At 40.0% G+C, this 280,762-nt stretch overlaps 4 protein-coding genes across 7 annotated transcripts in view; 2 read left to right on the top strand and 2 right to left on the bottom strand.

The window, feature by feature from the left end:
• Dhit (regulator of G protein signaling double hit) overlaps positions 1-102,569 on the top strand; it is a 190,415-nt gene extending 87,846 nt beyond the window's left edge. The window contains exons 1-6 of one of the 3 annotated variants that reach the window (XM_072302069.1): positions 4,119-7,198; positions 33,692-34,105; positions 39,423-39,512; positions 73,214-73,275; positions 90,591-90,757; positions 93,153-102,569. In XM_072302069.1, coding sequence (XP_072158170.1) covers positions 33,894-34,105; positions 39,423-39,512; positions 73,214-73,275; positions 90,591-90,757; positions 93,153-93,389 — 768 coding nt within the window. In that variant the 5' untranslated portion in view covers positions 4,119-7,198; positions 33,692-33,893 and the 3' untranslated portion in view covers positions 93,390-102,569. Of the gene's footprint in view, positions 1-4,118; positions 7,199-33,655; positions 34,106-39,422; positions 39,513-73,213; positions 73,276-90,590; positions 90,758-93,152 lie in introns of those variants that run through there. The other 2 variants (XM_072302070.1, XM_072302071.1) reach the window with 2 other exon arrangements.
• Positions 102,570-132,685: 30,116 nt separating this feature from the next.
• Positions 132,686-147,714, top strand: CycB (Cyclin B). Its single transcript, XM_019061366.2, has 9 exons — positions 132,686-132,844; positions 135,120-135,346; positions 136,279-136,420; positions 137,866-138,060; positions 139,893-140,051; positions 140,943-141,182; positions 142,508-142,626; positions 143,801-143,948; positions 144,865-147,714. The coding sequence occupies exons 1-9, from the start codon at positions 132,767-132,769 to the stop codon at positions 144,961-144,963; spliced, it is 1,407 nt and encodes a 468-aa protein (XP_018916911.2). The 5' UTR covers positions 132,686-132,766; the 3' UTR covers positions 144,964-147,714.
• Positions 147,715-148,412: 698 nt separating this feature from the next.
• Positions 148,413-252,612, bottom strand: LOC109043956 (paramyosin, long form). Of its 2 annotated transcripts, XM_019061345.2 has the most exons (19): positions 252,266-252,612; positions 245,008-245,028; positions 243,561-243,617; positions 223,894-223,980; positions 220,571-220,737; positions 201,600-201,678; positions 200,836-200,955; positions 200,090-200,215; positions 198,726-198,922; positions 197,479-197,611; positions 196,080-196,296; positions 192,277-192,404; positions 191,375-191,487; positions 160,238-160,433; positions 159,415-159,543; positions 156,400-156,564; positions 153,811-154,017; positions 151,375-151,575; positions 148,413-149,052 (listed from the first exon to the last, which is right to left on the bottom strand). In XM_019061345.2, the coding sequence occupies exons 1-19, from the start codon at positions 252,371-252,373 to the stop codon at positions 148,849-148,851; spliced, it is 2,655 nt and encodes an 884-aa protein (XP_018916890.1). In that variant the 5' UTR covers positions 252,374-252,612; the 3' UTR covers positions 148,413-148,848. The 2 variants fall into 2 exon arrangements, with proteins under 2 accessions (XP_018916890.1, XP_018916899.1); XM_019061354.2 differs by lacking the exon at positions 245,008-245,028 and having other exon boundaries at positions 252,266-252,611.
• LOC109043970 (uncharacterized) lies at positions 165,542-178,343 on the bottom strand. Its single transcript, XM_072301724.1, has 3 exons — positions 178,220-178,343; positions 172,713-173,539; positions 165,542-165,809 (listed from the first exon to the last, which is right to left on the bottom strand). The coding sequence occupies exons 1-3, from the start codon at positions 178,274-178,276 to the stop codon at positions 165,788-165,790; spliced, it is 906 nt and encodes a 301-aa protein (XP_072157825.1). The 5' UTR covers positions 178,277-178,343; the 3' UTR covers positions 165,542-165,787.
• Positions 252,613-280,762: the final 28,150 nt, after the last annotated feature.

The following is a 280,762-nucleotide window of genomic DNA, read 5'->3' as shown; positions in this document are numbered from 1 at the left end:
TTCCTTAAGCTCCCTTTTTCCACAATGAAATAACAGCTTCATCTGAGACAGGCTGCAGCAACAACACAAAAGGTGAACTAAAAACCCGAGACGTTTTGAAATATATGATAATTTCATTTTCAACTGGACCAAAAAAGTGGAAAAATGTGTCGTCGATTCGTGCTTACTGCGACACCGAGACTCCCAACAATAGGGAATCATTTTAGTTAATAACTTTTGGTTATTAGAAATAATCATTATGGTTAATAACTCAACCGTTACCAAATCACAGCAAAATTCCGGTTTGTATGTATCCTGGGTATGTCGCTATGCGCGTCGTTGTTGTATCCGATACCTAATTACATCGATCTAATGAAGTTTCGGCCTGGACCAAAGAGATTACGTCGCAATGACCGATATGTCGTTATAATCGATGTCGTTGTCCGCGATATCCACTGTGGTCGTACATGCTGTGTATTTTGAAATGCATTGGGGTTTTTGACCTACCTTTTGTGTTGTTGTTGCAGCCTTTTTCTCGAATCAAAAAGTTATTCTATCATGTACTGCGGCCGATTACGTTGTTGATCATTCTTACATAATAATGTAGCAGTGGCGGATCCGGGGAAGGGGGCAAACGGCATGCCCCCCCCCCCTCTTCCTCGGGTAAAGAAGTACACCACTATCGTGGTGAACGCTCAATAAAGGCTTGTTGAACTCGATGGATTTCTCTGCCAATTGTCGTACCCTGAATATGGCATCGTTGGTGCCTCTGTTTTTTCTGAACCCTTGCTGTCCCTCGGCCATATGCACAATCTACTCCAAAATATCTTTGAGAACGGATGTAAATAGCTGTAATAGGTACGTATAGGTACTTACATCGTCACCTTCCAGGCAAAGTATCACAAGCGCCATGCGACGTTTAAAAATTTCCGCCGCCATTTTATTTCTTTACTGAGAAATTGTTGGTTGAATCTGTTTGGAAATTTCACTAAATTTTATCGGCAGCACAAAGAAAATTCAGTGAAATTTTCGGACAGCTTCGTTGAACAATTTCTCAGTAAAGAAATATAATGGCGACGGAAATTTTTAAACGTCGCATGGCGCGTGTGATACTTTGCCTGGAAGGTGACGACATATAGGTACTACATATAGGGTGTACTTAGTACACCCTATATGGCTCTCTCAAAAAAGGAGCTGTCGAAGTAACGGCTAGAAATACGGCTCTGAATCCCAGTTAGAACCATGTAGGTAGGGTCTGCTAAGGTTAAATAATGGTTAAAGAACGACTACGTTCACAGCTTTTAGAATAAATACTCCTAGAAGTACCGTTATCCGGTTTTACATCATGCAAGCCGGAAGTATCCATCGGCAAGGATACGATTCAATCGCGACATACGACTCTTTCTCCGCGACCAGCGACGAAGTATGGCAACGGCGCGGCGGCTGTCAGGAACTTTGAAACGTAGCCGTATTTGCATTTCCCGATTTTCCGCTTGTTTCCGACATGATCGAGCCCGCGCCTCGGTCGTGTCACGGAACTCCTACCCCCGCCGCCGCCGCCGCCGCGCCGCCGAACGGGAAACCGTGTCGGATTTACATTGTAAATGCTCCGAATGTGCATTAACTAACGTCGATTTAACGCCACCCAGAGGAAACCCACGTTCCGCAGCTCCTCGCTTTTCCTCTCGCTCCGGGCGACGTTTCCCGCCTCGACGGCGCACATCGGAGCGAGTCAACGCGAGACGTCGGACAAGATCTGGAAACTTTGATAGCTCATGTTTCTGTTAATACAAAACCTAAAAGCTTAAGGTGATTCGATGGACGGCATATTTTGTGTCAGAACGGCATGCGATATATCGCATCAACTGGTTCCATTATTTCAGCTACTCGTCATTTTTCTCCAATTTTGAGATCGCAATTCTGTTGTCAGGAGACTAAAGCACTCACTTACCAATGGACCACTAGATACGGTACGAATTTCAGCATTCTGATACATGTTTCTTAACCAAAATTATACGTAAAACACGATGCACACAACGAAAATTACCGAAATTAACTCCTTACGAAGATATTTAATGATTCTTAATGCGTGAATTCAAACCACCCGCTTATGAAAACTCAATGCTCTACGTGATACACATCGCGCGCTAAACGTTATCATGACAGTCTCTGCGATATAAAATGTGGCAACCTCAATCTTGACGCTTTGGCTCAGTTATAGCAAATTGCTAATAGTTTGAACAACACATGATGGGAAATGAACATTGCTCGATTGAGAAGCTTGCTGAAACCGTTGTAGTGGGCGATTTGACTCACGTAGAGTTTTGAGTTTCTTGTGAGCGGGCAGTTCAAATTCCTCGTAACCAATGTGAAATAAAAACGTTAATATCTTCGTGAGGAGTTGGTTTCCGTAATTTTCGTTGGGTGAATCGTTTTCTACGTGAAATTCTGGTTGAGAAACATATATCAGATCGCTTAAATTCGTACCTTGTCTAGTGGTCTATTTCAACAAAGAAATTCAACGTAATAAAGGCGTGGTTTTTTCAGAGAGAAAACATCGCGTTCGATACTGATATCGAAACTGCACTCGAATGCGATGTTTTCTCTCTGAAAAAACCACCCCTTTATTACGTTAAATTTCTTTGTTAAAATTGGTAAGTGACTGATTTAGTCTCCTGACAACAGAATTGCGATCTCAAAATTGGAGAAAAATGACGAGTAGCTGAAAAAATGGAACCAATTGATGCGATATATCGCATGCCGTTCTGACACAAAATATGGTGTCCATCGAATCACCTTAAAGTTGTTCTCTCTGAGGAGTTCTCGAAGGCGGCTTCCTCTTCTTCTTCCTCGTGGACGGCGGCGGCGCCGACGCCGGCAACAACCGGTTCGACTGATAAAAAAGTAAATCATTGAATTTAAACTTTCATTCATCCTGCTTCAAAAGGGTGTGGGGGGTGGCTCCGTCAGGGAATTCATTTCATCGGTCACTGCCCGGATCCCTCCCGGCTGTGAGAAAAAAACAGAAGTTTGCACCGTCGCAGAAATCATAATCAGTTATGTAAAAAATAAGAGAGTAAATCAAAATTTGTGAGTTATGAAAGAGCTTCCTCAAGACGCTGATAAATGATATGAAGTTTGGGCGGTCCTTTTGAAAGCATGAGTTGTCCCGTCATAATCACATAATCATCTTTACCCCCTTCAGAATCATCAGAAGCATCGTTGTTGGTGAAGCATGGTGGAGAATTTCTTCGCCCTCTTCCTTTAAAGGAATTAAGAACGTAAATTGTGTATGCACGGAGAGTCTCTGCAGGACTGAGCCATTCATCTATTCATCATTAATTTCGAGTAAAGATAAAACTTGTTCAGGTAATCAGTTTATATTTGCAAGGTGTAACAATTTGCATAATATCAGCAACATTGGAATGCTCTTGGTTTCTTTTTTGAGAATACAATTTACTTTTCCTCCACTTACCAGTGGATTCTCGTCAAATTACACCATGGCCATTTCGTATCTATGCTCTATCCGCAGGTGTAAAATTAGTTTTTTCCCTAGATTTAGGGAGGTCATTCAGATTTTGATCACTGGATGACATGTCACTAAACGTAAAAAACAATAGAACAAATCAGAATAAATAAAAATGTGTGAAAGAGCAAAAAACATCAAAATGGTGGAAATGAAATCTTAACGGAAACAGAAAAGAAAAACAACAATCAGTAATGTCAAAACTGCTTCAAACTTAAATTTGAATAAAATTTATGATTTAAAAAAGATAGGAACTCAGGCTTTAGGAACTTATTACGTCATCATGAATTGCCAAAATTTCCTCTAAGGCATTGGTTTCCTCCGGGACATTAAGTAAATAATTCGTTAGATCATCACCGTGAAATGTTTTGTTTTGTTTTTTTTTTTTCAATGCACTACAGCGGAAATTGGTTGCTTGCTTCGATCATCTTTTTTCCATAATGCATCATAACGTAAGCCAAGAGGGGCTCAACTTTAAGTTTTTTTGTTTTGTAACAGCAGTCTGAAAGTTCTTTTTGAGGCGCTCCAATACCAGATTTTTGAGAATGAGGAGTCTGCGAAAGACAGTAGTCCAGCAACGAAATCGCTGTTGATAGAATACGATTTTCGTATTTTCTTACCGTACATTTGCTTCTATCATGTTTCTTCCATAACGTATCAAAACGTAGGCACACCGTTCTGGCAAATTTTGCCCAGTTTTCCTCTGAGACATGTTGGTTAACGAAATACGCTCGAAGTTTCCCTTCAATCGCTGCAACTCGCTCCTCCTTCAATGTTTGCGCTTACAAGTCGAATAGAGCAGAGTTATTCAGAGGCAGACCATAAGACAGGAAAAACGATATAACTTTATTATTCGCAGCCAGATGCAGATGGGAATGCAGAATCTACAGGAAATTTGCTATCATTATCACTTTTCAGGAAAAAAGGTTATTTTAGATTTTTCTTAAAAAAGTCTTCGAAGTTTAAGTAAGAGGAAAGAATATTAAATTAGAGTAAGTACCATCGAGAAACGTGCTAAAAAGTAATGTTTGGAAGTTGAAAAAATAATTTTTATGATAAAATCTAAATTAATTAACTTATCAGGAGTATTTGTAGCCATTGTTATCACCAACCGGACATTTGGTACCTTGTCAATCAGCCTTGATCACTGCTATCACAACACTAGCGTGTCATCGGCTACCGGTGTCACCGCGCGCGGAGCTTCTCTCATCACCTCCCCTCACGCCAATTCGATGCAAATCAGTAAACAAACATTGAAAATGATCAAGATTCGTTTGGAAGCCCGGACAAGATAATTGATCAAATAAAATTGTAAAACTCACTTGCACGTATCATTGAAAATGATACTACTAATATCCCCTATTTTCTTATATCTCATTACTTTTTGCATTTTATATGTTTGAAATTGGACTTATTTCCATTGAACACTGCCCTGTGCATCGGTTTAGTCGAAAAGTTGTCATTTATCACCCCTTAATTCATATTGTGACGCAGTATACCTCAGAGGTTGCAGGTTTCGTCAGAACTTTCACGTCCGATTTCTCCCAAGCTCCAATGCCACCGTCCACTGTGCGGTAGTGCAGTCGACTCGACGGCAGTGAAAGCTCGTTAAGTTCGACCGCGGTTAAGACGAAAATCTGCTTAGCTCGAAGTTTTCCTCGGTCCTCCGACGCCCTCGCAAGGAGAAATGTAAACAAATACGGTTAAGACTATAATGAATTGAATGTTCTTGTATTACATAGGTACCAAGTCTTTTTTTTTTTAAAAAAAACCGAGGGGTCTGTCCACTCGTCGTGGATTTTGTCACTAGACAAGGTATGTTTTAAAGCAGTTCGCCAAAAGGTTTTTTTTCTTTTTTTTTCAAAATTTCAAAGGGAAAGCGACCCGTGCGACTGTGAGTCGGAAAATCAACTCCTAAACAAGGTGCAAATGATGACTATTAACATTGAGTAAATCGCCGAAATCACGTCACATGTGCAATCCAAATTCCATTCGATCCGTGTTACAAATATTAGTATAGTAAATTTCTCGTTCAAGATTTGCTTTTAGAATTTTGCGGCGCGTGGATCGTCCTCTGTGTAAACTTTTGAAAAGAGTTCTGTACTGGGGGGATAGAATGATGCGTTTGAATGGAATGTTCAATTTATTTACACGTCTAATGGCTCGTGTACTTGCTAAGGTTTACATTTACGTCAGGAAAGTCAAATCAGGATAAGAATGAAACCTGCATTGTGGGAAAATCTATCCTGCTGTATAAATGACTTTCGACGTAAATTATCATGTTATTAGATTCATCGATGTAAACGCGCGCGGAAAAGCAGAGGTAGGGTTAATCCCCTGATGCATAGTGGTTCTACTCCATTTCTTCGGATGATATAGACATGTCCAATTGATTGTAGTAGTACCGGCACTCAAGTTGAGGGTGGCACCGCAACAGTTGGATTAGTAACCCAATTTATTGGGGTACTACCACGATTGCAAGCTTCCTAATCAAGTTGAGTCTTGACCATACCTCTTTTTTCTGTGTTGAATAGTGAATACCCCAAGATTGACATGAATACTAAATTAATCCATTCCAGAAGTGGAATGCTTTTCGGACTAAGGAAGTACCTGGAATCTATCTAGGTAGGGAAACTTAAACCACAAACTACAATAAGAAAACAAGTTTGGTCGGATGAACCGGATATAGGGTGCACTGGAAAAAGAAACACATTGGATCTAGAGTTCAGACTCTTAAAAACATCGACAAGAAAAATACTCTTGATTCAATCAGATTTAAGCTTAAATCAAGAACCAAGCCTCTTAATTTGAACGGATTTCCTTTTGATTTAAGCTTAAATCTGATTGAATCAAGAGTATTTTTTCTTATCAATGTTTTCAAGAGTCTGGACTCTAGATCCAATGTGCATTTTTTTCCAGTGTGTTTAATATTGACCGTATTGTTCGATTCATGCGACTGCTCTATTGGTTCTGGGAATCGTATCCTCGGTTCATGCAACCGAGCTTTTTGTTATTTTTGTTCGGTTTGAATGCTCGGTTGCATGAAGCGAGTATACGGTTCCTAGAACCGAGAGAGCGGTTACATAAACCGAAAAATACAGCCAACATTGAACATCGCGCATTCGGTTCACACGACAGAAGTCTTTTTTTTCCTTCAGTGTACGCCGTTTCAAAAGCGCGCCAGAAATAGTTTCCCTTGATTTCAAAGTGTAGTTCAAGCTGTTCTCTGTGCGCGCTACGCTTTTCCAGGGCGTCGGGTGGAACGTTCTGCCCGCGCGAGGCACGGCGAGCGTGTAGCTCGTCGAAGGCGAGGACGGCAGGTCGCTGCCCGTCGCTCATGCGCCCTCGCCCGCCGTCCACCGACCCCCTCCGCTTTTCCGGGGGGTAGATGCGGATCGCAAGCGCCTCGCCGCGCCGGGCAGCTCTGCAACCCGCCCGGCGCCTGCGCCACCCGCACTGCCTACCCGCCTCGCGACAACCGACCCAGTGCACCGAGAGAACCTCGTCCGACCACGCGTCACGCGCGCGCCGCACGTCCAGTGATACCGGTACCTCATCCACCGACCGGAAACGAGTCGCGGTAGTGGTGTTTCCGGGTCGGTACCCCTGTGTATCAAGTGAACGGAAAATCGTCTGCCAGTGATAATCTGAGGAGACGCGTTGTGGTTATCAATGGGATTTGCGGTTTGTTTGGTAAATGCTTGGTTTGACTGACTCGCTACCGGAAAATCTGTTAGCGTGATAATCTTTCTCTCGTATATTTGTTTCGTTTTTCATATTTAAAGTAGAACCGGGGTGTATCAAGATCAATCTCAAGGAGACAAGTTGTGGTTATCACGGTAATTCAAGGGTTTACTAGATAAATTTAAGCTTGACGGACTTAAAGTCGCACAGTCCGCCTTCCCTTTGCTCATTAGTCTATCTTTGTATTTCTATGGAATGACGCTTGAATGCAAAGGAGATTGTCATGGTTAACACGGAAATATGCTGTTAATTTGGTAATTTTTAGTTCGGCGAACTCGCTGCCGAGGAATCTGTTTCCGTGTCCGCCGTTCTCCTACGATAACTTAGGACAATCACCCCGTAGCGATAGTAATTTCAAGCTTGACTCTCAGACCTTTTTGCACCTGGCACATAGTCAGCAGCAGAAACAACAGCTCCATACAATTATTTAAAAAAAAAAAAAAAGAAACCTTAATCGAGAGGGACAATTTGTTCCATACTTAAGCATCAAGTGAGGATAGTGACGAAATTTTGAATCCCACAATTTTTACCAGCTCTCGAAGGCTGCGAGCTGTTTAGAGAGCTTTCTGTGAGAGATCGGATGAAACATTCTTAAATTGAACTGGACGCTTGTCGGAGCATTCTTTACGAGCGATAATTTCAAAGCTTTCACTGCTGAAGTGATTTTGAAAAGTTCTGGTTTGGTTTTTTTTCACTATATCAACGCGAGGGAGGGCTCTAAATCCCTACTCTTCAGTCAAAATAAGAAGACATTTTACTCGCAATCGCCGAGGAGGAAATAATAAAAGCACACCCAGTGCAGAATAGGTTTTTTTCTCTATTCAGTAAAATCCCAGTTAGCACACGAATATTCATAAAATATCCTATGATTATTCGCAGGAGGAAACTATGGATGTTGTATGAACATCCAAAGATTTAGCCACAAGAAGAAGAAGTCGCCACATGTAACTTGCAGACCGGGAGAACATTGTCATATGGGTGTCCCACTTGGAAATGGACGAATTTCTGAATACCGGCAGAACTTTGCAGTCTGGTTTCGAAAATCGAGTTCTGCCTTATCGGATCCGTTGCTTTCAACCACCACTAAAGCTCTGAAGGTGCCGAAATTACTGGAAAAATGTCCCATCCGGAAATGAGGCGAAACTCACTTCTTCAATAGAACTTTTTATCCTAATTCCGAAAACCTAGTTCTGCCAGGACCCGTCACGGTTCGTCTCAGGGGGAGGTAAATGAAATTGTGTTGCCCCCTCAAAATTCCCTCGGAATCTTGAGATGAGATGCATACACAGTCATTTAAGCCTATAATGGAAATATTCTGTCGAGCTCTTCGAAAATAAAATCGATTTTTTTTTTGGCGTTAGAATGGCGTCCAAAGACGATCGACGGTTTAATTTGGATGGGGTGTGCATATGTATGATGGTATACGCATGATACAATCAACGAATTTTTGGACCAAGAATCGAATGAATAGGGTCCAGAATCGCTCCGAAGCTTCATTAACCGAAAAATGGGCTTTTTTTAATTTTGGGGTGATATGGGCCCATTTTTTATATAATATTGCGTTGTATATTTAATCTGCACGCAATAATTGTGCATCGTACAAAGGACTTTCATTTAAAACCTTAAAGCTGAGCCAGGAAAGCTGGAACTGCTGGAATTCATTATGAACGGCCTTCTAAGCTTGCTCGCTGTACAAACTAAACCGTAACAGGAATCTTCAAATCTAAATAGCTCCTTTTAAATTATTTTATTTTTTTAAGATAATTCTCATGCAACAAGAGAAACACTCTTTCACAACGTCTCTAAAATTTTTGAGCACCTCCACATATTTTAGGCAGCTGAGTGAACTCAGTAAAAAATCAGTGTGTTCAAGCACAATTCGACTTGCAATTCCATTGAACCAGCCATGCGTCTTCTGCCGCTTTACATGACACAGACATGCCCATTTTAGTGCATCCTCTTCATTTCCTCGAACCATGTGCTCGAACAAAGTGTTTACAACGCCTAATAAAAGGTGGAGCTCAGGTGGCGGGATTATATCGATGAGAAGTTTATCGTCATTGGTGTGAAATATAGGAGGACCAATACAATTTTTAAAATTTTGACCTCTCTTTTTTTGAGCTTTTGACCTATTCCATCCAGAATAATTTTGCACACAGCTACCAATTGATCTGTATGAACCTTCCTTCTGTACTTCTTGCAGAGCATTTATTGGTACATCACACTATGTACAGGGGTGGAAACGTTAATGCGACATTAATCCGATAAGAATATTGGCCAACTTAAGATCACATGCAATGGTCGAATCAAAATTATTAAGGGACAGTTTTGACCAAAATATTGACACTTTGGCAAAAGGGGGGAAAAAAAAAGACAAAGCTCATTCGGAATTTAACCAACCCTACAGCGTATTTTTGGCCTAGGAAGCCCCGGAGTGACTCGGTACCAAGCGCATTCGTTGTCTCGCCTGAAACGACTCACCGATCATCACCCATGATGGCACAGGTTTCTCACACCAAAACTGTGAAAAAATGGGCCCAAAAATAAAAAAAAAAACCCATTTTCCGGTCAATGAAGCTTTGGAGCGATTCTAGACCCTACGCATTCGATTCCTGGTCCAAAAATACACAGATTTTATCATGCATATACCATCATACATATACACACCCCTTCGGACTCCGGCGTTCCTCGCATCTTAGATTTGCTTGGCTTGACGTTCGACAGGCCTCAGCGACTGCTGTTCCTAGCGCCATGGGGGTGATCTTCACCTTGACAAAGCTCATGCGGCCCGTTTAGCGGTGTCCCCTAACGACCACCCCACACCAAGGACCTATGCGGCGGGCGAAATCACCCACCAACGAGTCGACCGGGATAAACACCGGAGACCCGCCCGACGGCTTCGGAGGAGAGACAGCGTCTACCACGATCGGCGAGCGCACCCGCTAACCCCTCGGCGCCGAGGACCAAGCCCGAGGCCTCGGAGATTGGGGTGCACAGGTATGATAGCGCGGTAGTTGGCCTCGGATATTGGCCTCGGCTAGTCAGCGAAGGCTAGAGTCTTCGCCCGCCAGACAGGCTCGCTCCATTTCTCGGCTCGGGTTCACGCGGGTCGTTCTGGTCGGCCCGCTTCAATACTTAGCGGTTTGAAGCCCCGAGTCGTTTGCCCCGGCAGGACAGCGACTCGCGTCACCGAGTCGCCCGCCGCCAAGCGCTCGTCTGTCAGAAGAGCACGCGCGTCATAAGGCGCGTGTCCGGAAGCAGGTTTAGATACGGACCCCCGTCTGCGATCCCGCCTCGGAGCTCAGGGCTCCTCCGGGCTAGGCCCAGGCCCGGCCGGCGGATTGACGCCGCCGGCCGGGTGAGGCGGTTCGCCGGTTGGGACCGTCCCACCAAGTGGTCCCTGCTCGGCCCCCGGTAGGCGCACCGCGAGCTGCGGCCCCCGCCTCTCGGCCAAACGACAGGCCAGAGACAGGGTCCCCCGTCGGTGTACTCCCTGTTCGGACCTATCGGCCCAAGTTCGGCTCCCTCCCGGGCCCGTGGGCCCAGAGCGAGCCGTTGGACTGTCGTACGTGGCACGCCACGCACGGTAGTTGCGCAGGACCGGGCCGCACGGCTAAGGGGTCCGCCGTTTGGCCTTCTGCCCACAGCTCGGGTAGTCGGGCGGTCTGGCAACGCGGCGACCTGGATGGGACCTCGGTGACCCGAGCCCAGGCCACCCCCCGCATCGGAGGCCAAGTTCAGAGACTGTCCCTCGCGGGCGGTATACCGAGGAGATCCCCTTGGCCCGCGAGGCGCCCCGGCGAGTGAGACGAATCCCTCGTTCGTCTCCGCCAGTAGTAGTTCGCCCCTACGCCCCCTAAAGAAGGTGGGAGGCAGTCCGCCGTCGCTCGCCGGGGGCATCGGTCGGTGTGATAAATGGGCAGACCTTCTGCCGACCCGGAGACACGAGGGGAAGCTGCCCTGTCCGCCCGTCTACCGCCCTGGGTGGCGGGTCCGACGGGTCAGACGTCGGAGTTAGCCCCGTACGGAGAGGACTGGCCGGCCCACGGCACAGACGTCCGACACGGGTTTCCGCTTGCGACCGCGAGGAGGTTCCAACTTCGCAAGCGTTCCTCGCATCTTGAATGAGCTTGTTAACCTGTTTCTAATTCTTGCATTTTCAGAAACTACATTGTCTCCTGATCACGCAGTAATTTTTTCAGATTTTTCCGAGCCGTTTTTCCCTCCGAAAACGACTTTTGAAGTTCGAAATTTTAAAATGCCGCGTTTGCCCGCGCTTTAGCGGCAATTCAATATGGCGCCGGAATTACCCCCTGGCTTCTTGCCACACATTCGACCGGGCGCCGTCAGCGGGACCTCTACGCGTTCGAACATCGAGGCTAAATCAAAACAACCAACTGGCTGTTATCAATTTCACCTTTTGACAAAGATTTCTCTAGTTTTTGGCATATTTTCTGAACTGTTATTCGTTCAACTAAAATATCTAACCCTGCTTTACAAATATCTCGACCTGCAATCTCCTTGAAACGTTGGAAAATCCCGAAATAGCTTCCAAAACTGTGTTAGTTATATGTGTGTGTCCCTATCACTTAAGTATCTAAAGGCTTGTTTTTCAGTTGAAATCGCCGTGTTTTCGGTGTTGGGAATTTGGGATTAACATTGCACACGACTTTTACAGTGTTCATGTTAGTCAAAATATACTTATAAGTGTTCTTCTAATGATACATTTTCTGCGGTTATACATAGATTCTTGCACTTGCAACCATTGGGTATGCAAACAATCTTCACATAGGACGGGCATTATGCTGCTAGAACATCTGATACCAAGCACTTACTCTACGATTTTTCCTCCTTTCTTGAGTGTTAAAGTCAGTAATCTGTATATTTGCTCATTACTTCTACTTGTATATCCACATATTCTTTCTTATGCTGTTGTGAATACTACAGTGGGCGCCGCTTATTGTGGTCAACTTGGGCCGGGCCACTTTGATCACATTAAACGGCTGATTATAAAAAGCGAAAAAAAAAAAGTGAAGTTACTCACGATGATTTTGTCCCGACTGTTGACCGTCCCTTGTTCAGCACGCCTTCGTTTTCTCTTAAGAACACCCGCACACTCACGCACTAAATTTAAAAGCCGTAATAATTTTTTTTTAAAAGCCGTAAAAATTAAAAAGTACATAGTAAAAAGATAAAAACTCATGTTTTAAAACAATCATTTAAAGAAAGAGTCAATAGTAGCTTGTTTGTATTGTCTCGTAACAAAGCATTCACGAATGATTCATACTGATACTGAACTTCGAAGTTTTCAGCCAACGATTGAACGCCGCGTCTTAAAGTGGCCAAAGCATTGCGCATTTCTCTGTTAGATGGTGGTGGTAGTGGAGGCTCTTTTTCATCGGTGTCTGAGATCTGCTCCTCCTCCTCATGTTTTTGGAGAATTTGGACGCATATATCTTCCTCAGTAGGCACTGAACAAATTTTCTCGGTTTCTTCGAGAGCAAAAAGTTCTTCAAAGTCGTCAGTTGTGGGCACAGAAGGGCGTCTATTTCAATGGGCGTTTTGCAGAAGCCAGCCTTTCTAAAGCAGTTACGAATTGTTTTTTCGCTTGTTTCATCTGCATTATAAACATCACTTGGTGCGTACTCAGACAATATTCTGGGCCACTCCTCAGTCAAAAAATTTCCCGCTGCAGTAGAGTCTGCGTCACGTGCCTCCCCGTGCGGTTTTTTTAAACTCAATGCCTTCTCTCTTCAACCAACGATTAAACCAACCATCCGTTGCGACAAAACCTTCAATTCCCAGTCTTTTAGCTAAAGACTCGGCTTTTTGGCGCATGATAGGACCGTTTACACGAGCATCTTTCTCGCGCACTTGCACAAACCACTCTTTTAATGCTTGTTCAACTTGCACATTTTTACCGTGCCGCACACGTTTACGCGCACTTCCTTCATTTTTTTCCACCGGCTTCTTCTCGATTTCATACCGATTCTTTACGAGTTTACACAAAGTAGACTGCGGTATTTGTAACTTCTGCGCAGCATCCCGCTGATTTTTATTCAAAAGTTTGTCGTAATCCTGTAGAATTTGTTTCTTTTCTGCCGTGGTTAAGTCTCTTCGACGTTTCCTTGAGTCCGCCTCCATAGCTTCAGTCAAAAAATAAAACTTTAAAAACGGCAATAAAACTTTAAAATGGGGAAACACTGAACTGTACGGACGCGATGCGAGTCTAATAACCGCGCGGAAGGCACTGATTAGGTGTGTCTGTCAACAAAAATAAGCTCTCACACCAGGTAAGTGCTGATAAGGCTCCGGATTCCCGATCACAATATGCGGCCGGCGAACACAATACGCGGCGGATTTCGTATGGAATTGGATGTTGCCGGTCCGTTCCGCGAGAAATGATTCCATTATGCGGCCGATTCTATTAACCACGTTTCTAATAAGCGGCGCCCACTGTACCTCATGACCAACTCCCTTTGAAGTCTGATAGTGGTACTTCGAGAAAATCTATAATAAACTTTAAAAAAGCCACCATTCAGGGCTCTCTAACGCGCCATAGATTTTTAAATTTGGCTTGATAGAACTCTAGAAAAGTGGGTTTTTCTAAATCCACCTCCTCTCCGCACAGGTCCAAAATTTTACAGAGCCTCATTCGCAAATGAGCCACTGTGTCTATCGCTCATGGCAAAAAAGTGGCTTAGGGGTGGTTGAAACACATGTAAGACATTTAACACATTTTTTTAAAGACATTTTCCCGTATTTTGAAGTAAACACGGCTAATCCTGCTGATTCCTTGTTGGAAACAAGGAATACTCCTTACTTGTTGTTTGACACGTATATGTTTCACACGTATTTCAATCACCTTTAAGCCAGTTTCTTGCCATAAGCGAAAGACAGGAAGGCTCACTTGCGAATTAAGCTCCGTAAAATTTTGAACCCATGCGAAGAGGAGGTGGGTTCAGAGAATCCCACGTTTTTAGAGTTCTATCAAGCCAAATTTAAAAATCTACGGCGTAATAGAGAACCAGGGACGGTAGTGACTTCTCAAAACTTATTACAGATTTTCTCTACCTACCTTCGTTTAGGAAATATCAAACAGGTAAACTTACTTTCTGGACGACTCTTATTATCCACCATTAGAAACCATATAGGTAATCGAAATTGAGAAGGGAACTTACAAAGTAGTTAGCTACTCACCTTTCATCTTCAGGATTTTTAATAACATCCATTTATTCAGAGTCAGGGCATGCATCTTCACAAAATTTATGTGTGGTTCCATGTCGAAGAATGTAACTTAAAGCTGACTTTCTGGTAAAACGCTCAGCATAGTGAGCCATTATTTACCAAAAAAAAATCAGGTTCAAAGTGAATCGAAGTCTTATGGAGGATGTGATCGATTACATAAAATATGAGTGGACGAGAAATGGAGATTAAATCACTGATGTTATATCTCGCATTGAGACAAACTATCAAAGAATGGCACACACTAGCAATGCACAATATACCTGTTGATAATTATGGAACACTGAACAGTTTAATAAGTTTACGGTCCCAGAATAGAAAATTGTCGAAGGCTATTTAGTCTTGGGTGGTTTCCTAAGAGTAAACAAGTGATACATGTAATATATTGTGGATATTTCTTTAAAGAGAGCCATTGAGGGAAGAACATTCGATTACTGATTCTATTTAGATTGCTGTAAATGAGAAGTAGGAAGTTCTCTCCAAAATATTTACTTTCCGAAACAAAGAACAAGGCTTCGCATCATGAAGTTTCGGCATGGTCAGTAACAGTGTCAGGATTTAACCGGCCAATCTGTTGTTGTTTCTGAAGTTTAACCAAAAACTACTGCAAAAACATATGCACTCAACATTTTCAAGAAGAATTATTCCCAAATTCACTTCACTACCATGGAAACTCAGTATCTCAGTGTACTGAAATGACTGAGTAAACTAGCCGAATTTTGTCAATATTTTCGGATTTTCCAACGTTCAAAGGAGATTGCACGTCGAGATATTTGTAAAGCAGGGTTAGATATTTAGTTGAACGAATAACAGTTCAGAAAATATGCCAAAAACTAGAGAAATCTTCGTCTAAAGGTGAAATTGATAACAGCCAGTTGGTTGTTTTGATTTAGTCGCGATGTTCGAACGCGTAGAGGTCCCGCTGACGGCGCCCGGTCGAATGTGTGGCAAGAAGCCAGGGGGTAATTCCGGCGCCATATTGAATTGCCGCTAAAGCGCGGGCAAACGCGGCATTTTAAAATTTCGAACTTCAAAAGTCGTTTTCGGAGGGAAAAACGGCTCGGAAAAATCTGAAAAAATTACTGCGTGATCAGGAGACAATGTAGTTTCTGAAAATGCAAGAATTAGAAACAGGTTAACAAGCTCATTGGGCAAACGCATACTGCATGTCATAAGACATTTGCGTTTGAAGAAATGCTATGAGAGGGGTCGAGAAAAGCGTTACGCCATTCTGTTTTTACGTGCCGAAGAACGGGGACCAGGGACTCCCGTTGCCAAAGCGTCACAAGGTGCCCCCCCCCCCCTGGGGGGGGGGGGGTGTTCAAAATGCCGAAAAGCTTTACATAATTTTTTAAGGACGACCCCCAGTCGCTGTATTTAAATCCAAAAGTTGATTTTTTCTAAATTATTCAATTCATATTCCCTCGAGTAGTTTTCGGATTCAACATGGGAGGCAAACTTGAAATAATTCCGCAACACGGTTATAGGTTGTAGAACGGTTGTGCACGGTCGGTTGTCCCGGGCGTGTGCCGAGCGTTTTCTAATTCGTAACTCAGGTGTTTCCCGCGATAACATAACCTCCATCGATCGAGTTCTCGCCACTCCGACGTGCCGCGGCCTTTTTCCACTGTTTACTTTTTTCCGCCGTCTTCCGTTTTCTCTTCACGCTTCAACTCGTGAAGAACCCTCGCCCCCCTCTTCAGAACAGCCTCGAGACCCCTTAGGCTTCCTGCTTACAGGCCTGCAAACATAGGTCTTGAAGTAGAAGAACACCGGCGTTTTTCCGATGGAGAAAATCCTTCTCCCGTTGAAACTATTTCAACCCAGAGGCACCCATGTTTTAACCAATGGCGCCCCCCCAACCGTTAAACAAACAGAAAATCATCAGAAGTGTAAAACGTTTCCGAAACGAAATGACGTGTACAGGCGTGAAAATATGTTGACCGGATAATCCAAGGAAGAAATCGAATTGCGTCATTCAGGTGTAATCAAACGAAGGCTGAGTTCTTCTCCTTACCACTGCTACACCGGTGCGGCATTGCAAATTTCTACGGTGACAGCCCATGAGCGCCAATTTCCGAAATCGACAGCCCAAAGGCGGAAATATTCATAGCCCATAAGCGCAAATGAAATAATTGACCAGAATTTAGATATATCGAATGGAGCGTAATTAAAGGGAGGAATAAAAGCAGAAGCGTGAAAATGGCGCAACGTTATTTACCTTTTACTCCTTGGTAGTTGAGTGCAGAAGAATACAAATTAGTGAAAAATCGATGATTGATAAAGTTCGGTTGACAAAAAGTTTCCAGGCTCTGCTTTTGATTTGTGCATGCAAAAAGCGAAACCTGGGAACTCTCCCCCCCCCCCCCTGCCTTATTTATATTATTTTTCTAAATCGGTCTGAGTTTCTTGAGGTGAGCCTTACACTTTAGAGAAAGTTTGCATCGAATATATAGAAGGAAACCATTTACAAGCGCCTGCCTTCGAATTTCATGCCAACTTTTTTCAAAAACTGAATTGTAGATAATTCATTGCTGACAAGCTCATCGTATGTTTTTAGTAAGAACATTAATTTTTGAGTTTCTTTCTTACATTTAAGAGGTGGGTTTCGGACACTTCAAATTTTAACATAAGTCTCTGCTTGTACATCTTTTAAAGTTTCAAGGAAGTAGTAAACGTGAAGGTGTGGCCCATAAAAGTTACTTTTGAAATGATGATGAAATATTTCTGCCCCATTCGTGGTTCTTTTAGAAAGGGCATTGGGAATCTCAGCCCACATTCAACACGAGCTTTCCTTCGATTATATCGATGTATTTGATCAGGCCGATGCTCCTCAAATTGACAGCCCAAAAGCGCAAATAGTCCCATTTGCGCTTTTGGGCTGTCGACTTGGAGGATTTACGCTTATGGGCTTGAACGATTTCTACGGTGATAACGTCATGGTGCTGCGGTGCTCCTTTGGTGCTAGATGCTACTGCGGAATGTTCGGTGAGTACCAAGTTGCAAAGAACATTTTGGTACTCATTGGAGCTGCACCTGTGTGGCAATGGTGAGGTAAAAAACTCAGTCCATGACGCTTATGCTTAATACCTCTCCGAGGTCTTAAAGTATACTCGGAATAATAGCGGGATAATTCATCTCCTTGGAAACGATGCTCAAACGCATTCAGCTAAATACATGTATTTGGCAGTAACTGAAACTCAGCTTCGAATAAAATAAATAATCGCTCCTCCTCAATCATTGCTCATTTAGAGCATAGGAACTTCGGCGCAGATTATTTCCGGCCTAAGAGGCTGGACGGGGACTGGAGTGTCCATCCAAGATTGGCCTAACCCCAATGCGGTATGCGATGCCTTTTTTCTTCGTCTTTGTTTTAGAAATGTGACGGGGAACCCCGTATTACATATAATAACAAAATATGAAGTAGAAAAAAAACACCAGTACCTTAGACTATCTGATCAGCAAAGAAACCACGAAAACAGCATAGGATGGACAAGAAAGAATAAGATATATTGAAGAGTTTTCAATTGTAAATAATTGGTTTTAACTGGGTTCATTGAAATTTAACTGGGACAAGAACACATCTAAAGCAACGTTTCCTTTGCGACTTTTGATTAAATCTTTTATAAAGGGTTGACCCGTGTATTTATCTAACAAGTTTCCTTTCACCCTCGTGAAAAGTTCATTAAATGCGAGAGACATGCAATAACTAAAATCTTTTGTGTTGTTCCGCTCTTCAGTTGCCTTTTTCAAATCCCGTATTTCAGGCTCAGTGATTTTATTTTCAAATTCAATTTAACCTAACCTAACTAGAGGTGATTTTATTATCCAATTTCGCGTTTTTGTCTTATCTCTTCGTTTTACGGAACTGTGGGGAACTTTTGAATATGTCGTGCTAATATAGCGATAATTCTCCTGCTGAAGTGTGAGTCTTCGAAGTCATCTATTGCAGCGCGTTCTTTAGCCGGCCACAAATTCTTCCTCATTTGAACATATTTACTTGTTTAAATCTGTCCGCTCATAAGTAAATTAGATGAAAATACCATTAACTTTTAAACCTCACACGCATCATGTTCACTGTGTTATTTGAGAGAACGGTGAAGTCAAATTCAAAGACTCCGATTCTCCTTGGCGTTGTTGTCACTATTATTGAAAACTTAATATGTCCAGCGCTATACCATTAACTTGTAAACCTCAAACTCATCATGTTCACTGTGACCTTTGAGAGGACGGTGAAGTCAAATTCAAAGACTCCGACTTTCCCTGGCGTTGTTGTTATACTATTATTGAAAACTTAATATGTCCAGCGCTAAAGAACTTAAGTAGTAATGCCCTCGGCGCGGCGTTTAAATCACACGCGGCGTTTAAATCACAGGCTGGCACAGTTGCGTTCCGGTGATACCTCCTCCCTTCAAACAAAAATTTTATACTTTGAGCATTATTTTTTCACGAATAGCCTTATCCTCATTTTCATTGATGTTTCTGACTTATTCAAGGACGTAGTGTGCCATTATTTTATCTGCTTCACTCATACAATTTTTGGTTATTCTGAATCTCATGGTTAGGTTAGGTTAGTAAGAAGATCATTGGCCGTGAATGAAAGAATGAAAATAATCATGCGGAAAAATCAAATGATAAGTCGAAATAGGTTCAAAGCACATTTCAGATTAGGAGAACCGTCGACTTTACATTATAGTCTTCGTTGCATGCCTCTCTTATAACGTGATGCAGGGTGTCTACAAGATTTTCAAAATGAAATTCCCTGAAAATTCCAGGTTTTCCATGACAAAAAATGACAAAATTCCCTGACTTTTTGGGTTTAACTATACGATGAGCTAGTTAGAAAATATTAAAAAAAACTATCCGTAGGAATGACCCTGTAAAGTCATATTCTGAATTACCATGGCGTTGGAAGGAGTTGAGTAATACTTTTGAAAGGAACGAGTTCCTTAATAATCAAAGTAAAGCTAATTCCAAGATGACATACTCAGAGCAAAATTCACCTTCAAAATTTAATTTTTAAGCTCTACTACGCTCTCTTTGTGACATATCGTCCCGTATACTTTTGAAAAATCAAACTATAGTTCACCCTGGTGGTTTCATAAATATTGGCATATTACTTAGTGCCCTGAAAATACAAGTCTCTTTTTCTTACAATATTAAACAAGAGTTGTAAATGTGCCTAACTCAGGCAGATTTTGCTCTAATCTAGAGGAAATACGAGTCTCTTCTCGATTATAGGTAAATTTGCTTGATTCGGGATTTTTTTTTTTTTTATTTATTTATTTATTTTTTTTTTTTTTTAAAAAAAGGTCAATTAATTCGATAGATTCCATTCCTTATATCAACCTATTGTTGGTATTGAGTTTGTCTTATACTCAACAAGCGATGGCTTGTTAGAATATAATCCATCAATAATATTTCTACAAGGTGGATGCAGGTGTGAACATGTTGATTCAAGAACCAGTTAAATTTCATGCAAAATGCAGTTGACATTAAATATTTCTTTACTTAGTTAAAGAAAAACTAATATTCCAGTACTTTCATTAAAATTCCCAACTTATTGAAAAAATTGATTATCCATCTGCTCAAAACTGGGGCACTCTCCTTAGAAAACCTTGGTCATGTATGTTGAAATTAGTTTCCTATAATTATTTACTGTAATTTTCTGCTGTTAGCAAATTAACTTCATTCAAGTCTATTTAGTCCATCTAGCCATTTGGCATGAATTAAGTAGATAAATTAAATAGGGCATATCGATTCGATCTTTAAAGTTGATTTGGAAGAATGGATGTAAGATCACTGAAAAGGTCAGAATAGAAAAGGAAAATAAAAGTTTATTGAAGAAATTAACTCCAGGAACAAAAATGTGTCAAAACACACATTAGCGAACCTAGCGGCCGTGTTGCAAACTGGTTGAACAGAGCAGTTTACATTATCGACCACGCGAGCGCCGAGCGCGCTACTCGGCCAATTCGGCAGTGACGAGCAAAAATAGCCGCGAAATGTTCGAATCGCGAAAATTCCCTGACTTTCACCGGTTTTTGATCGAATTCCCTGACTTTTCCCGGTTTTCCAGACAGTGATCAAATCCCTGATTTTTCCCGGTTTTCCAGACCTGCAGACACCCTACATGCGTTTACAAAAGCAAGCTCTAGTGATCAAATTTAACTTCATCACTTCCGAAAAATAGAGTTTCCAACTCTCATTTTCAAGAGGTAAAACTAGTTACGTCGCCTCAAGTTAAATCCTTACACTCATACCCTCAAATACTGAGCAAAAGTAACAGAATACCATATCTTCATTTCCGAATAGCACTATCCTCGAGACAGTCGTCTCACGCAAAAGTCAATGCTCTGAATCCTGCAGCAATCGGCCGTTCGAAGCGGGAGTTTAAACTGAGCGCATAATATTTATTCATAGGTGGAGCGGCGATTTCTCAGAAGACAACTTTCGGCAAAGCCTGGAAACGGGAAACGTCTCGGTGAACGTACGAGTGGGGGACAGGCTTTGATCCACTTTGATGGGGTTGCCGGGGCCCACTCGTAAACAGAGCTTCAGCGATTTTCGAGTGTTTACGTGCGAGTTTCAAACGCCGCCGCGTCCGTGTCGGTCTGCCCAACGCGAGAAAACAAGCGGACCCAGACATCATCTCGCCTCTTTTTGTTCCCTTTGCACGCGAGGACAATCGTGGCATTTGACCGTGTCTTGGGTTCTGATGACCTTTTCCCTTACACGATCGTTCTTTTGATCCTCTCTTTCATTTGTTTTTCGTTTCTGCGGGCGGTTTGAAAAACCGGGAAAGTCAGGAAATTTGTCGAAAAAGTCAGGGAATTTCTGACAAATACAAACTCGCTGAAAACATATAGCATTGACCTTTCTGCTGTTTCCTGTTTATGGTTTTTTTAAGCCTTGTCATATTTTAACCAGTTACTGTATGCCTTTTTCTAGAGATGGACCTTTAAACGAGGAAATTTTGTCAAAGTTTGTCGGAAGTCAGCGTGTTTTAATAAATACATGAAAAAAAGAAGAAAAAACCCGGAAATTCTGTTCGATGGTCAGGAATAGTTTTCTTCCTAGCTTTCCTTCGTTGCTGTCATTTGCTGTCCCTTCTCCAAAATCGCTGTCATTTGTGCAGTCAGGAATTACGATGAGTTTATCTGCCTCCGAGTCCATCTCATTCTTCTTCTTTGTTTTAGTGAATTTGCACCTCAATGAGGAGATCAGAGGTTGTGAGGAGAGCTTGCAGTAAGTCTTTGTTGCACACTATGCGATTAAATTTGCGCGTCTTGTCAGTCCGAATTTTTTACGGGCCTTTCCTGTCTCCTCTGACAGTTAGCCAATGCGCAAAAGTGCCCTGTGGATAATGAGCGAACTGTGGACCAGGACTCCAGAAGTTTATGCACAGTTGGTTATATGTTTGATTTCTAGTTTCGTTTTTAACGATAAACTATTAACTATTAAATGATAAAATGCCTTTTCAACGTATGAGGAATATGACCAAAAAAAAACTTAATTTTCTATTTTGTCCGAAATTGTCATTTACGAAAGATTCGAAAGTTGTTTTTAAAATTTGGAATGTATCCTGTGGTTCGATTTCATTTCCGATTAGGTTCCATTGGACGTCTACATAAATTTCAACGGACCGAACATCGGGTATTACTTCAAAAAGATGTGGATACTTTTCTTCAAAGTAATCCGTCTTTGCAGCAATCAATTTGAAATATTCATCCGGATGGGACTATAACCAAAAAGTTTGGCTTCCTTTACAGTCGTATTGCCTAGCCACTAAGACAGAATTTTCATTCTTAACGATGTGTGGGATGGCATCCGACAGATGTTTGAATCTTTCCTACCTGAAACATAATGTACTCCATTTGTACAATTCAACAGACTTACCAAAACAATAATAACAACAACAACAACAACAGCAACAACAATAACAACAACAACAACAACAATAATAATAATTATGAGTTCGAACCTCCCCAGGTGAAAGAAAATGATATATGCTGTCCTCTACTGGAACAGGAAGATGGTGAGGTATGTTCTTATAAGGTGTTCGTTTGCATACGTATATGTCTATGTACATATACTAGTTTTTAGGTCTTCTGTACACTTTTTTTGTTGATGAATCGTATTTTAATACTTTCTTGCCAAAAAGACAGCGCAACAATATCTCTATAGTCTCTCTTTATAACGGTCTGTGCAACTTGTTTGTTCGAATTTGGGTCTTTGTATTTTTCCCGGTCCTTCGAGAAACGTTCCAATTGCGTTTACTGCACTACTGTGCACTGGAAAAAAAAGTAGCTTGAAAGAAATCAAAATCAGCTTGAAGCAAGCTGGAAAAAATCTTAAATTTGCCGCCAAGAAACGTATAGCTTGAAATAAGCATGGCCGTGCTGCTTGAAATTAGCTACCCGGCCGAATCTTAATTATTTTTCGTTTAATGCTCGGATCCAATAATAAAAACTGAAAGTTTTATTCATTTTTCATAAAATTCCGTAACGTAGGGATAGAAGGTTACTGATTCTTCGACATGGATCATGTTGAAGTCGTCTTGCGTTGCCGCGGATTTTGTTCTCGGTTTGCAGCACTTTGTTAAAATGCGCGGCTTTTGGAGATCTCCTGGAATGCCTTGAGAATGTAGGAATGCATACCTTAATACCCGTGTCGAAAATGAAGGCGGAGTGGTTACAATCCAATGGAAATTTAACTCAAGAAGTTGGCTGCAAACTTAATTTAAATCTAATTTTTTCAGCTATTTCCAAGATTCGTGTCCATGCTTGAAACCAGGATCTTGAATCGAGTATACATTATCTTGAATCAAGAAACAACTTCTTAGAATTAGCAGCCATGGTGGCTTGATGTAAGACTCAGGCAAGGTTTGACTCAAGATTTTGTGCTGCTTAAATCAAGCTAGCAGGCTGATCCAAGCTATAAGGTAGCTGCAATTAAGAATCTCGAATCTTGAATTTAGCAATAAATTGCTTGTTTTAAGATAAAAATTCTTGAATCAAGCTGATTTTTTCTCAAGATTCCGAGACGGCTTGACCGTAGCATACTTTTTTTTCCAGTGTAGTTTCTTAGAAATTATCTACACAAGAGTTTCCAAAGAGTATAATTTTCTCAGTAAATGTCTTCGTCGTAATAATATTGCGGTAGCGGATTCCCCTCCGCATCTCCGACTGCCCTACCAAGGTTCATATTGAAACGATTCATTTATTCTGAAAAGTGAAGAAATTTAAAATTTTTTATCTTGGTTGCTTTTTTTCTTTTACTGTGCCCGAGAAGTCTTGCCCAGCTTCTTCTAATCTTTGCGCTACTGCCGACAATTTGTCGCTTCTTTTTTCAAAAAAATCTCCTGGATGCTTGCTGATCTGCGAGGAAATTTCTCCGTTATGACCCACTTACCCAATTTCGGATTTGATGGCAAGTCGGTCATGGAATAAAGCGAGGCGAATAAGCACGCAGCACCCCTAATGCCTTTGTGCACACCCCTTTTTACCGACGCCTCGACCCTTTATGCAAGCTCATCTTTTATTTTTTAACCCCGCGGCGTCTATTCACATGCCGACCGGTCGAGACAATGAACACGAACCAATTAATTTACGCCTGTATAGGGAACCAAGGGGCTAGATTGTGGAGCGGTATTTTTTCTTTTACGAAGAAATGAGATCCCTAGCTCCTTCACAATTTGTATCGAGGAACGATCGGACGATGCAAAAATATCGGATTGTAAATCCTTAAACTCGCGTATGAAAATTCCGGGAGAACGCAATCCAAATCGCATTTTAAGAGGATATGACCTAAGAATTCTACGCTCTGAAATTTATCAGCCCCTTGCCCTTGATTATCAAGGCCTTAATTGATTTTTTTAAGATGGAATATTTCATTATTTTATGTTGGGAGGAGTTTGCCAAATGACCCAACAGTCATGCGCCAACGTGTAGGGCCAGACTTTCATGTAGAAGTGCTCTATTAGGGATACTTTCCTTTGAGGTTAAAAGCCCCATAATATGTAGCTTTATTTGTTGTTTTGTGCACATGGCGTTTACAAATGCGTCAAACTTTCAAAACAATAAACAAGAATAAATATATAAATAACGATAATGATTTCAACCTGTCCTGGTTATGAAGTCGTTGATGGAATAGGGACATTGCTCAAGTAGATATTGCCTGACCAGGGCATTGTGGCTTCGGGGCCATCTACCCTACTTGTTTGGTCCACGGGTATCAATATACCTTTCTTAACTAATTTGCCCTCTAGTGTTCACCATATTGCGAACGGTCTTATTAGAAACAATATCGAGAAAGTACGCATCATGTATAGAGATCAATCAGTGTAAATTGGATAATTAGTGAAATCGTCTTGTTTGGGGGGGGGGGGGGGGGAGAAATTAATGAATTGTGCCTAGCTTAGGGTGTTGCGAAAATGACTTTTTTTCGCGCATGGCATTCGCAATCCTTGGAAAGTATATAATAGGTGCGCAAAAGAGCCTACAAAAAGTTTCAGCGTCTTTCGATCATCCTAACCACTACCACTTTTCGGTCAAAATTTCGGATCTTCGACGAAAAATCGATTGCAAGGAAACCCGCAACACATCTCTTGAGTGCGGTTCCGGGGGTGAGGGGGGGGGGAATTTAAACAGTTTCGGGTAGATTCGACTCTTAAGTGCAGGTACATTCTACGTTGTATTGTCCTCCTGCTGATTAAAATTAGGGTATATCCATCTTACAATGCCGTAGTAAAATCCTATTAATTTTTAGCAAAGGTGTTTTTGAGCAGCTCCTCGATCAGACAATCTGCAGAGGGTATGCGTCTGATTTTCATCATTTTTTCACTGAAAATAATTCGCGGTGAGTATATCACGAGGAGGTATCGGCATAGCAAAATACACCCCCACCCCCCACCCAACCTTCGATGAGAGCAGTCCTAAGCCATTTCAACAACATTGAAATCTACTATGGTCTCACAATGCGCATTTTTCAAGTTCTCCTCAACGTAGTTAATTGTTCGCTAAATGTTTGATGCGACTGATTTCATTGAATTCAGAGTCGCATCCTTCTTACATATCATCGTAATTTAAAGGACTGTGCAATTGCCTGTACTCACTGGAAAAAAAGTAGCTTGGATCTAGAATCCAAACTCTTAAAAACATTGACAAGATAAAATACTATTGGTTCAATCGGACTTTTGATTAGATCAAGAACTAAGCCTCTTAATTTAAGCGGATTTCTTTTTGATTCACGCAAAAATCCGATTGAAACCAGAGTATTTTTCTTGTCATCGTTTTCAAGAGTCTGGATTCTAGATCCAAGCGACTTTTTTTCCAGTGTTCGTTTCCCCTTTTGGCGGGAAATCTGTTTGGAGGTAGTTGGCTACAATCCCGTTCTGCCGGGATAACAATAGCTCGCCCAATCAGGAAGGAAGCTGCTTTAAAGGCGTGTATCTCATTCGGATCATTGGACATTGGCACCAAAGGTCAAGGATTGAGCAAACGTTAAAGAAATAATGCATTTTGATTTGACACGCCAAGGTTATAGAAATGATGAGCACAAATGGTGATGCTAATATATTCGATTTACAAAACAACAAATTGGAGCCATGAATTTCACACGAGGAGATTATAAACGGTTATCATAGGAGTTAAAGTCGGTATTTCCGGGCTGTTGGCTATGAAAAATAGCCCGCCGGCCGCTCGAAGGGTCTCAGGGGAGAATTTCCCCGAGTCCGCACAAATTGCGGAGAGACCAGCTTTTACGAAGCGTTACAAAGTTCCTAAAAGGCGAGAGCCTGTAAAATATTGCTGTTCGAGGAAAGGAGAATCCACAACGACTTGGATTAAAAATGCCCCTCGACGCTCTCTTCCGGAATTTTATATTTTCAACACAGATGCGTGTTGCGATTGTTTGATTTTATAGTTAAGAATGTACATCAATACTGATACTCCGGTAAAAGTTTTGTTCCAGGCTGAACATTCCAAGTACTGAATGTTTCAAAATAAATATCCTCTACTGGAACTCTAAGACCAGGCTCAAGCAAAAAACGAGTATCACCCCGTTTTTGCCATGGGTATATATAAATCAACCCGTGTGTCTTTGTCATTAGGGATTTGCTGGAAAGCATTTTGCATTTTGCACCAGCGATGCCTTGAAAATAGTTTTGATCGTGTGCATTTTGCACCAGCGATGCCTTGAAAATAGTTTTGATCGTGTCTTGAAGAGTAAAACTGGAGAATAATCTCAAAAGCTTGCAGGTACCATCAGAAGCTTAGTCAATTTAATTTAGCGAAGTGACCTATGACGGTCGGAGAGATCCGGTTGGTCGATGCATGTCCTAACCAAGGAAGCCATGTGAATCAACAGATCTGTTGATTCGCGCAGCTTCCTTAGCTGGTTTTACGTGTATTATATTTGTACATTTTCAGCTGATAAACAGGAGTTCCCACTTTCTCTTCAATTTTAACGAGCCGGTTTTCAGACAACGCTGATTTTTCCCCCTTGTGACATTTTTCATTCCCTAATGTAAAATTTGCATAAGTAAGGCAGTTATAGCAAAATGTGCAAAAATTAATGCTGATTGAATTCAAAAATGTCGAAAAAACACAACCATACAATTACAATTGTTTCCTTCAGATTGAAGATTTCGTTTACAAGAGGATCTCACTGTTCTCGTAGATCAATATTCGGGTCGTGTTCATCAGACTTAGGTTGCGGAGAGAAAATAGTGCCTCAGAGATTGGTTGCAACAATCCTGTCGGTGATAATTTCCAATAACAGAAATGAACCAAACATCTCGGAAAACTCAAAGAAGTTTTATTCTTTTTTCCATAATATGCTTTAAAAATATTCGGTCGTTTGGTAGAAAATATCCCTCCCGCAGACCTAATCTAGAGTTGTCTCGAACCATTGCACTAATCCTACTCGTTCTTCGTCATTAAACTACCAGTTTCGTTCAATTGAGATCAGTCGAACGACTCCAAAGGAAACTGAATTTCGAATTTTCGAAAATTCAGAAAACTGAATTTTCGGGTGGGGTATATGGAATCGCCCTTTAAATCCACGACGGCCGCTAAATCCGCAGCGGGTATAACTACCTTCAATTGAGGGCATAGGCAAAATGCGCTCCAAGAAGTTCGAATAGTGGTATCGCAGGGATAGACACACTTTGAAGCCGCTCAATGAAGGGGCAAGGTACTATAATAAGCTCAACAACCTTGAAATATATCAAGCACGGTACTTTTGGAGCTGAAACAGCATACGCAACTATTGGCAATTGGCAACTACTGGTGCGCCCAAAGATTTTTCACATTGACAACATTAAATTTTTGAAAGAAATATCGTTATAACTTGAGAGAGCACTCTCAAAATGTGGTAGTCTCGTTTAGATTCTTAGTAATGCGACCTTAAATAAGATTTGGGCGTCATCGCTCTTACCGGTATCAGATTCGCTTCGGAACAAAATTTGGGAGGGGGGCGGGGTTGATGGAATCGCCCCCTCCTAAATCCACGACGGTCGCTAAATCCGCACTGGGTATGATTACATTCAATTGAGGATATAGGCATTATGTGGTAGTCTCGTTTAGATTCTTGGTAATGCGACCTTAAATAAGATTTGGGCGTCATCGCTCTTACCAGTAACACATTTTCTTTGGATCAAAATTTGAGGAAGGGGGACGATCGGATCGTCCAGTCTCGGGCGGCGAAATCCACGACGGCCGCAAAATCCGCGGCGGGTAATTTGAGCACGTGTCATAAATCTGTGGGGGCCGCGGGGGGGGGGGGGGGGGGGACGGCGGAGGGTTCCGACTCGGGGAGCCAGAGGGCGCTGGCGACGGCGGGCGCGGGCTCGAGTGGCGAACATTGATTTCGAATCCGCGGCGGCCGGAGTCGGGGGCGAGCGAGCTGCGAGTGCCACTTCCTCGTCGCGCCGAGCCGAGCCGCGTTGCGTGAGCGCGTCGCGATCGCGCTTTTTCGGCAAACGGACCGGGCGCCGCGCCGTCGCCGTGGCGGCCATCGATCCAGCACTCGCCCCGAGTGGCTGGAGTCGCTCTCCGTGGAGAGGGTTGCACGGAGAAAAATTGTAGGGGCTACTCTGCCGAGGTACCGAAAAGAGTACCAACCGGACTACATTTTGCAATCAGGAACTTCAGTTTCTGGCTCAGCTTTCGAATCGAAAGAAATTGGGTTACAAAGGATAAAAACCAATCAGAAAGCCTGAGGCGTTTTGGGGTAGTTTCGACCTCCTCCTCGACTAGAAAGCAAAAAATTTATAAATTTATTAAAACCAAGACCCCTAGACCCCACTTCGTGCTGACAGATGTAGAGAGGTTTTCTTTTTCGTGATATTGAGAAGAGAGGTTATCACCTACCACCTACCTTTTCCCGATAGCGAAAGGAAGAGAGGTTGTCATCGCGGTTCTTTTTGTTATCACAAATGGGGGTCTAAGGGTCTTGATTTTTATAATTTAACATATTTTTTGTTTTCTGGTTGAGGAGGGGATTGAAATCACCCCGAAAAGTCCCAGGTTTTTTGTATGTTTTTAGCCGTTGTTATCCAATTCCTCGTGTTTTTAGTTGAATTACTCGAGCTGTTTTTGTGTCATTTTGTTTTCTGGCTCAGTTTATAAACAACGTGTTCGCCATCAGCTTCCCTTTGCACATAAATGTTTTTGCCGATGAGCCAGAAATTGTAGCTCCTAATTTTGAAGATGAACTTTATAAAATCGTTAAAATTATCTAAAAGTAACATACTAAGATGCAATTTTTGTGACATTCTATTATTCTAAAGGTATTTTTGAGCTCGATGCTCACCATCAGTAGAATAGGTGACAAATGTGGAAGGACATGGCTCTACATATTGAAAGGAGTGCTGTTTACATGCATTACAATACAGATTACAAAGGCGTCAAAGATTACAAGTACTAATATGCTTGGCCAATTACAAAGTAATACGAGAAATAAATGACAAAAAGTGAAATCAATCTAGTCATCGAATAATGATAGATGTCCTGTAAACCAGAGGTTAAAATAAAGTCCAATTGAGATAAGTTCAAGAAGACTCTTTACGTAGCATCTTAAAAAGGGCCGTGTGCGTAAACCTGGAGTGAAATTAAACGGTTTAACTTTGGTGCTCGACCTTTGCAAGGTGTTGTAATGATTTGGCGCTACAAATACATAGCTAATTACACAGCAAACATTTACAGCTAATTTTGGTCAACTTTAAGATATGTTGGCACCCACTTTCAACTTCATCAAAATTATAGAAACTTTTCTTCCGCAGTTTTGAGTTTTTGTAGTGGCAAATCATTGCACATCCTTGCAAGAAGCTATTTTCAAAGTTTTAACCGCGAAATTTCACTTAAGGTTGACAATATTTTTCCTTTTTATAATTCTATGTCGAAGATATCCTCGAACCTCACTCAATCGATGAACCATATACAGATTCCCACGGAAAAGCACCGTTTAAGGGAAGAACAAGAATAAGAATATTAGCAGTATCCGAGTGGAAAATGTTATTAAATAAAAATGTCCCCGCTCCTCGTAAAAGTAACGCCGCCTATCAATTACAAGATTTTCAGAAATCGTTTGGATGATTCAAAATTAATCAAATTTATCTCAATTTTTCAAAAGAAAAGGGGCTTTTACATTTTCATATTCGGCAAGGAAGACACCAGTAAGTGCCATTTTCACATCCTCTCATGGTTGCATCTTAGACACTGAATATAAACACATTTGGAGCCTAGAAATTAGCGTAAAAAGGCACCATTTGCCCAGCGAATGCTTGAAAAATTACATGGATATAGGCAAAATGCGCTCCAGGAAGTTCGAATAGTGGTATCACAGGAATGTACACAATTTAAGGCTTCTGAAGGAAGGGGCTTTAGATTAGATTTAGAGATTTTTTATTTTGTTACGTATATGTAGATATGCCTCTTAAGTGCTCTTAGATAAGAACAGTATTGCTGAAGAAATCAACTTTTAGCTCATCCAAAGAGCGTTTCATCTCGCATTGATTCCCCTATTCAAATAGGCGTGAGGGTGCTTGTAGCAATGAACAAAATAATTTGGTGCCTTCTACGCAATTTGCCGTCCGTATGTTTAATTACTCTGTTATGTTGAAGGTTTGTCCTCATGCTCTTTCGTGTTTAATGAACCAACCGTGTACGTTTTGGACCTTAGAGATTTCACTTACTTTTAAAGTACCCGCAAGGGTCCTATTCATTGTGTCTCAAGGAGGTTTCAACCATCAGCCAGGATGAGCGAAAACTTCGCTCCAAAATGCTTCTTCTCAAAGTACCGATGGTACGATACAGATTAAAAAACATCCCCATGTGTGAGCTTCGAGCTTTGAAATATAATCTTTAAGCACCCGCAAGAGTCGTCAATAGACTCCTAGCTGTGTTTCAAGGAGGTATCACCTATCGGCCAGGATGAGCGAACGTTCGGCAAATCACGCCAAAAATTTTTCTTCTCAGGCTACCGATGGTACGAAACAGAATGAAATACTGGGGAAAAAAAGTCTCTTGGTAAAATTCGACAGGAAAAATTACTCTCGATTCAATCGGCTTTTCCCTTGAACCGAGAGCCCAGAATCCTGATTTCAGCGGATTTCGTTATCGTTCAAGCAAAATTTCTGATTGAATCAAGAGCATTTTTTCTCGTCGGATTTTTTAAGAGTCCGGACACCGGATCCAAGAGACTTTTTTCCCCGGTGAAATTAAAACAGGTCAAAATGGGTCAACCCTTACACCGAAGCCGTTTTAAAAAAAAAATCCCCCGACGAGTTGGCAGGTCGGCACGCGTAGTTGAGCTGTCAAAAAAGTAGGTTCCTCCGATGGATCGAGCGGTTGCGACCGGTTCGAGGGACCGGAGTTCGATTCTTGCGGCGGGAAAAGCGGGGCGCGAATCGGAAACGGGGCTAGTCGAGTGGGTGAACTTGGAGGCGGAAAGGAGGTCATTTACTCGCTTGATCCCTCGCTCCTGGACAGCGTCGCCAGGTCGCCCGGAGAACCGCCGCTTTCCCGCGCGGGGCGCTGCGCGTTTCCCCGCACGACCTGGCAACCCCGCCCGTGGAGCCCCCTCGAGCCTCAAGGTCTGCTTTGGATGCGGCACCAGCGTGAATTTATCAAAAACGTGCCCCGAATCGGGATGGGATTAAGTCTTTCCCCGCTTCATATCCCGCGGAATCCGGGCGGGGGCAAGAAAAGTAACGGGATATCGAGTGATTGAAAAGAAGTTTTTAACGCGGCAGGTCATTGAGATTTCCAGGCCCCGCTAATGCGCCCTAACGGGCTTCCGATCCAAAGTTCCCCGGCTAAAGAACCACTTCTCACTGATATATTGTATTAACCGCATCTTTGTTCTGCCGCCCCGCTGCCGGGGCTTTCAGCTGTTTCTCACCGAGCGTTATCTTCGCGTCGGGAATATTTGTGAAAATTCCGTAACGCAAGGCCTACCTTTTCTTAAGTTGGCGGAAATTTCGTCTTTAAGAAGCGCTTTACGTACATTTCTTAATAGTAATTTTAAATTCATGTGGGTAGTCATTTTTTTTAAAAAAATTTTCTGACAACGCATCACAGAGAATAAAACCTCGTGCGTGGGACCCGAAGTTTAGGCCATACGGATCTCTGAAGTTTTCGGATTGAGCATCTGAACACTTTAGGTCTAGCTTTCGAGGTTCGGATCACACATCTGAAACTTCAGTTCTTACATCTAAAGTACTTCAGATGTGAGAACCGAAGTTTCTCGGATGTGAAAACCGAAGCACTTCAGATGTAAGAACTGAAGTTTCAGATGTGTGATCCAAACCTCAGCAGCTGGACCTTAAGCGTTCGGATGCTCAATCCGAAAACTTCAGAGATCCATATGACCCAAGCTTTGGGACCCACGCACGAAGTTTTTTTCTCTGTGCATTATAAAGTTTTACAAGATTGCTTTTGACACATCTTTTAATTACCTTACCTTCTATTTTTATGTTATTCGTATTTCTATTTTTTAAAGAAATAAATTAGTAGGAGTAAAGGCCCTTCAAGGTAATCTCGACATATTGTTGGTAGATCATGCACGAATAAATGTAAGTATATAAAATAACATAAGGAAGTAATTAAAATTAACTCGATTAAATCATAACTCGGAAATGATAAATTAAGCGATTGGAATTTTTAAAATTGGTGAAGGAATGCAAAAAGGGTATAAACAGGTTACAATTTTGAGTTCAGATGTTAATTGATAAGAAGAAAAATAAAATAGGAGGCAGCATATCTGATAAAATGTAATTATGTACCCACAAAGAATACCGTCATAACCACAATAATCTTCGTTAATTTTAGACGGCACTATAATCAGAATCAGCCGGAACTTTTCACGTTGCCTATATTGTCTCTCATGTTTTACTTATCAAATAGAGAACGGAAGACTTAACGCCTTGAAACTTTATGCATTTCCCTATGATCATGACAGATACTATTAAAACTACTCGGCATAGTGTTGCTAAGTTTTTCTGTTGGAAAACATTAACCATGCGAGACGAAATTAGGCAATTTCTTATATAGTTGGGCAGACTATACTCAGATTTGTCTCCTGGGTGAGTTATTGAGATTGACATTCAATAGATAAAGGAACAACAGAAGATGATCTATGATTGGAAGTGGTTGGTGAAGAAAGGAGGCAAGTAATATACAAGCAAATAGCAAGCCACGAGAGACCCTATGGTTAGTCCATCATTTTCCCCCGTAGTCTGCAACAACCACCCGTTTCAACCCATAATATCGCTCCATTTTTCCTGCGTCCACTTCGTCTACAGCTTTTCCGGAAGAAACAACTCAGCGCTGAGGCCGAACATTTTGGGTAAAATAGCTCCAACTACAGGCGCTTGACCCCAAAGCTGTAGGGCGCAGCACTACTGTCTGTAGTTGGCGCTAATTCACCTGAAGTGTGGGACTCAGCGCTGAGCTGCTTTCTTCGTGTTATTTGGACTGCATTTTGCAATTTGGACCTATAAATTCTGGCTCATCTGAATAAACACTTATGTGCATAGGGAAACTAAACGGCACATACGTTGTTTTTAAACCGGGCTGGAACTTATAGTTCTTAATTGCAAAATGTAGACCATTTATCGATTCCAATAATGAGCCTGCCGTTTTAACCCCTATCCAGCTCAAAATTCCATCGAAAATGTATTATTTTTTTTAGTGAAACGACTACCATAGTGAACACTAATTCATCCACCTTCATCTCAAAACCGTGTCTAGTCTGCGTACGAGTGATTCGTGAAGGTTTTCACCGATGAACCCGTGAGAAACATTTTCGCGAGTGTAGCCCGACCAACCAGGCAGCGAAGGCGCCGTCCCGGCCGCGTGGTTGTGTGCGGGATCTCGCGGGCATTTCGAATCGAATGAAATTAATGAGCAGTTCCTCGTCGGCCGCCAAAGAAAGCGCCACACCGCCGGGAGGCGCCCCGGCCCCGGCTCCGACCGCGGCGCCCACCACCAAGCACCAGCAGAATGCGGCGCCCAGAAACACCAACACCAGCGTCGTCTCCGTGCGGCGCCCCTTCAGCAGGATGTCCAGCCACTGGACCACCGTCATCCGCAGGATACGCAAAAGGTAAACTCTCGCCACACTGAATAAAAAGGATTGCTAATTCACCGATTCAGGGAGGAGCAAAATTTGCTTCACTTCGTAAAGCTTTCTTATCCGTGCACGGTGTTGAATCAAGTGAACGACTAGCACGAATTGCTACACCGACTTGCTACATCTGCGCGCCTTCATGCAGTTAATCTTGCATCGAGTGGCTTGGAAGTGTAACTGCATTTTCTGGTATTGGTACTTTGCGAACAGTAAAAATAGCTTAATAGTTAGGCTGAAATAGCGGAATTTACGGAAAAATAGCGAAATTTACGGAAGAATAACTAAAAAGGTAACAGACGTAGCTTTTCAGAGAGCAAAATCACCTACACGCGTGTGTGTAAGTTAGCTGAAATTTGTGTAGCGATTTTACCTGCATGGTTTGCACGTTCATTTTTTAGCTACACCATGCCATGAAATACCCGCGTGCACGGCAATTTCAGCAATATTTTTTTTTTCAGTGCAGATAATTCCGCCCGTAGTAACATATTTTTTACGCCAGTTGAGCGTAGTCGGGGAAACCCCAGCTATGTTGTCCGCAGGTTGTTTCCCTGCGTTGATACTTGTGAACTTTTCTAAGACTTCCGTTATATAGTCTCTTTGTTTCTCCAGTACCATGTTAATGTATTCTGTCTGCTGGCTTAGCTGATTATTAACTATTTCACTCGTTTTCCTCAACAGTGTTTTCTCACATTCTTGCAGTCTCTTTTCTAATAAGCTGTTTATGTCGGCATTGTCGGCCTGCTTCTGGAACCCCTGCAGACCGAGAAGGGGTTGGGACGCGCTCCCTCTGGGTCCAGCGAGAGTTCTGAGGTGCCAGACTCCACCGACGTCTGTCGGCGGGGCTTGGCCCCAGGTGCTGGCCGTGGCCCTTTGGGCCCTTGCTTCACTTGAGGTGCCCTGCGGCCAGTTTTGCCCACGGCTCCACCCTTGTTTCTCCTCCTTTCCTCCCTTTTGTCAGCATGATGAGTGCATTCCTGAGCACAAGGAGTGAACCCTCTATTTGCTCTTCATGCCCCTAAACTTTCAAAAATTACATTTTTAATAATGTTGAAATCGCCCCCAGCGATTACAATTCTGAACGTCTCAGCGTTTAAAAAGAATGCGGATCAGAGCGGCAGCATGGAAACGAACCGAGTAAGTAAGAAGTTCGCAAACCTCTCGTAAATGTTCTTGTTCTTCAGCAATAAATGTTTTCCCAGATCGTACTTAGTTATTCTGGAAGGCATAGTGGATTACTCAACTATATCTTTGATCACCACTTTTCTATTAGCTTTGTTTCGAGATGATTTAAATATGTTTTAAACTTTAAATGGACTACCCGACTACATTCACAGTGGCATTGTTTTTATTTGATGAAGAATTAACTTTACTACTTTTAATTCGCTATTTTCAATGATCCATAGCGGTGCCGTAGGGGTGGGGGTGTGCCTAGGGAGCCTCTAGGCCTAATTTTCGGTTCTCGCGTCTCTATTGTGAATGCGATCCTGACTTTGTGAGTTTGTGACTCGTTTTCAAGTACTTTTTTTAGGTAATTCACAGCAATCAACCAAACTACAAAAAACGCATACATATATCCCTTCGGGGTAGTATCCAGACATAAATTTGTCTAAATGGTTGATGGGTTTGCAAAGTTGAGCAGTTACAAGAAGGAACGTACGAGAGATCTGAAGACCACATCAAGAGGGTCTTTCTGCCTTCTCTCGGGAACCTTGGAATTTTACCGAATCGTCATCGTTGTCAAAAATGCCTCCGAATCCAAGAAAGAAAAGAAGAAATCATTCGAATTGGAAAAAAAATTATCGCGCGAAAATTCTTTCTTTCTACAAAACAAAGTAAGTCCTCAATTGTCAATAAACTTTTTGAAGAAATAATTTTTTCCCCTCTCCAAATCAAAGACCGAAGTTCTTTTTACCCCGCGCGAAGACTATGCCGGGTTCGGTTCACGGCATAAGATTATGCCGGATCCACGGCATAAGACTACTAAGCCGGGTACTCGGCTTACCGACTACGGTCTGTTTTCGGATGTCCGGGAAGCGGGAGCCGTGACGTACGGACGATTGACCGTCTGTGTTTGCCGCAAACACGTGACGTCAACGCCGACGAGTGCAGGTTGCACGGGGATACTGTGGAAGGTTTTGGGGGGGGGGGGGGGGCAGGGTGAAGCCGGCTGCCGGTCGGTTCACGATCCACGGTCGTCGGGCCGCGGGGTCGCGTCACCCGAGTTTGCACAGTTGGTCGCGCGCGCGGACGCCACTCAAATTCGAGCCGCCGCCCCCCCCTCCCCCGCGTGCAAGGTGTCCGTCTTAAAAAATTCATGGCTGGAGAGTCTCTATACGGGGAGAGGGGGAGGTGGGAGTTCGACGTGAAGTTCCTTTTTCTGGATGACGTTTTCTCGGAGACAGTGGCCTGAGTTGTTACGAAATTGAAAATAACTTTGTATTTTATGTTATTTTGAGGCTAGATTTGCAATCTTCCTTTTACACATTTCAGCGTTGTTGAAACGCTCTCCTGAGGGCTTTAAAAAACTGAAAATATCAGCTTATTTATTCTTTACTGCAGAATGCGGGAAAGTCGCCAGCTAGTTTCCGCCAAAATTGAATCGGCTCGTGCGAAAACGTCCGCTGTCCATGCAGGGTTTCATAATTGCAGTAATTTCTTTCGCCCCAGGACACTGATGAATAAGATCGATCTCCTTACTACGAGTAAACTTTATTTTTTTCGGGGATTTTTTTTTTACGTATAAAAGTGTTCTACATTTTTAAGGTCTTAAACAATCTTGTATCCGTAATTTAAAAATAACTCTTTTTATCAAGTTCCGAAACACTGTATCGGAAATCGGACGTTTTCGAAGGAACCATTTAACCGTCAGTTAGGCGGTTTTTTTCCGTAGCCCTCAATATCGCATCCACTCAACAAGAGAGGAATAACAAGTAACACGTACATTGTGTATGCATATTATTACATTTTGCAACAAAAGACTATTTTTCCATACCGTGGTAGATAACGCCGTACCAGCCCTCAAAAGTCACCTAACTCTCTCTGATGAACTTTTTCATGACTTGGGAATATTTTCCCCCCAATTTTTCAGAACATTTGTCTCGGAATTTAGTCTGAAGTATTTGAAAATATCAAAGAAAAATATTCATTACTTTTCTCGAAAATAATTAATCATCGGAAGAAAGACGACAATTTTTAATACAATTTCCCCGATTAAATATCAGGTACTTTTGCCGTTGATGTAATCGATCTTTTTAACAGGTTTTGCCGTTTGCATGTGTCGAGCATACTCTTCAGGGCGAAAAGAGCTATTTTTAACAACTGTATAATGTTTGCAGCTAATATCCGAACCATATTCGCACAAGTTGCTCTAGGTTTACACCTCCTTGCCTAAAGTAAACTTTCAGACCATGATCGTACCGTAGTCACTGAGATTGGTGCAGCAAAAGAACCCGATGGAGCACTTGATGTTATCTAAAGGCGCCTTCAATGAGAGAGCAACGAACTTGCTCGCTCTACGTAGTCCCAAAACTAGTATCTTTCGAGATACATGTTGAGCACACAGTAATTCACAGGAACAACTAAATTTTCATTTCATTTCATTTATTGCAACATCTATTGACATTTTAAAGGTACGGAACTTTGAAAAGTAGCCTGAGGGGCGAGAGGCCTTGAAAAGTAGCTAGATGCAGTGACAACAGGAAGAAACTGTTTTGAGACATAAATGAACTCTCACTAATAAATCTACGATTGAAGACTAGGAAATGAAAATTTGCCGGTCCCACAGGGTGAAACGTGGCCAAATCATACTTCCACTTGGATCAAATACTTGAACCAAGCACTTTAAAGAATCGAAACAAGGTAATACGTGACCCTGAACATTTAGAATTAACGACCCTGTAGGCAAACAAAACTGCTTGTAAGTGGGTGAGCTGAGAAGTTGACTCGTCAGTTCAAGTCACCAGACGTGACATATGTAGATCATTAGTCGTCGTGGATGAGCCGGTGCGTGAGTGAGCCGTGAAGATTAAATCCATCACTTAAAACAAGCAATAAAATGCAGTTAACATGTTGAAAATGACTAATAAATTGAACGCTAACGCTCGTGAGAATTAACGTAGAAAAATTAAACCATCATGTAGAAGTTCAAGTTGACACATTCGCTCCCGGCATTCTGCCCAAAAAACCAATAAAATTTTGAAATGAGGATCTATTACGCTATTCAAAGTTTTCAGCAAGACACCGCTCTTGGTTCAACATATGTAAACAAGGTTGTTCCTCAACTAATGTACTGGAGGTCTGACCTCTGAGATTAGCATTGTTCGTATATTATGAATGTTGCGGAGTCAGGGAATAGGTGGAGAAAGCAGGGAATTGGTTCCGTATTAGTAACTTGATGTGCACTGAGACCATCTTCTAGATGCCTCTCTGTGCAAGGATATCATCAGCGGAACACATACGGGTACGTTTTTTTTTTCTATCTTTGGTTCTTCGGAGTATTCCCGTTTGTCAGGGGAACTTCAAGATTTAGTAAAGTGTATCCTCGATTGGGGGATACGTTCAATAACATTGATAAATGCATGATGAATTTTACCGTGATCATTTTCACAAAGGGAGGAATACATTTGACGGGCGACGTCGGAGTCTTCAGGTACCTCCTTCTCCCCCACATCCCTTGAGGAGGGTTTAAACGCCAGGGTTTGTTTCAACTTTTCGTCGAAATATTCATCCAATTGTCTTCAATCCATTGACGACAGCCGTTTTGGATAATTACTCATCTTTAGGTATCCCTACCCCTGTTTTTCTTCACGGTATTTTTGATGATCACGTGTCACTATTCACGTATCCATACTTACATTTATTGAAAAAAACGGTAATTTCAAGCGTATGGTGTTCAGAGAGCATCAAAAGACCATTCCTGGATGATAGTGGCTGTAACAATGAACTGAAATCGCTGTCGAGCAAATTAATCCGGTTAACTTACATCATGTTTAATTGAAATATCATAATGTCAACCAATTTATGTCTGCTCGATGTATTGGTATGGTGTGTTCGCAATCAATTTGAATTCGATTCACTTGAAAATTGTTCGAGCTCAACAACTTGCCATGCATGGCTCGCAATCGTATCATTCCTCGTTTAGGTGATGATTGTCTAACACGTCATAGTATATTTCTTCATCGATTTTTTTCATATAAATGGTCGATGTTAATGATTTATCGTGCATGGATCGTATTTTAAGTTCTCTCCAAAACGACGGTTATTTACCATGTCAGTGTCTATCTCTCTGTTGCAGCCTGGCAGTTAGGAACAACCACGAAAATGGCTCAAGAAATAAAGACTCTAATGATAGTTTAGATCCCGGCAAATGGGACGGAGACCCTGCGTAAGTGTCAATTGCAGTTATCAGCATGATTTTTTTATGTAATTTCGTCAACTTTCGATGTAATTAAACGAGTTTCGTTCCAACTCAAAAGTTATATGTGGACCGATCCGTAACACCACCTTATTTCACTTCCAAGGTCGTCCCTATAGAATTAGCCACCTTTACTCAGCGCTATAATTGATGCTCCGAAAAAAAAAACCCCTTCGGAAAGCAAAAATGTGAACTTAAAAAATACCCTTAAAGTGCGGAAAACGTCCATGATGTCTGCTTGTTTTTGTTGCTGTAAAGCTACCCATCTGTATGTAGCAGGCAGTCAGTAATCTGCAAGGGAGGGGCATGTGCGTTAACTCGTTGGATTGCACTGATTCGCCGCAACATAGTGAAGGTTGCCTTGATGAAGAATTTTAAAAGCACGACTACGGCCAGGAGCCTGGAGTGCCTTCAAGTCCCAGTGATACTCACCGCTTGTCAGGCAGTTAGTTTGGTTGCCTATCCGAACCAAACTCAAGTAAAGTCACTGATTCTTACGATAAGCATATCCGAGTGCTTTAGCTGGCAACATGAATTCAATAAGGAGCGGCCGGCTTGAATTTCAAGCCCACTTATTGTGATCAATCGATTATTATCATCAGTACTTTCCATCTACTGTATAGTATCTTTATTCTGAATTTTTGCGTTTTCTTATTCAACACGATTAGATTGATATTGCTAATGAACCACTACATAGTGACACTTAAAGCAATCTGATACATATCGTTTGATTTAAATTTTACGTCAAGCACGATTTGGGCGACCAAAACTGCTGGAAGTTAATCCTAATCAAAATATTCAGCTTTTTTCGATAGCCCCGGCTTATGAAAAAGCAAAACTCTGCGTGAGACAAACCGCATTTCAAACGTTACCGTGACAGTACTTTTGGTATGATTATACAGGGTTATCCAAAAGTCACGCACCACTGGCCATAACATTAGTTCTAATCAAGATATCGACTTGCGGCTTGTGACGTTTTTCCTCATATCGAGGGGAAAACTTTTTTTTGGGTACTTCCCAGTTTTTGATCCCCTCGGGGAGGGGCGGGGGGGAGGAGTACTCAAAAATTTCAAATGGCCACTCCCCTCACGGCCAGTGGTGCGTGACTTCTGAATAACCCTGTATTACAACTTTAATATCGACACCTTAAATGAACTACTGCACGTCGTATACATATCAAACAACACAGAGCAGGGAAGGAACATTAATCGATAAAGCAGCCTGGGAAAACTAGTTTTCTTGTGAGCGGGAAATCAAAATCTCCTGGAACCAATGTAAAGTGAAAACGTTTAAATCCGAGTTAGGAGCTAATTTAAGCAATTTTTGTTACCAAATCAAGTTTTACGTGAAATTTTGACCGTGAAACAATGTATCAGAATACTTTAATTTGTACCTTGTCTAGTGGTCCATTGCTCGCGACTCTTAGATAGTGACTCTCAGTTGTCGATTCACACAGAGATCCAATTAACTCGCAATCTAAGAGCGAGCAATGAAGACAAATTGGACTTACCCGACCTATCACACAAACGGACCAGTAAAATTATAAGACATAATGCCAAGCACTGACCTCATAAGTTTTCAAATTATAACTTCAAACTCGAAACATGTTCATTGTGTCTTAGCACATAACTATAGAATTTTCATGCCCTGGGGTATTTTTTTGTTTCTCAATGGTTTCTATCGAAAACCTGATCTATCATGCAAGCTGAATCAGTAAAATTGTAAGTCATAATATCAAATACCGACGTCACAATTTCTCAAATCACAGCCTCTAACTCGAAACGTGTGCAGTGTGTCTTTTTAGTAAATAACTAAAATTTTCGGGATCTGGTCTACTCCCCCCCCCCCCCCCCCCAAAGATGTCCACGAAAACACCTCGTGGTTCAGAACTTGTTCGGTGTGCTCATACATCCTCTAACCACGATAGTGGCCAGGCGTGAGTGATTGATTATCGATATTTCCCAATTTTAAGCTATGGTAAAGAATCGGTTATTAAGGTGTTCGTTGCGAACATCCTGCTAATCGATTGTTTTCCATAGGTTTAAATCGCTGATCAATAGATATACCTTAAAGTACGCTACGGCACTGAACCACGACTTTTCGACGAATTTTGTTTTGACTTCTGACCGGAGCCGCATTTCCTAATCGATCATGAAAACTGCATCATCACCGAGAAGAATGCCACGCGGTCCCATTTCGAGCAATGCTCATTAATTTCTGAAGTTCTCCTCTCGTAATTTCTCTTACGGTTCCTTTTGTCTCGGTTGAAAAGGGAGCGTGTCGAGAAAACCATTTTCCCATTCGGCGGAACTAAAACCGCGTAACTCTCATTTGAATTCCATAGAGATAAGCGTTTCTCGCCGTGTTTGATAACACAATGCGGTAAGTTGCATCTCCGCGCGAGGAGAGAAAGCACCGTGCCGATTCCACCATTAAACAAGTTGACGGGTCGAACGGGCAGTTTGATTGATGATGCTCCGAATTGCACGAGTCGCGAAAATCGAGGAACGGTGGTCCTGTGCCAAAATGTTGCCCACATGAGAGTAGGTGTGACGTAGCTGCCGTAGAGGTTTGCAAACGGTCTTGCACGGAAAGAAGAATGATGGATTTTACAGTGTGTCTAATCGATTTTGGCTCTGTGCAAGGAGATAGGTTGAGAAACCAACTTTTTTGGTAAGTAGGTGATCCAATTCTAGACTAGGCTGCAGTGGCGAGGCGTGAATTATCGATTATCGATCTTTCTCCATTTGAAGCTGCGGTAAAGAATCGATTATTAAGGCGTTCGTTGCGAACACCATGTTTATCGATCCTTTTCCATAGGTTTAAATGGCAGATCAATCGATATACCGCAAAGCACGCCGTGCCACTGCTAGACTGGCCTATGCGACTTCATAACGTCGTTTTCTGGACCTAGGAACGTAACTCCATTCCAAGGCTGCAAAATTGACTCAAACAATTCAATTTTTTACAAGCATGTACCTTTGCAATTTTTGTGTGAAATTTTATCTGATTTTTGCACGGAGTCAGAGGAGAAATCACTGAAATTTTTGACCAGAATTGCCTAAGATTCTCCTGACGAAATTGAAATTTGCGATGAAAAATTTGGCAATATATGTTCCTTTGCAATTTGTGTCTGAAATTTCTCTGATTTTTGCACGGAGTCGGAGGAAAAATCACTGAAATTTTCGACTAGAAATGCCTAGTATTTTCCTAATAAAAGTGAAATTTGCGATGAAAAATTTGGCAATATTGTATTGTAGTTAAGTTCTTTCTTGAGGGAAACGACGAATTAAACATCGTTATCATGAGAAGAAGAAAACTCGTCCAATTGAACGGAGGTCTCCTCTGAACCAAACATTAACTCGAACTAAATATTAGGTTTTTGATCATAATGAACAATGCTCTCTACAACAGCTTTTACCTTTGCGTTATTCTGTTCCTGAAACGTACTTAACAACACGCTTAGGAGCAAATAATGTGAAAATAATTGCCTTGATAAAATCGGTTAATGATACAGACGTGGTATCACAGCGCGTCTAACTTCTAACGTGGTACTTTGTCCTTTTTATGCTTGCTGTTTTTTCGTTCCATCATTCTTCGTTTATTCTCCATCCTCGGTAACTCTGTATCTTCTAACGCGTTTAAGTAGCTCAGCGGCCGATGAAAATACAGGGAATAGAATTGAATCGCTTTCTGTCAGGCAGGAGTAAGTCCAAAAACGCATGAGCCATGGCTTTTGTTGATCACGCAGGGTGCTAGGTTTCATGAATTTTTTGACTTACGCCCGTCCAACATGTAGCGAGAAAATATTCGACGGTGTAAGACCGCAGCCACGTATCTCGGTTTGCGACGTGGCAGACTTTCTGTCACACTTTCTTTTTTAAACGGAAAACTACTTAACGGCAATTCTCTAAAACCGCGCCGTGATTTTTCTTCTCTGTGCGAAGAACAACTCTGCAAAAGCCTTCAAGGAATGTACATGCTCAATTTGTTTCTCCTGTAAAAAAATAATACAGTGACGGAGATTTTCAGACTCTGCAAAGGAGATACGTGGTTGCAGACCTACGCCGTAGATATGTTGAAAAGGTCACAGATGATATGGGGAGCTCGCAAGGTGCTTTGACAGATAACTAAAATTATTTTTACTAACTCTAGTACGCAACACCGAGATACGTGAGTTTAGTTTCAGTGTTGAGTTAGTTGACACCCACACACCTCACATACCGTACATCCAGACACTTACAATTATACTATTATCTATATACTCATCTCGCTAGCGTATGGTCTCACTGCGGAGACTACACAGCAGAGCGCGACAAGGAAGCGCTATCACAGCGCTCTTCAGAGCGCCCAGCTCACAACCATCTATTCTTCGACAACTGTCTTCTCGCATTCCACAGCTCCTATCTCATCTCTAGCTTCTCTCATACGACTGAGATCAACTACGAGTGCACGTCCACGGTGATAACATTGACTACTGTAACAACAAACAGTGAATCATGATTCTACGTCAAGAAGTTTCGTGAGCACACAGCTTTCGAGTAAATCAAGACTATAAACGCGAGCGAACACCACAGGAACATCGCAACTTCTCTCTATTCTTGACGCAAGCACATTCACAAGTACCATAGAGACACAAAGTCTCACACTCACGAGTACGAGAGCTCACGAGGAGGCACACAACGAGGAGCCGATGAATATCAATTGACTCATCCGTATAACGTACAGCAATTGCAGTTATTAGAGTATAGACACGAGTGACACGCCCACGCGACTGATACGAGTCGATACAGAGCACTTATATCACACAGTTTCAACCCAATTATACACAGTACAATCGCACTATAACTAAAACTAGATAGATATCCCACTTCTCTCTAGTCACACAGCGAGAGGACCATGACACATGAACGAGAATATGCACAGATCTGACAATTATTAGAGACAGCGTACTCCTCAGCCCACCTTTCATTATCTCCTTACGCTCTTCATAGCGTCATATCTTCGCATAGATTTTATACTGATTCTCTTAGCATTCACCCGTCAGGCAGGTTATAGATCTTTAGATACCGACAATCGTCATTAGAGCTGCATCTGTATCAGTCCCCGCTCGAAAAAATAAGAAACACGTACACACTCGAATCTACCAACACAGGCCATGTCTCACACTCAACACGGAGGTTAAGAATACTCTCACACGGTGTGTGGACAGAAGCTCCTGCGCGAGCGTCGAAAGTCATAGTGTTGCACGCTAGACACATTAAATTTAGAAAGATGTATCATGAGCTACTTAGAAGCCATCTCGACAGCTTGATGCGCGAGCGCGGCAGCCAGTCCAGTCCTGGATTTTTCCCGACCCCCGGAAAGAGGGCGGCGGACGGAGTGATGGCGGTGTGAATTTTCACATCATACATACGTAGTGGGCGGGAACTCTTCTGAGATCCTCATCTCCTATGAACAGAGATCATCTCCTACATCTCTTGAAGGAATACTGCATGGAGAACACACACGTCTAGTAATAGAGCGGGATCTCGATAGACCTTCACTGAGTACTTGTAGATTTAACATAATTAAGTCTAGGAGTTTCACAGAGGACAAGCTGAGCTCTGGATCGTCAGCGAAGTTCCGTGAGGCCCTGCGCACGGCGGGGGGCGATGAGATCTAGAGATCTCCAATTGAATTTGAGACAGAGAACATCTCAGAGAGATTTATTATCTACGTGATCTCGTCTATCTTCATCGAGACGTTAGATACACATCGAAATACTGATATTTGTCACAGTGCTCAACTCCACACCTCTCTCTAGAGGAACAAGCATAACATGAGACACCATCAACACACCTATACACTATCACGCGCACATCCACGAGCTAGAGCAACAACAAATCACAAGAGCGATAGAGAATACAAAACATCCATATCTCTGATACTGACACAAAGCGCGGGACAATGTGGTTGACGCGACAGTCATCAAAATCGTTCAAGCTCGCTCTAGTATTCAATCTATCAGTCTTCTTCACAAGAGACGATGCGAGATACCATATACAGATCTATACTCTATAAATGTATTCAGAGATATACTATTTTTATCTAACTATTACGAGGAGATTAGAACAAATCATTATCGTAGAGCATAGTAGCCAATCTGGAATTCTTTCATGGAGAGAGTGTCGATGGAGGGGGGGGGGGTGTCCAAAAGCCAGCAATGGGGCCCGCACTCTTCGCGACTCGACGCGCGACGCTGTGCAGCGGTGAATTTTGAAGCTCGACAGGCTTGTTTCTCACTTTTATTTTTTTTAGGGGGGAGGGAGGTTGAGGAAGGAAAAAAAAAATTTTTTGTTTATTTCCCCCTTACTCTTTTGGATGGAGAGGGTCTTCTTTGACCACCCCCCTCCTCCTTCTTGAACAGTCATCGGGAAGACATCGCAAAAACATATTTCAAAAGTAAGAAATAGGAGATGATTACGGCACTCACCAATTGTAGATTTGTTGTATTTTATAAATAATCATTGAATAAAGCGTCGTCAAGTAGTTTGAATTCTCAAATAGGTCGTCATTTTGTTGCCATTTCTGTAATTATTTGCTCCAGAATTAGAGCGTCACTATCAACTCGCGAGATGCTCGCAGGAGTCAGATTGCACTCTTACCTTTCTCTTCGTAGCGCACGACTGTATCTGAGTAATGCTGGCCTGCCTAGAGTACTCAGGAGATACAATACCTCCACACTGAGAGTGCTGAGCCGAGGACTCTCTCAACAGAGCCACGTATGCATCACAATACTGCAGAGGTATCATTTGCATTCGAAGCTGATCCAAGCAAAGCTTCAGAGGTCAGATAGTACGGTCTCCAAAGTAGGTTCCATTACTAGCCTAATAGCAGTACATTCGCGCTAGCATTCGAGCTCTCACATACTATTGAAGATCGCGCGATGGATATCTGCTATTACATTTTAGATCTCTTGCTCCAGTGAACTACTGAGAGCGGCTCCAACAACTCTTTCTTCGACTGATGTGAGAGGACATCAGACGCGAAACAACTCTACAGGATTGATGAGTCTCTATCTCGGCTCTATGCTATATGAGTCAGGATAAGAGGAACTCAATCTATTCGAAACAAAATCAACTCTTACTTCTCGCTACTCGGGGAGAAGACAGCCTGACGATACAGGGATTCATTGAGATACGCATACAGCATGTATGCAACACGAGTACTCAACGCACATACACGTAAGACTGTCGACAGATCAGTCGAAGTCTTCCAACAACACAATCATACAGGACAGCTCGACAATGGCAGACGTCTACATGGTCGAATAATGCACATGGACCAAACATTGAGCGTGTAAAATCACACACTTCTGATAAACAAACGCTGCACATATTAGTTCATACCAACACAGCTTGCTCATACTATATACTTGAATTGAGCATTAAACTCAGAACATAACTAAATGGGATTGTATAATTATAAATAAAATGTTAGCATTATGTAGACTCAGGCAGTCACAGCTCAAGCGTAGTGGTGGGGTGCAAGAATCTAGAGATCAAGTCGTCCTCCGGCAGTGGTCTATCTGTCGAGAGCTCTCACACCAGAATGCGAGAAACAACTTCTATTATGATGACACATGCGAGATCTCAACATCTGCATAAGTGCACAATAATACTCAGATCACATAAGACGCTATATTGCGCATCACGAGCGCGAGTCAATTCTCTGGACAGCGTTCATCGCGAGAAACTCTTATAGCGGCAATGATATGGAGCATACCACGAGATTCTCGTGATACCACACTACATGCGAGATACTGATATACCTATAGAATATATAACAGATGAGCCTTTTTTTGAGACTCTCTATCGAGAGAGGCTCTAACGTCTACACTGGCGTTCACAAGTACACATATGAATCGCATAGTAATGCTGTATCTTACACCTACGCGGTTATCAAGCAACAGTAAGGAGGAATCCATTACTCTCAGCATAACTGTACAATAACTCTCGATTCTCGACTAAGTACAGGCGCATGCGAGAGAATACTATCACTCTCTTCTCACAATCTGCTTAATACTAATTAGATCATCACATAGATCTCAGGAGCGAAGATACACATTCCTCTCAGACAATCTGTACTGAGAGTCTCTCACTCCTCACACTTCTATCTTCAGATCATCTCATATACACCAATTATGACTAGTACAAAAGAACATCATAGCAGACACGATTTAGTGGAACAGGTCAGCGATAAAGAATCATCTCTCATTCACGAGATCGTCCACTAACACAAGTCATCTCACGTCTGAAGATTGTATACACTGTCTTTGTATTATATGTCACACTTGGCGTATCTCACATAGTCTATTCGATAGTGTTCAACACTAGTACACATTAGTGGCTGTGTGATGCATATGACATGATTACGCGTCTCGTTGAACACACAGTATCAGTATTATTCATAGATATCTACTAGTAGAGAATACTTCTTATTTGCATTCGCGTTCTATGTACTGACACCACACATGAGATACATCAGACAAAGAATTTACACACAGAGTAGTGATAATCACTAGCAAAAAAAGATGGATCTAAAGAGGAGTTTTCCGTTAGGAGACATGATATCGACAAATCAGTCTGTGTGAGTTACGCGTAGGTGTTGGGTGTGAGTGAGGTTTAGCGTCAATGTACAGGGGCATTCGATTCACAGGCAATCATGAGAATTGACATGTGTATGAGTGACAGTAAGGATTAGGAGGACTCGTGGTAACAGTGGTGGAATACACGTCACACTATATGGCGATAACTAGATAGAGAGTCTTTTGACACGATATTGACATATGAGGAGTTATCTGGATGGCTGGAGTGTCAGTCTATATAAGATCTCTATTCTTATTTACAATATCTTCGAGCGTCACACTATACACTATTACACACACACACACACAGGTGTAGTCTCACACTATACAGTCAAGATATCAATGAGGTCATGGTTTTCATTGACATATATAGCTTATAGTTTACTTTACAGATGGCTAAGGACACGTAGGATGTATGGGCGTACTACGTAGGGGTAGGTGGTGTGTACGTGTACATCTACTACTTGAGGTGACAATATGCGGTTGTGCGATGTTTTGAGATTCGAGGAGTGAGCTGGGGTTTGAGACACGGTTGAGGATATGTATTGGCACACACTGGCTATGTGAGACACCTATAGAACAGTTGCGCGTATGTAGATGTAACAAGATCATTGCTAAAAATTACGGCACACAACAGGATGATACATTAGTCACTAGGTAAAGTGGAGTGAGCACTATGACAAGAGACATGGTTCTTGTAGTCGAGTTGCAAGTGATTGGTGGCGAGCGGTATCTCTACACATATTAGATGGTTTCTCAGGAGTCATGGCAGATGAGATGATGACACTGAGCACTGCTATCTTGCACTAGTGGACCGTGCGAGGTGTGATCGAGTGGGCGGCATGTCAAGAGGTGGATATGGACACACAATATAATGTATCAGGTTCTGAGAGTATGTGTGGACAGTATGCAATATCTACATCGTTGGCGGTGATAGAGTATACAATGGTTCACTTTGTGGTCACACTATAGAGCTATGTTGCATAGGTAGGGGTTAAGTGCGCGGATCCTGTTTGACAATTATAGAGTGTATATAGTGATGTGAGAAATTTATGACAGGAGAGACGCGAAGAGTTGAGAGGCGATCAGATTATATGATTGTCGACACACATCACAAGGGAGAAGGGGTATGTTGCGACACATGCTATGAGGTCGTATAAGTCAAGTAGTATCTAGTGCACACACAACACATGTGTCACTTGACAACTGTAGGAGATTGCGTCTCACACAGGAGAGTGTCTGGCGAGAGAGTACATAGAGCAGTGAGAACACTCAATTGACGACGCGGATGTCAGGTATACAGACTATCTATGTGGAGTAATGAGTGAGAGAGTATTATGTCAGATATTAGTTCATTTTAGCCACATATGTGCAAGAGTATTGGAATGATTGTGAACTGATCACACACACAATGTGGGGGGATTTAGTATATGATACACATGAGGCGTGGATATGATCTCTAGGCACACACAGAGGGGGCTGCTCAAGCTATTATAATTGCAGTGAGGGCTGTCACAGACATGTGACACATAGGCAGAATTATCAAGAACTGGACATGTAGATGAGTATAACAGTGTGGAACTCATGAAGGACAGTCTGCGTAGTTGTTTCAAGAGGACATTAATAATGGATGTGTGTTTTTGATTGAGGAGAAGATCAAATAGGGTATTGACTAGGTTCACACATGTCATGTGTAATGTCTTGCTGTTGTTCATGCGTGTATTGTAGTGGCTATGTGACACGATGCTTAGATAGGTAGTGAGATGTGTGACATCTGATTAGTGTCGATGTATCATAACTAGAGAGGAATAGTAGCACGATGTGAGCTAGCACGTACACACAATTTAAATGAGTCTCTTGTCATGGGTATATTGCGGCGAGTGCAGTATGTTCTTATACGACGCGTCACGGCATATAGTCAGGAGATTAGTGAGAGATCTTAGGTATTGATAGGCGACTAGTACACTGAGTGGATCTTACGAATTACAGTGCACAGACACTGTCTTGAGTGAACAAGTAACTATCTTAGTTATTACTAGGAGCATGTGAGTAGAAACACAACACGATATGACAGTACTCATATATATTGTTATGATACAAACTGTTTGTGATCATGCTATGTGGGCACAGTTGCGCGCACATCTATCAATGATGGTCATGGTTAGGGGTTTTTTGATTGTAGAGTAAGTAGATGGGGTAGGCGAGATAGAGTGACAGTTAGTGCATAGGAAAGTTGAGTGCCTCTACACAACTTCTACATGACGACAGAGAGTGCACAGCGAGGTATTACCATATGATCAGTATGCAAGGAGGATGAGGTTTTGGAGGAACACACATAGACTTGTGTGTATGGTTTTGGTTGAATGATGATTTAATTTTGGGAGGTAAGGGAAGTGGGGGAGTTTGAAGGAGAAAAAAAAAAAAAAAAAAAAAAAAAAGGGGATATTGTTATAAAAGAAATATATTTAGTATTTTGGAATGGATTAAGTTAGTTGATGGTGGGGGAAAAGGTTGAGGAGGGGATTGGGATGTATGTGGTGGAGGATATTGGTTGGTATGGTGGGGGGGTAGGGGTGGATTTTTGGAAGGGGATAGAGTGAAATAAGGGGATGTGAGGGTGATTGAAGAGAAGGTGGTTGAAGTAGGAGAAAGTTATGGGGGGTTGTGAGATATGTGAGGTATGGGTGGGTTGGTTATTAGATGGATGTGTTAGGTGGGTTTTTGTAAAAATTGTTTTTTGGTATTGGTGATGAGGTGAAATGGTTTGTTGGGATTTGTATATTGTTGATGGAATTTGTTATGTGGGGGAAGTTAAGGTGAGATGAATGTATTGTAATTTGTTTTGTATTTGGGAATATGTATGTTTTGGAAGCGCTACATCTTCTTTTTTTAGAAAAAGCGGGGAAATTGATATGTATGGTGAGGGAAGTTTAGGAACTGCTTTAGAACCGAGGAATTCTGGAATGGTCACCTTTAGTTCCTCAATTTGGGCACCTCTTTCAAAGTGTTGCTGCAAGGTTATAGCCGTGCCGTGAAAGGAGCTCACGGCAGTTGTGGATGAGGTATTAACATCGATATTATCTACTGCGCCTGTCACGAAATGTCCCTTTTGTAAATACGGGGAGCAGACAACACCCATTTTCTTAAAATACTCTACGGCCGATTGACTAAGAGCGGAAGAGATCTGCAAGACGCGGTCGTATGAAATTCCTATACCGAACTTATGGGCAGTGTCCACTAAATCCCGCTTCCTCGTTTTGGAGTGCAGCATTAAAGATAAGTATGTTGGAAAAGGCGTTTCCATCGAGCGCGTGTGTCTTACGGAGCCTGCTTTAACAGGAGCGTTAACTCTCATGTTGAAATGAATCAGCTGTGCAATCGTAATTGCTTCTTGCCTGGCATGATTTTCAGCCTGTTGCTGACAATTAGGGCCGTATAACAACATTTTAACAAGTGTTAATAGCAAAGGTGAGACACTTTTAGTTTGCGAGTCTTCATTTAAAGTACAATCTTCAAATGGCTTTGTTTCGAGAGCTTGCTGTCGTATTTTGCGCACAAGTTTTCCAACATTAATTAAATCTGCTTCGGCATCGAATTTGCAAGCCTTGCGCAAGGCATCGCCGACATTTGCATTCATAGTTAAAAGGACATTACGGCCTTGGTTGTAAGCAGTTAATTCGGGCATAACATTTAAAAGCATATTTTTCACTCTAGTTGAATGAACATTTTTTCTTTCGCCTGTGAGCTGTTCAAGCCGATTTTCCAACAATATTGTCAATTCTTTTAAATTAAAAACTGGAATAACGTCCTCTTTCTCTAAAATACAATCTTGTATGTAAGACGTAAGCTCGGCAAATGCAGTCGCAAAACTGTCATCATCTGAATCATGGCGAAATGCCTCTCTATCGGATGAGCGCTTTCGATTACAAAATTTATTTAAACATTCTTTGTGGTATTTAGCCTCAATTGCGATAGCATCGCCTTCACTAAATTTAGCCAGAATTTTTTGATCTTGCAAGACCTCGGCAAAGGACTTTATTTTATTGGACAATTCTTTGGTCGCTACTGCATGCAGTTTTTTCATCTTCAACCTCGCAAAAGAGACACGCTGTTTTCTTGGTTTCTGTTGGCTCTAAGGATCGAGTAAAATAACTTGAACTGGATGGCCCAAGATTCTCAGAATGAGCTGCAGTATGTAATCGCCGATTTAATTTATAATCAGTAAAATTAGCCCTACATTTTTTGTGAAATTTAGCAGCATTTTGTACCAAATTTTCCAATAAAGACAGATCTCCGCTTAGCGCTTGAATATTTATGCTCTGCGGTAAAAATTGAGCTTTTTGGAAAGCTTCCAAGTTTGCAGCCAGTAGTGTATACCCCTCCCCTTTTTTGTGCGCTGGGCACAGTAGAATGTCGTTTGATTGTTCTTCTTGACAAAGAATACATAAATCCCAATTAATTATGGCAGGTTTTTTTGAAGGGGGATCCGAAATACTAGCAACAACAAATTTTTTCTCCATACCAAAAATGTTAATTTTTGATCACCCAACAGAAATAAAGCATCATTAATGTTTCACCATTGAATGTTCAGATTATAAGTGAATCTGTGAATACGTTTTTAACATCCTGCATGCATGGCAGTACCTGAAACAGTGCGCCGTCGCTTTCTCCAATTCGTATAAATGCAAGCTTAATACACTGTCCACCAATCCTTAAATCACTTAACTTCGAACATTCACTCCCAAACGCACTATCGAATACTTCACATCAAATTCACACCTTCTTCCGTAACACCCGCTTTGACTTTCTCCGTAATTTCTCCGTGAAAAATATCCAACATAGACCACGAGCGAACTGACCGTGCACGAGATTTGATTTGAACTGAAGTGAATCTATCGAAATTTTCATCTTTACATTGATCATATGGTTTATTCAAGACTTAACTTGTCGTGACATGTTCTAACAAGTCATAGGCACATGTCCCAACATGTCATCGACACGCAGAAATGCACCCATAATCGCACGCAAGTGCGGGAACGGGGCAAATGATGATCCGCGTTAATTCGCACTCCGCTCCACTCCCCCCCCCCCCCCCCCCCAAACACAGCTTTTGGTTTGAGATGTATTGTATGTGTACTCTCTACCAAAAAAAAAAAAAAATGCAGCAAAAAAAAAACGCGGAAGTAAAAAAAGTTGACATTTCAATAGGTTTCATAGGGAAAAATTATTGATATGAATTAAAGCTTTTGCCCCCCCCCCCCTCCTCCTGCAATTGAGAATTTGGGATCTATTTGCTGTACATGAATCTATATAGACTAGCATTGCTAAAAGTGATCATATCGACACTTTAATATAGGTTTTTAAGTGTCTGAATGCGATAATTCGACGAAAAAACGGAGTTTCTTCAATATTTGGGAACCCCTGCCCCCCCCGCCCCCCCAGGGCCTCAGAATTTTGGGCTCACTTGCGAAATTGAACCTTATATAGGTAAAGATGATATCCTGAAAGTTTCATGCTTTCTTCCAGAAATGCACGATTCTGGGACTTTTTCCCCTTTATCCGCCCTACTATATCCTGGAAGGCGGTGTCGGCGGCGTTGCGGGGAACGGCTCACCTGAGCGAAATCTAATCCCCGACAAGAAGTCTGAGAGAGCGAATCGATTCGGGGACGCCTTGCGTGCCGACGACGACGGCGTCGCGGCGACGCTTTCCCGCGCTCCGAGACGTCTTGACGCGCGCTTTCACGAGGAAGCGTTCTCCGGGGGTCGCCAGGATGAAAGCCCCCGCCACCAGCGGCCTGTCACCCGCTTCAACGGCGCGGCTCCCCGTGACGTCATCCGCCGTCACGAAAAATACCCACTGCCTTGCGCTCGAAGACGAACAGGGACAATTAGAATCGCGAAGTGCACATTTAAACAATTACACCTGACACCAAGGTGTCTTAAACACTGGAAAAGAAACAAACACATTGGATCTAGAGTCCAGACTCTTAAAAACATCGACAGGAAAAAGTATATATATATAAAGTCGCTTTATAACGCACTCTGGCGTTCTACGACACCCAAACGCCACATATGCCTGTCTTCCCAGAGGTTATCGGGCAACTGACACCGCAACATCTCTTCGTCAACGCCCTGCCGCCAAAACTTTTTTTTTTTTTTTTTTTTTTTTTTTGTAGGAAAAAGTATTCTTGATTAAATCAGAATCTAGCTTAAATCAAGAACCAAGCCTCTTATTTCAAGCGGATTTCGTTTTGATTCAAGCAAAAATCCGATTGAATCAAGAGTATTTTTTTATGTCAATGTTTTCAAGAGTCTGTACTCTAGATCCAATTTGTTTTTTTTTTCCAGTCCACTGACAAAAAACTATGGTTATAATTACCATATTAGTGTTGTTCAATACGCACTCTTAATTAGTAGTGGTCATAACCAATAATAGTGATATTTTTACAGGAGCAATCGTAATTTTACAAATTTGTGGTAGTAAAATTACCATTTAATGGTGAAAATATCTCTATTATTGGTCATGGCAACTACTAATTAAGAGTTCATATTGAATACCACTAATATGGTAATTATAACCATACTTTTTTCTCAGTGTACTGTGCGGAAAAAGCACGAATACACTGAAAAAGCACCAATTTCGATACTGAAAACGTAAGGAGTTGTAATAACAGAGTAGTAGACATTCTGCAACACAGTCCAGAGACTGTCTTACGAAAAAGAGAAGGACACTACAGCACTATTAAGAGAACCGTTTCAATCAAAAGGAACTGTGCACTTTGTGCCCTGAAAAATATTCACTGCTCCGTGCTCAAAGAAAAATAGAGAGAAAATTAAATTAGTCAAGTGCACATTTAAAAAATTAAAAGTGACTCAACCTATTGACTGTGCGCACTTAAAAGAGAAGGACACGACAGAATTATAAAGAGGACGTATTTAAATCAAAAGGAAAATGTTTTCTCCCTTTTTCCTGAAATTTAAATAAAGGTTGCGCAAGGACTACGCATAGAATTCCAAGAAATTCAGTGTCGACTTTTAAAGATTTTTCTGATATGATGTTCTTCACAATCTCTTCAGTAAGATGTGTTTTTTAAAATTGAACTTTCTATGTGCCAATCTTGAAATTACCGGATCTAAAACGTGAAGATCTCGGCTGTTTTACACTTATTATCAAATCAGGAAAATGAAGGTGATTGCGTAGATGAAACTCCTTCAATTACGATGCCAGTTGGCGTACAGCCGGTCCAGCGTCGCATTTTTTCGAGGAAGGCAAATCGCACATTCCTTCACTTCTGCGACGTAAGGGCGTATCTATATTTCCATATGAGCCACGGAAAGCATAGAATTTTACGGAGAACCGGGCTCACGTTGAAAATTGAGATACGCCCTTACGTCATGAGAGCGACCATTTTTAGTCTGTGATCCGAATTTTCTGGCTTTCGAGCGACGTATTGAGAGGATGTGACGTATCGGTGTTGGCTTGTGTAATAAGCGTTCGATCATGCCGTTGGCGATGGGATGATACGCTGTTGTTCTCGGCCTTTCTGCACCCAAGGTTTTGCCAAGTGAGCGGTAGAGTTGCTACTTAAATTGGCGACCATGGTCGGTTGTGATGCGGACAGTTGAGCCACATCGGGAGATCCAGCAGTTGAGGAGTCCATCAGCAACTTCGTCAGCGGTGATGCCTTGGAGGGGCCAAACTTCTGGCCAGCGGGTGAAGCGGTCTACTGCAGCGAGGCAGTAACGGTAACCTTTTGAGTAAGGTAGAGGGCCGATTAGGTCTATGTGCACATGCTGGAAGCGATTTGAAACAGGTGGAAAAGTTCCAAAAGGGGCTTGAACATGGCGTGAGACTTTGGCACGTTGGCAGTCTGCGCAGGATCGGGCCCAGGTGCGGCAATCTTTCCGCGCGTTAGGCCAGACAAAACGGGAAGACACAAGTTGTGCTGTAGCCTTGATACCAGGATGACTGAGTCCGTGAATCGAGTCAAAGATTTGGCGCCGGAGTCCAGCAGGCACGTAAGGTCGTGGCTTAGTGGGTGTGCTTGTATCACAGTACAGTTGTACTTCTGAGCCAGGGATGGGAACCAGTTCCAACTTGAGTGACTGCTGGTCCTTGGAAGGCTTCAGGAGTTCTGTGAGGTCGGTGTCGTCTTTTTGGTCCTTGGCGAGGGTGTGGAAGTCCACTGTGTTTGGAAGAGAACTGTGTTCGGCTTCGACTCGTGAGAAAGCATCAGCGACAACGTTCGCTGATCCAGGGATGTATTGGATATCCGTGGTAAATTGCGAGATGAACGAGAGTTGATTCATCTGGACAGGTGGAAGCTTCTTCTTCTGCGTGAAAGCGTGGGTTAGCGGTTTATTTTCTACACGGAGAAAAAAACTTCGTGCATGGTACCCGAAGTTGAGGACATATGGACCTCTGAAGTTTTCTGATCACGCATCCGAAAACTTGAGGTCGAGCTGCCGAAGTTCGGGTCAGACATCGAGGCATTCGGTATGCACCGGAGTACTTCAGATGTGTGACCCGAACCCTTCGGAAATTATCGAAGTACTTCAGATGTCTGACCCGAACTTCGGCAGCTGGACCTCAAGTTTTTAGATACGTGATCCGAAAACTTCAGAGATCCATATGACCTCGCAACTTCGGGTCCCACGTACGAAGTTTTTTTCTCCGTGTAACGTATTAATTCTGCAATAGAGCAGATATCAGCCAAATCGCCATGATCATGACTAATAATGACACTTTCGGAGTCTTTTTGTTCGAGATCCCCTGCTTGAAAATGCGCCGGCCAGACGGGCTTAAGTGAAGAACAATACTAGTCCCGGAGCCACAAAGGTCGAGGGGCCGCGCGTGCAAAAAGAAGCGGAAAAAAACCACAATCGCGAGTGCCACGTAACAATTAGAACATCCGCATAATCCAGGTCTTGTTGGCTGTACGCTGCACGGCTACATGTGATTGATCAACTTAATTTTGATTCTTTTCGTTCTGAGTGCGATGACCTCTGTAGTCTGATGCTGCCGGTTTCGCAAGGAACGGCAAGCCACGCGGCGGTCAGAATGCAATACTGTGCATCAAAGCGTTGCAGTAAAAGCAGAATCCGACATTAGTTGAACGTTAAGTACATTTTCGCTGGCCAATTTGATGTTGATTTTGATTCTCCTGGAAGCACAAAACATGAGTTTACTGATTTTGACATAAGCTGAGAACTTTCAATTCCGTACATCAATAATGTAACGTCCTATGGAGGGAGGGGGGGAGCGTTGCGCCATTATTTTTCCTACGTGTTAAAGGATAGGGACCTGCGACACAAAAGCGTTACAAGGAGGAGGGAAGGATAAAAAATGTCGAAAACATTCGATTACTTTGCACCATTTAACTGTTAAAACTTTTCCAAACTGGAATTTTCATGCGGAAATATCTTTTTTAATCCTTGTAGTACTATCTAACCTCGTCTCGTAGTCAATTCGAGTCTTCAACGTGGAAAAAGGTTTGTTATCCTCCAAATTATTAGACTGGCACTTAGACTGATTTCACCAAAATCAGACCAGCGATGTTACCTCATTTCCTATAATATTATCTTTTTATTCCGCAGAAAATTACGTTGTAATCTGACGTACAGCTTGTGATAATGGACAATTTTAGAGAACTTGTTTAAGATGTTACGTTGTTGTTAGTAAAACGTTTGCTTATTTCATGTTTATCGTTTAATACCAAACACAATTAAGATGAAATCATACCGAATGTAGTCATAAGAATTCGATGATCTACATAGTAAAACATTTTCGGTATGTCCGCACCTCAAAAAGCTCAACAGCGGAGCTTAGTTACGTGTTTCCAACTGCCAAAAACTTGGCATAGTGGAGTTTATTCTAGATTTCCGCGCTAGGACCAAAATCTTGACTGCCGAGCTATCCAAGGTGCGGAATTTGACGAAAATTCGTTCATCGTGTGCGTTCATTATTTAGGGTATTCATGGTCTCGTCTTTAGAGCATTAAATTAGACGTCCACAAAATTATGTAAGATGGAAATTATAAGCACCTGCAAGTAATTGCCGCACCTTTTAAGCGCTCAGCCGATAGGCAGCGCTTTTTGATTTCGACTTGCCTCTGAGTACTAGTATACTAGTGCTAATGCGTTTAAATGGCGCACCAGCTCATCGATGTGTAGGCTTTTTGGGGGGGGGGGGGGGGTTCCATTTTTAAAAAAAATAAAGCTGTGAAAACTGTATTTTATGCTATTAACGTAATGCGCAGGTAGTTTCGATCGTTTGTCTGTAAGAAAATTTCTTAGCGGTAGAGTAATTCTTATCGAAATTGATCGTTGAACTCAAATGAAGCCTAAAAAAAAACGCGCCTGATGAGCTCAACGGTGAGCTCATTTTCGGGAAACAAAAATACGCGTTTACGGTTTCCTTGGTAACCTTTATTTGCTATCAGCTGATGTTTTATTTCCATTACCCAGCCAAGTCGACGGAGTTTATACGTCCTTTCTTCACTAAATATACATTTACTAACACCTGAGCGCTTTTATAATACGACAGTATTAGAACTTTCCCGCGTGTTTTTTTTATTTAATTTTTATTTTTTTTTCTGGTTGAGGGGGCCTGAACGTAGCAGGCCATTCTACTGCCCCCTCTAAGCGGCATCTTTAATCTTTTAGCATCTTTTAGTTTTTTTATTCTTTCTGTTCTTAGGTATTCTTATTTAATATGCTTTACTGTACTGTTGCTTTATTTGCTCCTCCTCAATCTCGTTGTGCCTTCTCTTGTGATCGCTCTCTCCTATGCGTCTCATCGTACCTGTCTCTAAATTGTCTTTTTTATGTTCTTTTCTACTCTTTTCATTGCTTTACATTGCTCGTGGGCTAGCTTTGACGGGGGATCGATTTGATCTCCGTGGGCTAATGATTCCATGCAGTGATCGATTTGATCTCCGTGGTACCAAATCAGTTCTGAAACAATGACTGTCACAACTGCAGGGGACGCCCGTAAGACAGTGACATATTTCAACTGCAAGGAACGCCCGTAAGACAGTGACATTGTATGCACATAGCAGCAATTGCATAAATAGCATATAAAATGGATAACCACAAATATATATATCAATAAATTATAATGCGTCATGTATGAATTGTAATCACTTTCGCTCCCTCGGGCGAATGTTCATCTGACAACAATGTCAGTGTCAGCTGATAAAATATATATTTTCTCATAAGAGGTTAATAAAAGTTTTCAGTCAGTCTTTGACATCTACCGAGAATTGTTTTGGTATTTATTTACAATTACTACGTAATTATATATTTTTCTTATTAAAAACTAAGAAAAACAGGACCGTAGCCAGAGAGATCATTCAACTTGAGGAGCGGATCAGGAGGTCCAACTCGAACGACCTCCCCCGCTCCGAAAGCGAATGCCTCACACCCGGGAAAAGATCCCGTCGCAGACATTCAGATATCTCACTGTCCACCAATTCACTCAGCCCGCAGAAAAGGCATTGGGACAAGAAAGCGGAAGCCCAAGAGGTCTTTGAACTGGTGGACAAAGGTGTCCTTTTTAAGGTGTTTAAGACACATAATGATGGCTCCACCTGCATAAAAGTATTGGCGGTCTTTCAAACCCTTAAGACTTAAGCGTATGGATTTTTTGTGGTCTTGCCCATAGAATATATTACTCTCAGCAATATATGTCAGCAGTATATCAAGAAATTCTCTCTTGAGGCCTGATGTATCGACACCTCTTTCGCCTAAGAAGATCACCTTGAAAGGTCGGCATACGTTAAATTCGGCTTTACTAATATAGCTTTCTAAATTACTGAAAGCGTCTTCTCTTGATACTATGATGGTATTCTTGACGTTAGGATCTAAACATGCTTGAAATTTAAGCTCAGAGAGAAGATTTTCTAGATCCGGTACATCTTCGGGAAATAAAAAATTCATGGTATCATCATCAACTGTTTGGGCATTCAAATGGTCATGTAGATATTGTAGATATCCATAAAAATCTAATTATATGCAGTGATCGATTTGATCTCCGTGGGCTAATAATTACATGCAGTGATCGATTTGACCTCCGTGGGCTAAAAATTCCATGCATAGATCGATTTGATCTCCGTGGGCTAATAATTCCATGCAGTGATCGATTTGATCTCCGTGGGCTAATAATTCCATGCAAATAATTTTTCCATGCTCTGTCATAGCTACTTGTAACAATGATCACGAGAATTTAGCATTACTTGTCACTCGTCCGTAACCCAAATGGATAAGCTGCACAACAGAATTTTGAAAATTATTAGGTAAACTCTCAACAAAATTGAAACTGTGTCTGAACTGCAGAATGACTATTTACTTGCATCATCAATTGAAATCGATAGATGTGAGCTGCATATTTTAAGTATGGGTGAACTTTTTCTTCTCTTCTCCTTAATAATGCGCCTCTCTGGCGCTAACACTTATACCTCTTCCTCAAATGGACTACATTTTGCAATTAGGAACTGAAATTTCTGGCTCACTTCAGAAACAGCGTATGTGCCATTGGTTTTTGTATGCCGATAGGTGTTTTCATGCATGAACCAGAAATTATAGTTCCTCATTGCAAAATGGAATGTTACGATTTAAAAGAAGTAGGAATAGAACTATAAAAGAATCAAATAGTGATGTGGGGAATAAAAAGCATACAAAGTCACAAACACGTTATCCACTTCACTGGAAAAAAAAACCGCTTGGATCCAGAGTCCAGACTCTTGAAAACATTGAAAAGAAAAAATACTCTTGATTCAATCGGATTTTTGCTTGAATCAAAAGTATATCCGCTTAAATTAAGAGGCTTGGTTCTTGATCTTAGCAAAAATCCGATTCAATCAAGAGTATTTTTTCTTGTCGATGTTTTAAGAGATCTGGACTCAAGATCCAAGCGGTTTTTTTCCCCGTGTTTTTTTATCAAAATTAAACAATGAAACTGTCAGAGGAAATCAAGCCTCGTGAAACTCAAACACACTCATTCTCGTGAAATCCGTCATCTTTTGAGTCAGGAACGAAAGCAATGTCAGTTAAGGTCCAACCTATTTTCAGGCTTAACTTTTCCCGTGATTCTTTCATAATGAAACATTTACGCTTCGGTGACTTGTGTTGAGAGATTTCCCGCGGGAAAAATCGCTGAGCCATACCACCAAGAGCCGACGCGACAGTCAGTATTTATATCACTGACGAAAAATTCAGCACTTGCTTCCGAGGGGTTAAAAGATGCGACAAGATAATAAAAAAAAAAACGGGTAAAAAGACAGGTAGAGCGGAGTTAGTGGAGGTAATACGTTTTCTACCTGTTGCGTGTCTATTTGTAGCTCGTAATAATCATTTTTCAAGTGAAACTTTAGAAGTTATAGAAATAGCTCGAATATTTCAAGCTTAAACGGTCCGTAAAACGGTGAGCCGAAAGACCAGGGTCGTAGCCACTTGTGCTCTCTTGCGGAGGAAAATATGAACGTACAACAGAACTAAATATCTATCTGCACAGAATCCAGCAATGTGATCCGTTCGGCCCCAAATTACTCCAGGTTTAAACAGACAATTTACTTTTCTGAAATCGATCAGAGTCTCGGATAAATATCAGCCGAGTTCAAAGCTGAGATTTTCCCGGAACTCTCTCTGCTCGGAGAGAGAGGTTTATTTCAGAGCTGTAAATATTTGATGGAGACCTTCGAGTATTATTGGAAACTTGGTCAAAACATTGGACTCAGTCAATGAATATTTTTCAAACTGTGCCTCTAACTTTACTTCCTGTTTCTCGGGTGTCTTTGCTGTCTATAACTGAAAAATGTATTTATTTATTATATTTACGTACATGAGAGCTCCATTATTGGAGCTATGGCACAAGTCAAAAAACACTAGGAATTACAATGTACAATAATTAAAAATATAAATTACAATCGAAAATGTTAAATTAAGTGGTGGTTGGTAGAATGTTATTCAACAGCTGAAGTCAGAAATTCGTTTAAATCATAGAATGCCCTGGTTAAGAGGAGATTTCGAAGTAAATTGAAGAATTCCTTTACTTCATCATCGCGGAGTTGTTTGATGTTCCAGGGCAGAGCATTTATAATTTGGATAGCTGAAAATTTGCGATCTTGTTCAGATCGTTTCAGTCGAACTTTTACGTTTTTGATATCTCCATGCCTGCTGTTGTAATTATTAAGCGGTAGAAGATCGGAGGGAGATACCAATCCATATTTTTTTAATCTTATTTTCTAGCTCCTCGCTTAGTGATTGAACCCTGTTTTCAAGGGTTTTATTAAGTTCAGAGGGACTACAATCAGTATTTACCCATGGTCCAAAGGACTGCAATGACTGCTTTTACGGTTAAAAAATCAGCCTCCTGGCTAATCGAGTGTTTCTATGTTTTGTGTAAGTGACTTTTTATCGAGACAGAACACTCTTTCTATGAAAAACATGTTTAAGGCGCGAGGTACGTCTATAGAAGTGACAAAATCAGAAACCCACTGGAAACATCTTGCGCCGCGCATCTGAGCTGGACAGAACATTTCTAACGACTAATTACTCTTTAAAATAAAGATGAAAACTGAGTTAACTTCCATTTAATACTTACTACCCTCGGATTAATGCAAAGTAATTTTTTTCATCTCAATTAGTACGAGGAGGATAAAAAGCCCGTCTGGGCTCTTGTTTTCCAGTCGCCCCTCGCGCGCGAGTTATGGCGGACTCGCGTTAAGGTTGCCTGGTGCGGAGAGTTTACATGGGGTTCAATGTGGGGAAATTCTGATTTGGTAGCACTATCTGGCAGCAATGACTCGCATCGTCCGAGATTTTCATTCATAACGCGCGTTTTAATCACTCCTCGTGTAAGCCGATTTTACATGCATTATGCAGGCTCTGTTTCACACCGCATCGGCAAGTGCAAAGCCAATCCGTTTAATCAGCTTAGGCGGCGTTTCGCCTCGTAATTTAATTAATCACTTCTGCGCGCCTCTCAAGTGAAGACTTCTTGAACGTAGTCTTGAAATTCTTAAAGTAGTCGGTCAGGTTCAGTCTTTGACAGCCAAGGTCGGAACTCGAATACATTCATTTTTCTTCTCTCAGTCCGGATAAATAAGCTGATAACTCTATTCGTCCGAAAATGCTTAGAAAGGGGCAAGAGGTGGCTTAACTAACATTATATTAAAATAAATCTTGAAAATTTGAACAGCAAAAATACGTATTCCTGAAATATTGTTCCAATAAACTAAGTTAACCTCTGAGCCCTGCCCTTAACTGGTTGAATTTAAAACTTTCCTAAGTAAAGACTTAAACGAGAAAAAGAAAGAAAGAAAGAAAGAAAGAAAGTAAAAAAAACACACTAAAAATGGTCCAAACTGTATGTAACAAGGTGGAGAAATGGTGCTGGGTCCTCACCATTTCGCGAGGAAAACCAAGTCAAGAAATTTTCTCAAGTAGAGTCAATTTTTTTTAAACTTTGTGAATTTTTCATTTTACCAGGTTGATAAATGAGTATTACCTGATTTATTTATTTTTTCTTCCTGGTTGTTTTGTGCTTCTCCTCCTTCAGGCTATGTACATTTCGGAATATACCTATTCCATCTTCAGGCCACTTCACCACTTTACTAGCACTATAGTGCGCGTTCTATATTCGATAAACTTAGGATTTTAAAACACTTAAAAGTTAAAAAACCGGAAAATAAAAATTAAAAATTATGCGTAATTTTTAATTTTTATTTTCCGGTTTTTTAACTTTTAAGTGTTTTAACATCCTAAGTTTATCGAATATAGAACGCGCACTATAGTGCTAGTAAAGTGGTGAAGTGGCCTGAAGATGGAATAGGTATATTCCGAAATGTACATAGCCTGAAGGAAGGAGAAGCACAAAACAACCAGGAAGAAAAAATAAATAAATCAGGTAATACTCAATTTTTTTTATTGTAGCAAAAGTACAGCAAACATTTTTTTGACTCTAGATACTTGAAATTTTTTTTGGAATTTATTGGCTTCGTTTTATTTGCGAAATGGTGCGGACCCAGCACCATTTCTACAGCTTGTTGCAAAGACTTCAATTAATCTTACAAAACTGCTATGCTCGTCCAAATTTAATTGCCTTCATTTTTTCCTTCAATTGAAGACGTAGGCAAAACGCGCTCTAAGAAGTTCGAATAGTGGTATCATCGGACCGTATACAATTCGTGGCCTCTCGATGAAGGGGCCTCACGCGCATCGCCTCACTATTCACAATTTCACTACTTATGTTTCTTAATCAATTCATAGCACGAATTCGTATTCCTTATACCGAAAATACTTCTAATTGATTGCTTTTAGACTTTAATATTCTATCAACTAGTTTGTTTGAGCAAAATAATAATGTTGGTGTGTTTTGGGGACCAAATACGTTATCGTTTGTATTATAGTTACTTTCTATGAAAAAATAAAATATACGATGTTATTATGGAATCTTTCACGTACTTTTAATGTGAAGAATTCGCTAAAAGTTATTGTGTCACTTGGCAGTGTTTCATAGTGGCACTCGGAAGAAATTTCCAAAAAGAGTCTCCTAGAACTCAGAAAACGTTTATGACAGATATCAAATGGCTGCCGTGCACCGCATACGACCGCAACCATTACCTGCTTAAGGTATTTCTAACGTGGTGTAAAACCACAACCAGGTATCTCGTTAGCGGGTTTGAAGATCTCCGCTCTTGTTTTATTTTTTGAAAGGAGAACAAAGCGTCATCATTCCTTGAAGTTTTCGCAGAATCTTTTTGGTTCAGGGAAGCAAAATCACGGCAATTTTTAGGAATTACCATTGAGTAGTATTCCATTTGGACTGCGTTTAGCAGAAAGGAACCAGGCCACATCAGCTATTGCCAAATTTGACTGGACATTTCGATTTTTTACAAGAGAACGTTTGTCTGGATTCCTTTGAAAATTTTAGGGAATTTGCTTCTTACTATGCAGAAAATTCCCTTAAATTTGCACCAAAATCCGCCCAACCCGTTTCATGAAAAAAATCAAAGGGTAACTTTGGCAATTGCCGATGTGGCTTGGTTCCTTTCTGCCTAACGCGGTCCATTTAAAAAATGAAGTTTGACATGAAATCTGCCACGTCGCAAACCGAGATACGTGGTTGCGGAATTACACCGTTGATTTGCGTGTTCTTCTAGAGAGTCCAGCTGTGCCATAGAATTGTTCTTCTTGCTTTTAGCTTTTTTTTCAGGTGGTGTCCGAAAAAATGCTAAACGTTCCCATTCTGTACTCGTTCGCTCGAGTCGTGTGAAACTGCAACGGAGACCCGAAGTGGGCGCGAACGGAAGTGAGGTCGATTTTTTCGGGTGTCTCTCCTCTCTCGGCGTCCACCGGGTGGGAGGGGGAGTGGGGGGGGGGGAGGCGCATGAGCGGCGCGGCGACGTCGTATTATTTGTACACGGCTCCTCGTGGTCCCAGCCGGTGTGTCCCGGTGCCCTCGCTTCTCTCAGTCTCCTGACCCCTCTTTAATTATCATTTGTTATCTCGGTGCCCCCTCCTCCCCGCAGCATCCGACTTCCTCCTCTCGGAGCCCCCTCTCGCGCGAGATGTATCGGAAGCTCCCGTATCTTACGCCTGTCAAGTCTCGAATTTCGACCTATCGTGCGCGCCGCGCTATGTTGGCGTCGCCCAAATATACCTCGGTCCTCCTGCGCCGTCAAGTTTAGAGAAATCATAAGTTTTGACTTATCCGAAACTGGACTTGAACTGTGAGTGGTCGGAAGTAGTCCAATAAGAATGCACGTAAGTGGGGTTGATGATAGACCATTGCAGTGTCAGGAAAACTAACCAATAAAATACAACGATTAGACTACAGTTAAAAGGAAGACACGGATATAGCTGACTTAACTTCCATATACGAGATTGTATCCTCTTGTATTGACAGCCCATGCAAAATTTCATGAAGCTTAGTTAATTTTTATGACATTTTTTAAACTTTCATATTTACGTAGAAGGCCATAAAACGTCTAAATATAGTGAAAAGTCAATTTTGGTTTTAAACTGTCATAAGTCGCAACCTCAGAGCTCCGTATTTTGGTTTCTCCTTCGCGGGTTTCATATTCAGCCTCTTGGAATACTTCGAAATTGTTTTCAGTATGAAGCATTTTATGTGAAATTCCATCACCTATCTACTGTGTCGATAGGTATGATGAATTCCTTTATCATCATCATTCTGACATCCCCTGTTGAAGGTTTTTTTTTTGAAATGGTGCGCACCTGTTTAGGGAACAAAAGAACGAGATCCTTAGAGATTTTGAAACCATCTCATGCGACACACATGAACATTGAGGAACATTTGAAAGCTACAAGAAAAAATATGACAAGAGTTTGATGTGGGATTTACAACTATTTGGAAATGAGACTAAGAAAATTTCCTCAATCGTTGATTTGGTATTAATTGAACTGAACACGCGACAAAATTATTTTCCTTTGAACTCCCCTTTCTCGATTGACTCTGTGACTCTTTCATTTTTTTTTGAATGGAGATTGTGGTTTGTTTAAGGTTCTAAACAAGCACATGTAGCTTTCGGATTCCCTTTTCGGATTGTTATACATTTTGGAGGTCAACACATTACAGCTTTTGATTTGTCCAAATAGTTTCACGGGGGCTATATCGCCCCCTCCCTTCTTTCAGAATTTGATTATCACAAACTGCTTTATTTTGTTAACAAGTCCACATGTGAAAGCCAGTAAAAGCATAACTAATAATTCACATTTTGAGGAAACATATTGGCATTACTAACCAAAAACACGACAGAAGCACATTGACGATCCTGAATGTCCTTGGTCCTGGAGGTCGAGGACCTCAAAGATTAGTTCTTCGTGAGGCAGTCTGCTTCTTCGGGGTCAACCTCACCTCCATTCTCGGCCTCACAGTTGTTGAGGCAACCCCTGTCGGCCACATTCGTGAATTTCCCCCTCCAGGAATGGAGGATTGACGATTCTCTCAGGAAAGGATTCTGCGGGAAAAAGCAACAGGTACCACAGGATGTGATCTTTAGTAGTAATAGTAATATGAGCTGTTAGGCTTTTGTGTATCAGCTCCTCGCTAATTTTATTGTACTGAAGTACAACGCGCATGCGGAAAACGTTCAACGCAAGTCGGCAACAATCAAAACCCCTTCAAAAGAAGGTCGTATGCAACTTGCATTTCATCTTCAAGAGGAACATCTTTTTTTCTCCACCTGGAGTAAAGTCAATATCCTCCTATCCGTGCATTTTATACTAATTTTCCAAACTAAATGACCATTTAGTAGAAAACATACCTGCAAACACATGTCCACATCATTATCCCTAACTGAAAGTGAACATTCCGTATATTCCGCTGATTACGTGCCTATGTTCATCTGTGGTTTATCAGTCCCCAAGGTTTCACTATTATGTTCCACGACATCTGGAAGGGATGAAATGCTACTGGGTGCCAGATCCTAAAGTAGGGAAAGTTAATCGTAGGATCGTATTTAGGAACAAAAAGCCTATAGTAAACCAAGTGAGATAAAGTATGATGGTTGCATCCGTGATCATGGAGTATGATGTTAGTGAAAAATTAAAATTTATCTTTATCGGACAATATCTGTTTTACCGTCTTCTCAGTCCGTTATCAACGGCCGCAGTTTCGGGCAAAATTGACCAATCTTCAGATTCTGAGTTTCCCTCACGATATTCTGTGATATCGCGTGCCACAATGTTACTGCATGAAATGAATTTATTTTGAAAACAACTCAGAAATGTTTAAAAGTTAAAATCAGATCGCTATCGAACCCTGAAAAGTCAAAATCAAATCGCTGTCGAGCCCTGAAAAGTCAAAATCAGATCGCCATCGAACCTTGAAGATGATTAGTCCTCGCGAGAGGGCTGTTTAAAGAGAGAGGGAGGTTGCTGAAGCAAAAATTAACCTCGATCGAACGATGAACACTTAAATGCAGTATGCTGTAGCATACTGCACAATTTTTGAAACCCAATCGGCACTTATGAACACGAATTTTTTTGTTTAAATTGAACTTTTTAAAAACTTTTTTGAAAACTGATTATATAGTTCGAATATAGAATATATTATAAAACTTAGTTCCAGACGCGCGATGCTGTCAACCCAACTCATCGAATTCAAACGAACCAGAGTCCAACTTGGCATCACGCTCCCTGCCTCATCTCCCTCGCTACACCGACTAAAACCTCTCAACTATCCCATCAACTACTCGGGATTGTCTCTCCAACAACGTAATTCCGGCGACCTGTTTAGTGCGTGCAGTCGGTGGTCCCGCTTTTGTGCCGCCTCCAAGTTCGATTTGCTCCGAGTGTGTTTCCCTCTAATGCACCGAATTTGGCCCGGGTTTCGCGGAGAACTCTGAGGAAGTGCCATTAGCTCCGTGACCCCGCTAATCCAGACTCGCCGCTTCCAACCGTGCCGATCCCGAGTGTGGAACCGCGGGCTATGCTGTCGATGTGAGTTCATTCACTCTTACCTCCGGATCTGGTCCGCCAGGCCGCTTTTAACTTTAGATGTGATGTGTAGTCGTGAGCGGTAGATGAGGGTATTAGACTGAACTGTTCTCAGGGCGAAATATCGTGAATGTTAGAATTCCTTCCACTTTACCGCGTTTTATTGAGTTGAAAGGAAATAAGTCACAGCACGAGTACATTCACTCCAATCTACGGATTTAGCCGTTACGACGTTAGTGACTTCATCTTTATAATCGTGAGCAGGATGGTTTTAGACCAAACCATTTTTAGAGTGTAATATCGTACATGTTTGAAAGCCGGACACATTATGATGAATCAACAAACTCCTAGCTCATTCGCTATTTTAAATAACGAGATTTTAACCAGACTCACTTGCATAATTGCAATAGCGTTTAATTACTTTTACCTATTGGATCCACGCCGCCAGGCCGATTCCAAATTTATCTATATTTTAGTAATGAGCCGTTGATGAAGGTTTCAAACCAGGTATTTATTTAAGGGAATGTCAAGTTCGAAGTCCTAAAAGCTGGACTAAACTAAATAAAATCAGACGAAGTGGGATTTAAAAATGGATTGACTCTCACTTGCTGTAAGTCGTAACTCCCGTGAAGTGGATGATTTTTCAACGAACATACATTTCATGGATTTTGATTTGAATGTCGAGAGTGAATTTTTGCTCAAGCATATTGAATTACCAATTTAACATAGCTTAAAAAGTGTATATCATGTAACGATGACTTTAATTCACCCTGCAGACGCATTTCAGGATTGCGGTTCCTTATCGATGCGACCGAGTGCGTATAATACCTGCCAATATCGTTGCAAAAGCAACGATTTTGATCATCAAAACCAATCCATAATTTATTGAGGCGTTGGGTGCAGAAAAGGCATTTCTTGATTTCAGTGTCTCAAAATCCTTACCGCTATTGTATATTTTAGAGAGGAATATATTTTTCTTAAATATTTCGTTTTCGGCATTGCAGATCGTGAAGAAAATTCAGTAAAAGTTCCAACGAATTCTATTTCTTTGCTCTAATTGTAATGGATGAAACGTTATTGGAGGTTATGAGACACCGCAAGCAAGAAATGCTCTTTTTGCACTCAGCGCATGTAAATTAAACCAAAAATATTAAATTAATTTTCACAAATTCATACACCTGCAAAATTACCCACAAGTAATAACAGCTGAACGTCAATTCTCGCGTGACATCTAGTTCGACTGCGGGCTGATTATTGAAATTGGTAGACAAAGCGCTAAACAAAGAAGACATAGGGAGTATGGAGCGCTCCTGTCGGTTGAAATGGGTGGTTCCTATAGACTAAGGGAGAAAATTATGGACTAACTTTCGGGTCTCTCGTGGGTTGCCGTTAGTTAGTCTATTGCATGCCTACCTCCTTTGTCCATTGCAACAACCTGCTTCCACCAATAGGATCCCTCCACATGCCTTTCGTCTTCTTTGTCCATAGCTTTGTCCATTAATTTCAACAATCAGCCCACAGCTCTTCGCGCTCTCGTTCGAAGGTCCGGACGAATAAACTCACTTTCTCGCTTAACATTTCCTTTCCCAAGTCAAGCCGTAATCGCTTTTTAAAATGGCCCATTCGGCGGGGTCGTCAAGAGGCGTTTCTCCTCGCCGAAGCGCCCAGGGTTACGGAAGACGCGAGCATCGTATACTGTTGCTTCCGCGAGGGATGAGAAAGGGATGCTCGCGGCTGGTGCCAAGAATCCCCCGCCGTGGAGGCGGGGGCGGCCAGCTCTAGACACTCGTATCTAGGCCGGTTGGGCGCTGGGTCGCCGCTGCGCAACACACTATGCGCAAAGGTCAAAAGTGCCGTGGCTCCTCAGCGACTACGCTCCCTCGCCTTTTCGCCCGCGCTTGTCAAATCGTCACCAGGGATGCTCAGTTTCTCGGACCTTTTCCTGCGAGGAAACGATCTGAGCGAGAACTACATCGAAAAAAATTTTCTTGAGTTATTATTCCGACTCAAAGCGCCGTTTCTTGTCGACAAAATTTGATTCCCTGAGTTAAATCCGTGCGGATTTGTCCTAAAGTCAGTTTTTTTCCGAGTTAAAGAAAGTACTCAAAAAAACTGACCTTCAGTTACATCCACACGGATTTGACCAAAATAAAAAATCCAAATTTCGTCGACAAGATACTACGCTTTAAGGCAAAAATCTCTGAAGAATTTTTTTTTCAGTGTATCGGAAACTGGATGTTTTGAGAGAAGTCTAAATGGATTTCTTGCGCTCGTCACAAAATCATGTTTCGATGTACATGATATAAGACATATGGATGGCCAAGGCGCGCAACGACGGCTCGCCTCAAAATTTCCGCTCCAATTTTATTTTTCGAAGAGGAGCAAGCCAACATTAAAAATTGAGATGTGTACAGAATGGTCTGCGAGCAGACAAGAAAAATCAAGAAAGCATCGGAAAAAGTGGCACGGGCTGTCGGAAGACATGGGCATTTCCGATTAATTGTAGTAGCACCCCGAGAAATTATGTTGGTGGCACTACCTCAGCTTTGGAGTTGCGGTACCACCACAATTGATTGGAAATCCGCGTATCATCTTACAAATTGGGGTAGTACCACAAGTTCAGGGTGTTAATTTTAATATTAATGTTTTCTGCATGAGTTTTCAAGACATTGCGTTGGCTAGCTACCCGAATGAAAAAAAAAACATGAACTCTGGCAGGAATCCTTCAACGTCGCAAACGGAGATGCGTCGTTTCGCACAACGGCCATCGATACATTCAACAGTTCCCCATAATTTTCAAGATCTCGAGGGCGCAAGCAGTCCATCAAACGTTACGCATTAATAAAGGAGGGCTTAGGGTTGCGTTACGAAACGGTACAAAAGGGGAGGAATCAAAGTGCGTAAAAGTGCGTCGTCTAATTTATGAACACGCTCTTCAAATGAACCGAGGAGAGGGAAATCTCAGCTGGTCGGCAACGCAGGGCTCGACGGAAAGGGCCGCTTTCGAACGCATTCCGGCGTCGGCGTTTTCGAGGTCGACCGCGGTGTTGGCGGGGGGGGGGGGGGGGGGCGCTCGTAAAGGGATCGTGTCGGACGCGACCCCGAGTCGCGAGTCGGACGTCCGCGTCGGAACCGCCGCCACCCCCACCCTCCGGAGGGGGCGCCTTTGTTTCCTACCGATAAAACTTCACAACTTTCTCAAAAGGAAACGACACCAGTTTTCAAGTCCCGAGGCCACCCGCGCAAGGGCGTCGAAAGCCAGGCTCGGTGAAAGCTCGCGGAGGGACCCGAAAAGTAATTAATTAAATTAAAATTCAGGGTGAAACCACCGTCATGACTTTTGAAGTCAAGATGCGATCGTAAGGACGTAAAAACAGTTTTGATTTCGTAAGAATAATGAAGGGGGAAAAAATGCAGTGGATTTCAACTTTTATTCCTCCTTTTGCGTTGTACCTTGTGTTACTCGGATACTGTAAGCGATAGATTTTGTCTAGAAATGCCATAAGTTTAAGATTGTACTTTAAGAAAACACGTGATGCCAGAGGTATGATCGATGAGACGAATACAGGTCGAAAATTGAGCATAGTTTCTGAGCATAGTCGTGCCAAGCTGAATTTAATGGACACATGGTGTCGTGAGTCAAAAGTAGCAGCCTCGACTTGGATTCTGCGGTGCTTTCTTATTAGTCAAGTTTATGGAAAGTGTACAAGAAGTCCATGTAGGCCCGATTAACGTCTGACATTAATTTCACCCTCGTTGACTCCAAGGTGGTTTCGTCAAGTCAGAGTCAAGCACATTGCCCTGCATCCCAACAATGTCTAAGGCAAATCGAGTTCACATATGTATACTCTGAAAAGCTCTAAGCTCCAACAACGTCTTTTGGTAAAACTTATCTTTCTCAATTTATTTCAATCGCATGTTAGTGTCTTCATGCCCTGAGCTATCTTGATTATTGCAAAAACAATCTTTACCGCTTGTATGTTAGACTCAAAAACCGGAAAACCTCAGACCTCATTTTTGGATTGGACTCGGTCAGACGGCGTCCCTTAAAACCTGTATGATTCTTCTTTTTCCCCCAATCGTCACGAATAATTCTATTGAGCGCTAATTTTTAGCGGCGGTTCGTTGCTCAAAACCTGAGAATGGAATTTTCTGAAGGTGCTAATTCACTTAAAATTTGTTTTGGCGACACCTCAATCACAGTAAACACATCGACACTGTGTTGACGATAAATCGTAAAGCGCTTAAGGGTGGAATTAAGAGAAGCATAACTGAAGCACCAAATGTTCTCGCAATTAAGATAGCGCCCGACTACCTCTTAAACTTTTTCTTTTAGTTAAGAGGTATAGTCAGACAACTGTCTACCTAGATAGCCTCTTCTCAGAAAGTTAAAAACAACGTGATAGTCTCAAACTTATTCCATGGCTTGGAAGAGCGCACATGACGCCATGAATATGACTTCTACCTACCTCCAAGTTACACGTTTATATTAAAGGTTTTTCGGGTAATGAGCCTAACGCAAGTCATGTATCCTCTAAACTGTTAAACTTGACTAAGTTTTCTTGACATGTTCGCAGGCCCTCGCTGGAAGAAATTAGGTGTTGGGGAAAATCTTTCGATAGACTAATGCGAAGTTCAGGTAAGTCATGCTCTTATTTCGCCAGTCTTTTATCATCTATCGTGATGTCAATAACTTAGTTTAGCCTCAAGGGTGGAGATGTTGATCTGAGGACTAAGCGCTGAACGGGGAGAATTCCCTGCGCCTTGGAACCTGTTGTGTGTTTGACACGGTCAGCGACAGAGACGGCGGTTTTGGCATCTCTTGTTTCCTACCCCTGTTGCTGGTACGCAATTTTCATCAAATTTCAATCTTGGCGATGGCTGTGAGATGGCCCTTAACATATCTGGCTCCCAATTTTTTATTTGCCTCCTTCAAATTCTTAATGATGGTAGTCAATTCGACGTCATCGATCTCGTCAGGTGAAAAAGACTGATTTCTGAATTTATTGTAGTAAGTTTGGCGACTGATACCCACAATGCCACAGGTTGTTGTAATTGACAGACCTATAAAAAATAAATCTCTAGATATTACGGATAGACATACATAGAGGGAAACGTCAAACTGGTTGGCTTCCGAAATAACATTCGGTAAATCTTCACCGTCGAAGCCAATCAGGCCAGAGCGGCCATCGTCGTCCTGGATCTAAAAGTTTTCAGAAAGTTTCGTCAGTCTTTCAACGATATATCGTTTCGGAACGATCGGAATTCTGGATTTCTCTGTCCTCAGATTCTCAATGATATAAAAGTAGCATTAAGTTTAGAGACAATACTCATACTGTACTATTCCGGAAGCATCGTGGTAGGTGAAGTCTCGGTGAGGGGGAGACTTTGGTAGATACATTTTTTATTTCAGTGGTTAAGTTGAATTTCAAAATTTGATTATCATCAGAGGGATTATCAAGAGAAACAATATATCCTCATCTGACAAGGGGACCTTCATGTCATTAGTGGTGCTCTCATTTATTATGGTGTTAAGCTTTACCGCAGTATCCTAATTTATTTAAAGTTAAAAGTTAGGGTTCACGCTGCTACCAGCTTCACCATCAGTACTACCTAGAGAATGGCAACTTTGAAGTGACTTGAGGTTTCGCTTGACACACGTTTTAATACGTAGCCTGCAGGCATGTGAGTGCGGAAGAGCAAGCTCTGCACAAAGCCTTACATAAACTTCATTATTGGTGGATAAATTGATAATTTCTGAGGCTGTCAGGCCACACTGGTAAGTGCTTGTCTAACACCACGGACATCGCAAATATAAGATTTTAATGACTACAATGATAGATAGTGGGCAAACCTATGGATCGACTCGAGGTTGGTGTAGGTTTGTTCATTTAAACTTTCGGACAGTCTTGGTTCAGTTACAGGCGCAGGTTCTTCGGTACAATCAATTAAAGATTCAGGTTCGTCTGTTGGTTCACAAAAAGATTCGGGTTCTACCATTGACTCGAATAAATGTGCCGGCTCTTCTGATGGTTTAAACAAAGATTTGGGTTCTTCTACTGGTTCAAATGAAAGTTTAGGTTGAGTCGGTTTCTCTGTCCCTAAATTTGAAACATTTGCTGTGGAGGGGATCTAACTGGTGAAGCTGAGGGGATTGTTCACCGGAATCGCAGATGGTGAGGCATTCTGCAGCATGTTGTTAAAATGCGACAGGAAGCTTGACATTTGCGCCATTAAAATGGTCCCCTGTTGGAGAAACATTTGTTGTAAATCGGGCGAAATCTCCTAATCCCCGCGAAAATAAGAAGAAAAAAACACAGAAGCAAAATTAAAATTGTGATACATAAGTCTAAGATTGGAATATTTATTTGTAAGGCTGCTAGCATAATCTGTGATTTTAAATAGTTTAATGAAAATATAATATCCTTTCTAAAATAAAACCCAAAAATTGGTCCAAAATTTATCTCAATGTTCTCACTCTCGGTAAAAAAAATTTCTAAAGCAACTTGCTGCAATTCTAATGCAGCAGGATATGAAGGATTGAAAAAAATAAGTGGAGAATCCTAGGCTTACGACCCACGATGGGTCATAATTCTGTTACATACGAAAAGATAAAAACTCATGCAGCACCACGACGCAACCGACGAAGGTCTCGGAGACGAGTTGAACTAACTAACATCAGGACACGACACATACACGAGGACATAAAAAACGCCATGGGAAAAGATAAAATCAAAAGGCAAAGGGCAAGAGCCTAAAATTCAGTTTGCATGACATAATCTGTGAATGTCTTTTACACTAAAAAATAAGCCTAAATTATAAACGGCTGGAAGTGGGTCTTGAAAAAGCGGGAACCAATCAATATGAAAGACGTCACTTTGTTTAATACGATAGCAAGAAATTTAAACTTAAAACAGAATGGAATGGAATCCTTCGATTAATGAACAAAGATCCAAGGAAACTACAGTCATTAAACTGCCAAAGTGTAATTTTTAAGGAATTGGTAGAAAGCTGCAAAATCAAATACCGCCGCTTCCTCCATCCCAGTACACTTAATGTGCACCATGACCAACTTATTAATAAGGGGTTTGAGGAGAGGTGAAGAACGTTACGAATATTTATAAAGGTCAAGGAAAACAAACATAACAGAATGTATAAATATTATAGAAATGTTCAAAATACACAAATATTACATATTTTATCCATGCTAACATGTGCGAAATGTAATTGTCTTACTGAACGAGCCATGCTCAATAACAGGACCAAATGTTCATTTACTTGTTCTCACATTTCAGTAAAACGAATTCTTCCCTTCATAAATGAGATATTGCCATGCAAGAGGGTTGAAAGTAACCACTTTTCGATTTGGGTAGCATGAGTAGACCTGTTGGGCGGCCCAAAAACCAGCGAGGCCTCAACACGCGGCGACGACGGCGCAGAGATACAACTATTCGTGCTTGATGGATGTCCTTGTTGCATCTGAAAAATTGAAGGCGCGATGACACAAGGCGTGAACTCGCAACGTTCTGCTCTATGTTACCAATAAAGTGTCGCTCGGATTCGGGGGAGAAGTTGATAAAGGAGGCCCAATTACGTCTCTCCTATCGTCGATATTGTTGCTCACGTAGCCATTAAAGCACCACTACAAATAAGACCAACAGTAACAAACACGATACGAAATAGAGTATGGGAAAGAATGCGCTTTGATGACTGCGCAGAGATACGAGGGTTACTCTTCCAGCCATACCTTCCGTCCACAGGTAACAATGCCCTGTGTTGGTTTTCCTGAGTGTACCCCACAATTATACAGCCATAATTTTTTTTTATAGACCATGATTCTTGTGGATAAGGCTGTAGCAGGGGTTGGGTTTCCTGCAGATCGAATGTGCGCGTTTCGTCAGAAGCACTATTCGTGCTTGATGGATGTCCGTGTTGCATCTGAAAAATTGGAGGCACAATGGCGGGAAGCGTGAACTCGCAATGCGCCTGTCTATGCCAAAGCGAGCTCGCTGAAGAGGACGAAACACGTAAAAGCTCCACCAGCAGGCAAGACAGCAGGTCTTCCAAGTCCCACTGGCACGTGCTTCTCGATTTCTTTTACAAAATTTCACCGCTTTGTACCATCTGATCTTTCACTTTCTTACCTTGATTGCGTTCCTTCGGAGCGCTCTATCTGTAAATCATTCCTCACTTTATCCCAGGAGAGATAGATCTCGGTTTTTTTCTCGATTCCCTCCCGCGGCCATCGAATGATGCCCTAAAGATCGATTGATTTGATTCATTATTTCTTCAACAATATCACATTACAAATACCTTTTGGGTATCTGTCTGTTAATGAATTGCGCCCTCGATTAAGCTAGGGCTGTTTGGAAATCGCGTTTACGAGCTTCTCTCTCGGCTTGCGTAGGTCTCTCATAGTCGACTTGTCTCCTGATGGGAGCTGCTGGTGGTAACTGCTGTGATAGATGGCGCATTGGCGCACCACCCCTGGGCTATGTGAGACACGGCTTCTGCGGATAAGGGCCCATAGCCTGACATTAAAACCAAAGAATAGGAAATAGGCAGGCACCCATCCAAAAAGGCATTAAACCTTGATACCTTTTGAAGTGAAGATTCGATCCGATCGTTTTTCGCGAAAATGTTAAAAACTCTCGACCGAGTGTCGACTTACAATTAGATGGGTGGGGGAGGGGGGCCAGAAGAGGCGGATAGCCTCATGAAAGTTGCGTCCTAGTCTAGATAATGAAAAGCTGACTGGAGCTGATATTGAAAGCGGAGTTTTCGGAAGGATCGAAACTCCTACTCGCAGTCGGTGGTGATCGATTATCGATCTGTCCCCATTTGACGCTATGGTAAAGAATCGAATATTTAGGTGGTCGTTGTGAACACTCTGTTTATCGATTCCTTTCCATAGGTTTGAGTAGCAGATTGATTTATGTATCTCAAAATACGGGACATCACTGCTCGCAGTCAACGTCGAAGAAGGGTGGCGCATACCAGCGCTCCTTGACGATTCAATCTCTTTCTTCTCTTAGTACTTCCTTGATTACTTTATTCGTTGGGGTTGTTTTGAATACGTCGGCGTTGCTCTCCTCAGCTAATCTGAGGTTTTTATCTTGGACATCCTCGTCAAATCTTTTACACAACAGCGATCTGAACATTGATCACATTTTATGCTCGTAGTCTTTAATCACTTTAAATTGCTTTTTACCCTTATGAGGTGACGCAAATTCTGCTCCACTGAGGGCGAAGGGTGATACAGCATTGCACAACTGTGCTAAGGAAGAACGCCGAATAAACATTCGAGAGTTGCCAAATTTTCCCGCTTGGAACATGTATTTTTCAGGACGTGTATGCATATTTTGTCTCGAAATTTTCTAATATTTAAGACCAAAGTTTGGCGAAATTCGCTGAACAATCGGAGCAAAAATATTGTTCCCGCAAATTTGCGATTTATTAAAGAAAATTTGGCATTCTCTGAAGAATCATACGGCGTTCTTCCTCAGTGCAGCAGTCTAACAGTCTAAAATACCATACTTCTTAGAGAGAAACCGCGGTAAATGGCGATATCAGGCTTGAGTATTCAAAATTAAAGTACGAGACGTTTCGGTGCCTCGAGGCACTATTGTCAACCATTGAACAAATGAAAAGGAAATATTTAGTTTTAAACTCGTCTCCTCTGTATCACAGTCGTAAATAGCTTCATAAACCGCCGAACCGAACGTTTTTGCTTGATGAATCCATTCTTCTTCGATTTTAGCTTTCAATATCTTACCACAAATTTTGCTGATCGTCCCGGTCACCGACAATCTACGATAATTATCGAGATCGTCCTTTTTCCCTTTTTTCTTGTCGATGTTTTTAAGAGTCTGGACTCTAGATCCTAGATGTAGACATTTGCTAGACACTCTCAAAGTCTGATAAAAAAACGGAGCACAAACCTTTCTTTGTCCTAACACATACTTTTTAGTATATTGTCTCCGAGAGTTTTTATGTTTCGTCCCATGGCGCCTTACGGATGTCCTCCGGACAAAAGTACACAGAGCGGCCATCTGCATGCCATAGCTGCCAATTTCTCGGAAACTATTTTAAAGGCAGAGCCGCGCTTCGATGCTTATGTTTTCGTGGCACTTTCTTGGGCAAGCACAGATCAAGCCGCGAAACCCTTTGGCCTCAAATCTTTTCCCCCGAGCATTTTCATAGCTTTCATAGGAGTACTTTCTCTTCTGACCCTCTTTTCTTGAATAAGCATATTTTCTTTTCCGGCCTCTCTTTGGCCTTCCAGTGTAGGACTCAAGGTTGGTGTAGGTTTGTTCATTTAAACTTACGGACAGTCTTGGTTCAGTTACAGGCGCAGGTTCTTCGGTACAATCAATTAAATAAGAATCAGGTTCGTCTGTTGGTTCAAAAAAGATTCGGGTTCTACCATTGGCTCGAATAAATGTGCCGGCTCTTCTGATGGTTTAAACAAAGATTTGGGTTCTTCTACTGGTTCAAATGAAGGTTCAGGTTGAGTCAGTTTCTCTGTCCCTAAATTTGAAACATTTGCTGTGGAGGGGATCAAACTGGGGAGGCTGAGGGGATTGTTCACCGAAATCGCAGATGGCGAGGCATTCTGCAGCATGTTGTTAAATTGTGACAGGGAGCTTTACATTTGCGCCATTAAAATGGTCCCCTGTTGGAGAAACAGCGAAATAAGAAGAAAAAAACACAGAAGCAAAACGAAAATTGTGATACATTAGTCTAAGATTGGAATATTTATTTGTAAGGCTGCTTGTTCAATCTGTTATTTTAAATAGTTTAATGAAAATATAATATCCTTTATAAAAAAAACCCAAAAATTGGTTCAAAATTTATCTCAACGTTCTCACTCTCGGTAAAAAAAAATTTCTACAGCAACTTGCTGCTATTCTAATGCAGCAGGATATGAAAGATTGAAAAAAATAAGTGGAGAAAAATATGGATTTTCTAGAGCCCGTAATCTGTGGGACAATTACGGGACCTAGGGTAAAAATTATTCTACGGTCAGAGCAAAACTTCAAGCATCTAGCATCAAGCATTTTTTTTCCAGTGCGACTAAAATTGCCTGAAAATTTGAAGAAATATATTCACAATTTTCTTAGTACATTCGCTTTGGATTGCAAGAAACATGGCAACGTCTGAGGGCTTCTACGGCGTTCTTCCATTGTACGGCAGCTTTGAACACCGAGGTTCTTCATTTCCGGTAACCAAAGTTTTCGGTAAGAGCATCTGCACTTTGGTTCAGCTACCCGAGGTCTGTTCCTGTGACAGAAACCTTCGGTAATACCTGAACCGAAGAAGTTCGTTGTTCAGTTTGAACCGCAAAATTTCTCCTTTAATATGAACCGAACAAGTTCGGTGTTCAATATAAAATACGAACCGAAGTTCAGTACTTGTAACCGAATTCACTTTTTTGGTGAGTGTCAACACAAACCTCCGCCGGCCGACGTTCACAAGACTTATGAATACGTTTCAACACATTCTCTTGAAGCGCCTCATGACGGATTCTGATGTAATTAAATTAATGCCGAGAAATCATTAATCAAATTTCAACTTTTGGAGGCGGGAAATTCCGTTTCACAGGTGGGATTTCAAATTTAATTCCGCTCCCGTTCTCTTTTCGGGACATTCCTGACGGTGTTGAACTTGGAGTGCGATTAGACAAGCGGGTCGCGTGTAGAGAGGGCCGGCCCCGGCGCATCTGTCCATGTCGCACAGTGGATTTTTTAAACAAAAATAACAAACCTTTTTATTTCAACAGTACGTAACTACTACGGACTATATTGTTGCATCTATTTCTATGTTTCGTGTATTAATACTCTAAACAAGGATTCATTTTGATGTTTTTTCAAAATTCAAAACCCAAGGGGTACTTCTTGAAGAGAACTCTTAGAGAAAGCCTTCAAAACCCTAACAATAATTTTGTATTAACGGAGTTGTGTACAGGGTAGTCCAGGGTCAAATAGAATACTGCTGGAGCGTGTTGTGGGTTGAAATAAGACATTATTTTTCTATAAAATTATTTCCGAAAGTGCCGCTGAAGGAGCTCCAAGCCTTCCCCCCCCCCCTTTTTCGGGTCAAAAATTCGCAGGGTGTCTACAAGTCCATAGAATTTCCGGAAAGTCCGGAAATGGTACTGATTTTTTAAGGGCGGTCCGGAAGTACTTAAGAAGTGCGGAAATTCCGCAAGAAAGTCCGGAATTTAAGTCATTTTTGTCGCAATTTGAGCGAGAAATTCAAATTTCTGAAATTTTTCGAATTTCGACGTATGAAGGTACTGAAAAAGTACTGCATTTTTCTGTTGAAGAGGTACTGAATTTCTAGGGAATGTACTGAAAGAGTACAGTTAAAGTACTGATTTTTGGCCAGCCTCTTTTAGTAGACACCCTGATTCGATTTACCTTAATTTTGGCCAAGATTATTGCCTAATTATCATTGTACTCGTAAAGATCAAAGTCTATAACAGAAACCCTGTTCCTTCAAATTACTCAGTTGGCTTTTGAGGCTCTGTTTTTATGGTAAACCAATCGAAATTGATACAATCTGACCTGTTTGATGCATCAAATAAGATCCATGTATTTGTAAAACAATCGATCCATGGTGAGGCAATGGATTTGAATCGAAGTAAAATAGTATTGCCAACATTCAAGAATCGCCCCTTACCTTGAGACACCCTTCACGTATAAGTTTTCAAAGCCTTCGCGTATTGTCCGACTTCTCCGAGCGACCTGTCCCACCGTGCGCCGTTTCCCTGCGGCCCGGCTTCCGAGTCGAAACTTTCCATTTACTTTAAAATTCGCCCTGTTACTGTTAGTGCGGGAGATAAGAGAGCAATCCGACTCACGGCCGCGTTGAAAATTCTCTCGCCGAACTGAGCGATTTCCTCGCAGCGGAGTCGTGTTTACCCGCCCGCGGCATTCCACGGCGAGGAAAAGTGGAAACTTTCTCCTTCGCGTTGCCTGCTCGGAGGAAAAGGACCTTTTCCTCCGGGGATCGCGCCTTTCTACGTGGAACGTGTGTGTTCTCAAGGATTCCGCGGGCTGGTTATTAAAATTGCTAGACTAAGCTATGGACAAAGAAGACTTAGAGGCTATGGAGCGATCCTATTGGTTGAGGTGGGTGGCTCCAATTGACGAAGGGAGAAAATGATGGACTAACGATGGGTGTCTCGTGGGTTGCCGCTAGTTTACCTCTTTCGTCCATTCCAACCATCCGTTTCCACCAATAGGATCTCTCCATATTCCCTTTGTCTTCTTTGCCTGTCATTTTCAACTTGTGCAAGCAACTATAATTGCTCCAAAGACGCTCAAATTGCCTGTCAAAAATTTTGAAGGCGAATTGGTCCGAGAGGGTGTACGACACTGATTCCAATGACGGTCAAATATATAAATTAAATTATAACGGTCAAACGGGCGCAAAAAACTATTATCGCTCCAAAGACACTCCAATTGTTCATTTGCGCTGGTCACAGAATTTTATTTTGATGCTTGATTCTTGTAGATTGGTCTGACTAGCAACTTTCTACGTTCAATGTTAACGGAGATATTAACCTTTGAAAAGTCGGGTTTTAGACGTCATACACCATGGTATAGTGACACCCTTGGTTTCCTCCACCTTACTTTAATTCGAGCTTCACGTCGAGTAACTGGTGCAAATGTGTGTCTTGTTGACTGATCAAAGCAAGGTGGAAGAAACCAAGGGTGTCACTCCGTGGTGGATGAAGTCAAAACCCCGACTTTTCAAAGGACGATATTTCAGTTAATATCGAAAGTTGCCGTTAGAACAGATTTTATTATTTTTAGCTAATCTACAGTAATCAAGTATGAAAACATGATTCTGCGATCAACGCAACTGGCCTATCGCTTATCAATTTTTTTGAAGGCGAACTGAATCGGGAAAGAAAGTCTAGATTAAAGTGGAGGAAGTATACTTTAAGTACATGTATCTTCTTCCAGAGACAGTTTCCACCTGTGCTCCATCTTCAGGCGTATAACACATTTTTGCCCTAGACGTAGGGAGGTCAGGATGTACGTTGGTCGACGGGTGACATGTCAAATATCGTTTAAAAAACGGGAAAATAAACTTATAAAACTGAACCAAAGATAACGAGGAAATGAAGTCACCTTGATGTACAGTGGATGGATTCAAATTTTGGCTACAATAAATTCATCAAGCAACAAAGTACAGCTTCTGACCTCAGCGGGTCTTTAGTGGATCGTAACCAGTGGCGTGGCGTGCTTTGCGATTAATAGATTAATCTATTTACACCTATGAAGAAGATCGATTAATAGGGTGTTCGCAACGGACACCTTAATAATCGATTCTTTACCACAGCTACAAAGAGGAAATATCGATACTCGATCTTTTTTACGCCACTCCACTGGTCGCAACCCGCCGATCCGGTCGCAAAAGTCAACGGAATCCACTCGCGGGAATCCGCCCAAAGGGACGCTTATTCTGTCGTAACGAATCCAATTTTCCCCGGCGCAGACTTGGCTGACGTCATAATCGAAACGCACCCGACCAGATCTTCGGCTCCGACGACGGGTGGAGCACCCCCGGAATCCCCCGATTTGGCAGCGGGTTTTCTATTTATGTTTTCGCCACCAGACGTTTTGTTTACACAACACTGCGATTTGTGAGTTGAGAACATATAATTAAGCGCCTTGGAGCCGGCACAAATGTTTTCTATCTCGCCTAATGGTCGTCAGCCCCCCTCTCCCCGCCCCTGTCCACTGGAGCGTCCCGTGGTCCCTTCGCCCCGTGAACAGGTTCAAGGCGGCGGCGCTAGCATTCCGGCTTAATTAAGCGCGGAAAAGTTTCGATTCGCCGGATTAGCGCGTGATGAAGAAAAACGCCGTAAGAACTTTCGAGAGTTGCCGAATTTCCTCCGATACAATTTCTATTTTAAGGGATGTATGAAAATTTTTCCTTGAAATTTTCAGGAGCTCTAAGTGAAGTTGCGAAAAAAATTATCCGAAAAATTTGACGAAACAATCGTTCAAATTTTCTCGAAAATTTGTGTTTTAACTAAAGAAATTTGGCAACGCTTGAAGGTTCATACGGCGTTATTCCTTCGCACGGCAGATTAGCGCGCGTTTCGTGCTCTTAGCCGCTCGAATGAGTCGCGAGTTCCGGGATTCAGGGTGTTCCTGATCGGATTGAGACCGGACGGTTGCTTTCGCGACGAAAAGCAGTGGCGTGGCCTCGTGGCGTGCTTTGCGATAAATCGATCTATCTGCCGTTTAAATCAATGAAAAAGGATCGATTATCAACGTGTTCGCAACGAACACCTTGATAATCGATTCTTTACTACAGCTTCAAATGGAGAAATATCGATAGTCGATCCTTCACGCCACGCCACTGACAAAAATACGTAACACCATTTTCCCTTGAGCCATGAAAATTGTGTAGTTGTATTGACCATCGGGCTTATCTCATAGAGTAAGTGTGCATTTTCATCTGAGGATCATTTAGTTTTCCGGTTTATAATCCCTTTGCAATTCCGCTCTTGCGACTATTCGGACAGTAAGGGACAGAACGTCTGGATGCAGTAACAATCCCGAAAATGCAAGAATTCGTCTGTGCACATTTGCACAGTGTACTTACTTCATTGCTGATATCGGAAACTGCTTCCTTAATTTAATTAAAACCGTTTGTGTGTATTTGTTGCACGGAAAAACGGAATTTCCCTTCAGTAATCCCTTAAGCGGTGCAATGAGATCTGCGAAGTTTGGGATGTGCTCATAACATAATTAACAGTTCCAAAAAATCTTTGAAATCCTTTTCGGTTTTTGAGATTTCTTAGCTGCTAAATTGCTGCGATATACTACAAGGATTTGGAGAGATATCTTCCTCACCGATAACATGCGCCCCATGTAACTGATCGAAGGTTTCTTTAATTGTAATTTGTTTTTGTTTTTAATGTTAAGCGATTCAGCTCTTCTCATTGCTGCCTTTCATGCTATATCATGGTCCTCTTCCATTGATCCAGCGATTAAATTATCATGAAAATATATAATAATATTAGGAATAACTCCAAAATATTTGGTAAACAGTTTCTGAAAAATTTCAGAAGCACACACAATTCCAAATAGGAACCTTAGAAACCAAAACTGCCGAGCGGTGTATGAAAACCCATCAACTTAAATAGCCCATTATTTTATCTTGTGTGTCAACTTACAATACCAAAAGTTATCTTAGAGGTCCAGAACCGAGTAAAGGTTTTTGTTCGCTAGTGTAGGTTTGATCTCCGCAAAACATGGTATCAGGACAACTTCCTCTTGATGCCCTTATTTACATTTCTCAGATCGAGAAGAACTCTGATGGATTGACCATCTTCTTCGACAACTATGTAACTAATTCATTACACGTCCGAAACATCATCAGAAATTATTATTCTTGAAAGAAGTAAGGTTTCTAGTTTTTTCATCAGAAATGGTAAGATTTTGTGGATATCCCGCAGGCTGATTATTGAAATCGATAGACAAAGCGATAAAGAAAGAAGATTAGAGGAAAGTGGATAGCGATCCTATTAGTGGGGACGGGTATTTGTAATGGCCGGTAGTAATTGACTAATCAACGGCAACTCACGAGAGATGTTTTCGTAAATCCATCACATTGCCCTTGTCTTCTTTGTCCATAGCTTTGTTTATCAATTTCAACAGTCAGCCCTCAGGAAAGCTCGGCAGCTGAAACCGAGATTCGCAAGCCCGGCTGCCGGAAGCATGGCAGTACTCTGCCAGGTGGTAGTTTTGTCGCGATTTCGGAACCAAGAATCTCGTGTAAAAATTTCCCTCGCTCAGATAATTTTGCAAACATTTTTTTTGTGTCCGTCGGTGATCGCATTCAGAGTCGCTGAGATTTGCGACATTTGAGTTGTTCTGGAGAGTTGCCTCTTCCTGCTTTATTTTCCTCTTCTTTGGCTTATTCTTTAAGTCACAGATTTTTTAGAGAAAATGGAGAGTTGAAAGATAGAAAGGAGAACCCCCTGTTCCAACACAACGCGTAGATATATGTATGGAGGTCTCACTAAATGAGCTAATCTGTCAGCCATTTATTTTAATTCGCCAACGGAACGATTGTCTAGTTCCGCGATCGCAGAGCCATAACATAACCATTAGTTCTGCATCAGCGATGCCAAATTCTCTCGTGAAATTTTTCGTCTTAATTCTTTCTTTTTGTGACATGTTTGTAAAATTCACGCCTAATATGTTATCGCTTTTTCAAACTGCGACAGAAGATCTGTATCTTGCCTCTTGCATTTACCTTGCATGTAAAAGTGACGCCAGACGACCTTCAGTCGCAGTGTAGAAGCGCTTAAACCTATTTGCCGTGGACTCTTGCAGCAAACATTCGAAGGGTGGAAAATTGATAACCAGGTCAGTTGGGTCCCTCTCAAGATCTTAAATTTTCCCTGATAACTGATCCCCCCAGAGCTCAGCGAAAGTGTTTGTGTATGTGCCATTGTGTCCTGTCCCGCATCAATAAAGGGTCCCTTTGGATGTTGCCCCGCGGGGCGTTTTCCGTGTACTGAACGTGCTAGTCATACCCACAAGACTTAAGGGGGGACTTAAGACGAGAGGTAGATCAGGGTACAGGAAAGCCCCGTCCCAAGCGGGTTTGCGCTCGGTGGATTTGGGTGCATTATCAGATAGCTTAAGCATTTGTGGGGGGGGGGGGGGGTTGGATGCGCTGACCGGATGTGATGTATGATGCGTGACCCAATATTTCTCTTCTGGATGGTCTCCTGCAAAAAAAAAAAAAAAAAAAAAAAAAAAAAAAAAATTGGTGACTCAGCAAGGTAAATGTGACTTTTGCGGGTCCAACGCGTTATGTTGTAAAAAGAAAAACCAATTAAAACAGTTACATTTTGCAGAACATACATGGATGTAGGTTTTGTAGATTGTATAGGATCAAAGCAGGGCTGTAAGATATACCACATATATCATGAAGAGAATCCTTCAAAGTTCACCGAAAAAACCCACTTCAATGAAACTTTCTCAGATTCTCTTCATGAGTTTTGTTATTAAGATTTCATCTGTATGCCTGCCTGACAACCATGTGTGAAATGTAGTAGCTTCGCACATAAAGGCTGCAAAATATATCATCAGGAAACGGCCCATTAATGAGTGTAAACAACGAGTTTTTTATGTGAAATCATGCGACAGGTTTCCAGTCAACTGAATTTGATTCAAAATACCTCGGCTTCCTTGTAATTGCTGTTAGAATGATGTGCCCACTATGACGATTGTACTTGATGGCGCTAATGAATTCATCGTAATGATACAAAAAGAGATTCCCGTTGATTTCTCTCTCGATCCATGATGTAACCCTCTAACTTAACTTAGCAGTCGAAATAAACGCGCGCAAAACCGTTCCAACAATTTATCGTCCGATTCCAGGTGCTTCTATGAAACCCCAAGCTCGTGATCAAACAATTCCAAACAACACTCGTATCCAACCGAGTCGTGATGAATGGAATTTCGTAGAATATTAAATCCGCAGGGACAAATCCGCGCTCGAGCCGGGCGATGGTTTCTAAAAACTCCTCATCATCCTGTAAACAATCCGTCGCCCGTGCGATACTCAACCATGCTTAGGAAGAACCCCGTATGAACATTCGAGAGTTGCCTTTCCTTCGATAAAATGTTCATTTCTCAAGAAAGTTATGAATATTTTTCCTTGAAATTTTCAGGAATTTTAAGTGAAATTGCGAGAAAAACTACCTGAAAAAATGGCAGGAAAATATTCATAAGTTTACCAGGAAATTCGTGTTTAATCAAAGGAAATTTGGCAACGCCTGGAGGTTCATACTGCGTTTTTTCTTAGCACGGCAGTACTCAACCATGCTTGGGAAGAACGCCGTATGAGCATTCAAATATCGTCAAAGTTCCTCTCAAAAAGTATTTATCGTTAAAGAAAGACTTGAACAAATCCCCTTGAAATTTCCAGAAGCTCAAGATCAAATTACGACCAAAATACTTCGGTCAGTCGAAAGACAAATTATTAAATATTTCGTCAAAAACTCGTCACTCTACGAATAAAATTTGGCAATGACTGAAAGCTCGTTTAGCGTTCCTCCCTAGCGCAGCAGTAGGCGTGCCAGGTATTCAGCACAAACGCCGTGTGCAAATCCGATTTTTGCCAAATATTCGACGTTCGCCAAAATATATATTGTCGATCGAAGTTACGAATAATTTTCCTTAATCATTGCTGGTACGCTGTAGCTACCATCGCGATCAAGATTCGCTCGGAAAATCTCATGAAAAAACATTCTCAAGTTCTCTCGAAAATTCGTGATTTGTCAAAGAAAATTTGGGTACGTCTGAAGGCTCGTACGACGTTCCTCCCTAGCACTGGAGTTGCCGTTTTCAAGCTGCCCTAACATTTCAGGACAAATAACTACCGTGCCAGGAATTCAGGATGAGCGCCATGATGTGAAGATCCGAGTTAACCAAATTTTTCTGGAAAAAATGTAAATTTTTGGTTGAAGTTAAGAATAAAATCCCCTCAAATTTGCCAGTTTACATCGCAAATAAAATTCTCGGAGAATCTTAAGGGAAAAAGATGTCACGAGTTTTCCTAAGAATTCTCTTCGTGTCAGGGAGGAATTGACAGCGTCCGTATGCTGTTACGGTTTTTTACCCGAGCGCGGCAGAGAATGCCTTCGTTGAGCCGCCCTGAACGCCAAATCCAATCGGAAGATTAGATGTTCACTCTCCCCTCGTCCCCTCGAAGTAATTTTCAAGTCCCAGAAAGACCCTTAGCTCTCCGTATAAACTCGGCGGTGTCCCCGGTAAAATCTGGCCGAAGCCCTTTAGCGATTGCACGTTTCCCCCAAAATACAGTTCCGTCCCTTCAATCAGTGGAGAGTTTTCTATTTTAAATCTCCTCACGAAAACCTCCCGCTTTCGGTTTCCGTATAACTTACCTGTTGAATTGCATTCACGTCCGTGAATATTGTTCCCTGAGGTTTTGACATTGAGAAAGCGAGTTCCTGTTTGTACAATCGGAATCGCGTTTAATATTTCCTTGGTCTTAACTCTTTTGAAAGCAATAGTGAATTGAATCGCATTGATTTTTGTGAATATTGTTTTCCGAGATTTATAAAGTCGAGGAAGTATGTTTGGAACCAATTGGATACAATCGGAACCACCTGCAGTAGTTCCTGCTGGTGTTGAGAAAACTTCGAACTATTAATTTATGGGAGCTGGATCAATGTCTTCTAAACCTCGGAGTTCATGTACGATCTCAGTCACATAGTTGAGTCAGTTTTGCCCCTTGAAAATATAAATCACTCGAATGCGATGACGCGCGACTCAGGTTGCTATTCTTGATCACCAATTTATGTGTCAGAGGCAGTTAACTATCGCTGGCAAATTGCATCTCATTCGTGTTAAAAAGACAAAAATTCAGAGATACAAGAACAAGAGGAGGCACTGCTGCTTGGAATATAACAGACGTTTGTCTCTTCTTGAATAAGTGGTACCAGCTACGTACCCGCGCGTGTTGGTGATGAAATCCGTGTCCTTAGTTGGTCTTAGTTCGGATAGGCAACTAAACTAACTTTCTTGCAAAGCGTAGAGTACCACGTTGGTTGAAGGCGCTCTTGCGGTCGTATTTCCGGAGTTATTACCTATGGAACCCTTACTATGTCAATGCAAATTATTGCGATGTTAGGAATTTTTATGCATGCCGCCTGCAAATTGCCGGTGATTGTTTACCGCCCACGACATATTTTCCTCCATCTTATTCCAGTGATTTTCCTTCAAAATGCGCAATTCCACTCAACTACTTTTTGACCAGGTTTTCATATTTACTTTGGTGTATTTTTTTTTATTAACAATGTGGTCTTAACTCTCAGTAAATCTGAAGCGTGGAAAATATGACTCGACTATTCAACTGCGTGGACATCCGATGATTATTGTTCCATGAGTTTTAACATAGTGAAAATTCTTGTTTGTACACTCAGAATTGAATTTATTATTTTCACGACTTCAAAGTAAATACCGTGGAGACAGAAATGAATCCATCCGGTGTTTAGAAACGGTTTTATCGCTCACGAAGACCACAGGCCATGGCAGCATCAAAGCAAGTTGCGAGTAGCAACTTTTCTATAAATGCTTTAGTTTTTGACGTATATTTATTAATTAGAAACATAAAGAATTCATCAAATATGATCGTGGGAACGCGATCATGTATTGGTGTAAGATGAAGAAACGGATTATATGCAATAATGCTTTCAAGATTTGTACTATTTCTGACGCTGTGTCTTTATCCTGCATTTTACTAGTCACTATGAGGTCAGAATTACATTTTTGCAATCTCTTCATCAAAGATATCACTCGGAAAACATTACACTTATGAACATTTTGGTAATGAGGATCAATGGAACCATACTTAACAAGTTTACTTTATGCACACTAAACTTTTATAATGGACAATACTCCTGATATGTTCAAAGTCTAAACAATAGTTCGAATTGTCAAACACCAGAAATCTCGCCAAAGCTTCCCATAACTTGATAATGTCCCATGTAAGTCGATAATAAGGACCTTTTTATCGGTATATAGGATTTTGTATATCTTCCATCTTGTCGCAGCCTGATTATTTCGATCACTTCAACTCTATTGCTTCTTTCGTAACAGTTTTCACGGTTAGCTGAAAAATAATAAAATTCGCCTTCAAATGCGATTAAACCCTGGTAGAATTCCTATCAACGGCTGTCTGAAATCCATTTACTCAATTTTGAAATCATCAGAAGAATTCCAAGTAATGTTGCGTGAAGATCTCGTTATATTCTAAGATCATCTATTAAAGCACACTAACTCTGGCTTGATCTCTGGTATTTCGGTTGATGATGTTTGCCCCTCTCTGGAAGTTATATGATGAGTTCGGTTAAAACATATGCCTTTTTATTTCTGTTCACAGCGGGTCGCAAATTATTTAGAGACTTCCTTAAATGTGAATATAGTGAAGAAAATATCCTATTTTGGTTAGCGTGCGAAGAACTAAAAAAGGAGTCGAATCCAGAAGCTATAGAAGAAAAAGCAAGGTTTATTTACGAAGACTATATTTCTATTCTTTCGCCAAAAGAGGTAAGTTATCTTTTTCTCCAATTCCACACTGCAACTACTCTCGTAATATACTTAGCGAGAGACGGTGCGATAAATATTTCAATTTCTTTGTGTAGAGCTTCTTTGGTAATACGAGAAAGTATTGGAGATAATCCGAAACAAACGTAGACATACTGTTTGTTATCACGAATCCCGAAATCAGTGTGAAGTGAAGTATCAGAAGTGTTTCACAAATTGAAACCAATCAAATTTCATTTCAGGGTGGCAAGATTTTCTTTTTCACCTGCCTGCAGCTGCTATAGGTACTTGAAATTGCTTGTACGTGAAACTAACCGGGCAAAATTCAATTAAAATGCCTTGAGACGTTTTGGGATATTCAAAACTGTTAATCAGCCGGGAAAGTGAAATAAATAAACAATCAAAAGCAAACGATAGGAAGTTCATACATGGCCTTCAATATCGGAGCCGAATCTGCAGAAAACAAGCACACGTTATGACATTGATTGAAAAATTTAAGAGAACCTAAAAATCATCATAGCTGGAGCAGACCCATCAATCGAAAAAAAAATGGTCAGTATGCGACCGCACAAATTGTCATCAATTTTCCTGCCGAGTGAATCCGCAAGGTGAATGACATTAATACGACTTAAAATCAGTCCGCGTTGGCAACACTGTATTTCAATGGAGGGGTCATGAGAGGGCCAGATACTCTCGTAAGCCTTATTAGTTTTGATTTCAGGTTGATTTTTTTCTCGATTTTCCCACAAAAATATTGTAATCATATCATTAAACTATGTGGGAAAATAACGGCACATTAGGCAAATTTGGCAACACTATGTTCAATCATTTGGGGAAGTTTGGAAAACTTTATTAAAACTAAGCCTATAAGTTGAAGGATGATCTGATGAAGGGAATTCCGATGACTTCGTCGGTCGACCATTTGAGTAGTTGATCCGTATCTCCTTCGAGTTCAGTATTGCCTCTTTGGACTAAAGGGCACAGTATAGCATCAGCCGGGGTCCATTCATCGAAAGTTGCACAGATCCTTACATGTCCATTCATCGAAAGTTGCACTGATCCTTACATTGTCGACTTCCTCTGCTACGTTGGAGACGTTGAATGCCTCTCTAGCAGTTGGAACCCACCAAGCAGTTCCGGTAGTGGCAGAGGATATGTATCCTGTTCGAATAAAGCCGCGTATAAGTGTACAGCGGTTACTAAGTCAGTAAAGCTTTCAAGTATGTTGTGTGTAACAAGATTTGTTATGCGGTGAGCTCGATCAGCAGGATCATCTTCAGGAGCAAGAACAAATTTCAAGGTGCCATTCTGACCGAGATGCTGCCTCCCAATACTGTTAGCGACATGCGCTAATGACTTAGGGACTGCGAAAAATTTCGGGATCGGAATGTACTGTGGGGGTCTTCTTCCAGAAAATGCTGAATAAACAGCATCAATTCTAGCTTTAACTAGGTATCTATATACAAGGCAGAAATTCGCAGCATTTATCATGTTGTTTGGCTGAGTACGAACGTCCAGGTACATTATGTTGATAAGCGACTAATACAAGGCGGAAATTCGCAGCATTTATCACGTTGTTTGGCTGATTACGCACGTCCAAGTACATTACGTTGATAAGCGACTATTTGTACGGAGGCATGCTGACCATTTTCCTTTCGATCGATGGGTCAGTGGATCGTACATTGAATCATCATTAGAATGGAATGGAATAGGATTCACGTAAGGAAAGTTAGTTCCCCTTCATTTTCTAAAGTATGCCACATTGACAACCATAAAGGAGGAATAGTTGCAGGCAGCCCAAAGTCTGAGGAAGCACCATGTAACGCATGATAATTACGCCATCTCTAATGCACACTTTCTGTAGCGGCCTTTAAGCCCGAAACGGACGGTATGTCCATACAGCCCGTCACTTTTTTTCAGCGTTTGTACCATTGTAGTGTTTGCTCTTGGTATTGGTATAACTATCTGGCTATAGACATACCGTCCGCGTTCCGGGCACGGAGGCCGAATGTCCCGTGTGTAGCACCCGGAGTAGTCGAAGCTACGACTCTAGCACCCGGAACTTTCGGCCTCTGAGCCCGGAATAGACGGTATGTCTAATAGACGTAAATTTTTTTCAGTATTGGTACCATTCTAGTGTTTGCTCTTGGTATTGGTATAACTATCTGGCTATAGTTGTACCGTCCGCGTTCCGGGCACGTAGGCCGATTGTCCCGTGTGTAGCACCCGCAGTAGTGGAAGCTACGACTCTTGACACCCGGAACTTTCGACCTCTAAGCCCGGAACGGACGGTATGTCTATTAGACGTAGCTTTTTCTCAGTGTATGTACCATTCTGGTGTTTGCTCTTGGTATTGGCATATCTGTGTGGCTAACGGGCGGTTTGTGTGTTGCGGCAGGTGAGCCTGGACTCGAAGGTGCGGGAGACGGTGAACCAGAACATGGTGGTGCCGACGACGCGGACGTTCGACGAGGCCCAGCTGCAGATCTACACGCTCATGCACCGCGACTCGTATCCCCGCTTCGTCAACTCCCCGCTCTACCGCAAACTCGCTCAACTCTCCAACGGCGACGACAAGCCCGACCGACCCGACCCCACGCCCAGCGCCAGCACACCCACCAAAGCCTCCAGTTAATCCCCGCCCCCTCCCACTCATCAACCCTCTCCTCCCCCCGGCCCGGCTCCGAGCATTCGTCTCCGAGGGCACCACACCACCTTCGTCCGCGCACACGTGGAGAAGTGAAGGAAGTGGTCGCAGATTCTAGTGCAGCAGGCGAAAGCCAGGAACGAACAGGCAGCCGGAAACAGTGACAGGGGACTCCTGATTGGCGCCTAAAGGATAACCTGAGGCCGTGTACTCGTGGCCAAAGTTTGCGCCTGGATAGTTGTAATCGTCGCCAAAGTAGCCGCCTGAATATTCGCGGTCAGCTAGCTATGAAAGCGCTTGAACTGAGACAAAATTGTATGATTGATACTAAAATCTATCAGTGCCCCCCGGGCAGGATTCAGTTGGGCAATGTACAGCTGTGAAAATTGGTTGTCAGCTGGATTTTAAGTTCAATGTCGAAAGCCATCTGGTTCTAGTCCTAATCATTCCAGGAATAAAACTTAAAAAAACCCTAATGGTCCCTAATTATTGATTAAGTAGGACAAACTGGCCCCTAAATTTTTCCGTGAGATTCGAACACTAGGCAAAACCATCGAATTTTTTCCCGGCGGGCCGGTCAATATTTAGGGTGGTCTTAGACCATCGATCTCCTCACACGGCAAAAAACCCATAACATGAGGCGGTTTAAGCAATTGTGGACCGATTTTTCCACCTAACTTTTCGGTTCTAGTTCGCTCCTGGCAAAAGTGGGTTCACTAGGGCCTCATTGCGTCGCTTTCCAGACGAAAGAACGTAACTGCACATACATCGGTAACTTTTTTACCGGTGGAAGGACCGGAGCCGGGCCTCTGCAAGCCCGTCGTTACTTTCCATTTTAATTTCGATCGTTTTATTGGTGTATGTTCGTTTCCTCCTTTCTTTGTTCGTTTTTACTTTTTTAATTCCTCGTCGACACTTGACAGCAGCCGAAGAGACTCGCCCGAGACGTAGCGCCGGGACGAACGTAACGCACGTAACGTTTCCGTATCCCCGCTCTTACTCAGTTTACAGACTCGCTCGCATGCTGAAAATGCCGAAACGTTCAAGGATGGAAAGAGCTGGATCAGTTTCCTCGTCCAGAGTCGGTGACGTTCCAAGGTTGGGTGATCCCTCTGCGCAGAAAAGCACTCGCACAATCCACATAAAGTTACCTAATTATTTAGTCAATGTTACCATTGCGTTGATAGTCTAAATCATCATTGTTACCGGTACACAGTATTACCTCAGTAACTATTAATTTTTCTCAGCTGTAACTAAACTTACCACTGCAGTTTTCGAATTTTGCTAAGTTTGTAAGAAATGTGTCCAGCCCCAGGACAGGTTCCAAAACTATGGTTTCATAGTTATTTACTTTCTGACGTTACTTGATTAGCTGTATCAAACCACATTAGTTACTTCTAATACGTGACATGAACATGCATTTCGATTTCTTGTCAAAGTTCATTAAGTAATCAAGTAACGCTCCTGATCTCTTTATTGATACCTGGCCGCCGTTCTCTGAAATCTCAACATGCAACTCCGTTTTTTTGTTGTAAAATCGTGTGCATCGCTCGAATTTATAAATTCATATAATCTCCCATCTCTTAAATTTTGATAAAATCTTATAGAAATAGTGGAATCCTGTGACAGAAAAGATTACCAATTTTGAGAGGAAAAAAAATTACCTTGATGAAAATATAAGTAATCCTTTGGTCCACCACCCAAAAACAGGAAGAAATCAACAATTGAAGGTTTTCATCCTTCGGTGAAATGCATTAAAAGCACTTGAATTCCCATGAATTTCTCAGAAGTAAAGTATTCTCAATAGCTGAAGAGACTGAAATGATGTTACATTTCCGGATTTTAAGAACATCTTACTCTTCGATTTGTGAAGAGTCAAAATATGTTCGAATATTCCTGTTCAAAGGCTCATGCAACCTGAATACAAGTCATTTGAGATGGACCATTAGACAAGGTCCGAACTAGATTAAGCCACTTGATTTTTCTTCTGAATCTTCCGTCGAAAACGATGCACACAAGGGAAGTTTGGAAATCAGCTCCTGAACGAAATATTAGCATGTATTTTTAACACAGATCGAATGAAAGTCAGCTATAATACAAATGACGCGATTGCTAATTTTTCCATTTAACCAACGTTGACTTTAAACACTTCATATCTTGCTAAGGAATTGATTTTCAGACTTCTCGTGGCATAATTCGTTTTCCTTGTGAAGCTTTGAAAAAAAGAACAAGTTCTTTAGTGGTTTCACTCAAACCTTTGCTGGAGGCCCATTGCAGCCTCATAAACCCCTCTATAACCTCGGAAACTGCGGGCCTACTTTCCCTATGAGCCTACTTTTACTCTCACATACAAACGGGGTGCCTAGTCTAGTGTCTAATTGATCGGTCTAAATAAATGTAACTGGTATCACCCAATAGTTTCCCATTAAATATGAGTATTTCCCACGAACCTTGGCGCTCACACACAACACGCACGTCTCCGAAGAAGAGAAATGAAGTAGGTAAACTTTTTTTTATCGTGTGTTCCGATACAAATCTCGTACTTCTCATTGTACTGCTGCTAATTATATTTTTTATATACCTAATTTGTATTATATTTTGTTATGATTTACCTTGTTACTGAATTGTAAGTGTATAGTAATCACTGCTACCCAAACGTATAATTTTAAGGCCCCACCTCTTTTTATTATAGGTACGCGGACCCGTCGCGATCCGGCTTTGTAAATAATTTTTAAACATACTTTTATCATTCTATCAATATACATATGTTTGTATATTTGAGCATTCAAGTAATTTACATTTGTTTTATTTGTTTTATAGGTGATAAATTTTACGTGTAGAATAAGTGCATTAATTGAGCGAATCAATTAAGATACTTGTATGATTATTCTAGTCTGGACCAATTCTGTTTTAATATCTAATTTTAACTTCCACCGCGTGGGTGAACACTATGCCTCAAGTTCAAATACACCGAATGTTTTGACGAACCAAAACGCAACTGATTCTCCTGTTTCTTAACCTTGGAGATCTTTCAATAGTAAATACCCGAACTTATTCAAAAATGTGTGGGTGTGCGACGGTATGTTTTCTGATTTGACGGGCTGAAAAGCAATAAATTTCAGCGGGTGATCTGTAAAAGTGACCGAATCAGTTTGCTCATTTTTACTTCCTTTGTCCAAACTCGAACATTAGCAGAAAAAATCAAATCACAAACATCAATAACTTGCCTTTCACGATTGTCGAATTCCTATCTTTTAATAAAGTCATTATGGAGTGAAAACTGAAAACACCGGTAAGCAAGATTAAAAATGTAAAACAAGCATTGAAAATTTTGGACGTTTTTGAGCCGTCGCAGGCTCATTTTAAACCGAGAAACCAAAACTGAAGAAGGATAAAGAATGTTATTGATATGAATTGTTTTTTGCACCTGAAAATGAGTCCGTTACGGCTTTAAACGTATATTTTATTCCTTTTTCTTTGCCTCGTTTAAATTTTATTCCTGTGTACCAATGTTTTGAGTTTTTTTAGTCTCTCGAGTCCTCTTTCGGGCTTTGTAAGTCACGAATTTTAACCATAGTGAGGATCTCCTAACTGATTTCCATTTTAAGTCTGAGAAGCAGAATTTACTTTAGGGCACCATCTTTTTCCTTCTGCCTTCAATAAAGAACGTAGGCAACATCATCTCCCAGATGCGCGAATAGTTGCATTGAAACTTGAACCGTAATCAGCTCGATCTTTTTGGATAGGGTAGTGATTCTCTCAGCCCTGTTCATCTTTGTGCTCGTTCTCGTATTATCTTATTTAAATCCATGAGACAGAGCCGCACTCAATCGAAAATTCCTCAAAATTGTATCTGATGAAAGTCATCGATATACCCGGCATTGTAGGAAGTCGAGAAAATTTGACGTTTAGATTATTTTCAGATATGCAGCACCTCAATATTGTGATAAAGCACAATTATGACTAGTGCCGATTTTGAAAATGTTCAGGGATATTTAGGGATCACAGCACTGGTCCGCCTCAAAGCAATAGAGAATTAACTTGAATTTGAAGGTATTCGTTTCATGAGACTTCATTCAAAGAGGAGGCCATTCAACCGACGTTAAGAGTATGACAGCATACCTCCCAGCTATTATATCATTGACAGGAGCTCAAAGCTCACAGAGTGCTGAAGGCTTTTGGGATACACGAGGACTCCGCCAAAGTGAGGGAAGATAAAATAAAAGAACCGTAATTTAATGCAAAGAAAATGAAAGAAGGTACCGATAGAAATTTTCCTCTTTTTTACTGGAAAATGCGTTGAATCAAAATATTTCATCGTCAAAATTATCGTAAAAATTGATCGATCTCATTAGTTTTCTACCCTTGAACATTGATCTACTCTGCGAATGAAGTGAAGTTTCAGCCTAAGCAGTTCCCCGCCCCAAATATTTCGCGATTTCCCCGGGGGAGGATTGCTATTGGTTGTTGAATTTAGCTGTTGACAACCAGAAAATATATAGATATATATTTAGATATTTCACCCTGACGATGAATTGAGAAAGAGAGGATTGAGTCTTGATTAGTCATGTTAGCTTTTTTCTTCTTTTTTTTTGTGGTAAATTATGCACCGTTCTTAACCAAAGGGAATTTGAGCAATAAAAATATTTACGATCGTTTAGACAGGTCCTGAAGAAGTCACCCTTCAAATCGTCAGCGAAAGTCCTGAAAGGAGGTGGTGAGAGTAAATTTTTTCTCTCTGAATACCATTACTAATACCGAACTTTTTTGAACTTGTTCCAAATATTTCAATGTTTCTCCTTAATTTACTCTCTTTGTTCTATGAAAAGCATCAGAAAACGTATCTAAGCTCCCCTTTATCCCCATCATCTAATGTCAACCGTGTACATGTTTTCAAACGTACCGTATGTCACACATATATACAAAAAAATCTTTGTATCAATCTAAAATAGAGTGTCTGTAGTGTTCGCGAGGTACTCTAGCATCATCTTTAATGCCAGGCAGCCCGGCTTGACTGAAAAAAATTGTATGTGTCCCAACTAAATGAGTGTCAAAACATTTTCTAGAATTTGCCAGGCCGCCCACGTAATGTAGCTATGAAAAATGTGAGTTTGAAGACATCATCTACCTGAAACTTTTTGATTATGTGTAAATTGCACTGCCTCATTGCTACCGTTTTTTCTCTTCTGTTAAAATTACTCTTCCTTTGGTCACAGAAACGTTTTAATTATTTGTTTTCCGTTTAAGTTTCTGATTCAGTCATAATAAACGCCGTCTGATGAATTTAATGCTCAAGACTTCGGTAGACCATCAAATTCGGGAACCAATTCCCATCCAAGTCTCGGGAGTTATCAGTCCTTAAATCGTTACTTCGCATTATTTTCAAATGAAAACTTGACAGAAATGCTCGGTGCAGCAAGAAAATGAGTAATGAATGGTGGCACCCCGTTTTGATCAAAATTGGACGGTCCGTCCATAGAAGAATGTCGCATAGTGACCAACCATCATCAAATTGTCTTTTGTCATCGGAATTGTATCGGAGTTTGATCGTCTATCGAGGCCCTCGGAGAAAGCATGCTAGGTTTGTCTATTGACTAAAATTTTGCCCGAAGCGAAACGTATTAATTATGAGATACTGAACTTACGTATGGTGCTGAAATGGACATTCTGAGGCAACTTTTTAGCCTATGAGCTAGTGTGCAGTCGCTACAAAGCTGTCATTGTTGCTAATTATTCATCCATTTAAACATCTTACGTTCCTAAAGTCTTGGTTTTCATTTTGTTTAATTTTGCTCTTTTTTACGAAGAATCGTGTCTTTGTTTTCGTGATTTTTGCATTTTTTATCATCAGAAACTAGTAAAGACCAACTGTATAAAAGTAGAGAAAGACATATTAAACCTGAATGTATAGATGCGTTGCGGAGGTCTAACACACAATGGCCTACCATTTCAACAATTCCTCGAATGTCCTCCCATTTCAACAATTCCTCGAATGTCCTCCCATTTCAACAATTCCTCGAATGTCCTCCACTGATCAGTTCCAGTATCATTTTAAGGTCTTTACGAGCTCTCGCTGGCAGTAGACCAGCATAGAGAATTTTGACGCAAGGAGAAACTCAGGGGGAGTTTTTTTTTTAAACAGAGAGAGTTCATAATTTATGTAAATCATTTTTCGGTGTTTTCAACCCCCTTCCCTCTCTTGTAACGCTTCCCAACGCAACCGCGTACTCCCGTTAATAATGAAGTAACGAATGACGGACCCTCCCTTAAAATCCCAAAAATAGTGGGAAACTGTTGAATATGATACTATCGGATTTTGAGGTACACTTAATGATAGTGTGACCAATAACGTCAAAGAAATGAGGATGATACATTTTGGATTTTGTGTGCTCTTTCATCAACAGAGGGGGTTACGTTACGTACCGCTGGTACTGGTTTCCCTCCCATTTTGTAACGGAGCGTGACGCAGGCTCATACTCCCAACCACAGAGCATTATGTAATTTGTTAACGCTGCCTACGGAACCAAGTGAATGAACATGATCCTAAAAGCACTTGATTATGTCGTATGAGAACTGGCATAGTTGAGTATTCTTCTCGGTGGCAGATATTTGGTTTTTAAAAGAATCTATAATATTTGGCACCTCTCTATTAAACTCAGTGTGTATCTAACACGGTTTAAAGATCCGTTGAAAATGAAAGGTACCACTATTTCAACATGGAGGAGAGTTTGTTGCATAACCAGTTAGGTAAAGGCAAACCAACGCGTACACACACCGTACTGCCGCCAGTGATTTTCAAAAATTATCGTACATAATTAATTTCTTCTTGTACGCAAAATGATCAGAGTTTATGACGAATGACCTTTAAAAAATTAAAAATACCTAATTAATGAAAGTTTAATAAATATCACCTACTAAAAAAAAACAAAACATAACAACGCGTATTCGTCTGAACCAATGAAGGCAGAGCTCCGGTATTACCGCACTGTCCGTCTCCGCAACGCATTTTGGACCTTTACCAGACGATGAAAAATACCAAAAAATTTCCACCAAAGCGAACATTCCGACATTCAACCAAATCGCTTATATATATATTTAATAGTAACCCGGCATTTGAAATGGTTGATATAACGAGCCTATTATAGGAAAAATGAGTGTCCCTAACAAATATGGGCGTGGCTATTGAGGGGCCGGCGAGGGGCCCAAATGGTAATGGTATATATGGTGGCCCGCGAAATTTGGACTTCAAATATATCACCCTAAATTTCCTTTCCTATCAGTGCGAAATGAGAACAAAAGAAGGGAACAATACAAATAAAATCACAACAAATTAAATGATTTGCGTGGGGATTGCTTCAAAACGCAATCAAATCTGGTCTCAGTTTTTTAACAATTTTCCAGAGGTTCCTCGCACCCCTTTCTGTACGGGCAGGTTTTTCATATCCCCTAGACCCTTCCTCGTGAGTGAGGTTTGGGTTGAAGATCACTTTTCTAAAATGTTCAGCTGATTTAGCTACGCCTATGGTAACAAATACAGGAATTTCTCTGTTGAACTTAATACGCAAGAATGTAAACCTGGCATTTTCCTGTTCGATGACCCCTGCACAGCTGCCATTTAGATGGAAATTTCTTCGTGTATTGAATCGTCTAACAATAAAAGCCTCAACCAGAAAGCAAAGATCGCAGAAATGCCATCTGGATATTGCTGTAGGAATTACTGCTTTACTTATATCAACTCCTGTACAGACATTTTGTTAGTGTTTTATCTTTTAATAGTCTTATTCTGTGATCTAAAAATTTTCCGTTTAGGTATTTGTGTATAAGAATTTATGAAATATTACGCGACAAGAAAACAAAATAAAATGCGAATGTATTGTATGTTAATAGATAATTATTCGGTTTGATTCTCCTCGGATCAAGCAGATCTCGGAGGAAATCTCTACTGCGTTCACGGCGGAAGTAGCTGAGAGCATGATTTTAATATTTTATTGTTCGTTTTTTGCGAAGAACGTTGGTTTTTGTTGAGGTTTTGATTTTTTATCCTTTGTTGAAGAGTTAAGTTCTTGGTGTGTTGAGTTGAGTATCCTCATATTCCGAGGTGTATAAACCTTTCTTTTTTTTTATTTTTTATTTTTCGAACTCCTGAAGCAGATGATATTGATTGAAGCTCTCAAAGGGTGAGGGAACAAAGGGAGGTCTCGTAATATTTGTCGCTCAGTTTGAGTTTTGTAAAATGAAGGAATTTAAAGCAATATCTTTCGGGCGCACGTAATTTTAACTCCGGTTTGACTTTAGCCTTTCGGCAGTTTCAGTTACTACAGCCCTGGTGTTTCGTCCTTTCAAAAAGCTCTGTACAGGAAAATGTTCTGTATCTCGACCGTATTTGTCAAGGTTAGTGTATACCATTAGGGACTCGAGTACATTGTTGTGCTACCATGATTTTTTTAAAATAAGTCCTATAAATTTAGCGACATTGCAATGTGCTTGATTCCTTTTTGTCTAACACAAAATATTTCTTCAATAAGCCTCTGAAAGGTCATCGAGTCAGTATTTGCATAGTGTTGCAATAAAATAATTTCCTGATTGAGCTCTGAATACTGCCTCTCCTTTTAGTCCACCCCTCCCCTTTCCATCGTTTCCAGTATTGCGGTTTCGTCTTTGGCTTTTACATTTTATTTAAGTCGATATTGCAATCTTGTATTGTCGAAATAAAAAATTGTTTTTTCTCCCATGTCATCCGACATTTTTAAGTGTATTTTTGAGACTCATTTTCAAATTTTTTGTGTGTAAGCAAAATTCATGTTATATCGTTCATAATTATTTTCCATCCCACTGTAAGTACCTTGCTACTCATATTTGCTAAATTATTGCAATTTTTTTTTTCCAAATGATTGTCTGATTCATTATATTATTATCATGAACTTTCAACTTCACTATTATTAATTTTAACTCTTCTCACGTTCAATCCTTTTTCTTCTTTTTATTTCGCTGTCAAAGGCGAGGATAAGAAATATTAGAAAACAAATCAACAATAATACGTCAGTGTAATGAAAAGTAATCGTTTTTGTACTCTGTTTACTCATATGTTCTGTTTTTCTTTATTTTGCTGTACCAATAATTGTATAATTTTTATAAATAGCAAAAATAAAAATTTTATTAAGTTCCGTCCTTGAGGGTCTCTGTAATATTTCCCTCGCCGAGCAAAGAATAAGAAAGTAGAAGATCTTGCTTTTTAGCTCGTTCAATTTTAATGGGGTATAATGTATGTGAAAATTACTGTGGGATCGCACATCATCAATTTTTCCCCCTTCTTTATTTGGGTTGGTCCGTAGACGATGTGTTCTGAATGCAGAAAACAATAATATGCATAGGTACTGAAAACATTACATTTTGAAATATCAGTACTATCCGCTGACGGAAATCTTCAATATCGTGCGGTTAGGTTTTGAAAACTTCATTTTTCATGTAGCCTCAGATACAGAAAATCTAGAGGAGCAAGGTCTGGGTGAGCTCCTAGCGGGCCAGTGAATTGGCCCATCATTACCAATCCATTGCTGATCATATTTTTACTATGGATAATACTTAACAATGTTAGCAGTATGAACGGCGCATGAAATATACTTACTTGATACATAATATTTAATACATAAAATATAATACATAAAATATGAATAATACTTAAAATATAAATATAATACCTAAAATATAAATATAATACATAAAATATAAAATATAATACATAAAATATAAAATATAATACATAAAATATAAAATATAATACATAAAATATAATAACTTGCATACAATAAACTTGGTTTGCATGAAGGGAATCATCGTTCGTTACGATTTCAAACATTCCCCTGCCCTTCTGCCCTTCAGAAGAAATACAACTTATCATACTGACTTTTATCCTAAGGCTTCCTCCTGGGTGAAAAACGCAGCTGCTTTTTAGCCGATGAAGTCGTTGGAGTAAACACCATTTTTGCTCTCCTGGCTCGTTTCGCGGGCAATGGGCTTATCGACATGATTTTGAAGAAAATCAATGTACTCAGGGGCTGTTAGAATTCCCTCAAAATCCATGGACCCACAATCTATTGTGCAAGATTTCTACCCAAATCCATTGAGGATTAGTATCACTGTAACAACGACAGTTATGCCGATTGAGCCCTCCATTGAGGATAAAAGTGGATTCATCACTGAACATTACATGTTTCACATAATTTGGACTATTGCAAATTATTCGATCCGTTAATTAATTGCAAAATTCTTCACGGTTGTAGTAATACTCTACGGTCAGTTCTTGATCGCTTTCAATTTCTGTGTTTTCGCTTTTATCTGCGTTTACTTGCTCTAAATACCCCAACCAAAGTCACCCTGGGAATCGAGTTTTGCCACCGGACGGCCCCGGGGCAGGCTTCTAGAATTATACAACTTATACATTATTATACATTACATTACACATGAATACATACATACACAAACAATATACATTGAATTATACATTATTATATTATGTTTGCTTCTTGCTTTGGAACCCAAACGGCCCCGGAGAGCTTCTTCAAATAGCAACGCCGTTTCTCCTCGCTGATCTGCTGGCCCCCGAACGCATGTCAATTTGATTCAGGGTTTGAATTTCATTAGTTGACTTGGTGATTAACCAATCAGGTCTGTTACATTTCATCTGACAGTCGCAAAAAACAAAATACTGGAGAAGAAGCTTTGCGAATACAGGTGTGAGAAAAGTGAACGTACTCTTTGATTTATGAATCAAACTAACAAGAAAACATCATGAGCTTCATACTAAAAGCTAAGGAGGATTTGATGTTGCGATTCAAATCCGTCCAAAAAACTTAATCAAACTATACATGCTATCTTTAACAACAACATAAATTCGAATACCTGTTTCTCTCGCGTCCAAGTCCAAGTTAGGCAGATTGATTGCAGCTTTACAGACTTAAGGGTAAGTATAAGAAAGACACAACTTAAAACGGGGCTAAAGCCGCAAATAACAATAAGAAACACATAAAATAAAATAAAAAACCCGGGACGTTTCGCAGGGATCACACCCGCATTTTCAACCGGCAAAACAAGGAAATCAAAAGAAGGACACCATGAGCCTCACCGTTGTATAGTACAGTATAGTTGAAGAGGTAAGTATAACCCCCGGAGACTTAAGTGATCTCTCTCATCGGCATCATATTACTGTTTTAGAGGCTAGACAAACAGGGTCACGGCCCTAGTCAGAAGGCAGAAGAAGAAGAAGAAGAAGTAAGTATAAGTATACTGTCATAGATTAGATAAAACCTACCAGAACTGGGTGTATCTGCATCTTCTGGATCAGACGATGAGGCATAAAGTACCGATGTGTTTGAACATAGTCTCTTAATCTAATCAAGTAATCAGAGTATTGCAGCACTCGCGGTCTCGCTCCCGCGGTTCGCGCCTCTTGGCCTAGTGGATCCATACCATCATCATCCTTTTGATCCTTTCTCATCCCCCTTCACGAGTTCTCAATGATAACTCACGCACATGAGGTTTTATTTGCCTGGGGAGGCGCCTTCTAAATTCACTCCCAATGTGCCAATGGAGTTCTTATCTTCCTCTCACAAAGGTATCTGAAAATTGAAAGGCGCCTTCCAAATTCACTCCCAATGTGCCAATGGAGTTCTTATCTTCCTCTCACAAGGTATCTGAAATTGAAGGCGCCTTCCAAATTCACTCCAATGTGCCAATGGAGTCCTTATCTTCTTCTCACGAAGGTATCTGAAAATTGAAATAGTTGTAGAGCTTTCTAAAAGCTAAATCAATTCCTGGGGGGCTTCATTAACAACATCTAGCAAACGTAGGGTACATACCGTTAAACAATAAAGATGAAACTAAAAAACAGCGAACTGATTAAATCAACTAAAGCTAAAGATTAACTAAAAAACTCGAATTCGCATACGTCTAAATCGCTTACGTTCCGAGACGTAAAGAAATTCGAGTTTTTTAGTTAATTTTAGCTTTAGTTGTTAATTACATACCGTCTTAGCCTGACAAACCGTAAGATAGCATAACTACCCCCGTGGGCTCAATGGAGTTCGCTGGATTTTCCCCCCTATTGCTGGATTATTGGTTGAGGATGCCTACTGAATCTTTACTTTCGCAGAAGACTGAATTAATGCCGCATCAGGACAATTTAAGTCGGAAAGTCTGAGATTTGGATCCGCATCTCAAAAGTGTGAAGCTTCAGCTTTTTTTCCGCTCAAAGGGATAGTTGTAGAAACATAAAAATTTGCCACAGATGTTGACTTCGGGCTGCAGAGAAGAATCAAGCGAGGTCAAAGGCTCAACCTGATATGTTGAGAAATGGCATTGATAAATGCTCTGTTGAGGAAAAAAAAATTAAAAACTTGCTTCGATGTGTTGCATCCCTCTCAGGAAAAAAGAACGGAAACAAAATTAGGCACCAAAGAAGAACAATGACAATAATTGGCGGCTCTTTGTTTGAGGAAATTTCATGTGACATTTTGTGCTTACAGGAAGCAGAGACAAGTGAGAAAAGTAATACTTACTTGAGAGCACGGACTGACTTCTTTCTGCCACATCAAGAACTCGCTCTGCAAATCTGCCGGCCCATCGGTCGACTTGATATATCTTACTATAGATATCTTTTGGCTGTTGAGGCAATTACTCGACTGATTTCCTCAGTTAGACGAGATCTCTTGGGGATAAGGCAGTTTGACGGCAACAATTTTTCTACAAGTTGATGCAATTGCTCGTCCATTCATGATAATGAGCGCACAGTCAAATTAACCTCTCTTCAGGAAATCATTCGTTCCTGGAAGAATAACCAGATTCGATAACGGCAAATATCTATCTTTCCTGTTACTGTAGTAATCAGTGAGGGTCTGAATACTTTTTCTTACAGTGCTGCCAGATATTGCTAGATCAGTCACTGATTGATGAGCAAATTTGTTTTTTTAAGGACTTCGTTCTTTGTCCTTGATACTAATTTCAAAATACACTAAAACAACATTTAAGACCACTCTTTACGGACGTGCAGTAGGTCTTGCACCAGGTCTATTTTTGATATCTATATAGATAGATAGACTTATTCTGGGAAAAAAACATAAATAATTACAAAATATTCACTTAATACATACTTACATATCACATAATATTTTGGTCTTATAGTAGTTTTTAGGGTCTCTAAGTTGTTCGTATCGGATAGTAGTTTTAGAGATCAATTTCGGGGAGCAAAAATCCTAGTTATAAGTCGTAAGTGGCAGCTCAGCACTCGTTGTTGAAGCCTTCATTACTTTCTTTCTTTCCAACTAAAGGAGTTGATCTTGGTCTCATTAGGAAGCTATTAGTCTTGTTTTTCAAACAAAAGCAAGGAAGAACATCTATCTATCTTTTTAATTTTAAAGTTGTAACATTTGCACCCGCATTTTTTAAATATCCTTGGTACTTTCTTATGTTTCTCATTGATTTAATTTATCAATTAGATAAATAGATAGACAGATAAACAGATACATACATAAGAGTCGTCGCTCTGCGGCGCCGAACCGCCACAAAACCCGGTCCTTTCACAAGTCATCGGGGAGTTGGCACTCCCTCATCTCATACAAAACTCCCTGTCTACTTATGTCACCTCAGGCGTCAGACCTATTGTTCATCCTGAGGAACAGTATGTCATCTTTCAGCTCACAAGTTCATCCTGTATTCACTCAGGTTGAACTTCAAATTTGAAAACAGGCGTTCTAGATACCTGAGTCTCTGTGACGCCGTTATCCAAATTTTGAAAGTGCCAGCACTCTAAGATCTTCATCGGAGGAGATATTCGGCACCTTGTGGTACTGGTCCACTAGAGCCACAATGCTCCTGGTTGCGGGGAACAACTCGGCGGAGTGGCTAAAACACGCCTCAGTTTTCTCGTGTCTCCTCATGATAGCCTGTTGTATCCTCTTGTTCTTCTCTTTCGGGCTGTCCTCGTTGGAAACTCTGTCTCCGGCCATGGCAGCCGCCGCGGTTATCGGAGGTGGATCCGGCTGAGTCGCCTCGTGGACACTGCGCATCCCCTCCCAGATTACCTGTAACCGCTGAGACCCGAGCTCAGAACCTGGCTGCCCGTGAGAAGTGACTTATACCGCTTGTCTAGAATGACAGCGGCATAGAGGTCGTGGGTGAGGACAAGCTTCGACCTCTTTCTCAACGATGTCAGCAGGTCGGCAGCAAACAGAGAATCTGATTCTGCTAGGGCCTGGATGTGGGAGATGAGCAGCGTGGCAGCGTCCACTCGACGAATACCTCACTGTAGGGCATCTTTTCTTGTTGTAATGCAAGCGACGTGAAACGGCAGCACTCTCGTGGTGGCACTAATAGATAAAGACTAAGTTCATTTTACAATTTCAATTAAATTTACACATTTAAATACACATTTACATTACATATTAATATTACATTACGTGCATTTATTTCTTCATGCGCTTACAGACCTCCGTTTCTTGTTTCTGTTCTGGCTGTACTGGCCTCTTTCTCGTGAGATACGAATCGATCAAGGTAAAAATTTCTGCTCGTAGAGAAATTACTTCATCTGGCGGAAAGGATATTTAAATCAAGCCTCAGTGTTTCGAGTGTTATTCCTCGTTTCCGGCCATGGCAGCCGCCGCGGTTATCGGAGGTGGGTCTGAGCTGAGTCGCCTCGTGGACACTGCGCATCCCCTCCCAGATTACCTGTAACCACTGAGACCCGAGCTCAGAACCTGGCTGCCCCCGAGGAGTGACTTATACCGCTTGTCTAGAATGACAGCGGCATAGAGGTCGTGGATGAGACAGCTTCGACCTCTTCTCAACGATGTCAGCAGGTCGGCAGCAAACAGAGAATCTGATTCTGCTAGGACCTGGATGTGGGAGATGAGCAGCTTGGCAGCGTCCACTCGACGAATACCTCACTGTAGGGTATCTTTTCTTGTTGTAATGCAAGCGACGTGAAACGGCAGCACTCTCGTGCTGGCACTGATACCGCGATGTAGTCCCAATCATCCGAGCTCAAGTTTTTTGCTACTTCCGGAATTGTGTCATCAATGACAGGACGCAGATCCTTCATTCGGCGTAGCATGAGAAACTCTGATTCACATCGGGTATCAATGCTCATGATCGCACTTTTTTGGTTCAGCTCTTTCAAAAGCTCTACTGTTACAGTTCTAAGTTTCCTCACTGCCGATTTTACTCCTGATTGGGATTTTGAAACCCAAGGACCAGTCCTTCCTGGGCGTTGGAGCCTTGGCCGGCGGGTTCTTTGTTGACGGAGGGGCCGAAGGAGGTGGCAGCAATCTCTTGGGCTTCGCCCTCCAGGTGTTCATTCGGACCTTGTGGCTCGGCCCTGCTTGGTCTTTTGGCAATGATGGAAGAACACGTTGTTGCTTCAAAGGAAGAGCTGGGATAAGCTTCGTGTGGTCAGCTTCTCTGGGTAGAGCTCGTACACTGCTGTTGAAGTGTACGAGCAGGAGACATAACACAATGCGCGAGCACACAAAATTCAAAACTGTAACTTTACTGAGCATCACGATTACACAAAACAGGAGACAACTAAATAAATAAGTATAATAAGTAACCGTAATAGAAACAGACATAATTAATACAATTTAAACTAGGAGTAAACGCCTGAATAGAGGGCTCGTTGGCGCAATATTGTCGATGCAAACATTCTTGTCCAAGTTCTTGCATAAATCCCTCTCGATGGCAAGCACCATTAGAGGAGCTAGAAGGCCTTGGCCCAGTGCAGACCTGAGTCTGATTCTTATGATTTTTAATTTTGAAAATCCCCGTTCGCAGGTCACTTGGGTACACGAGAGCAACGAAGTATACTTGTATGCAAGGTACAAATTATTAAATAAACCGGTTTGAACAGTGAACTCATATAAAATCTTGAAGGCACAAAGTATACAATTTTATCGGTATTCTTGAGATGGTCCGGACGGATTTTTTTTCATCCTCTTCATCTTCGTCCTCCTCATCATCAGTAAGGACCATCGTCAAAAGCTCGTCTAATACTAATTCCATAGATTCACCGCAAGTATTAAAATCGCTCGCATCTTTTGACTGCAAAGCGTCTTAAAGGCTTGCAAATTGCTTCAGCTCTGAAGTCAAAGCACTTTTTTCAACTTTTGCTAATTTTCAGAGTTGTCAAAGCTGTGTCAAGGCTTAAGGATTTTGCTACTGACGCCTCTATAGACCGCTATGGCATAATTGAGAACAGATCGAAAGAAGGACACATGGACTATCCGCAGAGAGTCCAGGCTAAGGAAACGTTTAAGAAAGATGATAGAGTATATGACCTTGCCGAGCTGTCCTTCAATTTTTTTGACATGCTCGCTCCATGTTAATCCTCTATCTAACATTATCCCTAGTATTATGCTTGATGTTCTAATTTAAGATAGTCGCAGTCACAGTTTTGTTTTCCTTTACAATGGTGGAATCTTATTTTCAATTCTTCAACCTCTTCATAGTTGGTTGAGAATGGAATATAAATAATTTTTGACAGGTTTAGAGTTAGTTTATTTTCTTCGAACCAGGGTTTAATTTCCTGATTCAACCCTTGGTTTACCGTATTATTTAATGTTTTCCATGCATTTCCATTGAATAACGTTGAACGCACCTCAGGAATTAGTAACCCCCACATCAACCGTATCGCAAAGAAGAATCAATTTAAACCCCTGTAACTCCACGCAATCCCTCTCCCTTCTCCTTCGTAACGTGGAATGACGAAAATACTCACCACTCCACTTCTCCCTGCTGATCCTCGCCCGGCACCTGGTATAAGACGTGCGGCACGTCCTTCCCTATCGGGTCGGGGACTCTAACTCCCGTGAAGATATCCACTCCTCGAGCCAGGTTCTTGATCAGAAGCAATCTCGTCTCCTTCTGCGCCAGCACTGAAAATGAAACACACCACCCAGATAAGATATAAAATTTTTACAATATTGGGCAAATATCGTCAGCACTGTCGCAATATTTACACAATCCATCCTGACAATATTTCGATAATATTTTAATCAAATTTATTTTTTTACATAATATTTAAAGAATCTTCATTTAGATTTTTTTTAAAAATAATGTGTTTATCCACAATATCATAAAAATATTTTCAAAATATTCCTACGTCAAAACTATACAAATTTATATTGCGAGAGTTCTTTAAAATATTAGTACGTATAATATTTATATCTAAATCATTTATTATACATTTTCAAAATATTTTAGAAGACAGTAATCCGTTAGTAAGTATTTTCAAAAGATGTTGAAAATACTTAAAACAATAATACTGCTAATCAAAATATTTTTACAATATAATATATATTTTTTTGGACCTCCCAAGAAATTGTTGAATTTCCACCTCCTTGAAGTCATTTTCAATGTATTTTCGCTTCATCTCAGTTTATTTCTTCTTTCGCTTCATTTGTAGTTCATGTACTGTTGTGAATATTATCATTCACAACATCATTATCATCATTATCATCATTATTATTATTTTTATGATTCATTCACATCGGGTTGTTAATTTTTTTATTTTTATTTTTTTTTTTCAAATTTCTAATGAAACATTTAAATTCAACTGAAGAAGAAATTCTTCATCTTGAGTGCTTGTTGCTCTCCTGTAGAACTTCCGCTTAGTACCTGTGCAGCTGTGAGATGAAAGCAATCCCACCTGCATAGTTTCTATGAGGAAGACATCAAAATGCAATCAAATGCAGAATGCATCTCAGAATGTCGATGAAAAATTTAAAGGGAAAAAAATAAATGAAACAATACAATGGTGGAAATACTAGAATAACAGAGACAAGAGAAGAGAATTAAATTGAAGTAAATCAAGTAAACGATGAAATGAAGTCAAGGACTCAACTGAAGTAAAACACTAGAGGGAGCAGGGAGATGAAGTAAAAAAATTATTTGAAGAATAAAATAAATTATAAGGGAAAAAAGTAACTGAGGTTAAAGAATAAAAGGAATTCAAAGATTTAACTGAAGTCCAAAAAATAATGATCAAGTATTGAAATAAATTACAATGAAACGTAAAACAAAGTAAAGGAATAAGAAGTAAATAATGAAAGAAAAAAAATGAAGTCCTTGAAAAAAAAATAGAGTGAAGAAAAAATAGAGTCAGCAAGGAAATAAAACAAAGTACTACGATAAAATAAATTTAAAAAATATAGTACAGTAAAAAGGAAAATAAATACACGGACTAATCCGGCCAGATGGAAAATATCCTAGTTGCCCGTCCAACTCGACGTTAAATCCCGGTTTTAAGACCTAGCCAGCTGCTATTAAGCTGCTATCAGCTTACAAGGGGAGTCTACGAAGTGACATCCTGGGATTGGGTTCATTTTGCTTGTACATGAAGAAGAGACAAATCTAAGGTTGACGTATTTTTTTTTAGCCGCCACCTCCCAACCGTTCTCGAGATATCGATTTTTAAAGTTACGATTTTTGCACGTTTCCGCGCGGAGTTCCGGCGAGTCAACTGAGCGCCGGCAAGCTGCACGAAGCGCGTTTCTTATCAGCGCTGCAGACCGGCCGACGTTATCAACTGTTCCGTGGCCGAGTGGTAGAGTGTTCGCCTACCGTTCCATCGATCGCGGGTTCGAGTCCCGCTTCGTACCATAGCTTTTGGGGTCCGCCGCAATGCATTTTTACAAGTTTCCTTTATTTTTATCACACACCAAGGGGTCCGCCCCCTGGCCGCTACGCGGCACAAACCCCGGGGCGAAAAGGCCCGCTTCGCGGCAAGCGAAATCATCGAAATCGACCGTTGCCGGTTGCAAATTCAGAGTAAGGAAAAAGTCATTAAGAATATTGTGTGGTGGGAAATTTTTATTTGAAACATCATTTTATCATTCAATTCAAATTATTTACCCAGTAACCGTCAACGGTTGATTTCGATGATTTCGCTTGCCGCGATGCGGGCCTTTTCGCCCCGAGGGTTGTGCCGCGTAGCGGCCAGGGGGCGGACCCCTTGGTGTGTGATAAAAATAAAGGAAACTTGTAAAAACGCATTGCGGCGGACCCCAAAAGCTACGATACGAAGCGGGACTCGAACCCGCGATCGATGGAACGGTAGGCGAACACTCTACCACTCGGCCACGGAACAGTTGATAACGTCGGCCGGTCTGCAGCGCTGATAAGAAACGCGCTTCGTGCAGCTTGCCGGCGCTCAGTTGACTCGCCGGAACTCCGCGCGGAAACGTGCAAAAATCGTAACTTTAAAAATCGATATCTCGAGAACGGTTGGGAGGTGGCGGCTAAAAAAAAATACGTCAACCTTAGATTTGTCTCTTCTTCATGTACAAGCAAAATGAACCCAATCCCAGGATGTCACTTCGTAGACTCCCCTTGTTAGTTGTTGGACATGTTTTTTACAGACCTTTTAAAAGGTAGTAAAAAAGAAAAAAATGCCCAGCATTAGACTGGTTCCATCCAAAAAAACCAAGACAAACATAGAAATAAATTTATAAAGAATACTGGCAAATACCATCCCTTGGTGGGCGAGTTTTCAAATCACAGAAAGAAAAATAACGGCCAGTTTATCCCACAAGAGAACGCCTGTGCCGAATCAATACAAAATGACGTAAGAAAGGTTATCTTAGAGTTACAAGGAATAAAAAAAGGTAACATAAGACCCTGAGTAGTCAACTTATTAAGAAATGACTAAAGAGGAACACATAGAACTGTAATACAAAGTGACACAAAAAAGGTTACTTAAAACGTAGGAGTACAAAAAGAATAAATAACGGCCTGTCTATCCCACAAGAGAACGTCTGTGCCGAAATTAATACAAAATGACGTAAAAAAGGTTACCTGAAAGGTAACAAAAGACGCCGAGTAGTCAACTTATTAAGAAATGACTCAAGAGGAACACATAGAACTGTAATACAAAGTGACACAAAAAAGGTTACTTAAAACGTAGGAGTACAAAAAGAATAAATAACGGCCTGTCTATCCCACAAGAGAACGTCTGTGCCGAAATTAATACAAAATGACGTAAAAAAGGTTACCTGAAAGGTAACAAAAGACACTGAGTAGTCAACTTATTAAGAAATGACTCAAGAGGAACACATAGAACTGTAATACAAAGTGACACAAAAAAGGTTACTTAAAACGTAGGAGTAAAAAAAGGTAACATAAAATGAGTACTGAGTAGTCAACTCATTAAGTAATGACTTAAGAGGAAAACATACAACCTATCATAAGGTAGATACTAGTGGAATGCCCAAAAGAGATATATTGCCATGCAAAATGACAAAGAAGGTTATAAAAAATAGGCTATTGAAAAGTCAACAAAATACAATAAAAGCTCGAAAAGTCTAGGGACCGAGGAAAGGCAAAGTGTTAGCACAGCTGCATTCTTAAAAGAGGCATCACAAAGGTTCACTCTCTTCATGAACGGTCAAACCGGGAACACTTCAAAAAAGCTACCTGGAGGTTTTCTTTGAAGGACTCATAAGTAAAATTATCCAGTGGGAGACGTAAGTGATTGAAGCATGCTGACGCTGTTGGGTTTACACCTTCAATGAAGCTTATACGTGGTTTTGGTCTATCTGACAAATAACCGAGACTGGGTATTTTTTCGTCAGCAGTGGCAAAAATGAGAATGTCTGCAAAGTTTACAGGCGATTTATTATCTGGAGAAAGAAATGAAACAAATCTATTAACTGTAATTCAGAGATTAATTATATAAAATATCACAGACTCGCCAAAAATGAGCAAGTTGCAGATGCTACATTAGAGATTCTTCATTCCAACATTTAGGGGCATTTTCCTGTAAAGCATGGATATGAATTTGGCTTGAAAAATCACTTATCCTGCAACTTCCATGAATAGTTGAATACCTTGCCAAAGAAGGGGACTTATGTGCAAGTCCCTTTTTCCCGTTACATGGCTCATTGATATTTCCAAAAGTATAACCACATAGGTTCATGTCGATATCTTGATACTGGCTTTGACAGTTTTTTGGGAAAGTGTTGATTACATATCGTCACCTTCCAGGCAAGGTATCACAAGCGCCATGCGACGTTTAAAAATTTTCCGCCGCCATTCAATTTTTTTACCAAGAACCGTTGGTTGAATCTGTTTGAAAATTTCACTAAATTTTATCGGCAGCACGAAGAAAATTCAGTGATAATTGCAATATTTATATAATTGCATTTCAGTGTAATTGCAACCAAATTATTCGGTAGAATGGCGCTGAGTGGCGCGGCAGGTTTACGGAAATCGTTCCATATTCCGGCTCCATGCGGCGCCGTCTGGCTGCCGAGCCGTACGCTGACGGATATAGCAATCTTGCTTTTTGAGCAAGATTGGAGACGGAAGACGGACTGACGGATGCCAATCTCCAGTTTTGTTTTGATTGCTTATGCAGTGCGCACGCTCTTAAAGGTAAAACGATGGTGAAACTGCAAAAATGCGTATATCGGTTGCGGTGTTTGAAAATCTCTGCTCCTTTTTTATTTTTTAAAAGGAAACCGAACCAACATCGTGGCTTGAACTTTTCACAGAATATTCTTCACATAGAGGAGAAAAATATCCGAAGTGCTCAATGAATGATGTTAAGTGGTTTTCCATACGAAAAATAAAGTATGACAGGAAGTCTGCAACGCCGCAAACCGATGTACGCATTTCTGCAGTTTCACCATCGAAAAGATCAAGCAGATGGAAAAATTTGGCGGAGCTCTTTCGAAAGTATTTAAAGAATTTCTGTTCATCACCAAGCAACTCAGGGAAGAGAGTACAGTACTCTCCACAATGCTCCCGCTTCATAATGATTTCATGGACCCAAAATCTCCTCTTCCTTCTTTGTTTCAGTTCTTCCTCTTCAAGTGCCTATACACGCCAAAACTATTGCCTCCTCATCAGACAAGGTTTCCATTTTTAACAGTGAAAAACACTAGAAAAAAGTTGAGTATGAAACTGACATGCGAACAGCTTTGAGTCATCAAGCTCAACTGCATCCTAGAGCTAGCCGGATCGCATCGGAGCAGTGTGCGCTACGTTTCGTCCAAGAGCCGTACAACTGACGGACGCCCGTCGACGGAGCCGCGACGGAACGGACGGCGACGTCTAGTGCTTTAGACGGAGTCGTGTCCTCCTCTGCAGCCGGAGTCGTCTCCTGGAGCTTGGCTTTTTTGGGGGTAAAAGCCGCCACGGGCTGTTCGGGCATCGAGGAACTGAAACAGGAGAATCCACCGTCAACTCGCTTAATACGCACCTTAATGAATGGTCCAGAATAGTCTTGAATATGTTAGTCGAATTGAATATGACCATTAATACTTAAAAAATTGTAACAATCTCAGTCATCAAAAATAAAAAGTTATTACGTTACAAACATTTTCGAAGAGTTTCATTCTTTACTCTTATTGTTTTAAAGTCAGCGAATCCTCGAGAAGAAATGAAGAGAGAAAATTTTAAAGAAGGTGAATTGTATGAAATTCTTCTCAAAGATCTTAAAAATTAGTATAAGATGGGAAAGAAAAAAAATATAAACATAAAAAAGTAACCACAGTAACTCGCGTTTTTCCTTTTTTCCTCCAAATTCATCTTCTCGGGCTCAAGAAATCTTAACCCGTCAGGTCTCACGCATATTCTCTATCACAATATCGGTGAGAGCCCAAGCCAATGACTTATACACTGTAAATTCCCCCGACGTAGGTGTAATAAGCCCCGACGGCTAAGTACGTAGGGTGTTCAGTTCGTAAACTGTACGTCCCAGGTTCACATCCCGAGAGGTAAGCCAAAATTTGCAGGTCGGTACTTGCCGTGTCGAGTCTTCTACACTTGCACATATACAATTGAATATTTCTTCTCATTTCACTCACACTATTAGAAGAATATCCATTACCTTCCGTGACTTCGAGACTTCCACTTTCCCCTCATCCCGACGAACCCGAAGTAGCATCGTAACTGCCATCTTCTACTCTGCCCGATGGCTGATCTTCCCCGAAGCGTGCACCTATACGTGGACTACACTATTTCACTTACCCCGACGACTCCGTGCTCTTCAGCCTCTGTTTCGCATTATGGCGCTCCCTCTCCGCCTCGATGAGCAGATTTTTAGTCGTCTTCAGGGAGTCGCCAAGATCTACATCCCCGGCCTTATACGCATCTATTTGTAGGCAGAGCGCGTTCGTGAAGGGGTCGCCCGGCTGATTGTCGCTCAGCCGGGTCCCATCCTTGCTCGTTTCTGCTTTCGACGATCCGTTCATTCTGGAAATCAGAAGAAACATATTCAAACCGATCAACTTTATCGTGAATCTCTACACGAAAAGTGATCACTTCATACATCCAGTTTCGTATATTCATCGATTAATTAAAGCTATATGTTGTTTTAGAAACCAGTAAAATTGATTTCTCGTGAAAAACTAATTTCAGGCAACATAGAGGATCGGTCCCAATACCGATCCTTGGAGAACTCCCAATTCCGGTAGAAGGAGAGACGAGTGAGAAAAGTAATACTTACACAGCAGCAACCTCTTCTTCCAAAGTGGGTGGCGAATTGGTCTATAATTCTTACTATGGCTATGCTAAAAAATTAAGAAGACAATTTTACTAAAATTAGGGTACAACAGATGGATGTTGAAAATCGTCTTTCATTTCTTCACTTAATTTTCCAAAATTCACCCTCTGTCTGCGCCCTCTTTGGTCGCTTCATGGAATCCGCATTTGTTTGTTGAGCTTGAGTAGAATTTTGCAGAACCGGAGCCACTGGATTAACTGAAGGTTTTCCTTTCACTATGATACTCGAACTTTTAATTTGATGCAGAATTACTGTCATAACTTTTGGAGGTTGAACTTTTGGAGGCGAACTTTCCACAACCGCTCTTTTAGACTACCTTGTTGGTCAGTATTAGGCTTTACTGCATTCTGCGGAAAAACCTGTCTGCGAACTGCACCTCTTTGGGTGTTGCTTGAAACTCCTAGCCGATCAGGATTCAGTTTCACCAGTTTCCGCTGATCTGCATCTTTTACTTAACCAGTTACCACGAAGTTTGGCACTGACTTTAAAGCTTCTTCTAGATTCTCTTTTTCCTCTATATTGGAGGTCTTCTGCTTTTTCCTCCCCCTCTCAAACAGCTTTTCTGGATAATCGAATCGCTAGCTGACGAGAGGTGTTCCATATTCCTGTAAATTCTAGGTATAGTTTTTCAGGAGACAGCTTGCCATCGATCTCAACATTTTCTTGATAACTTTTACAATCTTCAGCTCACAAGTTCCGCATTCAGGGACAAAATGCTCGATATAACTTTCGAACATCTGCAAACCCAAGTCGACCACTGCCTTGTGTGGGATTTGCAATTTGAGAAATTGCGATCCTCGTATTTTCGACTAATGATAATTTTAATAAGCTTGTGATTGTTCACACATAAATCGAACGAAAATTCGGATGGTTTATTTAAACCTCCCCTGTCAATAGCACTCATGTATTCGTAAATTTCAGCAGCCCGCTCAATTTCTAGGGGTTCAGTGGTGATACGGTCTCCTATGGAATTTGAGCAATTTTTCTTCCTCTCACCTTCCTTACGGGTAGACGGTAGAGGCAGTATTAGTTTTACTAAAGTGTTGAATAACTTTCGTTGAAGAATAGCTGGCAAGACAAACTAATACGCGAGAATCATTCACAAAGATGTCAAGAGAAGCTGCTTCACTGATGGCAGGTTCAAAAATTTCCAAATTTTCTACCACTTTTAGGCCTTTGATTGCTTTCTGGCATTCATCACCAAAAGTTTTGATGGAAAAATCGTTTCGATTTCCTTTCGGACTCGCAAACTTGATCAGCAGACACATGATAATTGGACCCACTCAGCCTGCGATAACCACCGAATCTCCCTTCAATGCCATCGGTCTGGAGTTTTCCAAGGAGAATATAATCCCAGCCGTAACTTATAAAAATGTAATCACGCAAACTGAGAGTATAGCTTCAAAGGTATGGATGAAAGCTGTGAAAGTTTGAGCCGACAATTGTCCTCCAGTATTCAAGGAGTGCCAATATTCTAGGAACTCTTTGATAACTTTCGGAAAAATATCAGTTTCCAGGGAGGGGTAGGGAAAGGTTGATATGTATGAAACACGTGATGTGAAGGTTTTTTCTCGGTGGGGAGGTGGGAGATGTTACTCACATTTAAATATTTGGAGTCAGTGGCTTTCAAGATTAGAGGAATAAAAAGAATACCATTGATCTTAGCTTAAGGAACTGAAATGTCAAAATCAGGTCTATGATTGTAGTGTCTGCATTCAAAAGAGTTTCGGCAATCCAAGCATGAAAGATATCTCAAATTCAAAAGCTTCCAATTCGGAGCATGAATTGCAACTTGATGCAATTTAAGAGTTCCAGGGATTTTTGAGTGATTGAGAGCAGATACTTTTGTGTCGATTTCATTTATTTCCGAGTTGTCGATGACGAGTAGCTGTATTTTACCATTTTTCCTTTCATAAGCTTTGATGAATTCATTGATGCTCGCAATGTCACCACCATATTCAACACAATTATCGGCGGTGGACTTCATGGTGCCTCCGACACCGTCTGCCGTGCTTTTGCCATGACTGGCCTCACTAAAGTCATAACTGCGTTTATAATGTTTTTTTTTTTTTTTTTTTTTTTTTTTTTTTTTTTTTTTTTTTTTTTTTTTTTTTTTTACCAAGATTTTTTCTACTTTTCTGGACCGTATGAAGGCGAACTAAGTTTTAAAGAAAATTGCTTCAGTCAAAAGGGGGAAGGGGAGGCCGAGTGAGTCGGCACGGCAGCTTTGTACAGGGAAGGTTATCATACAATAATTGTAAGTGATATTAAAATTAATTATCGACTCAAGCAAGTCTAGAAGGACACGATCGTCACTCTAAACCATCCGATGCGGTGCGACGGTCGTGACAAATTTAAACAAAAACGGCGGGTGTACCTGTACTTGTACTCAATAGGCAATGAGGTGCAATCTTGAAAGTTGGTAAACTTGTAATTGGTATTAAGGGCTATATAAAGGTTGGCACAAAAATTCTCCAGAATATCCACACGCTTCATAAAATAAAGGGCGTGACGGTCGTGACGCCATAAAAGGTTCAGTTAAGTATACTTCCTTTTCACGTCGTGGTAGAATCTTCAAAACGACTTTGAGCGATTTTGCACAAGCTTGCACCACAGGACACTTCATTTCATTTCACTTGCACACTTTCAAATCTTTTTCGCAGCGATTTAGCGCTATTTTCAGGTTCAAAGTTACTAATCGCACGGAATAAAAATTGCAAAATTGAATGTAATAAAGTAACCGTCAGACTCCTGAAATTAAAGAAAACATAAAAAATCAAAGCCACTAGACGCATCCAAGCACTATTATTTCCAGAAAAACCGAGCCAGTGCTGCAGTTTACACGAGCTTAAGACGTGGGTCTACAAATCTATCCTTAAAAGGACCAGACAAGAACCTGAAAAAAGAAGAAAGAACGAGTATATCAACACACCCGAGGACAGGGAAGACGTATTCGGGCCTCTTTTTTAACTTTTCTCCCGAATCTGAGCGACACCTCATTGACAGCATATGTAATTGAGAGCTCACGCTTTGCGTCGTCGCGCCTTCAATTTTTCAGATGCAGCACGGACATCCATCAAGGACGAATAGTTGTATCTCTGCGCCGTCGTAAACGCGCATCCTTTCCCTCCCTCTATTTTCATATTGTGTTTGTTTCCGTTTGTCTTACTCATGGTGCTTCAAGCACTACGTGAGCTCATGAGTAACACAGCCGAAGGTGGGAGAGATGTGTTCGGGCCTCTTTGTTAACTTTTTTCCCGAATCTGAGCGACACCTCCGTGACAGCAAATGGCAAAGCATAGAGAGCTCACGCTTCGCGGCATAGCGCCTTCAATTTTTCAGATGCAGCACGGACGTCCATCAAGTACGAATAGTTGTATCTCTGCGCCGTCGTTAACGTGCATCCTTTCCCATTTTTGAATTCTAGATAAATTAAGGATAAGTTTGCCCGAGATATGCTATAGAACGTCCAAATCAATAGTCATTTTGAAAAGGAAGAAATATGTTTAACCCTAGTCTGCCAAACAAGTTTTTTTCACTGATTTACCGATACCGGGTCATTTTAGACCCGTATTTAAAATACACAGGATCTTCTTTTATATTCGTTTGTTTTTTTTAAATGCATGCACGTATTTTAAATGATGTTTTACATCAGGGAAACCTAATAAAAGAACCGTAATCTAAAACCGTATCACACGCGCCAGGGTTCGTAGAATGCCCCAAGAACGCGGTATCACAAGCGCCACTTAAAGAAAAAAAAATACTAAAATTTAAGGTGGGAAGTTGTGATGGATGCGTATTCGAAGTTTGTAGCCGAAAATCCGTCTTATGCGGTCGCAAATCAGTTTTTCGTGTTGCCTGGAAGTTTGATGAGTGGCGCTTGTGATACTTTGGCCGGAAGGTACCTAACGATCTATTGCAGGTAGATTCCAGTATAATGGCTGCAAGGGATATTTTTCATTTTCTCGTGTATTTTCACGATAACTCCCAGTTTTTTTTCATGTAGTAGGATGCCAGTAGGTTGTTTAGCCATCATGGCCCTCATGGAGTTTACGAGGGAACCCAGGCTCGAAATCCAAGAAAAGCGAGTGATAAGAGTCAAAAACAGTCTAATCAAATCTTCTAACGATAAAAATAACGAAGAGAGGCCTGATAAGAGAAGACCCGACACGTCAGAAGCTAAACCCTAGAATCAAATAAAACAATCTCAAAAATATCCGACGGCCTAGGTCCCTCTTTCGGGAGTACTTGGTGAACGCTTCCGTGTCTAAAAACACCCACCCCCCCCCCCCCCCCCCCCCCGTTTAAGAAAGTTTAGTGAGAATCGGATGAGGACAAGTAGGCTTAAAGCAGTTCGGTGGAATACGAGAAACATTTTTTTGTGTGCATTTTTTCAATTGAATATTAAATGTGTTGATTTCCTGTAAAGAAGAAAACAATGGCATTCGCATTATTGCCCCCTTTGTTAATTCCAGAAGATATTAATTTTATATATCAGAGTCAGAAGCCAAAATATCAATGAACAATGAGTAACTGAGTTGGATAGGAAGGAATACAACCGGTGACCCCAGGCGCTCTACGACCCACCTAGTAGAATTACTGGAATGAATTTAGCTACAACGGCCGTCAACTACAATGGCCGCGACACCCGGATACGGCGCTCCGCCGCACACTGGGCCCGGGTGCCGCGGACCATACGTCTTCAACGCCTACTCCTTTCCTACTATCCTCATCCCTTCTACAATAGACAATAACGCTTTCCACCTCCAAAAAATATCCCCCCCCCCCCCTCTGATATTCTCGGATAATCTCCGAAAATTCCTCGTTTTTTTAGGACGCCCAGAAATCCTTACCTACAATGATGAGATGATTTTTCCAAGGGAAAACTGTTGTTTGTCCATTCGGTTTAGGGGCTGAAACCTACTCGAGAGCATCCTAGGAGTCCGACTGAGCAAAAAAAAACATCATGTCACCGCGGAAAATCTCGGAAAAGTCTCTATTCCTTACGCCTATCTATATTCGTTACCTACAATGATAAAATGATTTTTCCAAGGGAAAGCTGTTGCATGTCCATTCGGTTTGGGGCCTGAAATCTACTTAGGGGCGTCCTAGGAGTCCGACTGAGCAAAAAAAACATCACGTCACCGCGGAAAATCTCGGAAAATTCTTCATTTTTTAGGACGCCCAGAAATCCTTACCTACAATGATGAAATGATTTTTCCAAGGGAAAACTGTTGTTTGTCCATTCGGTTTAGGGGCTGAAACCTACTCGAGAGTCTCCTAGGAGTCCGACTGAGCAAAAAAAACATCACGTCACCGCGGAAAATCTCGGAAAATTCTTCATTTTTTAGGACGCCCAGAAATCCTTACCTACAATGATGAAATGATTTTTCCAAGGGAAAACTGTTGTTTGTCCATTCGGGTTAGGGGCTGAAACCTACTCGAGAGCATCCTAGGAGTCCGACTGAGCGAAAAAAACATCATGTCGCCGCGGAAAATCTCGGAAAATTCTTCATTTTTTAGGACGCCCAGAAATCCTTACCTACAATGATGAAATGATTTTTCCAAGGGAAACTGTTGTTTGTCCATTCGGTTTGGGGCCTGAAATCTACTCAGGGAGCATCCTAGGAGTCCGACTGAGCAAAAAAAACATCACGTCACCGCGGAAAATCTCGGAAAATTCTTCATTTTTTAGGACGCCCAGAAATCCTTACCTACAATGATGAAATGATTTTTCCAAGGGAAAACTGTTGTTTGTCCATTCGGTTTAGGGGCTGAAACCTACTCGAGAGCATCCTAGGAGTCCGACTGAGCGAAAAAAACATCATGTCGCCGTGGAAAATCTCGGAAAATTCTTCACTTTTTAGGAACCCAGAAAATCCCTACCAGCGATGATAAAATCAATTTTTCAAGTGAAAACTGTTGCATGTTCATTCGTTTCTGGGCCTGAAAGCGACTCAAGAGCATGCTACGAGTCCGATTACGCAAAAAAAAAGAAAGAAAAAGAAAAAAGAAAAAGAAAAGAAAAAAAAAGTATCATGTCACCGCGGAAAGGACCGTCGCGACAGGAAGTCTGCGACGTTATTACGCGCATACTTTATTTTTTAAAAGAAAAACTAATCAACGCAATTCTTAAGAACTACCGTGATTTTTCGTCTCAGTGCTAAGAAAATTCTGCAAAAACTTCAAGGAATGATATCGATTTATTCTTTTTTTAAAAAATAAAATAGAGGTGGGGATTTTCAAAGACCGCTAAAGAGATCTATGGCTGCGGACTTAAGCCGTTTATGTAGTAATTTCACAGAAAATCGGAGGGAGATTATATTTTTTCATTAGCTCCCTAAAATGTAAATCAGGAGGATTGTGCACCTCTTTCTTATCAAGATAACATCATTCATTAATTGTTTTATAGAACAGATGAAGGACTTTAAAAGAAGCCATAGTCAATACTCTGTTTTGATAGGGTTCCCTCTGAAATATCCCTACTCAGCCAGCAAATAATTTATTCCGTTTTCAAAGTTGGAATTTTTTGCTTCACTGGGCACTAAAAGGATTTGGTCCAGCTTTTGGCCCTTTCCACACGTTGCAAGTTTTGCTGCAAGTGAGCCGAAAGTGGGAGTCATCACTCATCGATGAGTGATGACTCCCACTTTTCGGCTCACTTGCAGCAAAACTTGCAAGGAGTGGAAAGGGCTTTTAGCTTAAACCTCACGATTCAACGACATTCTAGGCCACTAAATAACTGAAATATTGAAAGGGAGTTTATGCCGCATAAGGATTGTACCTAATTAAAATATCGATTAAGTGCCAGATGAAGGAGCGGAGAATCGAGAAGTATTCTTCAGAATATTTCTCACAGGCTCAATGGCACCCACCCTTCTCCTTTCTTTAATCATTAGATGATTCCTGCCTTAATGATGATTCAACTTCGGCAAAACATTTGCAAAGGACTTGTAGGGAGTCAAAAGCAAATAAAAGAAAAAATGTCTTGTACCTGCACCTATTTCGATCTTGCTTCTAAACCTGACGTTTGATTGGGAAGATATGGAGGAATGCAAGAACTATTGAAACAGAGTTCATATTGAAAATCAAAGGCTGAGAGTGCTGAGATGTTCTATGTTGGAATGTACCGATTTGACTCAATTGAGGCACTGGATGCGAAAAGGGCACTTCTCGGATTGCAGTGTTTCAAATTTCTGTTGCTAGTTAATCCCTTGGAGAAGAATTAAATGGGTTAATTTGCCAGAATTCTTTCCATAGAAAATTTTAGAATCATAGGGAATATTCAGTGAAATTTTTAGGGAAATGGATTCATTCACTTTCCTTACAATGAGTGAAATATTATAGGAGATTCTGAAACATGACAACCGAGAAGTGCCTTTTTCACATCTAGAGCCTCAATTTCTTAATGAGACTTTCTGTGTCGGCAGTAGCAAAGCTTCGGTCAAATTCGCGTTTTCTCTTTTGCATCAAGTAAAATTTAACAATAAGTAAGTCACAATCAATATCGTTCAATTGAAGTACAATCATAACATGAGTACTAAATCAATTTATTAGACTCGGAAAAATGCAAACTTAGAGAGAGAATGAGCAGTGAGCTGTCACTGCGATAGAAATTAATGCAGACCCTAGGGAGTTGAAAATTAAAAGATGACAAAATATTTTTAGTTCGATGGGTCAGGATATCAACATTTTGCTCTAATCTCAACTTAGGATGACTTCCTCTCTATGAGCCAAACTCTATACTGAACTGAGAGTTTGTATACAGTTTACACTCAAAATTGAGCCATCGACTTGATTTGACAACTTACTGGCAGCATCCAGGAGGTAAAATTAGTGAGAAAGAGACATCTTACCATTGGAAAAATTATGAACGATGTCCGTGACTCAGAAAAAAACAATTCAAGCAGCTTCAGGTACATCTAGAGTCCCTTTATACCCAGAGTTACGACAACTCACTTTTGGTTGGGCCAGGGTTGGGCTGAAAGTGGCCTAAAAAAAATCCAATTCTGATTGGTTCTCGCTCATGGAGGCCGAAACGAGTGCACCAAGATGGCGGTACCTCGTATGTGAACAAGAATAATGAAAATTTCACCTAATTGTGGTTTATCAAGAGTAAATTGTTATTTCCATCGGTCCAAAATGAAAATAGATCAAGAAATTATTCACAAACCAATCTCATTGTCTTTTTAATTGATCAATTTGTTGATGTTGTTGTTTTTGTGTGACAGACATCGCAGGATTCCTGATCCTTATCCCTCAATATCGTTCGTTTGGGTGCACTCGTTTCGGCCTCCATGGCCAGCCAAGGCCGGCTGTCCAGTCAGCTGATAATCGAGTTGTCGTAACTCTGGGTATAAAGGGACTCAAGGTACATCAGGTGGCTTCTTAAAAAATTGTTGGAGAAAGGACCTCTGTTTTGGAGGGACGAAAACTGATCTCATGAAGCGTATTAATTGCACTCTGAGAGTAAGAACACGGTACGAAATAGACATTTTTTGAACTATTATTTATGCAGGTCTCCATGAGAAAGAACGAAAGAACACATGTTTACTCGATATTTACCGGGCACTCGTGAATCTTGGAGGTTATGTTGTTGTGTTGAATTCTTCCTCCCTCGTTAAGCCCCGCCCCAATACCCCCGCCCGCGCCCGCCTGTGAGATTGAGATCCAGTAGAGTGCGCAGTAGTCGAACCGTTGAGGCGGGATGTTTGAAATTGCGCACTGTTTTTCTGTGCCCGTTAGCTTTGAAATAAGCTACCCAAAAAAATAAAAAAAATGACAAATATTATAGAATAAAAAAATATCTGACGCCTATGAAGATTGTCGCCTATTGTCGCTTCGGAAAATCTCGGAAAATCCTTCATTTTTCAAGTCGCCAGGAAATTGCTAACTACAACGAGGAAATTATTTTTCCAAGGGCAAACTGTTGTAGGTATGTTCATTCGCCTTAGGGGCTGAAATCTACTCAGGAGCATTCTCGGAGTCCGAAAACCTTACAAAAACATCACGTCCGCGAAAAATCTTGGAAAAATCTTTTTTTTACGTCCCCCTAAAATCACTAACAACAAATGAGGATAAGATTTTTCCGAAGGCAAACTGTTGCATGTCCATTCGATTTGGGGACCGAAATCAACGCATGCAGGAGCCTCCTCGGAGTCCGAAAAAATTCAAAACCATCTTGTGACCGCCGAAAATCTCGGAAAATTCTCTATTCTTTACGCGTACCTAAATTATTTGTTATCTACAACGAGCAAATAATTGTTCCAAGGGAAACGCTTCTTTTTCGATTCCGTTTCGCAGCTGATATTAACTCAGAAGGACGCTGTGAGTTTGAACACACAATAATATTTGCTTTTTATCACGGAAAAGTCTGGATTCTTTGCACTGCCGGGTATTTGTCTAATACAACCCCAATTTCTCAAATCATTATCTACATAAATTCTCTGGTATGAATGGCAGTGTTTATTATCAGAGCACCTACCTTCCTTTTCTGTAATCTGATCATACATGATAATCTAGCGTGTACTTCAGGCTGTGAGGTCTAAAGAAGTCTACTTATTGTACTCTCCACCGTCTTCTTTCATTTGACTGATTGCTTTTTCTTTACTTTTATAATTTAGAGTATATTGTAGCCTCAATGTCACCATCTTGTTTGATCAATACCTAAATTACTCCACTTCAAGTGCTTAAACCAATATGAGCACTCTAAAATCTGTCAATATTTTTCCCACAAATGATGAAAAAAATTACCAATTGTTTCATTCATGTCTATTTGTATGCTTTCGTTAAAACAAGGGAAAGAAGTTAAAATGGAACCTTTGAACTATCAAAAGCGGATCCAAAATTGTAAAGCCCATAAAGTAATTGAACCGAAAAGTAGAAAAAGTGGCAAAAAAAAAACTGACCGACAACCTGTGTTATTTGATGTTCGCTTTTGCACTTTTACCCTAATGATGTAAAGATTATGAACTAAAATTACATCCCATGACATGACTAAAAAGTGTTAAGCAGAGGTAAGTAGGCAAAAAATAAAGCCAAGAAATCAAAGGAACTTTCCCATCAGAGGAAGCAGGGAAAATTCTCAGACATGCTAAAAGTGAGCCATACTCTGTATTTCGGGTGCTGACTTCAAAAATGACCTTGCTTTTCCTCATGAAGTACCAGCTTTTGATAAAGAAAGTTATGGTTTTTTGGATTTGACCAGCAATAATAGTCCCCCTTATCTCTCTTCCTCCCCCACCCTAGTATAATACATTCATGAGCTTTACACCAAAATTAATACAGTAAGGCCTCAACTGATCAGCTTTCACAGGACTGACAATTGATGCAGAGCCCGTTAGCTTGAAGCCCTTCAAGCAACTGGAAGATGTTTACTTTTTGCAGGCAAAGACCCCCTCGGAATGAGCAGGCAAGATGGCTGCGTGGCGCGACGGGAACTCAGAGCAGTTCGAGCACCCTCTAACCAATACCTACTCTAACCCATCCTATCGTCTGCCGTCTCCCCACCTTATCCATCCACATAATCATGTTTCCAATAATGTAAAATGAATCAGTGAGTTCGGAAACACTCCAACACGGGTTTTTTTCGATTTTCACTTTTTTACGGTTTAGTAACACTTATGGATAAGTAGAAGCATCTGCACGCAAAAGGATATTTCGAAATTGCAATCGGAAGTGCTCGAAACGGCGACGGGAAAAGGGAAGAATCGAAGAATTTCATTGGAAATACCAATTTTTGGCCGATCAAGGGAAACGGGCGACTATCCGATGCGGTTTTATTTTTTCGGTTCAGTATACCTTGTGCCAACAAGTTATATAAATATTCAAGCGTTATTCAGGTCAAAAAATATAAATTTTTCAGGGCAGACTATGAAAAATCAGTATCTGAAACTTGGTGCGTTAAAGTCTCTAGAGTACTTCTTGCGTCCTTTGGCACCAAAAAAGTTTTTCTTAAACTAACTTCTTCGCCCGCTGCGAAGTTTTAGGTGTTTCCTGAAAATTTTTTTTTCCGAGTTGGTGTATTTTCGAACTCACTGATTCAAATGTCATCTTAGGTACCTAATGCTATATTTATGCTCCCATATTTCACCCCTTGATGCCTGACTGGTAAAATTCACCACTTTTTGGATCGTTATGTACTTTTGTAGGTATAAGTTATCAAAAGCAGAAATGTGCAAAAGATATTTTTTTAGCAAATTTTTCAAGAAATATGCTAAGTGCCTCGTTACCTTTAACAGGATGTTTCCCAGAAGTTGTACCATTGTGCCACAAAAAAAATTTATAAATTTGTGCGAATGCTGAGTTAAATTTTTAGCTTGATGGTTCATCTTCACATGGAAATATTTTTGGTAGAATTACAAATTCCACAATGAAAGTCTAGCAACACAGCTAACTTAGCAAAAGCCCTCATATTTCTTGAAGTCAGGAGAGGGTAATATTTCTCCCCCCTCCTCCTAACTAGTTCCCCCAATGCTCCTGAAAACATCTCTGCTGAGCGCAAAAATCCTCAAACTCATTCCTCATCATCTGGCATCCCCATGGCTCAGATATAAATGAAGCCCCTCCCCCCCTTATTTTCCATCAAAATTCAAAATGTAAGTAGGTACGTTTAGAATTTGATTTCAATCCCTAGTAGCAAAACCACAGAAGGAAAAGATAAATATTATGTACGAAAGTTAATTTTTTTTATACAATGCATGCATACAAAAGTGTTAAAAGTGAACATTTTTATGTAACCATTATATAAAAAAATGTAATAATTTTCGTGAGCTTTTCGCGAACATACTAAAAATTCCTCTAATTCGCGTAAAGCTCACGAAAATGATGACCTATTTTTTTATATAATCGTTACATAAAAATGTTCACTTTTAACACTTTCGTATGCATGCGTTATATAAAAAAATAAAAAATGTGTGTATAAATAAAAATTTCCTTATCTAGCTTTTATCATTTTTCATATATTACGGTCAGGTCTGAACTTTGATTTTTTTTTATATAAGTAAGCGTTACACATTTTTTATATAAAAAAATCATTTAGATAACAGATATATTTTTTTTATACTTTTTTTAGAAAAACAAAAATTTGTTCTGCTACTAGGGATGCCTCAGAACGCTGCGGGGCCCCCACACAAGCTTGTGATTTCTCCAGATATGCTAAAGATTTTCCCTCCTTAGGTAATCCTTAAATTATATCAGAAAAATGTCTTGCCAAAGAATTTTGAGAATTGCCCTGGTTAGTACTTGGTTTGAACTCTTTTAGAAATTTAATCCCGATCAAAAAGGTCAATTCCCTGAGCTGAGCAGTTTAATTTTTCTCCGAGAGTGAAATTTGTGCTTGGCGCCATTATGTGATGTGCAAAGAGTAGAGGAGAGGAGAGAGCAACAGAGTATAATCATGGAGTCCGAGCGAGCTTCATGCACGCTCCACCAGCTACTCCCGCTCTGTGATCGCCTGCTCATTCGTAGGGGGTCTTTGCCTGCAAAAACGCTCAATCGCAACTGGAACATTGTCCCTTAAAATAGCTATTCCATAAATTGATGTCCCACTGTATTTACGATACAAAAAAAAGTGTTTAAAAAACACATTATTCGTGGAATAATTAAATGAAAATTATTTACTTCTGACTGTAAAAAGGAAAAACACCAACACCGAAATTCCTTCAAAATTAGATATTTTTATTTTAAAATAAAAAATTCAAAACAACAAAGCATCGAATTAAGCTTCTATTTCACCTAAAATTATGAATAAATTTACACAGAGGAATACAATATTTTTCAAGTTTCATTTACTTTCAAATCAGAAAATTTTGACACCATTCAAATATACGAATACATTTAATTGACCTTTAATGAGACATCATAGAAGCAGATTTTAGTAAAAAATGGTCCAGGAGAGTAGATGGCAACCACAAAAATTGCCTATTATTTGGGACGATTCCATCAAACAAACTTAACTTGCATTTGAGAGCCAAGTTTGGATAAAAGAATGTTACTGCTCTTCATATGGTGCACTTTACGATACAAATTTAACAATGCAAAACATTAAAATCAGCTTCGATTTCACCTAAAATTATGAATAAATTTACACAAAGGAATACAATATTTTTCGAGTTTCATTTACTTTCAAATCAGAACATTTTGACACCATTCAAATATACGAATACATTTAATTGACCTTTAATAAGACATCATAGAAGCAGATTTTAGTAAAAAATGGTCCAGGAGAGTAGATGGAAACCACAAAAATTGCCTATTATTTGGGACGATTCCATCAAACAATAAGTAGGCGTGAGGAATAGAGAATTTTCCGAGATTTTCCGCGGTGACTTGATGTTTTTTTGCTTAGTTGGACTCCTAGGATGCTCATGAGTAGATTTTTGCCCCGAAACCGAATGGACATGCAACAGTTTTCCCTTGGAAAAATCATTTTATCATTGTAGGTAGTGATTTTCTGGGTTCCTAAAAAGTGAGGAATTTTCCGAGATTTTCCGCGGTGACGTGATGTTTTTTTTGCCTACTTGGAGTCCTAGGATGCTTGTAAGTAGATTTTAGCCCCGAAACCGAATGGACATGCAACAGTTTTCCCATGGAAAAATCATTTCATTATTGTAGGTAACGAATATATAGGTAGGCGTGAGGAATAGAGAATTTTCCGCGGTGACATGATGTTTTTTTTGCCTAGTTGGAGTCCTTAGATGCTCGTAAGTAGATTTTAGCCCCGAAACCGAATGGACATGCAACAGTTTTCCCATGGAAAAATCATTTCATTATTGTAGGTAACGAATATATAGGTAGGCGTGAGGAATAGAGAATTTTCCGCGGTGACATGATGGTTTTTTTGCCTAGTTGGAGTCCTAGGATGCTCGTAGGTAGATTTCAGCCCCGAAACCGAATAGACATGCAACAGTTTTCCCTTGGAAAAATCATTTTATCATTGTAGGTACGGATTTTCTGGGTTCCTAAAAAGTGAAGAATTTTCCGAGATTTTCCGCGGTGACATGATGTTTTTTTTGCTTAGTTGGACCACTAGGATCCTCGTGAGTAGGTTTCAGCCCCGAAACCGAATGGACATGCAACAGTTTTCCCTTGGAAAATTCATTTCATCATTGTAGGTAAGGAGTTTCTGTGTTCCTAAAAACTGAAGAATTTTCCGAGATTTTCCGCGGTGACATGATGTTTTTTTTGCCTAGTTGGAGTCCTAGGATGCTCGTTGGTAGATTTCAGCCCCGAAACCGAATGGACATGCAACAGTTTTCCCTTGGATAAATCATTTATCATTGTAGGTACGGATTTTCTGGGTTCCTAAGAAGTGAAGAATTTTCCGAGATTTTCCGCGGTGACTTGATGTTTTTTTTGCCTAGTTGGAGTCCTAGGATGCTCGTAGGTAGATTTCAGCCCCGAAACCGAATGGACATGCAACAGTTTTCCCTTGGAAAAATCATTTCATCATTGTAGGTAAGGAGTTTCTGTTTTCCTAAAAAGTGAAGAATTTTCCGAGATTTTCCGCGGTGACATGATGTTTTTTTTGCTTAGTTGGACCACTAGGATCCTCATGAGTAGGTTTCAGCCCCGAAACCGAATGGACATGCAACAGTTTTCCCTTGGAAAATTCATTTCATCATTGTAGGTACGGATTTTCTGGGTTCCTAAAAAGTGAAGAATTTTCCGAGATTTTCCGCGGTGTGATGATGTTTTTTTTGCCTAGTTGGAGTCCTAGGATGCTCGTAGGTAGATTTCAGCCCCGAAACCGAATGGACATATAACAGTTTTTCCTTGGAAAAATCATCTCATCATTGTAGGTAACGAATATAGGTAGGCGCAAGGAATAGAGAATTTTCCGAGATTTTCCGCGGTGACATGATTTTTTTTTTCGCTTGTTTGAACTCCTAGAATACTCCCGAGTGGATTTCCGCCCCTTTATAATTTCCTCCCGTTCGGGGGGGGGGGGGGGGGTTGGGGTTGGGGTATATGTTCGTGTTGGTGGGGGGGGGGGGGGGGGGTTATGGGATACTCGTTTCACGTGTTTCATTTTCTTGAGATTTGTAAGAATTCATGTCATAATTTAAATCATAATTTAAAGGCCATTAAATAATTCGGAGAAGCCCTTCAATAAATTAACTATCTTTTGCTGGTAATTGTTTGGGTTTTTGTGTGTGTAAATTGGGGGGGGGGGGGGGGGTGATGGGGAAGGGCGTCCAATTGCTCTTTTATTAAGTCGAATGATAATGGGGTCGCTTGCGTAGAGTAGCATTTGGCGGCACTCGAGCCCAGTGTGAGGCGGAGTACGGCGCTCATTGTAGTTGACGGCCGTTGTAGCTAAATTCATTCAATTCAATTCAATTCAATTTATTAATTCTTCAATTTACACAATACAATAAAAATACATAATCAACTTCCCTCATCCAAGAGGTGACTCGTGTGGATGAGAGTAGTAGACTTTCAAAAAGCGCGCGGCTTGTTGCGATGAAAAGTGCAGCCAATCGTAAATGATCCTTTCCCATTGGACGAAATATTAGAGCGTACTGTGCTGTGATACTGATGTGTGTCCGCCCCATGGTTGACGTTATTTAACTTTCAAGCACATTTTAAAGAAATAATCGCTTCACTCCCTTATTGTGGATCTCTGCTGATGGTAGAATAGAGTTCAATTTTGTCGCTAACAATTTTTGTGTTCTTCTGGTGTATTGTCTACACAGTTGGCAACAGATTTTTAGTGGGGAAGAGGGAGCCAATCAGAAACATACCTGAGGAAACAAGCTCATCGTGATTGGCTGGATTTCCTGCGTCTCCTCTGTTTTGATTCCTTGACCGAATGCATGTGAAGTATTTGTCAAAAGTGAAGTTTCAACGGTTTTTCACCATGTCGTCCCGTATCAGAAGTACTTTTGGCGTAAGTTATTCTCAGAATTACATTTCTGTATCGTTGTAATCCAATCCCTCTCTGGCTTTCTGAAGTTTTCAGCTCTATTTACCACCTAGTTATTTAAATTATGTTCGTCCACTGTTCTCTACTGCAAGTGAGATAGCATGGCAGTTGATGACCATTATTGAAGCCCTTTTTGTCATTCATCCTCCTACTTTACTGTACTGATCTATTTAATCTTCTGAAATATCCTCTTGTCATACTAGGAACTCTGATTATTTCATATTGGAGGATCTCTCCCGAGTGCCTGGTAACCACTGTTCTCATACTGTAGGCCTTCATGGGAAACCTGTCTCTTATCTATCCATCCTAAGTTTCATTGTCTCTAGATGTTAGGGAGCAATAAAACCGAGATATGTCGAATTAAATGAACGAGCAAAGCAAGTAATGCCTATCAAAGACAACAGCATGCTTTTGTCAATGATGTGTCAAGTGCTGGAAACTTCACCAGATGCTCATCGAAGGCATTAGCTCCGTTACGCATCTTTACTTGAAAACTAATACAAAATACGCTTATTTGCAAACCTTTTGTCCACCAATTTCCAGCGGGAGAGATTTCAGTGCCTTGACCAGTTTCATTCGTAGTAATTAGCCACCACTAGTTGGTATATTTCTCAACGGAGTAGGGACTTCTTATTGCCATCACACTGCATTGTATGAATGTCAGTCATTAAGGTTATGGCTGTATTATTGTAAATTATGAAGCATCATTGAGAGATTTGAAGTGTGGTTCTTAATTGTAAATCTTGGTCCTTGAAGAGGCTTGTAATACCCCGCTTATTCTTCTGGGCCTGAGACCACTTCCATTTGCATTTTTGCACTGACCAACTTGCTCATGTGAAGCCTATGTGTTGTTCAATGCATCAAATCCGTTTGAATTTATTTTAATTTGTGTCGCCATAATTGTTGTAAAGTAGATAGCATATAAGGCATTTCTTATTCTCTCTTGTTCAATCATTAAAGCTTTGATGCCTTTCATTTAAAAGTTGCTTGACTGTTCAGTTTGAGAGACTAGAATAGAGAGGATCCCTTAACCCATACAAAAACTATCTCAGTATCTTGTCAAATCCTCCATGCAGACAAAGGGTAGATACGTTTGTTTGGATGCCACTTAGTGTGGCGCTGCATGTATTTTGTATTTACCCCTAACTGTGCATGAAGAGATTAGAGGCGTCGCCATCTAAGTGGATGCTTGTTTACTTTCAGCTTGCAAGTGTTTTCGCGTCACTACTATCCACATGAAAACATCAGACTCCGCGGAAGCAGGAACACGAGCTTAGATAAATTTTTTAATACTTTCAAACCTTGTAACACTTTAATTTTTAGCCACACAGAAACCACAACCACTTAAAATTGAAAGTTGCGAAACAGAACCGATTAGTAGTTTTTTAACGATACGATCATTAGACTTATGTAAGGTGGATAGTAGCAAACGCCATTCGTGCAGAGGCCCATATTCGTCACTGCCGCTTGCAAACCGAAAGTAAACAACCATCAACTTAGCTGACAACAACTCTAACGAGATCATGTTGTGGACCCTCTCAAAATGTAAGGAATTCTCCCCTCAGTTCAGCACTTCAACTTTGAGAGTTTTTTTCAGCTTAGGTCCTTTAAGAGAATACTGGTAGCACCATCGTATTTCTAACAAAAAGCTGCAGCATGTAAATGACCAATCTAAGTAGTGTACTCTGAGGGGTCAATTTTCCCTTCCGAGTACACTTTTATGACAGTATTCCCTCCATTAGAAATTCAATCTATAACATCCCAATCAATAACTTGAATGTAAATTGGACTTATCAATTACTTCCTATTGTATCCTTCAAAAATTGTGGGATACAGTCTTGTACCTCAATCACTTTTTTTACTTTTCTCATAATTTTTGATGTTTTTTTCTATTGTGTCAGAAAAGTTGTATTAAATGCTGTGAATTCAGTTTTCATGGTACCATCTCTTGATTGAGAAAATAGAGTTAAGTTAGGTAGCATGAGAATCAACGCTCATATATATTATCCAAGTTATCAGCCATTAAGAATGAGGATGAATTGATGCGAATGCTGTCTCACATCTTGTGTAATAAAACTTAGTGACATGAAGTAACCACTCTTCTGGTCGAGTCAGGAGAAGTGCACTGGTAAGAGTACCTCTGCTTTATCAATTTTCTTCATGCTTTCGTAGAACAAGAAGGAATATTACCAATTGCTTCAATTATGTAATACTTAATCATATGCTATTTTTTTTTTAGACAACGCAAACAATGAGGACAGCCAACCAGGAAAATATTCCAACAATACTGGAGGGAAAGAATGTTCAAAATGATGCAGTAAGATTGACGAAAAGGCCCGCCTTAGTCACAACAACAAACACCATCTCACAACAGCAAGCAGCAGTGAATGCAGCAGCTGCAGCTAAAGAGAAATCAAAACTTGTCAAGAGACCCGTCCTAGCTGAGCGGAAGCCGTTGGTTACTGCGTAAGTATTTGCCCAAAAGACCAGGTGTAAGCTCTACCTATTTCCTTCAAACCATTGAATCCTGCGAATATTGTACTGAAGCTTTACATTTGTGGAATGAGGAAAAGAAAAATGAAAAAGAGGATTTTATTCCAATAGTTAAGTAGTGATACTGATAAGTATTGTTATCGGCACAACTGCTCTGTAGAAGTTGGTTTTAAGTCAGAAGCACTTTCATGAATATGACTGAATTGAGTGTAACTTAGATGTCATAATTGTGCTTGATTTAAACGCGTTTGAAATTAAAAAATTGTCCAGGAGCTTGCGAAGCACTAAGGAAGTTTAACTAGATTGCCAAGACAAGAAAATGAATGCTACTGTCAAATATTTTCAGTGCATAATCTGAGGTGAGTCTCACTCAAATTAAGGAATAGGTATTGTACCTTTTTTTTTATTTCTTCTGTTATTTTTTTCATAATTAGGTAGCTTGCCTCTAATGTTTGTGTCATAAACAATTTTTCAGAATGAATAATTAAGCCATCATCCTTAACCTCCTTCCAACTTTACCTATTCAACTAGAATCTTTTTCTATTTAATTTCAACTAAAAGACTCAATCCAAAAATAACGTAACTACAATTCATTTTGCCCAATTTTCTTGTCATATTCTTTTGATTTATTATTGAACAACAGAAAGTCCAAAAACTTCTTTGAATCTTGCCTGGACTGTAGAAATTCACCCACAAAATTGCTAAACAGAGTTTTGCTCTTTATAATTTGCCTGAATAATACATTTTATGAGGAAATAATGCGAGATGCATAATGTAATATAGTTGTGCTGGTTCTAGTTCAAGTATCCTGGATTTTAAGATCAGTAGAATTTCTCTTTTTCATATTGTAGTGGGTATGCAATTACCTCCGATATTTACAAGTGTTTCATACTTTGTTCCATCAGCCGCAACCCCATCAGAGCTGGCGCCAAGCTGCCTCAACCATCTTCCGTCACGACCTCCAGGCCTCTAAGCAGAACAAGTGGTTTACCAGTTCCCTCCTCCCGATTGCCGACCGGTAGCAGTACTTTAACCAGAAAACCCAGTGTGAGTTCAATGTCAATGACTCTCAGTTTTGAAGTAAACAGTAAGGCCATGATCGCCTCTGCCTTAATTGTGATCCTCAGGGATTAACTTTCTATCAAGCTCATTTCATCAAGCACTTATGTTTTTACAGAAATTTTTCGGCATCATGTAAGATAAAACCCTTTAGAATTTTTGAGTTGTTTCCCACCCTCCAACTTCCACTCTTTAGGGACACAGTGAACATCAGGAATTATGTTGTAACTTGGTACCTGAATGATACAACTTTTCTTACAATGTTATCATGAAAATGGTCAAAGTCTGTGTTGTCAAAAGCTTAGTGTATCCAAGGTCCTCTTTTACATCCATGCATCCCTCTAAACAACAGTTGAAGCGTGAAAAAATGACGAAAAAGTCTGGAGGGGCATTTTTTACACATTGCTGAAAAATCACCACAGGTTAGTGAATTTCTCACCAAATGAACTCAAGAAGGGCTCGTTTAAAACTAATAAAATAAACCACAAGATCCTGTAATCCATTTGTATATATCTTGAATAGCTTATTCAAAACAGGCCAACTCGAATTTTTTAGGACAGCCTTCGTAATTTTTTTTTCTTCCAGTTATTTTCAAGCCCTCGAATTTTACTGAATGTAGTAATGTACAAGAACACTCAGATGATGTGGATTTTCTCATGATTCTTGGATACATTATTTTGCTCTTTCTCGCCAATGGAACATAGATAAATGATTCTGAAGTATCTTTAGATATGATAGGCTTTCTCAATAGAGTGGAAGTGGGGTGTTTGAAATTGAATTTCTAGAGATTTGCCTGAAATTCTTTCAGATTTTTCTAAAAAAGATTGAAAAGAAGAAGAAAAAAATGACAAGGAGGCATTAAGTTTTTCAGTTCAAGGTCTTGTTTCTGTTTTCTTCTTTGAAGATCAGTAGTAGATGTGGGTTATAGCTTTATAGTCTCAGTTGACAGTTTTTTGCGGAAAGAGACATACATTTGTAGTTTTTCAAACCAATTCCCTAGATTTAGCTCTCCCATATCTTCATCAGGGTTGCTATAGTCAGGGAAGTTCAAACCAAGAAAATGTTAGGGAATTATAATAAAGCAGCCAAACCCGGAAATGTCAGGGAAAATAACGAAATTGTCAGGGAAAAATTGTGAAGTCATCTTTATTGGATTTCTAAAATGGATTTGACGTTCGGAACAACAGACTTTTCGTGAAAAACATTTCAAAGTATGTCTTTAACTTTCAGGGAATTTTACCAAAAAATGCCAGGGAATACTAGGTAAGATAGAGAAACGAATTTAATTTCAGGAAGACTCAATTTGTAATTGAGTGTGGTTTTCTCAATCGATTATCGATTTATTTTGTTGCCCTGATTGGTTTTGTCTCAATTATTCTGAAGCAATCATTAATTTAGTGTATGTGTTAATTGAAGTTTGTTTTTTGCTCCAGGTCCTTAAATCCGTTGAAAATATCTCACTTCCCAAATTAGAACAATTAAAAATCACCAGCGAAAAGACAGAAGATGAACAGTGTGATTTACCCGCTTTTAGTGAAATTGAAGATATTGACGCCAACGATCGCGACAATCCATTCTTAGTATCACCCTATGTCAATGATGTCTATGACTATCTGAGGAACTTAGAGGTAAGTTCAACTATGTACAAAGGAAAAACAGAAAGTAGTGGCTGTTATAGTTTTGGAAGCCATCTTAATGATTTAGGAAGGTATATATTTTGGCCGGGTATTTGAATATGTGGTACCTATGGAGCCTTTAATTGCTTTATCCCTTTTATCTTTTGTGATGTTTACTTTTTTTTTAATTATATTACCGACATGTATAAGTGCTCTCAAGTTCTGATGACAAAAAATTGTGATCTACTTTCAAAAGAACCAAAAACCACCATTTACCAAAATACTGGAAGAAAATTGCATTTAGTTAAACCGTTCTGGAATTTGTAACATTACAAAAGATGTTTTGAAATGAGCTTTAAAAGTGCTCGCATCTTTATTCTTTAAGCTGCTGTAAATACATGTATCAGAACGTCTTCTGTTATCCACAAAAAGTGTTTCGGAGATTCATTGAGGGTTTCCTCATTCATCAGAGCTAGCCAATGTCCTCTCTAATACTTGTCACGGTCTAGATGCCTGCACAGGTTTCGCTCGTGGACTACATTGAAGGGTGAATTTCTGTATGTAGCACCCTGCCTTCGCTTCCCATGAAGGTGGGGTTCGTATAGTTTACCCAACATTTGACTTGACTTCAATTCTATTTCAATCAAAGCACCATCCAAAAAGTAGCATTTCTCTTTTCCTTGAGAGAGAATAATGGTAAGAAAATTATAATTACCTGCATAGACCTCTACTTGTGTGTAATTTTCTAGTTTATTCATGATTATATAGTTCGCCACTTCCTACATTGTAACGGAGTCCTCCTAATTCAGTAAAATTTTCATGCTCTAAACTTCTACGTACTTACTGTTTTGCATTACACATATTGGCAACCTGTTATTGTGTAATAGTTCACACAAAAGTGGTTCCTTTATATGATGAAAGAAACCGGAATTTTGACAAATCTTGAAATCTGAAGGCACACAGGTGCTGTCTACGCAATCAAAATGAGTCTCAGTCTGGTTTGAAGTTCAATATTCTGAGTTAGTGTTGATTAGGAATTGCAATTTTTGTTCAGTGATTGATGATCACCTAAGGGCTTATATTTTTCTGTTATTTGCAGTGAAGTAAATAATAAAAGCAAGACATCTTCAGTTCAAAGCATCTAAATTTTCCATGTAAAAAGTAGTGTTGGGACGTGGATTCGGGATTCGGTGTCAAAATGCTCCAACTCGAATCGTGCATCCGTACATCCGCTGAAATTTCAAGATTCGCCCTATGAAGCCGAATCCCGAAGGTTGTTGAATTGCGTCGAATATCGCTATCGTCTCTTGATTTCAATTTTTGACTCATTCCAGAATGTTCTTGAACAGTAAATATTGGTATAAATACTCGCTGCGTCCAGATATTGCAACCAGTATTTGTTGACCTGCGTGATGAATAACAAAAAGTATCAAGATTCTGAAAAGTGAAGGATTCGTGACGGATTTGGACTGAAAATTAAAATTTGGGATTCAGATTCAGGTTAATTTCGGATGCGACCCAACACTTGTGAAAAGTCAGGGATTTTGATCATTTTGGTCAGAAAAAATCAGGAACAGGCAGAGTATTTGCCTCATCCAGAGACACCCTGCATTACTTATATTTGGGACGGAACCTTGCCTGTACCCTTTATTTTTGCCTCATCCAATTTTACGAAATGGTATTAAATCTTTATCCAGTATTTTCCTTTTTTTTGTTCATCCAATTTTGTTGTAGGCATTGTAACAACAAGATCGTAGCGTAATAGCTGGTATTTTTAATTTTGTTTAATATTGCTGCCTCTCCATCAACGTTCAGTTATTAAATTAAGTTCTTGATTTTTCCAGGCAAGAAATCCCATCAAGAAAGACTTTTTGCAAGGAGCTCTGATCACGTCCTCAATGAGAGGCACTCTCGTCTCTTGGTTAGTGGAAGTGCAAGTCCAGTATCGCTTGACCCCAGAAACTCTTCATCAGACTATTTTCATCGTTGATAATTATTTACAGGTAAGTGCTCCTAAACTTATACCATATATTTTCTGCTATACATCCTAACGGTCTTGTTTAGTTTGTAGAAAGTTTACTGAAACATCTTCCTCCCCCATTAATTTTGTATTCTCTTTGAAGGCTTTTTGCAGTTCTACAAGTTAATCGCTAGAAAAAAAAAATAAACCTCGAACTAGTCAAAGATTTTCTAATTAATTTAGTATCAAATGGGAAATTGACTCTGAGTTTGTCTTGTCATAAACTGCAAACAAGAATGAATGTTTAAGTTTAACGGCCAAGAGAGTTAACGTATACCTTTAATTAAGATTCCTAAATTGTGAGACAAATGGTTCGCATAAGCGCTGAGAAATTATATGCCTAGAAACGCCTAGGAGACCTTAACGAAACTACTGTTCTTTCTCACTGTTTTTAGGAACTGCAGGGTTTTCAATGGCTCACTTTTCTTACTTTAGCTTTCAGTTCTTCACTTTTTTCACTCTTGCCCTCTATTTTCACCCATTCTATTCCCACTTCTCAGAGCATTAAAAATTATCAATGTTGCACAAAATCAAATTAATTTCTATCCTATGGATTGCTTATTTTCCCCTCTGATTTAACAAAAGCACTGCAATTCATAGAAAAAGTTCAAAAACAAAGTCATGATTTGTTCCCCTTTGTCCCATTCAAAATGAAAATAAAATCCTCACTTTTCCATCGTATCTTATTTGTATGAAAAGCAATACAATGAAAAATAACATCAATTTTTTTTGAACTTTTTATAATGCCCCTCTTGCATCATAATTAGCATAGCCTTCATGAAAACTATAATTTACAGTAAGGGCCAGTATAATAGTGTGTTCATATCTCAGTAAATGAATGAGAAATAATTTTTTCTCCTGTTTTTTTTTCTAGAGAACGAAAGACCTGCCGAAAAACAGACTCCAGTTGGTTGGTGTGACTGCAATGTTCATCGCAGCCAAATACGAGGAAACCTACTGCCCAGACATTGAAGCATTTGTTTACATTTCAGACAACGCTTTTACAAGTGGAGAAGTGCTGGCGATGGAGAAAAAGATTGTGAAATGCCTGGACTTCGCAATTAATCGACCACTGTCAATTCATTTCCTTCGGCGTTACAGCAAAGCTGCAGGGGTAAGTTTTTTTAAGCCTCATTAGAAGGAATATTTTCCAAATTTTTATTTTAAAGGAAGTTTATACCATTACACAGCATGCTAGTTTTTTACATTTCGGAACCGGTATTTATCTATTTTTTGCCAGCATGTACAAAGCTATCCCGATATTATTTTACATAATCTATTTTACAGGGGGAAAGAAACACTCAACAAACACTAAATGACAAACTTCAAACTGCCTTAATTCTGGTTTTGTGAGGTCTCTGTCCCAGAATTCTCTTAGAACAGTCTTCTTTCCTCGGACACATAAATGAATTTTGAGAATTTGGAGACTGAAATTTTATTACATTTCTTTACAGTGCAATAGAGTTTCTCCAAAGAGCTCTGCACTCAATCACGATACCAGCTGGGATTTCAATTTTAAATCATGAGCAAGCAAAACTTGATTGAATTCGTCATTCTCCCAAATATGTCAACGCCAGAAATAAAAATTCAAGTAAAACTGTATCAATCGACCCGCCTCAAATCCTAGATAGTGTAATAATGTGATTAACCAATTAAATGCCCTAATATTTTGGAGCAATGAAATTTGAAATTGTTCAATTTAAAAAAAATTTGTGTTTTTCTCGTATTCTAATTTTTACCCTGAAGGCTTTTTGAGGATGACAGTATTGCATAAGCCATTTTGCTGTTTTGAGTATCCATAGGTAATTTATGTTGTGCCATTTTTAACTATGGTAGTTGAAAAACATTAGCTCTGCATAGTATCCTTACATACATTCAAGTCGCCCTACAGCGAGCCCGGGCGCTTTGCGACACCTAATCGCCATCCTTGCCTATCGATCCAGAGGTCATCTGATAAATGGCATCTTGTATGTGCATAGTATCCTTAAAGGCTCAAATATTCTTCAAGCCTTTTTTGAACAATCGCACATTATCAGTGTTTTTTAATTCACTTTAAGCTCTTGATTCAAAGAGTTGCCTTAGTTTGGCACAATTATTTTAGGATCCATTGTATTTCGGGTGTTGTGGTTGTTGTTGTGATTGCTGACATTCATCTCAATGTTTCCTTTGGCTAAGAAGTATTTAATTTCTAGGTAGAAAATTTAAAATGATGGTACAAACAGTATCAATCCATTAGTTAAGAGATCACTCTGTGCATCATTCTATTTTAGATGAAATATGGCCCTAATAGTATTCTTCTGCAGCACAATAATTCTATGCAGGTCTCGTAAATTACTCACAAGATCGTTTTTTGTATGGATAGTGTTAATAGAGTTTTAATTTTTTTGAAGTTTTTGTCCCGGCCTCTACATTACTATCTGTTTTTATTGTCTGTTCTAGGCTACATCAATAATTCACTCCTATGGGAAATATTTCCTCGAGCTTGCCTTGGTGGATTATGCTTTTACTCACATTCCTCCATCCAAAGTTGCAGCTGCAGCCACATACATAGCTCTAAGGTATTTTTCTCAGAACTGAGGTTTTTTATCTTTTTGCGTTTTTTAATTCTTGTAAAATTCAGAGAATAATTTGACGTGAGATAATCTTGTCCGAAGGTTGTGATCAAATAATCAAAAACAAAAGAAGATGCTTAGGTCTGAGAGTTGATTCTTAAAATGAAAGTAGAGATGCAAGCATGAAATTTCATTTCGCTGGAAAGTGAAATTTCATTAATTTTTCAGAGATTGCGTGTGCAATCTGCAACAGTTATTCAAGAATTCTTTAAGAAGCTTCCAAACATTTTACCAGTGGTTTTTTTCTTCAAAATTAAGATTTTACTTTTCTAAGGGTTTCATCGCATTTTGAGTCCATTGCAGAAGTTACAAAAAATTTCAAGAATTTTCATTTTACAAAAATTTATATGTTGCATCTCTGAAGGATGGTAGGAACCCTGGAGAATTTAGGGCTTAGAAAAGTCATTCACTCTCTGCTGCGCCAGCTTTTCTTGGCTACTGCTTTTCCAAAATCATAGTTTCTACTACCAGGAAAACAGGGAAAACCCAGGGAATTTGTGTTAACTTCGAAATTTAAGAGAGAAAAAGTTTCATTCGAAACAGTTCAGTGAAAAGAGTTTAAAATCGAAAGCTGCCTGTTTTCTTGTTTCAAGTTTAAATTGCTATCCACAGCTAATAGCACATGCTGATTTCTTAGATGTATAACTTTACCAACGATTTTGTATGACAGTTGCCTGGATGTCAAAGAATAACTATTTATCTCATCACGTTTGGCAGTCACAAATTTTCATGAAGTGGCAATGAAATATGTATTCTTTTGAAAAGTGTATGCATTTTAACAACAGTAGTAAGCCCAATATTTTGTAGAAAACATATTTACGGTAAAATATATTTTATGGTAGTGAAGTTGGACAAGATTTTAATATGCCAAAGGTAGCTTCTCTAAGTTGTGGCGACCATAGTCTCAGCAAACTGTGAAGATATACCTCTGCGACGGATATGTTTTAGTGGAGACTTATTCTCTGCAAACACTTCTGGGGAAACGCAAGGAATTGAAAAATGAAAGAAAAGTATAAAACCTGCTTAATTCTTCCTATTTATTCAATTTAACTTACTTAATGTTTGATGGTATAAGTTAATTGACTCTGACTTTTCATTGTAAATTGTTTTGTTGTTGCAGTGCCAGTAAAAACTCGTCTTTATCCTGTGAATCCACATGGACCCAGGAACTACACTACTACTCAAAGTATTCATTCAAAGTGATCAAGCCCATCGTCAATTTGCTAGCCAATACCATCCAGCATGTCACTGCATCCAAGAAAATGAATGTAAGTAATATCCTCATCAAAATTTCATGGAGAACATAATTTGTACAAAGAAAATGACTGATTTAACAGGAGCTTGCACCAAAAATGCGTTTTGAAACCTAGATCTAGATATGCAGTCGTAGATTATGTTTCTGGGTAACTTCCCAATTTTTATTTTTCATGTAAAATATTATGATGGTATCTGGATGAAATACATTTTCCACGCCTCATTCATGCAGTCACTTCAAAACTGTTAAAAATCTTAGTACGCAAGTTTGCAGCTTGACCATATGCATTCTCTGATAGTATGGTATTAATGCTGGTCCTTGTCTACCTTTATGTGTCCACAAGCTGTTTTTCATCTCTTCCTGACTCATATTTTTTAAGGAGTTCAGGATTCAAAAATCAGAAAAAAATTTCAGGCACGAATTTCATGGCCTCATTTTTAAATATGATTAAGCCTCTACGTAATGTATGCACTTAAAATTGACAGAGTTAAACAGTCCCACCTTTATTGAATGGATTTAGAATGTCATGTATCTTTCTAATTTTTCTGAAGAAAACTAACTAACATTTTTGCTCCAAATTTTGTGGATCTATAGGAGATGAGATTTTGAAATACTGCAATGCCGGTGTTACTGTTTTACTTAACTCAGTCCAAATTGTGTATTGATATTTTTTAGAAGTATAATGTAACTGCAATCCGCAGGAAACATTTAATTCAACAAACAAAAACCCAAATTTTTTCTCCGATAGGTGTAATGTATCTTTTTTACAAATGAAGTTGCACAAATAATGCATTGTCGGTATAATAAGCTCTCCTTAATGCATTCACCGATAATAAAAGTCCCTCAACTGTTCAGAAAGATATTTGTTACCATAATTAAATCCTGCTTTACGTCTTCAATCCTCCTAAACTTTCTTCATATTGTTTCAGGTTATCAAAGTCAAATACTCGCAGGAGAACTTCCTCAGGGTCGCTATTGCTACAGCTATTCAACCAGCTCGCATAAGAGAACTACTGGAAAAGCAATGAAGCTGAAACCATTTGTGTTTGTATAGCCGTAACCGAAAATGAATGAAAGAGAAAGAGACTGTCCTATTATTGGAATTGTGTATTGACAGTCCTTTTTCAAGTGATTTTAATCTATGTATTAATCCTGTTTTCCATTGCAGTCATTATCTGTTGTTTTCATCGTATTTTTGTGGAGGTCTGCTCAATTGGTATCTTAATTATTCCTTTTTGCACAAAATTTTTCCAATGACTCAGGTTTTCATCTTAATGAGGTAGCTTTATTAATCAGTTTTTGTTGAATCTCCACCTCGACCAATGTTATGCTCATTATTGTCACAAATCATTGTCTCTTACACAAAGGAATGTAACTCATCTGTGCTGCTTCCGTATTCATACAATGATTTTTTCATAACTGAACCATCGCCTAAATTTTCTCAAGATTTTAGATTCTTTTCTGATAAGTGTAAAAAAAAATAATTGAACATGTTACGCAAACCTATGGCACAATTCTCCTGTAAGGAAAATGAATTGTCAGTAAAGAATACTGAAGTAGGGCAATTCGGTTATGTTCCTTCATGTAGGAGGCGAGGAAATAATCATTTTTCTCATACGAAGGCAGACAAGAGCTGGCAGTATTCATGGCGAGTTCACTAATTTTTTTTTCCTTTGGATGACCTTCGAGAGCATCCGCTTAGTTTTCATTCTCAGTTTGATAGTGAGAAAACTAGTCAAAAACTAGTCTTCTTTTTCTTTTGAATTGTTTTAAAGAGCTTTAAGAGAGTTTTTGCTTTTCGAGTATTTGAATATGAGTATCGAAAAGCAGACTAGTGCCCTTAGACACTGAGTGACGAACATGTAGCATCTGTTAGTAAACTCTGAAAATACCATCCTTTGATCAGTCATACATTTTGTAGTAAATTCTTTACCACTATTGAACAGCTTCAGCCAGAATCAGTGTACCTGTATTACGCATTGCCTTTTTTCCTGCCTATTTATTATTATCATTTAAAAGAGGAAACCGAGCAGCATTTTGGCCTCAAAATTTTATGGAGTTTTTCTCTGTGATCTGAAGAGATTAATAGAAAGTTTCAAGGCACAATGATGCATATTTGTTGAGAGGAAAAAACCTGAATGAAATTTCCAAACGTGAACACTGTTGGACTGATACTGGTCGGAGCCTTTCAATTTAATGCATGCACAGTATGAAGGTGTACGAGCAGTTAAGTTTCCTTAAATTTTCATGACTTATTCAGTATTTCTCCTGAAAATCGCAGGCCTTCTCTAAAATGCTGGATGATTTTTTAGCACATGCTAAGAAGTACAAGTTGCTTTAAAATCAATTTTTCTCAAGTTTTGAGAAAACTATAAAAATTTGAGAATAGAGTTTAGAGAAGGGTCAAGCTACTTTCATTAACTTTCTACTCTTTGTTGAGCTAATTGAGTCAAAAATTCACTTTTTCACGGCAATTTCATGATGACAAGTTGTAAGGAACCCTCCGAAGTTTGTAAGTAATTTTTTATTCTCCAACTCCCAGTGTTACTGTTTCCCCACAGAATCAATTCGGAGGATGAAAAATGGCCCACAAATTTTGGAGAGTTTTTCCTAAAAGTCACTGTAAAATCACCTTGAACAAGTTTTCGACCTATTGAGTTCAACGAGGACTTGAAATCAGTCACCAAACAACTAACATTTGTTTAAAGACAACTTTTGCCGTTTTCGCTCATGGCATTGCTACATTTGTATTAGTTAAGTACCAGTAGGTCCTTTTGATAGGGGTCTGTCTTTGATCGTTTTTCAGTTTTCAGATGCTGAGGTTTAGTATGGAGATTCAAATGAAAACTAATATCAATGGCTTTTAAAAAGCTGGAATTTTGTAGCTCCCAATTAATATACTTGTACAGTGCAAGTTAAATTTTGCACTAGTAACTGACTCAAGCACTCCACAAGGATCATCAATTCATATTTTTTACCTTGTACATATTCAATTGTTTTATTCAATCAGCTCTCAACGTTTCAACTTTTCCATTTGGTCTGTAGCCGAGTATCTCTTTTAAAATTTTTGGGATTTGTAGAGTCTGCAATATGCAAAAAGGACTCCCAAAATTTAATTTTTGAATTACCAAATTCCCTTGGGAATGGATTTTTTCTTTTTGAAGGTTGTTCATTGTTCCCATGATCATTGGTTTCCAAAAGTTACTCTAAGACAAATCTGTAAGAAAAATTGTTATAAAACTCTTGATAAGAATTCTGATAGCTGCAATTTTGACTTTTTAGGTGACCTTTTCCATTTTAAAACTTGCAATAGAATTCAAATCAGAGTATTTGTCAACTATCAATGTATAAGGCCACAAAAATTCAACCGTTTGTGTTTTTGATGCTGACGGTTGTAAGCAAACTGCCCTACTTTCTGTTTAGTTTAAATTTCTTTATGTTTGTATTCTTTTCCTGCAGCTTTTTTATGTAATTTTTTGCAAGATTTGCCGACTTTTACCAACGTACCTCTGACCAATCTATAGTTTCGTAGTAGAAATTTCTAGTTGACTATTCTTAATCAAATCTGATAGACTTATTTTATATCTAGTTAATTACATAGTATTAATAATGTTTTTGGAGAAACTCCGACCAATAATGTTCAAGCCGCTCTACTGTACAGCCTAATGACTGAAACACTTAAAATTTTTTCACCAAATGAACTGATAGAGTCAAAATAGTTTGTGCAAGTGATATGTAAATATTCGGTGATTCAAATAAACGTTTTTTATTTTTACTAACTTTGTGCACTCTTAGTTTGTATCAAACCCAAATACTGTAAAAGTTTACAAATTTATTTTCGCACAATGGAGGACTTGAGTTGGAAAAAACACTTCTCAGTTTCAGTGTCCAGAATTTCTCTCGACATTTTTATTCTCAACAGAGAAGAAATGAGTTTAAAGAGACAGCAGTGTGATTGAATATTGTTCTTCCTCTGATGATACATTTAATGCAAATCTCAAGTTTTCTGCGGGTTCATCAGAATTCTCACTTAAAATTAAATTGTTAGTAATGATTTCGAAACACTGTAGTAGAGAAATGCTCTTTTTGCAGCCAAATCCTCAATACAGCATCATATTAGACATACATAGGTTAAAAGGCGGAGCGTGAGTGGTTGGCTATGTCTTATCGCTGCTTTGTCGTGCCTACATCGGGTTGAACTCACGACAAGCTAACGACACCTCTTAAGTTTCCGACAGTATGTCGTCCATTCCACCTGACGAAGGCACGATAAAGCAGCGATAAGACATGGCCGACCAATTACGCTCCACCTTTTAACCTATGTCATCTATGGCGACCTGACAAACACAAAATTTGAACAATCAGGCTGCTGTCCTTTCTTCCTCCTTCCCTTGTATACTCTTGAAAAATACCAAGATTCAGAGCCTACTTAAAATCTATCGAAGGTATGAAAGGGCAATTTAATATTTCAGAAAACTTGGGCAAGAGAAGAAAATGCTTTATTTTGTTCCATCAGCAGTATAACAAATTATCATCAATGATGAAATGATAGGTACATTCAATAAATGTCAAGCCTCATACCCATCAACAAATTTCTAGAAAAAAATAGTAAGGGTGGAATACATCAAATTATATTCATAAAAAAATAAATGAGAGGTGTGGTCAGGTTTTCCGACAATTGCAGGGGGTAACAATTTATTGCAAACACCAGCAGGACTACTAATAAATCAGGTGTTAACGAGAAATTTCTTAGCACAACCTTGACATCAATAGGAGTGGAAGAAAGTGTGCAGGTGGTAGAATTGTTTCATGATTTAATGGTGTAAATTATAAATAAAGGATGGTACAGTGAGAGATAAAACAAATTTGAATTAAATATTGAAATATAAAAAAACGAATAAGTTATGAGGAGTCTAATAGGACTCGGTGTTGGAAGTTCTGGTTTCTTGGACGAGGTAGACCTGGGATCCAGGGACAGTGTTGGTGGTGACGAAGGTACGGTGCTTGGCCCGGATTAAGGACAGGTTGCTCTCGGCCGTGTCAGCTCGGTCTTCAGCTGCCTCCAACTCCCGCTGGAATCTTCGTACTCGGGTCACACTCTGTTGGCTCATACCCTCCTGAAAGCAGTCAAAAAAACTTATTATGTATAGTTTGAGTCAGACTCCATTAAGCAGGAAGGAATAGTCTTGTCAGCAATTTCATCGGATAATTTTTTTTCTTCGAGAGAACCGCAGTGTTGATTCTTTTAAAAATTTTGGTGGATTTCCTGTGTAATTTGAGGCAAGTTCCCTGAAATCTTCAAAAGAAAACCTGCACAACAATTAAAATACCTAATTGAATAATAAAATAGATTTTTAGATGAAGCATTGTAAGAAGGTATATTCTTCACACAGGGCTCAAAACTGAAGAAAGCTTTCAAGGAATGACGTTCTGAATTATTCCATTTTATACCTATTAAAAAATAAATGATGACAGGAAGTCTGCAGCAAGTCATGCGTTTTCCAGTTTCACCGTCGATATGAGAAGAAATGAGCTGGTTTTACATTTTAGAAGTGTGGATGAAAAGGTCTAAATTTTCCTAATAAAAGTGCACATGAAAATACTAGATCTGACAAAAATACCTACGTACAAACGAAAATGATTTACACATCGGTGCAAATGAATATAAACATTTGCATAAATTATGTCTAGAGGGCTTTCAAAATCAAAGCTATGAGCAGGTCACTCATCCTTTCTTCCAGACTTATTATTCTGGAACCAGGGATACGACAAAAAACAACGGACTTAACACTGCAACAGTATGGATTGCAATTAATTGCAATGATGGCAAGTAAAATTATTGCGATTCATTTTTCAATATTATTCCATTCATTTGTAAATGTTTGTTTTCGAATTGCCAAGCATTCACAATCAGTTTTAAGCAGCTTATTTCATCGGAGAAAGTTTGCATTTTTGCCATTTCTTTTAAGATTGACAGATTTATTATTTTTAAAAGAGGATTTCGCTGACCAGACAGCCATAGAAATTGATAAAAAATTTGTTATGTTACACTATGACTGCATCATCGATTTTTTTGCTGAAAATTGCAATGCAAATAGTATAAAATCTAAAGATCACTTTAAATATTTGGAAAGATATCTTAATGCCATTATTGTCAAAGCTAAAACAATGTCACCTTTTTAAGTGAAAAGGAAAATTTCCCCCCAAATTTAGATGTAAACACATTTTGATGGTCAAAGTAAACCGTGCCAATAGTACACAAATAACAGCTTACAATTTACACAATACCTATGTGTTTTTCGTCCTTAATTTTTAGTTTGAAAAAATTTGGAAGTTCATCCGTAGAGTTGATTTTAAAATTTAAAAAAAAGAGAGTGGTCTGTCAACCAAGTTTCATCTCAGAACTACTAAATTTCATACCAAAAATTGTCTGGAAAAAAGAAAATTTTGGTTTCAGAGATAAAGTCCCACATCACAGATAACCCAGGGACAGTATACTTACCCCAGTTTCCCATGTGGTGATGTGGTCCAAACATGAGTCACCAGAGATTTGCACCAAAGGTGTCAAAATAATTTTAGTCTCGGAAAATCACTACTGAAATTCATATTTGACGAGGGCAGAGTTCATGCCAAATAAGTTTAAACATCATTTGGCCGAGATAGAAGGTCAGCTGTTACCAGTTTAGCATTGAAAGTAAAGGGAAGAATCAAGGCAGATTTTCTGTCACGCACTAAGGGTGCTTAAACTTACTTGACGTGGACTTGACGATGTTCATTCACGACATCAATTTCGCCTTCAACTTATGAGGTAGGCAAAATCGCATCATGGGCGTTGAAATAGTTACCGCTTCAAAGAAGAAGGAGTGAGCGTTGGAATTGACGCGACGCACTGCAGACGCAAGTTACACGCGAACATTAATTTTGCCTTCATATTAATAGATAGGCAATAAATGTGTCACGGGTGTTGATGTAGTTACTTCCTCGGAGGTAATTGAATTTTAAATCAAATAAATAACTTTCAAACTGAAAGGATATGCTGCGTTTGCATTGAAAGCAATTCACCCGATTTCCGAAATTCAAAACTTGACATGTTGCATACGAAGAGGTGAGAATCAGGGGAGCTTACTTACGTTGCAATGCTGCAAAATTACAATTGACAATTTATAAATGTACTTAAGAATTTTCATTTCATGAACTTTTTTCATGATCTCATGATTGATTCCACAAATCGTTGAAGAAATCATTCGTAAATAGATGAAATATAAAAAAGAAAAAAGATTATTAGCACGATAGATTATTAAAAGATTATTAGCACGATTCTGTGTGGCGGTAAGCCTCAAAACGATGCAATGCAATTAAGCCCCTTTGACTCCCACACTTACAGATATAAGAATCTCATTTATTTTGAGAAAATTATCTGAAGCTCCGAATTAAGTTACCTGTTCTTGGAGTTGCCTCTTGTACAAGTTCAATTTCTGTGTGGCTTTTTCGAGGGTATCTTGGAGTAATTGGACGTTCTTGTGGTCTTCTTCGCTCTGGATGACGATTTCTTTCAATGTTCTCTCTTTCTTGCGCAAGATTTTCACGGTTTCTGCGTGGCGTCTCTTTTCTTCATCCAGTTCAATTTCAATATCACGAATCTGGAAGCAAAGCAAATGGATAGAAATCATTTTTTCAAGAGAAAAAAGTATACTTGAGTAGGTCATACTCTGGCGTTCTAAGCCCGGGAAACAATCAAAAACTAGTATTTTTGACCGTTTTCCGAAAGTTCACCTACCGTGCGTTTTTCCCCGATCGCGCAATCATCCGGACTCGAGGTGCTTTTCCGACCAGAAAATCGGACTCAGCGGATCATTCCGAGCGCACTAGCTTGGTTTCGCCCCGATCAGAAAACTTTCGATTTTGACCCTAAAAATTTAGTCCATGTAACCCCTGTCGATTTTTCTCAATTTCGGACTGGGAGAAAAATTTCGAGATGATAGTCGCATCCTATACAGTTCGAGGCGTAGAATCGATTGCGCATGGTCCCGACGCTTGGCTAGGCTTCCTGGGCCGAGAAACAGTAAAAATCGAGTGGTTTTCTGAAAGTGCGACCTGCGCTGCAACCACTCACGTTTTTTGCCAATCGGCATGGTCCCGATGCTCGGCGAGGCTTCTTGAGCCGAGAAACAGTATAGAACGAGTGTTCCTCTGAAAATGCGACCTGCGAAGCTTGGTGACGCTTCCTGAACCGAGAAACAAGTGTTTTTGACAGATTTTGACATTTCTCTTGCATCCCATTATCCGTCGATTGCGAGATTCCATTAACTCGTGGAGCATTTTTTAAAGAAAAAAATCGGACTGGGCGCGTCATGTTTCTCTGGTAAAAATTGGCGATAGGAGTTGCGTTTCAAAATACCATAGGAGTTCTTACAGCCGACTAAGGAGGGCTATTGAAAATCATATAGCTGACTGTAGAAAGCGGAGCAAATCATATAGCCGAGCTATACGAAGCTATAAAAAAGTATACAGTCGGGCTATAGTTCCTATCGCCGGCTTTATACTTTATCGCCATTGGCTGTAAAAGGCTATAAGAAATTGTGTAGAAATTCGTGTGCTTTGGAAATCATACGGAACTACCTTGATATTTACAAAACACACATTATATTTTCCTTTAAAACATTTTTTTTTTGTCATCAACTAAAATGAGAATAGTCCATACAGAGTGTGCAAACATTTCAAAATCATGAGTTGAAAAACGCTGACTCCGCGAGATTAAATATTAGAGCCTAACACGAAGCGGAGCGGCGACGCACTGGCGCCTACAAACCTAACAGGGATACTTCACGCATTGCGCAATGCGTGAAGTATCCCTGTTAGGTTCGTAGGCGCCAATGCGCGTTTCGCGCTCTCTGCCCGCCCGCCGCGCCGCAGCGTGCCACGGCGTCTGAAGCAACTATTTCACACCAGAGATATTGCACAGTATCATAAGAAATTGAAGGCTCTCCAACATATTTAGAATGACAGGCATCCTCGAGTTAGCTTTCCTCGCAAAATAAATCAAGATACTACGGCACAAAAAGAGAGCGGTAGTCCAAAAACTAACTAAGTCCTAGTATCCGTATTTAGTAACATTTAGCATAAACTTTATCGTCTGGCTGTTGCTTAATCGCCATAGGCTATAAAAGGCTATAAGAAATTGTACAGCCGGCTACAGAAGCTATATTGGAAATCTTACAGCCGGCTTTAGGTCTATAGTATTTTGGAACACACATTCTACTGCCAATTTTTACCAGGGGGGATTGACGTCTTCACCTCGACCGGATACTCCAGGATCATTGAAGCTCACAACCGGCAGACGAGAAAGTGAATATTCGCAAACGGTCAAAACCACTCGTTTTTCGGCTTAGGAGGCCCCGAGGATTCTCGAAATGATGCGTAAGTGATTTTACGCCTCGAACTGAGAAAGATTAGTGGGTCATCCCAAATTTTTGCTCGTTAAAAATCGAGAAAAATCGACAGGTTTTATACGGACAAAACAGTCGTTTCCGCTTCGAGTCGATTGTCTAATTGGATCCTTTCATTGCAAAAAAAAAAAAAAAAAAAAAAAAAAAAAAGAAGAAGAAAAAAGTTGTTCAGTTATTCATCAACGAAGTCGCCGTATTTTCGAGCTCAAAATTTGCTGCACTGGGCCTCGATAGGTTGCGAGCCCTGTACGCCTTCAAAAAAAATTGCTCTTTGAATACCTAGTTTTCCATTTAGTTTAGTCTTAGTTAGTTAGTTCCATTTAGTCTTAGTTTTCCATACATAGTTTTGAACTCAGACCCGGATTTCGCTAATTTTGAGAGCCGGTGAACCTGTAAAATTTGCAATCTGGACATGAGAGGTTCACTCACCCTAGCTTCAAGTTTACTGATGATACGTTTTCCACCGACGATGGCGTTGGCTTCGACCTCCTCGAGACGGACGGACAAGTTCTTGACTTCGATCTCGAGGGACTTCTTGATGGCCTCGATCTTGACGATGCGTTCTTGTTCCTCGTGCAAGTGTTCAACGGTGTGTTTCAGCTCCACTTGTGTCCTCTGGAACCTTTCGTCGGCTATCTGAAATCCCACAAAAAATACTGAGTATAGTCATTTGTCACAGTCTATGGTTAAATCGGTATCTCATCAAAGTGTCCAGGTAGATTGTCATATGCAGATAAATGGAGCAAGTACATTAGCAGGGTTGCCATTTTGTTTGGGGACTCCAAGACTGGAAACACGGCAACCCTGCTAATGTATTTCATCTCTATCTGTGCATGGAGAGTTCGACTAGATGTGGAGGTGGATCTCGACTTATATTATTTTCTCTATTACGCCCTGAACTTTGCGAGCTTTTTTTGAGCTCAGAAATGTATTACAGAGAAAACTAGTGGCGCCACTGTGTTTCGCAATAGACTCCCAGTCTAAGGTCTCCCTATGGTCCGCATGTTTCACAATATAAGTTCTTTTTTACTCATGGTTAAATGGGTCCCGGAAGGCGACGGCGTGGACGTCCTGTGAAAGGTTGGCGACAAGGGGTGGAGGAGGAGATCAGAAGGTGCCAATTGCCTGATGATCTCTGGGAGGATAGGGGGCAATGGCGATTGGGCGTAGAGCGCGAGCTATAAAAGCGACTTTATGTATGTAAATGGGTCAGTTGCGCTGGTCACAGAATCGTGTTTTGATGCTTGATTATTTTAGATTAGCTAAAAATAATAAGATCAGTCAAAGCAGCAACTTTCTGCGTCCGAAATTAACCGAGATACCTATCGCGATTTGAAAAATTTGGTTTATGACGTCATCCACCGCGGTAGTGACACCCTTGGTTTCTTTCACGTTGCTTTCATCCGAGTTTCACGTTTAGTAGACAGTGAAAATGTGTCTCTCTGACAAATGAAAGCAAGGTAGAAGAAACCAAGGGTGTCACTACCGCGATGGATTACGTCATAAACCCGACTTTTCAAAGCGCGATATCTCGGTTATATGGTAAAGGAATTGATAATGTATCGCAGTGTAGTGTATGTTGCGTATCTACGGATTTAAGGGGATTCTCTTGTTGAAACTTACTGCTTTAAAAAAGGAAAAAGTTACAACTTTTATTTTTATTGCAAGCCGATTTCATTGCCTGAGCCGGGTCAAATTGACCCGACTATCTCTTCTGGTGCCGATGCATATTAGCTTTAGATATAGGTCTACAAATACATCCTAAAAAAAGAATCAAATTGGAAAAAATATCAAAAGTCAACACAGCCGAAGATATCAGAGCGTAATCGGGCTTCGTCTTTTATCTTTTCTCTCGAATCTGGACAGCAATTGGCAGCAATAGAATGGAACATTGTGAGTTCACGCCTCGCGCCATCGCCCCTTCAATTTTGCAGACGCAATACGGACATCCATCAAGCACGTATAGTTGTATCTCTGCGCCGTTATCAACGGGCATTGACATGTCTCTCATGCTTGAAATTCGGAAGAAGTTAAGGTTGAGTTCGCTTATGTATGCTATACGTATGCATGTGTATGCTTATAATTTGCTATGATGTATCGAAATCAATAATTATTTTGAAAAAAAAAGTAAAAAAGATAGAGGTCTCAAGCACCTTAAGGTGATTTCTCCCAGGAAGTAAACAAACATTAATATATCTAATAAATGTTGCTAAAATACGAGGTTTGCTTTTCATTCTTAGTAAAAACAGAGATGCAACAGCGCAGAAGCATACTTCCGCTAGACTTAGTGGTGAAAAATCTCTTCCGAAAACCCTAAATTAAAGCTAAATGAGACTAAACGCAGAACATGCATTCGATTAGTCAAATTAAATTGGAATTTTCGCGTTAAGTCTCATTTGACTTTAATTTAGGGTTTCCGGAAGAGATTTTTCACCAATAGACTGCTGAAGTATGTGTCTACACTGTTGCATCTTTATTTTTACAAGGAGTGAAAAGCAAACCTCGTTTTTTCGCTTCATTTTGTTTGATATATCGATGCTTGTTTACTTGCTGGGAGAAATCACCTTAAAGGTGGCCACGTTAACGTTGAAGTTCACGGCAAAAATGTCACTAATTTAACAAGTTAGTAGTGTAAAAAAGTTTCCGACATGTTTCAATGTATATTTTACAATAAAAAAATGCCTAATTTCAGCTCGTGGTTAAATAAGCTTTCCACTATTGTAGAATGTATTTGAAACATGTCAGAGATATATTTTAACCATTTAATCAGCGATCCATGTTCTCCCGTGTTTTATCATCTTTTGGCTCAGAATTTTTAAGGGCTTTTCTACAGACTTTTCATAGTTTCGTTCCCCTCCTGAGAAAATTTTGTTTCATTCCTGCAACCCCTGCCCTAAGATTCGGGTGAAATGGCGATTCCGTCTCACGCCCCACACTGTATTTTAGACAAATCGCGATGAATCGGGCCGTGAACAACTTTGTAACTAAACGACAAGAATGCTGGGAATCGGGGCTTACTCTGAGTTCCTTGGTTACTTCTTCGTAGTCGTTGGCGATTGATTGCAATTCCTGTTCGAGCTTGGCACGGGTCGCCGAGAGATTCACGTTGATCGTGGTCAGTTCGTTCACCCTGACTTGGGACTCCTCGTACAGCTGTTCTGCGTGTCGTTTCGAGCGGAGAGCCTGCAAACAAATCAATCGCACGCTTCAAAAACTCCGAAAAGAAAACAGAGGATAAATAATATATATATAGCTTCTGTTATGTATAGCATATAATATCGAAAAAATCACTCGGAAAAGGATCTGGGGACCTTGCAGGGATCGGCAAAATCGGTGGTAACGACGGACGGATACAGTGACGTCATCGTTTCGATGATCGATACGGATGTAGTGACGTCATCACTTCAATTATCAAGAGACATGCGATGATATCATTGCCACGATGAACTTATGGGGAGCAAAGCTCATTGCGACGTTTCAGAGTGTTTTTTTCAATCCCCCCCCCCCCCTTTAGATCCAATGCTTGGCATTTAGTATTTTCTGTGAATTTTAAATGTGCTAAGGTGGAAGGAGTTCATCGTTTCCCCATTTTTTTTTAAAAGACAAATTCGTGGTGTTCAGTGTCTCGTGGTATGAATTTTAGTGGTATTGAGATGGGCGATTTACTTTTCAAAAATGGATGCGAAAATTTATTTGAAGTTCTCCTTTGGGAGAATAAAAAAAATAAGCAGTATAATGAGCTAATTTTTCAAATACTCAAAATTTTTACTTTTTGTCAAAAAGACACCTGTAGATCTACCAGACTAATTTTTTTGGCTATTGTTGAGCAAGAGTCTACGGATCTTTTCAAATGGTCGGTATTAAAAGCCAGGCACTTTATTTTCATGAAACGGCCCTCTGAGCGCTTGAGAGAGGTTGGAGCACGTCGCTAGCGAGTGATGAAACTGAGAATCAGAAATCGGAAATTCTGAAACGTCGCAGCGTTGCTAACGGTTTGGAGAACCATAGATGGACAATCATAAGAATTTCCCTTGAAGAAAAGTGGCCAGGAAAAATAGGTAAAAATCATGACAGTATTACTAAAGGTCAATTTTCAAGCACAGCTTAGGTGGGACTTATGAATATACAATTCCTTCGATTCTCTTACATATTCTGAAGAAATTTTTATGGAATTGAATATATGTTTGCGGGAAACGTAGCAACGTTAATAAAATTTCCTATGCATGCAAAGGGTCTATATTTTGATGGATGACGTCATCACTGAATCCGGAGATCGTCGTTACAGCCGAGTTTACGAAAAAAGCAGTGCTTACCTTGAAAGCGGAGGGAGAAGACTTGGGAGGTTCCAGTGGGTAAGGCGGGGGTCTATTTTGGAAGCGCACACGTCTACAACTATTAAGCTATTCATTTAACAACCTTACTAAATTTTAATTCATGGATCTACGTATGTAAGTAGGAATAATATTTTTTCCCGAAATCGTCTGAAGCTTGTCGTTGCGAGCGGCGAGCCTGCAACCAGAACAATACACAATTCAAAAACGGTCGGATCCCGTTTACAAAACTACTTATCTTGAAAACGTGCTGCAAGAGGCCCCAGAGCCGTGCTCAAACGTGCTTCAAACAAAGACAAGCTTCAAGTCTATCTAATACGCATACCGAATTCATTCGCGAACTTTTATTTGGTGGAAGGAAAAATGCTTCGAGACGAGGCATGCTTTAAAAGTCATCATTTTCTCGTGAGAGGACGCGATATTTTAGGGATTGCTATTTCGATGATGTTTGAAAGAATTCTGGAACTGTACTCGAGATTAGGAATAGAGGGAGGGTGCACATTTTTCGTACAAGAGTGGCAAATACTCTATCAAAATTTCACATCTATGATAATTTGAACCAATTTTTATGAGGAGAGTAAAGCATTCTCTTTACTATGCCGGATAGCGGATGAATGCCCCTTCACACCCACCGTACCCAATGGCTGCAATTTTTTTCCAACAAAAAAAATCCTGTTCAAAATGTATTACAATGACTTTGGACACAGTTTAGAAAAGGAAAATCGACAGATATTACGAAAGAATGGAGCAAAATAGGTTCGAGGTTTCACTCCTCCATAAAACTCGAGTTAAAAGACAAGCTTCAAATCTATCTAATACGCATACCGAATACATTCGCGAACTTTTATTTAGTGCTTGGAAAATGCTTCGAGACGAACATGCTTAAAACTATCCGCTTTTCAAATTTTTCTTGAAAATGTCACTTAATGCGCCCTTTTGCCGACATCATGGGCAAATTGCCAGAAGTTTTTTTTACTGTTTCCATAAAAAAATTTTCAATATGTTTATTAAAAATTCACAGATATATTTAATGACTGTTTTACATGCAACACACAAACACTCATGCACACAAAAGGTAGAGAATAAGGCACAAAAATAAAAGGACTGGAAAAAGTGGCCTGAATATTTTCTGAAACTATAGTGGATTTAAGAAAAAAGGTGAGTTCAAAACTTCAAACGAATCGAAGCAGTAGGGTATTAGTGTACGAGAGGTTTTTGGATCTATATCGCACTTGCGTTGCCTCTTATTTTAAATGTCTCTGAATTAGTAATCGTCAACGATTGAAAAATTTGTTTGAATTTACTATTTTTTTTCTACGAGTATATTTTCGTATGAAGGATTCTTTCTATAGCTGTATAAACCCAAGAGAAGATATTTACAAAAACAAATTTTAACATATTTGATGAAAAATGAGAAATTTTTTTTTCGTCCTACGAATACATTCCGCGGAAACTTTATTAAACTTTTTTTAAAATTCATTAGTAGGACTAATATTGGAAGCATCCTGCTTCCAGACTGCTGAAGCGTCTGGAATCAAGCATCTGGATAAAATTCTCAAAATACTACGAGAGGGCCTCGATGATTCGTCTTCTCCGTGCACCCTCAAAACATGTTTTCTAATGGGAAGAAAATCAAATGGACGATTGGCTAATGGACTATCGATTCATGATTAAATATGTAAGATGGTTAATGTAAACTTACATTGTCATAATTGCCCCTGATCTCTTCGAGTTCAGCAGTGAGGGATTGGTTCTTACGGGTGCTGACAGCCAATTGGTCGAGGGTCACAGCCAACTGTCTTTGGATTTCATCATAGTGAGCTTGCAATTCCTGTTACAGAAAAAAAATATTTATTAGTCATGATACAAATTCAATTCAGTTGGAATATGAACACTTTTTCATCCTCCTTCTCGCCGCTCAAATAATACGGCGCACAGCGCTCGTGGTTTAACAAGACGCTCACAAATACCGATTAAGTGGCTCCTTCACTCTATCGAGTAGGTAACTATTGCTACCTCAAGGATGTTTTACAGTATACCTTGCAAAATGAAGGCGGTGTGCAAACATTATCGCAAGCGTCATCCGACGGGTTATGTTCACCTCGAATTGGACTACATTTTGCAATTAGAAACTGCACGTTCTGGCTCATCCGTTAAAACACTTATGTGAATACAGAAAAATGGCACGTATGTTGTTTTTAAATTGAGTCAGAAATTGTGGCTCCTAATCAATTGCAAAATGTAGTCCAATTCAGCTTCGTCAGATTACACTGCAAGTTATACGACTAAAATTTCTGGCTCATCCTTAAAAACGCTTATGTGCATATGGAAACTAATAGCACACACGTTGTTTTTAAATTGAGTCAGAAATTGTGGTTCCTGATCAATTGCAAAATGCAGTCAAATTCAGCTTCGTCAGATTACACTGCAAGTTATACGACTGGATATTAGTATGGGTCGAGGTCATTTGATCAGAGAATAAAGTCTCAACGATTGACACGTCAACAGAGAGAGGAGTTGCTTACAGTGAGCTGTAGTGACTGTTTCTTGACAACTTTCTGTAATTCCAAATTGTTCTTGTTGGCAACGTCTAGGGAAAGTTCTAAATCGGTGATGGTGGCCTGCAACTTCTTCTTGATGCGAGTGACTTCGGTTTTCAATTTGGTCTCGGCCTCGACCACTCGAGCGTTCAATTGCTCGATCTCGATGCTTGTTTGTTTGCTGCAATCAGAAAAAAACAAATCGTGCAAATTTAGCGAGAAATATTTATAAAAGCCACAATTACCTGTAATAAAAACACAACGTTCGTAATATTTATCATGATTAAAATATGATCTTCACAATCAGTTTTACGATCAACTTAGATGCCAAAGATACCTGAGATACAAGTAACTTTTGCGCCAAAGACACCTGAGATACAAGTAAATTTTGCACCAGAGATACCTGAGATACAAGTAACTTTTGCGCCAACTCGTTGTTTCCTGGACGAAGGAACGTAAACTCCATTCCAAGGTTGCAAAATTGACCCATAAACAATTGCAATTTTTTACACAAATATACCTGCGCGATTTATATACCGAATTGTCTGAATTTTGCTCGAGATTTGAAGAAAAATCAATAAAATTTGAAGTTAGAAATGCCCATGATCCTCCTGATAAACATGGTATATGCGTTGGGAAATTCGACAAAATTGAAATGTAGTACGTTTTTTCTTGAACGGAACGACGAACTTTTCTAAATCTTTCCGATATTAAATTAGAGCGTCCCAAAGCTCTATTTAACTTTCCGAGAGCATTTTTAACTAGCGAAACGACGTTACAAGCCTGCTGTCTATTGTCATTCGTCTTTGGATTTCAAGTTGAAAGTGAAATACATGGATGCATGTTTTTCCCTTAACACCGGCATCAATGGAAAGTGACGTTTTAGTATTAAATCAACCTTAACTTTAAACTGCAATATTTTAATTGCGAGCGCACCAGAAGTGGTGTTAGTGCATTAGACCCTTTTCTAGTGAGTTACAATCGTCGGCAGAACAGACGCACGCGAAACGATTCACCAGTTTGGATGTCTTCCAAACCCGTTAAATTCTGCCCGATTGAGGCTAAGATATTATGATGCGTCTGTGCAATCATTTTCAAAGGACGCATGCAGAATATTCCGTTCTATTAGACGACTATAGATTTACGACTTTGGGGATTAAGTGGGACCTGAAAACGAGGCTCTATGGTCGATACTTAAGTTGTATTTTCGTAATTTTGAGATTTTTTTATACACTTTTGAAGAAAATTTATAGGTATAGATCAAACGAACTGATATTGTTGCGTTCCACCTCATCAATTCCTGCGAAAGGCTCTTCATCCAGAAAATTTCAGGGAACCATCCTACAAACATAACACCCCCCCCCCCCCCGTTTTCAGCGTATGGACTAGCTGCCTATGTCAAAAAGATGCTTGAAAGATGCTTGACGCTATGGAAATGTTGGTAACTTTTTCAGACAAAAACTTAGTTATCGTGGAACGTGCCCAGATTAATTAATAACGAATGGTTTAGAAAAATTGTCGTTTGGCCGACCATTGCAATGCCCACGTTTTCTGCTTAAAATTGCACAAAATATTTTGAATACATATCCATACAGACGGGATCATTGACTTGGCGCATTAGTAAGTTATTCAGGCATCATTCCAAATTATAACGCAAAAGTGGCGTGAGGCTTTTGCTTTAATATGGTACGAAATTTTGAAAATTGATGTTTTAAGCGCATCGAGAGGGGCGTCAGAATGGCCCTTCTCAAATGAAACAAGTAAACTGAGCGTAAATGTGAATTGCAGTGTTTTCGCTAACTACTTATGTCAAGTAGCCCCTTTTGGATGACCGTCATCTGTTTTAGTTGATGCAGTCTTTGATTGAGCTAAGATTTTTTTGGAATTCCTATGTTTGACGCGCCTTCAAATGTGACAATGCCTGTTTACCTCTATGGATCATTTACACGTGCCTCTGAATTGTATTTTGATGGTTGAACCTTATAAATTTTCAAAATAAGAAATAAACTAAGTTTAAACGTCCAGTTTTTGCGTCCAGCCTCGACGAGGCAATTGCATTTTGAGAAAGGTGGTTGATGACGTTATTTACAGTCTCAATACTTATATTTTCTCCACTTGAGTCGCACCAATTAATGATGCAAAATTTACACTGGCTGCTAAAAAAGTAGCACCAGTAAAACTAAAACGATGAAAGCCATTACTATGTAGACGTTTTCTATTGTGTGTATTCACATTGGGCTGAATCGTTCTATCTTCCGGAGAGAATATCACAATTGGACGTATTTTTGCTACAAGGAACTATGTTGCACGCAAACCTTTTGCAAGTAGTTCCTTTTAGCATAAATACGACCAGCTACAATGTGAGATTGCCCAAATTTTCCTTCCAAAATTTCTCACCTATCATTGTCATTTCTTAATTCTCACTCAATTGTCTTCATAGGTGAGGTGTCTCCAATGAATTTTGATAATATTTTCAAACGAACTCTTCAAACGGTTTTTCTGCCAAACATTAAAGAGTCAGGCAAATTCGAAAACGTTGCATGGCATGATATTTTGTCCGAAGAAAGACTTATCTCAGCTAATATTGGTGGAATAAACTTGGCGTTCCGTTAGCTCTGATTATTTTTTCGCTTTTCCAAATGATTCAACCATTGAGTACGCTTCTTTGACGTGAGTAACTGATCCATTAGGTCAATGAACTTGTTTGAAAAAGCTGCATATAGACTGAACTTTCCGATAAGGGACCACTATTTCTGGCTCATCCTTAAAAGCACTTATCTGCGTTTGAAGACAATTAGCACTTATGTTGCTTCTAAAATGAGTCAGAAATAGTAGTTCTTTATTGCAACATGAACGTAGGTATGTATGCTTAGAGATATTTTGAAGTCCACATTTTCGGTCTGAGCCCTTAAAATAGCACTAAGATACCGAGCTGAGGAATATGACGTTTTAACATTCGGATCTTGCCTTTCTTCTTATAAAATACGATTTTTTTGAAAAACTTGGAAATATTTGTCTGTAACTTATTCGAGAGAGTTTATTTGAAAATCGGGAAAAATATTCCCTGCTTTTCTCAAAAATAAGCATTTTCACAGAAAAAGGCAAAATTAGAATGCTCCTATACTCCTCGCACGGCTTTGACAGTAAGACAATTAAAATACTTGACTGAAGACTTGAGGATTATGCTGAATTTTGGGTAGACTCTATTAGAGTAACCCGGTTTGTTTCCGAGTTGGATTGCTATTCCATGGATTTGATAAGGCTCCGTTGCTTGAAACTTGCATTTACTGATCAATAAGCCCATGACCAAATTATCAATGCTAAACACTTTGACTGTGCACTGGTTGGGTCACTAATTCGCTTCAAGTTTCAGAAAATGTGTTTGAAATTGATATCGCGTACACATTTAATGGCAGAACAATAGGAAGAGTGTAGAGTGGTATCTTCCCATCATATTCTGCAAAGTAGTAACTTCACTACACGAGAAAACCACACAACAGAAAGAAAAGCAACCCCCAAACAAGATCAAAAAATACAAATGCTCTCATTGGTGTAATCTAATTCCATTTGATCTGTGTTAAAACGCTTGTTACTATCTTGTTCAGGTATTGATTTTCAAACCAGTGGCGTGGCGTGCTATATCGATTGATCTGCCATTTAAATCCATGAAAAGGATCAAAAACAGGGTGGTCGCAACGGATACCTTAATAATCGAGTCTTTACTATAGCTTCAAATGGAGAAATTTTGATAATCAATTATTCACGCTTCGCCACTATACGCCCGTTGTGTGAATCGACGAATCGCCTACATAAGATTTTGAAGAGTAAACATTGGCCTTTTTTTCTAATTTAGGTCTCGGAGATAAAGGCCTATTTTGAGCAAGAAAATGAGAGATAAATCCTGGACAAAGCTTTCCTTCAGCTTTAATTTTGATTTATAAACTTCAAATTGTGATATTTCTGGTTTGTCTGATATTTTAGGACGCTTTTATACCAGCATATTTGAAAACCACTCATCTATGCAATGGTACTAAGAATTCACTTTCTACTACGATGGTACTTTTAATTTCAGTTTTTTGACGATGACGTCTTTTTTTATGGACAGTTTTAAATTAAAATAATTTTCGCGAACGCCTGAAACAATTAATGACTCATCCAGTGAACAGTGTAGGAATGTAATTTTTGCAAAATGTATATGACAGACTGATAAATTTACGAATTCCAGCTTGGATAGTGCTAAATCTCAGTCAAATCAGTGCGGGTCTATCTACATTGGTATTTTTGAAAACAAGACGTATCTGAAATATTTGAGACATGTAACAAACATCAAAAAGGGAGGCATACGAAATCAATAGAGGGTCCAGATTCGGTCGGGTGACATGCTAAAATGAGGACCACGCAAAAACAACCCAGGACTTCATTAATTAGTCAAAACCACTCGGGTGATTTTAACCTTCTTGTACATAAATATCTCTCAATTATTGATTTAGGGTAGGACTTCAAGCATTGAATTACCCCAAAATTTAGCCTTACGACTAGAGAATTAAAGTCAAATCCACCCTTCAGATACGTAGGCTCGTCCTCAGAGATACTCAGAGCTGTATTCATAGTAGTTTTTCAAACAGCATCTTTCCTCAAGGAGGCTCCGCATGGTTTGAGTAAAATACAACTATTTAATTGACAAAATCCATCATTAAGGGGATTAAAATGACATCCGTCGCAACAAATTCGAAATAAAATACATCACAGGCTTCGTAAATTTTGAGGTATCTTTCCAACACTCAAAGTTTGTCAAAATCACAGAATCTTTCGTTTTTTGGCTTACTTTTTTTGCAATGACAAATGGATCTCGTTTAGCAGAAAAGAATCAAGGCACATCAGCTGTTGCCAACTTTAACTGGGAAATTTAATTTTTTGCGAGAGATGACGTTTGTGCGGATTCATTTGATTTAAAGGAATTGCTTCTTGCTATACAGAAAATTCACCGAAATTTGCACAAAAATCCGCTCAACCATTTTCATGTAAAAAATTAAATTGCCCAATAAAATTTAGCGGATATATGGCTTGGTTCCTTTCTGCCTAATACAGTTTAAATAATTGTACTTCCCATCTAAGGGTCGAAGGCACTTTTGAACCTCTCAAATCACAATGTAAACCATGCGGGGCCTCAAGAAGGGCAGGAGCACTATGAATACAACCCTCAATGCAGATAAATCCCGACTGTTCAATGATGCCCAATTCAGGGTCATGATCATGATCGTTTTATGCACGCTCATCAAAACACAGAGATGGTAAAATTGAACAATTTATTACAAAATTGCAATACAAAAGATATGCAAACTGCTCGCTATAAAAAGCTACAAATTATTTGAAGCGCCCTACACAATGAATCAATGTTGATAACGTTGATAGCTATGAGTCCTCGCGGGCGTCGAGGAGTCAGAAAAAAGCGGACTTTTTGGCGGACCATTCGCATCGGTTTAACGGCCGAAGCAGGAAGAGATTGTTCCATTTTGTGAAGAAGACGAACTCCCCTCACCAGACTCTGTGAAACCTCCTGTCGGTAAAATAAAACAAAATCAAATACCTCCCCCGCCGAAAAAGCAGCCCTTGGCCCAGAGTTAGACGGCCGGGTTATGATAAGTGATTGACCCTAACAATCGGAACTAGGTGTCAGATCATTAGGTCTAAAAAAAATTTCATTAAATTGTAAAATTTTCCAGACATGAATATGTTTCGAAATTTTTTGTCAAGGGACAAAATAGTTGAAAAATATTTATAAATATTTCAAATTAATTTGATGATACAGCATCGAAAAATGTAAAAGTTTTAATTGTGCAACGTCAATCACAGAAAGATAATTCAGTCTCTTGGCAAAAATTAATCGGGAAATTTTACCACGCGACAGGTGTCTCGTACCGATCATATGGAAAAAGGGAAATTAATACATACATTTAGAATTGATACGAATTCATAATATAAAATTCAGTTAATTTTGACTCTTTAACGCCACATTCCTTCCACATTTTCAATCCCATCTCTTGCGGCACCCTGCTGTCAATTTACGCTTTGTGGTTAAGAGATCACACCCCCGCTTATCACCGTTAATTAACTTGACCCTTAATTGTAATTACTTTGAATTAATTTCATTTTTAAATTATTTTTGAAAAGTTTTCCAATCAATGGCCAAAAACGGGGTCCCAGACATTTTGGTTTCCTGCATAGTTTGGACACTTGATACTTTGGCTTTTAGACATGATCTTTCTAGACCCTTTAACCTGGCACTCGGACTCTGTTTAGAAGGGTGCCAAAGCTACAATAACAAGAACTTCCGGTTGTCGAAGATGCGACGTATCATGACCCGGATGTCCAACGTTGAGACTCGGACAATTTTTCTAGCGAGTAAGAATTCAGTTTTCCTCTCTGTCCAAGAAGACAGACAAATGAATTAATACTTTTGGAAGATGCTTTCCCGACTAAATCTTCGATTTCTATGATGCTACGATTACGATCGATTACGATGATATAATTTATATCAGTTTTTCATGAAGCGGTAAAGGTTTTAGGGTAGCGCGAGCCGTGTGACTTAGAACGGTGAGCTCACGAGAAAGTGTGACGGAGTGCCTTCAGATTGTAGCCTATGCAACACGGACATCTATTGAGAGGAGATAATTGCATTCAGTCGCTAAGCGTCATGTGACCATTAGGAATTTTACCACACCAGTAAGAATTTTGGTTGTACCACTGCAAAATTTTACCACTTTGTTACATACAGATCGAGCCACATTGTTGGTGTTTTTTTCTTGTTTATATTGAGTAGATAAAGTTACATCCAAGCTTAGCCATTCGGGATGTTAGTGTGTTCCTAATTCTTTTTCAATGCAGTGCGGGTGTCCGTACGTTGGTATCACTGTATGGAGGCGTCTATGTAAACTTTACGTTGAACTTGCGTCGCTATAATACCTGCCGGAGGTCTTTTGCTGTTTTTTTTGTGTTTTGAAAAAAACAATGTTATATTTTTTTGCCCAAGCTAGGAATACATATGACATTTTATTTTTCTCGTGAAGGTCTGTAATTTTTCTTTGTGAGAGGAAATTACTTGAATTCTCAACATACTTAATTTTACGGTTTATTAAAAAAAAAAAAAAAACATAAAGAAACATGAATTTCCTACATAGAGGAAAAAAAATTTGCGCAACGTTGAATAGTCTAATCATTTTTCAAAGTACATTCCTGTAGGAGAGATTTAATAAAGCTCCATGAAATTATTTTGGACGATCACGGATCCGGGCAAGGATTACACGATTCTAAGACTGAAGGGCAATTTTACGTGTCCTCAAGAAGAAGGCAATGAATTTATTTAGCCGCTTCTTCTCTTAAAACTTCATAATTCTATTTCAGATACAATAAATTTTCTGTGGATAAAATTCAAAATTTGTTGTCACCTGTTCTAAGCTGTTTCAATTTTCGACTAAAGTTAGGGGCAAAATACCCTCCTTAATGGGACACATCCTTTATCACAGGCTTCTGCGAACCCTAAAACCATCACCGCAAACACATGTCTACAATGAATCAGACTATTAAGCATTTTGGCGAAATATTATTCAAATTTTCAATCATGCTATTGAGGTATTACCACTTGCACAAAACTAGCAGTGAAATTTTCTCAAATGAACAGAGGAATGCTTGTGAACAAAAAACATTATTTCGTTGCTGTTTTTCTCAATACTCTCGTCAAACACGTGTTGTTTAATGGACCGACCATTGAAATTTAAAACTAAGAATTTTGAATGATTTTTCTTAAATTTTGACTGAAATTTTACGTTTTCGAAGGAAATAAAGTCAACTATTTTTGAGTGGAATTTGTACAAATGATTCTCGAGGAAAAAAATCATAGATTCTCATTCACAAAAATTGAGAAGAAGCAAACAATTTGCGACGTGGTTGAAGCACATGCAATTCTAGTTTATAATCTAATTCTACTTTGAACTTTAAAATGAAAAAGCGAGCCCCTTATCCTTTGATACAAATTACCTTGAAAGTCAGAAAATGAAAAACCGAAATGTCAGTACGACTTGGAATTAGTCTGAAACGAAATCACCTTGAAGAATAGCCCAAAATTTTCATGAAGGAGGGAAGGGCTTCACGATCAATTATTTCTCACGGAGGGAAGCCTGCTATAGAAGAAAAAATTCCTAAAAAAACACGAAAAACGGAGTTTATTGGAGAAAATTTCCCGGTCATGGGGGCTCTACGCCCCCTGGCTATACCACCGCAGTTATCGTAAAACTTTAAACATTAATACGCTCAAAGATAAACCCTCGATTCCTTCTACACGATCATAGGCACGCGGATCCGTTCAAATCCATTAGCTACAAAGTAACTGAAATCGCTAAAAATCTATTTCCTCGCACGGTATGCGATTACAGTGAAAGGTCCAAAATTGGGTCAACGACTGTGACAGAACACTGATTGCCAATTCGGACGGTTTACTGACAGCTCTTCATTTCGTCGCTCCTTCGACGTAAAGACGTATCTCGATTTCCGCATGAGCCCCCGAGAGCATAGAGGTATATGGAAGACAGGGCTCACGTGATATGCCGTTACGTCAGAGGAACGCCGATTTGAGCCGATTAATTCTTGAAATACCGCCAGCCATCGGGCGATCCGGTAGCATGTAGAATTGTAGGTTAACGCGAGAGAGGGGTGACAGTATTTTTGACTTAAGCCCTGTCAAAACTAATTTTTGTCTTTGTCCAACGGAGCACTGCACTCGAATAAAACACCCACGGCCAAAGTTTGGCCACTTCCGATAAGGATCTCATTTCTCGCGAAATTTAAGAAACGTAATCTCGGTTGCCGATGCGTTCACAGAGTTGCCATCGGAATCGAAAATTGAAATTCTCATACATTTTCCTGATAAATTTTGCTAAAACAAATCGAGCTATAGAGGATTTGAAAATATTTCCCGGCACTTCTCGTAGTATTCTCTGACCATCCCCGACTGACGTTTGAAAATTTCCCAAAATTGCCCGGTTTTCACGGGACAGCCCTGCATTGAACTTGCCCACTCTAAAAGAAAAAAAGGCAAAACTAGGAATCGGTGTCAAGTCTTGCGAATAAAATTTGGCACGCCAATGGGTATTCCTATTTTTGCGATCCATTTTTTTTTTAAAAAAATGGGGAAAACTTGGATTTTCTTTTTAAAGGAAGAGGCACAGGTGCCCCTCGTCAAAGGGGGTGTGCGGAGAATATCTCTGCTCCAAAAGAGGGTTCGGATGGCTTCACCGGGAAAATTTTGAAAACTGAGACATCTTGAGGAGCAATTTTGAGCTGTTCTCAGTGAAAACTTTATTTAAATATGACCTTGAAGAAGAAGAAATGTCATACTTTATTTCGGGGAAAAAATCCTTTCAATTTTCTGAAGGGGGTCAAGTAGACGTCTAGGGGCCAGTTTCCCAGGCTCCCATAGTTCTGCCCATGTTGAAAAACATTATTTTAAATCATTCAGTTAAAAATATTGGATCCCATTAACCCTCACCCTCAAAATTAGGAACTTTTGTAGAAAAGAGGGGGAGGAGAAAATTTCCCGTGCTCAGGAAATTTGAGGAACTCTTTTGAAGAATTTCGGTCACTTTAAAGCCACTTTTCTAACTTTATTTATTCCAGCAAATTTATTCTCCGTCTGAAAACTTTTGCCCTATTTCTCCCAAGCATTCAGACGAAAAAATGCCTCTAAAAATAAGTGAAAAAATAAAGCAAATGCCTCGCGCTACTGACCTAATTTTTCCACCGTTCCTTCGAAAATCAAGCTTCATGATATCTTAAACACTGCGTAAGTTTCTACCCAAAAAATCTACGGTTCAAAAATCATACGAAATCTCGGCAATGAGTCCAGTTTGTTTGGTTTTATTTTGTCATTTTATCTGTAAAAGTTGGAAAGTTCATAAGCTACCAGAGTGAGGCACTGGCTGAAAAATTTGACAGGTTGACAGGAATAAAAAAACATGTCGGCATGGTTTATTGCCAATGATTTCGGGTCGTCTTTGCCACGAAAAAAAAAATTGTTATCAGCCAAGAAGGAACAAAATGTCATGCACTCTGTATTATGTTTTCCTGGTGACATAAAAATCAGAATGATCTCTTTTCAGTCTTCTTACTTTACTGTACATAAAAGGGGCGAGAGCTTATGACAACCGGGAAAGCACATAGTCCATGCACTAAAACATATACAGCAGTATGAACTGACTTGGAATCATATTGAGAAGGGGGAAATAAGTGTTAAAAATACATGCGTTGAAAATGAGGGGAAGAGTTGGGAAAGTAGCCTAACTTCTTTGAAAATGAAAAAAATCAAACAGAACAATATTTATACCCATATCATCAAGTTCAAACCCTACACTAAATGTATTTTGCGTTCCAAAGGACGTGCTATTCAAGCCATGTTTTGAGTGTATGAAATACTAATTATATAGGTAGGTATACGCGAAGTTTATACCGAAAATGAAAGTTGTGTGTACACGAAAGTTCATAAAAGAGGGTGAGCATTTGAGCAATAGCGCACTTAGTTTGAGGACCTGGGTAGCCTACTTTCCGTGATGGAGGAAGTAAAACTTAACCCTTAAATTACTTCTAGCAGGCGTTTTTTTTTTTTGCAGATGCATCATCCTCCAAAATCCGTGATACACGACACTTGCGGAGGGTAAACATTTAAATACAGATTGTTTTTAAAGATAATCATTATCCTTTAACGCATTATTTACGCAATTCTGGCCAAAAATTTTACCCGATAAATTCTTTGAAAGAAATATTCAAAATCAAGTTGCTTTTGAGGCTAAGCCATTTATTCAGGAGTGAATCGTCAAATTTCCGCGACGGTAATTAATCGAACATTTTGTTCATCTACGCAACGGCGCACCACTCGAAATGTCAAATTCCGGGTTTTAATTTGTAAGTTTGCGTTGAGCATCACGCCAGAAAATTGTTCCCTTTTGGAACAACTATTAGCAAAATTATCAATTAAAACTAGGAATAGACGTGGCATGCAGCCAATCTCTAACATGGATGAAACTGAAACAGACTACGATACCGAAAACACTGCTCACGCCCTGCAATACACCGATAAGGAATAGACTTCACTTATTAAAAAGTGGATCTTTTTTTTTAATTTTGAAGAATTGATGAGAATTAAAAGGTGTGAAAATTTCTTTGGGTTTTAGAGTTAGGTAGAATCCAATTTGTCGATTTGGTGTTTTACGGATACCTTCAAGACTGGACGCTCTTTGAGTATTATTTCCCCCCAACGCATACAATCCTCTTCTTTTCCAATTATCTGTGCGAGTTAAAATTGCTTTAGACCGGAATTAATTTTTCGTCTTAGGATAAAAATTGTAAAAGTCCTTGCATTAGTTGGAATGACTCAATTTTTCAAACAGGAAGTTTTTGAAAAGCCATAGTGCTCCGAGAAAATTCCGGAGCCGTACAATATCTCGATAAGATGATATTATCGCATTTAGTCAGTATTTTATTGAATGATATGCCCAAATTTTCCTTTGCCAAGTATTGGTTTTTGAAAATTAGTTAGTTTTTTGTCAATCTGAAAAGTTTTAGCTACAGGATTTCGAGGAAGTTCTAAATATCATTTTTAAGTTAATGAAACCCAGAAAAAACCAAGTTTGCCAAGAAGTTATGATTTAGCCCTTAACGTGATCCAAAAACCATTACATTTAAAACTTAGAGAAAATTCTGAAATTTTTTTAAAAAAAATCCTGAGAAAAAGAACCTGGCGTAAAGTGGCCCTGAATTTATTACGAGAGTCATTCTACTTTAGCTGACTAGTCATTGATAATTCTTGTTAATTTCTCAACAGACCTGCGAAACCTCTGGAGGGAGATCCTTAACTTTTTCTGAGTGACAGCTTATTCTTGGATCGTAAAATTCCCTGACTTTTCAGAGTTTATTGGGCATGATTTATAGTGCTCAAGGAATGGAGACACGTGATATTTTGGCTGGAAGAGAAAATTTCAAGGTTTCCTGGCGAACTTCCCTGACTTTTCAGGATCGGGAAAAATTCTCTGACTTCTTGAGAACTTATCAACCGCTTTTAGATTAGCCACCAAAAATAGCTAACGAAAACACTTGTTCGCAACGTAGCTAGATAGACACTTTACACGAAATTGACATTAGATCCTCAGAAGACGTTGAGGATTCGAGAGAAGAAAAATCACAATTTTCCACCGAGTGGATCAACCCTCGACAAATTGGAACTGCCTGACTGTGAGATAGGAGGAAGTAGAGAAAAAACCAAACCTGGATCCTGGGAACCAAGACGTGTAGCACACAACGAAACAAGACAAAAAGGGCGATGCACACGGTTCACAAACTAAAAGCGCGACCGAGGACTAAAGAGGACAGCACGTGCACGGACCGACACCCGGCGCGGGCCAGGCTCCAGACTAACCTATTCTCGTCGAAGAGGTGCGTGGCCTTGTTCTCGAAGCCGGTGAGCTCTCTCTGGAGCGACTGGATAGGGCGCACGTACTTGACGTCGTCGGTGACGTAGTTCTGCGACGTGAACCCTAACCGCTTGTCCTGGACGGTGCCGTGGTACTTGATGGCCTCGTCGGCGTAGTAGCCCTGGCGGCCCCAGTAGTCGCCGACTTTGATGTCGACGTTGTCCTTGTTGAGGTTCCGGTTGGTCTCGAAGAGGAACTGGTTCTTGATGCTGGCGATGGACTTGATCTTGGAGACGTTGTGGAGGATCTGGGGCTTGCGGGCCAGGGAGGAGAGGGGAACCGAGAGCTCGTAGTCGGCCATTCTGGACTCGGAGTTGGCGCGGGTGCGTAAGGACCTTCGGGCGAGGGAGTCTTTGATCTCCTTGTCGACGGAGGCGAGTCGGATGTGCTCGGAGAGGCGCGACGCCTGGACGGTTTTGATTTTGGCGAAGTCGGAGCTCTTGATGCCGACCGGGACGTGTTTGAGGTTCCGCTGAGCCGCGCGCTCGGCCTCCACCGCCAGGGCGTTGAGCTCGGCCGTCGGGTATTTTTGGATCTTGTTCGACGGCCGGTATTGGTCCCGACCGCGCTCGTTCGTCCACGGGAGGTGCGGGTACTCGCCGCGGGGGGCGCCCCGGTCGCGGGCGTCCATGTAGTCCAGCATCGGTTGGTAGTAGTTGGCCAGGTAGCCGTAGTTGTCCTCGTAGATGGAAGTCGGCGGGTGGTGCCATTTCTCCTCTATCTCGATCTTCTTCTGCCCCATCCTATCCTTCCTGGTACTCCTCTGCCCTGCCTGAGTAACATTATCATCACGTCAGTATGGAGCAGGGGCGCCATCAAATCTATAGGATGGGGGAGGGCGGTGGCAAAATTTCCTTTAGGGGCCGTCCATAGATTACGGAAGGCTCTTAGGGGGTGGGCAGGGGGTCTCTTACAGCCTTACTGTGTCTTGCAAGGGGGAGGAGGGGGTAGGGCTGAGCCTTACGTAAGCTTTCAAGCCCATATTTAAGGGAAATGCAAAGTGACTTCAAAAATTTAGATGCACTAATACAAATTTTGGCCTCAAAATTTCATTTTTTTCTAAAAGAAAACGTAATGCTTGGATCTGTGATAATTGAAAAAAAAGGGGGGGGGTCAGTCGAGCCTTACGTAATTTTTAGAGGGGGAGGGCAAGAGATGCCTTACGGTGCCTTACGAGGGGAGGGGGGGGGTCTATGGATGGGAAAAAACCTTACGGAATTTATAGATGGCCCCTTACAGGGAGCAAAATTTGCGTTAGGGGGGAGGGAAGGAGCAACTTTTAAATGAAGCATGAATCATACCCAAAGTCAAATCGAAATTGCCCCTTCCTCTCTCTCGCCGCCAAAAAGGTTAAGTTTGAAAAGGGACCCTGTTCCACCCTTTCCTCCTGAATGGCACCCCTACTTTTAAAGCTGATGTTCTTGCCTTTTAGGATCACTCATAAATGGCATCAGCTGCACAGGAGCAAGGGAGATCTGAAAATGCCTGAAGCTTTATCTTTGCGAAAAATGATGTTTTGAAAATAATATAAGAAGCAAAAGAATAGGCAAACAGTGAAATTTGGATTTTTTCCAGATTTTTTCCGTCACATATAGGAGAAAGGTCTTTCCCAGCCTAGCAAAATTTGTAAAGAAGGAGGGGTTTGAAGATGCCTAGGCCTGATAAGGGAGTAGGGAGGAAAAATCCAAAGAAATGATCGCTTCTCTCCTCCTGTCACTTGCCGTATGTACCCTTTTAAAGTCTCATAAAACCTCAGATTATGACTTGCTTTGATAGTTCGCCTTCAACTATGGAGAATACTTCCTAGCATTATCGCAGAGCCGGAATAGTTGTATCCCTTTGAGTGAACGATTCATAAAATGGTTGTTGTCGTTGGCGGGACAAAAGTTTTGATGTGACTTTATTTGACAGCGATCATATTTTTATAGCTCTACGCTAATTCTACTTTTGCATTTTTGTATACTTTTTCTTTAAATACAAAATAATGTAGTAGCATTTTCCAGACTTTTCGACAATTTTACTAAGTTTATTAATAATAGAAAATGAAAAATAACATTTCTCTAATTACTGCCTTTTAGAAACTTTCACATACAAATAGTCACTTCCGACAGCTAAGACATTCAGACCAGACGTTCAAGAAATTACGAAACACGTTAATTATTCAAGTGTTACAGTTCATATTGTAACTTTAACGTAAAAAATTTAAGAAGAAAAATAGTACAATACTTTTTCACTTATCTTGGTAATATGAAATATAATAATTTTTATTTAATACAGCCAGAAGTGCCGGTGATTGAAGAAGTGGTCAGTTAAATGGTTAAAAATGGCTACATTTTTAGCCTGATATGCAATACATACGTAATTCTTAAAAGTACCAAGAAAATTATGTGGACTACATTCTGCAATTCGGAACTAAAATTTCCGGCTCATCGGTAAAAACACTTATGTGCGTAGGAAAACTAATGGTGCACACGTTGTTCCCGAACTAAGACAAAAATTGTAATTCCTAATTGGAAAATGTAGTCCATACGTAGGGACATTCTTGATATTAACTTTTTGCCAAAAACGGCAAATATTTTGGACAATTGCGTGGCGTGCTTTGCGGTATACCGATTGATCTGCCATTTAAACCCATGGAAAAGGATCGATAAACAGGGTGTTCCCAACGCACACCTTAATTATCGATTCTTCACCGCAGCCTCAAATGGGGAAATATCGATGATCAGTCATTCACTCTTGGCGGAGCGAATGGGCTGCAAACGAGTAAGGGAACTGAATCAGGTGAATGCACGGTTAAAGGCTGATATTATTGAGCGATTGTATTTTTAGTGCGGAACAAGATATTCACACTCATTGTCAGAGTGATGTCCGGTAGATCGTCATCCATTGCCAATAAACTGACCAGAACGATCCACGATTAAGCCTGTCAAATACTTTTTGGCAATGTCTCATCAAGACCTTGTCCGATCGGCGGAGATTATTAATGCATAACTTGAACCGCTCACTCAAATTTCAGCAGTCTACTCAAAGCTTGAGATTGTCAAGCATTGTCAACATGTTTTACAGACATGTAAAAAGGGATGTTCTGGCGCAATTACACGAAATTTCATCGAATAATTCAATCATGTTCTTTTCAGCTGAATTATAACACACATTCTCACTTTCGGGAATTCACACTCGCTTGCATAAAGGAGTTCAATGCATTCTAATGATGTCAGATCTTTTCTTTTTTACTTCTACTGAGGCTAAATGAATTGTTTGGTTTGATTTTAATCCGTAATTTTATTATAATATCTTTTGTTTAACTTTGTTACGTAAATGTAAATTATCTTTCTCTAAATAGACAAGGAATTGACAAAAAAAGTGAGGCTGAATTCTATGTGCGCGATGATAAGTCTAGCTAAAGTGCTTAATTTTTTCCGAGAGAAACTTTTCAGGCAAATTTGTGACAGCGGGGACGAGGGGTACGAATAGAAACTTGAGAAAAAAAACTGACACCATTAAATTGCAAATATCTTAGGCTGACTTTCACCTGTCATTGCATTTACTCCCAAACAAAAAATCACATGATAAATCATGATGAATGATCAAATATGCTTTGAATAATAATTCAAAGCTCAGATTTGATGATTACTGTATGATTGATCAATTTCAGTAACAAGACAAGTGTCTTGGACACGCTATCATCTGCACTTTCATTCACCTCCCAATCGCAAAATCACAGCCTGAAAAAGGTAGGTATGAAAATATTCCAGAATGTTTGCAAATGTCGAGAAAAGAATGATCCTGTGGCCAGGTCTGATGATCGCAATTTTTAGACCACATCCTGCACACTGCACACTCTGTAAACTTTAATGTTTTACACAAGAGGTAGACGTAATGCGACTTATCAATGTGGGACATTTTGACACTTCATTTACAAAATATTTATTTTGATTTTGAACGCAGATCTTAGAATAACCGTCACTTGACTCTAAAATATTGTGAGCGTCACTACACGAATCAAAGACTAAGCACTTTCTTTGTTACCCGAGAGAACTAAAATACAAACTTGAAAATTTCACCGAATTTTATTTACATTTTAAGGATTCTACCTTAAAATTTTCTACGTTATAGAACGGCATTTTTGGTTCAAACACATATATTTTAGTTCATGTGATATCTCTAAATCGTTTGATTTAGAAAGAAAGGATAAAGTCGTGTTCAGTTCTTCTATTAGTTTCGATTCAAATAAAATTCAATAAGTTTTTCACGTGCAAACTCTCAATTGTCTTTATTCTCATTTCTCCAGTCTCCATGACAGCATCGGTGCCCGGTGGAAATGTCCCACTTGAAATATCTTATGGACAAAATGTACAGTGAAAAATGCCTATTACAAGAATGTATGCTTCAAAAAATCCAACGCACAATTTCCCCTCGGTTTAAGAAATTTTTTCAATGTGGATATTCAACTAGATATTTAAAGTCTCAAAGGGTTGGAAAAGATGGGTGAGAAATACTTTTTTCAAAATTTTGGTGGATACGCACTTCTTCCAAAATACCACCCAGTACTCATACTTTTAGCAGTACTGTGACAGCCGATAACAATCTTAAAAATCATTTTTTGTGCCCTTACTCATGATTTTTATCATGAAGGAGCACCCTCCGCTGGGAGAGATGGCTCGGAAATCACGCCGTTTTTCACTAAAGCAGGTATTCAAAAGTTTAAAAAGGACATTTCAAGAGCAATTTCGGCAGAATCACACGGTTATAAGATACCCCCCTCTCGAAGAATCTTGACGTTTTCCGTTATTCGACTAAATTCTTATTATTTCTCAAATAATTTCTCTTAAATAACATCTTGATAAAAAGGGGATACTGCATAAAACTATACTTGCTGCATTAAATGTAATTTTCGTTACTATTACGTTCGAGGGCTGGATTCGAGATTAGTTTCGAGGGGGTCCATCGAAAACTCTATTTCTGAAAAGTTGACAACTACGCCCTTCTTCAAACAACCCGTTCAATTGTGCATCGGACACTCGAAAGCAGATATTTCAGCAACACACTTCACATCGAACATTCCGTACATTAGACACTTCCACCTGTCACCGCATCATCAGATCTGGCCGCGACACTGGATCTCATTCCTCACGACACACGGTGATTCGAGGCAATCGGAGAGGTTGGACATACAATTTTTGACTAAAATTGCAAATTTTAATGTTTATTTCGTCACATTTTAAATTTGAAGGGAGGCTTCCAGTAGAACTTTTCACGAGGAAACCAATTGAATCACTTTCAGAACCTCAAAATTGTGTATAAACGGAGATATAAGCTTTTAAAGTTTCAAAATTTTGTCCGACCTCCCCTCTGCCGAGCTGAGCAAGAACGCCGTAAATCCATATAGATTTTCCCTCGTTTTTTGGAACTTAACACTATTTGTAAAATAAAAACCGTTTTACCAACGCACCTCAAATTTCCAGGTTAAATTTTTTATAGGATTTGCGAAAGAATTCTGTAAAAACATTGTCCCATTGTACACAAGTTTTTCGTCTACTAGACATTGTTTCCAAAAAATGTAAAATGGCGTTTACGGCGTTTTTGCGTTGCGCGGCAGTCCTATTGACTCGATCCATTGTGCGACATGCGCGAACAACGGCGACGAGGCGCAAAGGAAAGCATACTTCTTCTCGAAATCAGGAAGCGACACCTCCACTTCACTCAGCGCGGCCCGGCCGGCGTGGCCGTTTCTCAGAACACAACACTGGGGACACAGGGATCCGGGCCGGGAGTCGGGCCACCGAGGAACTTGAAGGAGTCCAGAGGAGTGGAAGAACGGATAGTGGTGATCGCGCGACGGCTCAACAAGTATCAACTACTCCAACCGGGATAATATACATCATGGCCCCCGCTAAAAATAGCCACCCCTAGAAGCGAGCCCCCAAGGTTCTCCCCCGAAGTCCGCGGGGCTTCCCCGTTGACCAATTGCAGTGCAACATTCGCCGGGTTTCACCTGTGTAGGTGGATGCACAGATGCCAAATCACCGTAGAATAATTTCTATGACAAAATTTCTGAGAATCTCTTAAAACCTATTATTACATGTTATCCATATGGACACGTAAAGTACTAAAGAGTGCGTGAAGTCATGAACGCCGAGCAGAACATCGTGCATGAAATCATGACCAAACAGCCTGTCTGGTATGATCATGTTCAACGAATGGCGGATGACAGATTGCCTAGGAGGGTACTAGATTGGGTTCCTCCTGGGAACGTAGGGGACGTCCAGCGGTATTCAAGATGAAATCACAAGATGCCATTTACCAGATGACCTCTGGACTGGGGCTCTAGATCGATAGACTAGAAGGGCGATTCGGTGTCGCAGAGCGACCAGGCGCGCTGTAAAAGCGACTTCAATATATGTATCCATATGGACATTGGGTCCCATAAAGACCCTCAAGCCGTTATTACACTGAACAATCCCTCCTGTACATCCTGAGAATGTGCACATGAACACAGCTTGTACAGTCGGCAGTGAGCCACTGCCGTATCCATTGCCACTGTCCATTTAGACTACATTATGCAATTAGGAGCTACAATTTTGTGTCTCAGTTTAGAAACAACGTACATACCAACATTTTACCCATGCACATACGTGTTTTTACAAATGAGTCAGAAACTGTAGTTTCCTAATTGCAAAGTGTTGTCCATTTCTCCCGCGACCGTCAATGGAAGTGCAGTCGGACTGTTAGCGTAACAACAGTTATGGGATAAAAATCAATGGCTGCGGTTTTAGGTGCGAGGGTATTGTTGTCAAACTTTGATTATTGCCAATTTCTGCAACTGTTACAACCTTGCCATAGTAGAGGCTTAGGTTGAAAAGATGTTTTCAAACGTAACGCATGAAATTTGCTTCAAAACTGGGTGGTTGAGTTTAGTTTAATCCAAGCAAAAAACCCCTTATTTTCTGAATTTTGGAATCATCTAATTGGAAGGTCCGTCATTTCCTTGATTTTAAGAGCTCCATAAAGTCTCCCGTGGCCCGTGGCTGAGCCGACCAAAAATAGATCCTCCAGAAGCTACGCTCTTCCTACTATTAGAACCCACTAAACGCACCTAAATTATGAAAACTCAGCATCTTAGCTAATAGCTACATCTTGCAAGGAACAAATTTTGATACACGCAGCGAGGAAACCTCTTTACGTCTTTCAAAACCCGCTAGAATGCACCAAAATTTAAATCGAACAAGTCCCGTTAGTTAAATTTAAAATATTTTGATTCATCCATGAGGCGCTATTTCAGGGATGTGAATCGGTATCGGCATTGAAAGCCAGCGTTATTTTAATTTAATATTGCCTATGATTCTTTTAGTTAAATCAATTCATTATTCTTAGCACTTTCCGGAGATGATTTCGAGAAATCAAATCGAAGTTTCCTGGAAGATTTCCACTTCGCATTACCCGGAAACGGAAAACTGCGTATCTCCATCGCCAGGATATGGAGGCAGAGGTGGAAAATCGCAGGAATGAATGGAACAATCAGAATAATAAATGTTCGCTTTGACATCGTAAAGCGGGTGACAGAATGTCTCTCGGGGTCTGCCGTCTTGGAGTGGGGGAGGAGGAGGGGAAATTCAGCGAGAAAAAGCAGCGGTGACTCAGAAGAAGCTTTGATTCACCAGAACGGTATTTCTCGATGGTCAATCGGTTCGGAACAGTTTTCTATAAGCGGATATGAATTATCAAGTGAGTCATACAATTCATCAGACGAATATTTTCGAAGAATGGCGGTGGGAGGGGGGGGAGGTAATAGAGATGGAAGAAAGGGGAGGGTACAAGGTCGGTAAAATCTTGCCAAAACAAACCATGACTTTGCGACTTGAATGATTCTCAGGGAGAGTGAGAAGAGAGAGAGGGGTAGACAAATTTGTTTTTCAGTTGTGACGTCAGAGACGTGTTCCGATACAAACTGTCTAACAGATGTAAAATTTTATGAAACTTTATGAAATTGAATTTCATGAAATTTTTTCGACCGCGGTGGTCCAGAGATGCAAGATGTCATTTCACGAAATGAAATTACATGAAATTTCTTTTTGCTCACAAGTGAAATTTCTTGTTTCATGAATATGAAACCCGCAACAGGTATCCGAGCACTCGTTAAGAAACTTCGAAATTTTATTCATAATCTTTTTTTTTTAAATTTCAAAATTCACAACTTCTATACCTTTGGCATACTGAGTCTTTTGCAGAAGTTTTAAGAAAATGTACTAAATATCTCAAAAGTTCATGAAATTTTATTTTGCTAAAGTTTCAAAGAATAAAACTCGTTCGAGAGTCACTGCGCTGCTAAGGTCATTCGAGGTTTATGGCAATAAAATCAAGGAGTTTCAAGGATCCTCAAGAATTTACACTCAATTTTTCAAGAACTTTCATGGATTTACAGACAAAATTTATGGATCTGAAACAATACCTGAAAATGGAAGTTTACTCTTCCTGACCCTTAAGGTCTTCTACCTATGCATAATAACAAGCAAATGTATCATACACATTATGTATGACAGGGTACGGCAATTTGGAGAGCTCCAATGCGAAAGGGAAAAAGACTAAAACGCTGAGTGGTTGTGAACGGGATGAAAAGCCAAATGATGTAAAATTCAAGGACTTTAAAGTACATATGGACTACATTTTGCAATTTGGAACTAAAATTCTCGGCTCAGTTTAAGAGTAACGTATGTACCATTAGTGTCCCCATGTCCATGAATACTTTTACAGATGATTCAGAAATTGTAGTTCCTAATTGCGAAATGAAGTCTTCAAGTGACATTCATTTCTGGATAAGTGCAGATAGATGCTTTCATGCATAAGGAAGGCAGAAATCGTACTTCTTAGTTGTAAAATTCTGTCCATTTGAACAATTCGTTGCTTGACTGACATGAGGGCGTAACTACAAATCGATGAGCCCGGAAAAGAATTTTGTTGTATGGACAACAGGGTTCAACAACAACAACAGGGGGGACATAGAGTGTAGTTACGCCCTTACTTCAGGAGGCCGACGAATTACTCAAAATGCAAAATCATTTAAGGTCTTCACGGAAAAAAAAAGTCAGGGGTTATCCCTAAAATTGTGATACTAGCCCAATTCGTTGGATGATATGGAGATTTCTAATTAATTGTGGTAGTACCGCAACATTTTGGTAAGTTACCTATTTTATTGGGATACTACCATAATTAATTGGGGTGCTACCTTAATTAATTGGGGTACTACCGCAATTAATTGGAAATGTCCATATCATCCAACAACCTCGTGCTTTTTTCCGTGTTAAAAAGTCACGAGCACGTCAGAACGTTTCCAAGACGTCAGAAACCTTTTGATCGACCACCAATCACTGGAAAAAAAACACATTGGATCTAGAGTCCAGACTTTTGAAAACATTGACAAGAAAAAAAAATCTTGATTCAATCAGATTTTAGCTTGAATCAAAAGGAAATCCGCTCAAATTAAGAGGCTTGGTTCTTGATCTAAGCAAAAATCCGATTGAATCAAAAGTATTTTTTCTTGTCGATGTTTTTAAGAGTCTGGACTCTAGATCCAATGTGTTTTTTTCCCCAGTGAATGACCAATCACAACGTTTTCCGTACGTGATAATGAAACAAAGTCTGAGGCCTCGACCGCAGCCGCCCGGAAAATCTTCAAAGATTCAAAGTTCGTTCGAACGCTACGGATTAATTTCACGGAAGCGGGAGCGGCCAACTCGGGGCGGAAAATAAATCGAGTTTCGGCCGGCTTGCGACTCGCGGTGGCATCGCCAACTTTCAAAAATAGGAAAAATGGATCCGTCTCCGTAGTGTGTACGCTGTACGCGCACTCGAGGCCCGAGAACCCAATTAAAAGCGTGTTTACGCTGCATTTAATTATTACGTTAGCGGCGTGCGCGCTGCCCGTTGTCCGCTGCAACGCCGCTGCAGGCGCGCCAGAAATAACCGGCCGAGCGGAGGGATTTTTTCGGCCCTGCCGCTCCGCCAGTCAAGTTCACCGATGTTTTGAGCCAAATTTTAGGACCTTCTCCAAAACACGCCTCAAAGGTGTCCCCTTCTCGATTTTTCATCCCGGGACCGAGCGGGAATTTTACCGATACCCGACCTTGAAAAATCTTCAAAGATGCAGCTGCGGCCGTGCAATTAGTCATCTCATTAAGCGGGGCGTTTTCAGTGGCGATTGTGCAAATTGACAGCACTGCTCTGCTGTGCAACGCAAAAACACCGTAAACGCCATTTTAAACTTTTTGGAAACAATGTATCATAGCAGAAAATTTTGTGTACTTTGGGACAATATTTTCACAGAATTCACTCTTAAATACTATCGAGAACTCAATCTGAAAATTTGAGGTACATAATTATAACAGTTTTTATTTTAGAGAGCGTTAAATTCGAAAAAACGCGGGAAAATCTTGATAAATTTACGGCGTTCTTGCTTAGCACGGCAGTGCTATCCTCCATTTACATCCATTAGAAATATCGAGTTAGGCGAGGCAAGCTGCCCCATTAAGAATCGATTGTTTTACTTAAATTCAAATGGATGGAAAACAGAGTTGCCAAACCCCTAATAAAATGTTAATTTTAAGTGACCTTCGCTTTCAAGAACCTACGCCAAGTGGGTTCTTGAGAAGTGATGAACCAAACGCGGAACTAGCGAAAAAGTCCAGGTTTGAACCCAAGAAAAAGTGGAAACTGAGAAAATTTACCATTGCGTGACGTCATGTGGCAGTATTTTCCATTTAAACACATGCATTTTAGCAGACTCGACCACTCTTTCATGTATCAATAATTAATGATTCTTGACTTTCAAAACCAAAAATATTTTCATGCTCAGTTCATTCAATAGTTTCCATTCTTGAAAGTTTATGTTTTACACATCACAAATCGATGGCTGAATTCTAAAAACGTGTCAATTAGATTGCGGCGATGTAAGTCTCCGCTCATGTTTTATTTTTTTGAAGTAAAACGAATTATAAGTTTTTGATGTCATTTTCTGCAAATTCTTGTCACTCACAGCAAAAAAAAAAAAACCATATGAAGCACAGAAATCCGCATCTCTCGTCATTCCTATAAAGACTTGCCAGGGTCTGCTAGAATACGAGACCAAACATCAGCAAATTATGTCAGCAGTTTTCATTCAGGTTCTTTTAGACTTTCTTAGAGACGATACCTCACGAATCAAGACGATTTATAGATCCTGAGAGCAAGTATCGAAAGGTGCAATGATTTTCAATACAAATATTTTAACTCCGGCGTGGGTGGTGAAGTATCACACGAAACTGAAGGCGTTTTCGTTTGGTGACAACTGTCTGTGTTAAATCAGAAAAATGCATATCACGTGAACGGATCAAAAAGGCAAGGGAACATTTTAATTAGTTTTCATTGAAAAAAATAAAAGCCGGATCTGGGATTCTTAAATGCTGCAGTTGAGATACACACATTTTCGCATCCAGTCATCGAAAGAAAGCTCTTACATGTGTCAGAAATTTGCGATTTAAGTACTGATTTCTGGGTAAAATTTCGTAAGAAACACGACGGCACCACTGGTTTGCTCTAAAACAAACGCCAAAACTAAAAAAAAACATCTCAAAGATGAGGTTGTAATGGAGGGAATATCTCAAGCTATCCTGAGAATCCACCTTTATCTTGAACTCTCCATGCAAAGATAAGGAGCAAATACGTTGACAAAGTTGCCACTTTTTTGGGGACTCCAAAACTAAAAATACGGCAACCCTATTAATGTATTCACTCCCTATCTATGCATCGTGGAAATTCTGACTTGACATAAAGGTGGACTCGCAGGATAGCGCGGGGTATCACCGACATTGAGGCCTTCACTTTTAGAGCTTTTTTTTGAGCTTTGGATAGGAGTTTCTTTCGGAGAAAGCCAGTAACACCTTCGTGTTTCTCGCGAAATTTCACGCAAGATTCAATACTTGTATCGCAAATTCCTGACAGATGCAAGAGCTCTATTCTCCAGTGGAGGTTGTTCCAGTTCCAAGACACGTGCGTCCTTCTTGCACACCAGTATTCAGACTAACGCTGCTCTGAAATATGGAGTACAGTAAGGGGGCACTGAAAGGTGGGGGACAGAATAAACGGGACAAGCGTTGGAGGTTTTGGAATTGCTGTTGAGCAAAGTCTAATTAGAGCGTTGTCAGCATCAAAGGCGGACGACGAGGAGGGAAGAGTCGTGATACTCAGCGAGACAGCAGGATGTGAATCTCGCCGTGAGACTCATTTAACGTGCGTTTTTATGGACTTGAAGGGTCATTCCAGAATGGACTTACTGCTCTCTCCCGGAGCAAGGCGGAGTGAGGAGGGGGATTTTTTATGTTTTGGCACGCGAGCCGGGCCCCGATGCGTTAACCTAGGCGAGTTGAATTTGTTTGGACGACACAGGCCGATTGATTGGGGCAGTTCTTCACTTCGACACCTCTTTTATTCGACTCGGCACCGTCTTGCGAGACAATGATTAACTGGACCGCACTGGATAAAAATGTGACTGGATTTGATCAGAAATATTCTTGACTTCGCTGCCAAACGAAATTTCTCTTAAATCGAGCTAAAAAGTTACTCATATCCAGGATGAATCGTCTACATATCGATGGCGAAAGTGCAAAACCACGTATTTAACTACCTATTGCGATATTTCAAAATCTATGACCCTATTTTAATTTTTCGAAGAGAAACAAGTCACTCGATAGCTTAAAAATTTCTACGGGATTTTCTCTTGCTGATGGAGAGGAAAAATCGAGAAAGTTTTCGTGAAATTAAGGTGGCTAGTTTTCCTATGAAAAAATAAAGTATGGCAAGAAGTCTGCACCACCGTAAACGGGTGGTTTCACACATGGATCACATTTTGCAATAAGGAACCACTATTTCTGGCCCATTTTAGAAACATCATACATGCCATTGATTTTCCTATGTGGATACGTGCTTTTATGGGAGAGCTAGAGATTGTGGTTCCTCTTTGCAAAATTTAATCCACATTAGCCACCGATAACTAACAGAATCAGCTTCATTTAAGAACTTACATTCTTGATCAAAAAGAAAACTGTTTGACGGCAAATTCACGTCATTCTTCCCCCGCGAGCTCAGCAGAAAGGGGGACGTTCATCAAATACGTAACGCTAAATTTCGGATTTTCGACCTCCCTCGTAACGCTTTTGTAAGTAGGTCCCTGCTATTGAACGCGCAAACACAAAACGGGGTAACGCTTTTCTCGATCCCCCGCCAAGAGCGGTACGTATTTAACAAGAAGGGAGTCTACCGTCGATTTGTATACCTGCAACTGCGGATTTTAGCGCGCCTATTTGCATTATTAACCAACTGACAAGCTGCACATTTTTGGCTAGTTGTGCTCAAGAAATCTACGCTTCACCGATGTAGTTTTGGCTGAGAGCGGGGCACGTCATAAACATTACTCCGGAAAATATTGGCAGGCGGGGAACCAGCCGATAGAGTAGAGAGCAAAAGGCTTGGATGCGAGCGTATTTTTGTGCTGTTCGATTCCATTCGACTCAGGTTTGCTCGAGTCTTACCCTCATGGCAAGTGTAGTTTTATGATTGATGCCTTGTCTCCAGCTCTAATTTGAAAGTGATATGATGGAATGAGATTTCGAGCTTGCTTCGTTGTTCGTCGGAAATAGAAACCGCAAAACCGTGTAAAATCACACCTTTCACACCCATTAATTTCGAGGGGGCTATTTCAACGGTCTGAATGTCATGGATTCTAGTTAAAAATGATTTTTGACTGTAAGTTAGGATCAATAATAATTTATTTTTCAATCGGATTATCAAAGTGTCGGAACGACACACCGAGGTGAAAATGATGGGCTACCCGAAATATATTGCTGTAAATGGGTCATTTGCAATAAGACATTACTACCTCACTGAAAAATTCTATTTTCTAAAAAAAAAAATGAACGCGGCGAAAAATTCTATTTTACCGCGAGACCTAGAATGTAGGACTATTTCAAGACCAATGACCAAAGCAGAAATATTTCCGACATCACTTCATTTTGAACTCTCAGTCTTTGAAAAAGAAAAGAAAAATAGAGAAAAAGCAAAGGAATCAACATTGAGAATCCTTACTACCTTTTAATTGAAATATACGAACCACTGCAAAATAAAAGGCATCATTTATTGGTCCAGATCATTTCCATCAGTATAGCCTGTGTAATCTACGACTGAATACCAATCTTACTCTTTACTAAGTTCGAAAGTTTGAAAGTCGATCAATGTCCAATGGATGATGTTGATCAATGGATAAAAAATCAACACTAGCGCAGTATCGAGACACTCAGGCCGGAAACGGCAATTAATTGGCACCATCAATGACGATTGTCGAAGAATTCCGTTGGGCGTTTCCGTTCAACAAAAGTCGGAAAATTTTGAAAGTCACCGGAACTATGACCTAAACGCCTGGAAAATTGCCCATTCCGTCCATTCATTCGAAAAAATTTGATTTGTTGACACGGGATGCCAAGTTCCGACATTGTTGGCTTTCATTGTAGGGTGGACGTTATGTAGCAGAACAGATTTACTTGCACAAAGGTGTTTTTAAGGAAAGAAAAAAATCCACACTAGTGCCAATTGCCAAACCACTCTAATAGACTATTTGTTGTTATTCTCTTCCAAATTCCCATCGCAGAAAAATCCGCTTTACTCGATGGCGTTCAATGTCATCACGGATGCTTATTAACGCCTACGTAATAGTTACTAGAGCATTTAAGATGATGATTCCATCAACATGACTCCGTAAGAAGTAGGGAGAAGAAAAAGAGAAAGGTGGAGTAAGAAGTTGGGAGGGAAAAGGGGAGGTGAAAAATCTTCTTTGAAAAAAAAATAATCATTCGTTCTCACTCGTGCACCGAAACATAGCAAGAAGTCTACAGTTAGGTCAACGCAACTAAACATGTTCAATGTTTGTCGGTGTTGAATACCTAGAAAATTGAAAGAGCTTTGGCTTTTCAATAGCGATACCTGGAGACAAATATTTTCACTCAATTCGTGTGGTCCATGCATAAAACAAAGTTCATTCGATTCCCTTGGAAAAATCAATGTAAATGACATAAAAAAAATCATACAGATGATAATCGAGTATGCTGATGCAAAAATGATTTTTGCACTGATGTGAATAGCTATATGTACAGACGGTAAGTTGAAGTGCAGCCAACGTGCGTTAAAATTGAGAAAACTGAAAATCTCTATACAGAGAGAAAAAGCTCATCCGAGCACAATTTTCCCTCAAAGAGATACGTTGTTTGGTGTGGTAACTAGTATTGCACCGAACAACGTATGTCTTTTAGGAAAAATTATGCTTGGATGAGCTTTTTCCCTCTGTATTGAGATTTCCAGTTCTCTCAATTTTAACGCACGTTGGCTAGACTTCATGTATCTAAGTAATATCTCTCATCGAGAGTTAGAAAGTTCTCAAAAATAACAATACGAGGTGAAAATGACACTGGTCATCTAAAAAATACCAATTTTCTGCTAATCTGGCAACGCCGCTGCTCGTATGTTAATCCCGGCTTACCTGTCGGTGGCGCTGCGCTGAGTTTGGCCGGGGGCCATTTCCTGCATCGATTACGGCGATTCGGATGCGATGATACATTGGCCGCGCTTTGGCGCCCCGACCGGGACCCGATCAAAAACGGCAACGGCAATCGTGTCATGAACGCGCCCGAAAATAACGACAAATCAATCGCCGCGCACACCTATGCTCCTCCGCTGAGAAAACACACTGTACAAACACCCCCACGTTGCCAGATTTCCACTTATAAAAACCGAATCCCCACCAAGAAATGTACACTTTTCCCTTACATATTTTCATGGTATTTTGATCGCACTGTATTCTAATGTATCTAAAAAGCTCGAGGAGAAACAGTCACAACACTCCTTTAAAATAAATAATTTATCGAGATAAATTTGGCAACGATGGAAAGCTCATGTGGCGTTCTTCCTCATCGCGGCGGTATGCACGCGCATTGTAGCACGACTGCTCGGATCCCCACGCCGACCTACATATGAACGCATTGATGCTAAAAGGCACTATGTGCATAAGGTTTGCGTGTAACATAGTTCCTTTTGGCATGAATACATCCGTATGACCGATTGTAAACCACCGTTGAATTCGCAAATTGGGACGGAATTTGACAACGTTGCATAATTATCCCAAATCGAGTCCACTGTCCACCCACCAGCCGTGTATAATGAGATGAATGAGTTATTTAATATCAAGTTAAGTTACTTTTCCGGTTGATTGCATGATATGCATTGTTTAGTTATTTATTACTCAATTGGATGTATTTCTGCCAAATGGAACTATGTGCATTATGATGTAAGCCCTATTATGCATATATTCTTATGGGTCTCAGGGCTCATATCTTAGTGCATATAGTTCTGTTTGGCAGAAATACGTCCAATTGATCGACGTATGAAGTGAATTGACAACGACGTCCACTCGTCTGAACCCAAGTCTAGGGTTCACCCATCAGCAGTTCAAAATGAGATTAATTATTTGGGTCCGAGCCGGAGAAATATGAGCAAAATATGACCTGCGAATCAACACTTATTAAATTTCTCCCTCATTATGATTATCCGCAATAAAAGTTGAACGCTCCTTTCCATATAGCTTCACATCATCACGTCTAAGGTTCCCACCTGCAGTTTGGAAGTTAAAAGAAATTTCAAACGAAAAGGTCCCATTAAACTTTCAATTTGACCGAGATTGATGTCGGTGGATTTTTGGTCTGTGCTTTTCAAAACAATTGAATTAACCGTCGTGAGAAAACTGGATTCAAATACGTACGCTTTACACATTGGATTCAAAATCCTGTGTTTGGTTGTGTAGGGGAAAAAAAATGGATAGGAAAGGAAATTAGGAGTCGGCAAAAATTGTTTGAATCGTTTAAGTGATGCATACTAAACTGTTTAAATCTGAAATGTTATAAATCCTTTAAAAGATGTTATTTTCATGAAAAATTTGTAGATACTTCGGTATCTCTCGCCTAAAAGATCACACGTTTAACAATCAGGTTGAATTTCACTTCTTGGAACTTCTGAGGTGATAAAATGGTCACACCGGGACATTTCCAGAATGAATTTGTCATTGCGGCTTTCGAAAGGTAGAGATTTGAATGATGTAGGTATATAATGACAAGCAAATCAACAGTTTTTCCTCCATCAATATTACTTCTAACGCGATGTCTAGTAAAATTTCCGAAACCAGGTAATTTTTCAAGAGTTTACAGTTTTTAGAATTCTGAATAACAGTAATCTATCAATAATGTACCGGTTCAGTACGCCTGCTCTCGACATCAGTACTTATGTCGTGAACAAGATCACCCATAGAGTAAGCTTCAGCAATTCAAAGCGTTTAGCATTGCGATAGATCTGACTGAAATATTACCGTTGTGGAGAGGAGCACTAGTTTTGCTGTTGAGAAAACGCCTTCAAACTGAATGACTGCAACTATTATTACACTTCAATGGAGATGAAATTGGAACGCATTCAAAATATTGCACGCGACAGAAGCAGCCAAGCAGTTTGCTTCAGAACTCCTTCAAATAAAGCACGCAACACGCACAGCCGATTACAAGTGGCCGACTCAGGCACAAAGATCGTTTCTATATACGTAGAATCATACAATCCGACTGATAAATTTGACGAATCACATATTACAAGAGATTTTTCTTTATCCCTGGAGTGCTTTTCAAGTCCGCTCAATGATTATGAGCGAATGGTCCGCCGCCAAGTCGAAAACAGGTTCTTATGATATTTGTTAGTAACAAAACAAGTGCACTATTAGAGTATCGGGTTGAAATTCGTACAGGCTGATTATTGATATTAACAGACAATGCAATCGACAAGAAGAGAAAGGGAAACTAGAACGACCCTATTGGTTGCAACGGGTGGTTTTTATAGACTAAGAGGGGAAATGATGGACTAACTCTAGGTCTCTCGTGGATTGACGTTAGCTAGTCCATTATGTTAGAATTTTTTTCCCGCCAATGTGCGTTAAAAATTCAGCATTAAGCTGAAATTGTCATTACATGCTCTATAAATGTCAATTATCAGCCCACCAGAGTGTATTCAACGCCGGAGTCTTTTTTAACTCTGTACCCTAGAAACACCGAACGATATGAATACGGGATAAAACCGCCTCGTAGGAGCGGAGTTAACTGTTGAGATCGAAAAGCGCGGGAAAGGTACCGAAAAAGCCGGAATCGAGCTCTACAGAAATTCTGAAGAGAAAAGAAAGATTAAAACCAGCAGATCAAATTTACGCATTTGTCAGTTCTTTTTACTTTAAAGCCTCAGAAATAGCAAGAAATACAAAAAAAGGGAAAATTTCGTTTAATAGAAAAAATTCCGAGAGTCTGAAAAATTCCAGAGTTTAGAATTAACTCCGATAAATGGCAATAACTTTGCAAACGGCGAAGATTCCTACTTCAAATAATTCGGAGTTTCCCGGAAAAAATAGGGTCTGGGGTATGAAATACACCCCTGAGTTATTTCCGATATTTCTATCAGTGCGAAAAACTGAGTGTGTGTTAATTTGAAGACGGGATGTTGGGTGACTTACCGGATGGCTTCGATTTCCTCGTCCTTCTCAGCGAGGCGTTTTTCGGCTTCGTGACGGAACTGGCTCAATTCAGCTGACAAACGTTGCGAGCGCTGTTCTTCAGCTTTGCGGCCCTGAAATTAATTTCAAAAACAACTCATTTACAAGATTGTAAATATTAAGATGCGCCTCATGGTCATCCAACTATGATCCTTGTCTTTGGAAAATAATACTAAAATATCAATGACCAAACTACGAAACCGCGTATCTCTGTTTGCGACGTTGCAGACTTCCTGTCATGCTTAATATTTTCATTGGAAATCACCGGCTTCATTGAGAGATACAGCGCAGATTTGACCCTCTTCCCCTCTTTATAACGCTTCTCAACACAACTGCAGACCGGGGCCGTCACTCTTTGCTCCCCATGGGGGTTGGGCCACATGGTGGCCAGGGGGATAACCCCTAGTTATAATTCTTTAAGTCGCATCTTGTACAGTGGTTAATTGGACCGCATTTAGCAGGAAGGAACCAAGCCACATCAGCTATTGCCAAATTTAACTGGACAATTTAATGTTTTACAAGAAAACGTATGAGCGGATCCCTTTGAAAATTTTGAGGAATTTCCCTCGTACTAGGCAGAAAATTAACTGGAATTCGCACAAAAATCCGCACAACCGTTTTCATCTAAAACATGAAGTTGCCAAATTAAATTTAGCAATGGCTGATGTGGCTTCCTGTCTACTTAACTCGGTCCAATTGTCTATCACACGTACCTGCCTCTTCTTCGATCCTGGCTCCTCCTATACCCGATGAATGAAAGCTAGGTTTCAAGAGTTTTTTGACTTGTGCTCTTTTCAGGTGATAGATTCAATTTCAAATGTTCTGTTCCAAAGTGAGAGAGAGAGAGAAAAAAAAAAACTTACGGCCTCTGCTTCCTTGTAGGCTGCGGCCAATTCCTCTCGTTCGTTTTCGAGACGACGCAATTCAATCTCCAGCTCGTGCAGACGACGGGTCAGCTCTCCAACTGTGTTCTTGGCATCGTGCAGGTCATCTGTAAAAAAAAAATCCTTCTTTTTTACAAGCCTCGAAAGCTAATGAGCGGTCAATGCAAGAGTGTTGTTATGATTTTTTATGTGGACTTACGGTAAGATCGTGGCTACATAATGTAAGGATTGATCTTAGTTAAAAGACGTGTGGTTTGAAATCCATGATTTTACCGTATTTCTTAAGACTAGGCAAAATGATTGGAGTAAAGGAAAATGATCGGGAATGGTAGAATATGATGCAGAATGATGAATGATAAAAGAGAACGATGGCTCTTACTGTCAGGTCTGATTTTCCAGCGATTTGGCGCCAAAACGCATGACGTCACAGGCGCGAAGCGCTTTGGAGAGTTGGACCGTAAAGGTTACAGGACATTTCGTCGACGATTTTTTGTCCCGGCACCTGTTTTTTCTCGTTGTTTACGTCCTCGTGTTTTTTTTCGACAGAGGAGCAGTGATTTTTGAACTTCATTAGAGGAAAAAGTGACTTCATTCAAGCAAAAATATGCTCATATTTACCGCCGAGAAGACATTCTTATTAATCAACAAAGAAAATAATGCTTGTTTAAAGAAGAGAAGATGCTTACATAAAAAGAAAAATCACTTACATCAAGCAGAAACCCGCTTTCATTCAGGCATTTTATTCTTGATTCAAATTACAATCTTCTTGACGGCATACTCAAGAATTTTTCTGCCTAAATTGAGTCACTTTTTTCTCTAATGAAATTCAAAAAGTATGCCAAACGTTATTAATTACGGATGCTAGAACTTGGTGAGTTTTTAGACTACTGCTCTCTTTTTGTGCTGAAGTATCTTGATTTATTTTGAGAGGAAAGCTCCGCTCCCCTAAAGGATGTCTGTCATTCTTCATACGTTGGAGCGCCTTCAACTTCGTATGATATTATGTGTAACACCGCTGTTGTGAAATGGTTGCTTGAAGCGCCTCACCGCGGTGGGCGAGGGCGACCAGCGAGACATGCGCATCGGCGCCTACAAACCTAACAGGGATACTTCACGCATTGCGCAATGCGTGAGGTATCCTGTAAGGTTTGTAGGCGCCAATGCCCGTGTCACACTGGCAGCTCGCAGTCAGCGTTTTTCAACTCATGATTTTGAAATGTTTGCACACTCTGCGAGGCTTATTTTCTTTAAATTGATGAAAGAAACAAAATTTGTATTAAAGGAAAATAATTTTTTTGTGTTTTTCGTAAATATTAAGGCGATTCCGTGTCAAACTTAATGATTTCCAAAGAACTTTTTGTTTCTTTATATTTTTTGCTTCTACTGTGCTGTTGTGTGGTGTACGCGAAACCAAACGCTCAAAATTGGACGTATTCGATTCTAAAATATCGATGTACAAATGGGTTAAAAACAAAGATTGTGTGCTTCTTGTTTTCCCCCCTTTTTTATCCATTTTTGTATAGTTTCTTTCAACACAACTACGGCTCATTGGGATCAATATATAAACCATCGCTTGAAAAAGGTCTTCCAAATTTTTGCCCCGTTTTAAAAATGTAAATATTTTTAAATTGAAGCAATATTTTCATTAAAAAAAGAAAGAAAAAAAGACATAAATAAGGTAATATTTTATATCGAAAATTTTAAAGATGCAAATAAAACCAAATATTCACCAATGACAATTTGAATAGATGTGGAAGTCACTGTTGCCTATTATTCTCGTGGACGTAAACTACTGAACAAGACAAGTGCGCGGTCAAAAAATCGTTGAATTGTCCTGAAACCACCGCAAAGCGGTCATGGGGCGTACCTCCTACTTAAATTCTACACAAGCCCAGGCAGCTTACCCAGGGCAGTCTCCTCCGTCAAATTTTAAACAATTGAACCTGAGCGCCCTTTATAATTTTTCTCAGATTGCTCTTTAATTTTACAATATTTTAAGTTTGTATGCATACAGAATGCAGAAGAAAAAAGCATATTTTTTTAAGCACGTCAAGAGCGCGATGGACTTAGTGAGGGGCTCATCAATGTATTGCTAGTCTAATGTATTGAGAAAGTTTTTTTAATTTTTTGATTGAACAAAGATGAGTCATTTAAAAGAAAAAAAATCAGTTGATTACATTATGCGACATTTTGTCAACTTATTACTCGAGGTGTATGTACCTGATCAGCAACCCGTGAGATCACATCAATGTTCGACATTACTTCATGAATGCATCTTACAACTCGGCGTGAATTTAATGACGTAAGTGAAAATAAAATACGTGACAGTTTAGTCACGCTCTGCTGTGCGGAACTCAGCCGCTTGGCGCACAGATAGAGCCACTGCTATGAATAGACAGATCGCTCGCAACTTCCATATCGCATCGCCAGCACAAGAGCGAGGCACGCCATATAAAACGCCTTCAAACAGGTGTATAGGCAGTATCACGACTCCGGCGTTCGAATAGTTGCTCGGCCGAAGTGGAACGATAAAATAAGCAGTTGGAGCTGCGCCGCGCCGGCCGATTATTGGAATAATTACGGCTGAATATCAGTCCTGCCAGTCATTAAGTTGATGGGTCTTTTGTAAAATTTTGTTAGAGCAAAAAGGATAATTTTTCAATGTTGTTAATAACTCAGTAAGTGAAAGGAGAGCATCGAAAAAGTTTGAAAAAACTATGGAATTCACGTTTATTAATCATTAATGTTTTAGCTACCCGCTTCAAAAAATGTGGTGCAACAGGGGCAAACTTCGATATAGATGAGTCGACCCGGTTTCAAAACTCCACAAAACTTAAAATGGTAGCGGTCACAATACACACGTCCTCAAGTAAAAAAAAAAAAAAAAAAAAAAAAAAAAAAAAAAAAGAATTAAATGAAAAAACGAAAAAAATACTTCTGCTTATTAAAGTTGACTTAGGAAGTAAAAACGGGAAGATGTCGGAAAATGGCGTGAATAATGTTGTCTTATTTATTGAAATAGTGACTTACGATGGCGGCCATTTCAGGTTGTGAAACAAAGGTGACTAAACTGTAAGATACTTTTTGAAACCAAAAGCACCAAATTGCGTTAATTTCTTACGCAGATTGTAAAGTTACGTGTTCATTTGGACCGCGTATGGTAGAGAGGAACCAAGCTGCATCAGATGTTGCCAAATTTAACCGAACCATTTGTTTGTTTTACTAGAGAACCATTCACTGGAAAAAAACACATTGGATCTAGAGTCCAGACTCTTGAAAAAATTGACAAGAAAAGGGACTCTTGATTCAGTTAGATTTAAGCTTAAATCAAAAGGAAATCCGCTCAAATTAAGAGTCTTGGTTCTTGATTTAAGCTTGAATCTGATTGAATCAAGAGTATTTTTTCTTGTCGATGTTTTTAAGAGTCTGGACTCTAGATACAATGTGTTTTTTTCCAGTATTTGTTCGGATTCTTTTGAAAATTTTAAGGAGTACTATGCAGAAAATTTACTGAAATTAGCACAAAAATCCGCGCAACCGTTTTCATGTAAAAAATTTAATTTCATAGTTAAATTTGACAAAAGCTAATGCAGCTTGGTCCTTTCCTGCTCAACGCGGTCGATTTCAGACCTCCTGATTGAATCGTTTACCATACAAAACCTGTCTACTGTAATTCTTGCTCCAGCTAAAGTTTGCAAAGGATCCATCGACTTTAAACTCTTCAATTCCACCAATCCCCAATTCCACCCGCAGTGGAATTCTGTTTAATGAGGCTTGCTTACCTGCCAATTTCTTGTTTTCTCTGGTGAGCTGGTCCTTCTGTTCGCGAGTTTTGTCCAATTCATGGACTGTTCGTTGGAGCTCGGACTGCTTGTTGCGTAGGTCTCTCTGGGTTTGCTCGTAAAGAGCGGTGGTTTCGTCTAACCTGGTCTTTAATTCGATGTTGAATCTTTCCACTTGCTCTAGGCGTTTCTGTAGATCTCTAGCGGTGTTGTTTGCCTGAAAATCACCGGCATCATTAGTCAAATATACCCCGAATACTGTATCGACTTTATAAGTCCGCAATCACATATCTCGTTTGTGGTGTCTGAAAATCTCCGCCTCTTCTTTAAAAGAGGACAAATTGACATCATTCCTTGAAGTTTTTGCAGAACTTCCTTCGCACAGAGAAGAAAAATCAAGGTAGTTTTGAAGAATTGTCGTCGAGTAGTTTTCCGTTTAAAACGGAATGACAGGAAGTCTGCGACGTCGCAAACCGAGTTATGTGATTGCCGACCTACACCGTCGGTATGCACTGTACTGCACTGTGCTATATGTACTTTATGTTGTGTACTGGTATGTTGAACCAAATACTGGAGAGCATTTTAAGTTTTTCAAAGAGAATAAATAAGAGTAAACAATAGAAAATGCGTTCATCAGTGGGGGGACTACACTGCCGGGATAGGGAAGAACGTCCTATGAGCTTTCAGACGTTGGCACTTCTCTTTAAAAATAGCACGATTTCTTTGGAAAATTGATGTAAATTTTTCGTCCGATTTTTCGGAGAATTTCGTTCGTAATTTGATCTACAGTGTCTAAAAATTTCAGGGAAAATATTCATAACGTTTTATACAAAAATAGGTATTTTTTGAGAGACAATTCAGCAACATTCGTATGCTCATACGGCGTTTTCCCGTAACACAATAGTATTGCTTATTCGTTTTCAAGTGTTATCACGGTGTGCTGGTCACCTGTTTTTCCCTATTACTTTGAATTTTGAATTCAATGTTAACAAAAGTGGACAAAGAGTAGGAAAAAATAATTAACGAGATTTTTTTGTTTTCTGGAAAATTTATGCTGATATATTGGGAAGTGTTGAACATAAAGTTGACGGCTATATGTCGATACTTATGCGGTAAGATCTTGTACCCACTTTTTGCTCTAACTCAATTTGGGCATGGACCGTCATGCGGCGCTAAATGACTAATTCAGTCCATATTACAAGCTATGAAAATCTGAGACGCTGAAGAGCAATAATTAAGCAAAATTTAAGCGAAGGGGTGGGGTGGGGGATGAAGAATTAGGTTATATTCCAGGCCCACTTCCGTGAGAAAAGCTTTCTTGGACTTTTTTGAGTGAAAGATAATAACTTTGCTGCCCTTTACAAACATACACGAAAAAAAGTAAGATTCTAGTAGGTACCTTTTCTAGATCGATGATGAGAACTTCAACTTCGCTCTGGAGTCGGGATTTCTGTTTCTCCAAATTGCTCAATTTGACCATCAAAGTTTCAATGTGCTCTTCTTGTTCTTGGATCCTGGCTGAGTATTTGCGGCTGAAATACAATGATGATAGAAATTAGAGATTTCCCAACGAAGAAAGCGATTGATCAGGAAGCGAATGAGCTTCGTGCGCTAGTAAATTATTTCATTTTATGTCGACAGTAACGCTTCCAAAATTGGACTGCAATTTGCAATTTGGACCTATAAATTCTGGCTCATCTGGAAAAACTCTTATGTGCATAGGGAAACCAATGGCACATACGTTGTTTTTAAACCAGGCCAGAGTTTATAGTTCCAAATTGCAAAATGCAGTCCAATTGGATTGTGGATTTTAAAAAAGTCATCAAAGGGTGAAACGAAAAAACGGCGTAGTTACCGGCCGCAAGTTACAATTTAAGTGTTTTCGTGCAATTTTACGAGTTTTGTTATCTCATAAATAATTTATCGAATGTTTCGTTTTACAATGCTCATTTCACTGCGTCCGTGAAGTGCGGTTCTTGCGAAGGTTACACATGGAGATGCACTAGAGAATGGGCCCAAAATTCTCATCGCGTAAAATATCAAAAACCTACTTAAAAATCGGGATGACAAAGGAATCGCATCATTTTTTAGGTATAATTTGCCCTTAACACGCGACAATTTTAACCTCAACAACTCTGAGAAAAAAAGGAAGTGGTCGCATTATGAGGATTTTCCTACCCCGAGACATAAGTAGGTACAATACGGCGTCGATATTTTGGCAAAATCCGAAATTCAAAGTATGAAAAACGGACCATAGATGCCCGAAATGCGACCACCTCCTTTTTTTCTCCATACATATATAGAGCCGCTTTTACAGCACTCTGTGACCTCTGCGACACCTAGCCTCCGAAGTCCCCTATCCTCCCATAGCTTTTCAGGGAGTTGGCATTCCCTCATCTCCTCTAAAACCCCCCGTCGCCATACTTTCACTTTGGGCGTCCTCTTCGTCTCTTCCCTGGAGGAAGCCAATCAAGCATCTTTTTCTGGCAGCCTTTCTCTCGTCATCCTATTAACATGACCATACCAGACAAGCTGTTTCATCATGACGTTGAATACGATGTCCTTTTCGACGCCCATGATGGTCCATTGGGGACCCGATCTCTTCTAGAAATTCCCACCTTGACAAAATTAATGAATAACACTCACCGAAGTTCTTCGACTTCTTCGGCCCTGGCGGCGGCCTCTGAGTCGTACTTGTTCTTCCAGCCCTGGGCGTCTCCGTTGGCCTTGACCAACTGCCTCTCCAAGTCCAACCTGGCTTCGGATTCTTCCTCTAATTGAACTCGGAGAGACTCGAGTTCTACCTCAACTTGGTGTAAACTAGATTCTAATAGTGAGCGTCTCTGTGGGGGAAAACAAATGAAATGTTAATCATCCTCTCAATCAACTTAAATGATTTGAATGAAACATTGAATTTTATTTTATTTTTATTTTATTATACAATTAGTACGTGAGAGGCTTAATTAAGCTTATGGTGCGAGTCAGAAGTGTGGTGGAACAGGAAAACTAAAAATTAACAGAATTTATATTTTTCGTCATATCCCAAGTAGCAGCTAGTGATCGCGATGGGTTGTGATTTGATCGGAATATTTACCGCGATATTATCGACGTCGATTTATTGCAATATTATCGGATGAAAAATTGCGATACATGATATTTCATCGCAGAAATTTGCAATAAAATCGAGATTTTATCAACAGTGATTAATTGCAATATTATCGAACAGAAAATTGTGATAAATTGAGAGTAAATTTCGATCTAATTGAGCGCGATTTTATAGAGATAAAATTGCGATAAGATCGAGGATAAACGCTCAGATGTTGACGATCCAAGCGATTTTATCGTGAGAAAATTGCGACTTAATTTCAAAATATCGCGATTTTTCCGTGGAGAAATGGTACTTGGGGTCTCGGAATAATCACGGCAGAGTTTAAAATTTGCAAAAGTTTACTCGTAAACAATAGGCAGTGAAAACGTTGCAACGTCGCAAATTGAGGTATGGGTGTTTTTAAACTCACTTTCGGTGATGAAAAAATATGTAACTGCGCACGCGCTCGAGTGTAATATCAACGGTAATCGGGATCTTCTGCCATCAGGTCAAAGCAGTACTATGGAAGGCGCTCTGAGCAACTATTCCACCGCAGAAGTATTGCACGGTATCAGACGGAAATGAAGGCGCACTAACGTTTGCAAATTGACCTGTAATTATTTACCGCTCACTGTGCTAAGTCCTATTGCTCCTTTGAAATGCGGCGCCTGTTCGACCGATTTTTGTGAAACTTGGTACCAGGTGACATTCCTTGCTAGGAAGTTCGAATTTCAAATCAAATTTTCAAAATTCGAAAATCCAAGATGGTCCGTTATCGATCCTTCCAAGGTTCCAACTTCATGCTTATCTTTCCCGTTTTATACCAATCGACTTGAATGAAAACTATTGTTTCGCGTTTTTAGAGCAAAAGTTAATTTAGATTAGAATTGCGTTAAAGTTGAAATTTTTAAAAGATACTTACTCTATCTTCTTCTTCTAATCGACGGCGTGCGTCTTCCAGTTGTCCGGCGATCTGAGATTTTAAGTAGGTGGCATTTTCAATGTTTACTTTAAGATCTTGCACTTCTTTTGTGAGCTCGATATTTTCCTGGAAAAAAGAGAAAAAAAGTTAATTAGAAATGTAATCTCTTTTCCATCGTAAAAACTACTATTGCAATTACCAATAAAAGAGTTGATACACGGTATCAAATGATAAGGAGCGTTCCGGCGTAACCGGCGTAAAAGGTTCCGTCGTTCATTTTAAGAGATCAAACTGAATATTATGTACTTATTCGAAAATAAACTATGTAAAAATGAATTAAATCAGAGAGAAAGAGCTACGTGCATATAGAATTTGCACGTTCCACAGTTATTTTTGATTTAATTCAATTTCGTTTAAGTCCTTTCACCATAAAAAGTTTATTTAGCAAAAATCGTCGATGTAAGAACTAACGCAAAATTCCGCCGGTATTTTCAACGAGCAAACTCCTTCAAAGTATGTTATATAAAATTTGGTTTCTCCCTTTTAAACACTGCCCAAGTGTATATAAATTTACAAGTAGTGTGGAGTTAGGCGAAGATTCAATAACATGTTTAAATCAATAAATTATCATAGTTAATGGATCTAATTCTTCATGTTGATTCAACTCGCAGGTTACAAATTAATGATAGTTACTGTTGAAAAAATGCACTTCTGCAATACTTTTTTAGAATTTTAGGCGTACTAACCTGAGATAATCTTGTTTTGTGTGAGGTGATGTCAATAATTGTGCGGTTGAGCTCTTCAATCCTGATGTTCAACTCATGGATTGTTACCTCTAATTTTTCTGAGTGTTTCACGACAATCAACTGAAAAAAGGATTACAAATACAGTTTCAAAATATTTTAGAAACACTGGTATAGATTACAAAGATGACAAATCCTTGAGAATCCCAGGAAGTTCTTAAAGCACCAATTATACAAGAAAAAAGTTGAGACACCCAATATGATGAACTGGGAAAAAGGAAGAAATTTCATGCCAAGAATCATCAATTTATCTTTCAGTTAAATGAATAATTATATTAAAACAACTGGATACTGTTTTTCTGTCTTTTTTCTTACATTGTGCTTAATTTTAAACATTAATAACTATCAAAGTATGCAAATCATAAAATATGTATAGGTTCCACATTTTTGTTGTGGCTATATGTATTGTAGAACATTCCTGAAATTTCAAATCACATAAAAATCAGCATTTTTAAACGTTCTATTGGAATCATCCTATTAACTTGAGGTGCATTCAATAGTGATGCAAGTCCAAGTTCGTATAGTTTCCTATCTTGTCAAATGGCTACAATAGTAGTTTTTTCAGACATTGCACAATTTCAGGATATTCTCAGTTTGTTGGATCAAACATGTGAAAAATTGAAGTATGCATTTAAAAATTACATAATCGTTTATCATTAGCTTCTACTGAACAAATAAACGTGATATAAAAAACAAAAATAACTCACTCGTTCCTTATTTGCGGATTCCACTTGGGATAACAGTTCATAAACTTCTTGTTGGAATTTTGCCTTTTCCTTTTCGGTTCTGTTAACAGAGAAAATTAAAACATTAATTGTTTGAAGATTTTGAAGAATTTATTTCCATCGATCAACCAATCGCTTTAGAAGAGTCATTGAGTCGCAGTAAATTGAGCCATAAACATGTAATGTTCTTGGGTTGATTTGGGGCGAAACCGTCTAAATGATTCACCCTCAACGGATCGGTCAAAAAAGCAGAGGCAATTCTTTGAAGTTCGCATTATTTGACTTGGGTAATTTAAATGATTGCAAAATAATCGACACGAATCAAATAAGAGTCAATTATTAACAATAATGGAGTTAAATGGAGGAAAAAGTGTTGCCAATTTGTGAGAATGGTGGCTTCATTTCGTAGCTCCTCTGACTTGAGGGCTCTATTTTTTCATGAACCCCGGAAAGGTTAGAGTTATATACGGACAGCTGCAGGAGTCACTTGAAAATTAAGATACGCTCTTACGTCGGAGGTTTGGTGATTTGCGCTTGCAAATCGTCGTTTTTTGGACAAAACAACGTAGAAAAAACAACTTAATCGGCCCGAAACACTAATAAAGAATCAACTTAAAACGGGACTAAGGCCGACAATAATAAAAAGAAACACATAAAATAACGTAGTTGAGTGCATTAGAACGTCGGCAAATTTTCTTTCGCAAAATTCATTTTTATTTGACAATTATCGAGACTTTTCAATTGAAAATTTCAAAGATTTTTCCACTGACTATGTGCAAAAATCAGCACGATTTCGGAGATAAATCGAACAGGTTTACTCCCGTAGAAAAACGTATTTGGTAGAAACAGAGCGTGACTTCCCAGGCGAAGAGATGCAACTCCGTTCCTAAGTTGCAAAATGTACCGAACAGTTCAATTTTGGCTAAGAATGTGACTGCGCCATATTTGTCCAATATTTCACTGATTTCCTCAGGTAATCAGTAGTAAAATTAATTGAAATTTCAATGGAAATTTTCAGATGTTTACCGATCAAACATCCCTCATACTGGAAGGGAAGAGGGCAAGTTTTCAGGTAAAAAGTCCTAAAAATTACGACAAATTACGGTTTTATTAGGAGCATTTTTACGTCACGGGGAAGAGTAGGGGTTTAAAACCCTGGAGTATAAGTCAATCTATAATATTCTCAGTTAAAAACATCCAACAGCTTCTCGTCGAAAGCACAATTTGCGCGAGGAAATTTTGCAGCATTGAAATCAGGGTTGCCACAGAATTTAGAAAATGATATTCCCTGACATTTCCCTGACACATTTTGGTATTTTGGTGAAATTCCCTGACAATTGTAGATGTGACGGTTGGTTATGAAGGCATAATTGAAAATAATTTTCAGGCGATATTTGTTGTTCGAAACCTCAACCCCATTCTAGAAAGCAAATGAAGGCAATTTAACAAATTTTCCCTGACGTATTCGTCATTTTTGTCATTTTCCCAGACTTTTTAAAATTCCCTGACATTTCACGATTATCCCGGTTTTCTCTGACTGTGGCAACCCTGTGAAATGTAGTCGAACATTGAGTCTACAAAGCGACGAAATGCCCTAAATGCTTACTTCCATTTTGTTTTCCGTACTTTTTTCAGCGCCGCGAGCCGTAACACGGTCCTCCTACGCGGCGCCGGGACGTGGACAAGTTTTCGGTTCCGCTCGAGAGGGGCGCTGAAGAGGCGGACCGGAGCTCCGAGCAGTCACCGTCATCGGAGCCGCCCGCGGCGATCAGTCATGAATGACCCGGTGCCGCGCCGTAGTCAATGACATAAATAGGTGTGAAAAAGTGTGCTGGAGGCCGCCCCTCCCCTCACCCCGCCCCCCAGCCCGCCCCCACCTCCCGCCCGCCCGCGCGGGGGCTCGCGGAAAAATGAAAAGCCAGGAATTCGAGCGGGCGGCGGCGGTAACTGGATCCAGTGCACAAATATGGTCGTCCCGGCCGGGGCCCGAAATAGCCGCCCCGGCTCGGACTCGAAAATATCCGCACCTTCGCCCCCGCCCCACCCCCACCGACGCCCCACCCCCGCCCCGCCCTCCCCGCCGCGTTTTTTTATATTTTATTTTCATAAACATTAATTCCACAAACAAGCCAACGACGGACCCCTGTGACGTTGCGCGCGTCGCGCCGATGTCGCGCGGGGCCCGCCCCCGGGCGACTATGAGGGGACGGCGCGCAGTGGATCGAGTCGATAGGAGAGGTCGGACAAAATTTGGAAACTTTAAACGCGTATAACTCCGTCTATTCAAAACTTTGAGGTTCTAAAAGTGGTTCCATTGGTTCCCTCGTGAAATTTTCTTCCCTTATAATTTAAAATAAAACGAAATGAACACCTAAATTTGCAGTTTTAGTCAAAAATGTCATGTGCAACCTCTCTAATTGACTCGATCCACTGTGTGGCGCTAAGTACCGACTCGCTGTGCGTGTGACTCATTGGCCAGGTATGCACCATAGCTTTACAGATCGTTTCATGGACAAAATTTGGAAATTTTAAACGCTTATAACTCCGCCTACACACAATTTTGAGGTTCTGAAAGTGGATTCATAAGTTTTTTCGTAAAATTTTCTTCCCAAATCACCCCTTTAAATTAAAAAGTGACGAAATAAACACCTAAATTTGCAGCTTTAGTCAAAAATGTCATGTCCAACCTCTCTGATTGACTCGATCCACTGTGTGGCGCTCAGTACCGACTCACTGTGCGTATGACTCATTGGCTAGGTATGCACCATAGCTTTACAGATCGTTTCATGGAGTACTGTAAAGCCAGCACCTTGTTGTGAAGGCGTGCCTCCTGTTGGTCCTGGAGTTACAGATGAACAAAATGGGCCATTCAACAAGTGTGCTGTTTAAAATTTTGTTATTCTGTTTACGGAATGAAGATAAGATTGAAGGGACTGAAACTCAATTTTCAAGTTATATTTAACTATATTTCATTTTACTTGGCTCGAACTGGCGCTGAAATGACTCTATAATCGACTCTAAATTATTTTAATTGCAGCTAAATTGGTGTCTCATTTTTCCAGGCCCCAGACGAACGGACGTAATTTTATTCCAAGGTTGCAAAATAGACACACTCAACTATAAATTTGTTACACAGAGAAGACGGTGCAATTTCAGTGCACAATTTCACTGATTTTTGCTAGCAAATCAGTGACAGTTTATTTTCAGTGAAAAAAAAAGACAATCAGACAATTTTGTACGCAATTCGATCTAAAATTTGTGAAAATTTCAAGGCAACATATGCATGAATTAAGGGTCATTCCATGCCTAGGTAGTCCGGGGGGTATTTTTTTTTCCCCCTCCAAATGACCCAACGATATTTATTTTTGGACTCCTTAATACTCCTAGTTTTTGGAAATATATGTGGTTTACCTCCGTTTTGTTTTTTTTCTCGCAATTTTTACGTGTTTTGTAACCCCGTTGCTTAGCTTTATCCTACTGTAAAAAGAGTGACAGTTTGGTAGCAATGTTTTCTGGTGTTCCCACCAAAACCAAGTTTCAGGTTATGCTGGGAGTTGTCAAGAAACTGATTCAATGTGCTCCTGCAAAGTTTCAATTTTTAAAAGTAATTACTGTATATTATATGTAACTTTTAAAACTTAGTGTACTGACTGTCACACCCGTTACGCAAAACATGAGTTTTTTAATGTAACTATTTTAATTCATGTCATTTTGAGATGCCAATTTTTTCCGTACGTCTTCAAGTCAAGTACAACTTTGGAGTATTTTTTCCGAATTTTTATCTCAACAATTGATGGGCAAAAATGCGTAACGGGTGTGACACGTTACGGGTGTGACCAATGAGAAGAGGCTTCAATTATGCTGATGTTGCCTCACTTCTCACCATTTTTTCTACAGTTATCACAAGAAATACACTCATATTGTATTTTCCGAAGAAAATACACTATTGCATTTATATACATCTAATAAGAGAGAGATAGCCAACTTTTTTGCCATATTTCAGTATTTAAAGTGAATACACCTTATCTCAAAAGGACTTCAAATAGAACCGTTGAACTCTCTCCGATTTGATTGAAATATTTTCACTTTACTATAGGCCCAGACCTACCGTGCCAGGGGTTTTTTTTGGGGGTTAATTTGGGCCATGCGAGGTCTAGGACCGCGGGGACGAAAGGGGAATCCTGGGTTACCTGAAGAAAAGCCCTGGGACGGTAAGTCTGGGCCACCCTGTAGAAAAATGTAGTTTTGGCAGGTTCTACATTAAAATGCGTCAAACTGTTGATTGATTTACTGATTAGGATTGCCTACAATAAGAGTATGAGAAGAAAAGCAAGTTTTTTAACTTTTAAACTCTATCAGAAATGATAGACCTCAGATAGACAATCTGTCACACCCGTTACGCAAACTTTCCCATTTTTCAAGGAAAGAAAAACAGATAATCGAAAACGGATCATCGGCAGTTGAAGCAAAAACCCTTGGCTTCATTATATAATTTAATCAGATTTTTACATTCATAAAATTCGCTGAGTTTCCACTTAATAGAAGAAAAAAATTACTGTCATCGCGATCACTGCTACTTGAGATTCGATGTTTCTTGTCTGTATGGCAGCATCAGAATCTGATAAACAACGACGCGATTAAATCGATTAATGAGCCGGATACTTGAATTTACACCGTTACCAGCGAGACGCCCCGGCTCTGGCGGCAAGCCCTCTTGGCCCTTTCCTCGTCTCAGGGACGCTTGACCCCCCCACCCCCACCCCCACCACCTCGCCAGGGTGAATCATTTCGCGCCAATAAACTCGCAAGAATGCAATTATCTCCCCTTCCGCCCCCCTCCCTCCATCGTGCAGCGAAGACGCTGGACCACCGAGCGAATTGTTGCCAGACGAGCATTGTATCGCACAAGATCTGATGGAAAATGTAAGGTATTTCTGCACGATTTGGCAACGATGCGAGCTTTGCAACAACAGTCGCGAGCGTGGGAGGGAGATGCGCGACTAAAAATTCCGAGAGCGCGGTGGAAAATTGAGAACTGCACGGGTGCACGCGTGCAGAACAATTTCGGATGTCGGGGAGGATTGTGTGGATATCATAAATAGTATCATAATCAACCAAGAGTTGAAATTATTATAAAGTTGAGGCATGCTTCGCTCTATTATGTAGGTCGGCTCAAATCTGTGGAATTAGTCATGTTTATTGAAGTTACTTTGGTTCATCGTTAGAGATGGGCCGTTTACGCGGCGTTAAATGCGGTGGTTAAAAGAGGAATTGTGCATACGACTACGTATACGTAAGTGAATGACTCGGTACTTAGGGGTAGTAAACTAGACTCTGGGAGACTATGCTGCCGTGTTAAGGAAGAACGCCGTATGAACCGTATGGACATTTCGCTATGGTGGTCATTGAAAACAAAGATTACAACGAAAGTCACCTGTCCCTGGATATCATGCTAGACTAAGATGCAAGATACAACTATTTCAACTCCGGAGCCGCTCAAATTGCCTCCATCGAGTTGAAGGCGAACTTAATTTCTAACTCCAGTCTCCAGTTATTCTGGTGTGACCGCGAGAGCGTTCGAACTTCTGCAACTTGCACATTGATGACGACATTGACATGATGATTGACGCTTGCACGGGGAAAAAACACGTGGGTTAGAAAGTCCTGGGTGAAAACACGTGGGTGAATAGCCCTTTGGGCGGAGACTGTGAGTCAGTAGTCCTCGTAGAGTAGATATTCGAGCAACCTCAGTAGAGAATAATGATGGAGTTTTTAAGCCATCGTGCTTAAAAAGTTCAGCTTAAAGCTGAAGTTGAAGTTTGGGTTTCAGTAGAGACATAGGTATAGAACAAGTATATGGGTAGTTAAGAAATTAAGAGGTGACTGCGTGAAAGCTATTTTACGCTCGTGAAAGTAATCAACAAAACATAAATTTAAATGTCACCAAAAATATAGTTTTAAATTGTAATATGTTATGCAAAAATGTGTTTAATTTTTTACATAAGTTGGAGACATCACACCAGCGTGTGTCATGAATTCGATCTCCTAAAATGTAGACGCTTCCATTTGTAGATGAGCTACAAAAATTAGATTATCTTACATTAGCCGGTCTGAGTGCACCTTATAAAAAATACTTAATTGAACCTTTGAGAATCACAAGTCTAAAGACAGAAAGTCAATTTTCGACAAATTTAGATTTTTATTTGAATTAATGACGATTGGTATTGGTAATCCCAAGTCTACGACACATTTCAACGGTACAAAGCATCACTAAGTTTTTACGGTTGCTCTAATGGAGCGACCGAACCTCAAAAGTTTTGCCCGTTCAGGAACACCTGCCAAATTAGATTGCAATCACCGGAAAAGAACCAACTGCTTTATGAAGTTGTCAAATCTCCTAGCACCTTTATTTTAACTCATTAAACTTATGTCCTCCTCTTTTCTCGAGCCTTATTGATTGTTTGTAAAATATTTTCACCCGAGTAAAGAGGAATCATGGACTACATGGTAAACACATTTAGATTGGGTCAGTAGTCCTTAAATTCGGAGAATTAGATACGTTAGTACAAATCTAAGTAAAAAAGAGCAGATCCCTAAAGTGGCATCGTCGAGAAAGAATTGGCTCATTTCCGATAAATGCGTTAATTTACAGCACCGTTTGTTTTGACGAAGTTTCTAAATAAAACTTTTGGTTCTTCGGGATAGTATGGTGCGAGACAGAGTGTTAATGACTTTACTGGCGTGCGTTAAAATTCAGTATTAAGGTGATTCGATGGACGCCATATTTTGTGTCAAAACGATATGCGATATATAGCATCGATTAGTTCCATGTTTTTAGCTACTTGTCATTTTTATCGAATTTTGAGATTGCATCTCTGTTGTCACAAGACGAAAGAATTCACTTACCGATTTTGACAAACAAATTCAACGTATTAAAGGCAGGGTTTCTTTTAGAGAAGAAATATCGCATTCTATACTGACGTCAAAACTGCACGCGAATGCGACATTTTTTCACTAAAAAAACCCTGCCTTTACTACGTTCAATTCGTTTATCAAAATCGGAAAGTGAATTTTTTAGTCTCGTGACAACATAAATGCGATCTCAAAATTCGATACAAATGACAAGTAACTAAAAACATGCGGAACTAAACGATGCTACATACATATAGCATATCGTTCTGACACGAAGGCGGCCATCGAATCACCTGATACTAAAATTCTCATTGCAGAGGGGTAAAAGCTCATCTGAGTACGATTTGCCCCCGAAAGAGATATACTGTTAAATGCATCACTGGTCACGACCAATAATGATTTCCTCCTTACCTACTTTGAATGGGAATTTCAGTTCAACGCCGAATTTAAAAGCACATTTGCAAAATCACCAAAATTCTGTCAAAACGACTCGTGCGCTAGACCACAATCTATTTGTAAAATTGTGCGAGAGGTAACTTCAGGAGCATCTCATTATTCACCTTGAGTGCGATATATTATTTTGAAGTGACGTAAACAGATGAAAATGCGTTTTCACGAGTAACCGAAAGAGATGACATACTCTTGTAACTTCATCGGGCAGCACGAAGAATTCTAGATTAAATGGGGTTTGCTACTTAAGCCCATCATTTCTAAACTCACATGATAGCTCGTTACCGACGCGGTAGACATGCGAACGGAGGTTGAGAAACTCTTGATTATATTTACCCCAAATCCGAAGCGATAATGACTCGACGGAGGATCATAAATCGAAATTGTCGGGCGACTTGGTTCATTGGACGCTGTCGCGGTATTTTGGAGCTTCTCCCTTCTTCCTAGTCTGGCGGATTTTAGATTACGACGAGACATCACGATCTGACAAGTTGACGGATGCTTGCAGTTTTGAGTAGGTCAGTCGGTCAGGTCGTCGCTCCTTTGACGTAAGGGCGTATCTTGACTTCCGCATGAGCCATGTTTTAAGTATAAATCCATGCTTTCTAGGGCTCATAAGGAAATTAGATACGCCCTTACGCCAGAAAACGAACATGTGACGAAGGAGAGAGCACGATGGGTTATTTTTGAGCTTCCCCATCGCAGCACCAGGAACCAAAAGGATTGAATACCTTTGTTCGTTTTACTCTTTTTTCAGAGGCGAGGAAGATATTTGGACGTATTTATGCTAAAAGGAACTATGTGCAAGTGGAAAGTTGGGGCGTGCTTGTGGTGAACTGGATAAGAAACAATGTAAGAATGAATATAGTTCCTTTTGAGAAAATGGAAAAGCGGGATTTTACATTAAATCAAAAGGAACTGAGCGCTAACTCGTGAGCCGTGGACATGTGCCAAGAGCGTTGTGGATAGGGCTCATGAGTTGAAGCCGAGCAAGAACGACAATGGAGACGGCCTCGTTGCCGCTGACGTCACTGGCGCTTCAAAATCCCCATTCATTCTTATGGTCCTCAACTAAAAACCACACCCTATCTTTCCACTTGCACATAGTACCATTTAGCATAAATACGTCCATTTTAGAGATTTGTGCGCTGACGGAACTTCATATTATGTGCGAGCGACTAAGCACTCAAATGATAAATAATATTTTCTTCTACATTGAAGTTTAGAGCGATTGCAATCAGCGGACCTAGTTTCCTAAACCATATTTGAGTCAGCTACTTGATTAATGTCACAAAAAACCAGTTTAATAATAAGAGACTACAAAAGCTAAATCTATGCAATCACGCGAGAAAGCCCTGCTTGAAAATTTCGTCTGGAAAAATTACCGTCGTTTATAGTCTGGGTGATTTTGTACTCCCGAGGAACGGTAAGTGAAGCAACTGTGGAAAATGTCTCAATCTCTTCGTTTTGATGCATAGAAAAAGAATTTTAAATAAAGTAAGAATTTTCAGGAAATTTTGTAAATATTTTTCCTCCAATTTTTCGGAGAATTTCATTCCCAATCAGATCAAAATTATCTAGAACTTTCAACAGGAACTATCCACAACTCTCTTCATAAATAAACATTTTATTGGAGGGATTTTGTCAACTCTCGAATGCTCATACGACGCGACGTTTTTCTTTGGCACAGAGCATTGTGAAAAGTCAGTAAAAGTTTCGAAAATTTAATCTACGGCAGAAGAATCGCCTTTGCCGTGCGCATTAGACAAAATAACCAATTTCACGATTGCCTCTGAATATGTCAAACATTCCGAGTATCCTTACACATCAGGGTGTTTAGCAATATTCAACAAAATTCTTTGACATTTCCCTGACAAAAACGGCCAAAAAACCGGGGAAAAATTCAAAATTCCCTGAAATTTCTCTGCCAAAAAAAAAGGAGAAAATTCCTAATTTTTTGACACGTTTGAACTGACTAGATGTAAGTGCGAATTTTTTTCACGTTTTGGGAATATAATGAATTAAATAGAGCAAAATAAATGACGCCTAAACTTATGCGGGATGTTTTTGCCTCATTTTCAAAATTTAAAAGAAATCGGTAGAAATGGTAGGTGCTTCCGCAAGATGAAAATTCGCGAAACATTTTCCGGAAAATCCGTATTTTTCGATTTCTCTGACGTTCCTCTGATACGAAAATCACTTGCAAAATAAAATTCACTGACATGCCGAATTTTTTCGGATCCTCTGACGTTTTTCTTGATTTCCCTGACTTTTACCGGTTTTCCCGGTTGCTACACACCCTGCGACATTCTTGTGTAAACTTTGAAAAAATCGAACTACGTAGGTGTGACTATGTAGCAGAATGAGTCACTTAGTATAAATGTCATGTTCATGCCAAGAGCTGGAGAGAATTTGTGGTTGATTCGTAACATTAATTTCATCGCCTCCGTGCTATAAAGACTGCCGCAGGACAACAGACAGTAAATTACGGGCAGGAGTGAGGCTTTCTCCGTTTTTAGCCTAGCCACCCGCAAGCATTCAAGCATAATAAAGCTCCGCCAACAGCATAATAAAAATTTCAATGTCCGACCAAATTAACCGCAAATAGAACCCCATTACCATGCTTCCTCGGGGAATTTAATTTTACGTTGCTTAATTTATGACGTTTCATAAAAATTATCCATATGTTTTACACTCATTAGTTCATAACAATCTAAGATACAATAAATCAGAGCAAGGTATCCGGAAGTATCCTATTATGCGACGTTGTAGAATCTCAGCTCCAGTTTTAATTTTAAGGGTGAAAAATGAGTTGGTCGGCTCCTTCTTTACTTGTTGCACCTTGAAGGATTTCAATTATTTTACAAAACAAAATTCGAAATTACAAGAATGAGTTTGATGGGGGGGGGGGGGGTCGCCTCCAATCATTAGATGCGCGTAGATTTGAAAAGAACGTACTTTATCAAAGTGACAGGTGGTAGATATTTAACCTAGATTATTATTTTGCAGTGTTAAAAATTATGTCCATCACAAAACTTTGAAGATAAATCACAGGAAAGAGAGGGAAAGAGAGAAAATCAAATTGTTAGAAATAGTCAGATAGGGGTTGAAAGAAGGTTCAGAGGAATGGAAACACTTCAATGTTCAACGATCACTCATGCGTGGAAATGCTTTAATAGTTTTCATGATTTCAAATTAAGCCATACTAACACGAGCAAACAGAAGTAAGTGCCACGAGTGTAGAATGGAGGATTAGTGTTATCAGTGAAGAGAGAAAAGAAGAAAGTCTCACAGCCGGAACGGGAAGGGATGAAAACAAAAAATAGGAAAACCTAATTTTCGAACCGAATTTTTCGTCAATCCGAAGATAGAAGGCGAATAAATAAACACTAAAAACGATTAAAACTTTGAGTATCACATGTTATTCGGACTCCTCTCTTATTTTCTTACAATACATGTTTCTCGCGTCCTAAAAAGGAAGACAATAATCAAGGCACAATGATACCATCCATTCCGCCTTCAATTGATTGATTAGGCAAAACGAGCTCCTTCAAGCACTAATGATGGTATCCGAATTTGCGGTTGGCATCCTACACTTGAGACTTGCGGGGACTGGGCAGGGATGGAAACCTGCAGTTTTAGCATAGTTCAAGCAATGTATGCTCCAAAACATTTTGAAATTAGGGTGTATCATTAGTAAAAAATCTTGCCCTCGGAACTGTGACCGTCCATTTATCTGCCGTGTTGTCAAGGACAGTAAACTCCACGAGCTGAAGTTCTATAAGAAAATGGATCTAAATGCACCCGAGTGGAGTATTTTATTGAATGAAAGATCCGTTCATCGCAAAATTGCCAAGAATCATCCAGAGCACTCTTAGATATTGTTCGGATGATTAAAAATTGAAGGATTTTACTCTCGACCATACGAGAAGGGACTTATCTATTTCACGTTAAGTGACAGAGCAGTATGTGCTTGTGTTACCTTGTGCATGCTGCCGCTAGCGTGGTTATGTTTCAGACGAACAAAAAAAAGATTTAAGGTTAGAAATTGGCAGAAAATATTACAATTTTACTCAAGACTGTATTAGGTAAGTACAGCTCTCTGGCCAAGTAATATGGAATGAACGCTGTCTCGCCTGATGCGATGTCTTTTTTGAACACCTATTGCTACCTCACGGTTATTGCTTTTTTTTCATAAATAGGATGGATTTAGTTTTTTTAGCGCAAGCGAATCGTTAATCTGAATTCAATTCGTCAAATTTTGAACATGGTATCTACGATTGATTATTATATGCTCATTCCTTGATTTCTACGATTTTCAGGAGCGCATTCCCTGATGACACACCGAAATTTTCTCCCACTTCCCGGGCATTTTCTTGGGAGAAAACGGTACAATTCTCAAGAGTTCCGGGCTTCAGATAAGAACATCAAATTTTTTTTCATCTTTCAACCGATTCTTTGGCGCACATTAAAATTTTTAATTCTAAAAGCGTTTCTGATGTTTATGTTATTTGATCAATGAAAAGCTCATATATTATCATGATGATTTGACCGATTTGAGGACTTAAAAAGAATGTCATTCAAAAGGTCAAAAATGGCGACTCAGGTGCAATAACATAAACCCTCAACACGATGGATACCTAAAATTTCCGCAAAATTTGAACACAAAACGACCTCTCAGCGATAGAAGAAGAGATTCCCAGTTTCAGTCCCGATTGTCCTTGAAAATTTTCATTCCCTGGCGAATCCCGGATTTCCCAGTTATTCCCGTTCCCAGAAACCACGATTCCGAAGAATCGATTTCGCAATTGCATCGGTTTCTGTTAGACGAGCGTAAGTTCAAAAACTCATGAGCCCTGCCTTTCGATGATCACAAGGGACGCTAGGGCGCATGAGTTTTCGACTTACGCTCGTCTAGTAGAAACCGATTCATTTGTGATCGTTAAATGCTCTCTTCAAAAACACGGCACTTGAAGTCTTCAAATTCTGAGACCCTCTTATCATTGTTGGCAAGCAACGGGCTCCCACGAAGTTTATCTTATTATAAGAAGATTCGAACGTGGCGGGACGGCCGGGGGGGGGGGGGTGTGCTATGATGCACCATTATTTTCGACTCATGAACACAAGTGAAGCCACTGCTGCCGGCTCGGACCCGCAGGAATAGGTGCAGTCCAGGCTTCAGGGGCCTAGAGAAAGGATGATGTAAAAATAGTCGAAACGCTTCTGTCACAGATACGCAGCTCTAAAATTAGACCCGAACGAACAGGAAGAGCAATTAGCCGAAAACAGAGGGGTGACGAATACCTAACCCAACTTTTTTCTTATTCAGTATTGCAACCGCAGGTGCCGAATTTCCGCACCAGAATCAATCGCGTTCCGTTTGATGTACTCTGCCGTGCTAAGGAAAAACGCCGTATGAACTTTCGAGAGTTGCCAAATTTCTCGGGATAAAACTTATATTTTTGAGGAAAGTTATGCTTATTTTTCCTAGACATTTTAGCGTATTTTAGATTAAATTGCGGACTAAAGTGTCTGAAAATTTTGAAGAAAAATGTTAACAATCTGTTCAGAAAATTCGTTTTTTATTGAAGTACATATGGCAACGTCTGAAGGCTTATACGGCGTTCTTCCTTAGCAGGGCAGAATTGTCGAGCTAAGGAAAAACGCTGTACGAGCATCTGAGGGTTGCCAAATTTTCCCTCTTAAAATATTAAGTTTTGAGACTAATAATGAATATTTCTACTTGAAATTCTCTGATACTTTAGATTGTATTGTGAAGAAAATTCTCTGGAAAATTGAACGGAAAATTTTCAAAAGTTTTCTTGGAAGTTCGTAATTTACCAAATGAAATTTGGCAACGCTCGAAGGTTCATACGGCGTTCTTCCTTAGCACAGCAGTGTATACCCCTTGCGGTCACTTTAGAAAGTTTGGGCAGCTGCGTTACAGTCCGGCTTTAGGAGTGAAGGTAAATTTTCGACACGAAGTCCTTGTTTAAAATAATTGAAGCAAGGGTTGAACAGGGCGATGGCATGAAGTCATCAGACGACACCAATTCATTGTTTTAGGACGCGATCGGATCCCATACTTCTAAAAAATACCTCGAAGAAGAAAAAAAGTGGGTAAATATCGATGGCTCAATTGCAAAAACACGTATCTCCATTCGCAACATTGAAGACTTTCTCTCGTGCTTGATTTTCTCTTTGGAAAACTAGGGCATGTCATTTCTTGAAAACTTCCATGATATTCCTGCTCTAGTGGTAGAGAGCGCTGCATAAATTTCAGGCTTTTATTTGTTTAGTGTTGATTGTTTATTTAATTTCCAAAATTCATATTATTAACAGACTGATCATCATCGAATACATTTCTATGCTTGTAATCATTTCAATAATAGTTTTCATCAAGATTATTTTGGAAAATCATAACGTGCTATACTTCTTAATTTTACTAATTACAGAGAGAGTTCTTGAATTATCTATTTTAATCAGGATAATTCGAACTCATAGCTTAAGTTGACTTGTTTCTCTTCAAAAAACATAATAAGAGCAGAAATTTTGAAACACCGCAATGGAGATTCGTGGTTTTGCACTTTGACCATCGATTTGCAAGATTGTTGTGATAGGTTTCATCCACTTTCAATTTCAGCTACGGCACATTTTCTGCACAAATTTTGTGACGTAGCAGCTACCATGGATTAATGAGGTGTTTTCTGTCATTTGACTATAGGATTGTTACAATTTCTTTTAGAATTTCACTCCTCTCTGCTCTCTATATTGTATTTGAGTTTAGCGCCTCCGTTTTAAAGACGCCGAGACGCAAAGTTTTCAGTTTCTGATGAACGACACGCCTCAAAAGGTGATTTCAGGACAAATCAGTGACATCCTTGATTATAAACTTGTAGCAATTCGCTCACATAAACTAGGTTGACGATTGATGCGACAGAACTTCTCAAAAAACCCGAAACTCGACATGAAATTCTTCAATGGTGCCTTCTTTAGGCATCTCACTGGCCAACAATGTAACATCAAGTTGTCGATGATTCCGCTTGCAGAGTGAAAAGTCTCCGTCGTGATCACGAAAAGCTATCTTTTTTCAATGGAGTATTCAAATCAACCGAAACATATGAACCTTGCCGATGATGTCATGGAATTTTGTTTACGGATTCGTCATCGTTTGTTGCGTTCGTGTTCTTACGCCACGAGGTATTTTAGTACTTTCGGCCTTCTGACGTCATTTATTGTTATCTTTCAAAACAATTTGAGATTCCGGAACTACATGAGAATAGTTCTTCCTTTATCATAACAATACATCACGCTTATAGGAGAGGAGTTATTGGTGTTATTGCGATGTCAGATACAAAATATATTTAACGTAAGAATCCTAACACTGGAATACATTTCACATTCTGGATCAGCAAAAAATAATAAGCTTTGTCCAAACACCAAAATTTAATGTCCAATATGTACCATCGCGGTAGTGCGTATGCCATGGTTTCTTCCATCTTGGTTTCATTCGTGTTTTAAGTGCACTGAAAAAAAACACATTGGATCTAGAGTCCAGACTCTTGAAAAAATTGACAAGAAAAAATAACTCTTGATTCAATCGGATTTTTGCTTGAATCAAAACGAAATCCGCTTAAATTAAGAGGCTTGGTTCTTGATTTAAGCTAGATTCTGATTGAATCAAGAGTACTTTTTCTTGTCGATGTTTGTAAGAGTCTGGACTCTAGATCCAATGTGTTTTTTTTTTCCAGTGTGGAACAACCAGTGCAAATACGTGTCTCACTAATTGATGAATCCAAGATGGAAGACAACTATGCCCCATACTATACCGTGGTGGATGACGCCATACGCCATGTTTACCGAAAAGGCGATATCTACTAGCCGGCAAAAACTGAAGCCGGACTGTCCACTTACACTTTTACACTTTGCGTAACATGAAAAGGAACCGGTATTCACTATCTCTCATAAATTTCTGAAAAGTCATGACATTTTCACGTGAAATTTCAAGATTTTATTGTTCTTGAAAAATTGCACCCCTGGGGACGCAGCTCCTCATTCGCGGACGCAGCCTCCGCTGGAAAAACGCGTCCAAACTTGGAAACACCGGACCGGGGACTAATCCTTATCGGTCGACTTTGACTAGGCCAAGGATATGGGGTCTCCTTGAGGATTCCCTTTTATAGATGGGAACGGGCCGAAAATAACCTCCAGCGGGCCTCTATTGTTTTATGCCCGTGCAGCTGTGCGCGGCCACGGCCCCACGGCGCCGCACAGTGGACCGAGTCAATCAGAGCGGTCGGACATGAAATTTTTGACTAAAACTTGAAGTTTAATTCGTCACAATTTGAATTTTAAGAGGATCTTCTAGCGGGAAACTTCACGGGGAACAACTTTTAAAATCTTAAACTTTTGTAAAAAACGGAGTCATAAGCTTTTAAAGTTTCGAAATTTCGTCGGACCTCTCCTATTGACCCGACCCACTGTGCGGCGCGACAATCTGAAAACTCTAATTTTGGATTTGCCGCGGCGGCCCGAGACCCGGTTCCGTTGAGTTCCGCCCGGCTAAGTTTCCAGTTCCGTAAGGTTAGGATTCGCCCTACTTACGGCTTAAGCTCCTTAAATCTATTTACGGAATGCGCTCGCTTTCACGCCTCCACTTTGCGCTTCCATAACGCGGCGAATAAGCCCTATTAGTTCATTCATTCACTCCCGTTGTTTACTCCCCGTTGTTCCTTCCAGATGTCCTTCCTCCGCCTCTTGTTTAGTCTGCGTTATTTTGTGTCAAGTCCTTCGTCCTAGCTGTGACGTTATGATGTTATGTCATGTATTGTTTGTCGATAGACGTTCCGGTCTTCATGATGCATTCATTCCGTGACGTTACGTCTTGTTCTTCGATTGACGTTATGGTCTTCATGACTCATTCTGCGTGACGTTCCGTTATATCTCGTTTGTCGATTGACGTTACAGTCTCCATGATATATTCATTGCGTGACGTTGCGTTATATCTTGTTGATGGATCTAATGATGGATATTACATGAGAAGTTGCACGAGCTATGATTTTTAAAATTTTTATCGAACGAGTGTGCTATTTATCGGTCATATTACTGCTAAAAATGTCAGTACTGAGCAATTTTAGGAAAGAAGGATGGAATATCCCAAACTTTATAACCGACTAGACTTTGGGGCTTCTTTCCTTTGGCTCCTCCTTTTCTAACATTTTTTCCCATTTTTTAATTTGTTTTGGACAAAAAGTTAGTAATTGTATAATTCTCGAGTACAGTAGAAATAGTGACGAGTAGCACTCTTTTTATAGATGCGGTATGCACACTTGAAACAACTGAATTAAAACAATAAAAGTCAATAAAAGCCATTTAACTGTCCAGGCGTTATTTACTCGTTTTATAAGCATTTTTAAAATAATTTAAAGAAAATTATCTACAGGTTTTACAAAAAAAATTGAAGTGTACTAACAAGTACAAAGTTCTTATTTTTAAAATATTTTTGAAATATTTTCCCTTTTCATTGTTAAAATAAAAATAAAATTTATTTCTCGAAAATTTAAAAAAAATGAAACGTGAAAGGATAAACGTCGAAATAACGCAATAAGGGGATCTAAAAATGCTTTTCCAGTGCTAAAAATGCCGGAACGCCCAATTCGTCTTTTATAAATGGCTTGGAAACATTTTGATTACCAAACTCTCTAAGACGCCACCTCACTCATGGCTTGCTTAATCAGGGGATTCCATAATAGATTAGAGGGAGATCATCAGCACAGTCCGCACACTAGGGTAACCACACTTGACACAATCAAGCGTGGTTTCACATTCTATCAGGATGCTACCCATACATCCTTCAAGATGGCGACGGCGGTACGGCGAAGCCCATCATCCACACAATGGGAGGGCTTCGCTTAATTAGGCGACGGCGGTGCTAACACGTTAGCAGAGGCGACGGCGGCGCTGGATAACCAGCTAGCGGTCTCATTACGCCGAGCTAGGCAACATGTTCAATGAACAATCTGGGTGTCGGACTGCACGGATCTCCGTACGTCCAACGTACTGTGTTAGACCCTAGATTATTTTCACCCACGCCAGTTACTGCGGAACCGCGAAATGTCATATTGGGTCGATGGAAAACTTTACTGTAACGACATTTTGAAGGCGCAAAGCATTGCCAGTACCATGAGAAATCATTTTGTATAGATTTACTTGCAAATAATGTACCCCACCGGTGGGATCTGAGGAGCCGCAACCACCGTGCGGCGTTTCGAATACACCAGCGCTGCCTGTTGAGGTAAGAACGAGGCTCCGGCTTGCAAGCTGGTCGTCGCACGGTGGTCCGGGAAAACCAGGTCCTGGGACCGTCCGGCTTCCGTTTATGCCGGCTAGTAATTATCGAGGTAAAATTTGATGGAATGCATGAAAGTGGGGTTAAAGGTGAAACGGTTGGCCTGCGGCCGCAGCCGAACCGGAAAATCCCATTTTCCAGCCGGGAAAAATCGGGGACGCGACGGACGAAGCCACAGATAATTTTCCTGAACTACGTTTCGTGCGGCGCGTTGTCCGCTATCGCGATTCTCGCGACAGGACCCGCCGTCCGCCCGGAATTATCATCTGAATTCACCTTATTTATTGAGACGATATTCAAGGAATTATACAAAATTGAATAATACAACTACAAATACCAAGTAGTACAGTTCAAAAAGATATTGAAACAAAATTGCGATTAAATGCAATTCAATGGAGATGTTGCATGTGTGAGGAATTTGTGATTTTACTGTTGATTCTTTTGTAAAAGTTCGCGAGAAACACGATGGTGCCACTGGTTTTACTCTGAAATCAACTCCCAAGCTCAAAAAAGCTCTCAAGTTGGGGCAGAAATGGAGGGGATATCCCACGCTATCCTGAGAGTCCACCTCTATAACATCAAGACAAACTCTCCATGCAAAGATAGGGAGCAAATACATTGACAGGGCTGCCACTTTATTTGGGGACTCCAAAACTGAAAACACGGCAACCCTGTCAATGTATTTGCTCCCTATCTTTGCATGGAGAGTTTGTCTCGATGTAGAGGTGGACTCTCAGGATAGCGTGGGATATCCCCTCCATTTTGGCCCCAACTTTAGAGCTTTTCTTGAGCTTGGGAGTTGATTTCAGAGAAAACCAGAGGCACCATCGCATGTTTATCGCGAACTTTTGCATAAGAATCAACACTTAAATCGCAAATTCTTCAAACATGCAACATCTCCATTTAACCCCCCCCCCCCCCCAATAAAATTTCAATATTTTTACATAATTTAGTCGATATATGTAGATTTTAAACGATCAATAAAATGAGTATCATGTATCAAAAAGGTAGCCAAGTCGCAGTGCAAAAAAAAAAAAAAAAAAAAAAAAAAAAACATTTAACACATTTTATTGCAATTACTTTGAATAAGATGTGCCCCTACAATAAAAGATGGACAAGGTGCACAATATTCCGATGCAGTAGCAATAATTTGTACTGAATGGTTGCCATTCATTGTAATGTGTGCTACTTGGAAAGTAGATTCCGCACACCCTGCAGATTGAGTCGAAAAGATTGTACTTGCCTGGCTTTAGCTTTTGCGAGCTGGTCGAGTTGTTCCTGGAAGTCGACGACGACTTCTTGGTGCTTTTTCCTCAGCAAATGTGCCGTTTCTTCCGATTCCAAATGTACATCTTCCAATAGCTTTCGTAGTTTGGCGAGTTCTGTATCTCGTTTCTTGTTAATTTCAAACTGCAAACAGAAAACCACTCATGGAGTAAGTGCTGGACGGAGATCCCCCGTACAAACTGACGGACTGGAACATTATATCAATGGCTAAGGTGCGAAACCACGTATTTCCATTGCGGTGTCTCAAAATCTCCGCTTCTAGTTTAATTCACTGGAAAAAAACACATTGGCTCTAGAGTCCAGACTCTTAAAAAAATCGACAAGAAAAAGTACTCTTGATTCAAACAGAATCTAGCTTAAATCAAGAACTAAGCCTCTTAATTTAAGCGGATTTCGTTTTGATTCAAGCAAAAATCCGATTGAATCAAGAGTATTTTTTCTTGTCAATGTTTTCGAGAGTCTGGACTCTAGATCCAATGTGTTTTTTTTTCCCCAGAGTTTTTCGAAGAGGTGAACACGACGACTTTTTAGATTGAAAATACAGAATATTCTACTGACAGAGAAGTTTTCAAAAAATTACATAGACAAAGTTACAAGTTAAATTACTAGTTTTCCAAGGAAAAATGAGGTATGAGTGGAAATCTACAAAGTTGCAAACGGAAATACGTGATCTCGCATTTTGGTCATCGATATGTCGGCTTTAAAAGTTAACCTCCTTGTCGTACCTCACCGAAGAAAAAAATTATCACAATCCCAACTATGCTTCTAGCTGATTTTGGCGCCAGGCATTAGAATAGTTGCACAAGCCAGGAATATGGTCAAGTCAGCTAAAAGAGTGGTTAAATCAACCAAACCTCTAGCTGGTGCCCTCAGAGTCAGCATTAGTGTGATTGGATTAAGTATATCGCTGGCTGGTGCCTTTACACTTCTAGCATGTGCAACTAGTCACAAATTCATTCATCAATCATCATTACGCAAAAATTGCATTGATTTGCGAACTTAACTTATGCCTCAATTGATTAGACCTCTTGATTTGGAGTCTATGAAATATATTGTCTTTACTCTATCTGTTTTATACTGGAAAAAACCCCCAAAAAACTCCGGCTGTGAAATCCATACTCACAGAATATATGTATAGACATACCGTCCGCTCAGAGACCGAGAGTTCCAGGTGTAAGCACCCGTTGCTCAATAGTCATTGAACCAGGAGCAGTGGAAGCTACGTCGCCAGCACCAGAAACTTTCGGTTTCTGAGCCCGGAGGGACTGTAAGTCCTAACTTTTTTTCTGTGGAAAATTCAATACGAAGGTACCCTAATTTTTGCCTTTGGACAAGACAATTTATTTTAAAATCACTCATCCAAACCGCGTCGAGGCAAAAATATTTGTCTCAAAAAGAGAGCGAGGGTTTGCGATAATGGGACTAGGCACACTGTGACAGGCTTGTTTTTATATCAGAGCCTTGTTGGATGTCGGGTGGACTTAAAATTTATGTCTTCGCCTGTCGAAACTGGCCGTAACACAACGTCAAGCAAATCGCTTTCTGAAAACTTAGACGCGTCTCGGCGGGAAATAAAATCGGACTCCGTTTTGGCAGTAGGCCGATCCACTATCTCACCCACGCGTTATATTAAATTGTAAAGAGATAACACTGCGGCTTGAATTTCTCTCTTCGAGAACTTTAGACTATGTTTTCATCCATATGTTTTTTGAGTGCAGAATTTTTCGCACTCATAGAAATCTTTCACGGATCGTAAATATCATAATTCAAAACCTTTATGAGCCTCGTGATGGACTTTCAAAATGATGATATGATGTCTGATGATTCTGTATATCTGAAATTGAAACCACTCCATATGGTTAATAGCAGTGGCGTGGCGTGCTTTGCGATATATCGATTGATCTGCCATTTGAACCTATGGAAAAGGATCGATAAACGGGGTGTTCGCAACGAACGCCTTAATAATCGATTTTTTACCACACCTTCAATTGGGGAAATATCGATAATCGATCATTCACGCCTCGCCATTGGTTTATAAATCTACCAGATGCACGTGTATGTAGACACTTTAAGATAAATTGAGAAAATGATCGTATCTAATCGAACTGGTTTGAAGTAAAGAATAAAGTGGATGGGATATTGAGAGTTAATTGCCAAGTTTCAAGTCAAGTTTCAAGTTTCAATCACTTGTTTAAACATTTTCACACCAGGACCATTAATATTTCTCAACTTTTATCCAGTTCCTTGATATCACAGATACGTAAGAATACTTCTTATTTTGGACTCTTCAATTGGTCAAATTAAAACAAATGATCTTCGACTTTGATAAGATTTCGTGGAAATTAATTTAAATTAAAAGTACAATTCTAAAATGTCATTCTGTCTAGAAATAATTGAAATATTCTTAAATTTACCGTGATTGAACTACTTTTAATGAGATAGAAAAATTAAAAATGGCAAACTACATTACAGGCAGTTTCTCGCTTTACAGCGTAATTATTCTTTACTAATCAAGCTGTGATAGGGAAAATGAAACAGATCAATGTCTTACTTTTGGCATCTTTGACACATAATATTATCTTAAAACTCATTCTTCATTGAGGTAAAGAATGTTATCCACAAATTTCGTGACACGCGTTTCACATGTGTTGTTCTTGAGAGAACAGAAAAATCGTGATCTCTTGGAAAAAGAGGAAATAGAACAGTGTATCTTTCGCCACACGTGAACGAACACTGGAAAAAAAACACATTGGATCTAGAGGCCAGACTCTTGAAAACATTGACAAGAAAAAATACTCTTGATTTAATTGGATTTTTGCTTGAATCAAAACGAAATCCGCTTAAATTAAGAGGCTTGGTTCATAATTTAAGCTAGATTCTGATTGAATCAAGAGTGCTTTTTCTTGTCGATGTTTTTAAGAGTCTGGACTCTAGATCAATGTGTTTTTTTTTTCCAGTGAAGGACGAAATGAAAACGCAACATTGCGTTCAACGCCAGAACGCGATTAGCCACAATCGCTGGATGTGCCGGTTGCATACACAACACAAGGGAGCAAATTATGCTCACAATAGATCAGCTTATCTGCACGGTGTCTATTTCACCTTCATTCGTGTGGGTAGGCAAAAATACTCGCATTGGCGTAACAATAATTATCAATTCAGTGATTTATAGCAGCTAACCGCGCGACTACAGTATTTCAAAACCGCCAATGAATCAGACACAAAAAAAGCAAGATGAGTGTAAAGTAAGTTATAAGGTGAATAAAAATAAATACCTACTTGACTTTCAGCTCCACCTTCTGCTTCTTCTAACCTCTCAGTCAATGAAAGTACTTGTACACTTAAGTCTGCTTTTTCTCTTTCGATCTGGAACAAGAAACAAAACAATAGTTAACGAAAGTTATGGGTTAAAAATACAATGAGCATATGAGTTACAATAAGGCAGAGGTGTTGGACAATGAAGAATAGGCAACAGCTAACCTCAGGAGGAGTTTGACACAAGCATGAATACGTGGTTACACGCTAAAGCTGGCAGGAATAACAAGTTTATCTCTGATACATCTGCCTATAAGGCGTGCGACGAAAAATATTTGTTCACATGCCGTTCAACACTCATTCACGGAAAAAAGGAGATATGGGTTCAGACTCGGACCAGATTAGGGAGCTTAGAAGTGTGGTAGTACTCCAATAAATTAGGTTACTGGCCTAAATTTTGCGGTGCTTTCGCAATTAATTGGAAATGCCCGTATCGTCCAACAAAATGGGGTAGCACCCTAATTTTAGGGGATAACCCCTGACTTATTTTTGCCCGTGTAACAACGATGTTGATAGGATTTTTACAGTTAATGCAGGTTGAAGAAAATTTGCAAAAACAGTATTTGATCTACAATTGAGGAAGAACTTATGCGTTGTGAGCTACGACCAACTGTTAGTTGTTACCAGTTCAAAACGCCTTCAGTTTCGAGAGATACTTCACTGCCCACATCGGAGTTAAAATATCTGTATCAAAAATCATTGGCTTTTGATACTGACTCGGAGAATCTTTCAATCGCACGTCTAACATTCATGAAATATTGTCTTTCCATCGGACGAGATTCTGAATGGAAACTGTTGGTGTAATTTGTAAATGTTTCGTACCTGGCAGAAACTGATTTAAGTTAGAAATGACGGGCGAGGAGCGGGTTTATTTGATCCATGAACGCGATAAAAAATGAGTACACGATGGCAAATCTTTCAAGCGAACTATTCACGTTGAAAAGAGATTAAACAACCATCATTTCACTTTCCGACATAAAACACTTATTAGAATCCTTAAAAATATTTTAATCATTGCCAGCTTAATCATGGTAGCAGTTTAATCATTTTTCTGTCAGTGGCGGATGCATTGTTGCATTTTAATCATAAGACTTTCAGACCCGAACATGATGGATCCTCAGAATTCCGTTTTTGGAGCCACTAGTCTCAAACGGTCATTACTCTGAAAAGGTCGAGACAATCACCAAGCGTTTTTCTTGCTGAAATGCTTCGACAGGTCTCCTTTAAACAGCGGTGCGGCAAAAATTCTGTTTATTCGGGAAATGAAGTGCATGAAAAGGAAATAAGTCAAGCTACCTATTTTATAATGATTCAGAATGCGTAAAACAGTACCGATTGAAAAAAAATCTAATGCGCCTCGTGGCTCTGCAAAAAGAGGCGAATCCAGCAATTTGGCAACACCAAATTCCCCCCGTTTAAACCCATGTTAAATAATCGATTCTTGTCGGAGCATATGACCCCTCAAAGAATCGATAAATTTCCATATAGGTTTAAACGGAGAAAAAAAATGTTTGCTAACTTGCTGGATCCGTCAATGCCGCACCAAATTCATTTTCACAACCCTCGGTTAAAAAATCAAAATCTTAATCTCTGTGACTCGAAATGTTCTTATTCGTCCATTAGAAGAGAAATACATAAAGTAAATGAGCATTTGTGGATTGGATTGCTCATTCGTGCATCCTCGGGATATAAAGGAAAATTTCTATTTGACACTGAAAAAGCACTTCAATTTTTCATTGCCCCTTGCAACTAGCCAATTAAACCGTTCTGGCTGCAGGCCAACAAATATTACCATATTGCGAATGCTTTAATTTTAATTAATTATAGAGTGCACTTTCTTTTAAAATCAAGTCCCAAATTCATTCGATCACGGCTTCTAAGCCCGCTGATTTACTTACATGTATTGGCGGTTTATCGTATGATCAGGTGTTTTGTCAAATTCTCGGGTAGACTGTCTAATTTTAAAGATCTTACGTGTTTGCATGTGTTTAAAAAAATACATACGATTTCTTCAGTACTTTGAGAGGAAAAGTTGATTTAAATACAAATTGTTCTTCAATTTGATAAATAAACGCTGTCTAAAAATAATTTTTTCTTTTAAATTCCTCACTCCTTCCTCAATTCCATCTTTGCTCTAAAGTGACTTCAGTTTAATTCAAATTTCTTAATTTCTCTTTAAATTGACGGATTTGATTCGATCTATGAGTCGATCGACTCAAGTTATCTTCAATGTGGGAACAGAATTTTTTTTTATTGACAGTCCAAGATAGAATAATGTACTTTTTTCCGAAGCATTTCAGATGATTTTTGTTTTGACCATGCTTTTCGACCCATATATGTTTGCAGCCTTCCACTAGCGTCACTTCTATCGCGATTCTTGTGTCTGTATGACAGAGGAATTCGAAGTTGTGAAGAGCGTTTGCCAGGTGGAGGAACGCGCCTGCAAACATGTCCATGATTCAATTTGTTCGGGTAAATTTAGCCGTGCTGGTGACGTCACTTTGACGTCCGTGAATAATTGCATTCAACGCTGAACAGGTGTGGCGATTGCGAGGGCATAGGTCCTAGAGCCACTGCAGAGCAACCCCCCCCCCCCCCCCCCCTCAACGCACACCAATGCAACTCCGCACGCCAGCAGCCAAAGCTGAGACCTTTTCTCGGCCAGCTTTGCCAAATTTTGGATCAAAATCAGCCTATCTCAAAGTGATTGGTCTTTTGCACTTAGAGGATGCAGTAAAATGATTGCATCGATAATGTAGTAAAGAATGCCCTTGCATTTTTTAAAATTTAACAGGAGAGCAAAAAAAAAAATCGGCAGCAATGTTTTCAACAAACATCAGTGATAAAAGCATAGTTAAGATCATAATTCTCTGGAGTCATGTCAACTAACATTGCTTCTATGTGGTGATATGTTCCTGGTGGCAATTTCACGAAAAGGTGAGTGACAACTTCAAGAAAAGTGAGTGGCAACTTCACGAACGGTGGGAGTCAAATGAAAAATATCGGACATTTTTAGTATTAGAATTTTTTGGGTAACATTTGTTCGTTCGAACTAACTTTTAATGGATTATGATCTCATTCTTGCGAAAAAAAATTCGTTAACTTCCAATGATCTTGACCTCTCAATTTAAATCCCAAGTTTCCACACTCAGACATAAATGACCCTGACCGTGGATGGCAAAGATTATTTATACAAAACCTCGATAGCTAATTTGACACATTGCAGCAAAATAAGAATTTAGAAAAATTGTTATAAAAGGAAAGAGCTACCTTCAACTTTTTGCACAAATATCACTCGCACAATTTCGAAAAGTCTCAAAAATCCGCCAGTTTTAAGCCCCTAACATAAAATATCACCCTGAACCCCCTTCTCTTCTTCAGATCTACGTTTTTTGAGCTCCAAAATTCCAACCGTCATAATCCCGGTTTGTCTGCCGTAGTTTCCTATACGAAAATAATCGTAAAGACACTTATCAAAACAGTGGTATATTAATATCTCAATCTCGAGTTTTCGGCATTACGATCTCTATCCACGTGAACACTTTGGCGAGGGTCATTTTGTATAAAATGTTAAAAATCTTACAGTGGACTTTCATTTCACTCCACAGCCTATATACCTGAGGGCTGATTATTGAAATGGATGGACAAAGCTATAGACAAAAGCGGAAAAACTGAAAATAAAGCGATCCAATATTGGTGGAAGCGGGTGGTTGCAATGGACAACGGAAGTAAGTAATAGACAAACTAACGGTAACCCACGAGAAACCCTTTAGTTAGTCCATCATTTTTCCCCTCACTCTATAACAACCAACCTTTTCTACCAATGGTATAGCTCCACGTTCTCTATGTCTGCTTTGTCTATCGCTTTGTCTATCAATGTCAATAATCATCCCGCTGAGGGACACGAGTGAGGAGTAGAATCGACTCCATAAGAGCGAAGTCTACCCCGCAGGAAGGGTAGACTCAGCTGTTGACATACTGTAGACATACAGTATCCGACGCGAAATGCAGTGCGGTTTCACTCTGAGATTTTGTCAGTGTAATATCCCGGTTATTCAACGCCAGCAATGGTATCGCAGCTTGTGAGAGCAAATCTACCGTGCCAAGGAAAAACGCCGTATGAACCTTCAGGCGTTGCCAAATTTCCTTAGATAAAACGCGAATTTACTGGTAAACTTATGAATATTTTCCTCACAATTTTTCAGATAATTTTGTTCGCTATTTCACCTAAGGGTTCGGAAAATTTAAAGGAAAAATATTCACAACTTTCCTCAAAATTAAACAATTTATCGAAGGAAATTTGACAATTCTCGAATGTTCATGCGGCGTTTTTCCACAGCACAGCAGAAATGACCCGGGGTCCCCAGCGATGGAGACCGCACGTTATGCAATTACAGCTAAACCCGCGAATTAGGATATTATTCATTGGACCAACGCCAAAATAATTTAATTTGGACATTAGGAGGGGGCTCTAAGAAATTGGAGTATTTAGCCGTATTCCGGAGATGGGCGCGAGAGATACGTAATTACCGCAAGCGAAGCGTTAATTAATGTTCCACCAAATTAAATCTGCAGAATTTAGTCGCCGAAGTACAAATGGTATCGATCTCCGCTCCGTACGTTGAACTGTAGTCTACTTGTAAAATGGGTGACGTTAACTAGAATTGGACTAAATACATTGAACTTTGCTCCACTTCAGCTCACATTTTATTTCTTTCCAAAGAAAATTATCAAGTCAAGTATTACGTAACGCACTTTTTCCAATTTTTTGACTCCCCCTACCCCTTGTAACGCACCGTAACGCAGCCCTACACCCCCTTTTGAATCCGTAACGCTGGTATTGACCCCTCTCCCTCCTTGTAACGCACCGTAACGCTGGCTCAAACTCTCCCTTTCCCACAGTGCGTTACGTAATACTTGAAAGGCCCCCTAAGTAGTCAAAAAAAAAAAAGAAATTACCAAAAAATAGTCACACTGCACTTAGGTTACTTTGTGTTATACTCCCCATATTAATACAACATGTCAATTACTTTTTCTTACGGTTTAAGGCAACAAGTTCTTTGAAGGGTCGGCCACGAATACGATCCTATGAGGCGCGAAGCGCTTACTGAGAGCTGGACCGCGTAGCAGCCAAGAAGGAACCTATTTGGACCTACTTTCTCATACTCCAACTTTGGGAAATTCTTATCCCTCGAAGGTTATCGGCGGTGCGGTGCGAGCTCGTCAATGAGAATGGTTTCCCTGCGGAAAGGCCCCGCGTAGCACTATCGACGCACAGTGGATCGCGTCAATAGGAGAGGTCGGACAAAATTTGGAGACTTTAAACGCTTGTAACTCCATTTATACAAAATGTTAAAGCTCTAAAAGTGGTTCCATAAGTTGCCTCGTAAAATTTTCTTCTTAAGGCACCACATAAAATTTAAAATGTGACGAAATAAACATCAAAATTTGCAGTTTTAGCCAAAAATTTGATGTCCGACCTCTCTAACTGACTCGATCCACCGTGCGACGTCGGATCACTGCCGCGCCAAAGAAGAACGACGTATGAACTTTCAGACGCTGTCAGATTTCCTTTGACACATCACGATTTTCTGGAAAATTTATGTATATTTCTATTCCAATTTTTCAGAGTATTTCGTCCATAATTTTCAAGGAAAAAATGCATAACATTCTAAAGAAATACATATTTGCTGAGAGGCGATTCGGCAACATTCGAATACTCATCCGCGTTTTTCCGTAGCACGGTAGATCACGGCCGTGCTAAGAAAGAACGCCGTATGAAAATTCTATAGTTGCCAAATTTAACAAAATGAAATATTTATTTTTGAAGAAAGTTTTGTATATTTTTCCTTGGCATTTTCAGATATTTTAGATTAAATACCAAAAAAACATTGTCCGAAAAATTTGAAGAAAAGTATTCTCGATTTTCCCGGTAAATTTGTTATTTTATGAAGGAGACATGGCAACGTCTGGTGGCTCATACGGCGTTTTTCCCTACTCCTGTGCTAAGGAAAAACGCAGCATGAACATTCTAATGTTGCCAAATTTACACTCAGAAAAAAACTTATTTTTGAGGATAGTAATGCATATATTTTATTGAAACTTAGATCAAATTACGAACGAAATTCTCTGAAAACTTGAAGGAAAAATATCGACCAATTTTCAAGAAAATTCGAGATTTGTCAAATGAGGTTTGGCAACGTCCAAAGGCTCATACGGCGTTCTTCCTTAGGACGGAAGCGTAGCACGGTGGATCACCCCACTCGGTCGCGATGGGGCGTCGCACTGTAGATCGAGTCGATAGGAGAGGTCGGACAAAATTTGGAAACTTTAAACGCTTATAACTCCGTTAATTCAAAACTTTGAAGTTCAGAAAGTGGTTTCATTGGTTTTCTCGTGACATTTCCTACCAAAGGCACTCCTTGAAATTTAAAATGTGACGAAATAAACATCAAAATTTGCAGTTTTAGTAAAAAATTTCATGTCCAACCTCTCTAAATGACTGGATCCACTGTGCGTCGGGCCTGCGCGAAAAAATTCGCGGAACGCGCTTGGATTCTGTCAAGGAGAGGCTCTCGAACCGGGTGCGATTGTCCAGGAGATACCCCAACGGAATAGCCCGGACCCATGAGTAAGTGGCCGAAAATAGGGCGGTAAATATAGCCGCGGGTGCGGCACGCCTGCATAGTTGGCGTTCCGCGGATGCCGCGCGCTCCGGCGGCACTCTAAGGACAAGGCCCTCGGGCTTATGAATTGATTCGCACCTCTCGATCCCTTGTTTATCTCCATCCACGCACCCCGACCCCGACCTACAGGGATCCTCATTCAATTCTCAAGTTCATGGTCCTACCTAAACAATCCGAGCTGCCACCTTCAAATTTTCAGGGAAATGGAGGTGTTGCATGTGTGAGGAATTAGCAATTTGACTGTTGATTCTTTTGTAAAAGTTCGCGAGAAACACGATGGTGCCTCTGGTTTTCTCTAAAATCAACTTCCAAGCTCAAAAAAACTCTCAAGTTGAGGCCAAAATGGAAGGGATATCCCAAGCTATCCTAAGAGTCCACCTCTACATCAAGACAAACCCTCCATGCAAAGATAGGGAGCAATACATTGACAGGGCTGCCACTTTATTTGGGGACTCTAAAACTGAAAACACGACAACCCTGCTAATGTATTTGCTCCCTATCTTCGCATGGAGAGTTTGTCTTGATGCAGAGATGGACTCTCAAGATAGCGAGGGATATTCCCTCCATTTTGGTCTCAACTTGGGAGCTTTTTTTGAGCTAGGGAGTTGATTTCAGAGAAAACCAGTGGCACCATCGTGTTTCTCGCGAACTTTTGCATAAGAATCAACAAATTCCTCACACATGCAACATCTCCATTACAGATACCAATCCCCCCCAAACCCCCTAAAATCTTTCTTCAAATTGAGATTTTGATGTTTGAAGCCATGCATGAATTCAAAACTAAATTTTATGCTGCCGTGCCAAGGAAAAACGCCGTATGAGCCTTCAGGCGTTGCCACGCGCCCCTGAATGAAAACCGAATTTACTAGAAATTTTCTGAATGTTTTGCTTCAAATTTTCCGGACGATTTTTTTCGTAACTTGATCAATAATGTGATAAAAAGTACAATTTTCCGGTTTTGGTCTAGAATACCTGAAAATTTCAAGGGAAAATATGAGTTACCTTCCTTAAAAATATAATATTAATCTGGGGAAATTTGGCAATTATCGAATGCTCTTAAGGCGTTTTTCCTTGGCACGGCAGTATGGGAGATATCTATTTTACACGAGGTTTACTCAATGGGCTTACAACAGTTACAGGTTACAACAATAGGCTTGATACAAACCCCAGCTAAAACAAAAAAACGAGTTGGGTCGTAGAAATAATGGCTCAAAAATTACGATGAGTGCATCGGAAAAGTCTGAAATACACTCCTAACTTCAAAATCTGCGTAAGAGATATGCGTTCTTTTAAGCTTCCGGCTTTAAAAACGATATTTCGGCACAGGTGATCTGTCCGTAATAGGATTCGTTTCATCTCGGCTTTTTCATTAAATAAGGATGAATTTTGCTGTTTTAGCTGCCTTAGTAATTTCATCTAAAAGAGTTTAGGCGAATTTTGAAGAAAACTCGATTCCGAAGATTTTGCCCTTACGGCTCTCTTCGCTATCACGGCAGAACTGTTGAAGCGAGTTCACCGAAAATCGATTTTTTCCAATTGATCCAAATGGAGGAAAAAGAGTATTGCCAACTATAAAAATAAAAAATATAGTTATTTCGCAAAATCCGTTTTTTTAGAGGGCCTGATAGAATTCCTCGGCTATAGCAGGTCCAGTAGCTCAACATGCTCCTTCGCTCCACTTTAGTTCTACCCGTGACCTAGGCCATTGACCTTGCTTTGAACTTTTTGAAATCACGTTCCAAAAGCGCGTTCTCAATCGGGAGCAGCGGGGAATGCTCGAGCCGCCAGATAGAGTAAATAGGTACAGTCAGAAAATCACGCTGCGAATAAATCGATAAAACTTCCGAGAAAATGACAGCTCGAAGAGTCTCTGAGAAGAAACGTAAATAAACGAGGAAACAGCGACCTAATTTTCGAGAATCGGATACAGAAAACTCAACGCGCGCAGCCAAAATCTCGCAAATACGAAAGTTTCCATTCTCAGCGCGACGTAAGTACAATAGTACCTCCATGAAAGCACCCATTTGTACAAGAGAATCCGTCGTGTATTCGTTATTTTCGAAAAATTTCATCCATTGATTCATTTTACATGCTTTCGACGTTGCGCACGTGAATCAAGATACAAAGTAGTAGTGACGTTCTTATACCGTTGCAAACTCCTATTTGTTAATTCCTGAGTTCACCCGACGTCTGGGAACGCACATCTGCCATAATCTCCACCAACATTGCATAAGCATTGCAAATTTATTCGCGAAAGATTCTCGATGCCAACATCATGTTTATAAACAAGTCCGACGTTCGGATGAATGGAATAAACCGAGGAGGCTTTGAAGAGTATAGAGGAGGTCATTCACCGCGGTTTATTCGTCGTCATCGTCGTATATTCATTGATACGGGCAGCAGAGGGCTCGCGGCTGAATCAATATTATCCTTATTATTTTCGTTTTTTCCTCTTGGCTAGCTAAATCATCTTTTTAAATATTTTCTCACAATATTAAGCGGGGGGCCCAGTAGGAAAATTCCAACATAACGCTTCATCAGTCAAATTTTGAGCGTATTTTACAGCCTCCCATCCGAAATTAAGGTTATCAAGCATATTATGGACTAATATTTTCTGAATTCTACTTATCTCATTTATTAAAATAGTTCACTAAACCTTATGGTGTTTTTTATTTAATAGTCTAAAAGTACTAGGTGAGTAGATTACGTGGTGATTTATTGCGTATTTTTGGAGCCGCTAGTCCGCATTTTAAAAAAAAAACCGAAGACTCGAAGGAATTTCAAATTCCCCGGAATGGCGGGGAAATGATAGAAATGATGTACTGCGGTAGTCAAATCGCTACGTCCTCACATTTTCCACGAATATTCATTAAAATAAAACGTATTTAAATTTAGAATTGTTGTTTCTCAACAACGAAGAACATGAATGAGATTCAATTCTTTGATTCTGAACATACAATTCCGACTTTCTCATTGCTTTCACACACGAGGAGCAAAAACACATTTAACTGAAGTCGTGGAAACCCGTGCTCGCTTTTGATTGGTGCCGGATGACATCATTCGGTTTAAGGAGAAACCCGGGCGTTTTAAATTTGCGGAAAAGTCGCGCTTTTTGAACTGCGTATTTCTCGGTTTCTGAGTTACTTCCTTTTGTTTTAAATGTATGTTTCACGCGTCATGGAAAGATGAATTCGCAAGTCAAATTTCGTTCAAGGTTTAGTGATCCATTGTCCCCGATATCAATACTCTTAGAGGTCCGATTCCCCAAATTTCCACTTCTCGTTAGACTTATTTTTGAGGTTCGATGATAAATAAGACTCAGGTATTTATTTCCGCTAAGGAACCCTCTGAACACACGAATTATTTAACGGGGTAAGGCTGTGGAGCAGGTACATCAACGCGCCCTCAGTCTTTAATTACGGCATCGCGGTCAACAACGTTGATATACGTGTTGAAGTTGATAGGGAGAGCAAGGCATGGTTAAAACAGCGTGATACAACTATATCAGCTTCGAGATGCCCGCATTTGCCTACTCCATGACTTGAAGGCGAAACGAAATCCATGAACTCATTATTACTCACTTAGCAAAGCATTGCGTTAGTTAATTTGCCCAACTTTTTTCTCGACCCGTCTGGCCCCCCGCAAGTCGCTTGTACTAAGGAAAAACGCAGTAGGTATAAACATTGGAGCATTGCCAAATTTCCTCCTATAAAATGTTTATTTTTGAGGAGAGTTGTGATAGTTTTCCCTAAAACTGTTCAGATGAATAAGATCTGATTGAGAATAAAATTCTAAAAAAAATTTGCAGAAAAATACTCACGGATTTCCGAAAAAAATTACTAATCTGATCAAAGAATATTTGGCAATGTTTGGGCTCACAAGGCGTTTTTCCTTAACACTACAGTGCGAGGCAACCTCTCATTTCTCCTCCTCTGTTGAATAACAAAAGTCTGGCTCGACCCCCTTACCCTCCTCCGTCATCTTTTTCCAAAAAAAAAAAGGCTGAAAACAATAGACAGACAGACAGTCGTTGGTTTAGGAACAGAACCGCCTAACTAACAATTTGGTTTCAGGACATTTTGTCGACGGTTTTTTGTCCGCGCACCCTTTTTGTCCAGTAGTTTATGCCCGCACGTAAAATAAGTAACAGTGACTTGGTCCAAGCGTTATATTTTAGTCGGTATGTAAAATTATATTGACAATATGGAAATAAGAAATTGAGAGAGAAAGAGGTGTTGCTATGGTTGCTCATTTTCTAAACGAAATGTTATTACTTTCTCCTTTTGAATCATCTTTTTAAATTGTCATTGGTGAATATTTGGTTTTATTTCTATCCTTAAAATATTCGATGTACAATATACCTTATATATGTATGGGTACTTTTTTTTATTTTTTTAATTTTTTCTTTACGAAATTATTACTTCAATTTGAAAACATTTATATTTTTAAAACGTGGCAAATATTTGTAAAACCTTTTCCGAGAGAAATTAATATCAATGAGCCGCAGTTATGCCGACAGAAACTGCAAAAATGAATAAAAGAAGAAAAAAAACCAAGAAGCACGCAATCTTTAGTTTTAACCCATTTGTACATCGATCTTTTAGAGTCAAATACGTCAAATTTTGAGCGTTTGGTTGCTCGTACACCTCGCTGCAGCACAATAAAAGCACAAATTGTCAAAGAAAAAATTAAAGAGCTTTGGAAATCATTAAACTTAATTGACACGGAACCACCAAAATTTAGAAAACACACATTATATGTATTATTATTCTCCTGTGATAAATTGATACATATTTTTCCCCCATCAAATTAAATGAGATTGATCAATGCAGAGTGTGCTAACATTTCAAAATCATGAGGTAAAAAACGCTGACTATGCGAGTATAAATATATTAAAGTCTAACAGAGCGGAGCGGCGTGCTGCCAGCGCGAGAGGCTCTCTGGCGCCTACAAACCTAAGTGGATACTTCACGCATTGCACAATGCTTGAAGTATAGGGGTTTATATACAGTATAGGGTATTACAGTATAGGGGTTTAGGGCACTTAGGTTTGTAGGCGCCAATACGCGTTTCGCGCTGGCCGCCCACCCGCCGCGTGAAGCAACTATTTCACAATAGAGGTGATGCACAGTATTATACGAAATTGAACGTATTAAGAATGACAGGCATCCTTTAAAAGTACAGATCTTTCCTCGCAAAATAAATCAAGATACTTATCGTACACAGGGAAAATCTAAGAGCCTTTAGCTGAGGCAAATATAGAGGTTTATCCGGCTCAGGTATAACAAGGTGGGAAAATCTTGAAAGATAATCAAGTCCTGTTACACCAAAGAGGTGTAGAGTTTTAGTGAATTTTGTCTCATGGAATTGACGCTCCCCCATTTTTACCAAAACTCTCAACTGTATATTATTCTCCATTGGACCGAACAGACAAAACAAAAAAACAAGCAAACCTTCATTCTTCCAAGACATTATACATTTTCATCCAAAAACGTCGTGAGCAATGGTCGTTTGTATTTACATGTGGGCCAATTAACTTTGGGTCTCAACTGGCACGTGGACCAAAACTCCCGCGCCGAAAAAACGCGTGGACGTAAATTACTAGAAAAAACAGGTGCGCGGACAAAAAACCGTTGACGAAATGTCATATAACCGACAATTTTGGCAAAAATGAGTTGGTGATTTCGCCGCATTCTACAAGGTAAAATACGCAAGCTCATGATTTTATAGTATTTTCCGAATCTCTGTAGATCTCTCTGTATATCTGTAGGGATGCGCTGCAACGACACTGTAATGTATGAAAAAATAGAAAATCTAACCTCAAAATTACAAAACTGCCGAAGTTTTCTCTTCGTTCTGCAAAATTGTCAGTTTGCAGATGGGCGATATTGTTCCTTCGCCATTGCAATAGTTTATTTCCAACACGGAAAAAAAAGGAACGCAATCCCAACTATACTCCTGGCTGATTTGGGCGCCAGTTCTAAGAGTAGCTGCACCAGCCAAAGGTACCGCTCAGTCAGCCGAAAGTGTGTGAAAGGATCATCAACTATATACCTCTGTCTGGTGTAACTACTGTTATAACTGCACTGGAAAAAAAAAACACATTGGATCTAGAGTCGAGACTCTTAAAAACATCGATAAGAAAAAATACTCTTGATTCAATCAGATTTAAGCTAAAATCAAGAACGAATCCTCTTAATTTGAGCAGATTTCCTTTTGATTTAAGCTTAAATCTGATTGAATCAAGAGTCCGTTTTCTTGTCAATGTTTTCAAGAGTCTGGACTCTAGATCCAATGTGTTTTTTTTCCAGTGAGGCGCCAAAATCAGCTAGAAGTATACTTGAGATTGTGATTCTTTTTTTTCAGTGAAGAGTTCCGATTTTTTATTCTGTACATAATTTTTTACCCGCATTCGTCTCCAGACTTTGTGAAACGTCGTAAATTTTTCCTGGTCACCCTTGTTCACCCCGTGACGGAATACCTGGACGAAGCTCGGAGACAGATCGTCGCTTCTCTGACATAAGGGCGTGCCTCGATTTCCATATGAGCCCTGTTCTACGTATAACTCTATGCTTTCTGGAGATCATGCGGAAATCGATATACGCCCTTACGTCAGAAAGCGTCGACAAGAAGTGCCCGCTGGGTCGGCGGCAAAAGCGCGTAGGCAGCGGCGCTCGAATTATGCCAAGCCCCGCTGAAAACAATAAGTCAGTCTGAAAACTCACTCGTTCGTTATTGGTAAGCGTCGTATAAATAAGCCTCCGGGAAGCGGGGTTGTCGGGTCCCGGGTTCCCCGCCGCACAGTGGACCGAGTCAATAGGAGAGATCGGACAAACTATGGAGACTTTAAACGCTTATCACTCCATTCATACCAAATTTTAAGGTTCTAAACGTGGTTTCATTGGTTTCCTCGCAAAATGTTCCTCCAAAAGCATCCCTTGTAATTAAAAATGTGACGAAATGAACATCAAAATTTGCAGTTTTAGTCGAAAATTTTATGTCCTTTTTAAGGGGTTGTCCTACATAATAAGGATATCAAAATTTTACAACTTTTTTTTTAAAACAAGATAAGTAATAAAGTCTTAAGCCAAGCTGTAGTGAGCAAAAATTTAAATGAATAAAAATGTTATGAGAAAATGTTAATGTCCAAAATGTTTACACCTGTATTGCCCATTAAATATAACCCACTTGATCATATTCACCTTATATAGGGTTGCCACAGAATTTGGAACATGAAATTCTCTGACATTTCCCAGTCGCATTTTGGTAAAATTCCCTGACAATTGAAGATGTGACGGATGGTTAAGGAGGCATCATTGAAAATAGTTTTCAGGCAAAATTTCTTGTTCAAAATCTCAAACCCATTCTAGAAAGCAAATGAAGGTGATTTAACAAATTTTCCCTGACATTTTCGTCATTTCCCCTGGCATTTCCCGGCTTTTCCTGACTTTGTAAAATTCCCTGACATTCCCCGGTTTTCCCTGACATATTTTGGCGAAATTCCCTGACAATTGAAGATGTGACGGGTGGTTAAGGCGGCATAATTGAAAATATTTTTTAGGCAAAAATTCTTGTTCAAAATCTCAAACCCATTCTAGAAAGCAAACGAAGGCGATTTCACAAATTTTCCCTGACATTTTCGTAATTTCCCCTGACATTTTCGTCTTTTCCGTCATTTCCCTGACATTTCCCGGCTTTTCCTGACTGTTTAAAATTCCCTGAAATTTCCCGGTTTTCCCTGACTGTGGCAACCCTGTCTATATATAAATATGAGAAGGTTAAAAATTTGACTCTGTAATTGACTCGATCCACCGTGCGACGGAGATGCCGCGGGAGCAGGGATTTTGGCCGCGGGACGTCAAGGCGGTCGGGAAGCGAGTGGAGTTGGCCGGGCTCGGAGTCGGACGACCGGAGGACCAAGTCGGCGAAATTGGGTTATTCCGCTCCGAGGACCGACGACCGACGACCGACTGCATGTCATTTATATCTCAACTCGCGCGGCTAAGCCGAGTCTTAATTGGTCGCTCCGCGCTTTGGGTTTGGACGGTGGCTCTTTGCTTTGGTCGAGGGCAATCCATCCCTATCCGTGAATTTTATTTCCCTGTCGGACCCAACGTTGTCCTCTTGACGAAAGCACGTAACTCCATTTCAATGTTGCCAAATTTTTTTTTTAGAAAAATCTACATTTTTACTTGGAATCCATTACGAGGGCTATGGAACAATGGAGATGTTGCATGTGAGAGGAATTTGCGATTTGACTATTAATTATTATGTAAAAGTTCGCAAGAAACACGATGGTGCCACTGGTTTTCTCTGAAATCAACTCCCAAGCTCAAAAAAATCTCTCAACTTGAGGCCAAAATGGAGGGGATATCCCACGCAATCCTGAGAGTCCACCTCTACATTAAGACAAACTCTCCATGCAAAGATAGGGAGCAAATACATTGACAGGGCTGCCATTTCAATTGGGGACTCCAAAGCTGAAAACACGGCAACCCTGCTAGCCAAACTGCAACCCAACTTGAGAGCTTTTCTTGAGCTTGGAAGTTGATTTCAGAGAAAACCAGTGGCACCATCGTGTTTCTCGCGAACTTTTACAGAAGAATCAACAGTCAAATCGCAAATTCCTCACACATGCAACATCTCCATTCCGCCTAACTGACAATTTTGGCGAAAACGAGTTACCAATTTTGCCGCATTCTACATGGTAAACAATATACGCAAGCTGATATTTTCAGTTTTTTCTAATACCACTTGAGACTTTATATTTACCAATTTCATGTTTCATGATATTTACGATTTAATTTGTACCAGATTGCCGGGCAAAACGGATTAAGCCCTAGACATTTTTAGAGGAAGAAGGGGAAGGAGAGTTATAATTCTGTTCAGTTATTATCGTAATGTCGGTTAAACACTCGGCATTTACTATTAATTGTATCTTCCCGCAAGACTGTAAGAACTCTGTTCCGTGGAGTCAGTGAATGCGAAAAATGCCTGAAGGTTCATTCCCAGGATTCGACTCTAGGACAGATCTAATAAAACGTCCCAAGAAGACAAGGCCTAGGAGGAGCATCAGTGACATACGCGTTTCATCCGACACTGATCAAGTAAATTGTACAAATGGAACTTCCTACACAAAATCCCGCCAATACGAAAATAAGGTGTTTTACCAATGGCGGATTCAGAGATGTGTACATTGAAATTTTTCATTCCTCTTCAAGTCAAAACAAATGGTGGGGAGAAAAGAGAGAAAGGGCAAATGGAAGAAACGAGAGGGCTAAAGACCGGTGAAGCGATTATTCACTAAAATTGGATAAAAAGGAATTTGATTTTTTTTTTCCAAGAAAATTCCTCTATAAATGATAAAAGGGAGAAATTGCGCATGTTTGTAGACGAAGGCTAACTCTTCAGTGCATGACCTCAGACAAAATGCATGTACTCCATTACTCCGTGCATAAAGACTTTCTCTGTTGAGAACGGTCCAAGTTAAAGCGAAACAATGTAGTGCCTGAATCTTATTGACGCGTCAAGTTGACAAAGCGCTAATCCCTCTTAATCCCATCTCGAAAGCTCTAAACGATGGGCTGCGATTGCTCTCGCTTGGTTATCCGTGAGCCGTGGCCCGGTGCAGGGACAGAAACAGCTTCCGATTCGTCGTCACGCTATACATGGAGATGCAATTTGAAAGTAAATAAAATTGTACGGAAAATAACTTCTTCCGAGTCAGTCTAAAACTGACGCTAAGATTTTGTTCACTAGACTGAATTCGTGAAAAAACTTTTGCATTCGAATTAACCTATTAAAATTTGCATGGAATTTTTTATATTATTTTTATTTTTCGCGAGTGCATCCAGTAACGTGGCGTGCTTTACGATGTATCAATTGGACTGCATTTTGCAATTTGGAACTATAAATTCTGGCTCATCTAAAAAAACACTTATGAGCATAAGGATACTAATGGCACATGCGTTTTTTTTAAACCGGGCCAGAATTGATAGTTCCAAATTGCAAAATGCAGTCTAATTGATCTGCCGTTTAATTATACGGAAACAGGGTGTTCGCAACGAACGCCTTAATAATCGATTCTTTACCATGGCTTCAAATGGGGAAATATCGAAAATCGATCATTCACGCCCCGCCACTGAGTGCATCCCTGTTTTAAATAAAATTCAACTTAATCTCGTATTAACAGTATCAAGAGAAGTTTGATTCAATAGATTGACGTTTGATGGAACAGTTTTAAGTTGAACTGGGGTCTTCCTTCAAATTAGATTCAAAATTAGAGCCCTATTAAAGATTTACCAGGTAAAGGACAAATCAATAATTAATTCAGCTTCTTTAACATGAAGATTGATTGGCTCTTGTTGACTAGATTCGATTTGATTGTAATCACGCACGGATTTTTTTCTGGTATGACTTACAATCAGTGCCTTCGTACATTATTTGACGTCTCATACCTTTAAAATCGGAAATATTTCGAAACCGATGCGTCCTTGAGCGTTTTGAGCAAAATAGCAAACTTTGCATGACTTTTCTTGCCAATTTATGTGACCGGTTATTAAGTTAAAAAAAAAAAAAAAAAAAAAAAAAAAAAAAATCCGTGTTCTGGTTTATTTTGAGATGTTACTTGAAGGTTCCAATATGAAGTTGAGACCGCTTAAACGGTTAAGCCAGCGTTAGAATTTCCTATCTTCCGGCATTCTTGAAACGCTTTGATTTGCGAATCTTTCGACAAAACCGCGCGAGGTTTGGCGGGGCATGAAAAACAACAAAATTCTTTGAGGCGTGCTTTCAACTGGCAATCCGTGAAATCTGTTTTCGGGTCAATGCCAGACAGACTCTTTCTGAGTATTCATTTGGCATGAGGATAAGTGGTATAATTACGGCTCAAGCATACAAGGTCTTTTTTCAGAACTCACGACTGAATCTCAGCATGAAAATTTGCGACATATACGTGGGTTCAGAATATGAAAATAATTTAAAATAACGCCATGGGGTTCGCAATCCCGAGTATGTTCTATTGCCTAATGCACTGCTGTATTCCTACGGTTAGCAAAAGTCTGCACATGAGGGTAAGAATGGAGGAAAAACTTGGAGGAGGGAAAGAAGAAAAGGATGATTAGGAGGTAAAAAACAAGAAGACTACAAAGGAAATAGATAAAAGTGATCTTCGATAGGCAAAGGGTTCCTCCTTTTTTTTAAAAACAAAAAAATTTGGCTTTTGCAAGCAAAGGCTAAATCAGTTTCTATAATTCTTAGAAGTTTTCAGAGACAGCCTGATTTTGCACAGCTTCAAACTTCCTTGTTTATGGTTACTATGAGTTACTTTTTACAGTACGACAGGGAGCTGAGATAAGTTAGGTTTGGTTGGGTTAAGCAACCAAACTAACCTCGTGGCGAAGCGTGGAGTATCGCGCAATGCTGAAGGCGTGATAGATTTGAGTCTCTAAGAATAATATTCACCACGTTTGTTCTAAACCAGGCAGTGCATGCCGCGAGTTCTCTGCTGATTAGAATATGTGTTGTAACACCGAAACTATACATTTAAAAATTTCCGCGTTTATGGTTACTTTGGGTTACTGCCCCTGAGAGAAGTTCAAGGAAACCCTTGAAATAGCATCAGAAACAGGACAACTTTTGCCGGCCCTGGATAAAATTCAGCAGTATAACTTTGGTACATAGGATCTTGAGAGGGTTTACAATGATTTTCTACTGCACATAATAAAAAATACTAGGAAAAAATGATTTAATTTCGACTGATTTTGATGTAGGTGCTAGGTGCTAACCTACCTTAAAATCTACAAAACTCGCAAATTACTTTCCTTAACCTTACTTTACTTATTTTACTTTCCTTGTAATTTGTTTATTTCGTAGTGGTAAATCACAGAAATCCCTTTCAAAGACTCATTTCCAAAGTTACACCGCTGAATTCCACTCAAAGTTGGAAAAAAAATCACCCTTTCTATGATGCTATGTTAAGGATCTCCACGCACCTCTGTCAGGAAACGCCACCCAAAGTAACCATTATCACGGAAATTGTCAACTGGGCACGCTCGATGATACAACATATTTTCACATTTTTATTTTTAATCACATTTTAATCACAATGTGAACCTAATGGAGCCTCCCAGGGAAACGAGGTGTATAAAGAACGACTCTGAATACCACCAATAGTTGCAATCGATCACGTAGCTGACGAGTTGGTTGAACGTATCTAAATCAAAAGGAACTATATTGTGACATGAGCCCTGTCACACATGTGTCCTTATGAATCTCAGGGCTCTTGTCGGAATATATATAGTTTCTTTTGAATTAAAGACGTCCAATTGATGTATCGGAGCGGCATGAGAGGCTCGTTGAGTATTTGTCAACGAGCCATCAAAACGGTGCATCAACGAAACCGGGTGCAGGTGGCGCATGAAAAATGCGCTTACCGAAGTGCACTGCATTGAATGCAGTGCACTTCTGCATTCCCGCCCGCGTGCAGAGCCGCGGTGTCAATGACCTTTCTAACCACCCACTATCACATGAGTGCAGTAAAATCGTAGTGATTTCGATAGGACAACTGCAAAAAAGTTACGAAAAATTGAAATATTTATGTCTCGATCAAAATTTACACTTTGCAGCGAACTGCCATGCATGACTTGGATCGCATTTAGCAAAAAGGAACCAGTGTCATTAAAGTGTTCTCAAAATCGCACAAATTATTTCTTCCCTTTAAAAATACATAATGTATGTGCAGTATTGAAATTTACATTATTGTTTTTCTTTAAAATTGACAAATTTTTGGTGGGAAGAGAAAACGATTTGCTATTCTGGGAGATTTTTTAGAAAATTATGAAGAAGCAGTACTTTTACAACACTGTAAAATTACGCTGGTTCTGTTTTGCTAAATGAGATTCACTTGAACTTCGGGTTATGAAAGATATTTATTCAGGAACTTACCCTCTGACGAAGTTCTCTTTCTGACTCGATATCCTCTTGTAAAAGCCGGATCTTGTCCTGAAGAAAAATAAAAGGAAATCTTTAGTGCAATGAAACGTAAAAATAAAGGTTGCGTTTTTTACGGTGGAAAATGTATCTGTATGAAGTGGCGTTGGCCTCTCTCAAAATTTAAAGAAAATTCCTGGTTTCCGACGAGAGCAGCCTAGTTGCTGACGTCGTCGTAGTTAAAAAACTAACTAACAACTTTACGGAGTATGAAAATATATGCAATATAAGTGCTGAGAGTTTTTTTTACCATTGCTTAAGTAAAACTTAAGATCGAGATTTTGATTTCTCGTGAGGCAATGATTTTTGAGCATCACATTGCAAAGAGAAAGAAAAATTAACCTGATGAAGAAAACTTTTTTTGGCATTTTCCCTTGATGATATAATAGAAAATATGCTACGGTAACAATTTTGAAAATTCGCTTCCGTCAGAAAAATGGACTGTGTTTTTGCCATTGTTGTTTCTGAGAAGAATGACCAAAACTTATATCAATCATCTCGGGTTTGATTATACACTGGACTGAAAGTGACTTCAGTTTCTGTGTAATGCAAACAAGACATTGTCCAAACATGGGTGCATCCGAATGGACACATCCATTTTTGAAATTGCACGACTTAACATACATATTGGGAAAACGCGAAAAATAAAAACAATCTTTCAATTTGCGGCAAGATACAATATAAATGAAGTATTCATCTTGCTTCAATACTAAAAAACCAAAAAAATAAGGTTTCTGGTCGCACCTTACAACAACACATATACATAAAAACAGATGCATGGAGTAAAATATAAACGTAGGATTGAATGAGGGGGTTGCAAATTTCGGAACTGAAACATGTCAATAGAGGAATTCGAAGTTGAAGAATGCACATCGCAGTCATCGGTCAAAGTAGGTTCGGCAAGCAGAAATATACGTGCATTGAGAGGGTAAACGTGACATACATTCGGATAGGACAACGCAAAATTTTGGAATCATAAACTCATAACAGAGGTGGAGAGAGGGAACAAGTTCTTGGTTTCACATGCAACTCAAGTAACACGGTACGGTGGAGATGCAGGTATGCAATCTGGGGACATTCTCGCAAAACTCTTTTTGAACTCGATCCAAATTTCGTGTCGATCTGATGACTATCATAATTCTGTAACATGATCCGAATGGAGGAACAAAATTTGTAAGCTCACGCATTTGACAGAGCTTTCACCTCAAAAACGATCAATTACTGAGAAGACATTGTGAAGACACACTTGTAAGACGCACTAAGCTTTGCAATCTGCGTGCCGATTAAATAGTTCTCATAAGGAGCATGTGCATGTACGCTTCTTAAATCATGAAGGAAATGATTCAAATCTGAGGGATAGTCATCAGAGACACGAAAGAACGTTGTGCACTTGGTTACTTACTGTTTTGTAAACATTTTTTGTCTGAAACAAATTAAAACTAGCATTAATGCTACGTAAAAAAAGGTAACTTACGATTTGAGCTCCCGAGAAGCTTGTGGAAAAAGTCAAAAAACAAATATTTTAGACATGATGTTACCCTGATGAACTAATCAGCGGATGAACACTTTTAAGTTAGTTCATTGCAGACTTTTTTTCCTTCAAAGAATGGTAGATTCCTACTTCAGACATGCAGTAAAAATGTTGGCGAACATTTGTCTGAACATGTCATCTTCATTCTTAGGTAATTTATGAATAAACTCGTAAATTACATGCAGCTGGACGATTTTACTTAATAAAATAAGCCTAATTCGTACTTTACGTTGTGTAATGTGGGGCTAGATGATACATACATGTGAGCCGCATTTACAGCGCTCTCTTGTGCTCTTCGACACCTAACCACCACAGTAGTCTGTCCTCCCACTGCTCTTAAGAAAATTGACACTCCCTCATCTCGTCATCTCATTTAAAACCCTCTATCGCCAACCGTTCACTGGGCAACTTCATTTTCTCTTCCCAGGAGGAACCCTATAAAGCACTCCTTCCGATGTAACTATGGAGTAGTATTCTACCATACTATATTCTTTACGATACTACTCTTACGGTACTATTCCATTGAGTTAGGCTACATCATACTATTACAAATTCTATGGGGGGATATGTCAAATCAGCGGGCTGATTATTCAATGAGATAGACAAAGCTATAGACGAAGATGGCACAGGGAATATGTAATCCCTGGTAAAAATTGGCGACAGGAGCTGAGTTTCCAAATACCATAGGAGTTCTTATAGCCGACAAAAGAAGGCTGTTGAAAATCATCTAGCTGGCTGTAGAAAGCGGAGCAAATCATATAGCCGGGCTATACGAAGCTATAAAAAAGTATACAGTCGGGCTATAGTTCCTATCGCCGGGCTTTACACTTTATCGCCATTGGCTATGAAAGGCTATAAGAAATTGTATAGAAATTCGTGTGATTTGGAAATCATTAAGTTTGATACGGAACTACCTTTATATTTACAAAACGCACATTATATTTTCCTTTAAAACATATTTTTTTCATCAATTAAAATGATAATTGTCCATACAGAGTGTGCAAACATTTCAAAATCATGAGTTGAAAAACGCTGACTCCGCGAGATTAAATATTAGAGCCTAACACAAAGCGGAGCGGCTACGCACTGGCGCCTACAAACCTAACAGGGATACTTCACGCATTGCGCAATGCGTGAAGTATCCCTGTTAGGTTTGTAGGCGCCAATGCGTGTTTCACGCTCTCTGCCCGCCCGCCGCGCCGCAGCGTGCAACGGCGTCTGAAGCAACTATTACACACCAGAGGTATTGCACAATATCATACGAAATTGAAGGCGCTCCAACATATTAAGAATGACAGGCATCCTTCAAAAGTACGGAGCTTTCCTCGCAAAATAAATCAAGATACTACGGCACAAAAATAGAGCGGTAGTCCAAAAACTAACCAAGTCCTAGTATCCGTATTTAGTAATGTTTAGCATAAACTTTATCGTCTGGCTGTTGCTTAATCGCCATCGGCTATAAAAGGCTATAAGAAATTGTACAGCCGGCTACAGAAGCTATTAGAAATCTTACAGCCGGCTTTAGGTCTATAGTATTTTGGAACACACATTCTACTGCCAATTTTTACCAGGATGAACTCATTGGTTGGAATGAGAGATTGCGATGGACAGAGGAGGTAGCAATAGGCTAACCAACGGCATCCCACCAGGGACCTTATAGTTAGTCCATCCTTTTCCCCCTTTGTCTATAGGAACCATCCGTGTCCACCGATAGAATCCCTCCATACGCCTTCGGTCCTCTTTGTCTGTAGCTTTGTCTATCGATATCGATATCAGTCTGCTGGTCTCTGAAGAGCTACGTGGATGAGAATTGAAAACTTCGAAAAATGCGGAGAGAGCGTTGATCCTAGGGAACGGGAGCCAAGACAGGCTCGTTAGGAGGCGGTGGGCGAGCGAATTCTTGCGAGATGGTGGAAACGGCCACGCCACCGTCGCCGCCGCCGAGCGTGTTATTTCGGTGTCCGAGTACAAACGACTCGGGAGCCGTTGCCGCCGGAGCCCGCCAGATGGCGCCACCGTCTCCATCTCCATCTCCGTCACGTCGCTCGGGCAGCCATTTATTTTTAAAACGGATTTTACGGGCACTCGGTGAAAGTGCCGGCCCCGGATTTATCGTCCGCCGGCGCGAGGCTCGATTTGTCGAAAATCATCGGAATTATCGTCCGCCCGAAAGCTAACTCCCCTAATTAACGTCCTTAAATGCCCCTCCTGCGCGGGCCCAAGGATTAATTATTCACAAATGATCGGGGGTGATTTACGAGCTCACTGAACAAGACTCTATTGGCAGAATATCACTTGGTTCGCTGTTGGAATTCCTCGTGTATGAAACTATTCGTACCTATTTTTAGTCACGCTCGTATACCGAGTAGAACAACTTTAGCAGAAATGAACATGAACATGGTATGCGGGCACGGTTATGCAAATGCCTATTTCCACAAAGAAATCAATGTCTCTTCTGGTTCTGGAGGAGGCCGGTACATGAAGACGCATTTTAATCATTTGTATCATTATAAAGGATGACAATATCTGCACGAATACTTCACGAGGAAATAAACACTGAAATTAAAAGTTACGGGCGATGTAGACATACCGTCCGTTCCGGGCTCAGAGGCCGAAAGTTCCGGGTGCTGGAGCCGTAGCTTCGATTGCTTCGTGTGCTACGCCTTGAACTTTCGGCCTCTGAGCCAGGAACGCGGACCTCATTATTGTCTGTTAATTTTTTTTAGTTCCTTAATCCGTGTAAATGCCACATAAATGATCACTTTGTGCTAAGGGATGCCTTAAAGCTCGCTGAAAAGAGTCTTTTGGCAAAATATCGCGAACTTCGTTGTTGGAATTCTTCTTGGATGCAACTAGTCATACCCCATTTTAAGTCACACCCGAATACCGATCGAGGTATAAGTTAAGCGGAAAAGACGCATTATACGGATACGTTTATTGTAATCTTACATTCAAACGGAAATGAAACGTTTATTAACGTCCTATATTCAAAAGAAAATTAACGTTGGCTCAAAAACAAGTCAAAAAAGTTGGAATCCTGTCTGCTAAACTGGGCCCTGTCGAGTAAGGAGACCCTTCCTTCCTTCCTTATCAAAACAGTTAAAAACACAAAATTCGACACGTGTTATCTTCCTTTCTTTATCATGATTTATTTTGCGAATGCGTGTATACACAAAAAGGGACTTTTAGAAAAAATTTCACCACGTGCGGTATTCGAGTGCCCATTTATGCAATTACTTATTCATACCTTATTTCTAGTCATCCCCGAAAATCGACTGGACCAATGTTTGTAGAAAAGTACCGACTACACGAGCACATTTGTAAGAACATAGATATTTTTACGGAAACAATGGCAGATAAGTCGTCTCTGATACAGGTAAGGCAACTGACATACGTCGTTTCTCTTCCATTAAATTGGGTCCAATCAAGAGCGAAGGCAATAGCATCTCGCTATGTCTTTCTTTTTAGATCAAATGAGTCAAAATAACAAGATTTTCGCGAGGTTTTTTACCCTGGCTGCTTATTTTTAATAATTTATTCTTCGAATTTAAAGATAAAGTCGATAGTGAAACTGGAAATACACGTATTGTAATTTTTAATGTAGCAAGATTCCTGCAGGATTTTACTTTTTTGACAGGCAATAGAATGTCGTAACCGCGTGATTTATCCCTACTCTTTCAAGTTTCGTTGAAGTTTCTATCGGTTGCCAAGAGACTATTGGAGGGTTCCTATTTCTAATTTTCCGGATTTTATATTGGTTGGGTTGAGTTTCTTTGATCGAGCAGTCATTAAGAAAAAGGAAACTGTATTCCTAGATTGGGTCAATTAGATTTACTGGATGATAAATGAGTCTTAATTTGATGGAATAGGTATACATTAGGGTAAATAGGTATGTGCGATGTGACTTGGAATTATTAACTACTGCTTACAGTTCCCTAGCTAAAACTAAAACCGCTAAAACTACTGCTAATAGTTTCCTGACGCCGTTCTCTTAATTTTTCACTGAAAGCTGTGACAGTAAATTAGCGTGGCATATGCGACTTTATACCTAGACTATAGGCACTTGAACTCTACAGCTATTTGCAACACCATTCAGCTCAACGTTAATAATAGTGTCATTCCCAACTATTCCACGCCTTTGAAATATGTATTCCACAACTATTTAATTAAAGCTAATAGTACTTGCAATATTTCTATGCTGTGTTCATTTGTCGCACTGTCGCAGGCAAATAGTCAAATCGGGCATTTGGTCAAATGCCTAGGCTTGTAGTCAAATATCCTTACTCAGATTGGAATTCTGATTCGTTTGCTAATTTTTGACAAAGTAGTTCATGCCTCATCTAAGAAAGAAATCTCAGTAAAAATGTCCATCATAGGATTTTAGCTCCTGGACGAATATTTCCGTTGAACTTTGCAGCACGTCATAAAACGCAGTATTTATACATTTTTAACATTTAAACACACGAGGAGCAGTTGAAAAAGAAGTAATAGAGAGATAGCTCGTAGGTTTGATAAGTTATTTTTTTTTTCAAAAATATTGAAATTTACAGGATTTCGTAAACTGTCAAGATTTGACCATCAGCCTAGGCATTTGATAGAATGCCTGATTTCACTACTTGCCTCCGACACATCATCCAAATGGTTCAGCATGTCACAAAAACGCATACTGGTAGTTTCAGATTATAAATGAACGAAAATTCATAAAATCTGCTAAAACATCAAGGCTGACGTGATGTGAGCGGATACATCGACTTTCGGGGTAAAAAGGTCCAAAACGCTATTTACAACGAAGCGGTGGTATAAATCACAGTTTCTTGCACCTTGGTTTTGCGAATGTTGTCACTAAGCACCTGATGCACATTAAAGCATCGCTTATTGATAAGAAGGTGGTATTACGCAATACGGCAGTGGATGACGTCAAAGACCATTTTCCTTAAGAAAGATGATATCCGATCCCAATTTACGAAAAAAACCAGAGAAAATCTAATAATTTTTCGCTCATTCAAAAGTAATGTAATTTAAACATGACTCGGTGATACGAGCACCAGAGCCACACTGCACGGGGATAAAATATAATGATAAGGATTCTTATAAATTCCGGCAACATGTATGTACTTTTTACCACGAGGAAACTCAGGAGATACTGCTGTAGGCAAGCCGTCCGGTTACTAGATTTCTGAGGATCAAGTATGTGAAATAATCGAGCATTTTCCAAAATCAAGAAATATTCACTGGAAGTTCCCACTGATCCGATGAGACATTTTTCTCCGTAACAGTATATCCTCAATTGGACTACATTTTGCAATTTGGACCTATAGATTCTAGCCCAGTTTAAAAACAACGTTGTGCCATTAGTTTCCCTATGCACATAAGTGTTTTTCCAGAAGAGCCAGAATGCATAGTTCCAAATTGAAAAATGCAGTCATCCAATTCATCCCTCTATTGGTGTTCCACGCGGCCATTTAGGGAAAGAATACTGAAACTCTACTTTAAATTTTGCACATTTCTTCCGCACCAAGGGTCCTTTCTAAAAAACTTTGATCGCTGGTTGTCCTTCTCTCGCAGTAAGCTCGTAATGATGTATCACGATCATACTGCGCGTATTAGGAACAGATATTGTCACCTTCCGGGTAAAGTATTACAAGCGCCAATGTTGACACGTAGGAATATAGAATGACTTTTTGGGGCTGGGGGCTATTCTGCATTAAAAAGAGCAATTTAACTGCTAAAAATTGGAGAATGAAATTTTTCGAAAAACACTTTTGTCTACTCTTTTATTTTAATTTACTAAATGAATAAAAAACATGTTCATCGCAAGCGCTAAGGGGTCTCAAAACAGGGTATCACATATCACAATCACCAAAATGGACACTTAACTCGACTTCTCTCCTCAAATGTTATCCAACTCAGACGATAAATGTGATCGTGAACATTTATTCGAAATATCAAGTTTTGAATTTTTCTGTTGTACATTGGTCCTCCGGGAATTGGTGTTGAAGATACTTCGTCCAGAGGGTGACGCAATATCCGATGGTTTTCGGATAAGGAAAAGAACAGAGAAAAGTCTGGAATGGAGTTATGGCCCTTTAACTTTACACAGTGCTACAGTGCTCCTGAGACGATTTTGCCTCAGTCAAATTAAGTAGCATCATAATAATCTTATTGATGGTGAAACTGCAGGAAAGCGTGTCTCGGTTCGCGGCGTTACAGAGTCTCTTGTCATGCTTATTTTCTTCATGGAAAACTACTGAACGTCATTTTTGGAAAATTTCAGTGATTTTCATCTCCTCATACAGAATATTCTGTGAAAACCTCAAACTATGATGTTGATTCGGCCTCCTTTGAAAAAATAAAATAGGAGCGGAGATTTCGAAACACCGCGAACTGAGATACGAATTTTTTCAGTTTATAACATTACTGTTGCAGTTTTGCGTCGATATTTGACCCTTAGCTGCACAGTTAAAAATTTACGTGTTTAGTGTTACTCTGTGTTACTTTTTGTTCCTTTTTGTGTCAGATCAACCCAAAAGACCTGGTTGCTCAACACAATTTTGTGTTAAATCGACCCAAACCGTAGACTACTCTAAGACATCAGATCATGAAGAAAGTGTCCTGTTAAACTTGTGTACTCTTGTTTTCCACTCCATACTCAGAGGATGCGACTTCTAAGTGGCTAGCCATTGGATATCCACAAATGTGGTCCAGGATCGATCCTGGCGTTTGAAGCCAAAATTTTCACTGAGTCGCAGATTTTCAACACAAAGATTTGGTTACCTCAACCCAAAGAGTTGGTCGATTTGACACAGGGAAAACTAACACACAAAAAATTAACCAACAGCTTGTGTTACCTCGTGTTTTACTTCCCATACTAACACAAAATATCGGTTACTATGTACCCATTTTTCCAGCGTATTTTTCCTTAGGGCTAAAAGATTTGGTTACCTCAACACAAAAAGTTGGTCGATTTGACACAGGGAAAACTAACACACAAAAAATTAACCATCAGCTTGTGTTACCTCGTGTTTTACTTCCCATACTAACACAAAATTTTGGTTACTATGTACCCGGTATTTTTCCAGCGTATTTTTCCTTAAGACTAAAAAGAGTAGGAACTCGTTTGGTTTCGTACCTCGAGCCGGGAGAGAGCGCTGAGGTCGTGCGAGTACTCGATGCTCACGTCGCCGGCGCCTCCCGTGGAGCGGTACGTGTAGGACTTGCTGGTTTTCGACACAGACATGGTTCCAAGGTCACTCACTTAAACTTTACAAAAAACCAAAAGTTCGGAGAAAGGTCTCGGGGAGCGAGAAGCGGGAAGCGGAACTCAGGACTTGCACCGGTCGGACATTCGCGGTCGCGGCACGGGTCACCACTCGCGGGGGAAAATAGTGAGAGCGCACGTCGGACGTCGCACGTGGGGACCGCTCGGGGCTTCGTTGACGCTACGCGATTTGCTTCCTGAGCCGGGGCCCCGTCCTCGCGGCCCGAACCCGGAGCTGGCCGTCCTATTATTTTACAACCACGCTTGCGCCTCCAGAGAAGTGCCCAAGGCGCCCGAGAGAGAGAAAAAACGCTCCCAGCCTTGCCGGATCGCAGGGTAAAATAGGCATTTTTTTACTCTTCACGGGAAAAATTGAGGGGTTTGGGCGGCGAGAGGCAGATGAAAAAAGATCAATGAGCTAGCACTGGGGAAAAAAACACATTGGATCTAGAGTCCAGACTCTTGAAAACATTGACAAGAAAAATACTCTTGATTCAATCGGATTTTTGCTTGAATCAAAACGAAATCCGCTTAAATTAAGAGGCTTGGTTCTTGATTTAAGCTTAATTCTGATTGAATCAAGAGTATTTTTTCTTGTCGATGTTTTTATGAGTCTGGACTCTAGATCCAATGTGTTTTTTTTTTTACCAGTGAGGAGCATAAGTGCAGATTTTGAAAAAATTGATATATTAATGATGCCAACTGTCACGTGGATTGCATTTAGCAAAAAGGAACCAAGATCATTCCAATGTTGCTAGGATTGAACAACTTAAATTCTTTGCAAAAAATTACAGAAATCATGAAAAAAATTTACGAAGGTGGTTTTCGTATTACATTCACAATTTATGGGGAGTAAAGATAACTTTATCAGATGATCGGTTTCTATTTGCAAGGTGAAAAAAGTTGCACAATCTTAGCGACATTGGAATGCTTGTGGTTCCTTTTCGCGAAATGCAATCCAAGTAAAACTAGTCTTAATGCATATCTTGTGAAAAATTCGATCCCAAATTCCAACTTTTAAGCATCACTGAAGTCTGCATCGGTTTCAATGAATAACGATGCTCGTGAGTTGGTAACCCCGTTATTGCACGTGTTAAAAGTGTGTGTCTGTGTGTAATATACATCAGTGAATGTAGGGATGATTTTTTTAGAAAATCGACGTGGTAACATCCAAGCGGAAACTTTCATTAAACGCAAGTTGCGTCATTCGTAAAATTGCACCTCCATCACCTCCAATTACTTTAAAATGGCCTTATAATTCTTATTTTTGGCAAGGCAGAAGTATATTTAAGGGGCTTAGGGAACAAGGCGCAGAAGTGCAGTTTTTAAGAAAATCGAGATATTAATGATTTCAAGTAAAACTAGTCTCAATGCATATGTTGTGAAAAATTCGCTCCCGAATGCCAATTTTTAAGCATAAAAAAGTCAGTTTGAAAATTCTTTCCGCCATGAGGATCCATGTAATATCCAAACTTCAAACATGTGGTTTCTCAAAATAGCAAAAACTGCAATTATGCGCCCTGTCCTCCAAGCCCCTCAATTAGATTATCTATACGCGCAGGGTCAGGGGTCTACAAAAATTTCATTTCTGATTATCCTAAGATTCCCTGATTTTACCGGACATTCCCCTGATTATGATTTTTTCCGGTTTCTCTGAATTATTTGAATGTTGGTCTCTAATTTTTAGGCGCGACATAATGGAAACGTGTTCGCTTTTACAAACCAACATCATTGCTGAATTGAATCAAGTGTTTCTCTTTTGCATGTGTTTGACTCCATGTACACGGTTCGAAAGAGTAACCGACATTCCGTGCTCATGTATGGAAAGTAAAACACAAAGTAGCCTCAGCTTTCGGTTGACTCTGGGGTTCCCAATCCCTTCATTGTTTCCTGCGCTAAATTCACCGCAAACTGTACCAAAATCAGTACAAAATTTGGGTCGGTTTGTGTTCCACCTCCTACATTAACCAAAAGTAGCACAAAAACGCAAATGTATTCATCAGTGTTAAAAACTCTTAATGCACTCGAAATTGCCTGATCCTTGACCGATTTCCCTGATGATTGACCAGCTTTTGTGATCTTGGGCTGATTTTCCTGACATTTTCCTTATTTCTCCTGATTATATCGAAATTCCTGAAATTTTTCAGATACTCCGGGTTTTACTGATGATAGACACCGTGAGGGTGACCCAAAAGTCCCGCACTACACCTATGGCCCCTCAGGTTCTTGCCCCTATTCAGGGTGGTCCTTTCAAAAGGTCGAAGAATCTCAGAAGTTGTTTCTTTTGCCCTGGCAGCACTCACAAAATTTAAAGTACCCACCTCAATTATTTTAAAAATTACTGACTGATGCCCCGTGCCGGTGGTCCGGAACTTTTGAATCACACTGTAAAGAGGGAGTATGAACATTGTATACGGCAAACTGGGGGACCAGAAAATGGTAGTGACCCTGGATGGAAGGGAGTTGTTCCTAACGTTTGACGCCTTGCTAAAAAAGACCAGGTTGCTAACATGCTCAGATCATAATATGAGCGTATGTGAGCTAAAAGAGACCACATGCTAATAAAGTAAATCAAGAGAGACTATGTAGCACGCAGACCCATGTTACCATGTTGGTCTTTTCGATGTAACGTAACATACTGTGGTTCTCATTGATAACACATTGGCATCATGTTTGCGATAACATGCTACCATGTTTCACTCACCAACATCAACATGGTCGTTGTTAGCAGGGCGATCGCCTGCCCCACTTGTTGCCAACCTTGCCATGAAAATGGAGGTACAGGTCGAAAAGATTTTAATGGTAGAATGCAACAAAACTGGTTTTAAAACTGCGACAATCTAATTTAATGCGCGGCGATACGAAAAAATAAAACCTCATTGTCTGCCGTTTTCAATCAGCTGCTTGCAACGTCCGCCATTATTTGGTTCTGAGGAGCTACACAAAGTCAAGATGGCTGAGGAAATCATAAATGGATAGTCCAATGGTCTTATTTTCACTATTAAGGGACTTTCCCGAAAAAGGGCTCAGTCCGGGAAATTTCAAAACTGACTTTTTGGTGTTAAAGCATTATGGAATGACCTACGAAAATGTTGGCTTAAAATAGAACATCAGTCCAAGTTCAAATGATGTAACTTCCAGGGAAAAGGTTTAAAATCCCGATTTGCCATGGTCAAAACATAACACCGCGGTATGTTTTTGAGATAAAAGAGTATACTCGGTGAAAGACTTCGTCTTAAAAGGATCACATTTGAGAATGCAGTATCTCTGAAGCTTTTGACTATTTTAAATGAACAAAAACCTATGTAGCTATACGTGTTATCTCCTGATAGTAGTGGTAAAATTTCAAGATCTACCACGCAAACTTAATAAGAAAAGAGAAATATGAAATGGGAACCCACGCAGCCTTTTACGGGACAACGCTTTTGCGGCAGAAAATACTTGACGCTGCTTACTGCTTACTCTCGGGCTCTTAATTACGCGAACCAATTACAAACTATCTATTTTCCAGTCGATAACAATAGGATTCAGAATAAGCGTCTTCCGCAAAAAGGGCGCAAGCCTCTATGCGCCACTTTACCGAACAATACCTCAATTGGACTACATTTTGCAATTTGGAACTATAAATTCTAGCTCGGTTTATAAAACAACTGACTATTTGCGCTGCTGCATTTGGCGCAATGCGAGAAGTATTCATGCAGTCTTGTAGGCGCTAATATGCGACCGCACTGTTTGGCGCAATGCTTGAAGTATTCCTACAGTCTTGCAGGCTCTAATATGCGTTTAACGCCGGCCGCACACACTGTGTTAGAACAATCGCGGCATCGAATCATGGGATAGGGCTAATGAGGCCCATGTTGTGTTGCGACACCAATTGGACTACATTTTGCAGTTAGAAACCACAATTTCTGGCTTAGCACTTAAAAGCATAGGGCAATTTATGGCACATACGCTGTTTCTAAATTGAGCTGAAAATGTTGGTTCCTATTTGCAAAATGTAGTCCAATTGATGATAAACTATATCATTTTGGATGGTTAACAACACAAAAATTCAGAATACACGTTTACCGCTGAAAACGCGTAAGCCATTATGCACCCTTCAACCGGAAAATACCTTAATTTCTGGATTATAACGCAAATGCACGCCCTTCCATCTGCACAAAAATGAACTGAGCCGCTTGAAACTTGATCTGCCTGACACTAGAAAAAATTTTCCGTCAAAACCCCAAAATCCGGTTTTTTGACTCACCTCCATTAAAATCGCTTTAGTGATAATGTTACTTTGTAATTCCAGGAACCTTTACCTGTAAATGGTCACAGGAATGCATACTTTTACGGAAAGTGTTGATTTTGGCGCCCGATCTGGCGACCGTGCACAGAGGGCCCCCTCCCTTGCCGATCTCACTGTTTTCCCACAAAAATAAATAAAATATGCGCCCAGCTAAATTTAGCCGCTACCTTTTCCTGAACGCGAGTAATTGCAGACGCTCTCTTCTCCCCCCACATCTATCCCTCTCTCTCTGTAGAGCATTGCCAGATTTGGTCTTTAAAACTGGAATTTTTGAGGCGATCCATGAGCAGAGATGCAAAATTTCATGATACTTCATGCGACGAAATTTCATGAATTTATTTGAAAACTTTCTGAGACATTGGATGGGCATGGTGCACTAAAAGACATGAAAAACTCGGTTTACGAGGAAGTTGGGATTCAAATTTTTGGGTAAAATTTTCAATAATTTGTAGCAGGAAGCAAATTAGGACCCGAGGTATGACATTTTGGGAAGTATTCCGAGTTAACAGACATTTTAAGAAATTTCTATTTGCGTCTCAGTCTAAGGGAAAAGACTAATCAGTCATGATGTCACGACAGAGTTTCACTTGGAAAAGTAAATAATTGCGATGAAAAGGAAAATTGTTTTGGTCTTAAGGGAGACTTACGACGAAATCCAGGGCGTCTACTCAACAGGCTGGCCAAAAATCAGTGCTTTTACTGCACTTTCCCAAGAAAGTCAGTACTTTTTCATCAGAACCTCCATTTGACGAAATTCGAAAAATTTCAAGACTTTAAATTTCTCCTCGAAAAATTCAAAATGGTGGCGTCCTAAAGACCAGCCACTTTTCCTGAAGTTAATATGACCAATTTCGGGCTTCTTTAGCACCTAGGAATCGAAAAAAATTGGTTTGGTTCGAAGGACAAACAAAAACCCGAAATTTGTTGTGCTGTGTTATAAACAGTTTTTAAAGAATTTCAGCGCAAACTGTAGGGGCGTAATGCATTAATTTAATTGATTCAAAATTTATTGAATATTTAAAAAGAAAACTTGGCAACGCTGCCATTACGCGAGATCATTTTTTGCGACTTAAAAGTTTCATAAATAGGGTCGTTTGTTATAGAAGAATATAATGCTGTAAAATGGAAGCGATCAGAGTTACGAGGGAATCGGCCATTTTTGCATAAAGCTCTTTCAAAAAGCGACCCGCAGCAGGTCACATTGAGTTAGTGCCGAGTTCACATGCTGAAAATGCAAGATGATCCAAGTAGAAATCAGCGGTGCATCAATGAGAATGCAATTTCAAGCAATCAAGGTTGATCAGGGGCGCAACTAATATAAGTTTATCTGCGCTATTTGAATACATTTCGAACACAATTCGGACAAAAAAACTGAATTGGCCAAAACTTGTGCTTGAAATTTGTTGTTGCGTGATGGCTGATTACAGCCATTTAAGCAGCTCCCATTTTCACTAATCACACACTCAATCGCTCACTCATCGTCCGCTTGCCAAAGTCTCGGGCTGGTTTTCACGACCTCTCGAGCTTGGTAGCAGAAAATTCTGGAGGCTGCACTGCACTGAGGATTGGCTCAACAAGGCCGAAACGCGTCCGCAGTTGCCTTCCTGAATGGACGTAACTAGTGTTGCACCAACCAGCATATATCTTTGAGGGAAAACTGAGTTCAAATGAGCTTTTTACCTCTGTATTGAGATATTCAGCTTTAGTTTGAATTTTTAATGCACGTCGGCAAAAAACTCCAACATACTGTCTTACGACCTGTGCGTCCACCGCAATCAGTTTGTGTCTCATTTTCAGTGTGCGATAGTAATTGAATCATCATCGGTGCTCAAAATTACGCCTGCAGCATTCGGCAGCGTTGCATTTTTCCAGCCTCCCCTCTCCGGCCGCCCTTTTTCCAGCGCTGCTTGTAGCGCACTGATTCTGATTCATAATCCGGCGATTCCTTCGTTATTTATGCCGGCCGTGATTAATTCGATTTAGCTCTTCAAAGGAGCAAGGCGCAGGTGAGGGCACGGCGGTTTTGCGTTGGCTGATATATTAGGCGTGGCATATTTACAAGGAAGCAACGTCCATCCAGCGCCATGCCGCGTGTTGCCCAGGTTGAATGCCTCGCAAAGCTCAGCGCGTAACGAGCGCAGCTTCGGCACCGCAAGCTCTTCTGCCTCGATCTGTGTGATGCGAGCGAATATTAAAATAAAGTCCTTTATTTTATACACGGATTTGAACAGCATAGAGAATTTGCAAGCGTCTGAAATTTGATGAATTTCGTGTTTATGTGGAAACTACTAGGTGAACTGAACACGAGGATACCCTTGGTACATGAATTGAACAGTTGTTGGAGAAGATATGACAAAATGATGTAACCTGCTAAAATACGTGTGTTTAAATGGGAAATGGCGCCAGATGATGTCACTAGGCGGTGCATTTCTCACTTTTAAATCTATTTTTATAGTATTTCCCTTATCAGAAAAAATTATAAAAATACTTTGAAATTAGCTCTTTAAGCACTTTCAGATGAAGCAATAAAAAATTTGCGTGCAAATTCTTCAGCGGACTGCATTTTGCAATAGGTCAGTTGTGCTGGTCTCAGAATCGTGCCTCAATGCTTGATCCTTGCAAATTAGCTAAAAATAATAAGATCCGTCCAAACAGCAACTCTCTACGTTCAATATTTACCGAGATATCACGCTTTGAAAAATTTGGTTTACGACGTCATCCTCCGCGAAACACGTTGGTTTTTTCCACCTTGCTTCCATCCGAGTTTCACGTTGAGTAATCGGTGCAAATGTGCGTCCCACCGACTGATGGAAGCAAGGTGGAAAAAACCAAGGGTGTCATTACCGCGGTGGATGACGGCGTAAACCGAATTTTTCTAAGTGCGATATCTCGCTTAATATTGAACATAGAAAGTTGCTGTTGGGATGGATCTTATTTTTTATGGCTGATCCACAAAAATCAAGCATCGAAACAAGATTCTGTGACCAGCGCAACTAACCCATTCGGAACTACAATCTCGGGCTCACCTGTAAGAAGACATGCGTGGGTTTCAGGACATTTTGTCAACGATTTTTTGTCCGCGCACCTTTTTTTTCCAGTAGTTTACGCCCACACGTTAAATAAGGAACAGTGACTTGGTCCAAGCGTTATATTTTAGTCGGTTTGTATATGGAAATGAGAAATTGAGAGAGAAGGAGGTGTTGTTATGGTTGCTTATTTTCTAAATGAAATGTTGTTACTTTCTCCTTTTGAATCATCTTTTTAAATTGTCATTGGTGAATATTTGGTTTTATCTCTATCCTTAAAATATTGAATGTACAATATACCTTATATATGTATAGGTACTTTTTTATTTTTTTTATTTTTTCTTCACGAAATTATTACTTCATTTCGAAAACATTTATATTTAAAACGTGAAAAATATTTGTAAAACCTTTTCCAAGTGACATTAATCTCAAAGAGCCGCAGTTGTGCTGACAGAAACTGCAAAAATGAATAAAAGAGGGGAAAAAACCAAGAAGTACGCAATCTTCAGTTTTAACCCATTTGTACATCGATCTTTTAGAGTCAAATACGTCAAATTTTGAGCGTTTCGTTGCGCGTACACCTCGCTGCAGCACAATAAAAGCACAAAATGTAAAAGAAAAAATTAAAGTGCTTTGGAAATCATTACATTTGACACGGAACTACCAATATTTAAAACACACACATAATATTATTATTCTTCTTTGATAAATTGATACATATTTTTTCCCCATCAATTTAAATGAGAATAATCAATGCAGAGTGTGCTAACATTTCAAAATCATGAGTTAAAAAACGCTGACTATGCGAGTATAAATATATTAAAGCCGAACAGAGCGGAGCGGCGGCGTGCTGCCAGCGCGAGAGGCTCACTGGCGCCTACAAACCTAAGTGGATACTTCACGCATTGCACAATGCTTGAAGTATCCACTTAGGTTTGTAGGCGCCAATGCGCGTTCCGCGCTGGCCGCCCGCCCGCCGTGCGGCGGCGCCTGAAGCAACTATTTCACAACAGGGGTGTTGCACAATATTATACGAAATTGAACTTATTAAGAATGACAGGCATCCTTTAAAAGTACAGATCTTTCCTCGCAAAATAAATCAAGATACTTATCGTACACAGGAAAAATCTAAGAGCCTTTAGCTGAGGCAAATATAGAGGTTTATCCGGTTCAGGTATAACAAGGTGGGAATTTCTTGAAAGATAATTAAGTCCTGTTACACCAAAGAGATGTAGAGAATTTTAGTGAATTTTGTCTCATGGAATTGACGCCCCCCCCCCATTTTTACCAAAAATCGCAACTATATATTATTCTCCGTTGGACCAAACAGACCAAACAAAAAAACAAGCAAACCCTCATTCTTCCAAGACATTATATATTTTCATCCAAAAACGTCGTGAGCAATGGTCGTTTGTATTTACATGTGGGCCAATTAACTTTGGGTCTCAACTGGCACGTGGACCAAAACTCCCGCGCCGAAAAAACGCGTGGACGTAAATTACTGGAAAAAACAGGTGCGCGAACAAAGAATCGTTGACGAAATGTCCTATAACCCATGCGTGCTTAAGGAAACTATTGGTACGTATATTATGTGTAAACTGAGCCGGGAATTGCAGTTCCTAATTGCAAAATAGAGTCAAATTAGTCCATCCACATATGTCATGCGGCCTAATTTCCTCCCTTATTTCGTGTTTTGACAAGGATATTCAGGGAGAAAAATCTTTTGGAACTTTCTATGAATTTCTTCGAGCGATAAATTTATAATATTGAGTTTTCCAGTCGGCCACCGCGGAAAATAAGGGCATTTTTCGAGGAGCGATTCAACGAAAAACTTCAACCCTCTTCCTTCCCGCCCGCATTTTCAAAAGTCGCCGTTCATGTTAAGCTGGGCTTCTTACAAATGGCTGACTCCAGCATGTTTCGTATCACGGGTTTTAAAAGTTATCGCATCTCAGAAAATGTTTCCAATTAATAATTCTCGAACGAGAATTCTCATTGAGTGTTGCACCAATCGGAAATTTCTTTAAAGTGACAGAATGTCTCTTTGAAGCAGTATAAATACAGGTTGAAACAAGATTTCCTGTTGACTCACAACGCGAATTCTTCTCAGGGAATGATTAATTGGGATTTGCATTGATCGAACAGAAAATTTTTCTCCTTGGGGTAAATTTTGTCCATTTTTGGGAATCAGATTTGCCATGAAAGTAATGTTGAATCACCAAACCAATACGTGTGTATACAATCAATCCAGCAAACTGTTATCGATGTTTCTAAAGTGAGATTTCTATCGTTTTAAAGCATTAGTTACTTCTATAGACAGGAGAAGATGGTAAAAATAAGTGCTTTAACACAGCGGAAGTACGTGTAAAAGATTGAACACAGTTTCCAAAGATTGTCTGTTCTACGTATTTAGATTAGGTTTTCTTGTACGTTTTTCTAGGAGCAAACCTGGTTGCCAACATCTAAAAAAAAAAGCTCGTATAACGAGCTACGGATTGCGTTAGGGAATGGATTTCAGACTTTTTTTTACAGGCTCATGGTGATTTTTGCGCGGGTTTGAATTCAAAAAATCTGTTAATTTATCTGCGTCTCTTGGATGGAATGGATTAATGTGTTTTTGCGATTTAAGTACGCTTTCTTGCGTAAAATTTCGCGAGAGACACGATGATACCACTGATTTTCTCTTAAACGAACTCTAAAATTAAAAAATGCTCTCAAAGTTGAGGCCTCAATGGAAAGGATATCCCACGGTATCCTGAGAGCACACCTCTGTATCTATAGTCAGACTCTCCATGCAAAGATGGGGAGCGGGATTGCCGTATTTCCAGTTTTGGAGTCCCCGAACAAATTGGTAACCAAGCTATTGTACTTACTCACTATTTTTTCATGGATAGGTTCACCTGATAAAGAGTAGGGCCGGATTCACCTACTTGCCGCCCATGGGCCGCCTATAATTTGCCGCCCCCTTCTCATTCGTTTTGAAAATCGATAAAAACCATCAAGTGAACGTGCCAGCGGGGGAGGGGTGCATAAGACGCATTTACTCGTGTTGAACACATTTTTTGGGAAAGCCCTGTCAACACAACTAGCATAAGTTCACGGGACTTTGCGCGAAAGTTAAGTTTCGTAAACCTATCTCTGTGTGGACAAGGCCTTCCATGTTTGGCGCAAACCGTGAAGTATTCAGACAGTCTTGTAGGCGCTATGCGTTTCACGCCGACCGCTGCTGAACGCACTGTGTTGGACGCAATGCGTGAAGTATTCAAGCAGTCTTGTAGGCGCTATCCGTTTCACGCTGACCGCAATGACCGCACTGTGTTTGATGCAATGCGAGAAGTATTCGTGCAGTCTTGTAGGCGCTAATATGTGTTACATGGCGATCGCCGCGCCGAGGGCTTCTCCTTTTCATCTCAAATCCTCGTTATCATTTCTCTCTAAGTCGCGCCGTTCCAGGCAAAATTGCGTGTTTGGTTTCTCTCTTAACTCGACTAATTGGAGGTACTGTCTCTTGTGTCACTAAGAGACGACAAAATTAGAAATTTCTATACTCTCAGTAAATTAGAGATTTTGTCGCCTTTTCTCGTTTGTAATTTTTTTTGTCTAAATCCGATTTTTTTTATACCTACACTGAAAAAAATTGCAAATTTTTGCCGCCCCTTAGATTTGCCGCCATGGGCCGCGGCCCATGTGGCCACCCCTTTAATCCGGCCCTGATAAAGAGGTGTATTCTCAGGATACCGGGGGATATTTCCTCCATTAAGGCCTCAACTTTGAGAGCCTCTTCGAGTTTGTTTCAGAGAAGATCAGTGGCTACATTTTGTTTCTCGAAAAAGTCAACAAAGGAATTAGTACTTAAATCGCAAATTCCTGACTCATGCAAGAGCTTCATTACACCAAACGGGTGCACTTCTGTGTTCGGATAACTTTTCTTCTTCTTTCAGTGGTGTACATTGCTGGGAATTTGCTTTGGAACTTCACACTTCATAAAATAAAAACTGTTTTACCCATGCACCTCACATTTTCAGGCTAAGTTCTTGATAGTATTTGCAAACAAATTCTGTAAAAACATTGTCCCAAGGTGCACAAGTATTTCTATTATGATACATCGTTTCCATAAATTTAAAATGGCGTTTACGGCGTTTTTGCGTTGCAAGGCAGATTGCTGGTCCATTCTAGCGTTCCTCCACCTTGACCAAGAGACCTCAACACTTGCAACTGAGGATACGTAGCTTAGAATCCGTGCATTTGATCCCTATCAATATATGCCCATTGATTTGTTTACAACAGCTTATACCAGGGGCTTACTTACGTGGACGTAAGTATGTAGGTCAGTGCACGGTCTTTACCGCGCTTATGTTTACATTCGCACTCTCGCCTTGAGCACGATTGCTCACTTGAGAGACGTCTAATCTGCCGTGAAGGTTACCATTCGTGCTATGGCGTTATGCGGTTCTCACTTAGCACTGACTTGATCAAATCATAAGTGATGATTCTCGCGCGGTGTAGAGCGAGTAGCCGCCCTATTTTACCACTTCTGACTTTAAAATTCGTTTGTTGTCCGTCCATAACTTGACCACACAAGCATGCAGAAAATAGCACAAAGGAGAGCTGAAATGAGCAAAGTTTTCTGAATTTTCTTGAAGTTATAGCCTAAGAAGAGGTACAGATTTGCCGCAAACCTACCTCTTTGCCTTATGCAACTTTTTTGCCACTAATGTGTATAATAACACTCAGCTTTATTGTCCTTGGGTCAAACTAGAGTCCCTTAATGGGCGTTAGGACCAGTCGTCTCATGGATGTCACAAACGGGAGTGAAGATCACACAGATTGAACATTTTTCGTAATCTTTGATCAACTCATCTTTAAATTATCCCTCTCTACCAGGGACAACTCTCTACCTACCCTCTCTCATCCCGTTTGATTTCTGACGTACCCCTAATTTCCTGGTCCATTCCAGTTTAAAATTTTCGCAATTGGTGGAAATGTAATCTTTATTCCCATTTCGAAACTGAGGAGGTCTAAGATAGGGGCCAAACAGAAATGGCCAAACCATCGTGGTCAAGGAGATACTGGAATTTTTGACCGATCAGAGACCTCATCTGCGAGGGATAGGGAGGGCAAGCAACGCGGCTTGAAGAAATGGAGGTGGAACATTCATCCACGGGTCTCACGAAGAGTAGTCGAGTAAAATATTATAAAAGAGCCGGGGGACTATATTTCGTCGTTTCCTGAAATAACTATGTCAAAGCATAGATGAGGGGACAAGGGGGTACGGGGCCGTAGGGGGGAGGGGCTCGGGCCGAGTGGCGAGCGATAGCCCTCAGCGTCTGTGCCAAAATTCAACTAAAAAGCGTGCATTCGGCGGAGAATGGCCACTGCTAACACTTTGCTCAATCGAGGCATTGTAAGCTAGAAAAACCGATTTAGTTTTGATTATCCGCGATTCAGATTATCGGCGGTTCAGATTATCCACGGTTGATCCGAAATATATTTTCACTGAGCTTTAAAATGGGAAAATGATGGAAAACTCAGACGTATAGTTCTTTAATTCCTCAAAAAGTTGCATTTTTTGCGACAAAATGTATCGAAAAGGCAAAATTTATCTCTTTCGGTGGTGAGCATTCGTATTTGGCTACTTTTGTAATTGATGTTATGTTGTATCTTTTCCCTCTTCTTTCTGGAAAAATAGCCTATCACATTCGTTTTTTAAGCTGATTTTCTGCCTATGATCGTCCGTGGTTTCCCAATAACAATGGCAGTATCTCACTACGAAGCACTTACAGCATCCTGCTCTCAATTGGAAAGAGTAAAATGTACGGCACCTACAGGCTCATTTATTTTTCAAAAATTATAAGAGTCTATTTAAGAACAAGAATTTTTTAGCAAACTACACGGAGCACAATCCTGCATTTCTGGATCCAAAGGGGAGGCGAAAGATGATCACCTGCCTATTTTTGTCTTAAAAGTCGAATAGAAGACGGATGAAGCAAGAGAAAAAGCGGAGAAACTTTAATTTGGGGCCAAAAACCCGCACTTGCCACTTTACAGTCGAATGAGCTTCATGTTGCATTGAGGTACCACTACCTCAGGCTCAATTCAGAAAAAAACGTCAGTGTCATTAGTTTTCTCATGCACATAGGTGCTTTTATGGATGAGCCAGAGCAGGTTCTTACAACGAAATGTAGCTCAATTGACGCAAAACTGGAGAGGTGTGGAAAAGATGGGGTGTGTTCGTACAAGCTGCATAAGAAATAATGTAAAACAACGGCGTGATTCATTTTGGAAAAATGGAAAAGTAGGATTTTACATTAAATCAAAAGGAATTGATCGCCAACAAATGCTAACTCATGAGCCGTGGGCATGTGGCAAGAGCGTCTAGAAACAGGGCTCATGAGTTCAAGACTCAGATCCGCGGATAGTCGTCTGCAGTGGCGTAGCGTGAATGATCGATATTTCTCCATTTGAAGCTGTAGTAAAGAATCGTTCATTAAGTTGTTCGTTACGAACACCTTGATAATCGATCCTTTTCCATAGATTCAAATGGCAAATCAATCGATACATGGAAAAGCACGCCACGTCATTGTCATCTCCGTCGTAACCGCTGACGTCACTGGCGCTTTCTTGTGCCCATTCATTATTACGATCCCCAAATAAAGAGCACACTCCATATTTTTCATCCGTCTTCGGTTCCTTTGACCACGAATACCTCCAAATACTCGATTCCAAGTGAAGCAATCTAGCTCGATGAGATCGATTATTTTCGTGCGTTTAAATGAAACGAAACCCGGCGTTGCCAGCTCCCGAAGTCACCTCCACTGTTCGGCCGTTTCAGGTGTCAGGATCCGCCCCTGTCATCAAGAGTCCTCAACGTAGTAATAAACAATTCATTAGTGGCGGAATTTATGTGCGCGCACTTAAGGACAGCGAGGAATGCGGTTGCGAAAAGGTGCGGAAGAAGCGACGGAAAACGTTAACAGCGGCTCTATAAATGGCGGGGGACCCAGAGCGCCGGCCCCCGCCCCCCTCCCAAACCTCGGGGCGCTCTCGGCATATTCCACAAAACAGTGGCGTGGCATGCTTTGCGATAAATCGACCGATCGCCATTTAAACCTACGGAAAAGGATCGATAGACAGGGTGGTTGCAACGAACGCCTTGATAATCGATTCTTTACCGTGGGCTCAAATGGGGAAACATCGATATTCGATCGTTCGCGCATCGCTACCGCCACAAAAATGTGTGTCAATAAGTCTCGTTTCGGCCGCCGATCTCGCAGCCCTGGTAACGTGAGATCGCGACTCGGTGGCTGCCCGCGCCCTTGCCGCTCCGACCCGGAAAAACGGAGGTTTTTCGTGGGAAATTTGACGGTTGATTTGGGAGATTTTGCAACGGTGCCTACCACCCGCGACACACAAGGCAGTCGCGCCGGCGGAAATGGAATCTCGATCGGAAGTCAACGCGATGTGTCCAGTTTGACAGAGTTTGAGGTAAATGCCGAAGCGTTTGTAGGGTGTCTACTATAATTTGATTTTGGATTTTCCTGGTATTTTAGACGAGTTTCTCGATTTTTTTGCTAGGATAAATAGAATTAATTTAAAAAATCAACATATGATGAATTAAATGAAATGTTTGAAAAACGCATGAAACACTCAACATTTTCTGATTCATGAACGATTTTTCGAACATTTTTCTAATTTTCCCTGATAACAACAAGTTTCTTGGTATTTTCCGGTTTTTACTGACGATAGACAACCTGATTTGGTCAGAACTGCACTGAATTTGTATTAAATATTAAAATACAGTGAAGAGTTCTTAACAACGCATGAATGAACTTTGTAAGCTTATTATCGTCGGTTCCAAGACAAGAGAGCGGAACTAACATTTGCAACTGAAAGAATTAGAAGCCCTACTGAGACCTTCCTGAGGGATCTGTCGTATTTTTAATCATTTTTCGGAGACAGCTTTGAAAAAGTGTTAATACAGTTAACTGAAAATTTTGTAGGGAGTTACACGATCTTAAACAGCGTTGCAGAGCTTATTATGCGTGCGTTTTGCCATAACTCTAAATAATGATTACCTTACTCCACGAGTGAAAATAATCAATTCGCTTCATTGCATCATTTTCACTTTTTCCCAGGCGAAGGAACATAACTATATCTCAACAGTGCGAAATTTCTGTTTGTATTGAGCTTCTCCATCTCCTCAGAAACTGATAGAGATTTCCATATGGAATTTCACTAATTTTTCCTCCGATTAAACGCAAAAATCGGCAAAAGTTTAAACAAAAATAGGACAGTCTTATTCTCGTAAGAATTTGAGTTGCTTGAGTCAATTAGGAGTAGAGAGATAATCTCTCTACTAATAGGGTTTCTTTGTTTGAGGTATGAGAATGAAAGCACACTCTTGATTAGGAACAGAAAAATAACTCGAAGGGTCGATGTAGAATGCTCAGTGATTTACTCCATTAAAATATTTAAAATGCAAAATTTAAAGCAAAGCAAATTAAGAGACGTGTCTCCCCGGTTTAACCATCAATATACCGCGTGGCGGTCACGAAGAAGAAGAAGAAGACGATTCGAAACGAGGCTGAAAATTGGCCAATCTTTAATTTTCGGCAGAAAAAAATAGGTTAATTTGGATGTTAAAGGGGGAGTGGGCCTCAGAAAGGAGCAGGAGGGGGGAGGACTTGGGGAGAGGAAGGGGGAAAGAGCAGCGCGAATTAGGTGGAAAATGATGGGGGACGGAAACTGCCTCGCGCCAAAATTAATAAATTTATCATTACGCAGGAACACATGATGAATGCTTCATTCCAGAGGAACCACTGAACCACTGAGGAAACGACTGGAACAAAATTTCCGTCTGGAATCTTGAAAATTTAATTTTTCGCGAGATGATGCGAAGTTCGTCTTTTTCCTTAGTGAAGAAGAGATAGCTCACGAAATTTGTAAAGTTCGTTCTGGAATAATCTCTTGATAGAGGCACTCACCAGGACTGTAAGGCAGATATTTTCATGCACGAGAATCTTTTCGTCTTATCTTCGATTAGAATGTTAGGATTTCACAGACTGGATGGAAACTTTAAGGCTTTAAATTGAGTTGAGGATTAATAAGACCACATTTCGCTTAAGAACTTAAATTTCAGGCTCATTCATAAAAGCACAAACCTGCAACGGGAAACTAATGGCATATACGCTGTTTCCAACATGAGACAGAAATTGTAGTTCCTGATTGCAAAATGTCGTCCGATTGGACCACATTATATGATGAGCAACTACGATTTCTGGCTCATTTTAGAGGCAAATTATGCACTGTCGGTTTCTCTGAGCAGAGAATTGCTTTCTTTGATGAGCCAAATATGGTAGTTTTTTATTGCGAAATGTCGTCAGATTATAATATTCAATTTTACATTAGAGATAATGATGAAAAGTCAGAAAGATTTGATAATTTCATTCCAAAAAAACTAAACCAATTCTTCCTGTCCTTTTTTCAAAATAAATTAAAAAAAAGTGTCTCAATCGGGCTAAATAAAATTTCCGACAAAAAACTACGGAAATTCATGGATACAGGGTAATATTACAAAGCAAATAAACGATCAACATGCAGTCATGAAAACGAGTAAGCAAGCAATCAATCGAGTAGTGCCACTTTTTACTTACCGCAACGCCGTGTTCTGGTCGGGAAAAAGATCCGCCTTCAAATAGAGACTTAGGCAAAGTATGCGACGATCAGGTCGAAATAGTTATCTACTCCGCCCCTTGTTCTCGAGTCCAAGTCCCAAAGCGTTCGGCCTGCAATCAAACAAACACTTTAATACTTTGAGCCGAAGAATGATCCAAGAAGGATTAATTTTCTATTAATTCTTGTCAAACATTCTCTCGCGAGATCAAAATACCACCGCGCTGGTGGTGCAAGCAGGCGTGCATCAAATGAGATTTCTTGCTAGCGCGCCAAATTATTACCACTATTCTCCAAGATTTGTTGCCAATATCTAGGTTTCAACCATCAAAAAATAATTTTGCAACTAGTGCAACTGACCCATTCTGTTGACACGAACAATTGGACACTGCCAACTTTCTCATATAAAACACGAATTTTTCAGGAGATATTTAGTTGAGTATTGTTCAAAGAATTCTATTCGCGATTTAACGTAGCAATTTTTACAATTTCGAGGGAACTCCCCATAATTGTTTCCAAAAATAAATATTCCATCCTCAGAAAGGCGTATCAGCAGGTTCGCACAGCGTTTTTCCTCACACAGATGAATTTCCCATCCAACTGCAGAATTTCGTATGAGGATGGATAAGAAACAACATCGCCTAACTCACAATTTTGGCGAAACTGAGTTAGTGACTTTGCCGCACTCCTCAGTATGAAACACGCAGGCTGATATTCTCAGTCTTCTCCAATTCCGCATGGGAGCACTGTATAGACTCTCTAGTTCATAAAACACTACAAATATAACCACAAAATTTAAAAAAATATCGAAATTTCTTCTTTGTCCCGCAAAATTGTCAGTTTGCAGATATGCGTTACTGTTCCTTGGCCATCGATGTTCGATAGAAGGCGAATTTTACATCCAACAGCCTGATTGTTGAAATTTATGTTGGCACGACGAGAATCGAAAATCGATATATTGCACGGCGCAAGTAGGGTTACGCCTTGTCTTATCATGCCGACGAAGCGAGCAGGCTGATCGCTGGATTTTATATACAAGCGATAGGCAAAGAAGACATAGGGAATATGGAGCGGTCCTATTGGTTGAAATGAGTGGTTCTTATAAACTAAGGGAGAAAATTATGGACTAACTAATGGGTCTCTCGTAGGTTGCCATTGGTTAGTCTATTACCTTTCTCCTTTATCCATTTCAACCAACTACCAATGGTATGCCTTCATATTCTTTTTGTCTTTTTTATCAATAGCTTTGTCTATAACTTTTAAAAATCAGCCCGCAGTTAAAGTTTCAACAATCAGGCTGCAGTGGTCCTTGCGTTAAAATTATCTCTTGCGTAACCGATCCTCTTCCCCTTTTTTTCTTACCGGATTGCGGTAAAGAATGATTTCCGCAATTCTGTGCTACGCCCCATGTTTTCGAAGGAGGAAAGAAAGTTAAAATCGAAGCAAGGACAGCGTGCGCGGGGAGAGGAAGTTATGCAAGACCCGGTCAAACGCATGTCCTCGAGCAGTAAGTGCGGAGAATTTTCAAAAGTAAGGAAGGTGTAAAATTATTTTAAGATTCAAGTGAACATAAATATAGACGTTATGCTGGGGGTTTTTCTCTCTTTTTTTTTCTTTCTCGCTGTCATGTCTCGGTGAACGCTGGAAACGTATATTTACCGAGCTGGCGAAATGGCCAGCGCCCTCCCGCCGTTGTCATTCTATTCCCTTTCTTTTCCTCTTTTTGGCCTCCGGCGCAAACCGACGAACCATGGGAAGAGGCCAAAACCGACATCCCTGCCCGACACACTATTTTTTTTTTCAGCAAGATAACACGGTTCGCGTGTGGATTTGATAGCGGGTCATCAATTCTCGTCAGGTTGTTTGGACCGAGTTCATCAAAAAGGAATCAACACGCATTGAGTTGAAACTGAGAAAAAGAGATTTGAAGTTTTATTCCTGCATAAGGCTCCGAGTAAAAAATGAACTTTGAACCCTCTTTTCACAACTAAATTTTTGTTATTAGACATTCGGATTTTGGTAGGAGAAAATTTAAAGCAAGTGAAACTTAAAAACATTCTTAACTAAATTTTTTTCGAAAATGTGGGTTAGTTTCTTTCTGATAAACTCGGTCTATTTAGGGGAAGAGCGTTTTAAGAAATAGAGATTATGACGATGGCTGCGTTCTGAGAGGAACTGGGCGGAATTAAGCGCGATATCAGCTTAACTGCATTTCATGTCCCTTAATTTTCTTTTAAGTTATTGTTTTTAACGGATAATTAAACTACTTGCGTCTTTGAACTTTTTGTAAAATTCTGGATTATGAAGAACACATTATTTCAAATTATTTCAAGTTTTGGTTTTTTTTTACTTTTTTGTTGAAAAAATAAAAGATTACAGAAAATTGGTAGGATACAAGGAGCTCTCTGCAATACCACGTTAAAAGAAAGAAAAGAAAGAAAAAAGAAAAAAACCACCATAGCTCTACCTCTGATACCGGACGAATTTCTTAATTTTTCAAGCAGTACGAGAGAAGTGTCCCTTTTCTACTCACTTCTCCACTCTTAAAACGCCTTCTAATTTTAGAGCCTTTAACTTCCTCTCTCGTACTAGCACTTATCATGGTTTCTGTCACCTCGAATGGATCGAGTAACGAATTACACATTTGCCTCGGTTGTTCAATTAAAATATGGATGAAACCCTGGTGCGCACCTCCACGGTGGATGACGTCACATGCCATGTTTTTTGAAGGGCGATTTATCTGTTAATATTGGACATGGAATCCACCTATGAAACCTACGATCCACCTATCCACGTATGATCTATGAACTGAAATCATCAAAACACGGTTTCGTGTCTGGCGCAGCTGACATATAGTGAACGTCCATGGTCTGGTAAAGTGTGTAAAGTTTCGAAATTACATGGAAACTTGTGACGGAAAGAAAGTTCAAACTCAACTATCTGATGCTTAAGAATTGAAATTGGAGGGTGAATTCTTCCCAGAATATGTTGGAAGACTAGTTTTGGTAGAAACCATTGATATCTTAATATTTCCTTGAACTGCACTTATGCACCTCGTCCGCCGAGCCCCTTATTTTAGAATCACCAAATATTGTCTCGCAGTTTGTGAATGTGCTGGAAAACTAAAGGACATTCTCCAGTGAAAATTTCAGATTTTCGCACGAACAACGGTAAAAAATGAGCATAATTTTGAGCAGAATTTGGACGCTGTCATAATTTTGAATTAATAAAGTATTACGTCGGTAGATTTTGCAATCTCGGAATGGAAAAACGTATCTTTGTCTCGGAAACCATGCATTTTAGAAACGTTTGCCCATGAAATCAGCGATGACTTTCCCTTAATGTTAAGATGAAGACCAGGCGAATTCTTATTTTCATTTTATACTGCACCAATCGTCATTGTCATTCGAATGCCCACTCAATTCTCAGCCAGCTAACCAAGTCGCCTCGAGGTGGAGGGGAGGGGGTGTCTGCATGATGACGTCACACTTCGAAATCTACGCCCGCCTGACGAGCGGCGGGTGCGTCAGCTGTGGCCAGACGGTGCTTAAAAATTCACCTTTTCGCGATAAGCGAGTGCACGGCGAAAAGTAATTCATCATTAAGAGCTTGGCAGCATTTAGAGGGTCCAGGTCCATGGTCGACACTTCTAGCTACGCCCACGACTGAATGCGCACCGGTCAGCTACTGCCGTGCTGAGGAAAAACGGCGTATGAACATTCGAGAGTTGCCAAATTTTCTTCAATTAAATGCTTATTTTTGAGGAAAGTTATGAATATTTTTCCTTGAAATTTTCAGGAATTGTCGGTGAAATTGCAAACAACATTACCTGAAAAATTGGGGGGGGGGGGATATTCATAAGTTTACCAAAAAATTAGTGTTTTATAAATGTAAATTTGGCAACGCCTGAAGGCTCATACGGCGTTTTTTTCTTAGCACAGCAGAGCAGGCTGTCCGGTTCGGGTGGTTCCGGTTCGCTAAGTTGAAAGCGGTGCCTGGATGCAACTATACAAGCTCGGAGGATGTCCGCATTGCATACCGATAAATTGAAGGCGCTTCGAGTTTCCGAGCAGGAGGAAGGTTTAAAATGTACGTGTGTCGAGGGTTGAAAATTAAATCAGGCACTCTGTCCAGTTCTTGGGCAAATAATCAACGCAAGAAGACTTACCAAGTTTTGCGTATTCAGCAAAAGATGGTTAAATTTTTCAGCTTTTCGAAAGTAAGTAAGTAAGTAAGTAAGTAAGTAAGTAAGGCCGGGCTGGCCGGCGAGGCGCCCTCAAGGGGCCAAGGCAACTGGCAACTGCCGTCGTGCACCCCGCAGTTGGACCGTTCTCCTTAACTTATCTTCGTACTATTGACACATTGAGTATCAACTATATTCCCGCAAGGCTCAGCGGCCGTCTGATGGCCAACGGAAGGTCTTATCAAAGACTGTGGCAGACGCTGCAGAGCACGGACTTTCGGAGCACGGCCATGCCTCCACCGAGTTGGACTGTGTTGTTGCAATCTACACTGATAGGTAGCGCTGGCAGTCGCGCACACTACGAGTGATTACCGATTTTTCACAACCCAGTCGAACAGTGCAGACGGATTACTTACTGGGTGACTACGTCCCTCCCGCACCCTGTAACCTCGAAGGGTCAGGGTATTGGAGTGGCATAGTCATCCACAGTCACGATGACTGATATTTGAGTGTCCTCAAATATCAGTCACCTCCGGGGATTGAACCCGGGACCTCAGTGTTGGCAGCGAACTGCCTTGACCACTACACCACTGAGGCTGACCTTAGCTTGTCGAAAGGCACAATTGATAAAAATACCACCCTCCTTGGGCATGAAAATGTTCCAAATTGTTCTTTTCATATCATCACTGCCATAATATTTATAAAGAAAAATCTATATTTTACAGGAAATCAAGCAATTTCAAGATATATATATGCACTTAGAATTGAAAATCCTGGGAAATACAGATCAGAAAAGGATCGTCGATTTTACAGAGTATTTTAACCAAATATTTGGACAATATCCTGTTCAAAAATCGGAAAAAATCTCAATGTTGCCATCTAATGTAGACTAATTATTGACCAATGGCTTGGTAATGCGAAGAGAGCTTAATTTGACTTACACGATGACAAGATTTACATTTTCATTTGGCCTAACTTAACTGCGAGAAATAAATGTACATTTTTTTGAAAAAGCTCTGAGAGCAAGAGAAATCTTTGAAAATTCCTTGTCCAGACCAAGAAAAAAATTAACTGAATGAAGAAAAACTGATTTATACAAAAAATATATTATTGGTTTCACGAGTTACGTTATTACAAGTTCGGTTCCTGTGTTTTGAACCTTCTCTAGAATTACTTAATTTTTTATGGTTTTTCTCTGACACTAAGTGCTGATTTTGAAAAAAAAGAGAAGAGACTTGAGAAAAAGTACTCAAAACAGGTCTATTCCACTAATTCCGGAGATCATGATTATTTCAACAAGAGTTTAATACAATTTTAACGAAGAATCAGTTGAAAGAAAAATGTTAAAAATGAATTTGAATCCTGAGCGGAGCTTCAGATGACGAAAGTGGGTGGAGTGGGACTGAAAAGTGGCAAAAATAGACGATGAGACTCTAACGGCGTAGTTGCCAAAAGGCGTAAAAAGTTTCATTTTTCCAATCATAACAATGTAATAAAGAATTGCTCATGGACACGTAGAAACACACAGCGCGTATAATTTGAGAGTGTGCGGGCTAAACAGTACATCCTCAGAGATGGCGGACTATTTCGCGGGTCTTTGAGAAAGCGCGGACCATGTGCAAATACATTTTAAAATAAATGCGGGCATTTTCCGAATATTATTAGAACCTTCGGATTCTGTATGCATTTTAATAAGAAGTTTTCATATAGGGTCTGCCCCTTGACCGCTCCGCGGCCCGAATCCCCTGAGGCCTTTCACGCCTTTTGCGCACAGGTTTCCGATGATTTTCAGATTATGGGGTGTTTTTATTACACTCATCAAATATTATAAAAACACAATCCATGTGAGAAATAAGAAAAAGGAAATCCACGAAATCAACGGAATAGGAATAAAATGAAGTCTAAACATGCGATTTTAAAATTGCGACTTTGTGAGTTTCCGCCCTCAATTTCTCCAAGGAAACCAGCGTAGGTTATTTTTCTTTTCGCCATTTTGAAAAATTAAAAAATGTTTCTACAGATGAAATGAAAAAAGGTAATAAAAAAAAAATGTGAAAAGAGACACTCCCTTGCGAAACAAAAACACTGTGGTTAACACCGAATAATCCTTCATATACACAACATTTTAAAACTATGGAGTACCTATTTTTTGAAATTTTCGGTTGACCTTCACTCATAAAAATATCATTTACGTAAAATTATTAAAACTTTAAAGGTATGTTTTGGTGATTTTTCTTCGGTGAAAGTAAGACGTTATCAGAGATTTTCAAAAATGGCAACGGAGATGCGCATTTTTCGACTTCAGCCATCAATATATTGGAGCGTCGGTAGTCGAGCTCGAGATCCGTGTTTTTATCGTTTACAGTTACGTTAACAGTTAAATCTTGCAAGTTGACAATACCGTTTTTCCTCTATTTAAATGTATGTAAAAAAATCGACTTTAGGTGAGGCAAGCAAAATCGATATTTTTAATGGATTTAAATTGAGGAAAATGGTGTTGCCAACTTGAAACATCGCCACTGGTTGGGACGAATTATTTCAGAGGGTACTTAAACGTTTACGATCGCGAGGAAATTCAATTTTCTCATATTTCATTCCTCTCATATTTTCAATTTTCTCTCATATTTTCAGTTTTCTCTAATTTTAATTTTTGGAACTTCTTGGCTTTGTTTTCCCCGCGAAATGGCGTGGCACCATTTCTCCACCTGGTTACGTTCAGTTCGGGCCACTTCTTAGTGTTTTTTTTTTTTTTTTTTTTTTTTTTTTTTTTCATTTCTCTCATATTGTTGTCATATTGGTTGGTCAGGAAAACGCGGTATTTTACTTTCTTTTCTTCTTTCTCATTTTATTCTCCTAGCTCGAACGACGCTTGTTCGTCGCTCGGTAGCGATGACGTCCCTATTCGCCGTGAGTCATTGGCGCAGCGCTGCTTGGATGACAAATATTTTATTTTTACACCTCATTCAAACGATGACGAGAAAAATACGTGGCGTTTCGGCGTCGCTGAAATATCTTCATGACGCCAAGTCCGCTCACCGGCACCCTGGTTTCAGGAATCCTGAAATCGCGCAACGCGGACGGTTGTTACAAAAATTAGGAGACAAACCCTCTGATGCCTGAATAGATAGATGCTAAAAAATTTGCTTAGTTAGGTACTTGATGGCAAACTTTGTCGTCAAAATAAGCTGCTTAATTTTGATGGGTAGTAAAAAGATTCTTAGATGTGGATGCTGTGCGTCTAGAGCAAATAGCGAGCATTGACAGAAATAGGTATATTTGATCAGGGTGTCTACAGAGTTATGAAAGCCAATTTCAGGACTTTTTCAGGACCTTTGGAGTATTTTTGCCAAGTCAGGGTCTACAATCACTGCTAATTCTAATGGAAATCGAGTTCAAATTTATGAAAATTGCTGATGACTAAAGGAATCCATGATATGTATGTATAATCGGGGAAATTTTTTCTTCGTGACAATTACACTTTGATTCGCGAAAACCGTGAATTTTTAAATTTTTCGGGACCTCGAGTTAAATTTCCGGACTTATTCGTGACTTCGGGACCGGTCATGCAAATTCCGGACTTTTTCAGGACTTTCAGGACTTTCGGGACCTGTAGACACCCTGAAATAAAATTAAGTTCTTTCCAGAACACGACATAACAACTATTTTTTATATTTTCTTTGATTAAATACATCCTTGCAATTTTCCTTCAATTAGTCCAAATTCATTGTAAATGACATCATTTTTTTTACATTTTACGTTTGTGTAGACCTTGATATCGGCGCGCTCTTCAACACTGATGTGTTGCACTGTGTGTGTGCTGCTTCTTATTTTGTCTCACAGATATATGTACATTGGTTAATAATAAAGGAAAAGATAAATGATACAAGGGTAGATGAAAAATTTATTGACATCACAGTATTATACATATAATAAATTAAAGGTATGTGGTAATATTACAGACTAGGCAGCCGCTCCCTCTCAAACCCCCACTACCTCCACTGCAACAGAAGTTATCACAGAAGGTATCTTAGGCAAGATACTTTCCACCTTAAACGAGCATTCAATCAACGTTGAAACTCATCTACGAATCTAAAAGAAATAAATGGCTTGAGTTAGAAAGCGATCTCGAGAGAGAGGTGTGGGACTCAGCCTATAAAATTATAAAAAGGAAAATTAAAAATCCTAGATCTTTTGTTAACAGTTCTATTCCCGATGATTAACTTCCGAGACGGTCTCGTAACTATTTCCCAGACATAGGGATGTTGTCTGGAAGGAGATTATTGACGAAGAGAAAATCTCTCTGATTACAGAAGAAGAGCTTGATAAAGCTTTGAAAAAAATAAGACTTGGAAAATCCCCTGATTCGAACAACATTCCTCCAATCTTGGCTAAGCTTTTTGAGCAGAGTAATAAAGTAAAATTCTTGACAATTTCGAATAATTCCCTTGTTAAGGGAGAGTTCAAGCAAGCTTGGAAAGCAAGAACATTAGTACTCCTTCCAAAGTCTAGCAGAAATCAGCCTTAAAAAACACAGGCCCATTTGTATGCTTAAATCATCCAATAAAATCTACGAACACAATATCGGCAAGATTATACGAAAAAGTCAAATCATGTGAAAAACATGGACATATCGACTATTTTCTATCTCAGTTTCCATACGGTCACGGAGCGTATGCTGACTACTGTTTAGATTGAAGAGAGGATCCAACCCATACTGCCTGCTTTGTAGTTACTAAGAAAGCATTGTAGTTACACAGTGATATAACCACAGATTACCGGCTGATGATATATGCTTGCATGACTTCCGGCATGTCTTATTCGATGAACATTGAATATACGTCAATTACTATTATGGATACTATTGTATTGAATCAGAAATTTTATGGATAAAGACGAATTAAAAAAAAAAAAAAAAAAAACCATACTGCCCACACTGTCAAAACACCGTTCACACACCGGAACACACATTTTACGAGAGCAACAAAATACAATCGCAGAGACATACTTTAAAATACACAAAAAAAAATCATGTGAAAAGCAATTTGGTTTTATAAAAGGCCGCTCTACAATTGGAGCCTTGTACAGATTAAAACAGACCTACTAAATGAAAAAAAAGGTAACTAAAAAAATTAGAGACACTATTAGGGGTAAGGTTAGATATATCAAATGCTTTCAGCTCCCTGAAATGCGATGATGTCACCAACTCTCTAGAGGCTCAGAAAGTGCGTATATATTCCTTATCGAACAGGCCATCTTGTCTATCCTTTTTTACAGCAGGGTGTGGCTCCTTGCGATACAAAATAAAACAAATAAAGACAAGATTACAGAAACTCCAAGACCTATGAAAAGGATATTGGTTGGGTTGTGTGTCTCCTGCTCTGATTTCAGTCTTGATGTCTTGTCAAGGATTCCTCCTACAGACATTTTGATGGAGGAAAAAGTAAGAAAGGCGAATAAAGTAGACCCTTCCCAATCTGTTAACCTTTGTTTTTTTTTTGCTGATGCTCTGTGAGCTTTGTGCAAATTCAAGCACAATGAATACATTATCTATCTATCACAATAGTATCATCTATTGTGTTTTCTTGTGATCTGCTATCTATCTATCTATCTATCTATGCCCAAGCCGGGTAACCCGTGCGAGGAAGTTTCTTCATACCGTCCACTTTCCTTGTTATTAATCCTCGCTCTTCATTGATAAACACAATATTATGTCTCTAATGTTCGAATCAAAAGAAAACTGGGATAAGATCAGACTCTTTATTAGTACCATTCTCAAAAATAAACTAGCCAATCAAAACAATGTTACCCAAAGTCACAATCAAATTCGAAGTCCCAACACCACCCCAACACCCACGTGTGTTGCAGCCGGAGAAATGTCCCCTAGCAGGGATGATTCCGGTGTCATCCGGGCAGATATGCAGCCGTGAGTTTGGTTTAGTTGGTCGGCTCGACCTCGGTCCCCGATCTCCCTAGCCAGCTCTTGATCAGAGCCCTTTTCTAAACTAGAGCCAAACCAACATATGATACTTTAAGCGACTAGATGACCATCCGGCCGAAACCCACCCCATGTGGGGTGGTAGTGCGAAACGGATGGAAATCGAAATCCCCGATTTTGGTTTACCACAACCGGTGGAACAAGTCGCTTAAATTGTCATATCTTCGAGAAGATTCGCCACTTTTTCTCCCGGAAGAACTACAAAAAAAAAAAAAAAAAAAAAAAAAAAAAAAAAAAAAAAAAAAAAAAATCCTCGCTCTTCGAGCGGTGTTATCATGAGAGGTTACTCCCATCACTAGATGAGAGGGATGTTATTCCAAGTCATCAATTTGAATTTCGCTCCAAACATTCGACCATAGAACAAATCCACAGACTGGTGGCGCTTCTAGAGGGGACCCTCGAACGTGAAGAGGTCTGCTCGGTTGCCTTCCTAGATGTCGCTCAAGCTTTCGATAAGGTTTGGCAATCGGGTCTTCTCTGTAAGATCCGGATTCTGTTGCCAGACAATCATTTTTGACTCCTGAAGCTGTAGGTATTCACACAACAGGGAATTTAGGGTTAGATTTAATAGCTCCTATTCCACTTTCCACTCTACTGCTACAGGCATTCCCTACGTACGTAATCAGCCCCGTTTTGTATAATATATTCACGTGCGATATTCCTAAGCCCGATGGTGGATTCCTTGGCAACGCATCGGACGAAGACATAATAGTTGCCGATGCGAAATATCAAACAAACAGCTCTTGATGACTCCTATGAGTTTCAGAAATTCCAAACTGTCTTACAAAAGTCTTCTTTGAACCAAAAGAGAATTTATCTATCTCCGAGAAAATAGAATTCTCTCAATATTGCTTACTTGACGACTAAAAAACTGTATTAAATCTACAATGACAAAACCTCGGCAAACACTTCACTTACACAAGTCCACACAACATTTGAATCACATTTAGACTCAGAGTGGAAGCTGGAGACCTTTTTATAATCAAGTTACTTATCTCTCGTTTATCAAATTGGATCAATCTTAACTGCGATAATATTTCGAGATTATAGGAAGATTATGCTATGGATTACACAACAACGTCTATTTCTCTCTCAGATTTGAAATTACACAACAAATATCTTTTCTCGTTGGAATTTTCAAGGAATTCTAAACGCAACTTTATGTATTGAAAAGAAAATTTCACGGAAAGAGATCGAGTCG

The sequence above is a fragment of the Bemisia tabaci genome, chromosome 6 (assembly GCF_918797505.1).
Source record: "Bemisia tabaci chromosome 6, PGI_BMITA_v3".
Lineage (NCBI taxonomy): Eukaryota > Metazoa > Arthropoda > Insecta > Hemiptera > Aleyrodidae > Bemisia > Bemisia tabaci.
The sequence above is the reverse complement of the archived record's forward strand: the minus strand, read 5'-3'. Positions and strand labels throughout refer to the sequence as shown.

What these genes read in the sequence shown, in the direction of transcription:
- CycB (XM_019061366.2), top strand. Translation starts at nt 132,767, where the DNA reads ATGCATGTGAAGTATTTGTCAAAAGTGAAGTTTCAACGGTTTTTCACC. An exon ending in ACTATCTGAGGAACTTAGAG is followed by an intron (nt 138,061 to 139,892) that starts GTAAGTTCAACT and finishes TGATTTTTCCAG; the next exon opens with GCAAGAAATCCCATCAAGAA. An exon ending in CTGCATCCAAGAAAATGAAT is followed by an intron (nt 143,949 to 144,864) that starts GTAAGTAATATC and finishes ATATTGTTTCAG; the next exon opens with GTTATCAAAGTCAAATACTC.
- LOC109043970 (XM_072301724.1), bottom strand. Translation starts at nt 178,276, where the DNA reads ATGTTTTTACAGAATTCTTTCGCAAATCCTATAAAAAATTTAACCTGG. An exon ending in ATTTAACCTGGAAATTTGAG is followed by an intron (nt 173,540 to 178,219) that starts GTGCGTTGGTAA and finishes AATGTTACTCAG; the next exon opens with GCAGGGCAGAGGAGTACCAG. An exon ending in CACCTCTTCGACGAGAATAG is followed by an intron (nt 165,810 to 172,712) that starts GTTAGTCTGGAG and finishes TTTTACCGACAG; the next exon opens with GAGGTTTCACAGAGTCTGGT.
- LOC109043956 (XM_019061345.2), bottom strand. Translation starts at nt 252,373, where the DNA reads ATGTCTGTGTCGAAAACCAGCAAGTCCTACACGTACCGCTCCACGGGA. An exon ending in AAAGAGAACTTCGTCAGAGG is followed by an intron (nt 223,981 to 243,560) that starts GTAAGTTCCTGA and finishes TTCTTGTTCCAG; the next exon opens with ATCGAAAGAGAAAAAGCAGA. An exon ending in ACAAAACAAGATTATCTCAG is followed by an intron (nt 200,216 to 200,835) that starts GTTAGTACGCCT and finishes TCTTTTTTCCAG; the next exon opens with GAAAATATCGAGCTCACAAA.